Source organism: Rhinolophus hipposideros, assembly GCF_964194185.1.
Source record: "Rhinolophus hipposideros genome assembly, chromosome: 12".
Classification (NCBI taxonomy): Eukaryota; Metazoa; Chordata; class Mammalia; order Chiroptera; family Rhinolophidae; genus Rhinolophus; species Rhinolophus hipposideros.
Genome location: NC_138058.1, coordinates 47284290 through 47499760, shown reverse-complemented (window position 1 = coordinate 47499760; position 215471 = coordinate 47284290). Strand labels below are relative to the sequence as shown.

The 215471-nt window shown below is 38.4% G+C and overlaps 2 protein-coding genes and 1 long non-coding RNA gene across 5 annotated transcripts in view; 2 read left to right on the top strand and 1 right to left on the bottom strand.

Annotated features, from left to right (window-relative positions):
* Positions 1–5959: 5959 nt before the first annotated feature.
* LRPPRC (leucine rich pentatricopeptide repeat containing) lies at positions 5960–102484 on the bottom strand. Its single transcript, XM_081068594.1, has 38 exons — positions 102284–102484; positions 92064–92257; positions 90641–90763; positions 87219–87340; positions 87058–87116; positions 86315–86401; positions 85570–85696; positions 85112–85256; positions 84679–84824; positions 84323–84428; positions 84134–84241; positions 80325–80443; positions 78789–78882; positions 75886–75952; positions 66497–66524; positions 64603–64660; positions 63410–63516; positions 63128–63205; positions 62740–62784; positions 62285–62389; positions 61149–61279; positions 60361–60446; positions 58733–58940; positions 50737–50861; positions 50159–50265; positions 40263–40331; positions 39373–39463; positions 33993–34135; positions 33739–33847; positions 30022–30148; positions 24437–24525; positions 20209–20413; positions 18283–18422; positions 18027–18142; positions 15493–15567; positions 12928–13012; positions 9993–10135; positions 5960–8118 (listed from the first exon to the last, which is right to left on the bottom strand). The coding sequence occupies exons 1-38, from the start codon at positions 102430–102432 to the stop codon at positions 8062–8064; spliced, it is 4173 nt and encodes a 1390-aa protein (XP_080924720.1). The 5' UTR covers positions 102433–102484; the 3' UTR covers positions 5960–8061.
* Positions 102485–102822: 338 nt separating this feature from the next.
* On the top strand, positions 102823–126299 carry LOC308505955. Its single transcript, XR_013994645.1, has 3 exons — positions 102823–103212; positions 122788–122878; positions 125134–126299. It is a non-coding gene; the product is annotated as an uncharacterized lncRNA (long non-coding RNA).
* Positions 126300–213569: 87270 nt separating this feature from the next.
* Positions 213570–215471, top strand: part of PPM1B (protein phosphatase, Mg2+/Mn2+ dependent 1B) — a 64218-nt gene continuing 62316 nt past the window's right edge. The window contains exon 1 of one of the 3 annotated variants that reach the window (XM_081068796.1): positions 213570–214169. The gene's annotated coding sequence lies outside the window, so the exon portion shown is untranslated. The remainder of the gene's footprint in view (positions 214170–215471) is intronic. The other 2 variants (XM_081068794.1, XM_081068795.1) reach the window with 2 other exon arrangements.

Below are 215471 nucleotides of genomic sequence, written 5' to 3'. Positions count from 1 at the left end.
TGATGGAAGAATTGGTAGGGCCCAGAGGGAACAACATAACAGCGAGTGGAATATTTGTCCTCGTCTTTTGGAGTCCCCAAACTCTGTGTGAAGCCACTCTCAATACAGAGAATGACCTAAAACCTGCCAGTGAGATGCTATTGCATATTTTTGTGTCGGGTCATGGGCTTCAAAAAGCCAAAGTGAACAATTAAACATTCATTGACTACTCTGAGCCGGTACAACGCACACTTTACGTGGATGACATTCACTCTCAGAACAACCCCTTGAGGTGGGGTGGGCAGTATTCCACTTTATAGATGGGGAAACTGAGGCACAAATTCAGTATGCTAAGGAAGGTCACACAGTTCCTATGTGGTGGAGTCACGTGGGGGTCAGAAAGGCCCTAGAGGCCGTTAGAAGTCAGAGGGCAAAAGACAAGGCCTGAGCCTCTGTAAGGTTTGAACCCCACAGGGCTCCAGAAGGTAAGAGCTTTATAGAGGACGTGGCAGCTCAACCAGTTCTCACAGTTGCACCTCACCGGGCCCGGCTGGCTCTCAGGACCAGCCTTGACCCTTTCATAGTTGCCAGGTTATGGGATGGAGCTGGCCCAAGTGACAGGCTTCATGTTTGAGTATTAAAGACCATTTTATCCAAAACACGTGCAGAGAGAGCAGGGAGGGTTGTTCCCAAAGGAAAACCAGAGTCTGCAACCAAGAGAAGGGGGAAGGTGGGTGTTTAGGAGGCAAATGATACATGTTGACCACAGGTTCTCTGGACCCTTGCAACTTCGAGTGTGGTCTCGCCAGCTGCGTGGGCCTTGTCTGGGAGCTGGTGGGAAAGGCAGCACCTCAGACCCACCCAGACGCACTGAATCAGAATCTGCATTTTAAGAAGATACCCCAGTCTGCACATTTGAGTTTGAGAAGCAGTGTTCTGGCACATCCCCCTTATATAATACAGCCATCCAACTTCGTATATTCACATTATAACAGTTACGTTGCCACCATCCAAAGGTCAGACCCCATTCCAGATTCACCAATTGCTCTGACGATGTCTTTCATGGCAGAAGGATATGGAGGGGGATCAAGTGTTGGATCTAGTTGGCAGTTCTCTTTGGTCTCCTTCAGTTTAGAACAATCCTCAACTTTCCTTGCCTTCCATGACCTTGACACATGAAGATTTTGTCGCATAGCTCTCAATCTGGATTTGTCTGGTACGGTTTCATGATTCAATCGAGGTCATGCGTCTTTGGCAGGAATATCACCGAGTGATGTGCTCATCTCATTGCCTTCTATCAGGCAATTTCAATTCGTCCCATAATGACAAAATTCACTTGATCAAAAGGGTGTCTGCTAGGCTTCTCCACAGGCAAGTCACTATTTCCCCTTCTTTTCTAATTAACGAAGCATTTCATAGGTAGGTACTTAGAAACTATGTAAATTGCCTATTTCTCATTAAACCTTCCACTGATTCAATGTTGAATTTATGTCAATATAAACTATGATTTCCTATTTTATTCAATGAGTTTAATCCTTTACTATCATTATTAATTTTGATGCTGAAATTGTCCCTGATTTGGCCGATCCCATTCAAGCTGGCTTCTGCATCCTTTTGACATGTCCCCATCCTTCCTTGAACACTTTCTTTCACAACCATGTGTTTCAGGCTTGTCTTGCTCATTCCCACCCCCCAGTCCCAGAAGCAGACATTTATCTAAAGAACATTGATTCCTTTTAGTGGAAAATGGCATTTAAAAGCCACGATCTGAGGGATATGTATGCTCATTACTATTGGGGCATCACTGCCCTCAGGCCCTCAGTGGACAAAGCTAGGGAACATATGTATATTCACATTAATACACCCAATTATAATCCACCACCAGTCGGTTTTAGTCCTCTCTCTTTTCAGAGTTGTAACTCCCTTCTCCAATTATGAGAAGCTTGGCTTCCATTATCGGTAATATTTTCCCTCATTTGGTTAATCCCTTGTGTATAACCAATCTCCCATCTACACTGCATGCCTTCTGCTATGTGGACACCCTCCTCACCCTCTTGGCGTGTAAATCCTGTCAAGCTGTCCATATCCTCACCCCCGCTGTGGCGACCTAAGGGCTTTAGGCCTGAATGAAGAAGGGGGAGGAAGAGGACGCTGGGTTTTTTTCTTTAACTCCCCTGTGATTCCAATGTGCAGTGAGGGTTGATAGCCAATGAGGTACATCATCTGTCTCTGTGAGAGTTACAGCCACCAGTCTGCAGAGGGCTTTAATAAGTCAGTGGGCTCTGGTGTGCAGGGCTGCAGGGGACGCGGCAAAGGGCCAGGGCAGCAGAGATGGAGGAACTCCAGCAGCCGCCATTTCTTTGTTTTTGGTGTTTTTTTTTTTATAGAGCATCCTGCTTCTCCACCCTGGTTGTCCACCCTGGAGCTTTAACAAATGCCAACATGGACCTACCCCCAAGATTCTGATTTCACTGGTCTGTTTTTCAAAAACGTTCCTCAAGGCAGCTAAGGCCAGGGAGAACCACTGTTGTAGAGGCAAACACGCAGTTCACTCAGCCCTCCTTCCATCCAAGGAATAGAGATCTGCTTATGCGTAATTACCAAAATCAGAGGTTGCGAACTTCTCCTGCTAAGAGTCAGATAGCAAAAATCTTAGAATTTGCAGGCTCTGTTGCAACTACTCAACTCCACTGTTGCAGTGAGAAAGCCACCACAGACCTTTCTAAAGTATGGGTGGTGTGGCTGTGTTCCAATGAAACGTTATTTACAATGAAACATTATTTACAAAACTCACATGCTGGATTTGGCCCAGGGCTCTAATTTGCAGATCTTTGATCAAAAGGTACGGTTTTAAAATTTGCATTTTAAGCCCTCCAACTTCATGTCATGCTATTGACGGAGAAATTTTAATTAAGCAGAAAATAATTACCTGTATTGACTGAAAAATTTCCTGATGTGCCTTTTTAAAACTGCTTTTGTTCCTATAAAGATTATTTAAGACATAATCTTGCCCTGGGTCAAGCTATTCTCCCCAGTCAGGCTCACAGAGGTAAATCTTACATTTGCTTTTTTCTTTTTTCCTGTTTTTCTTCTTGTTTTGATCCCAGATTAAAGAGCTAGCCGAGATATTTAAATCTACACCAAATCCAAGTGTTAACTACAGACCTGGGGCCAGGGGTTCTACGGGGACTCACATTAGTCACTTAGCAGAGGGGGTTCAGCACTGCCACCCCCATACCACTTTCCTTTGGGCCCCGCCGTGGGTCAGGAACACCAAGCTGCTCCCAGAAAGGAGCAATGGGCTGGGGTGTGGGAGTGAGGAAGCATCTTGCTGGGTGATTCTCTGGGAAATCCATCTATCTAATGTGTGCATGCTGGAGAACATCTTTATTTGCAGATAGCCTGGTAATTCCAACCTCAAGTCATCTGTCATTTGTTTTTGATAATAGGATTGATCGTTCCTTTAAAGGGGCTGAGGGACAGGGCAGACAGCATGGTGTCCCTATGGCAGGGTCTGCCTGAGGCAGCTTCAGCGAAGGAGTCAGGCACATGGAGCATGGCCCATTTTTGGCTGGCAGACCGGGGAACAGCAGAGCATGCCACGTGAGCAGCTAATAATTAAAACCATCATGGTTTAAGCAGTGGATTGAGATTTTCAAACGCACACCAACTCAAAGGCAGGGTAATACTTCTCAGATTTCTGCGTTTAAGAGTGCTCCCATGTATCGTTGATATGATGGGCTTGTTTCTTGTAAAATGGGAGTTACTTCTTGTTTCCATGCGCTGCTCAAAAGCTCTCCTGTCCATGCTGAAAAGGGAGCTTTTCTTTCTGTTGCTCCCATTCTTGCCCTGTGCTTGTGCTCAGCCTGAGGGTATCTCCATCCACATTGGAGAGCCTGCCTCCTCCTCCTCCTCCTCACTGAAAACTTGAAAATGTTTTCATTGAAGAACTTGGGTTTTGAAGGACTTCCTGGGCCTCCAACCCCAACACCCTCGTTCTGAACTACCAAGTGGAATCTTGGATCTCTTCGCAAGACAAGCGTGTAGGAGGAAACCCTCCAGTGCTCACAAACCACACATCTCAGGAAGGGAGTCCAGTGTTGTGTCCATTGACTCAATGCTTACTGGGCACCTACCAGTGCCAGGCTCTGTCCTATCTGGTGGGTCTCAGAGCACCAGGAGAGCTCACGTTCTTGGATAGGAAATGACAAAAACAAGTAAATATTGAATAGAATTTCAGCGAGTGCAAGCCAGGGGCAGGGCTGGTGAGGATACTACTTTCAAGAGAACTCGCTAGGCATGGATCCCATGTGATGACCCGTGTTCAAACATGCAGGGGCACCGAGTTTCAAGTTGGTTCAAGTTTTTGCTGTACCTGGATCTCATGATGTTTTCTTCATGCAAAGAAAAAGGTAAGTGCCTATTCTGAGGTTGCTAAGGCAGCCATTTCCTTTATTTGTACTATAGCTGCCTAATGTGGGCTTTGTCAAGTCCACAGGCCTGAAAGCAGGATACTTTCTAATGGAAACACTTGCGCGCATGATTGTCCAACAGCCAAGCAGTAAATTACCATGATTTTGTACCCCCTGCAGCTACCGTTTCCCCGAAAACAAGACCTAGCCGGACAATCAGCTCTAATACGTCTTTTGGAGCAAAAATTAATATACAACCCAGTTTTATTTTTGACCGGGTCGTATATTAATTTTTGCTCCAAAAGACGAATTAGAGCTGATTGTCCACCTAGGTCTTATTTTCGGGAAAATACGGTATGAGTTCCACCATACTTCAGGAATGCTTGCACTTATCAAAACTTTACAATATCAGTTTGTCAGAAAGACAAATATTAACTGAAAATTGTGCTTAAAAACATGAGAAAGTATGTAGAGTTCAGTTTCTGCAGACATGAGAAATAAATTGTACCAGGAAGAACAATTTGCTACATAAAGCTCACTTAATAATTTACTGGAATTCCGCTAACTTGGTGATTGTGCCAGGCAATGGATATTTGATTAAATTGAAGAAAATAACCTTAGAGTGCAAGCTGTTGAGAGACTGGAAACACGTGTATTAAGGTGAAAAGGGTGTGGTTCTTTTTAAAATAGAATTGTTTTTACAGTTTAGAGATCCCAATTTGACTGGTAGCTGGATTGCGTGTTTTTTTGTATTGTTACAGTAAGTAAATGACTAGTCAGAATACTAGCCAAGTGACATACGGCTGTGATTCTGGGCAAATTAATTTCTGTAAGCCCACGTTTTCTCGTCATGAATATCAGGCAAGAGGGGTGCCTGGCATATGGTAGTGGGTGCTCAGTGTAGCTACAAAGAACCCTCAAAACCGACTACGTACAGACAGATGATGCAGACAACTCGATTCACTGTGAGCGTGAAGCCGGATACACAGACAGGAGACAAACTGGTCCTCACCGAGTTACAACCTGTGTGATACTTGCTCTGCTTTTCAGTGGCTGCAGGAGCCCTGGAGAGAGAACAATTAATATAGTGGGTGGGGAAAGGGGCCGAGAAGGTGGCAGAAAGGTGACATTGATGCCAGCCTCGTAAGCATTCACAAGAAAGGAACAGGAAGGCGAAAACAGAGAGGAAAAGTGTGCGTTAGAAGGCACACGTAGAGTGGGTCCGAGTCACGTATGTAGCTGTAAAGTGCTCCTTCTGACATGTGAAGCAAGATAAAACCCTACATTTACATGTTGATTTACCATATATCCAACTCTACTAATTCTTGCCAACTTTGTATCTCAGAGATCTCAAATTAGATATCTGCTTGTCCTTAAAGTAGATAAACAGTGATTTCACTGGTTTTCCACACACAAACTATATACCATTTAACAAGGAGATTCTGATAACAACAGAGACCACCACACAATTTTAAATTTATAAATCTTGAGACTAAAGTCTTTGCAGTGGCTTACAGCGGTTATGCAAAAATTGTGGAAGATAAAAATGAAGAAGCCTACAGATTTTTGGAATACAATTTATTGAAAGCATTTCACATTAAAATTAGATTAGGCTCAAATACACGGATGTACAATTACATATAAAACACTATTATACTTTCCAAAAGTTTATAATGTTTACATCTTAGAATTAGCTATTTGCTTATAATTTGAGTATTAAGTAATGTATTAAGTGTTGCTATAATTATGTGTATATTTCTATTTATTTCAAGTTCACTGTTACATATTTAGAAAGTATTCATAAACCCACCTAGAATATATAAATTATTACATTTTAAATATTTACATTCAAAAGGAAAAGCCAATTGAGTGCTAAAGATATATATGACAAGATAGTTCTTTGTTCATACATGTAATATATTTAATGGCCCCAGCTTGCTTTGCTGTTCAGAATGCTAGAAGAGGGATTTGTACCTAATTCCTAATTCCTCTACACTCCACCCACATTTTACCAGAGTCAATATACAAAGCTGGCTTGGAGTCACTTCATGCAATTGAGCTTGTACTCTCAGTTTCCCAGAAGATGACTGGGAAGTCCAGATGATCTGGGAAGCCTCAAGGTTATGTCTCAGTTTGGAGACCTTTTTAATGAACATCAATAAAACTTAGCAAAACTAACGTGTGGTTAGCATAACTGCACAAACTAAGGCCCGTGTCAGTGGAATCGCTCATGGAGTGAGGCTCATGACAGACTGTATCAAAACTTCGAGGACAGGTCCTGCACCTGAGGAATGTACAAAGGAAAGCTTCCTTAAGTCCTCTAGGCTGGGCCAAGCCCCGATTCCTTAGATCTAACACTATAAAAACAGATGAAGCATGACCGATGCCGTAACATTGATTTCCTGGCTTCCTTCCATCGTCCCTTCCTCTAATGCCGCTGGAGGTTCTAGATGCAGGATGGCTGTTTCCACAAGACACGGGTTAGCAGCATAAACAGCACGATGCCAGCTTACTTCCCTCCCTAAGGCAAGGTCACCCCCTCATGTAAACAGTGGGAACCAAATAAGTTGTCACTGAAACAAGAATAGTAGGTAGTCACCGATTTCAAATGGACAAGGAACATGCCAAAATGGGGATAACTCTCAAATAAAACATTTCCAGCTTCTGTTGTAATTAAATCACCCAATGTCCAAAAAGGTCACTATCACATATTAAGATACCTTCGTAATGGCAAAGTGTTTTGACTACCACTTCAATTCTTTTACAGTAACTACTTACATAGTCAATATTAATAGGCATGAAAGCCTATTTGGGGATAGGTTGGATAAAACTGAACACAAACCAAGATTTCACTCCTTCATATATTAAATCACATATTCACAGGATATGAGAATAAAGTAACAAGCCCAGTGTAGGGTGTAGCTTGTGCTGACAAAGACGGCAAACCACAACGAGAGGAAATGCATTGCTCTATTTTATGATTAAAATCACGACTCAGCCTCAGGTCTAGAGACTCCTATGAACAGAGGCTCAGGAAGCCACTGTGCTAGAAGGGAAAGCACGGCATGGAGCCTCCAGGCACTGGAAAGGCACGCGACCTAGGGCAAACGACAGTCTCTCTGGGGCGCTGCTTCTCAATGGATGTGAGGACTTGTAAGATGCCTTCTAGGACTGACAGTTTACAAAATTAGAAAATTATGCAGGGCCTCACACATGTAAATAATTGATATAGCATCGAATATCAAGCATTAGAAAGCTCACTGAATGTTACTTAGTCCAGTTCCAAAATTGTTCAGATAAACAGTACTAACCAGCAAGTCTCAAAAGGAGGAACCTCTCTATGAAAATAACGGATGAAATAGAGCACGGGATCTGAAGAGTCAATTGGGAGAAGAACCCTGACAAACGACGGCTTCATACATCAGGAGCCCCAAAGAAAACGCCCCAGACGTCTAGTACAGGCACGAAACAAAACGTCTGCGGACTAAGTGCACACAGTTATTGCCAAGAAGACGCTGAACATACCATATACCGTATTACGAATAAATACAAGTACGTAAACAGAGTAACTTTTCATTTATTTATTTCTCTCCTCTCAAACACGTTTAAAAAATACCATTTTAGACACAGAATCACAAATACACGCAAGACAAAGTAGTGCCGGCTTGTTTCACAAAGGGCTTTCCCTTAATTCCTTTAGCTGCTTTGCATAAAATTCAAAGCTTTCCTGTTGAGGAGACAAAAAGGGAAGGAAGGTAAGATAAAATTACTGGCAACAGGTGATGGTACAAAACTTAAAAATCATGAAATACTGCAAACTGGCAGGAAAGACCACTAGGTCCCTGGCAATTGCGTCCCCTCAAGCTTCAGCACTCCTTTATGTCTCATGAAATCACCAGTTTAAGGGCCCCAAATTCAAAGGCAATGCTGGCATAGGAACCTCTGCTGTGTGTGCATGTGCACGTAGGTGTTTATACTGGGTATGAAAGGTTGAGGTGTTTGAAATAAACGTGGTATAGTGACTTTCAGGTCAATGACACAATAAAAAATTTTGCATAAATGATTCCTCTTGTTAAACAGAACAAAATAAAACGAGGCTTCCTAGGCAACCTACTGAATGGTAGAAAACATACGCAAATCCTATCTGATAAGGGATTAATATCTAAAATATATAAAGAACTCAGACAGATCAACAGCAAAAAAAATAAACAACCCTTTCAAAAATGGGCAGACGACCTGAAGAGACATGTTTCCAACAAAGACATACAGATGGCCAATAGGTACATGAAAAGATGCTCCCATACCACTAATCATCAGGGAAATGCAAATCAAAACCACCATGAGGTGCCACCTCATACCTGTTAGAATGGCTGTTATAAAAGATAAGAAATAACAAGTTGATGGGGATGTGGAGAAAAAGGAAACCCTCGTATACTGTTGGTAGGAATGTAAATTGGTGCAGCCACTATGGGAAACAGTCTGGACGTTTCCCCCCAAATTAAAAATACAACTACCATATGACCCAGCAATTCCACTTCTGGGAATATATTCGAAGAAAACAAAAACACTAATTCAAAAAGATACATGCATCCCTATGTTCACTGCAGCATAATTTACAAAAGCCAAGATATGGAAACAACTTAAATATCCATCAGTGGAGGAATAAATAAAGATGTATTGTACACACACACCCCTTCACATTACTCAACCATAAAAATGAATGAAATCTTGCCATTTGTGACAACATGGATGGACCTTGAGGGCATTAGGGTAAGAGATTAGACAGAAAAAGATAAATACCATATAATCTCACTTGTATGTGGAATCAAAAAAACAAAACACAAAACCGAGCTCACAGACATAGAGAACAGACTGGTGGTTGTCTGAGGTGGGGGGTGGGTGAAATGCGAGAAGAGGATCAAAATGTACAAATTTCCAGTTATAAAATCAGTAAGTCATGGGGATATAATACACAACATGGTGCTTGTTAGTTAATAATACTGTACTGCATATTTGAAAGTAGCCAGGAGACTGGTTCTTGAAAATTCTAATCACAAGAAAATAATTTTGTAACTGTGTATAGTGATGGATGTTAACTGGAGTTATTGTGGCTATCACTTTGCAATATATACAAATATCAAATCATTACATTGTACCCCCGAAACTAATAAAATGTTTTATGTCAATTCCTCAATAAAAACATTTCCTAGATGAAGAAATAAAAACAAACTTATTTAAAATGAGTAAGCAATTAACCATTCCATAATATGCTTGGCTATTGAAATATAGGCCATTAAGTCCTATTTCAAGTTGAAATGATGAGAAAAAAACCACTCCAAGGACATTTTATAAATTCGTATCTGTAGTTGAAGGTCTGAGACTGACCTTATATTTTAAACCTCAGCCCCAGAGGGCTAATGTTCTCCCACAGCCAAACCCTAGGCATGACGCCAGTTTCGTTCCCGAAACCCTCCCGTGAGGGTTCTTCACAGAGATCAAATCTTCATGTAATTAAGTATTCAACTTATTTTTTATACATTATTCTGAAGCATATATAAATCTGTAGAGGTAATTTTTTCCCCTTAATTAAGAAGTACTCACAGGGGGCTCCACGAAAGGGACAGACTCTCCAGCATTCTTCAGCAAAACTGCATAACGTTTCAGAAACAGATCATCCAATTTCATATTCTTTGCAGTCAAATTTTCATACAGTGCTTTGGCGGAGGAGACATCATTGTCCAAGACTGAAGAAAAAGATGTTAATCATAGATAAAGACAATGTTATCTTCCTCTTTTCCCAAAACACTTAGTCATTCAGAGACTCCTGGATCCCTTTGTCCCAAACCAAAAGGATACTTAACTATCTTTAAGCAAAAAGCCACATTCAGAATCTACAAGCTCCCTCACTCCTTCCCCACATCTCTCATTCAGCATTATTCACGATGAAAGAGGAGAAAAATGATATAAACACGACTATTTTAAAAGATCCATGATAGTTCAAGCGAACACAAACTGAAGTCCTCAACCATAGAGTTACGCACACACCACTCAACCTTCTTCTGCTTAAAACCACTTTAAAATCAAGCTAATTCAGGGACTGTTGTGGTGAGGGGCATGTAAATTATGCAGAAATCTGTATCTATATCAGTATCAGCTAAACAACGCCAAAAAGACTTTCAATATGGACTAGCCCGGTAGCTCAGGCGGTTAGGGCTCCATGCTCCTAACTCCGAAGGCTGCCACATGGGCCAGTGGGCTCTCAACCACAAGGCTGCCAGTTCAATTCCTCGAGTCCCACAAGGGATGGTGGGCAGCGCCCCCTGCAACTAAGTTTGAACACGGCACCTTGAGCTGAGCTGCCGCTGACCTCCCGGATGGCTCAGTTGGTTGGAGCGTGTCCTCTCAATGAGAAGGTTGCTAGTTTCGACTCCGGCAAGGGATGGTGGGCTGCACCCCCTGCAACTAGCAATGGCAACTGGACCTGGAGCTGAGCTGCGCCCTCCACAACTAAGACTGAAAGGACAACTTGAAGCTGAGCTGCACCCTCCACAACTAAGATTGAAAGGACAACAACTTGATTTGGAAAAAAGTCCTGGAAGTACACACTGTTCCCCAATAAAGTCCTGTGCCCCTTCCCCAATAAAATCTTTTTTTAAAAAAAGACTTTCAATACATTCTTTCTTCTGTTACGAAATAAGCAAATATGAACAGTTAGCTATAATGACAAAAAAAATCCATATATATTTTATCAACATACATTAAAAAAATCTACATGCATCTATAAAACATTAACAAGTTACACTAATATTTCACTTCGGTGGATGATGGAGTAGCCTAGGAGCTAGGGTTAGCTGGCTCTCCACTTGTGGCTGATTTGTGGAAAATTTCTAAGTTTATTGTTAAAATTGTAGGGGCTCTGCTAACAATCACTGCTGGTAACTGTTAACATCTAAGCCCCTAATAACCTGCTACCCTACACTGACGCTCTACCACCAATCCCAACTCTGGCAGCATCAGGGAAGCCTCCGGGATGTGGGAAGTTTAGGCATCATCCAGGGATCTCCCAAAAAGAAGCGAAGGTGCATGAGTCACCAGCTGTCACTGGAGATGAACAAATCTCTGCTGGTTGGGTGACGTCAATGTCCTCTGTGTAAATCCTTTGTTCCCCTCCCTAGGGAACCAAATCCTTTCCTGCCACTGTCAAGGGCTCAGCTCAAACTCTACCACCTTCCAGGAAGCTGCTCAGAAAATTCTTCCATCTTCCCTTCCTGATCTCCCTGCTCCTCTCCTTCCCAATTCCCAAGTAGGGTTACACAATTTAGTAGCTTTATGCTGTTTGACTCTATTTCATGTTATTTAGTTACTATTTAATATCTGCCAATTCCCCAAATGGAACTTTGAGAACGTTTATGATGATAGCTCTTTTGAAGTACCTCATGTTCCCCTCACAAGAGTGGAAAAACGGAGAACCAATTTATAAATTCTGACTGTAGTCTGTTATCCTACCAACAATAAAAATCAAAAAAGCGGGGTGGCTGGATGGCTCAGTTGGTTAGAATGCAAGCTCTGAACAACAGAGTTGCTGGTTCGATTCCCACATGGGCCAGTGAGCTGCGCCCTCCACAGCTAGATTGAAAACAATGAGCTGCCATTGAGTTTCCAGAGGGGCAGGCGGATGGCTCAGTGGGTTAGAGTGTGAGCTCTCAGCAACAAGGTTGCAGGCTGGATTCCCGCATGGGATGGTAGGCTGAGCCCCCGCAACTAAGATTGGAAATGGTGACTGGACTTGGAGCTGAGCTGTGCCCTCCACAGCTAGACTGAAGGACAATGCCTTGGAGTTGATGCGCCCTGGAGAAACACACTGTTCCCCAATATTCCCCAATTAAAAAAAAAATCAAAAAAGCAATTCTTTATTTACACCTTTACTCAAATGAGCAAGTCAGTAGGTGACAGACAGATGGGTGATCAAAACTTAGGTATGTTAACATTTATCTTGATTATTGAGTAAACTTGAGACTGGTTCTCTTTCATATGTCATGGGCTGGCAATCAGGTAACAAACAACTTATAAGACAGGAATTTCCACTGTGACTTAAGGTAAAACCTTGGAGGCCACTTTGTAGTTATTTCAAATGCCACTGCTGTTTCAAAGGCCTAAGTATGAAGGAGCAAGAAGGCAGGTCAAGTGATAGTCTCAAGTATTCACGTAATGTTTCAGGTGGCCGTGCCTTGGGGAGACTGGATTGGTTCCCAACATGTAAACCCAAGAGGACTAAGTCTTTTCAGGAGCCTAGGATCATACGCAACACACCTGGGCCCCTCTGAAAATACCCAGTGATACTTTTTTATGTTAAAGTTACATGAGTAATTTCATATTTTTCTTATATATAGTTTTAAAACATATTCTAAAGCTAAATAATTTATATCATAAGTATTTGATATTTAGGATGACTACCTTTGAGCTGAAGACTAACTCAGTTGACTATACTATAAATATTTAAATCACTTAAATAATATAGTCAGATTAAACTTATTACCATAGCTTTTCATGACGGAACCGTATGCTTCTTCCTTTTCAGTTAATTCAGGAATCAATTCTAACAAAGATTTTAATGCCGTTGACTAGGAAATTAAATACAGGTAATGTTACCAACAATTCAAAAGAACAGTGAAATAGAACACTGATATATAGACATTATATCTGAAAATCGTGACAATTATTATAAAAGAACTACCTACTCAATTTAATGGACTATTTTCCCTTTATATAAACACGCATACCTCACAGATATCACGGGTTCAGTTCCAGACTACTGCAAGAAAGCAAGTATCCCAATAAAGTGAGTCGTAATTTGTTTCCTAGAGGGTCTTGCCTTCAATGTGTAAAAAAAAAATGCAATCTTTGAAGCACAATAAAAAAATGTAATCTTTGAAGCACAATAAAATGAAGCACAATAAAATGTATCTTAGTAGTTTTATGTTGATTTGATACTTTACATCTAAAACAAGCATTTTTAAAAAGTTACATTTCCATGAATATTTTTCTAAAATATTATAAAGATTGCTTCTTTTGTCAGTTGGTAATCATAGCAAGAAGTTATGAGATCCCAAAGAAAGAAGAGATAATAATAACTGTATCTTAAGGTACCAAAAATTTTAAGTGAAATGTAAAGAATTCAATCAAACATTTTGAAGTTTCCTTTCTTAGTATGAGATGTGATCAAAAAAATACAGTGAATGTTTAAGTTAAAAAACATTTATTACAGTAAAAGACACATTGCCATTAATTCCCCCAAAATACTCCCCCCCTCGCTTCGAACACACTTATCCCATTGTTCTTGCCACTTTCAGAAGCAGTTCTGGAAGTCCTCTTTTGTGAGTATCTTTAGTTGCACTGTCGTGGCTGCCTTGATGTCCTGAATCGATTCAAAACATTTTCCTTTCATGGCCATTTTGACTTGGGGAAGTGCCAGAAGTCACACGGTGCCAGATCCGGTGAATAAGGTGGATGAGGACACATGGTAATGTTTTTATTTGACAGAAATTGCCATACCAGAAGCGATGTGTGACACAGAGTGCTGTCACGATGGAGGACGAAGTAAAGACACTCACGAAAGAGGACTTCCAGAACTGCTTCAGGAAGTGGCAAGAACGATGGGATAAGTGTGTTCGAAGCAAGGGGAGTGTTGTGAGGGGAATTAATGGCAATGTGTCTTTTACTGCAATACATTTTTTTACGTTAAACATTCATTGTATTTTGTGATCACGCCTCATACATAGAACATTTGCAGATCTCACTGGAATTTTTACTTAATTGCTTGTTTTAGTTCCACATCCTAATGAATAACAACTGAATATTTCTGAACACTCCAATATTGCTGGATAAACCATAAAGATGGATTTTACATAGCTTTATGCCCTGTTCCCATCTCACCCAAAGAAGCTAAATCTGGCTTAATTATTCTACTGTCAAACAGGCAGAGACTATAACTGGAATTTTTAAAAATCCTAACTCACTTTTTGGCATGTTTATTCAGTCAATCTACACCTGGGCCTGTATTTTTCAAGGGATTCCTATAATTTAAAGTCTCCTGGGAGGAATGTTCTAAACGGATACATTACTGTACATTTCCTGTCCCATCATCCAAGTAAAGCAAAGAGGTACTTGGCATAGCCCCGTACATGAAGTGACACGTATTTTTCAGATTCCTTATATTTTTTTAATCACAAATTCAAAAAAACAGTGTCTTTGAAAGGGAAGAAAAGCGGGCGGGGGGGGGAACTAAATATTTTCAAAAAGTTGTTTGTTATAAATAAATACATGAGCCAAAAATAAATTTGCAATTAGGTAATATATATTTTTTATAAGTGTGAGTTATGTGTGTGGGAGGTATGCAGAAATTAAAGAAAACATAGATCTCCCCGACTAGAAACAATCTAAGTATTTCACAATAAAACAAACATTACAATTGGCACTCAATTTGAAACTTCATGATGTACCCAAATAAACTAAGAACGGGGTTCCTGTTGCTCAACAGGTAAAATCAGATCTAAAATTATTTTTTTTGAAAATATGCTTTTATTCTTTGTTTTAACATCAAAAATAGGACTTGTTTGCTTTACACACCACACGCATACATCCTTTAGTGTACACTGTACAAACTGAGAACATTAATTTCTGGCACATACCAGTTTTAAAGCCAAGTGGCTAACCTAACCTGACGGTTTATATCTGATGAATGGTCAAAAATAGCCACCTGATGGAAGCAGTGTTTCTGCACCCGGAAACGTTCCAAGTGACCTGAGCAACAGGATTTTTATCTTCCATTTCTTAGAGCCCTTTCTTGGGGCTCTTGAGGCACAACTACGCACATGGAGAATTCACTTCATGAACTCGTTTTGCTTTTTCAGTGCAACTAAGGCGCCAGAACTGATTTTATATCAACATTTAAAATGTAAACAACTACAGACCAAAAAAGTCTTCCATCTCTCCAGCGCTTTAAGACCAGGTCCTGAACCAACAAGCTCTTACATCGTGATACTCAGACCTTTGAAGACTGGCTTATATCATCTCTAATTTGTGAGCAAGTAAAGCACAGTACCTTTCCTGGTCTCCGAGAACTCCTGATACAGAACACCAAGAATATTGGGGTTTGTTCAGCAATTGCACCACATCTCTAAAAATTGAAACATTATTCAGTTAAGTGAAGGTTTTTGATAAACAAGCAAACCAAGGTGAATATTTCCAATTAAGAAAGTTCACAATAATACAGGAATGTATCATTACCAATAGGAAGGCCTCATAGTCCATCAATTTTTTTAAGGCAAGAAAAAAGAAAACAAGTGCCAGCTATGCCAAGCTTTTGTGAATGTTGTCCTTGGCATTGCAAGTATAAAGTTTGTTTTAAAAGACAAGGGAAAAATTAAACTAATGCTTCAACAACCACAGAATAAGGTTTACGACTGCAAAGAAAGAGGAAAAAAAGAAACACTATTCCTCTCCAATTATACTGCCAAGCATTCACAAGTGAGCTAGGGATCATAAGGTTAATTATACATTTAATAAGGTGTCAGGGAGATAACTGCTCGTTTCTTTATAAAAATTAAAATGTACAAAGCAAGTTCTCTTTAAAGTATAATTACCTACACTTATGCATACAAAAGGACTGATTTCAATCTCTCTATTTTATAAAAGGCTTTCATTGCAACAGACAGCCAGTGCTTGAGAAAGAGACAAAAGTTAAACTCAAAAAAAAAAGTTTATATGACAGACCAGATAAATCAAGTGTCTATCCAATGTTAGATGCTATAGTAAAATCAAATATGGCAAGACAATATTTTAGTTTACATTCTTCATAGATGTCATTCTCTTAAGTTTCTAAAAGCACATTCCTCTTTCAAAGCTTTAAAACATTGTCAATACTAAAACGAACAGTATAAAAAGAACTTTTGGGGACACATAGAACATTTACATTATAAACTGATGTTTTCGACATCTGTGAATAAAGTGTTCTTCACCACAGCAAGAATAATCTTTTACTGTTTGACAAGCAGGTAAAGGATGGGTAAAGGACTTATCACTTGAAACTGAAAGGATGAAAACGAAAGACTGCTGCTGCTGTATCAGTACTCAGCTGTCACCAAGAGCCCCTAGACAGGCCGCTGTGGGGAAATGCAGCTCTGAGGACAGCGGGCAACATCCCTGCATCCCTGTAATCTCCCACCCCAGGCTGCTGTCCGTCGTGCTAGCAAGAGCCTGGAAAGGTTCTGGCTCAGAACAAGCTGCTAGATGAAATACCAAGCTCCACTTTCTAAAGCGGTATCAAAGCATGTGTTACAATGGAATGACTCCTGCCACGTGCATAATTAGATATGCACATACTCATAGTAGGTACACTTAGATGTGTACATGCAAAGATAAAGCATTGGAGTTTATTGCTTTCAAGGCAGGACTTGTAACACTATAAAGTCAACAAGATAAAACAAAGAAAAAATTCCTGAAATCCCTACCATAAATTGCCTTTTCTGTAAAAAAACCAAAAACCAAAAAACAAAAAATGTAAATGAACCAAACAAAACAAGAAAACTCCCAATTAACTGGAATTTCTCTCCATCCAGAAACAAAAGTATCAAAAGACTTAGAAGCAGAGCCAATTTACACTTTGTACAAAACTGTTTACAGAGGTATTTCTCAGGCATTCATTTTAAACATGGCTTGGATTCTGCTGTCAAACAAGGCGAACTTTAAGGATTGAAACTGGAGCGCGAGCAAGTGGGTCATTTTACCATCCCTATCTCCTGCTCGTGAAAATGTTAAGTGAGAATCATACTATTTACTATCAGAAATTGGTCCCAGGCCTCAATTTGACACAGGGAGTCTACACAAACACATGCGTTGGCAGCATCCCGGCGACTGTTTGACTGCCACCTGCTGGGAAGGGGCTCCCAGCGGGGCCTGTTTGTGTACACTGCCAGTGGCAGCTCAGCTCACCCACCGTTCCTTTGCTCGCACTTGGAGCAGCTTTGTATTTAGTGCTGCTAAAATGGCATGAATGCCATTGTCTCCTTCCCTGAAGATTGCTAATTTAACTGAGAGTGCGGGCCACAGAGACCTGCATTTGTCACTGAATGTGTCTGTGACACACAAGAGAATAGAAAGCAAATTCAACTCTTAATATATCTTGAATAAGGCACTGAGAATGTTTGAGTATTCAAGCGAGAAGCTGTACTTGAAAAGCAAACATTTCCTACTTTTTGTTTGCAAACTGTGTTGCCATGGTGATATACAGTATTTAGAGCATTAGAGAAATTAAAGTAGGAAATCAAAGGAATTGTTTTGCATTACTTATCTGCACAGAAACATTTGTCTTTAAATCATTTTAGCAAAACAAGTCTTCCCTTACCCCCATAATCCCCTAGATCTGAGGATATTTCTAGTCTGATTTGCCACCTTTAAAACCAGAAACCTACAACTTCCAATCTAGTCACTGTCATGCAACCTTGACTCACAATGAATTTAAAAGTGCTTGCGGCACCACACTGCATTTCCGGTATTCTACCACATACCTATGTCTAACAATTTCTCATCTTCTCACAAGTCATCAGCCCCACCGCTCCGTGTGTGGTGGGTCATTACCTGTAGGAGAGCTCTGGCATCATCCACCTTGCCTGACTCCACAAGCTGAAGGAAAAGGTCAGTGACGGGTTTGTAAACTGCAAACTGATTGGCCAATCTCTCTGCCATGATGCTTACTGAAAAAAAAAAAAAAAGTGACAGGTAAGAAAAATCTTTTGTTTAAACAGTGGTATAACTCATCTGCCAAAGAAGTGTGGTCCAGTCTCACTAGAGAGAAAATGTGCTTCTGTTTTTTTAGGAAGAACAGCTAACTTACTCTTTTCAACTGCTGGTTCCAACTGCTCCTCTATTACTTTTCTGAATAAGTATGCCAAGCCAAAGTACTGGGGTTCCATGGTTTGATTCCCTGACGTAAGCATATTTTCAATGTTTTCTATTGCAACATCTATGTTATTGCTATAAAAGAAAGTAAAATAAATTACTAAGAAACATTTGCTCTTTTATTAGTATCACAGACAGTTTTAGCATGAGAACTTACTATGGGATTCATACATACAAATGCTTTAGGAAAAAAAGGAAATATATTTATAATTAACCCGATAAAAAATACTGTGGAAGTTGAACTCAATCACATTTTAGGTAGCAAAAGCAATCACTCAGTGGTTTATGCTACAATAACTGAAGTAGTTCTTTTTTGAAAACACTGTTCTAGAGACAAAATCAAACACACCTAGATGTAGAAGCATTAATGATAACTTAAGAAAATATTGTACCTTAAATATTTAATTTGATTTCAAGTTCTTTGGATGTAAAATGAAAACTTGTTTAAGTGCTATCCTGTGGCTTTATCATCTAAAACTGGTCGCACTACCTAAAGTAAAGATGATATATACCATCTCAGGATTCTTAAAGACGCTGATGATGTCTTTAAAAGGTGTAATTTCATGTCTCAGTCACAACAATTTGTTTTTGTCAGGTATTATAGAATATTTGAAAAATATTCAATTTATACTAAAATTCTTAGGAAAAAAGTGTCCTCACACTAGACATTAAAAAAATCAATTACATAGCCTTATTTAACAAGTTACAATAAAAAGTATCTTTTTTGACTTTTTTTGGTTAAGGTATTCTTTAGTTGTTACTTTACTGTTAAGGCACTCCAAATCCAAATAATTTTATGTTAGAATTATTACCTAAAACATAAGAATTCTCTAAATCAAAATGAACACCCCATTACAATAAATTTTTCTTATGGGTTTTAGTTAGAAAACTACCTACTAGTGAATAAAAATATTCTCCACATCATATAAAACTATGTTTATATGTTAACATTTTAAAATTCAACCAGATATTACTTGGATAATTTCCCTGGATCTTGCAACTTAAAATTATCACATTTTTTAATTAAAGGGAAAGTTTAAAGTTTTATTTGGGAATATAGTTTTAAAAGGGGAAACCAAACAAAACACAATCTCTTCTCAGCCCAAAGAAACAGGAATAACAAAAGACCCTGAAAAAACAAACATTACATTTCAATATCACAACTCATTAAATGTATATAAAATTAACTACTAAGAACATTTTTCCTAAAGGCATGAAAAGGGTCAAGTTCCTAATTATCCCCATGAATCTTCAACTTGAACAAAATATTTGGCTTGTGTGATTGATAAAAATCAAGTTCTTCTTTGCTTCTACAGTGGTGATTCTCAACAATGAATCGAGACATGGTAAAAATCACCTCCCTTTTTCTGGGTGTGTGTTCACAGAGGTGGATGGGTTAGAGGGTGAAAAAAATGGGAAAACATATTTTTAAACAAGCTTGTTGGGCCCTCTGTTTCACAATGTTCTAGTAGCGTTACCCTCAAGTGTTGCTGACAACCAATGAATTCACTTTTCACTTCTGTAACAAACTGTTACAACAAGGGCCTGGCATGTATGCATGAGAAGTTATCAATCATGAGAGAAGTTACCAACCACACCACAGGAGCAAAATGTAAGAACCTGAAAAATCTGACATGTGTTGTTCTTTATTCTAAGATTTACTTTAAAGCTAAAACACATTTTGTAACATATAATAAATTATTCCCTAATAGTTAGGGAATAATCAGCAACTGGCATTAACAATTCCTCTGTATAGTTGATATGGTTTCTAACAGCTTAAAAAAACTTTTTTAAGGTGGTATTTGAGATAATGCTCCTTACAGTATCCAATAGAGGGAAAACAAAGCTTGAAAATACTCACTTCTTTATTTGTGCCAAAGCAATGTTATTAATGAAAACCATATTTGAAAGTCCAATTGAATCTTCGAGTCCATTTACCATCTTCTGAATCACTTGTATGTTTTCTAAATCACCCTTCAAGGCACACGCCTGAATCAGGCGGGTCACTGCTATCCTAGAAGGTGTCTGCTTCAGATCCAAGGTTGTTTTTAGCGTTTTTAGAGCCTCTACGATAGAACAGCAGGCGACAAAGTTTTTCTCGTATGAACTGCAGTGACTTTAATGCATTTTTAAAACCAGCTTTTAAATATGAGCACCAAGTGGCTATATGCGAAGTGCTATGAATAATTTATTATAGATTACAGAAAATGTTAATACTTTATAAGAAAACTAAAAAAATAATATTTGACTATAAGATATCAGAGACTAGAGAAATTTCTTCTTAAACTCACAAACATTCCTGACAGAATGTATAGACCATTCAGGGATAAGATTTAGTGATTAATTTCAAGGAAGTTGACAATTTCAGAGAAATACAAATGAGAATTTTAAAAATTAAAGAACTGCCAAAGATACGTAAATTCTACCCACATTCATACTTTCCCAGATTTTATTACACTCAAAGATTACATGATTATTAAAATCTTCTAATATTCCAAACAGTCTTTCTTGAAAACAATGCCTTTTTCTAGTCCAAACAGGATCGATCACACAGGAACAGCCAAAACGGAACATTAAACTTTTACAATAACAAATTTACTTTATACGATTAAATAATACCTTGTAGATATTTTCTTGCACTCATTTTTCTAAGAAAATAAAACTCATCAGATTCATATGGATCTAGCCAGTTTTGTTTTTTTTTTTAAAGTATCATACTTATCTGATTATTGATATGGAATATGGAATAGTCTTAAGATTTACTAACTCACGTGCAAGTGTAGCGAAATCATTATATTAAATACAGTGGTGGATTGGGGGAGAACGTAAGCATAACAATCACCACTACCGCTACAAAACAAAGCTTCATGGCTTTATAGCAATCAAAACAATGTAACCTAAAGAAAACTATGACTCTCAAAGCAGCTTTCAGAATAAGAACAGCCTATCTTTTACAGAAGAATGGAAAAAGGGTAATAACTAAACAGTCTATTAAAAGTGATATAGTAAAAGACATAATGAATTTAGTGTTTATTACTGAATAAATAGTTTATAATTATTTCAAATCTACAATCAAAACCCGTGATCTCAAGTGGAGAAAAAAGTAAATAGGTAGTTTAAAAAGCATATAATATTTTATAAATTCCTAAGTACATATAGGAAACAAAAATGCTATTAACATTATTTTAATGAGATAATCTATAGAAAATAAGCTTGACAGAATCTTAACTGGTGGTCATACACAGATAATCAACTTCAGACTATTTTTTTTTTTTTTTACAAAGTAATACTTTATTTGGAAATGCATCTCTTTGATGGATGAAACTACTATTTTTCTATTTGTTCCTGGTTCTTGCATGACTATTACCAAGTGCTGGAATGAGACAGGATTCAGGGAAACTCACAGTAAGAGTAAGTATCAGGCTACCAGTAAGTGCAGAGTTTACATGAAGTGTTGCAATGATCATTGCTAAGTGAGTACACATTGTGTATAGAACAATATACTCTGTATCCTGGTAGGAAGTAATCAACAAGTAGAGAAGTGGTTGACAAGTGCCAGAAAGGATATTTATTACTAACTAAAAAGACAAATACTACCACTTTTAAGCATCCATTGCTTGTTTTTGTTTTTTTTTTTTGGTAAAATGCAGGGAAATGTTTATCCTCTGAATAATAAATATTCAAGAAAACACAAAACACTTTTTACCTCCAAAATATGTTCCATTTTCTTAAAAATATGTTGAGATGTCAGAAAAAACAAACATTTTCACATTTAATTCTTTCAAATCATGTAAAATACTCATGAATATTCTTTCAATCAAGAATACTGTTGGCTAGGGAGGATGGTCCCAGTGGATCAAAAGAATAACAAAAATAATGTTGGTGATGATAGTAACTAACATTTAGTGAGCTTTTACTACATTTGAGCATTAACTAGATGCCAGCACAGTAGTAAGCAACTAACTACACTCACAACTACCCTTCTGAGGGAAGTACCAATTTCATAGGTGAGAAACGGAGGCAGAGTTTACATTTAAACAATTTGCCCCAAGTCACATTGCTAGATACTAACCAAAGAATGTAACCACCCCAGCGCCTGCATCTGTGGGTGCATGGGACCTTAGAACCTAAATCATATTCCCACATAGAACCTGCCTTCTACGCAGTTGATGGCTTAAGGGACACCCCAAATAGTACCCATCCAACACCCCTCCCCCAGGTCTTTTCACACTGTCACCTAATTTACTAGTAATATTGATTATATTGCAAAGGTGCCATGTATCAGCTATTAATATTCCAGAAGAGTGTTAGCATACAAAATTAAGATTGAATTGGCTGTATTTTTCTTCCTGCTTTAGATGGGATAGAGAAAAAAAACGTGAAAAAGAAAAGGGGCTTTTAAAAATCGGGAGCTCTAGTCAGCCGTGGAGCAAAACAAGGAGATGGGGATGGTGCCAACAGCATTCTCATCCTCGCTGAAGATCACTTTAGTCTAAGTTAGTCTGTGGGGTGGCACAGGAGGTGGCAGTGGGGGTGGAGGTGGCAGTGGGGGCACCAGTGCCTGCTCTCAGCCAGCCTCCGACTGAACTGAATATCTGGGAAAAACAGATGTGAAAATTACACAATAAAGCTCCTTAGAGTTTTCACAGGGTACCTAACATGAGTAAAGGGAACTAGTCAAATTAAAGTAATTCAGTTCAGATTCAGTTCAAAAATTAATACCTTGAAATTATAAAAGTGTTTTATTCTTATCTCCATGTCTCAGATATATAAGCTATTTATGAATGAGCTTACCTACTATATGGTGAGCAAGTTTAATTTTTCAACATTTTAAAATTGTTTAGCCCTTCTACATAAAATATCAATTAGAAAGGAAGCATTTTTTACGGAAAATAAAATGAAAGCGTTTTAAGTTTTAATAACAATCCCTACATCACTCAATGATGACTGATGGCTGTCCAAAGAAACTGTCTATATGGGCCGGCCCTGCCTGTGGAATGCTGAAGTGAAAATTTTGCAAAGGGAGAAGTCATCACTTACATATTCCGTTTCATCTACTAGGAAGACATCTAAAGACCAGTACATTTAGGTATTACAAGCAACATTAAAGCTGCACAATTAGCAATTTTCTCTGAGGGACGTGAAAGTATTCTATGAATATGCAAGTGAGGAATAATACCATTAATATAGACTGAGGAAGACATAAGGTAACATATTTAACAGTTAAAGAGCTTTTTCAACCTTCCTTAAAGATTTAAGTGGATTTTGTTGTATTGGCAAAACTGTGGTGTTACTGTACTGACTAAAATTCAAATTCACAAACTAAACATGAAAAGATGCTTATCTAAATTTAAGAGATTCATCATTTTCCCCTTGGGAGCTCATTTGTAAGATCCTAACTCATCCCTCTGCAAACCTATAAAGAGCCTTCACCAAATGGTCCCCATCCCAATCCTAACGTCATCGCCACATCTTGCTGGTATTATCCTCTTAATATTAATTTAAAAGCTCCAAATTCCAAACTCCAAACAGACACCATGTTTTATTGCTGTTGGTATTATGAACCATTGAAAAAGTATTAGATTAAGTTTTAAAAATCAATATTATAATCATTTGGTGCACAATCTCACACATTTAACACTCAATTTAACTCACTTGCTATCTCATACACAACCAACACAATATGCAAGAAACAACTGCTGGGAATTGTTTCAGATGCTCTAAAGTATGTTAATTTTCAAAGCAAAATGACTTGTGCTGTGAATTTTAACGCACTTGAAAGCCTGTACTTTCTCTCATTCTGGAACACAAATTTTGCATGTCTGAAGAGCTGTGATTCATCTTAAGAAAACCCATCTTGTGTTAAATGGAATGGAAACTGGACTAAGTGGTCAAATGACAAGTACATTCATATTCAAGCTGTATTATAAATGCGTGTACAGTAATTTACGTCTCTCAGCTACCACAAAAGGCTCTTGATAAGCAGGTAATTTGCTAAATGGACTCCTTTATCCAAGTATTCGAAGGGCGTTACAAGAAAAATCTGCAGAGGCATTAATGTGACGTAAAGGTCAAGCATTGTGACATACCTTTCAAATAATCCCGCCTAACTTGCGTTATGATGAGGAGGCTGTTGGCAGCATCGTTCAGTGTGAAGCCCTTGATGTGGGTCTCCGCGCTAAAAGAAGCAGACATTTAGAAAGGAATTACTGACATGCTTCTGATACGATAATAAATGGTTGAGCACCAAGGTGAAATTATAAAAACTACTGTTCGTATGTTAAAAATATTGCTGCAAAATATCGACCTGGAGACAGCTTTTGTGTTATCCTGTCAATGGTTATAGAAGGATAATTTTTTTTTGCATTCTGACAGATGACAAAGTTGGAAATGAGCAACAAAAGAAACAAAGTACAAGATTTTTTTTAAACAATCGGTTCAGATTCTTGAATGCTGACATATTAGATGACTAAAATAACTGCATGCCCTCCATTGTTCTGCTGTATCCTAAGCTGGATACTTTTTCCTCTTTTTTCTGCATTCACCATAATTATAAAATGTAAAACTATTCTTTCGACTACAAAAATGAACATTTATTTTCAGCACTGCGTATTTTAAATATAAACTAAAGCATGTTACGAACTAACACCATATCATTTGGTTGATTAATTTTCAAATTTCTGTCATCCAGATACAGTTTTTAAAGGTGAACATACTGAAGAATTAATAAAACCACTGTTACATTAATATAAAAAATTTCATACAACAATCTTGTCCTGGCCTTAAACTTAAAACAACACCCCCCAACTTTTTAAAACTCAAGAGCAAAAAATTGCTTAATTATGACTAAACCCTACATGATTTTAAAAAAACAAACCAACCAACCCTAGCCAGAGATGATTTCTGTTTGCTACACTGTTTGCACAACTCCTGTGATGAAATTCCAGCACCCTTCATGCCCCTGGGGTTCATCTGCCGATTAGGCAATCTCCACAGGGCAAAAGGAGCAAAAGCAATTGCTGCCGTTTGCCTTATCAAACTCAGTGATGATCTTGCTGCCAACAGCTTCAGCCGGCCGACATGAACATCTAAGCTGGGCAGATTTCGGGAACAGCAGGGTCACTGCTAAATTATTCTCATCAATCCCAAGAAAATCCTCCAAAGACACAGTGACGTACCCATCCTCTCAGTCACTTCCAGCCTCTGAGGTTCATCCGCGCAGCACCCCCCCGCCCCCCGCAGGATTTTCTTATCCCCCCCCACCCATCCTAATCCCACCAAAGCACCCATGGCTCAGTTTGACTTTTTTCCTTTGTCCCATCTGTCAAAGCTTTGAAGTCAACAACTCGTCCATGAGACTATAAACTGCATAAAATGAAGGATTTACTTTCTCTATCTTGATTAAATAAACAGAAGACACTATTAAAATTAAACTCACTTCTTATGCCAACATTATTACATGTATTATTCCATATTTACTTGAAAATATTACCTAAAATTTATTAAAACCATGAGGTAAAAAAACTTCTCTTTTAGCTGACATCAAGTGTGAATTACAAACCTTTCAGATCCCTCAAAACATGGAACATTTTCTTTCCTATCTCTGACGAGCCGCCTAGTCAATACAAATATGAAAGTGAGATAAATAGGAGGGGGAAAAAACTCTCTCCAGCACTATTATATGCTGAACATAACATTTTACACATGTAGAAACCAATCCATTGCATCCAAAATATATTCCAAACTGGCAGAAGGAGAAAAACTACAAAAGTTACTGGTAGAGATCTTTGTGTTGGACTCATTCATACAATATGATAAAAGAAGTTTACTTCTAACCCATAATTTTGATCTTTCCTTTTTGGAAAAAACCTAGTCCAGGGCTGTCAAATCAAACTTCCTGTGATGATGGGAATATTCTTGATCCATGTTTTCTAATAGGGCAGCCACTGCCACATGTTGCTATATGTGACAAAGGAATGGAAATCTTAATTATATTTCATTTTAATCAATTTAAACAAACACATACGGCTATAGTGGCTATTGGACTGAACAACACAGGATTCTAGACATTTTCTTTCATTTTTAGAAGTGCCAAAATAAAGGAAAAAACTACAAAGGATAAAGAGTATCAATCTTTTAACTTACAATCAACTGCAAAAATTAGTCTGTCTTAAGCAAAGAAAACAGTATTATTATGTTGGTGCAAAAGTAACTATGGTTTAAAAGGTGGAAAATAACTGCAAAAACCGCAATTGCTTTTGCACCGACCTAATACATAGGAGTTTTACTTCAAGATTTCAGAGCAGTAACTGTTCTATGGATCGTACGTACATAACATGCACACAGGAGCTTATTGGTGATTATAATTTATCTTACTTTGGATAACAAAAACTGGCCAATCCAGTTAAAACCATCAGTGAATGACTGATTTACCACTATTTAGACAGAATTAAATAAGAGCTGATAGGGACAAGAGAAAACACGGTGCTATTCTCAAAAGAGAAAGCAGAGCTATTGCTGCGTGATTCTCAAATTTCCTAAGAATAGAGTTTAGTGTTATCAGATTTAATATAATAATTTAGATCCCTTAATGCTTTTTGAATAAGCAGCTTCCCTCCCTTGGAAGAATTTACTATACACAAATTTTTATTTTGAAACATGAAGAGATGTAATTCTGAATAAAAGTCAAAGAAAGGTGGTTTCTTAAAAATTTTTAAAGGCAGTTGTTACTATTATATTTGAGATTCTACTGCTTGTTGGGAAGGTAAAATGGCCTTGTTAATAAAACAAGAAATCTCATTAGAGGTCAAGTGAATCTGCAACACATTAAGACAACAAAGGTATGTAGAAAAACAAAGATTGCACTTTTTAGTTCATAGGAAAAACCACTGCTCTTAAGACTGAACAAGTGGCATTGTGTAGGCAATTGTAACAGATTGCTATTTATAGACTACGAGTAACAGCACCAGAATAGTACTAAGGGGTACTGCCTCTTGCAACAGTGGCACATTTGGTTACATCATATAATAATAAAGATGCCTATAAAACAAAGCAACAATTATTTTCTACTGTGATCATACAGATCTGAAAGGGGAAGGGATAACATGGCCTCACGTTGGCAATGAACCAGAGAAGTTACATGACATTGCTCCAGTAACACAATTAGTTGGAGAACAAGAACTACAACTTACATTTCTGAATTCCCAGTACAGAGTTATTTTCAAAGTATTCAAGGTAGATCTAACCCAAGATACATTTCTTCATAGTCAGATACAACATTTTATTGGTTGAAAGAAAAGTATGTGCACACAATCCCCAGACTAGGTGCCTCTGGGCACTCTAGGGCTTTCCATCTAGGATTCTCTTGGGCCCACATAGCTACATGGGGAAGGTAGCCATGTAATACTCCTGGAAGGATAACACAGCTAAGATAACAGTGCCCTCGTGTGTACAGAAAGGCTTCATGACCATCTAGAGTCGGAGGGGAGGAAAGAAGATACACACACACTTTACAGGTTGTGGACATAAAGAGGAAATAGTAGGGCTGTGCTTATAACCATCTTCTAGGATGGCAGCTTGCACACTTGTTTGATCAAGATTCAAACATAGAAGAAATGATGCTATTCAGTACACAGCAGTGCAGATATACACATATAATTGAAATAAAACTTTCACAAAGTAGCATCTTTACCACATAAAAAGGTCCTTTGATATCGTCTATTCTATTTCATTTAAAAAAATGTTGGTTCTGTCCCACTAAATAGATCCCACGACCCACTAATAGGTTACAACTGCAGTCTGAAAAACTACCATATTTTGCTGTGTATAATGTATACCTTTTTGCCCAAATTTGTGAGTGAAAAGTAAGGATGCAAATTATACATGAGTAGTACTAATTCTGTTTCCCTGAAAGTTGGGCCAAAAACGTGTGTGTGCACTATACATGGGAGCACATTTATACATGGTAAAATATGGTACATCAGTGGTCTTCAATGGAAGGTATGTACACTATCTGAACGTTTTATGGTGAGGCAAAAAAAACATTTAAACCTCCATTTTAAAATCTTATCCCCTGAAAAAATTTTATTTTTGAGTATGTTTTATAATATGGTTACAAGTGAGACATTAGTACAATTCACTGTTAATGGTATGTGACCAAATGTTTAAGACGTGATTCTTGAATCACCTGGGTGTTTAGTAAAATGCAGATTCCTGAGCCCCCCACCAGATCAGGTGAATCAAAACCTCTGGGGTAGGCTGTGGGGAATCTTTTTACGCTGCTAGAACATGAGTCTCACTGTTCTAGAGCAAGCCCAATTGAAATGAAAAACTTATCTGTACTTTGAGGAAGTGTTTCAGAGGTCTTTGGGACCAACTTCAAGATTAAAAGTTTTTTTTAAAGTTCTCCTTCTTTGCTTCTATCCCCTCACTTAATCATACCCAATTCTAAGCACAAAATGCTTCTCTCTTTTTCTTGCCGCCCTTTCCTCCCAAATCCTCTTGCTTCAGAACACCTTTGACTATAATGGGTAGTACTGGGATAAAGAGTTTAGATAATTTCCTGAGAAAAGTAATTTTAGGTACCCCCCCCACCCGCCCTTGATGACTTCAGAGTTACAGATGACAGGATGTACTGAGTATTCTAGAGATAGGTAATTTAATTAGCAACTGAGAAAACACAAATGAGACACAGAATACATTAAATACCTGAAGTTTTAGGGTGACTGCCTATATCAAGACACACAGATAACTCAAGACCACAGATGTATTCGTATATGGTGTGTATCTATCTGTCTGTCTGTCTGTCTGTCTGTCTATCTATCTTTCTATACATATATATACATACACACATGGTCTGACAATTAAGTTCACGAACTTGGTGCAACAATGCTGCTAACCTTTTTGGTATCAGAGGGATTATTCATTATTAATTTGTACCAACTGGACAGTTAACCAAGTTTACTGCTTGGAAGTGCTGAAAAGACTGTGAAAAAGTTAGATCAACTGAACTTTTCATCAACAATTCGTGGCTCTTGCATCACGACAAAGCATCAGCTCACATGGCACTATCTATGAGGGAGTTTTTAGCCAGTAAACCAATAACTATTGGAACACCCTCCTTATTCACCTGATCTGACCCCCAATAACTTCTTTCTTTACCCGAAGATAAAGGAAATATTGAAAGGAAGACATTTTGATAACATTCAGGACATCAAGGGTAATACGATGACAGCTCTGATTTCCATCGCAGAAAAGGAGTTTCAAAATTGCTTTAAAGGGTGGACTAGGCACTGGAGTCAGTGCATAGCTTCCCAAGTGGGGTACTTCAAAGGTGACCATAGTGATATTCAGCACTGAAGTATGTAGCACTTTTTCTAGGATGCGTTCACGAACTTAACTGTCTGACTTCGCACGGGCATCATAAAGGAGTTGCAAGGTTATATAAAGTAAATAAAAGGTACTGCGCTGTGGAGGGCCAGTAAAGGTTATATATCTTTATAGGTTATATATTTTTATAAAAAACCCCATAAAATTAGAAAACTATGTCATATGGTTTTTGTGGGTAGTTGAGGATAATTAAGCAACTGCTACTTCAACAATTTATCATTAGAAAAATCCTTAATGGATAGGCAATATTTTTTAAGAGAGGTTTAATAAATGGACTAATACTTACAAATCTTTTACTTGCATTGCTTGTATAAAGCTTTCCTTCACCAACAGTAACTTTATAAGACTGATGTAACTTTCACTGTTAAACACAACATTTTGCTTTTGTGCTTTCAGGAAAATATTATATGCATCTATGAAGGAAAAAAAGAACAAAAAATGAGATTACATTATTCTGAAATGGCAAAAAGGAAGGAACAATCCTAAAACAAAGCCCTAACCCCACATATTTCTATGTTTTTCAAAATTCACCCACCTATTATACCTCTCTACGAAGACATATACACTTACTGAGCAAGCAGATGTTGTCACTCGTCTAATCTTTAAAATACAAAGTGACATTTTCTTTGAAAACTACTACTTAATCCAAATGGATGGTAACTGAAAGGGCTTCCTTTTAAAATTATTTTTCATATTAGCTTTCTAAAGTCAATAGATTATTGTCATGCCAACAAAACAAGAAATAGCTCTTCTAAATTTTGTCAAAAGATGATGCTAGTTTCAAAATAAATTGCAAAATGTGCGTTAAAGTCCAAATAAACGAGAGGTATAATTTAGATTGAGGGGAGCAAAAGATTCATTTTAAAGCAATCTTTAATCTATAAGTGGGTGGTTACAATGGTTAACATTTCCACACAATAGCATTAAAGTGAATATAGCCTATAATTCTAAAATTAGGAGATCAAATTATTTGGCTACGACAGGACTTATACAAAAACATACAATTTTCAAATATACAGATATCTAACAAGTAAACTAAGCAACATTTGTTTGACTGATTAACAGTTTTATTTCACTTGTTCACAATAACTGTCAGTGAATGAAAAGATGTTACCAAAAGAGAAGTAACTACACTTTTCAGTCACTTACTTTTCTGAAATAAAATTTCCTGGCTTAAACATCCAACTGAAACTACGATCCACTCTCTGTTATATATAAACAAATCACAGTAGAGATGAGGCATAACTAAACTATCACGTATGAACTTCTACGGATATAAAACTCAATGTAAGGAAATACACAACACGCAACAAGGAATGAATATGATATTAATGCTCAGAAGAATATTATAAGCTACTTGAGAGGTTCCTGAACAAGCAGCAACTAGGCTTGTATTTCTAAGTTGGGGGAGTTTGCATTGGCCCTTCAATTAAACTGGAGTGACATATCAAAAACTTAGTTACCCCTTTCAAGCTAAATGCACAAAATATGAGAGAAAAGAGATATGACATTAATATTTGTATCTTAACTAAGAAGGATAGAATCTATTATTCAGTATATAATGCATGTATTTTCCTTTTAAAGGAACTAAGAAGATGTAATGAAATTATTTTCTACTTCCCAACAAACATATATAATTGTTCACTAGTTTGCTGAATGAAAATAAATAAGTACAATTTGAATATTTAATATCAACAAAATAGTCTAGAAAATCTTAGTAGTTGTTTTCTAAAAACTGTAGTCTTTCACGAAATTGGTATGGCTGTGCTTCTTATTTTCTATTAGTTTTTTTTAAACAGCACCAAACTCATCCACCACAGGTTTTTGGTGTAACACATTTTAAGTATACTGAACTATTAGAAATTCAATGAAGTGCTACTGTAAGCATTCACTTCTCAAAGTATTCAATCAAACATTCACTGTTCAAAGTATTCATATTTTGCTACAGATTCAACTCCTGAGATATACACAAAAGTAACTAAAAGCTCTGAAAAAATTCACAGGATAGAAACCAATTAGATAAGTGTAAATTGTGTATTAAAAAACTAGCATAGGGATTTATCTTGTATCTTTACATTTAATACTACATCACTTAGTTAATGGGTTAAATGTTTTTACTTAAATAAAATAGCAATTTGAAAAAAGGCTATACATGAAGGAGTATTAAAACCTTTTAAAATAGAAACTACATACTAACCTTATATTCATTTCAGTCAAATCAAAACTTCACTCAAATAAATAGTATTGATGATAATTTTATATTTAGGTTTAACAGATACATGGTGAAAGACACAAGGGTGTTATAGACTGAAAATGCAGCAATGGAAAATGACTCAGAATAAAAAGTTACTCTGCATGACTGAAAAAGCATAACAGCTTAGCTTATTCTTATTTCATACACATTTTATCAGTGTCACAAAATTTCTAGTTAAGTCTAGAAATTAGCAGGTTCTATAAATTTCTGCATTGATTCCTTTTTACTGAACAGACCTAAAAACTGTCAATACTAAAATGAAAAATAATCTGCTGCATAATGATTAAATTATCATAAAGAGTACTTGAAAATTCACACAAAAACAGAAGGACTTAAAGAACACTCAATGGAGAAAAATTAACAAAAATGAAGGAAACAATAGTAATATGATTTTGGGGTAGTACAACAAAATCAAAGCGAAAATATCCAGAATGCAATTGGCAAGCTTATACCAGGGGGTTAGAGATGGTCAGAAAACTAAAAGTAGTCATAACAGAGATAAGCATGCCTTCAGGAAGTTTACCACTAGACAAAGAGAAGAAAAGCAAGAAACAGGGTTCCTGTCCTGCCTCCAACCTTGGCATATAGCAGTCCCCCTCATCTGAGGTTTCGCTTCCCGTGGTTTCATTACCGGCAGCTAACTGTGGTCCAAAAATATTAAATGGAATATTCCAGAAATAAGCAATTTGTAACTTTTAAGTTGTGTGCTCTTCTGAGTAGTGTGATGAAATCTCACTCCATCATGCTCAGGCTATAAATCATCCTTTAGTCCAGCATATCCATGCTGTATACACTACCACCCCATTAGTCACTTAGTAGCCATTCTGGTTATCAGATCGACTGTGTGTTGTAGCACTGCAGTGCTTATGTTCAAGTAACCCTTATTTTTCTTACTAATGTCACATTCACATAACTTTTATTATAGTATATTATTATAATTGTTCTACTTTATTATTAGTTATTGTTGTTAATCTCTTCTTGTGCCTAATTCATAAATTAAACTTTACTGTAGGTATGTACGTATAGGAAAAAACGTAGTATATACAGGGTTCTGTACTATCTGCAGTTTCAGGCATCCACTGGGGGTCTTGAAACATATCTCTCCCTATGGATAAAGAGATATATTGCTTGATCACTTCCACACACACTAGTATGATGGTTAATGCCCTAATCACTTTTTTGCTTTCAAATAAAAGCAAAATGTATAGTAATATTTGCCAAAAAAATTCATAATGTTGTTTTCAAAGTGTGATTTTTGATAAAACCTATCTTACTTTATATTATGAAAAATTTCAAACATAAAAAAAAATGTAAATAGTATAATGAACCCCCTCCATATACCCATTACCTATATCTAACAATTACTGTTAACATTTTGCTAGATTTGCTTCACCTTTGTTCTTTATGGTTTAGGCATTTTTAAATAAATTATAGAAATCTTTAAATAAATTATAGAAATCTAGACTTTTTCCATCTCTCAATACTTCATTATAGACCCCAAAATTTAAAGACCTTTTCCTGTTAGTCATAATATTATAATGTCTAATAAAAACGAGAGCAATTTCTTAACACTACCTACTATTCAGTCAATATTTAAATTTTCCCAGTTGCCCCCAAATGTCTTTGCTAATTTAAAAAATGGAATCATTAATACATACAATTTAAGTTCCATCTCTATCCTACAGCACTTCCAGTTTGGTGGGCTTAGCATGGTGCTGTCAGAAAGAAGACCCCAGTGTACATGCTTACCTTTGCTTTTCTTCCATTGGCAGGCATTCAATAGCTCTTTATGGATATTAGTTTCTACAGGTGAGGGTGCTGAAGAATTCAGGGAATGTTTTTCATCCTCATACCATAACTTGAAAACAAAATTATTTCATTTAAACAAAAACTGGTAAATACAGTGACCTTTTCAGTATAAAAATAGACTAATCTATCACCTAAAGTTATACTGGCTTAAAGTTAAAGTTAATCTGTTACGCTTACAGATAAAAACAAATTACCTCAGGTACATCAAACGGAACCTCCTGATTATTGTTTCTAAGGATTTCTGCTAATAATCTTAACGTCTTCCCACGAGGAATGATATTTTCTTCTTGCATTTTATTCCAGACAGCATCAGCTCTTTGCCAGTCACCATTTATTTCTGTAAAAGTTGATTCAACAGAAATTAGTGAACATATTAAGCAGAATTTATGAAAATATTTAAAACTTTTTCTTAATTGATATTGAAGGAAGAATTATTCCAAATATTGACTCAGGAAAAGGAACAGGGTAATTGTGGACCAAGGGAAAAAAGACTTCTTTCTGTATACCTTTTGAATTTTAAACCACAGAAATTCCTTATCTATTAAAAAGCAAAACAAAACAAAAAACCTTGCATTATGTTACATACTTTGAAAACTATGTCAATAAAAAGTTTGTTGTTTGAAAGTAACTTGAGATACTGCCTACTGCTGAAATCAAAATCAGAAACAGGTAGTCTTTGGAACAGTGATGGACACATGTATAAGGTATAGTACATAGCTGAGGGTCTAAAATGATTGAAAGTGAGCAAATGTATGATTTTCTTCAAGTGACTAATCGACAAACTTTTTTCACTTAGTGCAATAGGGAGAATTCTGTCTCTGGTTGACATGAAGAACTTCTATGACAGTGTGTGATAATTTCTTATTTTAACACATAATGACATCAGACTAAATGCGTATTAAAGAACGACAGGAAGATTTTTAGAAGGAAATGGGCAGATTCCTTCATACTGAAAACTCGAGTTCCTTCTATGTAGTAACCTAGTCTTCATAAACAGCAAAAACTTAAAAATCAAGTTTTTACTTGATTTTGTAAAGATTTTTATGTGTTTTGAAAAAAAGATCAAGCCATTTAATAAACTTCTGCTTATGTAAAAACTAGAGCAGAATATGAAAAATGTCATATGACACATGACGGTCAATACAACTATTAAGCACAAAGAAATACTGCTTTAAGTGTGTTCTTTTTTTTAACTTGTAAATATGAAGATGTAACATCTCTATTGTGTACGGGCAGCTCTAGGAAGGGGGTTTGTTTCAGGGCACAAATATTCTGGAAAACACAAGTCAACTTGTTTCTCAAAAACACCCAGATACTAAATAAAACAAATGGAATTTTCCTAGATCTCCACCATCCCCCCAAATTGAAAAGCTAAGTTTTTGGTAACTAATGACTCTTGGAAGTAAAAATCTCAAAGAATAAAAACAAAATACATTCACACTCCATCAGAAACCTGCAATAAAGAAAAAGGTAAGTAATGATTCTGTGGCTCATATGTTGACTGCAGCTAAACTTTCACATAAAATATACTAAAAGGGAATCCAAACAGTAGAACCTAACCTGAAGTTCAGAGTGATTTTATACACACTTTGATAATAAAATCAGTCTAATTAATATATTAGGTTGGTTCAAAAGTAATTGCGATTTTTGCAATTATTTTTAACCTTTTAAACCATGGTTACTTTTGCACTAACCTGATAAAACCCTTAAATTTACAATCAATTTTCAAAACAAGACTCTCATAAGTTAATAATGCTTTTCCTTCATTAAAATGTTCTTGAGTAATGTAAAATTCAATTTGTAAAAGTAATTTTTCAAGTATGTGAATGTATAAAATTAATTTGATTAAATAAATTAAAAACAAAAACCGACGCTCCAGTCTTTACTTCCGAAGGGGAAAGGTGGAAAGGAGTATTTCTTTTCCCCACCAAAGGGCATTATGGACTGCAGAAGACACGGGAAGGTTCCCAAGAGCTAAGGTGCTTTGTAAAAAGGTTAATTTTTAAACTAACATAACTATTCCAAACACCGAAGAGAAGGTAGGACTGAAAGATTCTTCAGACTCTGGGAAAGATCTTCAGACTCTGGGAAGACAAGCTTTTTTCTTTTAAAAAAAGGCACAAAGGTTATGAAAAGCTTCGACTTGGGGAGGACAAGATATTACAGAGATGCACCTACTCAAATAGAAGTCACCAACTTAAAACAAAAAAATATTTCAAAATACAGGTGAGAATTAGTGTATATAGCATAAAACAACCCATTTATATATATACATAAATATATGTATATATATATATGGGGGATGCCAAAAATATATATACACATAACTTGTATTCATCTTTTGTTATCAGTATATATTGAGTATTACAATTATAATACAGTTTTCTTCTTTCCTAAAATGCATATACATTTTTTTGGAGCCCTCTATATTTTTTAAGGCAAAAAATTTCTCAGAAATCTACTTGGATTACAAAGTACGTAACAAAAATTTGAGGCTATCCAACTAGTCAGTGCGCCAAATTCTGTAGCTGTGTGTAAAACCTGACAAAGGCACAGAAAAGCCACACATTTCTTTCATAATATCCTTCTGGGGCTTAAAATTCCTCCTCCTAAGAAAACAACAATCATACTTGTGATTTGAAAAATCAAACAGCCACAGACGTGGGCTGTAACCAGGGAATGGACACTCTCTCTGCCTGGACAATCCTACCACTGTCCCAGAACTCAGGGCTCCCTCTTTGAAGAACAAAAGGACTGACTACTCAGTGATCTCTGAGAACTTTAAATGGTCTCTGAGGGCTCTAAGACCAAAGATTTTCGACACTGTTAGTGAAGGTTACAAGAACAGACATAGTTGTGGGGCTCCATTTTAAGGCCACGTGACCAATGTGTAACAACAGTTGGCATTTTACACATGGTCTCCATGGTATTAAATTAAGAGATAAAGATTTCTAGTTCAAGGTTTTCATTACACGGCAGGTCAATTTTTACACGTCATTGATAAGATGGGGCAATTTCCAAATTCCCTATTAGTTTATCACCCGATTATGAGTCTTGAAATATTAGTCTCCCCTAAAATAAGGACTCCAAGTCTGGGACAGGAATTAGACCACGTAAGCCTAGTTTGTTTTCCTCAAAATAAGGAACTATCAAAGAATAAACTATCTTTACTTTGTATATGTAAAGAAGAAATTGAAGTGTTTAGAATATCAGAAAATGTTTGGTAAGGAGGTAAAAACATTGCCATTTAAAAATAATAATGTATTCCTTACGCAGGAGAGGGAGTTTTTCATTCATATAACGTTTGTTGTAGGTCTTAGGAGCTAATTTTGTATGGCTAACACAATGAAACATCAAAATGTATTAGAAAGAATAAAACTAAAGTTTGAATTATGACACATTCTTGTAACAGACTACCTATGAAAATCATACTATATCGAGTAAGTAGAAAACCAGTTTTAGTACAGCTAGTATTTAAAGGCATGTAAATAGTTATATGTTCTATTTCTTAATCTACGTTATAGTTACAAGAATGTTGTCTGTCATAAACTATTGAGTAATGGGTTTTTTGTTGGTGGTTTTTTTGTGCATGTTTCTGTACTATGTTGTAATTCACAACAAAATGAAGTGTCTGTGTGTGGGATACTGTCTTAAAAAAACAAACAAAGCAAATTGCTTTTCAACAATACCCAAAAATAATTCAGCCAACTCCTTTCAAGGGCTAAAATTACATCAATTCAAAAGAATAAGCTCATAAAAAATTCCAGTAGGTCAAATTATTTTCTCAGAAATCCACAATCCAAAAGATGGAGTTTTCAAGTATAACAGGACCACCATATGTTCCTTTACAGTTCTTTATATATTATTTCAAATATTTAAGTAGTGGTCCAAGTCAGCGGGCAAAATGGAAGTGTGTGGGGGGGGGGCACAGGAGATAACTTGCCTTTTCTTCAGAAAGGGAAAAATTAGGGTTATCACAACCACATTATTTATACCAGAAGGTGGGAAGTATACCAATCAGGTTAAAAAGTATACTTCGCTATAATGAATGATTTCTCTGGCTTCTAGCCTCACAAGAAGCCATCCTCACTACAGAGCTACTTAGACTCTTCCATGGGCACCGCACCTTGTACTTTCTCACAGCTGTTACCTCACCCTGAACTGTCAGTCTTGGTTACAGATCTAACTCTTCCTGCAAAGCAATACCCTTTATACCTGCAGTTGCCCACCTTGATGGCCAGCATAATAAGGGAAGTCAGAGACATTTTTTTCCTGAATAAAAGTTTACATAGTCTTCAATGGAGATCACTTTAAATGCTGAGACGCATTTGCCTAAATTCAGGATTTTTTTTGAAGTCTGCATAAAACTAGAATTTAAGCACGAAATAGTTATTAAGGAGCTAATTAAGGATTTAAATGCCTAAAACATAACTGTTAAAATTCTATACATCCAGTAACAACCTCAGTATTGTGTGTCAGAATTTGATCATTCAAGTCAATACACGGTGAAATAATAACTGTAAGAATGTCTGTGAAGTATGAACTTCAAAGCAACCAACAATCGAAATATACATGTTACAACAAATCTTATTTTACTTACACCATCAAGATGTAAGATAAAGCTTCCAATGATAATAAATACAAGTTCAAAAAGACAAATAAATCAACTTATTCTGTCTATGTTTGGTGAAGGAAAATTTCCCACGAGAAAAAGAGAACAATATATCTAGATCAAATATTTATGAAGCAAAAAAAAACAAAAAAAAGAGGTGGGGTGGGGCGAGTGGGTAGGTCACTGAGTATTCTAAGTGTTGTTCCTCTCTCAAACACCCTAAAACGTACTACAGCATTTCCTAGATATGTAAACTGGTATAAACATATTACAGCATGAAGTTTGATAAGAGAAGTCCAAAGTTTCAGAAATGTTCATCACTTTTAACCCTTGTTACAAATACAAATTCACCTTAAGGAAACAATTAAGGGTGTGAACAAAGATTAAGGTACAAAGATGACTAGTGCGGTGTTATTTTATAATATGAAAAACTGAAATCTATTCACATGTCTAGCGATAGATTAAATTCTAGTATACCAGTTCAATGTAAACATTTGTAGGTGACAAACATAGAAAAATGTTTGTAATACAGAATTGAGTCACAACTGCATTATAATATGATCACACTTTAAAAGGAAATTGCTTAGCAATGAGTTTGTATATCAATACGCATTTTTTTCTGGAGAAAGATCTATATTCACGAACATGTTGTTGGTTACCTGGTTAGAGCAGTGACTAATACATCTAAGAAGAAAAAGAACAGTCTACCACAGAAAAGCGCTATTACATTGTGTGGTTCTGATAAAGATATTTCAATCTTTTCATTATTGCAATAAGAATGTCAGAAATTGAAGAAAATGAAGCAAGTTCAATCTGGCCTCTGCTTGAGCCTCTGTTGAAGATTCCACATTTGGTAATTCCTGGAGCTTCCTCAAAGCCTGATACTTCTTTCCTGCCACTGCCTTCAACAGAAAAAATCAATGTCACAAAATGAAAACATGAGGAACAATCAGATTACTTACTATATAGTTTCAGCAGATTGTAGTACAGCTGGTCTCTATCACATTCAAACAGCTTCTGTGTCAGTTCCACTAACTTCTCTAGAGTTTCAACCTTAAAAATAAGATTAAGAGATGGACATGGATTGTGTACAGGATATATTTTATAGCTGAATTATTCACATCTTGGTTGAATAATCCTTCAAATTCACTTACTGAAAGGGTAAATTAACATTACTCCAAAAGTTAAAGGGCTGAGCACTACAATGTGGATGCACTTAATGCCACTAAACTGTACAAGTGATCAATTAAAACTGGTTAAAGTGATCAATTTTATGTTACATGTATTTTGTTTTTTAAGGTCAGGGGTTCAAGTACTCTTTGAGGTCAAGAATACAACATGAACGATTACCTGGTTGAAACCTCCACAAGATACATTAGGGAGAACGCAAAAATATCTGGGGTGGAGGACTCAGTGAGTAGATCCCATATTTATCACTAAGAATACTCCTCCACCCACACGTTATACTCCTCTTCCCCTGTGGCTTTTACTTGGCAGGATGTGAACAGATATCTGAACTGCAGGAGAGGTACAGTAGGCTCCCATCAAGTGACTCCTCTGTTCACTAACGACTGAAGCAGATTTAAATTGCCAAGGAAATAAGGTTAGCCTGCTCAAGCCCACAAGTAGGAAAATAAAGCAAGCTAAAATCTTCAGCACTCAACACGGCATTTTTAGGAACTACCTGAGGAACAATAATTAAGCTGTAGCTTATCTGGAAAATAACCAAGATAACACTGCTTCCATTAATGATGCTGGATCTCTCGAAATCCCCAAATGCTCATATGACATGTAGGACACTTGCTTTCTAGTCACAGTTTTAGGTGCATGAGACCAGAAATTAAACACAAACCTGATTACTTGAAATACATCTATCACAAAACCACTGAAGTCTTGTCGGTCGAGCTCTAATGCCTGGAGTCTGTAAAATAAAATCATACAGCACACAAGGTAAGGCTTTAGCTAAATGTTAATTTTGCCTTAAAGACAAATAGTTTTCCTCCTAATGAATTTGTTGCCTCTGTCCCAAACATATACACAAGAAACCTGTAACTTAAACCCACAGCTATCAAATACATTTGGATTAGAATAGAGCATAAAATACAACCTATACTTAACCTATGTCTAGAGATCCAGGTTATTTCAAAATGTTGCTTTGCAGACCAATTTTCATTCCATAAATCTTTATTAAAATGGTTAAGTTTCCTTTTTCAAAAAGAAACGAAAAGATGAACTAAATCAACTCCAACATATGTCAAATTAAACACATATACACACACATCTCAGAGATCCCTCCCATCAGATTCAGGAAGGAAAAGTTATTATTATGTTACACAAACTTATTAACAACTGTCACCCCAACAAACCAATGGCTCTTTTTAAAGAAACAGGCTTTGTAAAATTTAGTGAGAAAAGTCTTGAGTACCACAAATGTTTGCATGGGATCTAAAACAAAATGTCTGAAGAGCTAAGTACTTAAATCAAGCTAAGTACTTAAAATTAGTTCAGTATTAGTTAATTTCAATAATGGAAACATATGAGTATGTTATATCCTCCACAAGAAATTATTAAGGTTTAAGCAGTAACTCTGGCTTCAAAGCAATTATTTTACCATTTTGGATACTGGAATAAAAGACAAACCATTTTATATGTAATTCGAACGATTTGTCACTTAACTATACTATTTTTCACTGTCTATATGAAGTCCTCATCATTAAATACTACATTTCAATCACAGCAATAGGAGAAGAAAACTACAGTCATTAGCCTTGGCTGCCCCACTCTACAGAAGGTACCTTTTTACTGCTTTCGCCACTCCGGTTTGTTGACTAAACCAGGTACCCTTCAAATTTAATCTCTTATTTATAAATAAGTCCTCCTTATTTTTTATTTCTTAAAATAATATTGTACAATGTTAAATTAGGAACTGAAGCAGAAACTAACATCTCAGAGCTTTGGGAGAATGACAGAAATATTGGTACAGTCGAAGTTGTATAAGTGTTCTCATTCTAATTGTGCAAAAATATCCACATTTTGGGATACAAGAAATAATTGTAGAATAAATTAATTTTTGAAATATATTCTCAAATATCATTCATTAATATTTACATTCCACGTAATTTCTACTCAGGATGTTCTCACAGTATCTGTTTTGTTTCACATATATTACATTGAAAATGAAACCAGCATCAACCGTATACAAAAAAAGCCCTTGAGAAAATACTAAATAATCCTCTTTAGAACATGGCAAAATGAAAGTGCTACATTCACTTACAACTCTCAATATTATTGCTGATCCAAATGCCAATATCTATTAAATAACACAACTTTTATGGCAAACTCTTCCTTTTTGTGGTTGATTAATCTGTGACTGGCAGACAGCTGACTTATACGGCAGATATTCCCATGTTTCATTTTGAAATTGAGAACTGTTTTCACATATAAATCTCAATCATCAAAAGAACATCTAGGTCAGATTAACTAAATCTCCTTGGCTTCTGTAATAGTCTACATTTCTGGCTTATAGCTTAACATCTTATTGAATTTTAAGCACTGCAAGTTGAAAGCAAAAACAGAAAATGTAACAAAAGCACGGAAGAGAACAGAATTCTAATTGTGATGTTGAATGTAACTTATCAAAAACCAGTTAATGCTTAGACTCATCTCTACTTTTTATTTTTTGCTGTATACAACCTACTTAATGGACAGCGAGGATAAAATAATTATTGTAATAAAAAAACTGGCGTGTTTGTTTCCACCTGGGTTACTGTGCTTCAAAAACACTTAACATTTATAATAATTTGCATTCCTTAATAAGCTAAGATGGATTTTTTTACATACAGAAGGGGTTTTAGAGCTAGTTCTTTCTCCCCCCTGACTTCTCAGATTTTAAGAGATGTTCACATGTCAGTTCATATCCCCTCTCCCATGAGTTAGTTTACTTAGTATCTCCTGTAAACACCTGGTTAAGTGAATCGTGTAGTTTAGGATAGTCAGACTGTTATTACTAGTTTGACTTCCTCCTTACTTCAGAGAGAACTTCATTAAGTTCTCATTTACTACTAGGTTCACTTGTATAAAAACAAAAAGTAATCCAAAAATCAAAAATAATTTTCATTAAATTTCATTATATTAATCTGATATAAATTTGTTACTATCATAATATAATAGGCTTTTATAAACAGGTATGAAGTAATTATTACCTTTAAAGTGAAAAGAAATGATTTTTTTTAAATGAAGATTCTTTTACTTCAAACTCTATCTCAAGAAAAACAATCTTATATTTGACTCAAATAGAAATTTTCACTGTTTTGATTTTTCTTGCCACGACTGTTAGAAATGTAAAATGAAAACAAACAACTACTCTAGCCTCATGTCCTCTAGTCAAGAGTAGTAGGAGGAAAATCAAGTACCTAAGGGGAACGGGCCAAACAAAAACAAAAATCCAAATTTCTATCCCCATAGTTAGGATAGCAAGGGAAGGAAAAGGGTCTCATGAAACTTATTAAACCTTTCAATATTTGTCTTTTTCTCCAAAATCTTCAGAGATAGACGTAAAGTCACATCTAGTAAGGAGGAAGTCAAACTAGTAATAACAGTCTGACTATCCTAAACTACACGATTCACTTAACCAGGTGTTTACAGGAGATACTAAGTAAACTAACTCATGGGAGAGGGGATATGAACTGACATGTGAACATCTCTTAAAATCTGAGAAGTCAGGGGGGAGAAAGAACTAGCTCTAAAACCCCTTCTGTATATAAAAAAATCCATCTTAGCTTATTAAGGAATGCAAATTATTATAAATTAGTATAAAACCCTGAATTTGGTTTAGTCAAGAACAAAGGGAAGAGTAACAAAGATTGATTGGGAGATCCCTGTGATCCAAACTTTCACTTGACTGAAAAAATTAAGTTGTTTTTTCCTTTTTTTAAACAATGAAACATACCATCTTATTTTATCATAATCTCTAGCAAAAGGAAAGTGGAACTAGAGCTCAGGCAGCCTGGGTTTTAGTCCAAATCTTTGCTACTATGAACCATAAAAGAGGTAACACCTATAAAGACACAATAAAATTTCCATCTTTACGTATCAAGGGGCCTTAAAAACAGTAATGACATTTGACTCACTTCTGACCAATGATCCTAAATAAATATCTGAAAACCAAATATGCCAGTTGGTAAAGATGTGAATGATGATGATTACTAATCGTGAAAATTTTTATCAAAGGAGAAATGGGCAAATTGTATTAGTTCACTTATACAATGGAATGATGTGGCCATTAAAAATAATGCTTAGACTAAACATTAATGAATGCCAACTATAATTTTATATATATAACGTGATGGTTCAGTGTGAGGTCGGAGGGATAGTGGATGGGGGAGGGGGGTTCACAGTGTGAGGGATATAAATGATGAACGTCTAAGTATTACCTTGTCTTGTACACCTGAAACTAATAATAAAAAAAAAAAAAAAGCCAGCAGAAAAAAAAAAAAATGCTTAGAAGAGTTCTTAATTACATGCAGGGAAATGCAGACAGTGAGCAGGGTGAAGAAAATATTAAGTTATATGATTCAATTTATTTCTATTATACATAGGAGATATAGGCGTTGAATAAAGGACAGAAAAACCACAAAGATGACTAATAGATGAATAATGAGATTAACAATGAGTCTTTATACTTGGCGTATTTTTAAAAATAACATGTTTTACTTGAATCTATACATGGGGAAAAATCAAGTTGATCTTCATCACTGGTAAGACACAGATAAAGATCACAAAACATATTTACCTTATATTATAGAAGTTTGTAAAATTAATGTGTCACCATTTCCCCAATGGCACATTTCATTCCAGAATGTGCCAGAAGAGTGGAAGGAAGTAGGAAGAATTAGCTTGTAAAGGATGAGACTGCAGCTGAGACAAAAGGGTTGACTTCAACACATGAAAGGATGTCATACAGGAGGAAGGGAACAAAACTAACATTTATTGTGTTTAATAGTGTACCACACATTCTAGATGTGGTCTTATTAGTGTTATCTGGTAGAGTCCTAAGAGACAGAACAAGGAGGAAAGATGAAAGCACTTTCCTGACTCCGAGCCTTTACACAGGCAGTTACCTCTCCGTGAAATGCTTTTGCTTCCATTCTTTATGTGGCTGGTTCCCACTTCATCCTTTAATTCTCATCCCAAATATCACTTCCTCAGAAGGATCTAGTCTGAAATAGGTTCTTTCGGCAGCACTTTCTCTTAAAGCAATTATTACATTTTATAGAGTCATCTTCTGAAGGTCTCTTTCTACAACTAGACCGTAAGATGTGATAAATAATTATTTGTTGAAGGAAGAGAGGGAGCAAGGAAAAGTGAGGGGAAATTGGTCAAACTGGAAAGCCACTCAAATGTTATCAACTACCTTCTTAAAAGAAGTTTCAGATGAAGAATGTCAGTGCCTACTCTAAGGGTTCATGATGGGAGTTGCTGTATCAGATCTAAGTTACAGCTTAGTTTATGTCAAGTCAAAGGTTAGATGATCTCATGCCTCTGTTAATCCATCCTACCTTCTGCTAAGGTCAATATCCTTCAATTATTAGGATATCATTTGACATGACTGAGAAAGTATCTTAAAATTCCTCACAATCATTATCCTAATTCAGATCCTATTAATTTCACTGCCTCAAACCCCCTTTAGTCTATTGTATACTCTTCTGCTAATAAAAATTTCTTTTTAACACTTCTCAGAGTCTGTTATCTTCTGAATGAACTCCAATCTGCTTATTCTGATAGTGAAGGGTCTCTGGGAACAATCTACCCTTATAAAATATTTCTCACAAATCATATACCATAGGATGAAGAGAAAATTGGAAAGAAAGTAAAATTGTCTTTGTTTGCAGATGTGATCTTATATGTAGAAAATCCTAAATACTCCACCGAAAGAACTATAGAACTAATCAGTGAATTCAGTCAAGTTGCAGGATACAAAATCAACAAACAAAAATCACCTTCATTTCTATACACTAAAAACAAAATACCTGAAAAAGAAATAAAGAAAACCAACTCAATAGTATCAAAAACAATAAAATACTTAGGAAAAAATTTAAACAAGGATGTAAAAGATCTGAACACTGGAAACTATAAGACTTTGACAAAATAAATTGAAGATATAAATAAACAGAAATAGACCCTATATTCTTGGATCAGAAGAATTAATATTGGTAAAACGTCCACACTACCCAAAGCTATCTAGAGTGAATACAATCCCTATCAAAATTCCAAATGGCATTCTTCACAGAAATAGAAAAAAACCCTAAAATTTCTAAGAAACCACAAAAGATCACAAATAGCCAAAGCAATCCTAAAAAAGAACAAAGCTGGAGGCTTCATACTTCCTGATTTCAAACTATACTACAAAACTATAGTGATCAAAACAGTATGGTACTGGCATAAAAACAGACACATACACCAATGGAACAGAACTGAGACACCAGAAATAAACCCTCATATATATGGCCAACTAATATTTCACAAGGGAGCCAAGAATACTCAATGGGGAAAAGACCGTCTCTATAACAAATGGCACCGGGAAAACTGGATAATCACATGCTGAAGAATGAAATTGGACTCCTATCTTATGCCACTCATAAAAACTAACTTGCAATCGATTAAAGAATTTAACGTAAGACCTGAAACCATAAAACTCCTAGGAAAGAACATAGGGAAAAGCTCCTTGATATTGGTGTTGGCCATGAGTTTTTAGATAAGACACCAAAAACACAAGCAACAAAAGCAAAAATAAACAAGTGGGACTACGTGAAACTAAAGAGCTTCTTTCTGCACTGCACAATCAACAAAATGAAAAGGCAACCTATAGAATGGGAGAGAAAATCTGCAAGTCATATATCTGATAAGGGGCTAATATCCAAAATACATAAGGAATTCATACAACTCAAAGCAAACAATCCAATTTAAAAATGGGCAGAGGAACTGAATAAACATTTTTCCAAAGACGACATACAAATGACCAACAAGTACATGAAAAGATGCTCAATATCACTAACCATCTGGGAAATGCAAATCAAATCCACAATAAGTTATCACCTCACATCTGTTAGAATGGCTATCATTAACAAGAAAAAGACAAGTATTGGTGAGAATGTGGAGAAAAGAGGACCCTTACACTGTTGATAGGAATGTAAATTGTTGCAGCCACTATGGAAAACAGTATGGAGGTTCCTCAAAAAATTAAAAATAGAACTACCATATGATCCAGCAATCCCACTTCTGGATATATATCCAAAAGAAATGAAATCAGGATCTCAAAATGGTATCTGTACTCCCATATTAACTACAGCATTATTCATAATAGTCAGGACATGGAAACAACCTAAGTGTCTGTTTATGGATGAATAGATAAAGATTTGGTATATATTATATACAATGGAATATTATTGAGACACGAGAAAGAAAGAAATCCTGTCATTTGCGACAACATGGTTGGACCTTGAAGACATTATGCTAAGTGAAATAAGTCAGACGGAGAGACAAATACTGTAGGGTGTCACTTATATGTAGAATATTAAAAAACCAAACTCCTAAAAATAGGAAGAATGGTGGTTGCCAGGGTCTCAGGGATGGGAGGTGGGGGAAAAGGGCTCATGCTGGTGAAGGGAACAAACTTCCAGTTAGAAGAGGAGGTTCTGGGGATCTAACGTAAAGCGTGGTGGTTATAGTTAATAATACTGTATTATTTACTTGAAAGCTTCTAAATGAGATCTTATACGTTCTCACCACAAAAAGAAATAGTAATTATGTGAGGTGATGGAGGTGTTAATGCTAACACGCTAAAGTGGTAATCATTTTGCAATATATAAATATATCAAATCAACACCTTGTACACCTTAAACTTACACAATGTTATATGCAAATTACATCTCAATAAAGCTGAGGTAAAAAAACAACTAAGTAGTAATTTCCCCCTTTTTACTTCTTTGCTCTACCCTCCATATTGCTAATACACTTGCCATCAAACTCCCGAACATTAAAGTACTGCCATATCCATCAAACTCCACCTCATATCTGATCTCCTCCACAAAGTCTTGTCTAATTTCCTACACCGGGAGTAAGTTCGACTCCTGAACTCTCAGAACTATTTATACTTTTCTCATAGCAGTTAACATTCTCAGTCTTATGCAGCAGTTATCTTCACATACTAATCTCACGTTCAAGCTTCACATGAGCTCCTTGGGGGGTTGATCTTGGTCTAATTCACTCTTCTTTACCCTCTTTCCTTTGGAGGAAAATAACACTTTTTCTGAGTGTAAGAATATGTATGTTCATTATAGGAAACTCAGAAAATACAGAAAAGTACAAAGCAAAACACAAGCTGTAATTCCACCCTCCTGCAATAATCTATGTGTAGAAATAAAACATAAGATTATGTTAAAATGTCTTATATATAAAACATGATGCATGTATGCCAACTCATTTTAAAAACAACACAGGTCATGCTATACACTGATTCTTGCCTCTGCTTTCCTCATTTAATGGGAGCATTTTAATGACTGGTTTCTTATCTCCCATAATTCCTCAAACACAAAGTAACTTCGTTGCATATCTTGCTTTGGAAATTCAACCCTAGTGAATCTACTCATTAATAAGACACTACTGAATTTTGGGGAATGACAAAAATGTTGCTCAGTGTTTATAATATTTTTTCAAATGCTGATACAGTCCTGGTTAATCCTCATTACTTTTTATATTTTCAATAATCCTTAGAAAACTGTAAGAGAGAACTCTAGGTCTTGAATTTTAATAGTGAAAAAAGCAAGTTTCCAACTTCAATTCAACTCCAACGAACCATTAAAAAAAAAAAAAAAAAAGCAACCGAAAATGTTTCTCAGTATATTCTCATATAATACACATCCTGCTGTCCTACTCTAGGGTATTGCAGGGATTCTATAAAGCTATTATTTATTCTGTAAGCAATTTTGTACACATCTATGAAAATTCTGTCATCAGTAGATAGCCATTCCTGAACGATTACACTCAATGAGGCTGTACATTGGTAAAGCTTTAGAGTAACTAAGAAGCAGACTTCTCCTGCCTAATCATATGACAAGCGTGTATCTTACGCTAAGCTTCATACTGTGAATTATGCGGGGTAAAGAGGACAACACAATCCCTGCCTTTAAGGGGCAAAAAGAATTAATATTATTGATTACTACCATAACCCAGGAAACATACAAGCTGCTTTACATACATTATGTGATTGAATCTTTAAGAAAGATACTATATTCCCTTTTGCAGATGAGGAAGCACAGAAAGGTTTAATAACTTGTCCACTGTTGCACTGGCAAGTAGATGGCAGACGGAGAAGTCACTCTTACGCCTCTGGTTCTTCCTACTGTGTCTTGCTTGTTACATAAAGAGAGGCACAGGACTCACTACTGTAGAACCGCTCATCACTATTAGGATCTGAATACCTGAGTGTCATTTCTACGCTGATCAGTGGCCTGCTAACACTGACACCACACACGCAGAGCAGCAGAACTCAACAGGCAGGCAGCTCCCCTCACATATTCAGAGAGACAGTGCATTTACAATGAAAGAATTTATACCCTTTTCTAGAAAATACAAATGAACCACCTGAGCTACAGAAACACCTGTCCAAGAAGCACGTCCCACTTCCTCTGGACAGGAGGATCGACTGAGTTATGAGACAGACAAAAAGAGAAGACAGTTCCTAATTAATTTCACAAGTCCTTTTGTCCCATACTAGGCTTTTCTCTTCTTGGAAAAACATCAAGAGAAACTAACAGTATTCTGGGTTGTGTGTCTATATTTTCAAGTTCATGACAAACAGTCAATATACAAACAAGAAGGCAAACACCACCTCCGTGTACCATCCACCATAGGCACTTTTGGAAAAAGACACAGAGTAATGGCAAAGTATGATCTAAGAGAAACCTGATTACTGATGTATCTACAAATTTGTTTTAGTCACATTAAACATTTTTTCTTAAGGTGATAGATGGGTCCATCTACTGGGGAATGTTGTTTATTAGGGGACGTGAAACTGTTAATAGTGAAATTAGTCACAATCTGAACAGACTTTATAGTTGTCCTTTGTACTTATCAATCTTAGTAAGCAAAATTTCAATCAGGCCTAGATAAAATACACTAATCCTAAAGAGACCAGGTTTGTCACCTACCATTTCCCGTAAGCTGCTTACTAAAGTTAAAAAAAAAAAAAAAAGAGAGAGAGAGAGAGAAGAAGAAATTTTAAATTAAATGCCAAACAGTTGCAGACAGCACTTGTTTGGCTGATTAACTTGTAGACAAGCATTACAAATAAATCTGAGCATGGTCTGCAGCAAATTAAATTCCATTGCTTTTAAGAACAAAGAATTCCTTGGCAAAGAGGATTAGCAACTTTACACCCAGGAATGCCAGTTTAATTTAATTGTTCCACAATCCAAGATTTATGCAAATATCATTTTGATATATAACAGTGAATTTAACAAAGTGAGGAAACAAATTCAATATACAACCAGGCTGCTTTTTCTGAACTGTAATTATATACAATAAAGAAGCTGGCCCAGACCCCCGCTCCCCCCAACCCGCTCCATTATTAGGGCTGAATTATATTAATATGAATCAGAACAAGTCTAATTAAAGGTTAAAAATTTTAAACATATTCTAATTAAGACTCTAAATAGCTGTACAATTAGAATACTGTAGTTAAAATCGCACCTCAATGATCTTCTTGGCCTCTTTGTAATTTCCTGTTTGTAGGAAGGCAAAGAAGAGATCATAGAGCATTGTCATTTCACCTTGTTCTTGGCTCACAAAGTCCATTGCTAGTGAGGAGAGAAGAAAATATATAGAGAAACACAAAATCACTTGAAGTTCTGCAAAAATACAAGAAAACTTTAAAACAAATATTTAGAATGACATAAAAATTATTGCTATGTCAACCAATTTCCTGTCACGTTCCTTATTTAACAGAGCATACATTTATGACATTAAGCACCTAAGATCAGCTTCAACGAGAACTGGTGAGAAAAAAGGTAAAACATTCCTCATAAAGGCAGGTCACCCAAAAATAACAGAGGAGCAACTTTTCAAAACGAACAGTTATTAAAATCAGGGACATTTGTGATAGTGAAAATCTACCTGATAGTTTTCTTTTCAACGTACAAGAGTAACAAAGTTTCTCTGGATGTGTTTGCCTTCCTGTTCAATTTTCTCTTCACAGCAATGCATTAAGAGTAAATAAGCAGTGGGGGTAAGAAAACACCAAGTACATCAAATATTAGAAGGTGACTAACCTTTCTGAATCAGATCAGTCTCGCCTTTCTCTACCAGCTTACATAAGACATCATGAATCCTTGGTAATATTTTATACTTTTCATACAAGTCCATGGCAGCTTCAAGAGCAGCAGGTAAGTCGTCCCTTGGAAACATAAAAGTATTAACAATGCATAAACTATATCGAATTTATTTTAGAGAGATGTACAAAGACCAGTCAAAACGTACGTGACTGAGCTTTGTTTAAGGTAGAAAACCACACGGCCAAATGGAAAGAAAAAGCGAGACAATCCTTATATATAAATAAATGTTAGGAGTACAGACATCATTAGCAGTTCCCTGTTTTCCCTGCTTCATCTTTTATTATTTTGCTTGCTAAATGGCACTTTTTAAAAAAAGTGCAAACAGACCAAGGCATTCCCTGAGATTATTATAAATAAAATCTGATGTTACAAAATAAGTTGCTCTCAGAATGCCTTATTTCTACTATTGATTTTTCCAACTATTTATGTGTTTATGGTCTTCAATAATTCTAAAATTTGGCAAATTTTATTAAATAGTTGTCCATCAACGGCTATCAAGGAATTTTAAAGTACTTTCAACTTTATCTTCATATTTTTCCTACGGCCACCTCTACAAATAAGCAGAAAACAACTTCAGGAATTCATATGTACAGAAAATTTATTGTTGCTAAACCTAGGATATTCTTGTGGTCAGTGAATTCTAGGGGAACTCTTAAAAAGTTTGTTATTAGAGATTAAACTTTTCAAATTTATTTCCAATTATAAAGTTAAGGCTGCTCTTAAGTGGTAATAAATTAAAATAAAAAGGTATTTCCATTAAGTCAGTTTCTTAAACAAGAATGTGGAAATACATTCTCATGGGTCCTCAAAAACTACTTTTTCCTTTAAAAGGAAAATGACAGTACGAGAAATATTTAAGACCTTGGAAAAGCTGTAGAGATTATACAACCCAATTCTACTTGTCACCCTCCTTTATTTTTATATTGAGGAAACAGAGGTATCTAGAGACTGACAGATTACTACTAGGTAAACAGAGGAAGGCATTGCCATCAGGTCCCTGGACTTCCCACTTTGCGTGGAACATCTAATTATATGCATTGTGCTCTATTAAAAGCACTGTTGTTTATTTAACCTAATAAGGTGGTGCAATGTGGAATAAGAAATTGAAGATTTTTGAAAAGAAAGTATGAAATGTGTATTTAAAAAAAAAAAATAAAAAGGCACAGTTAGAGACCGGACCAAAGCACTAGTGACAGTGACAATCTCTGCGGAGAAAACACATTTCTCTCACACATGCAACAGTTTTCAAAAAACAGAAAGCCTTTTTAAATTTTCTGTTGAAGCCCTGACGTTTTGGTCCATTATACAAATGTTATGTCGCCGTAGATTGACTATTTTAGCTAGATTAAGATTTTAAGCTGTACTAAAAATGTAAAATGCCATGAAGAAGCGTTAATTTTACTACAATAATACTGACACAGTGAAAACGAACCTATCCTGATGGAACTCTACCTTATTCCCTTTACTGAGCCCTGTTTACAGTGCATCTTCTGGCACCCCACAGAGTCATTTGAATTTTTGTCATTTGGGGTGAAGACTAAATTACAGGTTAATTTCAAAACCGCAAGTACATGTTGCAGGCTAGATTACTGTCATACAAGAGAAATGCTACAGTAGCTACCACATATGATATAAAGCTTTATATAATCAGTATTTTCACTTGCTTCAGACATAAGTTCTGTTATTACCTTTCTACAATTCCACTTAATGGAAAACTACTAAAATATTTTTAAGAGAAGAAATAACACAAACTGATTTTTTAAACGCAGTATGATTTGCTTTTTCAGATCAATTCCCAAACTAGAATAGTAATGTCTCAATTGTATTTCTTCTACATTAGGTCAAAGCTATCAATAAATGAATGAATAATTGTTCTGTCAATCAAAGAGACATGTTAATAGTCTTTGGTCTCCAAATATATGCTTCTGAAGATTACACATGCTCAGAAGAACAACAAAAAAGACAAGAATAGCAAAATGGAAATAACTCACATATTTGTTAGCAATTTTAAGTACCAATGTTACTGCTCTCAGGTTGCCAACAAAATGAATTAGAAATCCATAATGAAACATTTCATACAAAGTGTACAGATGTTAGACATGAACTAATGACTTGTCCGTTCTTTTCAATCCCTATTATGTACATTCTGACTTATGTGGTTGGATCACGTCACTTTAAAAAGAGATAAAAAAAATGCCCATTCTTCGTATAATTTGATGTCATCATTAATCTTCCTTAGTAAAGCCTATAAATTTGGGTGATGGAAATGAAAAATAGGAAAAAGCATCTTAAATTCACATTGCTATGAAAATAGTCATGTACTCTTAGGACTTTTGAACTTCAATCTTATTGATAAGTATTACATGCAGCTCAGACTCAGCAATGTGATACATTTCTAGAAGTGGAGATGAACAGCAGATTATCACGATGGGTGAATTCAAGGACCTTGAGATTTCCTTCCAGTTCTAATACTCAAATGTGAGGTTCTATGAATTCGAGCTTCTTTAGGTTCCTCAACTCAAATGTTTCACACCAGCACAGAAAATCATCATGCAAAAACACCACTTTTATTAGGCAGGATGAAGCAAAATATCAAAAGGCAAAAGGGTGGAAACTGCTTTATGCCCAAAACGTGGGATATACCACTACCGATTACTACACTTCTGGTTTCTGTGACCTAACATGATTCTGTAATTTCCTTTGTACACTTTAAAAAAGTGATTTAAAATCCTACTCATAAATAACAGTAACCTTTGAAGAAATCTTATGGATAACATTAACTCTGGATTCAAAAACCTTTATTCCATGGCTTTTTTCAGTGTGTATGTGAGTATACACACACACACAATTTCTAAAGCTTTATATGCAAATGAGTCATAAATTTTAAAAAGTCCATTCCTGATAAAAAGCCACTACTTTCACAAACTTCAAATACTAAAAGAAAATCAACTCTACAAAACACTATATTACTTCTAAAAAAACCCAGTGATATTTTCAATGACTAGACCCAAAAAATATTTCAGTGAAATAAAGTTATTTTCATGAATAAAACTATATATGCTAATATAAAGTAGGCAATCATTTAAAAAATATTTTCATTGATGTAAATTAATTTAATATAAGCTTTAGCAAAATTCTGTAAGCCTCTGAAATAAAAGCAGAACAAAGGAAAGGAAGTTTCTATAATTCTGAATTTTAAAAACACCCATACATATAACAGGTTGAGTCCAGTAAGCAATTTGAACACTCTTTTAAGTGTTTAAGAGTTTTATTTATTAACTTCAATAGACTCACTTGGCCCACATTAAAATTCATTCTAAAAATCTCTAATTCACTTTTTTAAGGAAACATGACTATATGTAAAACTACTATTAGGTTGGTGCAAAAGTAATTACGATTTTTGCAATTATTTTTAACCTTTTAAGCAATTACTTTTGACCAACCTAATACAAACTTATTTTTGCATTATTACATGGACCATCAAAAATGGTAAACTTGAACCTCATATGTCAAATATGATGTTATGTCTTATTTTAGTCATTATGAAATTAAAGTATGCTATAATAACCCTGACAGAAAACACTGAACATACATTCATATGAGGCATTTACTCATCATAAAACTATCTACTTAAAGGTACCAGGAAACAAAGCAATCCTAACCAAAATTCCTCACTATATAACTGTAAGAATCATAAATGTGTTTCATATGATCTTGAATTGTTAGAACAAGAACCACCAGTGATAACTATATATTCACCTATCAGTAGCTTTAAACCTAGTCTCCTTACTTACAGCAAATAACTTTCCAATGCAGTGAGTACACTTAATTTAAACACAAAAAAAGACAAGTATTGATTTTTAACTGGAATAAAGTGCTTCAACAATATGTATACGGTGTCAGAGAAGCGGCAATTTATCTAAAGGGCTTACTGACTGAAAAGCTCTCAAAATCTGAAATCACTACAGAAAAGAGGGACTTTGGGGGACAAAAAAGTTTAAAACAAGAGGGGGAAAAACACTCAAAATCAAACTATTCTGTAAGTCTTAAGCGGACGTTACTATGGAGAGAAATCAATTCACGAGAAAACATCATCTTCACAAAAATTATTCTGTTAAGAGAAGCAGCCCTTAAAAGAGCTAAAAAAAATTTTTTTCCTGTTCATCATCTATAAATGAGGAATCTTCAAGGAGACTGGTGTTGCAATTACAACTAATCCTCCCCAAAAAATTAACTGTGTTGAAGGCTTTGTAATTTCCCTAGGTACAATTTAGCTGTCACTTACTTTAAAATTTACTCAAACATGCGTTCGGAACAGCACTAACTTCACATGTCAAGTGCTTTCCAGCCAATTGAGTCTAAACTGGAAGTCGGTGTTAAACAACTGAATGATTAGACAAGATAGCTCATTTCCCTGCTCTTTTGTTCAGAATAAAATGCCACATTTACATTATCAGGCTCAACAGGATTTTCTGACAGAGGGAGAAAAAAACCCTACTGAACACTGTCCGCACTAAGCACATGAAGCCTGTCATTTACCAATCATCCTTCAAAAAGCAATAGCCATGAATGTAACTTAATTACGACCCAATGATCCTTGACGAAAAATCATCTTATCACTGTCCTGTCCCCCTAGGGCAAATGAACCACTTTTGTCCTTTGGCACTGATGATGCTAAATTCTTAATTGCAATAATGGAGTAAAAGAGCCAAACCTCCTAATTTCCTTTCAGCACATAAAGAGTTTTTACTCTAGAAGGCAAGCATTCCCATAAATAATAAAAGTATCCAGTACAAATGAAGATGCTAAAATTGAAGGGGAGTGTATATGACAGAACAACCAGCATTTAATAAAGTATATTTCCCATTTATGTACCATAGTAATGTGTTACAGTGAGTTTTAAAACTTGCATTGTTATAGGTTCATCTTACAGAAATCGTGACCTTTACGAAGAACTCAAGATTGACTTAGCAAGAGTTCTCGGAGGATTATGTATAGAAAAATCCATGATTCATTTAAATGAAATGCATGTGGGCATATACAGATTAGAGCACAAGTCAGCACAGAAAAATCCTTAATGGAAAGCAAAAATTAAAGCTTCTTTGATCAGTTGTACTAACTAATCCAGTTAAACAGCTTGAGATATTTTTCATATGCGATGAAACCAAAATAGATCAGCTAGAAAACAAGTAAATCTGAAACTGCATCATACAAATTCTTATGCCTTTAAACCAAATGGCCCAGATTTTATTAATTTAATTTCCTTTACCATAGCATAAAGACTAATCAAAAGTTCTTTTAACCTCTTAGAAAGCATTCTTCCTTAATATGAAGAATCCAGGTCATCTTCCAGAATCAGGCATGATTTCAATTAAAATAAAAATTAAGTAGCTACAAAAGAAAATGTTTAAAATAACATTCATTTGGACTACATGTACACACATGGTTTAAAGAACAATCCTAATATAAATGGAACACAAGAAGATTTTAACTGCATATTTTTCTGTTCAATGCAAGTATCATTTTAATAATACAGAAGTAGATTAGTTTACCAAGTTGTTTATAAATTTGGCAAACTTATTGTTATTTTGGCAAATGAATAAAAACAAATTGTATTATTCTTTATACCCATAAAGATTTTTATACATTATCCAAATACTGGAAAAGTCAACTCAAAATCAAAATCTACTGAATCTTAAAGATCATCTTCCTAAGGAACTCAACCTCATGAATTTGGTCCAGAATTACAATATGGAAGTGATAACCTCTTTAGAGTCTTTGCAATGATATTCCAAATAAGATGCTTGCCTTTGAATGAAAGGATGAAGATTTTGTATGATGTTCTGAAATGTTTTTCATAATTTTATCTCAAGTTTGAGTAAATAAGGCTCATTCCCCAGATGAGCTCATACCTGCTGACGTCAATGACATGATATTATTGAAGATTAAACATATTTAATCAAATCAAATACATGTGGACTTTTTGGCAGGCTAGTGTAGATAATCCCAGTAGTGCACTTGTCATGATTCTGAATTAATTAGCTATCTTCCATCAGTTGGGGAAAACACAACCGGAAAAAGGTTTCAAAGTCAATTTTTCCTCTGACTTATCCCAGACTAGGAGTGCTCCTACTGTTTTCTGCAATTTTATAAACATGAAATTTCCTTTGTCTCCTTTTTATTATTCTCATGACTCTAAAACAGTCAACAAGAGCTTTTTATTATGATAGATGAAACGGAAAGGTCCTGTGATGGAGCCTACCTCTGCAAAACAAAGATGGTAAAGAAAAAAAAAGCCCTAGGCAAATAAAAGGTATTAATTTCTGAACCTGAAAATAGTTAAGAAATCGTAAAAGATGCTAATTTAGATTTCTCTCGCACAATTAACAGGGACAGTCAGATTTTACTGAAACATAGAAATCTGGCTGTCCTGTATAATCAAAAGCACAGAGCATGCCCAGGTTAACACGTGAAGCCCATGCTAGTTCCTTGTTCCCTTAGGTAAGCTCTCCTTGGTTCATGAGCCCCATCTGCAGACCTCTTTTGGAAAACTTTTGTGTCTCCTCTGTCTTCAAAGTATTTCTATTTGTAAGATATTTTTCTACCATGGCCTCATTTTCATTGTTAATTATTTTATTTTTGCCCAGTAGTGGAGGAGGGCCTAATTCTTCTGGGCACTGAGCCCATTCTTTCAAATCCCTATGCAGAGCTCCACATGCAATCTGCAGAGATGGGTCTTTTAAACAATCAAAAAAATTCTAGTAGGAAGCATATTAATTATAGGATTTTTATATAAAGTTGGCTGTGAACATGAGAACTCTATAACATAGTAATTGTTTGAATCACTAGTTCTCTAAAAGGATGTAATGCTGAGACTGTAGAGGTTAAGATTTGGCCAATCATCTAACTTGATAAACTGTTTTTTGATTGGATGGCAAAAGGATTATTTCATAAAACATGTATATGTACATATACACACATTTCCTAACATAGAGCTAGTTAAAAGAGATGTTTTTTATTCTACATTTTAAATTCAATACTAAACCATTCATTATAGTCAATTAATTACCCCACCTAATATGTAAAGGAAAACTCCCAGAAATTTGGGGAAAATACGCAAACTGTTAAGATATATCTTTTATTTTTCTCCTGGAATTGATAGGACAACATGCATACTAAAATCAGAAAACCCTAATCACGAAATAAGCAGATTAAAAACAGCATTGAGTCATGGAAAAGATGACAAAGAGGAAAAATCTAGGAAATTAAAAAGAAAAACAAACACAAAAGGAAAGGGGATAATAAAGGGTGGTTAATCATCTTACTAAAATGTTTCACTTATCACAAGAGAGTAGGTTGATTTTATGATTTGCATTGCAAATTATACCTTAAATTGAGCACCAACATAAGCATTTCAAATGGAAAATTTTTCAAACTGAGTAAATCTCCACCAACAAAATTCATTTTCTTCCCACAAGGCACAGAGACATCTTCCACAATATGTATCAAAGCTACAAAAACTGTATTGGTACATGCAAGTAAAATAAAATACCATATGGAGAAAAGGAGCACCGAAGAGATGCTGCTATATTGTTACCTGAGTAACAGTCATGATACATAATCAAAAGCCTTGTTATGCTTATTAGTAATTAGCACTTATAAGGCTCAAAACCAGGAAAAACTAGATTCGATGTCATGTAGTATCACATGCCCCACAAAACAATCATCATAGGCCATCCCATTGAGAAGTAACCCACAGAATCACAGGGCTGCTGAGGATTTGAAAGGTCACCTGGTCCATGTAAGCCCTCTTACTAGAAGCAACCTTCAAGGCTTTCACAGCACCACACAGTATTTACAAAATATTATCCCCAAATGATTAGACTCATTCTTTTAATGCCAACATTTAAAATTTGAAATTCAATTAACTTACTTTTCCAGATATAGAGTGACCAATGGGGAACTTATGGTGGTGGATGGTTTCGTTAACCCTAGAGTCACGATGGCTTCATGCAACTGTTTTACTGTTTCAGTTTCACCTCTTAAAGCTGCGCCATTTAGGATGTGAAAAAAGGACAAGACTGTTGTATCTTTGATAAGGACATCCTTCTCTTTCATTTCCTTTAGAATGTTAATAGCATCTACAATGAAGGAACACAAAAGACCCTTAGGTAATTTCATGTAGGGAAAACAAACTGCTATTAAAACAGCATTTCAAGCCCAGCAGGAATGTAAATTCTAGTGTATAATGCCGATTTCAAGTTAATTACTACTTGCATGTCTAAACGAGACTACAATTATAAATCCACAATAGCATGGTTTTATCATTTCCCTGCAACTTTGACTACAAATTATAGATAGGGACTGTGTGCCCACTCTGCACCACATAACCCTGTACGGTCTGCCCTATAGCTGTAAGATCCTCCTAAATGGATGCTTTTATCGTTCAGAGCTAACATCTGCTAAATCACACCATTGTTTCTTCAGCAGATGGCTTGTCAGGAAGCCAGATAATAAAGATGTGTTTACACTGTATATACAGCCAGACTAATGGTCTGATACCGATAGGGCCTGTTTGCTATGTCGATACTAATTAGACAAGCAGAGCCAATGAAAGCTTTCCAAAAGACTGCATGTTAATACATTAGATTCATTAAGCTTCATTAGGAAGGCAGAAACAAACATTTTAGGATATGGAATAAGTGCATTTTTATAATGTTGTTCTTAATTATTGCACAGGCAAAATGTTTTGACCGCTTTACAAAAAGTGATTTTAAAAAAGCAGGATAATCCTTATAAAGAGTTCTCTGCTTTAGGTATACTTCCTAGGAAAAAATTCAATGTTAAAAATCGAATACTCTATCCATATATTTTTCACTATAAAATATATTTTTTAAATCTTCTCTAGGAATAAAAGGAAGAGAGAAGGCTAAAAGGAAATTTCAAAATAAAACCCAAATGAGAAAGTTAAGAAACAAGCAAACAGTAAGAATATATTATCAAGGGTAATTAATTGTGTAATGCTCAGCATTCTCTCAATAATGAGAAAAATTCGAATATGCACATCAGCTATACAATCATCTAGGCTTCCGCTGCAAACTCCTAAATAAAACTTGTTAAAGTATACATTTTGTTAATGTTATTAAAAGTTAAGACAAAGACTACTGCAAAACTCACACTCTTAAATAAAGGTTACATGTATAGGTTTTATGTTCAGCCTTCAGACCTTCTTAAGCAGAAACAAAGCCATTAGTGCAGGCATATAAGCAAACTGTGCCATAAGTCATGATCTTCCAACTCAACCCAAACAGCAATGCTAATAAAAACTAGCTGCAGAAATGCAAAAAGCACTGAGCTGTGCAAATGTAAATGACAAGCTTGCCAATCCATTAAAACTAATGGCCTATACTGTCCATGCAGCTTTGGTTGGATTCACATGCAAATTTGTATGCAAAGTGTTCAAGCACTTTGCAGGACATGATATACCATTAATATCAATTCACATGTTATTCCAGCGGCAAGATACTTGCATCACATAGTTCCTTTATACACCAGGCTTACCTTGGAGCTTGCCATGTTTTCCCAATACTTTTACAAGGCCTACATATTTGTTGGTGTCAAGGACAGCGGATGAATCTAAACGGTCACTAAAAATTAAAGCCACATTTATATTAATTATGTTAACAGTCGATTAACTGACAAAAGAAATGCAATATCCATTTTATCACTTTTCAAAAACTCATCAGATGGTCTGAATTATTATTAACATTGGCTTCTATATTTTAAAGTTTATTCTGAAGCCACATACAAATTCACATGTAATTATATGCAAAATGACAAAAGAAGTAAAACTCTAAAACTAGATACAAACTGCATCACTCCATCTGCACATGATACACAGGAAGGAACTCTCTTTTCATGGCACTTTGGGTGATTCTAACTTTGTCATAAACACTGAAATACCCAGAGACGTATTTTTATTTGATAAATCTATCAGAATTACAAAAACAAAGATACCTGAGAAATGCAGAGAATTTTGTACACGACAGTATACAAAAAAAGACTGTTTAACAAGCCTTAGTTATTTACCATCACCCTGCTGTGATACGCAGTTGTATAATCAATGGGAAAAACACCCTTTGCTTTAAGGAATAGAATGTCTTATACAGAAAGACTGCTGAAAGCAAGCATAATTCATCAGAGTCCCATATTATGAAATTTCAAAAACACTAACAAAAAAAGTTGTTTTTAAATTACAGTATATAAGAGAGTAATGTTCAATCATGATCCATCAAGGACTGTATATCAGCATTAATGGCGATGATTTGTGTCAGCGCCAAGGTACTCACAATTCTTGTTTCAGGTTCAATGCATCTTCTGCATTATCATGTCGACAGCACAAATTTATTAAAGCTGCATAGCCACCAACAGCCATGTCCGATTCATATTTTGCTTTCAATTCAAGAGCTTTTTGCATGTTCTAAAATAAAGGACAGAAGTGAAAAGGGAAAGAAGTAAATAAAAGAAACTATAAAATTTCTAGTTTTAATGTTCAAAGTGTAGAAAAAGTTAAGAGTACGTTACAAATAAATGGATTCACGTTATTCATTTCACCTTGCTCTTTGACATTTTTATTCACCTTTCAGAAAGCAGGTAAGATAATATATGTAGGGTTTAAAAGATTTGTTATCTGTAATGCAAAACAGGCAAGTATGCTAAATTTGATGTTTTAGCTTTGGTACTGTATTGTAAAAAAAGACTTCCAGGTTAAATATGTACCAGGTCAGCCTCTACTCACAGTCCAATTTCCATACACACAAATATATATCATTGCAAAGTACCTCAGAGTCTAGTTTAATATCCAAGTAATGTGGAGAAATATTTTAGAATTTAACAGTACCATGTTATAATCTTAAAGTCAGTTATATTTTCTTCCCTAAAATCACAGGCGTAAGACTAAATCATATTGAACTAGAAACTGAAAAAGTCTAGTGATATGCCACAAATTGCAGACACACACTAAAATAAACACAAAGTACAGCTGGACGCCTGCTGAAAAAAGGCAAGAGACCCTTTATCTCAGAAAGAGCTTTTTTCCAGCAGGAAAATGGAATTTCAATCCCTGCATTAACAACCTAGTAATATTTGACTTGCAAATGACTACTGCATGTATCAGTTGCTTGACAATCTAGATATAAGAGACCGGAGCCATGGCTTGAAAGGACATTTGGCATGTATGATAAACCTATCACAGCTGTTACTATCATTCACTTTGCAGATTATTGTAAACAAACTACAGCTACCCGAAAACATGCCATTCAAGGTGTAGTTGAAATTAGTTAACCTTTCATTTAATTGCATTCTTCACAGGCATGATGTATAATAATCAATTGTAAAAATCATAAACATTATATTTGGCTTTGCTTATGTTTATAAAGAATTTTTTACCATAACAACATATTCCAAATATTTAAATAAATGTTACCTCTTCTGAACAAAGCGTTACTATGAGTTGCTTTAGGACATCTCTTATAGGTTGATTTTCAGCTTTTAGTTTTTCAAGTGTAGATTCCAAATCAGATGATGTAAGCTGCATAATTTACAGAAATAAAAAGAAAAAAGAAATTAACTACAAAAAGAGAATGTACCCGTTATCACTCTTCCCTTTAAACTGATCTTTCTTAAATGTCAGAAATGCTATCATGGATATTAATCTGGTGATCCTTGGATGGACTCTAGGGGTTTATAAAACTCGTGAGAATCTTTGCAAATTTCTAAGATATGTTGATTTTTCTGAGATGGGGAACAGCTTTTACCAGCTTCTTAGAGGTATACTGATGGCAAAATGTTAGGAACCACTGATTTTATAAAGACACAAAATAGAATTCTCATTATATTTGGTTATTATAGCATGTAGAATCTACGTAAAAATCTACTTACTTTTCGAGAGTCTGTCTTCTCTCTTTCAACCAACATATTAACATCCTAAAATTGCGATTTAAATTAGAATTAGAAAAACATGGAAAAATATATTAGCAAATGTCAAAAGCAAATTTTGAAAGTCTTGCCTCATTTTACTGCTATTTATCTATCCTTCCCAAATTTTCCAGAAATTCTGTTCATACTTTATTAACCACTGTAATAAATGTTTTAAATGCATTCTTCAATATATAAACAGTATTTACCAACAATCAATGAAAAGGCTTTGTTTTAATTGCTGTTTAAATAAACTTTTTTTGGCCTACACATCATAGTTAACTAAAATTTTAACATGCTTTCATATATAAATCAAGCATTTTAAAAAAGTTGATTACTATTTCTCACACACCTTAATCAACTCAGGAACGTGGTAGCTATCCAGTAGATTACGAATGCCTCTGTAGATATTTTCAGGAATTTTTACATTCTGCAAGGGAAGGGAGGAAAATAAAAACCTGAGTTTTAGACAACTGAAATTTGTCTAACGGAAATTATCTCAGACGTAATTTAAGTCTCCAACTCGTACGTGTCATTGAGAAGTGGTCTGGTTGTACTTAAAAGCAGCAATTTCACATCTAATAGCTACATGTCAGGCAGGACAGGCATTATATAGCAAAAAGTGAAACGGTACCATCTCCTTCAGCTGATGGAAGTATTGTCTCAAATGCTCCTCCTTGGCCTGTACCTCTGAGTCACTCATGCTGTCAATCAAGTTATAAAGAAAATAGCCAACAGCTTCTGTGGGGGAAAAAAAAAAAACACACAAGAGAAAGCATTCCACTAAAATTACTGAGACTGTCATGTTATCAAGATTAATTTATAAGAAATCATTTTGGTGTGAGATGTCACCCTGATGAGAGGCTCTGAAATGGCAACAATGATCACTGAGGCATAGAGATTATGTGGTTTGGGAGCACATAGCTAACTGGTGAGTGAAAGGAATATTAATTATTTTCAGACCGAGTGACAGCTTTTCAGTACTGAATCTTACTTCAATCTATTTTTTTCCACCACTCTGTGACAGAAGTGGTCCTGCCCAAGGCCTTACCCCTCTCCTGTCCAAATCACAGTAGTGAGAATAAATAAATGCCTTGCACACATTTCTACACTAATTTTTTTTTCTGGGCAATACTTAGCAAAACATGTAAAATTAGAAAGCATTATTAAATGTTGAGTATAGAAAGTTAAATAATTTTAATAAGCAGATACAGTAATCCTGTGGAGAGCTACCTATTAACCAATGAAAAACCAAGATTAACAAAAATGTTTTGTAACAACAGTAATTTTCCTATGCATTCAAGCATAAAATGCATAGGGCCATGTGTTAATACCAAGGATAGAAAATTTGAACTTTCAAGAAGGGTACCTTCCTCAGAAAATCATATATTCTAAGCCTCATTATATGAAAGTCATTTTTGTCAAATAGTGTAATAAATTATATGTAAGTGGGGAAAAAAATCTATTAAGACCTCTTTACTTACTTTATATGTTTAAAATTAACTACACCTGCAAAACATTAAAATCACATAAACACTAAGGATTATTGATTTTTAAGCCTACTTCCATAGGTGCTATAAGAATCATTTCCTCAATATCTGAAAAAGAAAAAGCCTTCCAATCCTGTCTTTAAAAAATAATTATGATAAAACTAAACACCTCATAGACCTCAAAATGTTGTGGTTTTCAATATAAGGATTTATATCCAAATGTTTTCAAATTTCACTTTCAAAAAGAAAATGTTTACTGCTGTAATCCTTCTAGCCCATCATTACTCAGAAGAATGGATTTGTGGATAAGTTACAATCATCGAAATTGAAACGCTACCCGTTGGTCCTGGAGGCTCCTGGCAATAACGTCCATCCTTGTATAACAGTTCTGTTATCTGGCAAGACAGAAAATTCGTGCATTGCAGCAAGAGAAGCAAACAAGAACAAATACAATCTGAAATTGAATTCTTGAAATAATAAAGCCTCTCCCCAGTAAGGTATCATTCTTTATCACAGTAATTCAACACCACCCCCACCTGCCAAGGAGATTGTTTCGTTTTTATATAATAGGCTTGTCTTTGAAAAACAAACAGAACAAACCCAAGAAGGAAAACTGCAGTATTTTATGAAATGTCACTAAGAAAGCCTCTAAACTGATTTGTTGATATATTGTTTTAAATGAATCGTTATAAATAGGAAATACTTTATAGGAATTATCAATATTATTTCTCATACTGCTTTTGGTCTTGTTGAAATTGGACCAGTTTCTCCCTTTTAATGAAGTATTACAGAAATAATTAAGTAAAATATCCTGGACCACTAAATAACTTTTTTTTTTTCTTCAGTTTTTCATTAATCTTTTTCCAGTCATTTTAATGGCATCAAAACAAAAGTGGTCAAAAGTTCTAATATTTTGTTCTATGGATTCTTATCAATTGAATACACAACACTTATTCTTCAACATTAATTCTGCCGCAAAATTTTAATTTAAAAAAGTCTAAATATGTGTTGTATGATGAAAACAATTACAAAATCTGTAGTGCTGATTTGTAACTTCTGAACACAGTATTTGACTATATACAGAGGGTGCCAAAAAAATGTATACACATTTTAAGAAAGGAAAAAAACTGTACTGAAATTGCAATAATCAATACATACCGATAACAAAAGATGAGTACAAGTCATGTGTATATATATTTTTGGCACCCGCGGTATATCCTTGGGCAGAAGACAATAAGAATAGAAACACAGTAGTTGTTTTCCAAAGCGACCTGATTTAGGAATTATGAACTACTTGATGTGTAGCCTACAACAGAATTTACTTGCTCTTAAAATAGCATTTGGTACATATTATAAGTGTTACCAACTCAAACTACAGTCACTTCTACTACTATTTATTTGCTAATACAGAAAATCAGGCAAAATTAACCATATCCCACTTCACTCCGCCATGAAAAGCACGCTGCGGTTAATAGTGATTCAAAGGATAATTAGGGTAGAAAACAAAGCAGAGCAACCCTCACCTACAAACTGCTTTTTAGCCAACAAAGACATTGGAAGACAGATAATAAATTCTATCAGAAATTACAGCCGTACATTAAATATAAGGCAGCCAAATTTAATACCAAATTTTTAACAAAGACACATTTAATGAATATACCAATGAACAATCTTCCTAGTTGAAAAAGTACCTCCAAATATAACTATCTCAACCATATATTGTAACTGACTACAGTTTGAGTGGCAGTGTAAGACTAAAAACAATACTGAATGAATGTTTAAAATGAGAATTCTAATCAATAATGTGATTTTATTAAGCTACAAACTTAATAAATACAAAATTACATTTCTTGTAATTCAACATAAAGATAATCGTATTTCCTGATTAAAAGCAGTTAACTTCTTTGAAATAATAGTTTAAAATTAGTCTGTATAACATTCACATACAGATACACTTACACAAACATATATACATGTATATATATTTTTAAATCATGTTTAACAGTTGTCTTTTGGAAAAGTTAAAAACCTATAAGAATTCAGGACTAAGTCAAGGATTGATTCAGTAATAAATTTCATGCACCAGGAAGGCAGTTTTAAAACTACCAACTTCAAGATTCTAAATTCATTAACTTATAATACATCATAAATGTGTACAGCTATTATAACTCTTGCTTTTAATAGCTTTTTATACATCACCTTATGATTTTGCAATACAATTGAGTACTTACCTTGCTCCAAAGATTTATATCCACACACCTGCAGAGGGCAGCAAAAGATTAAAAATAAACCCAGAGGTTTAAAAAACATTTTAAGTTAAAACATACTAGTAATTATATGCAATGCATCCAGTTCAAAATCTTAAAATAAATGTTTCCAAAATCAAATTGAATTTTCAGGAGACGGTAATTTAGAAAGGTTGATTCTCACCTACTTTGAACCCTCAAAATAAAGGTTAGTTTGGGCAAGAATCATTAAGAATTATTCCTAAATCTTGGGGTCCCAGTTTGACGGTGGAACAGAATATTTGCATGGTCTCAAAGTGTCTGCATAAGACTGCTTATTACTTGTAGTGGTCAAAACAGTAACCATATAATGGTGATACTGAAAAACATCTTCACCTGGTGATTAAAATTAACATCACTAATGAGCTGCTGATAGACATTGAGATTTCAGATCTATTACTAACTCCCCAAGAAGGACACAATATAGTTCCAGTGGAATTCCAGCCAAGATGTATAACCTGAAGCTAATCGTGGAGAAACATCATGAAGAACATTCTGTAAAATACCTGGCCTATATCCTCCAAAAATGGTAACATCATAAAAGAAAGACCAAGGCTGAAGAACTATTCCAGATTAGAGAAAATTAAAGAGAAAAGACAACTAACATTCATCTCTGAACCGGATTCTGTATGGGAATGGGGGAAATATGGAAAAAGAAAATAATTGATAAAACAGGAACATAAACTATATCAGACAAAAATATTCCATCAATATTAAATTTCCTGAATTTACGAACTGTGCTGTAACACAATATCCTTGTTCTGTGGAATTACATACTGATATATTTAAGGGAAAGGGTCTTTATTCAACTGAAACCTAAATAGCTCTGAAAAAAATAGATTTTATATATCTATATGTGTGTACGTGTATACACAGGCTGACAGACAGATGGAGGGAATGAATGATGATAATGTGGCAAAAGGCTAAAAGTTAGTAAATGGAGATACAAGAGTTCTCTGTACTATTCTTGTAACTTTGTGTAAATCTGAAATTATGTCAAAGAAAGCAAAACAGAACAGCTCACCCAAATTTTGCCTATTTAAATGAAAAGCCCTTTACAAAACAGGACAACCAATGAACACTAGTCATTAGTCTTACACTACTTACAAGCTTTGTAAACTTAATGTCTATAAGCTTTGTATGTTTAATTCAAACAAATAATCTATAAGACCAATTATGTGTATGTGTGTGTATATGTGTACATATATACATATACATACATACATATACATACATACATATACATACATACATATACACACATACATTGTAAAATGCCCACAGAACTTATAGGCCTTTTTAAACTTGAGGTTGGGCAGTTCTGAGTGGACTGAGTTTCAGTACAGTGAGTTAATTTATTTTTACTTTAAAAACATAAAAACTACTGGTAGACACAACAACTTAGATGGATTTCAGGGGCATTAATGCTGAGTCAAAAAAGACCTATCTTAAAACATGATGTACTTCGAGTCCATTTACATTACCTTTGTAAAATAACAAAATTATATTGTAGAAATTGAGAACAAATTAGTGGTTGCAATGGGTTAGGGATGGTGGAGGGTGTAGTGCCAGGGGGTATTTGTAGTGATGGAATAGTTCTGTACCTTTATTGTGGTGATGGTTACACAAATCTACACGTGATAGGGTCAGAACTACACACATACATTGTACCAATGTCCAATTACTGGTTTTGATAATGTACTATAGTTAGGTAATCACTGGGGGAAAATGGATAGAGTAGGTAGACTTTCTGTGCCCTATGTAAGTTACTGTGATTCTATAACTATTTCAAAATAAAAATACAAAGTTTCATGCCCCCGTCTGTAATCCTCTTCCTTATGATGAAATCATCCCTCCCACTGAAGCATATTAAGAAAAAGTTTTGAAAAAGACAGAATCTTATTGATAGGTGGGAAAAAAAATGTTTATGAAGTCCTGTGTTTAGCATAGTGTTTGATTTAGGAAAAAATTTCTCTGAGAAATCAGTTAACAGAAGAAATGGTAAACTGACCTAAAAAATCATATCTCTAAGCTGTAGCAGGAAAAAATTTCTCAACTATTACAAGAGAGTTTTCATCTCTGCTATCCAGTGATTACAGAGAAGCCTCCTCTGACTACTTTGACATTTCCATAAGCAAAAAAAAAAAAAAAAAATGATTCTCTCTTTTTATTTTTTACAAAGAAACAGTAAGTGAAAGAAGAGAACTGAAGACATGAGGACAAAATGGGCAGTGATGAATAAGACACAGTCAAAATTTATACTGATAAAAAATTAGGCATCTTTTTTGGTTAGGCAGGAACAGCTTTAATTCCAAGGACTCTTAACCTGTAAATGACTATTACATCTAAGGAGTTGGACGGGAGAGGGAGTCAGGGCAGGTTGTTGGGTAATTAGTTTACAAGGAAGGGAGAGGCCAACGCCCCAAAGCATACAATATTAAGTGGCAAGACTTGCAGTGATTTGTCACCTTTCCCGTATCATATACGCATTTGGGAATCTGGTGAATTTTTCTTCTCAATTACTGTTAATTTTGTCAAGTGTGATACTACTACAGTGGTTATATTGTTTTATTTAAAACAAATTCTGATGTGTACATTAAAGTAGTTATAGACAGGATAACAAGAGATCTGTGATTTAAACAGTTCAGGGGGAAAAAAGGAGAGTGGGGATGGGAAAGAAACAGATGAAACAAGATTGCCAAAAATCTTAACTCGAAGCTGGGTGATGAGAACTTTTACTTTTGTGAATGTGTGAAAACGCTCTAATAAAAAATAAACACCATCTCTGGTATAAATTTTGCATCTCTATTCCAACTCTTAACATTAATAAGCTGGGTTTCCTTTTAAAGAAAAGCTATGTTAGACATATCTTTGATCAAAGTATTAACAACATAGACTAAAAAATACTGCTAAGATATCAAGTTGCCTTCAGACCTCGCCTGAAGAACCTTAGAAAGGCATGGAGATAAACTTGATAAACTTTAAAAATAGTACACATATTTAAAACAAGCGAAAGTAACTAAAAGCACTATCTTGAATGTGAAGCTTCATGATAAATGACACAGGTTCAAAAAAAAAAAAAAAAATCAACCACCACCACCATGCAGAATCTTTTCCAAAGTAAGCTTTTGTAAAGAATAGTTAACACTGTTTTTTTCACTGCATGTTCACTTCCTAATCCACTGCAATCTGGCTTCTGGCCCCAAACCTCCACTGTATTCTGGCTAAAATTACCACTAATCTCGCCTCAAACTTCACCCAACACTTTTGGTCTCCTTTGACCATGTTTTGAGATTTGTGTTGCTGCTGACCATTATCGGCCAGACTCCAGCAATGCCACTCAGTCTCTTTCAGAAATTCTTTCTCTATCATCTGCTCCTTAAAAGCAATCCTCTGTACTAGGTTCCAAGTGCATTATTATTATTTTTTAAGACTATCCTACATGTAGGTATTTCAATTCCTTCTTTCACAGAAGAGGAAACGGACTTAGAAAGGCTAAGCATCTTCATCTAAAGTTCCACAGGCACCTCAAAAGACCCCCCAAAAATGTTGCTCATCTATTCATGTTGTCTTTACCTTGTAGATGTCACCCATCTGCTCTTACCCTTGTCTCCCCACTTCAAATATCCACTGTCAAGTTATCTTCATTATGTAAACTCTCAGTGGCTCAAAAACTATGGCTCACGGTCCAAACCTAATAACTTAGAATGAGATCACTCAAGAAGAACCCCAGGCTACCATTTTGGCTTTATTTCTTGCCATTATTTCATGCTTTCCTGAGCTACCATTTATAATCTACCTTTAGGTCACCAAATGCACAGTTCTTTCAGGCTCATGCCTTTGCCTTCCTTTCCTGTAGACAATGCTCAGCGCAGGACCTTCTCTGCACGTGTTGCCCTGACCCATCCCACCCCTAACCTTGGCTGAAAGAGAGTACCTTTGCCTCTATACATTCCTACTTATCAAGAGTAGTTTGCAGTTGCTTTCTTACTTTCTGGTCTCCCAACTATGAACAACTAGAGGGCACGAAGTTTCCTATCCATCCTTGATTTTACTTATTATTTTGCAGTCCCGGCCTTTGGCACACACTAGTAAGAGCTAGTATTTTCTGGGCACTCACAACTCATAGTTCATAAAGCACTTCCCCTCCCCCTGTAAAACCCACAAATGAGAGCTTCACTGTCTGACTGAAAAGAGAATTTTAACGTCTGGCATTTAATTTAGCGACTTTCAATAGGACTAGCATCAGAAACTTGATTATATTTCAACATATGAAAAGCAGCACCACTTCAACAGTTCAGACTCCCACTGGCAAAGTCCAGGCTGTTGCCACATGGTCAGAAAACCCCTACCCTCTTTAGATCACAGAACTCTTTTTCTGTGGACTACAAAGACTTACATGCCTCCACAGAAATTCCGAAACATTTCTCTTTTTGCTATGTTGTATTGCCAGGCAAGTTTTGAACTAGCTCGAGTGACAGGTTGCCTCTTAGAAGTGACTCAGTATTTCTGGTGGTAGAGTTTTCGGTAACATATAAAATGTTACTGCCCTCTTAATCATTTGAACTCTGTTCAGCCAGTGCTATTGTTAGGAGGAAAGAAAGCCTTACTCTTAACTAGACATTTCCTTGCCCTAGATTTGACATAAGAACTTATTAACTTTATCAGTCAGCTCTAAATGCCCTTTAAAATATACTCTTACAAATAGCCTTATTTTTTGAAAACGTTTAAAAGCAAAAATTCCCTAATAATCTTGAACAATTTCACCCTAACTAAGCAGTACTGAATTTATATTTCTATGGCTGAGTTTGCCTATATGTTAACAGACAATTTAACTTATAATTTGGAAAAATGTAGGAAGGCGTTACACTTGATTGGTAATCTCATTTCTTGAGCTTATCAATTTATAGAAATACTAATTTGCCACTCTAAAAAGATAAAGAAAATAGTGTTGGGTTTTCAAAAATATTGTAGGATAGCCAAAAAAACAATTAATCTGGTCTGAAAGAGGTTACAGAAGACGTGCTAAGAACTACTGGCTCACAGACCCTGGACCTAGCACTAGGAGGCAGATTATACTAGAGGATGTAAGTATTCCACAAATTGTATTCCAATATTTCAATGCACATCCAAGTTTCCCTTAGGATTATGGTGACTATGATATCTCACTTAATGTTCCGCACCTTCTTACATTACTGGTAACTGTGAATAATTATTTTTGGTAAGGAGTAACTTTAAGTCAATCTCTTGTGTGCTCATCTTTATAGGGGCTGCAGGTAGTTAATTTGGACTCTGTTGGGAACGCCAATCAGTATTCAATTTTCTCCTACCCACTCAACCAATTCTAAAGACGCTATAGAACAGTAGGACCCTGAGAAGCACATGAAAGGTGATTGCTTCAATAGTTATAGTGAATGTACTGACAAAGGGATTTTAAAATATATACATCTGATTCAGCATCGCATGAAAGAATAGGAGGCGACATTAATGCCAAGATAATGGATTGTAGTGATATTGATTATGTTTTGATTTTATGTTTTATTTTTGGGGGTGGGAGGGAAAGAAACAAATCACCTCTAGTCACAAGTACTTCAAATTATGCACATATTTTTATGAATAATAACAAATTACCACAGCCTAAAACTTTCCTATATCTACAGTAAGAAAAATTCATCAACATAATCTAGTGTTACAACCTACAGATTTAAAATACTTTCCTGGAAGGGCCTAGTTAACACTGATTTTTACAGGGCAGAGTACCAGAGGCGAGACCTTGACAAAGAGAGAGCTCTGGGTCTACAGAGAGTTGTCTTCAGTCTTCAGCTGACTACTCAAAAGCATCTGAGAGTCAGCAAAACAATATGAAGCCAAGGAAACTACCTGAGACCTTTTCAAAGTCTCTGAAAAAGATAATTCCCAGAATTCACAGGGACTATAACAGTTCATATTCCCAATAATCTCTAGATATATACGGGTTAGCAGGCAGAGTATTCAAAAGGAGACGTCTCAACAGTGGGGCTAAACTAATTTAGTGGGAATAATCCTAAACTAAAGGCTGCTCCAGGTACTGCCCAACAAAGTATAAAAGCAAGCATAAAACTGTTACAAGCAACTTAACTCAAGACTATTCAGAACAAAGCTCAAAAATATTTAAACAAACAAAAATAAAATTAACATCATCAGCATAAAATCTATGTCTGGCATCCAATCACAAATTACAAAGCAGAAATGTATCACACATAGCGAGGAAAAATTAATGACACAAATGACAGAATTAGTAGTCAAGGACATCAAAACATCTATCATTAATATCCCCATGTAGTTAAGAAGGAAGAAAAAGTATGAGCATGTTAAGAAGACACGGAAGATTATTTAAAAAAAACAAACTGGACTTCTAGAAATGAAAATATGCCTGAAAGTAAAATACATTCTAAATGTATCTCTGCCTCAGCCAAGCTTCTGCACTGTTAGTCTACTTCCTCCAGAATAAAGGACAAGTTTCTCTGTTATTTAAAATATTTCACATTCAGACCCCAACCAACATCTCCGATTTCAATAATAAATACTTCTGAAATCACTGAATGCCTAAAAATAGAGGCAGAAAATAAGGCCTGAATAATTAATTCAGCAGCACTGATCATGTACCAGATATTAATCTACATGTTGAAGATAGTGCAATAAACCAAACTAATATGGAGCCATGTTCTAATATTCAAAACAGTTGCCACACATCTTTGTCACAAAATAATAGCAAATAGATATTCATGCCCTTATTTAGAACTGTTTATTTTTCTAAATTACTGTGACTTTGTTACCTAATTTCTCAGCCCGCAACAGATCAAAAACAGCAAATTATTTAAGTGTGTATAGGTTACTCAAGGTAAACATACTGAAAGCTGTCAAGAGTGACAGCAAAAAAAAATCTGACAGCAACAATTATGACACAAAATTAAAAAGCAGAAACAGAAAACATAGCAACCAGATACATTTATTAGTGGGGCAAGCAGCTCTGCATACTTTAATTAAGCTACTAAAAGCTCAATGAATGACTTGGGTATATATCAGAAGATACAATTTGTTTTCTTCCACCACATTGGACCAACTTTATAGTCCAAGTACTTTGTTTAAAGAAGTCTAGGATTTAGGAAGTATAACTGACATTCAAACTGACTAAAAAACATGAAAAACTTTTTCCAATCTTTTTTCAAAAATAACTATGTGAAAATGTTACTATATATTTGACTTTATAATTCATTACCGAGTTCTTTTTTTAAAAAAAATTTGGCTCTACCAGCATGTTTGTCCACTTGATTACATGTTCTGTATTTTTTCAAACATTAAAGACATAAACCTTGGTTTCTTGTCCTTTTTAACTTCACACAAAACTAAAAAGAGTAAGAATTGCACTGGCTAACGAAAGGGGAGCAACACAGAATCCCACTTACTTTATCTACCTCTTCCTTCCCTGCCTTGGAGATTTGTGAGACATCTACAGAAAACTCTAGTCCTCCAACCAATGAACAGACTGAAAGTTACTGGGGTTAATATCAGAAGTCATTAACATTAAAAATACAGAAAGAATGACAAAATTAGAAACTCATCCTTTTGAAAACACCACTGTTAACAATTTATTCCACAAGGATTGCCAATGGCTGTTAAAACACTGAATGAAAGGTGCTAGGAAACAGGACACAGTGTCTCAAAGTATCACTCCATTGATTTTTTAGTAATTACAAAGGGGGGGGTGGGCGAGGTCCCTTTGCAAGGGAGAGAGATACGGGGAACACCACTATAACCAAGTGATCAAACTAAGTTGCTGGCACTGATAGTGGACACTTGACATTGTAGCTCTTAATACGATAAGAAATACTTATCACCTATGAAGTATTCTTGTTAAAAATGTTCCATCTGAGTCTGATCATGAGAAAAATGTCACATAAAAATGTGGGAGGGACATTCTACAGAGAAAGTAGCCTCGACTCTTCAAAGTCAGTATCACAAAGACAAAAAAAGTAAAGGAATTGTTTTGAATTAAGCGAATATAGAGACATCAAATGTAATATATGAACTTAACTGAATCCTCAATCAAAAAGTAAAACAACTATAAAAGGAAGTTCTAGAACTGAAGCAATCTAATATGAACTATGTATATTAGATGATATTATACTGTTAAATTTTTAGGAATGATATTGGTATTGTGATTATATAGATAACCTTCTTTTTGAGAGATATAGCTGCTGAAGGATCCAGTATTGTGATGTCTACAACTTTAAATGGTTCAGCAAAAAAGTGTATATATGTATGTGTGTATGCATATATGTATTAGAGAAACAGTGTCGGAGAGAAAAGCAAATAAATATTGCAAAATATTAACAAATGGCAAATCTACATAAAGGGAATATGGATGTTTCCTTTATTATTCTTTCAACTTTTCTTTACATTTAAATCAAAATAACAAAAGTGGGAGGGAAAGGTCATTAACACTCCCTGAGCTCACAGAGGAAGAAAGTAGTATTTATAATGAATAAAAGTCACCTGGTACTTAAATACTCAAAGTATAAATTAAACATACATGCAAATTTGTTTGTAACTCCAACTCACCATTTTCACACAGTGCTTTCTTCTTTGATACAGACCTTTACCAAATCTGTGTATTTCTTGGAAAAGATATAAAAGGCTGCCTGAACTCAACGCAACTAGTACTTAGTAGGAAGAATAACACAGATAAGATTATTTCAAGTAACTAGTACACTGGAAGATTTGGGAGAGTATCTGTCTTTTCCTCATACAGTAGGTCAAAAAGACAGAGACGGGGGTCGGCCCGGTGGCTCAGGTGGTTAGAGCTCCGTGCTCCTAACTCCAAAGGCTGCTGGTTCGATTCCCATCTGGGCCAGTGGGCTCTCAACCACAAGGTTGCTGGTTCAACTCCTCAGGTCTCACAAAGGATGGTGGGCTCTGCCCCCTGCAACTAAGATTGAACAGGGCACCTTGAACTGAGCTGCTTCCCAGATGGCTCAGTGGGTTGGAGCACGGGCTCTCAACCACAAGGTTGCCGGTTCGACTCCCGCAAGGGATGTTGGGCTGCACCCCCTGCAACTAGCAACGGCAACTGGACCTGGAGCTGAGCTGCACACTCCAGAACTAAGACTGAAAGGACAACAACTTGAAGCTGAACGGCACCCTCCACAACTAAGATTAAAAGGACAACAACTTGACTTGGAAAAAAGGCCTGGAAGTACACATTGTTCCCCAATAAAATCTTTAAAAAAAAAAAAAAGACAGGAGAAATCAGCCCACATTCAGGTAAAGAACATTATATAAGGTGATCATCTTACCTCCTAAAGCCTAGAATCAGGCTGCCTCTCAAAGAACCAAATGAGAAAGACAATGTATTTGATTCCACTGCAAAAGAAAACGATCATCATTAAATCTCAGACCAAAAACAAAAAAAATGATCAACTTATTTGGAAACATTTATTCTGGTATCTTTTAATTTTCATTTTGGAAATTTTATTTTTACAGTGGAAATGTTTTCATATCAAATTAATTACATAATGTAGTCATATATATGATTTTGCAACATAAGCTACCCTTCTAAAACATTTTCACGAATATATATAACCAATGAATCGATAATTTTTTTTTCATATAAATGGCAGTAACGAATCTCCCAGCATACTCAGAGTCAGCCTGGTACACATACCAAGGCTACATGTTAAAGGACAATGTGGCACTATGAAGGGAGACACTAACTACTCTAAAGTACCTCTGTCCTTTAAAGACAGTAGATGAGGGGAAACGTTTTCTTCTGAGAGTGGTGTTGGGTTCTGTTCAACCATTCACACTTCCTCATTCTATTTTCCACTGCGATCAATGACCTAACATTCATGCAAGGGTGACTATCTAAAGTCCTAATAAAACAGGTCTTTACCTCTGCTATGTAATTAATTTTATCGATTTTTAACTCTTCTGAGCATTTTTTGCTCTCCTCCTCATTTTGGCACTTAATAGTCTACAACCTTGCAAGTTTCAGTGCTGACATTGTAAGCCTGATTTGCCTTAGTGTTAGGCCTTCTATTTAAGACCTGATTCTTCACATAACCCTGGCCATAACTAAGGGATGGAATCACAGTAGGCATCTCCTGAATATAATTTTCAATGTCATTGTATTAAAACGGTGCCATATTATCAGTAATTGATATAATCTTTTCAGTATACATGTAATGTGGCTAGTGAATAATCTAAGATGGATGGACTCAGAGTGGAATTCATAGTGAAGGCAAATTCTGAAGACAGAATTAATACAGTTTAAGTGAAGATTAAGATACCTGGTTAAATAAAAAAAAAAAAAAAACTCTCATGGGAAAAGTCACAGTAGATTGTAACATTATTTGCTCATCTCCCCAAAACGTGCATAAAAATTTAACACATACATATAAAGAAAATTGTTTTAGATCACCTGTTATGTTCCTTAAACAGGGAGCGTTTGTCAGTGGTTCTATACAGCATTTGAAAATTTAAAAATCATTTAAAAAATGGCCTGCATTTCAGTCACTTAAGGAATTAAAGTAGACACAACATGCCTCTCGGGGCCTTTAATTTTGCTTGATCAAATTAATTTTCCATGCCTACAAACACAAGTGGGGAAATGTTTCCTATCATCGCACAAACTCCATCAAGATAAGCCATTTATTTACTCTTCTGTCCTTCCTGCCATTCCTTGTAATGTGACAACCCAAAATGCATACCTATGACCTGCCTAACAGTGAATCCCAGCAATTATAGAACGAACTGCTCCAAAAGGCCTGTAAATCAAAGGGGGAGGGGAAGTACTAACAGGAGTGAGTTGAAATATTCTTTAGTCTTAAAAGTTCCTGGAATATTTTTTTCAAATTTAATGAACAATCTCTTGAAAATTTATTTTTATACTATTCAAATTAGTATTTTACAGAATACTGTCAAGTTTTTATTCATTAAAAAGGTGACCAGAAACATCTCAGCAAGCTGAAGACTACTGGCAAAAAACATCTAGTTTCCTTAGCAACAAACAAGTCTGAAAAATCAGGAGGCTGACAATGAAGTGGAACGGATGGTATGATAAAGAGAAATGGCAGCTCTGATGTATGTATGCACGTTGTGTGCCCAGATTTCTCTGCTAATGCTTCTGTTTTCATCCTGTCAGTATGAAAAATTTATATAGTACACAGAGGGGAAGACAAAATCAATACACTCAGAAGCAACCAGCGTTAATACCTAACTTTCAACTCAAAGAACTATTCAACTACTAGTCACCATTTTTCATATTGAACACTTTGCCTTTATCTTAATATGATGAACTATTTTAAAATAACATATACACAGATAACATATATCAATAATTTGGTTTTTACAAAGCTTCTACCTATACAGTTTAAATATCCATTTAATCAGAGCTTAACTCGGAACATTTAAGAGTCCGAAATTGAAGTTTTTACGTTTTGTTTTAAAATAATATTTTTTTCACAAGATCTGAAAAACTCTCAAGTAGTAACATCAGAGATATGTTCAAAACTGAAGACTTTAAAGTCATGTCTTATTTACTAAAATGTAGTATGGTGAAAAGAATAAGGGTAAAGTTACAAGATCTTGGTGCTGACTTGATCACTAACTTTGGGCAAATCGTTTAACTTCTCTATGCCTTTCTTCATCTATCACTGGAGCTAATTTTATTAACATGTGATGAACATTGTAAAGCACCCTGGCATTTATAAGTGTTTATTTGTTGGTTTTTGTTAAGGAGAACTGGAAGATGGCTAAATGTAACTTATGGCTACAATAGGTGTTAGTTTAGAAAACACTTTCAGAAACAGTATCTCATGATAGGTAGGTAGATAGGTATTATAATACTATCCCCATTTCATGAAATTGAAGCAAAGTAAAAAGACTTGTTGCAGGTCCCATAATCAGAGGCTTAATTGTGAACAAACCCCAAGTCTTCCCGGATCCCAAGTCTAACCTACCACCATGTTGTCTCCAAGGTCCTTTTAACTTTAAAATTATATCCAAATGATCCACAAATTCAACTCATAAACATCTTATCAATCTGACTTAAACAAAACATATAAAAATTTCTTTGCTTTCAAGGAAGTTACCTTGAACTCCACGGAGGTCAGCGATGAGGGCATGAACTACCCTGTTTGCTTTCAATAGCAACTGAAATCAACAACTATCAAGTTTACTGCTAATGTTGCATACTTACAAAATGATAAAACATAGTCTAAGTTCCCATTTAGTGCTTCACATCTCAATTCAGCTAGAGAAAATATGTTACTTTCAGGTAGACATCCATTTTCCTAGGGATAAAGCACATTTCAATAATATACCTCAGCTAAAAACATTCTGATGTACCATTCAAATTTCCTTTTTTGCCATGTCTTTAGATCACCATATTCTCTGATAATCTCTCATTTTTAAAAATTATTTTCCAGAACAATATATAAACTAAATCATTGGACTTTAGCAAAAGCTATGAGATAAAGTTCCAACATTCCAAATCAAATGCTTATCTTCAAATTCAGATAATCTGTCACCCTTAGAATGCCTTCTTTCTAGGAAGAACTTACTACTGAAGACACTGAAAAATACTCTAATTTAAAACAAAATAAAAATTCAATGCATTCATCTAAAATGATATTTTGGGGCATACAGTGAGGTAAAAATCATATCTATCTCCAAATGGTTAAGCACTGTCCCAACATCATTTGTTTAGTAATTTAAGTACATGAGCCCAAAATTAGCTCAAATATATTTAATGAGTCACTATATAGTAGCACAATACTAAACGCTACCCAATGAATAATAAGCAATGAAAACAAATTATGGTATATCTATACAATAAAACAGTATGCAAGCATAAAAAATAACGGGTAGAGTTACATACTGTAATGGAAAGTTGCCAAGTGAAAAAAGGATTTAGGGAAATAAGAATATGTGGGAAATATATATTTTTAACAGTAAGATATATACAGTACAGGCTCAAAATACTCAACTAAGTACTCAGGGAAGAGAAGTAAAGACACTCAAGATAAACTCTACCTTTCAGAGGATTATAGATAGTTACGTAATTATTTCAAAGAAAGAAAAGAACACTCTAATAGAAAAATCAAGGTATTATGTGAATAACCACCTAGGAAACAGATCTTTTGAACTAAATATTTCTTAAAGTATTTGGGGCTCTGCTATGTTGGACAGCACTTTGTTTTCAAAATAAAAAGTACAACGCTTGCTGATCAATGCACTAAGGCGATTTCTTCATATATTCCTTCATAAAGGCCTTCCCTATTCTCATGAGAATAGGAAGCATTGGGAGGAAAATAATGCTTTGGAGTCAAACAAAAGATGATTTTAAAAAAACAACATATAGTAAATATACTATGAGTGTATTTTAAAAATTCAGATAGAAGTGCTAAGTAATATTCAAAAATAAAAAATTATAGTTGCCTTGTAGAGTGGGATTAGGAGCAAATGTTGTTTTATTTAATTGCTTTCTGATATTGGCATATTGTCTTTCAATATACAAAAAAAATGCTGCTTTATTTTTTAAGTTTTTTTTTTTTAAACTACTACAGATGGTACACTAACGAATATTTTTACAAAGTTTTAGAAATTATATACAGACATGACCATTTTTAGTGCTGAGCTTAATAACTTTCCTTTTTTCTTTTGGTTACCACAAAACATTTGGAAGGAAAGACATTCTCTTCAATTATGAAATTAAAACTGTACTTTTACTCACCTGCAAAACAGCACGAGCTGACTTTACACTATCAAAGGATGGAAAGACGTAATTTATGAATGTCTCTTGGTCAGGATTCACTCCCATTTCATGCATTCCTTTGAGGACTTCAACAATACCTGTAAGACAAAATTCACAAGCACAGAGATAAGAACTCAGAATAAATTAACAAAAGATCAGAAAGTCCAGTTCATTTACTTTCTAAATCAGAATGAAGGAAAGGTACTCAGCATTTTGTGTAAAAGAAAGCAAAATAGCAAAAGAATTAAGAAATAAAATAAATGAAATTCTGTAATATGGAAATTATGATAATAAAGGTCCCTACTTAACTCTCAGGGCAGTCATTAAAATTAAAGGAAAAAAATGTGTGAAATTCTAAAAAATATTAAATAAATGTTAATAGTAACAATAATGATTTAACTTTTTTACCTGTCTTAAAATACTATTAACAATTTTTCAATTTTCCTTAGATGATGTGTAGAGTAAATGTAACATAAGCTAACATATGTTTGAAAACAGGCTAACAAATTGACAATTCCTATTCTTGTACAAAATACTTCATCTAATTATCTATGCCTCAAATACCTTTTAATCTCTTAATTCTTTATTTTTCCAATAATGTTTATCAGGGAAAAGGGTGCATTCTGCTTATTTAGATGATCTGTGTTACTAGCATTTTTAACTTATTTAATTTTCTAACTGAAATTAAAGCAGGTTTAAGAAAACAGGTTCACACCGTTACTCAGATAAACTCAGTCACTCCCTCAGGCATTCTGAGGGAGAATAACCTTAGTCAGATGGGAAGAGTGAAACACTTATTATAAGGAGAAAAAAGGTGATGATCTGACATAACTACATACATCCTCCTAAAAAATGATTCATATTTCTTTTTTAAAAAGATTAAAATAATCATATGTTAACTTAAACAGGGATCCCAAATCTCTGTGAACTTAGAAAATCTAAACTAAGTCTAATATTTCAAATGTAGTCATGAGAAAGTTTATGAATTGAGAGAAAGTTTTTTAAGAATTAAAACAGTTCAAACTTTGGGGAAGGAAATACATATACTTTACCTGGGCAACTTTCACCAACTATGGTTGTTTACTCCGTATGATTTTAGACTCTAACCAGAGCACTCACTTCATTAGCAGGCAATTTCTTACTTTCTGAAAAGTACCTTCTATTCAAACACTTTACTGAACTGGAATTTATGCTTTCACATTGGCCCTTCCTTATATATTTTACTCTTTCTATATTCTTTATTTTTAGGTTTTCTAAATACAGTGAGAGATGTAGATCCTCAGTCATTGCAGGTTATTTCCTCTCATTCAGGCCAACTTGCTAACATTCTGAGGGGTAACTTTTCCATTTATGCCACAGAGAAAAATATAAAGACGAGCTATGAGGAATTCATGGTAAGAGTCTTTCTTAGGTGTTTGTGATGGCTAAATTTATAGCCAGGAAAATTCTAGAATTCAATAAAAATTGCTGACCACTCTTGGTTCAGTTTGATCTGACCCCTAAATACCTTTCTTTGATATCCTAATGGGTTTTATTTATTCCATAGGAGACACTCTACATCCTCCATCACTGCAGCCATTATTTCCTTCTGTTATTTCTACCAGTTTACATATGAGGGTCTCTAGACAAAGAACACGTTCACTGCACTAATAAGAATTATTTTCTTATCTCATACTACAGAAACTATAGAGAATACATTCAGTTATTTCCCTGTTACATGAGGGAGACCATAGACTATATTACTTTTCTATTACTTTGGACCTCCTGCAAAGGAGAAATTAGTTTTTAAAAACTGTAAAACAGTTGACAGTATCTTGTACTCTCAAGTTACCTTTCTCAGCTTTTATATTTTTCCAGATAAAACCTTCATGGATTCTAGGAGGGGCAGTTGGGGTAGGGTTAGGTGAAAATGGTGAAAGGGATTAAGAAGTACAAATTGCCAGTTATAAGAAAGGTCACGGGGATAAGTACAGCATAGGGAATGTAGTCCATAATATTGTAATAACTATGTATGGAGTCAGATAGGTACTAGACTTATCAGGGTGATCACTTCATAAGTTATATAAATGTCTAATCACTATGTTATACACCTGAAACTAATATAATATTGCATGTCAACTGTCATTGAAAAATAATTTTTAAAAAGACTATTGGTTTAAAAACCTAATACTTTTTAAAATGTTCTTAATGTCAAAATCGGTACCTAATTTTTAACCAATAGCTAAGAATTTTCATAAAAGAAATTCAGCATAACACTTACAGATGTCTAGTACGGAGGTGTTATGGTATTTAAAACAAGTATTTAAAATAGGAGAACAGAAATCCACAGTTCTAATCCCAGCACTTCTGGCAGCTAGATGTGAAACCTAAGGCCAGTTACCGAATTTCTCTGTGGCTCTCAATTCCTTCATCAATACAACGTGAGCTTTCAACAAGGCACCTCTGAAATCTAAATTCTAAGATTCTAAGAAAAGATGGATTCCAGATAAAGCTCATTTTTCTCCAGCTTGAGCTACAACTATAGAAAGAAATTATCTGAATTCTTTTATGTGTACTAAGTAATAAAAATGTGGTAACCAATTCACGTCTAGATACAGAGCTAAGGTTGAGGAAAGCAAATTTACCTGATAAAAAAACAAACATTTCAACAGAGGTACCAAAAGTATTTTCCTATCTGTGTAAAAGGTGGACAATACTAATATGCCCAAAGATTTTCATAGAATGATGTAAACTTTTTGTGGTTCAAAAATACTGGGTTAAAGGTTACTTCTTGGAGTTTTCACAACTGGAGGATATGCAAAGAGTTAATCAACTAGCATATTGTTTTCCAGAGATTTTTCTAAAATGGATTTAGAGACTTTTACAGCCAGAAACAATTAGGGAATATTTGTTTCACTATTTCCTTTAAACCAGAAGACAGCTATATATTTAAAATAAAATTGCAATATGAAAGTCTGCTAAAAGCACTTTTTTTGTTGTTTGTGCATTTTGTTTGTCACCCAGTGTCATACTAACAACTCTGCATCTCATTCTAAAGCACATTATACTGAGATAAAATGAAAAAGAGCATTTTTTTGTTTCCCCAAGGGGGAAGTACTTCTGTTAAAAGCATCTTTTTATGATACTCCCCTTTCTGAATTACCAATAATGCAAACCAAAGAATTAGATCCTGTACTCTAAAATTTAATATTTGTTCAATTCTTATTCATATCCTATAGACATCCCATGTGTACAAGGGAAAAGTCTGCTAAATGCTTAAACGTACTTAAGAACCTGAAAGATTGAACGTTTCTGTCCTTCAATCAGCAGGCTGTCAGGTCATGAGCACTCATTTTGCAATAGAAGTTTTCTTTCCTTTCCTATTATTGTAACTCAGCTCAGTTAAGAAAAAAAAGACTGGTCCACAAAGAAAATGGTCTGATGATATATAACTTTATCATTAATGAAGCTAGACAAACTAATTTCAAACACTATACGTAAAATTAAGAACTAAAGAGTTTTAGAAAAACTTAAAAATAATGACCTGTTTAAAAACTACACTCACAAGTTTGAATATCGATCAGAGATGAATTAAGAAATGAAATGTAATTAAGATGAAAGAAATCCATTCCATTTGTTTTTTAGAATCTTTACATAACACTTCATAATGATTTAAATCAATTCTATTTTCTCAGAAGATCTAATACTCAGGAATAAGTAGCTTTCCCCAAAAATTCAATTAGATGTGTATACAAACTATTACAATGGACCTTTGAACCATTACCAATCTGTAGAAGGCAAAACCTAACCTTGAACGTTCTTCTCCTTCTGATGTCCAACTAGCAATGGCCAGAAATAATGAGTTCTGACAGGAAAACCTTCTTCCTTCAGAGCCTTCATTAGAGCTTTTGCTGAATCTGAAAGAGATACCATGAAATATTACAAAGCTACCTGAGAAAAACTTACTGATGTTGGTTTTAATTATGAGAGTCTAGTACCGGTTTTATTGGCTAGTAAAGCACACTGGAGTGTGAACTGTAGAGGAGATGTGTGCATCTGGGCTTCCTGTAACTTCTTACAGTAGTCTATCAGCTTCTCTGCAGGCTAGGAAACAAAAGGCACACATCAGCTGGATCTACAAACATCTCAACCATTTGATATTCTGCAAACATTTTAATACTTTGGGGATGAAAAATTTGAATGCTTCATTCTCTTTCTACCCAATCATCTTAAAACACAAAAACAAAGTTTTCATAATATTTATAATTGGTCTAATCTCATAGTAGGATCTTGTATTTTTTTAAAAATCCTATTTCACTGCCTATTACACTAAGTGTAAAAATGGAAAGAATACCGTATTCATAGTCACACAGTGCCGTAAAAAGAAACTGCCAAAGTCACTGTGACCATCTTCCCTTGATACAGGACAGGCTAATAGAACTTGGAATGCTGTATCTTCCAATTTTTCAGTGACTAAAAGCAAAATAAGGTTCATTGCATCTGGGAAGAAAACAAAGACATCTTTTTGTTACTGAAATTAATGACATTTTTATTCTGTAACCAGTATGAAAGACAAACTTATGAACTACAAACACCAAAAGGAGCTATCTGCCTAAATAATAATGAAACACTTCCAAATGAAAACATTCCCAAGTATTCATTAACTCAAGTCTCTTAGAGTCCTACGTCCATCCACAATCTCTTATTGTTATAGAATGCCCTTTTTATCATGTTAAGAATAATTCAGATTTTCAGAAAAATCATGAAAGTAAAATTTTTAAAACTACCTGGAATATATCTTCTTTCATATGTAATTTTTTCCAAAATTTCTGAGACATACTGAGGATACCCAGCTTTACTGAAGCTAAAGATAAGTTGCAATAAATCACGGTCCATAAGGTAAAGATCAGACTTCTCCACCTTCTCCAGAGTCTATAAAAAGTTCCAGAAATTAGAAAAAGTTAGAAACTAGTATTTTTAAATTAAAGCTAAATAAATCAAAATACCAAGATTTGAAATACCAGGAACATATATCATCTAAAGATTTGGGACTTCTTTTATAAAACAGAAATATTCTATTTCAACAATAACTGTTACATTAACAAGATACCAAACTATAAAAATTCTCTACAACAGGTATCTTTGAAAACGGATATAATCTATACTTTTCTGCTTCATGTAAAAACGTAATGTAAGTTTACACAAATCATTTTAAAGTGTATTTATTTACACAATATAATCATACCTGCTTAACATGGTCAATGTCACCCTTCTCAGCATATGCATTCAATAAGGCTAAGTACGTGTCTGGACCAGGCTCAATTCCGGCCTCTCTCATCACTGTGAGAATATTCTCTGCGTTCTCCATATCTCTGCAAGTTAATGCAAAGAAAATAAAACAAGTTACCATAATACTTCCAACTGTAATATTATCATTCAATCTAAAATACATTACCTATGTTTATTAAAACTGAAAATCCTTAAATACCGTTTAGAAACATGGTAACGTCAGAAAATGACAAATACATATTAAAACTGGTTATAGATTTCTGAAATAAAGATCATAAACATCTCCAATTTTTACAGGTAACTTTTCCAAAAGAGAAACCAAATTGTGTAATAATTACACAGACATTAAATACTGTGTACTTTCACTAAGTATGACTCAAATTTACCTTTTTAGGGAAAAATACATTTAGTAAATTAGTCTTCCAAACTAAAAATTTTTTCCAGGGCACCAACAAATCACTTAATAAACTTTTCAAAGTCAGTTACTTTGGATCAGGCCCAGTGTTTGTAACAAAAATTTCAAATGAAAGTTTTATGAAACAGATAAATTTTAAGACTAAGATATTTTAAAAGTATGCATGTTCTATCTCACACACTCAAGATTGTTTTTGAGGAAGTAGATAAACATGGTTTAAGAATTTTCTACAATAATTCTACAATTTAAACATCACTTAAGAACAAAACCTTAGGGTGAACATTACCCAGCTCTTGCATGCCCTGTAACAAGAGCACTGAATACTGCCTCTGTGACTGGAAGATCCTTAGTTTTCATAAATCCAAGAATCTTGCTGCAATGAAAGAGAGATGAAAATAATCCTTGAAAATGTACATCAAAAACACATTTTACAATATATACTCACAAAACTCCATTCCCTGAAATTATAGCAATTGTCTTGAAGTACTCTTGTTAAAAATAGCAATTTTAAAATCTGATTGTTTCTTCTATACTACTAATTAACCTTTAAAAAGCATTAAGTTTAGTAAGGTTAATTTAGTTAAAAATGAGATTGTACATTTCAATTTATCCTTTATTTCTTAAACTCTCTAACCAAAAGCAGTAATAAATTTTATGCAAGCAGAGAAATGCCACAGCTGACTTTATATAAATCAGCAAGACATTGTTTTATAAATGAATACAGTTTAAATAGCTAAGAACGTTTCCTTTAGGAAATATCAATTTAAAAAAAGTAAAGCCAGCTTTATACCTCAACAATTTTAAACCACTGCTCCAGTAAATCAAATTTTTAATTAAAATAGCAATTTTTACTTATTGTTCCCCTCTTACACAATTTTATTTTATCTAAGTCACATTACCAAATTTGCTAGATTAAAATGCTTCTGAAGTAATTTCCCTTACTAAGAAGAAACTTGAAAAAAAAAAAGTAAGTATATTACAAGACTTATAAATGTGTTTGCTTAAACATAAATTTAAAGAGCTCCGTACCTGGCACCTTCAATGTCTCCCACATTACAATAAGCTGCAATCAACCTTTGGTATGTCACCTGTCAATGAAATGCGCCAGTTATTATTTTTTTAATGGTCTTTTTTTCTGGGTAAAAAAGAGTGGATGTGACCAGTAAACATTTACAATAGTAAATACCTACTCGATTTGGTTGAATGTTTGCTTCCTCCATTTTTGCCAAGAAGTCAGTTGGTGAAAATTTATATTCATTTTGAAGGTAGACTTTAAGTAAAGCATTATAGTGACTTACATCATACACAGTACCTACAAATGAAATTTAAATCAAACTTTTACAAAAGCACTTAAAATCTTATCCTTTATCACAACTAAAACATGTGCATTTAAATTTAACAAAGAATAAAATCACTTCGGCATTTTCATCCTATACTTAGACCCATCTAAATAGAAATCCTATCAGAACAGAGCAAACTAAACATGTAAGACAGGAATTACTGAATGACTGTACAGTTACAAGTATCTGTCTATGCAGATGTTAAGAGGTCTCTCCTTATGAAGCATAGTATTCCCTTCCTGTTAGGAAATGCTGACAATACCCCTGTATCTAAAGTGCCTGGATGATTTTTTCATTATAAAGCAGTCCTTGCTACATTACAGACATGCTGGGGTGGATGGATTGTGACTGTAGTTTTACACAGCTAGGACTGTGCTGGCAATTTTGCTTATTCACTAACCAGGCTCTCAAAGTCTTTGAAGGCTCCACTTCCATTCCATCCCCAGTTGCTGAACACCATGTCTACTCAGCTATCAATTATCTGTTCCAAGGCCATGTTTTCTTTCTGTGCCCATCTTGTCTAAAGCCCTATCAATTAAGGTTACCACTCAGCCTCCCGATGCCCACTCATGGCATCATGGTCATCATATCCATCCAGTGCTAATATGTTTTACCAAATTTTCATGAATTAAATTTCTTATCTTTATTCACTTGCCACATAGGCAAATGGTCAGTATCTGGTTATCAGTTTGAGATACGAGGCAGCAGTGGCCTGTTCTATTAAATTAATATTCGTTTTTATCTTAGCAGACATGTAGAATGCTTACTATGTTTCGGGCACTGCGCTAAGTGCTCTGCATACAGAGGCTCAATTACTCTTCACAACAGCTTTGAGGCAACTACTATCATCATCCCCACCTTACAAATGAAGAAAATTGACTTTTACTTGTCCAAAGCCCCATGGCTAGTAAGTGACCATAAATTTGAACGTAGGTGGTCTGCTTTGAGAGCCCAATTTCTTAACCCCCGTAAAACTTTATATAGGGTCTTATTGAGAACCATGTGCGATTCAACATCTGCATATGATTACGCAACAAGGTTACCATATGATGTCTATAACACTTCTGAAAAATTATCAAGTCAAGATAAAGAACTTTAATAATGACTGGCTACAGCTGAAGGAAATTATATTCTATAAATTTGTAAAAGCATTCACTCTGGTTTGTTGAAGAAGCTGAGGAAACTGCTCAAAATCCAGATAACTAAAATGTATTCTAGCTTTTCATACAGATTTTAGTTAAGATCAATATTCAACCTAACTCTACTACGTTTCATGTCTTTATTTCTACCACATTGGCATAGTGCTATGGATGACAAAAATGTCTCTGTGAATTCAGTAGAAATTTTTACCCCCATATTTACTATTATGTCTAGTTAATTTTATGGGTCATTTCTTATTTGGACTGGAGGTAAAACCCTAGAATGGAGGGATTTAAATCTTAGCTTGAAAAATGGATTGATTTAAAGAGTAAGACATAAAGACTATTCCAGAAAAGATGGACAACTTGAACAGAAAAAGTTAAGGAGACATATATTATTATGGTATAGCCAAAGAAGTACACCAAAAGTAATTATATTAAAAATTTAGCACATGGCAACACTGAAATGAGATTCTATCATTTCCAGTGTTTCCTCCAGAATCCCTTTTAGTTTAGAAATCTCAGTTCCAGTCTCAGATCTGTCAATAGCTCATTCTGTAACTTTGGACACACTACCTACACTAAAATATCTCTTACAGCTTTACAAGTTTATGAACAAGAGTCATACTGGCAACCTACAAGGCTTCTGGCAATATTAACTCAAAAAGTATCTATCAAGTGTAATATGTACAAAACATCATGCTACTGGCAAACAAAGATGGATTCCATTCTCAAATAGGATACAGAGGAAATACATGTTTGAGAACAACTATAATAAAAAGTATCTTTCCATTGAGGTGTTAACATTATGACTGTTGTATAAGGGCTTTTTTATATTTTAGAATATAACCTTTTCACAAATATTTCTCCCAGTTCAACGTTTTTCTTAAATTACATGACTTATTGACATACAGACATTTCTAGTTTTCAGTCAATTCTTTATCTTCACTTTTCTGTTACTTTTACACTTAGAAAACCCTTTTCTATTCTGAAATACATTTATTTTTTATCTCTATTTTTAAAAACTTCTAAAAAAATAAACTTGTCAACAAAATTAACACTAGATGAATTTAAAACTCTGAGGTATCTTTATTCTAGGTGCTACACATTTCTTGAAGAATATTCCTAGATATTTTATATATGTAACTGTAACCATTTTATCCATTTGACTTTCTAACTAGGAAAAGTTATAGATTGACTTTTTAATATTCGCAACTACTTTACTGGAAATTGAGTGTATGGGATTTTATAGGTAAAAAAGCACATCACCTAAAAAATAGTAATGTCTAGCATTGTTTCACATCTTATTTCCTTGCCGTTATGCATGATATTTATTAGTTGTTGGCTTTAGATTTTAACATATTAAAGATGCATTCATTTATTCTTTAAGATTTTTTAAAATCAGGAATGAACATTGGGTCTTCTCAAATGGTCTTTTAACCTTCTTTATTTTTTGAATAAGTACTATGTTCGCAGTTCAAAACTGAAAAAGTTTAAAAAGGTATAGAGTAAAAATTATATCTAGCGTTCATTATTCTTCTAGAAACATTTTAATATTATATGTACATAAACATATAAACATTTTTTCTTTCAAAATTATAACGTATTATACGTACTGTTCTGCACCTTAATTTTTATTACATCTTGGAGAATATCTGCCATTAGTATATGAAGAACTCCATTTTTTTTTAACAGTTTTATGGACACTCCATCATTTATTTAACCAATCCGTTAATGAGGGATATTATAAAGTTGGTTCCAATTTCTTACTATTACAAACAAGCTACAATAAAGAATATCCTTCTGCAAATATGAGTACATCTGTATCTAAATTTAAACAAATGGAACTGCTTGGTCAAATGGTATGTGCATTTGTAACTTTGATGGACCAAAGGCCTTCTTAGTTTGTTCTCTTGCTTTTTGGCTTACTATAAAAGTAATACTTGTTATGAAAACTTATTTTATTCTTAATGCCCCTAGATGTCACTATAACTCACCAAATAAATCGTATTACAAAAAAATTATGAATCAAGTAGCCTTTCCATAAAATTAAATTATATGTAAAGAAATTTTTTTACTAAAGCAAAAAATATCTACACCTTTTATATACATCAGATATTCAAACAATCATACCCAATTTTTGAAGTTTGTCCCATATCCTGTGAGCCAATTCTGTTCTCTCTGAGGACTTTAGTTCAGGCAAGAGAGAACCACAGCTGCGCAGCAGAAGCAAGGCTTGATTACCACCTGGGCAACCTATGAAAAAAGATTAACAGAACGTTTAACATAGTACCAATACCATATAAACATCAAATCTTAAACTGAAATCTATAAATATTCAAAAACCTCCTGCCTCCCTAAAAATATTGAGTACCTGTAAACGGAAAAAGTCCTATCCTAACCCACAAGCATAATGTACAATGCTACTAAAAATTCTAAGTTCTTAAAAATTAGTCTCCTTTCTTAAGGTAGCTAAGCTTATGAATCTACTTAATCTGCAAGACTATAGAATACAAAACTACAAAGAACCTAATTTACGTGCAGTGCTTACTGCTATTCAAAGGCTAAGCTTCTTAGTATCTTATGAAATAATACAAATCAATACAATTAAACCCATGAATATCCATTTTAGGCTTATAAACAGTTACAAAACATGAACTTCCTTCTCCCTTTATCCATGGTCCTTTATCTACATGTCCCTGAAAGCTGGCTGTAAAAAACAAACCACTTATTATATGATTCCATTTATATGAAGTATCCAGAATACGCATATCCATAGGATACAAAGTACAGTGGTGGCTACACAGGGATGGGAGGGTTTTGGGGGATGATGGAGGTATGGAGGCTTCTTTTTGAGGTGACAAAACTGTTCTGAAATTGGCTGTGGTGATAGATGTACAACTCTGAATAAATCAAAGAGAGAAAACGAAAAACAGTATTTAAATGCACATTAATTACAACTGACACTTCTTTGGTATCCCTCATTAGAGCCTATAGCTTCTTCATGTGACTGAAATCCATGGATGGGCTTTAGGAAGTTGGTGAATGCTCTGAAACTACATGTAGGTGTGTTTGTATGTAGGTTTGGGGGTGGGGGAGCAGAGGTCCTACAAGCTTCTACCAAATTATCAAAGTTGCATAAATGATTCTAATATATTTTAATAGCTAAGTGAAAGTACAAGGGAAATGATTATCTGTTTATGGGAATCTGTCATATGTGATCATCTTAGGGACAGCTGACAATGAAAGACAAGAAAAACAAATATCTTCCAAGAAAATTTACCGCTGAAAGTGACTCTTTTATAAACTGTGAAAAGCAAAAAGGCAATTTTTGACTTTGAAATAAACGTCTGAAATGAAATGTTTTAGTTACTCAAAACTTTGCCAGGATGAGTTGGAAAGACAAGAAAGATTTTAATCATAACATACAATCATGATGATCAATAGATATAACAAACAAAATAAAAAGTATTAAATAATGTGGTCTACAATAAGCTTGCCCCCAAATAAGTATTTATGAAGAAGTTCAAGTTTTTGAACAGAAAATTGGAAATACCTGAGATACAAGCATTATCAAAGACTTTTTGTAGAAGAGTCTTGGTGATGCGGCCAGTTCTTCGGACAGAATTATCTAGTCTCATTAGAGCCCAATCAAACTGATTGGCATTCCTCCTTTGAGAAGTGGGCTCCTCTTGAAGATAGTTTTTTTCAGCTGCAATGGCATACAGCCTGGCTTGGCTCAGTAGCCCTCTATATAATGAAACACAATTAATAATAAATTAAGTCAACTACTATCCATACAGGTCATCTTCTTGAGCGAAAATTATACAAAGCTTTTTTATTAGATACTAAATACACAAATTCATAGTGCAATAGCATTATGCTCATAGAAGTATAAACTGGTAGCAAAGAGTTTTGACTTTTGCTTTGAATAAAATCACATGTACATACACAAACTGCATATGCAAAATAAATCTCTTGAATAATTATTTGACAGTGTCTTGAGAAACTTCCATATGGAATTGTTTCAAACTAGACAATACTATGATGTGTTTTAAGTGTTCTTTAATCTCCCTTAACCAAAGCCATCAAAAATAAAACCAGATTTCTGGTGTTCAACATCATTCTCGGGAAGTCAAAAGGAAAAAAAATGTTTATAAGTTAGGTAAGGTCAGCCTAGTACATGTGTGTTTATAAAAGAGCAAACAACCTTTAAACCATTCAATATTTTACGAGTACAAGTCTCACATGCAAGCCAAATGCTGTAAAACATGAAATCAGAGATATTCCATGCTGTAGAAAACTAAAAGCTACACCTGATTTGCAAATATCACTTAAAAATAATCCTCGTGTAAAGGAATCCCTGTCATAAATTTTTGAATTGAATTTAAACTTTCTCTGCATTCATATATTACTTACACAAAATTTCTAATTCCAAGATTTATATACTTACTCCAAAATATTTTAAACTTTCCAATAATAGCCAGAAAGTAAAAACAACTAAATAATAAACACTAAGTATATATTAACTGAATGTAATAAAAAAAATACTATACTTATTAATCCAAGAATGTCTTCAGAATTACAAACGCATTTTTCTGGCATATGTATATTTTTATCAGTCAATTAACAAAATAAACACAGAGGGTGCCAAAAAGAAAACGTATACAAGGGGACGCTTTGGTCAACGTTGCTCAAGCAGTAGTTCGTCATAATCAGAAGTGTCTGGACCCTGATGGTAACCACTTTGAGCATCTCTTGTAATTGCAGAAGTCAAACGTGACTTGTATTCATCTTCTATTAGAGGTATATATTGAGTATTACAATTTTAATACAGTTTTCCTTTCTTAAAATGTATATACATTTTTTTGGCAACCTCTGTATTTATATAGTAATAAGTTTAATAAAACTGATTATTTGCTACCCTACGTCATTAACCTGGATAACCAGTCACAAACTGAATGATTAAGTATGTAATGTTAAAGAAAGCTATACCCACTGGTAGTTTCACCACAAGGCTATACTAGACTAGAAATGCTACCACTGGAATCTGGGACAAATCACAACCACTCTGGCCATCAATGATTCCACCTAAGTAAATAAATAGCATGGAATAAAAAATAAAATGGAAAAAAATCAGGATACAAACTGAATGACACACAGTGTCTTGTCTTTGTAAACCTAATGATCAGTACATTGTAGATGGCTAGTTGACTCTAGCCATCTAAGTGTTAAATGAGCTGAATTAATCAAATGATTACATATTTAAACCAAAGGATTCTTCAGTCTTCAAAAGGATTCTCCAGAGCTTCCCCACATGGCAGTGCTTTCTACAGTTATTATTTGGCCCAGAATTTATTTTTAAATTCATTTGAACACACCCTGGTGGAAACAAGAATTTCATAGCCTGAAACATTAGGTCTGTTGTGATAGAAAGAAAAGAACAAGTTCAGGGGTGGGTGCATGCAAGGTAGGCACCTCGCCCTCAGACTGGCACAAGCTGGAATGCACTGCCTCCAACTTCTGATGACCAAAATTGATGTAATCATATAAGGGAAAATTATTTTATCATCTTATCAATGTCATAAATGGCTCAGGAGTTCCCTCCTGAGACTCTGACACTCCACCAATATGCAGGTTATCCATGAATTTTCTCGCAAAATCTGGCATTTAAAAAGTTACTTTTCTCAGTAATTTTAATTGGTGGTGGTAGTTTTTATTTTGATTCTTTAGTACAAAAAATAAAGATTAAATAGTTGAGTGTGTGTATTTCAAAAAGATACCAGAATCAGATTATAAGCAGGCTTCCATGGGACTCCCCTTTTAAGCCTCTACCATTTTTAAATTAATATTTTACTTTTTCAAGGCACTTTTAGGTTTACAGAAAAATTGTCCAGAAAGTAGTTTCCAGATACCTTCTTTCCGTTTCCCCTCTTAACATCTTGTATTAGTGTGATACATCTGTTACAAATTATGACCAACACTTATTATCAACTAAGGCCTCTGGTGTACAATAGGGTTCACTCTGTGTGTACATGTCTAAGTTGTGACAAACGTATGACATGCATTACAGTGGCATACACAAGTTTCATTGTCCTAGAAACGCCCTGCGCTACCCCCTCTTCCCCAATCCCTGGCAACTGCGTTTTACTTGTCTCTACAGTTTTGCCTTTCCTAGAATGTCATATAGTTGGATCATACAGTAAGTATGTAGCCTTTTTCAGATTGGCCTCTTTCACCTCGCATACATTTGAAGTTCCTCCATGTCTTTTCGTGGCTTGATAGCTCATTTCTTATTAGTGAATAGCACTCCGTAGTATGGATGTAGCACAATTTGTTTATCCTATTAAAGGACACATTGGCTGCTTCCAATTTGGGGCAATTAAGAATAAAGCTACTCTAAACATTTCTGTGCAGGTTTTCGTGAATATAAATTTTCAACTCATTTGGATAAATGTCTAGGAGTGTGACTGCTGGATCCCATGGTAAGCTTATGTTTACTTAGCTTTGTAAGAACTGCCGAACTCTTCTGAAATGGCTGTTTCATTTTGCATTCCCACCAGAAACAAATGCGCGTTCCCTATTCCCCCATATCCTTACCAGCATTTTGTGCCATCGGTGTTTTGGATTTGCCATTCTAATAGGTATGTAGTGGTATCTAATTGCTGTTTTAATTTAAAATTCCCTAATGACATATGATGTTGAGTATCTTTGCATATGCTTATTTGTCTTTTGCATGTTTTCCTTGGTGAACTGTATATTCAGAACTTCTGCCCATTTTTCAGTTGGGTCATTCAGTGTCTCACTGTTTGAGTTTTCAGAGTTCTTTGTATGTTTTGGAGAGTCTAGTGTTTATTTATTTTTTGGGGGGGTAAACTTTTTGTTAAAGTGTTATTCATTACTTTTTAAGCTTCAAATATCCACCGAACTAATGACACACGTTCTTAAAACTCTATTCCCTATTCTCTTCTTCACTGCGGTTATAAACCAGTTTAGCATCACTTTGGAGTTATCAGAGTTTAAAAAATACAGATAGATGATAGAACAGGTTATACTCAGCAGTTAATATTTATTTGCATTTAACGATACACGCTAGGAATAGGAAATTATGGCTACAATCCTCATTTTACAGATAAGAACACTGAAGCAACTTGCTCAAAGTCACAGTAAAGCTATTTAGTAACAGACGACAAGGCCAAAATAGGTACTGGGCAGTCTCCTTGTGAAATGAGTTCAATACCGTCCAAAGGCATCAAGGAAACTGAGCTGGCTGCAATACGGCGTTCACACTGGAAAATAGTAAAAACTAAACCTAGACAGGGTGGCTGAGACTAGATAATGGAACACCTCCGACGGCTGATAAGTGATTTGGATATGCTTATTGAAACGGACTGATTTTCATAAAGCTGCCCTCTCAGCGTATCTTGTTGTATCCTTCTGTAGTCAATGGGGATCTCAAACATCTCCTTATGTTCTCACCAATCCCTTATTTTTTAACTATTCCACTTGAGTTTTCTTTAGCTTGTTACTATGGTTGACTACATGGATTGGTTTTTAAGTGTTGAGCCAGCCTTGCATACCCGGAACGGACCCAACTTGGTCACAGTATGAAATTCTTTTTCTACATTTTCTACATATACTGATTCCACTTGTTTAAAATGTTAAAAGTTCAAAAAGGTAATGACTCCTCCTAAAAGTGGTTGGTAGTCCTTTCAAATTTCTCCATTGCTACATGGTTCCCTCAAGCTCAAGATCTTAGGATAATTATTTTATTGCTCAAACTCCCTTTCTCCCTTCGTGGGCGACGGGATGAGGTTGGAAAGGAAGACTAAATAAATCACAAAGAATTCTGAAAGAGCCTAGATTTGATTCTAGGTACAGATTTTATTCCTGGTACAGAAGTGTATCCAAACTCTCTTAAATCTGAGGCTGTAGCATGATCTATTTGTTTTTGAAAAGAACAGTCTAGCTGCTGGGCAGAGAATACAGTAGCGGACAGCAAGAATTAAAATAGAGATACGCACCAGTTAGGAAGCTGTTGTAGTGTCCGGGTGAGAGACTGATAGCAGCTTCGACCACAGTGGGCAGTAAAGATGGGAAAGAAACATCTATCACCAAGGGCCCCACCTGACTTAACTATAAATTCCAGGCCACAAGTAACACCACACAATTTAATTGTTACGTCCATGTAGTGAAGAAAATTTCACGTAAAAGTATTTACTTAATCCTCTGTATACATCCATCCTACCCTTTTACATATCATAAACACTTGATCAGCACACTCTGCGAGGCAAGAACAGAAAGTTATACAGCATAATGGTAAAACACCAGCTTTAAGAGCGTGGGCTTGAGTCCTATGTGTGTGACTTTGGCCAAGTTACTGTAACTCTCTCCAAGCCTGTAAAATCTGAGAGACCACAGTATTTAATTCACAGAGATGTCACAAAGATTAACTGAGATATGCAGTGTTTCCCAAAATATCATACTTCTACTAGGGAAAATGATTTTAGATACCATATAGACAGATTTTCCATTTCAGTAGGTCTATTTATTTTAATAAATATTTTTAAACAACTATCACAGCAAGCGCTGTATTTTACTAGCATTCTTGCTTAAGACAAAATTAAGTTATAAAAAAATGTCAGTTTAAACCTAAAACCAATGTCAAGAAAAATATTAAATATAAATAATTGTTTAAGTAGTACTCAGATTTGGCAAAAAATCTGAAGGCAATACACAAATGCCCAAAGTTTGGGCAACACTGAGAAAGTACACACAAAGAACTCAGCAAAGTAAGTGTTAATAACTACTACATGTTTACTAGAGCTGTTTCTTACTTTTTAAAATGTATTAGCAGGAAGCGTAAGACTTATTTTAAAAGGCCTATTCAAATCCAAGCTACACTATTGAACAGCCATGGGACTCTGGGAAAGGTATTTGGTCTAAGCATTAGTAGTTTCTTCATCAGAAGAAAAACATCTACCTTGTAAAGATCACATTAAAAACACATGATTCCCAACAAAGCATTTATTATGGAATGTACTCAATACACGTTTGTTGATTGATCTTTTTTTTCTCCGCTTTTGCAGAGCTGTCACAATGAACTTTCTCCCAGAACTTTTTTGCAAGACCTTGATTCTCCAAAAAGTCTTGCCCAGTTAAGCTGGCCCCCAAACACAGCTTTATGCGTTATGGTAAGTCACAGAATTTTAGAATAAAAAAGCCACCTGTAACCCTTCTACACTGATAATCATCAGTCTCCTGGCTTGCAACACCAATGCCATTCCTTTCCCCCATCCATATGCCCCCTCCAGCTCAGGCTCCTCCAGTCCAAAGGGAGGTAGGTCTCTCATTTATGACAAATCACGAAGAGTCAGTTAACCAGTTTTGGGCCTACGATGTGACGTGGAATAAGAGGCGCTTTAGAACCTATAGTGAGTGACATGGACTAGATTATTCTAAAGATCGCTTCCAGCATTCACGTTTTGAGATCTTATCGTGTGCTTACTGACCTGTGGTATATAGTCTTTAATTCCTAAATGTATAAGGTAACATGACCTTTCTTTTCAAAAAACCCTAAGTAATCCCTTCAGCACCTGAAACAACATATTCAAAACACTTCAGAACTGGGAATCACAGTATCCACAGTTGAATCCCAACTGGAGATCCTGGATAAATTACTTCACCCTTTTAAGCCTCAGTTTCCTACTCTGTAATATTAACCTACAGAAATTGAAATGTATATGTGATGTATTCATACAAACACTTTGAAAATGGTAAAGATCTAAAACAAACGGTACTACTGTTTATACTGATCTCCAAATCTATTGTTCCTAATTCTGCTAACATCCTTCCGGATCTCTGTTTCCCGGCGCCCTCCCTCTCTCTCACATACAGCTCTGCATGTACCACTTAGTTGAGGCCGGATTAGTCGATTGTTCCTAACTGGTCTGTCCATCTCCAGCCTCTGTCTCTCCATGAGTGTGGAAACTTTGTCTAGGCCTGTACGAACCTCTCAACACCCTCCAATGCCTTCCAACCACCAAACGACCAACTTTCTACTCAACCGTGGTAGCTTCAAGAAATCAAATGGCCTTTGCAAGTATCAACTTCCACCACATCCCACCCACCCCACAAAGCCATACAGGATAAAAGTATAGCCTCCGAGTCTCTTCATGACCTTCTCTTCCCTGGAACACTCTGGATACTCATTCCCATGTGTCCTCTTGAAACTCGAGTGGTCCCCTACCACAAAACAAATATGACTGCTCTTCTCTCTGAAATACCCAGTACATTCCTCTCCAACGGAGAGCACATACATAACAGTTGTACATGTATGTGCCTATGTAGCCCTCTGTAATTGACAAACTTATACACACAGGGAGCAGAGGCTGAATCGCAACCCCTGAGGACCCAGAGGCTCTTAATATTTGCTGAGATTCTTTTTTTAAGAGGTAGAGGAAGGTTTCCTTCCTTCCAATGTTAGAGTCACATCATTTTGTCATAAGGCAATGTGACCTTCACCTTTAAGTCAATCATCAATCTAAATCCACTTCCAAACTGATTTAGCTCAAAGCTTATCTTTCCTCTGAAGCACACAAGTATTATTCCAAAAAACACTCACAAAAAATATATAAGCAGCATTAGATCCAAAAGTGTGAGGAAAAAAGTGTGTAAGAAAACAAAAGTGTTTGCTCTTCCACCTCGCCACAGAGGAAGGGTAAGAGCTGATTTTTAAGAAAAGCGGCTTTGTTTAAAAAAAAAGTGCTGAAGTAGAAAAATGAAGAGCAAGACCAAAAAATATAAAAGTCTATACTTTTTGGTGCTTCAATTTTGAAAACAGGTTAATAATTCTAATAATTCACTTAATTATACTCTGTCCTTCTCAGACAGGACATTCCTGGAAATCAATCAAGATCAGGGTGAATTTGTGGAGATGAATGGATTACACGTAAGTATTCTTTCCAACTTCTTTGCATTTCACAATATTCCGTCCTCAAAGTCTAAGATTTTCATTGATATACTCAACTCAAGGCAAAAAGCATAAGACCAAGTTCCTGCCTTCAAGGGACTTACAGCCAGGTCTGGAGTTCTGGTGGGTACCCATGCAATCATGTTAATGGATGCTTTAGTGACTCACGCTGTGAGAGAAAGCAGAAGGAGAGATCAGAAGAGAGAAGCAGTCAAGAAAGATTTAATAGAGAAGGAGAGAACACCTGAGCGGGGGGAGGGGAGACACCTCAAAAGTGAACATCCTATGCAAAGGCAGGGAGATGTACACCATGGCCCATCAGAGCCTTGCTGGTCCACAGATCAGCAGCACCTTTATCACCTGGGGGCTTGTTAGAAATGCAGAATCTCCGTCCCCTACCTAGACCTACAAAATCAAAACCTACATCTGTTTAACACGATCCCCAAGAAATTCTTGTGCTCATTATAGTTTCATAAGCCCTGCTGACTTTGAAGTAGTAGTTTGGTATGGCTAGAATACAGGATGCCATGGGAAAAAACTCTTAAGAAGCGAGGCTGCAGAGGTACATGCAGATCACGAAGCACCTTATTCGGGAACTAACGGGAGCTACCACAGAGTCTAACTGTAAGTGATTAGGAGTTCTCTCTGGGTGACAGAATTAAGGGTGATTTTCAGTTTATAACTTTTCCCTGTATTTTGCAATTGTTCCTCAAAGCACAAATTTTATAGTTTAAAAATACACAAACATACAATAAAAATTAATATAGTTAATACTAAAAACACGATACACAATAGCAATGAGTAAACAAGACAATGATGGCTTTTGCAGTGGTGACTGCAGTGGGTGGAAGAGTGAATGTGAAGTGATGAAATGAAGGAGATAGGAGCACAGACAGGAAAGAGAGATTGGGAAACATCTAGAGTAAGTCCCGGGTCCCAGGGAAGGCTTTGTTTTACAGGTGGGAAGGAAAGGATCTGGGCAGCTTACAGGCTGAGGGACAGGAGACTTCAGAAACACGTATTCATACTGAAGGAGAAAAAGAAACAAATGCTTCTCTTATTACTTGCTATGCGCTGAGTGATGAGCTTGTTCACCGTGGTGAACAAGACAAAGTTCTGCTCTCATGCAACTCATTTTCTACTAAGAGAACAGAGGGGAAAAATAAACATTATCAACAAGTGAAACATGCCATGATAAAACTAAAATAGGGTAGTTTTCTAGATTGAGTGTTGGGGTAAGTCTTCTCTGAAGAGAGAGCATTTAAGTTGAGTCCTGAATGACAGGAAATCAGCTTTACAAAGGAGGAAGGCCGGTAACCTCATCAAGCAGCCAAGTCAATGGACCACAGGTCTGATGAACACCCAGACCTTTTATAATACCCTTTCTACTTTGTTCTCTCTGTTGTTTCCCGCAAACCCAACAGTGAACATGAACAGTAACAATGACACTCCTCTGGCCCCAGAGGGATGTTAAGGACTAGAAAAATAAGAGTAATTAGCATGACTTTTTCACGAGAAACTTACTTCTGCAAAAGCAGAGGAGAAACTTCTGAAGGTTAACTATGGAAGACTAATAAGAAAATCCAGACAGGCTCCAGGTTACAAGTAGGCCACATTCCAAAGATGTGTAACTAAGTTGGTAAGAAGCCATAAAACATTTCCTCCGTACAATTTTACGTAGAGAGGAGGTTTCCAGGCTGATCCACAAAGATCCATGTAATCATACGTAGCTATTACTAGTATAGTAACTAATAAAGCACGTACTAGGTACGAGGCCTTATGTTAAATGCTTTACCTGCAATACTACCAACATTATTACGACTTCCATCTGTAACTAAGGAAACCGAGGCCTGGAGATGTCAAGTAACGTGTCCCATGGTATCATGCAAATAGAGAGGCCTGCAGTCCAGCCCTGAGGTCTTTTCCAGATCCTTAGCTCTTAGTCCTTACGCTCTTCCAAAATGCCTTTACTTGAAACACCAGTCCTTCGAAATCAGTGTTCCCCAATCCTAAAACCTCAGCGCCCATCTCCCCTTCTCAGAGTACTTTGCAAATTAACAATTTCACCCAGCTTCCCTATCCCCTCTCCCACCAAAGCACACACCAAACCAATCTCCTGATAAATCTCAATTGACGAGGGCATTTCGATACACGTTTGACACCCACTGAGAATTTGACTTGCCCTCGCATCCCCAGAAGCGCACGGAGTGCTCTGCACTTACCCCTTCACGGACACTCCGAGCAGCCTACAGGGACAATCCCCAACCCAGACCACCCCTCTGCGAACACTGAGCGGAAAACTCCTTTCAAGAAAATTCAGACAAAAGCCCAAACTGATCACCGTGAAACGTCCATCTCTCAGCTATCCCTCGCTCACCCCAAATCCCCAGCCCATCCTCCTCCCCGCCAATAAAACTCCCGAAATCGAAGTCCCAGCTGGTTACTGATCACCAACAGCGCTTGCACGTGGGACAGCACCCACAGCGATTCATCCTAAGGAGAGGACTAACCCCGGAGCCTCGCTGTGGGCAGACTGCAAAGGCCCTCAGCTTCACAGGCCGTAAGGACCGGTGGCCCGAGGGCAGGATCCAGGACGGAAGCGAGCCATGCCCGCGGCCGTGACCTTCTGAAGACGACCAACCCAGTCACCTGGGGAGCTTGGCTCGAGACCCCGGGACGCTTGGCCGTGGAACGGCAAAAAAGGCATGGAGAGGGCACGATAGAGGCCCGTCCCTCAGCAGCGTCGACGACCCCAGGGGACGCCCATGCTGCAGGCGGGCTGGGGGAACTGCCTGGGCACTCACCCGGCGACAGGCCCCGCGCGAGCGGCGGGCCGACAGAGGGCAGCGTGCGGCCGGCCCGGGCCGCCCGCGAGGAGGCGCAGGGAGATCGGGAAGCGCGGGGCCGCCCCGGGACGGAGGAACCAGCGGGCGGATCGCAGCAGGGCTGCCATGGCTCGGCTGTCCCCACTGCAGGCTGCACGTTCGGCTAGAAGGACAGGAGGAGCACGTGACGGCGGGGTCGCCCGGCGCGGGAGAGACCAAAGGCCGAGCGCGCCAGATGTAGGGGGAGGCAAAGGTTGTTTAGCTTGGAAAGTGGAAAGACCTATTTCGCTGAGGAGATATGAGAGTCCCATCCCCCGTTTTAATGACGATGTGGCTTGATTCGTTATTTAAGGAAACTGCTCTTTCCGCCTTTTGTCCTTCATCTCATCATTTTAAATCACCCTACCCCCTGAGCTTTTCAGTTGGTAGAGTCGGAAGAGGTCGACTCCTCCCAGGTTAGCGCAGGGCCTTGCGGGGGGCCAACCAGCAAAAACCCTCGGGAACTCTCGAGAATTGCCGACTATGAAGGTTCCCGGAGTGCGGAGCGATCCCCTGGCGAGTGCGGAGCTAGCTGGCTGCGGGCGTTCAGCAGTTCCTGCCCGGCGCCGAAGTGGCCGGGCTGATGGGAAGGTCCCCTAGCTCTCAGAAACGTGGAAGAGAAGAAACGTTGAGGACCTTTGCACTGGGCTAGTAGCCTCCAAGGATAAACACAATGTGATTTGTACTATTGGGGCCAGGGGACAATGTAAAGATATACGTATAGGTCCAACCCTAAGTCTGTAAGCAGTACCTCGTTTTACGACATAGGTGGATCTTAACAAAGGTCGTGTAGTTTTAAAGCTGGAACTGAACTTATCTTCCCCAACTTCCATGCTGCCCTTGCTTCAGTAAGTGCACCAGCATCGGAGGTAAGAACGATCGGATTCCGAGTCTGGAGCCAAATGTGGGGATAAAACCGGCGGCCCTGGCCTCCACAGGGTTTACAGTCTGGAAGGGTTCCCTGTGCACACGTGGGAAGCACTTCCCCTTTACCTGTCTGTGTCCTACCCATGCCCAGGGGAACACGCGGAAGTTTCCTCTGGAAGCCCTCCGTGGTGATTTCCTTGTTTGGTTGTTTATCCCACTGGACATTGAGCTCCTTCAGGGCAGGGAGTGTGTGACTGCTTCTTGTCGCCCAAGCACGTGCTCAGTGCCACGCTCCCAGTAGGTTTCCTTCCGTATTTACTGAATAAATGCGTATTTTGAGATTATCTAGCTCATCTCTCTTTTCCCCGCTTCAAAGAGGAGTAAGGACAGTGGACGTGAGGAAAGCGCAAGGCAGGGAGGAGAGAGGGTGGGCATGGAGGTCTGGTAGCTGGGGCCGCATCTTGCAGCTTGGGACATCCTGCTTGCTGTAAGGACGCTGGTTTTTATTCAGCACGAGATGGGAAGCCATTGGAAAGTTTGGTATGTTGCTAGATGAACCTATTTGCAATTTTAAAGAATGGCTGGCTGCTGTTTGGAGAGGTGGTTCTAAGGAAATAAAGGTAAAGAAAAGTAGGGAGACCAATGAGGAAGCGCTTGCAATAATCCAAACTAGAGATGTTAGTGTCTCGGAATAGGGGGATGGCAGGCGAGATAACGAGAAAGGATCAGGTTTACACTCAAATTGTAGAACCAAGAGGATTTACTGATGGATTGGCTGAGGTCAAGGATGACTCCAAAATTTTTGGCCTGAGCAATTTGAAAAATGGAAATGGCGCTGATTAAAATGGAGGAAGACTAAAGGAAAACAGATTTAAAAGGTGCAATCAAACGTGATCTTCTGGAATATTAAGCTTGAGGTGCCTGATAGACATCGTCATGTCAAGTTTGAGTAGGGGGTTGTCTGTACGACATACAATCTGGAGTTCAGAGTTGGAGATGCACTTGGGGGATCTATGGCCTATACCTACTATTTGAAGCCATGGAAATGAATGCAAGCATCTTGCAAGAAAAGATAGTCAAGAGCTGAGGTCCAAGGACAGAGGCTTGGTGACATTTCAATATTTAGAGGATGTGAAGATGGAAATCCAGCCCTAGAAATGAGAAAGAATAGCCAGAGAGGGGAGGAGAACAGAGAAAGTGGTGGAGTTCCAATTAACTGAGGAGGGAAGTAACCACATAAAATGCTGCTTTTAATTCTGGTAAAATGACCATAGGATTTGGCAACTCACAGGTCCATGGTGATGTTGAATCAAAAGATTGATTTAAGTGAGTTTAACAGTCCATGAGGGAAGGGGAAGTGGAGACAGGGAGCATAACAAACCTTTTGTAGAATATACTGTGAGGAGGGAGCTGAGAAAGGGGGTGGTATCTAGAATCAAGGGTGAAATCAAGGGGGGTTGACTTTTTTAAGATGGAAGAAATAACAACATGTTTGATGCTGATGGAAATTATCTATATGTAACTATTTAAGTTAAATAAAAATTTAAAACTTCGATTCCTTAGTGATTAACCACATTTCAAGTACTCGATAGCCGCAAGTGGCTAGTAGCTTCCATATTGGACAGCACAGGGAACATTTCCATCATCATAGAAATTCTGTTGATCAGTGCTGAAGTAGGGAGTGAAAAATTGATAATGCATGAGAGAGGGAAAGAGTACACAAAGTAGGCGAGAGGCGATGGGATCCAGTATAAAAGTGAAGGGGTTGACCTTGGATAAGAATCCAGCCAGTCCAGTCATTGTCACAGAGGAAAGACAGGTATCTGGTATAGAGGCAACAGGACTAATAGAGGTAGTAGTGAGAATGAATGGATCTTCTCTTCTAGTTGCTGAAACCCTTAATCCCCAACCAGCATTTTCTCTGTTACTGTACCGGGTTTCCTCCTGAAGTATGAAGCAACTGTTGAAATTCGTCTAGGCATTGATTGATTAATTCACTATTTATTGAACACCTAAGATCTGCCACCTAGCAAGTAAAGTGCTAGAAAAAAATATGATGGTCAAAAGCAAGAGTGGTCCTTACAGTTATGGAGCTTACATTCCAGAAGGTAATCAAATAATCACTCTGAATGAATTACATACTGAAACAGAGGTTCTGAAGGAAAGAAACTTGTTTCCACGAGAGAGTATGCCTCATTTGGGAGTCAAAAAAGTCCCCAGGGAAAGGATCCTTAGCTTGAGATTGGAAGGATGAATCATTGTTAACACATGCAAGGTGTGTGCACACACATGTGTGTGCCTGTGTTTCATATGTTTGTGTAAGAGAGAAAGAAGGAGTGATGTTTGCTTGTTTTTCAGTTCAGACTTCCCAAGTTCTTCTCAGATTTCTTCAGATTCCAGAAGCTGTGACAAAGAGGAAGAAAAGGCCAGGTTGATCATCCTTGGTTTCTTCCTTAGCTTATTCTGAACTATGAAATGGATTCACATGTTGATAAGAAAATTAGGGGTCCATGTCCCAGTGAATGGTATAGCCTCTGAACAGAATCTTGCTAGAAAGGACAGCTTAGAAGCTAGATTTTGCAAAAGTATTTAACTGCTTGGTTTCCTCATGTGTAAAACTGGCGATACCAATCCCTTCCTCCCAGGACTTTTTGGGGAATGTTTGTTAAAATACATAAAGTACTTAGAGTACCAGGTGCATAGGAAGCTCTGAAAAATAATGTAGCTGCTACTATGATTGTTGCTGCTTTTCACAGTCACGTCTAAACCTCATGCATTTGGGTTCTTCTCCAGTCTTTCCTTGGGTCTGATATTTGACACCCACGTCTTCACTGCCTAATAACCTATAACTAGGGTCTCAGACTCCTAACTCAGTGTAATCAGTTCTTAAGTGCCTTGGGTAAGCAAAGCATAGGGCAGGTTACATCCCAGGGCAAAGAAGTTATGAATACTACACTTGATGAGCTTAATTTTATTAAGGGAGGATAAAACACATACTATTGTATACAGATAATCATTACATAAGGCAGTGTGATGAGTGCAACGAACAAGAGGCAAACCAAGTGATAGCTGGGCTGGAGAACAGAAGAAGGTTCCATGGTGGGAATAGCATTTCAGCCCTTGAAAGCTGGGGAAGATTTTTAAATGGTGGACATGGTGGCGCGGAGGGTTCCAGGCACTGGGAACAGCAAGAGCAGAGAGAGCTCTCCTTCCTGTACATTCATCCCTCCTAAAACTGCAGAGTCTGCTGGAGAGGATCACGAAACCAGTGGCTTTCCTGCCTCTGTGACTGTGACCAATGGTAAGAAAGTACATTTTATAAGTGACACAAATACACACATGCAAAAATAAATTTCATAAAACAATAAAAAGCCGTGTTACCTGTGATGCACTTGGATATTTACTAACCTATTTTCTTCTATTTCATTGTTTTTCAAATGGTGCTTGATCGTTCAAACAAACCAGCTATAAGAAGACGTTTTGTAGACACCTGAGATATATTGCACAATACCAAGAATTGCTGTTACCTTTTTTAGTTGTGATAATGGGCTTTGTGGTGGTGTAAGAAAATATTTACATTTTTTAGAGATACGTGCTGGCATGTGTAGAAGTAAATTAACTCGCTGTCTGGAATTTTAAGATACTTCCCCAAAGAATTAAAAAAAGAGCAAAATGATATAAGAAGCAAATGTGACAATGTTTCAATAATCATTGGATCAGGGTAATGAGTGTATGGGAGTTCATCTTACTATTCCCTCTACTTAGTGTGCATATTTAAATGTTCATAAAGACAAAGATCTTAAATGCTGGTTGCATTTTGATTTTACTACTCAATACAGCATGACTTGGAGTTTGAAAAATACTGTACTCGATCGTGTCCACCAGGCAGACAAACATACTAGGCTGTACCTCTGAGAGCTGGAGACCTGTTCATGGAAACAAGCTGGTGGGTTGACTTCTCCGGCAAATAATTGCTCAAAAGTCAAACTTGTTATTATTGCTAAATCATTTTACATGAAATATGAAATGTCTGAGATTGTAGCCTTACAATCTAGGAAAGATTTTCATTTAAGACCAAAGTTTAAAAAAAATATATTTATCTTCAAAAATCTGAGCTGAAAGTATGGTATACAACACCATGAAATTTACAAGACAGTGGATGTTAATCTCGTTTCACTTTGGTCAATTAACCTTTGGGGGAGGCTCATAACAATTTATGATGAATCACAAAGAATCAGAAAATAGAAATGATCATTCATAATTGTCGGCCTTTTTGGAGTCTCCTCCAATTCTCACACAAATACATTCAAAATAGTGTAAAATGATTGCCTTGAGTTTAAAAGCCTATTTTGCTTAAAAGCCTTAAGGTATTTTAAGCAACAGATTTGATGTTTAGCCATGATTGTATTTTCTCTAAAGGCAATTTGATGAATCAAGGGCTTCTATCTGTGAGCATATCTTTCATATCCAAATTTATTCATGTGTGTAATTCCCAATTCAAAACATACGCTGCTTAGACCTTTATTTGCACACAGCCTCAAGATTCTCATTATAAGTGGAGGTCCCATTTGTCATTGTTACACCCTTCAGCAACACTCTGTCACACGATAATTCATAAGTACACAAACCAAGAAGACAGATGTAGGGTCATTTACTATAAGAAAGAAACCAGCATGGGCAATAAGGGGTTGTTGCTGATATTTTCCCAGTGTTACCATGTGTGAAGGCTGAAAGGTTATGTGTTTCCCACAGGGCAGATAGTGTCTGGATAAATCAATAAAGGATAGTAGTCAAACATAATTGGCATTTCAAGGTACTGTGCTACGGAGTCCCTTCAAGACAGAAAACACTTAGAATCCGTGTAATAGCTGAACATAAACTTGAAGAAGTCTTATTAACATAGTTAATTCCTAAAATGTAACATGAGACTCTTAAATTTAATGGTTAATTGATCTTTTTTTGTTTGGTTTTATTTTTAAGGAACTAGAAAATTAATTTTCTCTGAGCAATAAATAATGTGGAATTTCTGTTTTAGCATGTGTCCCTCTACGGGTTGAAATAATTTCTCTTTCAAAAGTCGAGCACTTTTATGTGTAACTTGCCTTCTGATAATTTCAGTTTAATTTGGAGAGGGAGGCTGGTGGAGTTTCCTTGGGCTTAGGAAAGAATATATGGATTTACCACTGCATCAAGTTGCGAAGACACTGATACAGCTTGCGTTCTTGGCTGCCCGTCTTGCATTCCAGGCCTTGAGGAGGAATGCAAATCACGTAGAAATATGGTAGATACACAGAGCAGAGTAGAAACCATGTGTGTCTTTGGGTTGTCTCCCACGGGAGAGTGAGTGGCATGTTTTCAGTTGAGTGTGGGACAGTGGAATCATGTTAGACTGGGGCACTTTTTGCATTCCATTTGGGAAGAAACATGTTTATCACTGCATGTTTGAAGCAGTAGACTGTGTCGGCATTTTTTGGTTTTGGTTTTGGTTGTTCCACAGTGTTTTTCCCTACATACATATTTCATCTGATTTCCAATATCACCCCCCCACACACTTCTGGACACGGGGATTAGCATGTCACCCAGGCGTAGCCTATGAGAGAATCCCATCCTTTGGGCTAGAGAGGTTGTTTTAGATACCCAAACGAAGGCAATTGGAATAATTCCAATTGGATTCACAAACTACAGCTAGTAGGACAGATGTCTTAGCCTTGAATCATCAGCCGTGAAAATGGGAATCAGTAATTGCTGCTGCCCGTTCTCCCTGCCCACAGAAGACACGTGCGTGGAGTGGGAAAGATGAGAACGTCACATGGAGAAGCAGAGCCAAGGCCTGGAGACAGGCCTGATCACTTCCTTGGGGTTTCTATACCCAGTTGTGCTTGAAGCCGGATTTACCGTTGGATGTCCCAGTTATGTGAGCCAATGAGTCACCTTTGTGCTTAAGCTAGTTTGAGAGGTTTTTGCTGTTGCTTTAGGGAAAAGGACTTAGTGTATACTGTGTTTCCCCGAAAGTAAGACCTAGCCAGACAATCAGCATCTTTTGGAGCAAAATTAATATAAATTACAGTAAAATAAGACTGGGTCTTATATCATATATCATGTCATATAATACCCAGTCTTATATTAATTTTTGATCCAAAACGCGTTAGAGCTGATTGTCCGGCTAGGTCTTATTTTCGGGGAAACTGGTGTTGAGTTTGGGAGAATCATTCTCCAGAGTTTTAGGTTTAGTTCTTTTAACAGCATACTTCTTTTAAACATGAATAAGTGTTGATTATTATTATTATTATTACTAATTGGATGTTTGGATTCATTTTCTGTATTCTCATTTCTTTTTTAATCATTTTATTGATTATAACTTAATTACATTAAAAAAAAAATAATGCCCTGCAAGTGCTAAAAGATTAAAATACCAAGCTGTACTCCAAAGTTTCAACAAAAGGCAACAAGTCAAGGATAACTGGATTTTTAAAAGTCAGATATACTCCAAATTGAAACTAACACACCAAAAATATTCCACATTAAAACAGTGCAAGTGGTTGAGGAGAGACACCCTAGAGCAAAGGCAAAATGGCCTGTTGACCAAGTGGCTTGGAAATAACACTTTCAGAGAAAAATGGTTTATTTAATTCTACAGTACACACTCCTACCATCTCCCCACATATAATTAACTGCTCTAGGGGGCTTAGTTTCTTCAACTTCTGCAGACCTCATGACATACACATTTTACATAAACTCCCCAGGTGATTCTGATGCACACAAAATTACAAATTCATTGAGTGGATTACATAAATTAACTCATTTCACTTTCATAAGTGATTCTATTATGTGGATTCCATAGTCACCTTATTCTATAAGGTGGATTCTATTATGAATTACATTTTATAAATGAAGAAACTGAAGCACAGAAAAGCTAAGTTGTTCAGGATCACACAGCTAGCAAGTGATTGAGCCAGGTTTGAAACCCAGGCAGGCTGGTTCCAGGGCCACTATATTTAACCACTACCCTATGCTGTTTTAAAATAACAGCCTTAATGCAAAGGCACGGTAACAAAGGTGACAATTGCAGGCAGGCCAGGCGAAGACGTATTTGGGTTCATCTGGGGTCTTTTGCTACTCTCCCAGGAACTCTTCCACCCCGGCCAACACTGATTTCTCTCATTTCTGAACCTTTTATACTCAACTTAAAATCAGTATCACAGGAGGTCCGGTTGGCTCAGTTGGTTAGAGCACAGTGCCACGATGCTCATAACACCCAGGTCTCCTGTTCGTTCAATTCCCACAAGAGCCAGTGAGCAGTGCAATGACTTGACTTGGAGCTGATGGGTCCTGGAAAAGCATACTGTTCCCCAACATCCCCCCAAAATTTTTTTAAAAAATATACCAGTATCGCCCCAATTGGGCATTTAATATCCCCTTTCATTCTGTTAGTCTTGCCTTCTCAGCTGCATCAGAAATTGAGAACTCAGGTTCAGTTTTACTTCTCCCCTTGCTTGTAGAACCTGGTGCAGTGTACCGTTATTTGTTGACCAGATTTGAAAGTACTAAAGTGACTTGACTTGTGAATTTTAGATTCATTTAGGACTGAATTCAGGAGATTGTCACCACATTTTATCAGTTCCTACCGTTTTGCCGTGTTAGACGTTTGACCAAATAGTTCCTTCCTTCAGTCACATCAGATATCCTTTTGTTGATCTTGCACGACTCCAAAGCCGACGTTTATTGTGCTAATCAAATTGGTTTGGGGACATTCCCTTCCTGCAGCTGAGAGGAGTTCTTGAAAGAGTTTCCTTTGGAGAAAGATTCCAGCAAGCTTTCCTCTTTGACTTTTATTTATTTCCTAGAAATGTCCATACTGGGACAAAACTATTTTATCCAGATGCCAGTGATTGAAAACACATTCTAATTATCTGTTGATGGTAAATCATAAAACTTGTTCGGAAGCCCATTTGTTGAGCTTGTGAATGTTCAGAGGATACAGAGTAGTTTACCTAGTACCGCTGAAAGAAGCTTGGTGTTTGGAAACGCTGTCGGCTTGATTGCATTGAATTATAAATTGAATCATTACTAACTTAACCTCTGGGAGGTTTTCAGCGACTGTTTTATTCAGCTTTACTGACGACATGGCCCACAGCACCTCTGGCAATGATTCCCCTAGCAGCACGAAGGGGCTGCCCAGCTGCAGAAATTCTTGAAGGCTGCATTTGCCTGCAGTGTTTGGAAAGATCTAAGGTCTTTGGAGACTAGAAATGTGTTTTTTCCTTGTCTTAACTGGCAGTGTGAGCCTCTGGCATTTCAAAGTGCAAGTCATTAGTGTCCGCTGGGGTGATGCTAATCTGTCTGTGTTTCAGTCTCAGGACATTTTCCAGTTGCTTCTGCCACAACAATCTCTGCCAAGTCAGTGCCTCTGGTGCCCCTTGTGAATTCAGGAAGCTGTGCAGTGCCACGAAAACCGGTTGCTTACTGATCCTCTTTCTCGTCCCTCTTTCAGTCAGCGGTAAGGGAAAGTCTCAAAGCTTGTTTAAAAGGTAGGGCTTCTGTCTGGCATTTTCAGATTTCAGCTGAGAGAAACCTGTGTTTTTGTTTTTTTAATTCTCAGTAGGAAGGAGACATTATTTTGTGTTTAGGGTTTGGGTCATGCAGTCTGGGGAACTTAAGCTGATGATCACATTCAGGAGAAATCTAAGGCTAGAGGAGGGAGATGTGAGAATTGTCAGAAAGTGACAAAAACAAGGCACTTGCATGGTTGGAAGAGACTCAGGAAAGCCAGAACGGTCAGGTGATGCTTGAAACAGGTGTCAGGGGTCAGAATCATCAGGACATCCCATCTTCCTTCATCTTCTTGGAATGACTAAACTGAACCCCCTGCTGTCTGAGCTATGGTTTGATGGCAGGCCAAAAAGGTTCTTCCATCAGATGGTCCAGACTCCCAGTGTGTTCATGTGACATGGAGCCAAACCATACCGAAGAGCTAGATAATGGTTTTAAGAGCCTTGGCCTTTTATTTAATCATCAGAAAAACCAAGGTTCATAGGTGCTGGTAAAATGCCACATTAATTATTCAGAAACAAGGGCCTGGGATTGGACTAAGTGTTGTCTCATTAGCATGCAGTGTCCATGCTGGAGTCTGGTGAGAAAGCCAGAGACTAAAGAAGGTTTGATGGGAGGGAACCAGGAGAAAAATAAAATTGTCTTTCCCTATATTAGGTTGCAAAATCTCATACTAATAGAATGCCAACCTCCCCAGTATAGAACACTGTCCAGTAATACTCTCCATGCCCTGTTCTGGAATATGCAAGACAGTGATTCAACCAGCATCCTTTGTCTGTACCCATAAACTTGTTCTCCTTTCCTCCTACAATCCATTGTATCTAAGGCCAGACCTCCCACTTATGTTCAGATCTATCTCCTGCTGCTTGCTCAAGGACTTCACTCCTGAAATTCTTTCTCCTGTACCATAAAGCTCCCCTCTCTGCTAAATGATTCCCATCAGCATGCATTCCATCTTAAAAAACAAAAATGCTAGACTCTACTTCTTCCAATAACCGCCCCCCTGCCTTTTTTCCTTTATAATAAAATTCCTGAGAAGAGTTGTATATACTGCTTTTTCCTTCCACGTCATCCGTTTTTGCTCATTCTTGGAACTTATTCAAATCAAGCTTCTGTCCCCACTGGTCCATTTACCAATACCTTTGTGTAGCCAATTCCAGAGGTAAATGTTCCTCCTAAGTCTATATTGACTGTATTTGCTCCTTTTTCCAACCTCTAAACATTGCAGTGCCCTGGGCTTCACTCCTTGAGTTTCTTCTCTATCTATTTTGGCAAACTCCTCTAGTCTTAAGGCTTTATATACCATCTTTCTAATGATGATTTTACCCAAATTCCTATCTCATTCTACTCTGAGGTTCAGTCTCCAATTCCCACTTGGATGATTAATCTCTCCGACCCAAATTGCTTCTCTCTCTCACAGCCTCTCATTCATGGCTAGTCCATTCTCTGAATTCCTCAGAGCAAAAACCTAAATACCCTATTTTTTCCTTCCCTCTCTCTCACACAATGCATCCACTCCATCAACAAGCCCTGTCAACTCCACCATCAAGACGTATTGCACTCCCCAACACTTCCTATCACCTCCCACCACTGTCATCTCTCACCTGGGCTATTGGAATTAGCCTCCTAACTGCTCGAATACAGTCTTTTTTCCACACAGCAACCAAAGTCATATTTTTAAAACATTAATCATTGTATTCCCCTAGTCAAAACTCTTTGAGGCTTTTCCATCTCACTCAGAACAAAAAACCAAAGTCCTTACCATGTTTTCATGAGATCCTATATGATGTGGTCCCTGCTCATTTCTTCTGTCTCACCCATTTGCTCCCTCTTGGTAGCTCTTTCCGCCCACAGTAGCCTTCCTGTGTGTCTCCCATCCCTAAAGTTTGTCTCTCAGATGTCTTACTCCCAGGTTTCACTTACCGTAACAGCATATCATTTATTGAGCTCCTATTGCAGGCAAGCCAATACAGTAGGCATTTTACATATATAATTATTCATCTGAACCATGACCCCTCAACATAGATATTATTACCTTCTCTTTACAAATAAACTGAGGCTCATAGAGGTTAGGTAATTTGCCCAAAGTAGCAAAGCCAAACAGTGGTAGAGCCGGGATTCATATCCAGGTGTGTCTGGTTTTCAAGTCTAAACTCTTTCTACTGCATTATCCTACTTCTTTGTCACCAGCATAAACCAGTGTGGACATAATGCCCTCAGTAAAATGTTAAGGATTTGTGTGTGTGTCCTGGTAGTTATTATAAAACTGGCTTAATGGTTTTGAAAGAGGTAGGTGAGGAAATTGATCCTCTTTGTAAACTCCTTGGTGGATCTCCAGAAAAGAAGTATGTGTGTAAAGTGGGGCACTACAGCTATGGAGAGCGTGGGCATAGCATCTTCTAACCTGAGTGATGGAGCCTGTGGGGTTGGGGGAACAATCCCTGGAGGAATGGCTGCAGTTAAGGCTCTCTTTTGTCTCCAAATGCTAATAGTTCTGGATTTAAACTCTTTTCTCTCTTTGACTGGACCCAGAGATAATAAAACAAAAAAACTTACAGCATGTAATTTGGCATTTTACTGGTATGGTAGGCTCACAAAATTTTGTTCTCCCTGACAAGGCTCAGATAATTCTATCAAAATAAATCTCTGAAGAAAAAAAAGCTTTCTTTTAATGTCTATGAGAAGTCTTTTCAGGAACAAAAATAATACTTAAAACCGATATCCTGTGTATCTTCTTTTTCTTCTCTTTTTCAGAAGAAATTCTGCCCTTTCTGATAATAGAAAATTAAAAAATGTTAGGGGGAAAAGTGTCAAAATTTGGCATGCTGTAGAGAGTAGAAACTTCCTCCAAAACTGTTCTTAGAATTTTAAAGAGTTTTGGGCACAGGTTGTTCAGGAGTCAGATTCCAGTCCACATTCACATGTACTCTTTGTCAATGCTCATGAATGTCTTCAGAGTTTTTGCACTTACTTATCAGACCTTGACTGAGAACATGACTTTATTAGTCAGGGTTCTTCAGAGAATGAGTGTGTGTGTGTGTGTGTGTGTGTATAATTTTAATATAATATAATATAATTAATATAATGCCAGGTATAATATAAGACTGGGTCTTATATTAATTTTTGCTCCAAAAGACACTTTAGAGCTGATGGTCTGGCTAGGTCTTATTTTTGGAGAAACATGGTAGGTTTTTTCCTTTCTTAAAATGTGTATACATTTTTTTGGCACCCTCTGTGTGTGTGTGTGTGTGTGTGTGTGTGTGTGTGTGTGTGTGTGTAGAGAGAGAGAGAGAGAGAAAGAGAGAATTATTATAGGAATTGGTTCATGGGGTTACGGAGGCCAAGATTATGGAGCCACAAATTGCTATGTGTAAGCTGGCGAACCATGAAGATGGGTGGTATAATTCAGTTCAAATCCGAAAAGAAAGCCTGAGAACTGTGGGAGCTGACCCTAATCCAAGTCCAAAGACCCAAGAATGGGGCGGAAAGTTAATGGTGTAACCATTAGTCCCGGTCTGAATCCAAAGACCTGAGAACCAGGAGCTCCTCAACGTCCAAGGGCAGGAGAGGATGGATGTCCAAGCTCAGGTAGAGAGCAAATTCACCCTTCCTCCACCATTTTTTTTCTTCTGTTCAGGCCCTCAGTGGATTGAACGGTGCCTGTATTAGTGAGGTTGATCTTCTTTGTTCAGTCTACTGATTCAAATGCTAATCTCTTCAGGAAACACTCTCACAGTCACACCCGGAAATAAGGTTTTACCAGCTATCTGGGCATCCCTTAGCCCAGTCAAGCTGACACATAAAACTACCTATCACAGCAACCATTTCAAGAGCCAAGTATTTCAACATCTTCAAATATTCTCTCCTATGTTTGTTTTCTCAGGCCTTGTGGATATTCTGTGCCCAAAATGTGCTTGATCAAAGATGGCCAGTTTTTTGGAGGTAGATCACACAGCAAGGTTGAGTAGACAAGCTGAATTTTGTGTTTCAGTAAAGCCACATTTACCATGTGTTCCACATTGTGCTAGGTGGTCTGAAGGCTACCGTGGGGAAGAGGAAGAGATAAATCTTATGTATCGAGAGCCTATAGTGTGCCAAAAAAATTATACTAAGTATGTAATTTCATAATATGTAGGGTAAACATTATTCTTTATGGTTAGAGAAGAAGTGAGGTTAAGTACTTCACCCAAGCCAGGGAATGGAGGAGCTCGAATTGAAATTGAGAATTGTCTGATACTAAAACAGATGGCACAGAATTAAAGTGGAGATTCCTTTCCAAATGCACTGTGGTCCAGATGAAATGCCACATTTGCCAAATAATAAATTCTGAAGGAATCTGGAGAAGAGGAAGAACTAAAGGTACGAGGATTATCAAGGAACATTTCATGGAGAAGGCAGGGTGGGAGCTGGCCCTTGAAATCTGGGTAGGATTTTATGTGCGGAAAGGAAAATCATAGGTGAGGGGAATTACAGTGTGGAAACCAGAATGAGCTAAGTAATAGAGGGGAATGACAGTGGCATGTGAGGGGCGAAGTGGCAATTGCACTCGCTGTTGCTAACAGTATCTGCTAAAAGTAGGAGATAGGGCTATGCAGGTATGATGATCAGATTGTAGAGTGCTTTCAAAGCCAGGTAGAACTATAAATAGAGAGAGATGGGGGCAGAATGGATAGGTCATGTGCCTTCCAGAAGAAGAAATTTTGTAATTAACTGAAACTTGATAGAACTCTATTGTGTGTGAATTCTCTACATACATTGGGATATATATATATCATAATTTTGTACTGAAATGTAGTAGAAATTAAAGTTACTCTTCAACTAGAAAACAAAATACACACAACTATTACATTCTGACATAAGCACTCACAAGGACCTTCAATTCACCAGCGTCTCAGAGTTGAGAAACAACCGTGTCCACTTAGCTCAGTGGTGTGTCAGCACCATGGACAGCGACGCCACGGCACTTTGCAGCATCTCCATGCAGAGGAGCTTAGACTTGATGTAGGAAATCTGTCACATCATTCCAGTGGAATGGAATCTTTCGGTGAATTTTAAAGAGTAATATTTCTACCAAGCTTCCTTTTCTCTGGACTCCAACCAGGGAGAGGAGAGCCTCATAGGAGAGTTGGTGTACAGATACACATACTCACATATGCCCACAGAAAACTCAAAGCTTCCAGAAAATTAAAACTTATTCTTCCTACAATTATTGAGGACCCTGGAAGACGAAAACAGGGCTATTTTAAAGTGGCATTTTTGCCCTTCTAAAGTCAACTTTTCCTGAGTACCAAGGTATGGAACTCAGTTGTCCATGATATTGAGGACCTTAAGACCACCCAATTATCCATAGTCTGAGACCCTCAGCTTGCCTCCTGCTGAGGCCCAAGATAGAACAGGACATCCCCCCTCCCCCTCACACACACAAACTGCAGAGGCTAGTTGGCCTAATTTGGGGAGTGTTTTTTGAGTTTTTTCTAGTTTCTTAATTCTCACCTGCATACTTCTCCTACAGGCTCAGCTTGAGCTTGGGCCTAAATGACACGTCAGCACTGCAGTCAGGGTAGAATAGTATTATCTGCTTAAGAGAGAAAGAAAGGGATGGAAAGAAATAGGTAAAGGAATTTAGAATCTAGAAAAAGCAGCTGCAACACATCTCCGTTTTTAACAAAGAGACAATTCTGTCACTGAGTGGCATTGTCAGTTTTGCTCTTATTGGAGACATTAACACAACTCTGGCGGGACTACTTTCTGATAACAAAACTTCAATAGATAATGCAGTCTTATTGTTCTAAGTCTTTAGCCTGGCATTCGTGGGCTCTTTTTTCACTCTTTCTCTCCAGGCTGACTGCATACTGATGACGATCACCCACTGGAAGGTTCCACTGCTCTTGTCTGGTGCTTTGCCCCAGTCAGACCTTGGGCTTCTGCACCATAATGCTCACTGTTCCCTCTGCGTGGCACTCCATAAACACTCCTCACCTTTGTCTTTTCCTAAATATTGTACCCATATTGTAAGCCCTTTGTTTTCATAGGCTTTTCCTGATCCTCCAACTAAAAAGGAGCCTTCATGTCCAATAGTATCCACAATGCATAGCTTTGCATATTGGTACTTTGTGCATTTGGATTATCTCTCTTCCACTAGATTCTAAATTCGGAGGGCAATAATTGTGACTTATGTTGTATGTACCACAGGGCAATCCATAAGTATTCGTTGAGTTTAATTATGTAGGAAAATTCGATCAGGCTACACTTGTGTACCAGTTCTTTAAACTTTCAACATACACTATGAAGGCTGACAGCTTCTTAGAAGTGAAGGAAAAGCAGACAGGACCTGAGTGGATTGCCACCAGTTACTTCAGTCCCCTCTCCTCTCGAATTCCTTTATTGCAAAGAGAATGCAGTGTTTGCTTCCTCATTTAATCATCACAGTGGTTTTTAAGGCTCTTAAAAATTAACTTTACCCTAATAATTTTATAAAACGCCACTTGACAACAGAGTACAGGTATTTTACATAACTACAGTATACTGGAGGAGTCTTCAGTAGAAAGTGGTGATCAAAATCCAGATCATAATTATATCCCGTCAGTGTTTCCATTATAAGCTCCTCTCCAGAAGGATTTGTTACTCATTCGTTTAATTTGTATTAGGCTTCAGCCCGATATGCAAGTTCTCAGTCCGACTGTAACGTAGGGAATCTTCTTCTGCCTCAAAACATACATTTTAATCAGTACGGCAATCCTGTATGTGGAATACTGTGTTTCCCTGCTGGGGAAGCAGTCTCAGTTATCCACACTGGATATTCACTGGATTTGTATCAACACTGGATATTCATATCTCATTTTACCATCCTGGGCCACTCTGATGGTCAAGGCTGTGGCACTGCTCAGAGTCCTCTGTGAGCCATCCTGTAGATTGAGGGTCATACCTGAACACAAGTGACCCAGTGGCTCTTGGGAACTTGAGTCCTTTATAAATGTTTATCACTCACAAGGTGATAAAGACAAGGGAACTCGAGAAATTTGCCATCCAGGATGTCTGGTCTCTTGGGACCTGCTCACCGGGGCTGGTAGTGGGTCCTCAGGAAACTGGAGGCTCTCTGATCCCCTCTCCAGGAGTCAGTCTTATTTTCTTCCCTTTGAGTTTGCCTCAGCCTTTGGAGACCCACATTTATTGCCCCTTCACTCCTCCTAATTCTGAGAACTTTGTACTTGGTGTGTCAGGGATTAAGGAAGGAAGTACTTACTCCTCACGGGTCTACTTTAGGGTGGAGGACATTTCCCACAATGGGTCTTCTCCTTGCTCCCAAATCCTCTTGATATTCAATTTGATTTTAGATATCTCTAGTGGATTTTTACCTTTCTTATGTTTACATTGAATTTTCCTGGGACACTTCTGTGATATTAAATGGTAGAGAGAGGCAGGGACTGGAAGAATAGGGAGAAAGTAAAGTTAAAGTTGGTTCTTTTGATTCTCACAAGTTTGCTGTGGGAATTCCTCCTAGAAAACTTTCTATTTAGAAACTTCCTCCTTTGGGAATTCTACCAAAAGACTTTCTGTGTAGCTTTGGCCAATTATTTATTTGCCCTGTTTCCTTAGGTGTCATGGGAGGGGATTCATTATTTAATGCACGCAACAAACATTTATTGGCAAGTTAGAGAAATACAAGTCCAATCCTCGTGTTTATAGATGTTGCCAAATTGTCTTCCAAAATAGTTGTATGATTTGCTCAGTGGATTGATGAATAACTCTTTTCCTATATCCTTTGTCAATATTGGTCCAAAATTCAGCTTAGGGAAATAATTATGAATTATCTAAAGCACTTCCTTCATTCAAGACTTGATTTTCTGAATTGACCCTTGAATCTAAGTTTGGCTGGTGTCTTCCAAAAGTTGTTCTGCTGAATCTCTGAGACTGCTGGGCAGATGGGGATGGACAAGACACGGAAGAACAGGGCTCTGCTTTCCCTTTCAACCAGAATAGTTCCAACTGGATTGGTTTTAAGTGTTGAAATATCACATGAGATTTCATTTTTAACAAAGAAGTTTGCTGTCAAAGAAAGTTTGAAGATTAAGGACTCTTAGAACCAAATGTTGTGTTCTACCTTATTTGTTGCTCCCCCTACATCGTCTAGATTTTCTCAGTTAATATTTTCAATGTATATTTTAATGAGCTATCTAAAGTTTACTTTTTAATAAGGTGGAGCTTATGTAAATATCTGAGTAAATAGGAAATATAATATCATTTGAATGGTAGCAGAAATCGAGGCAGTAAATGAGATTACCAAGGTAGAGGAGGAAAAATGGGGAGAGATGAGGGCCAAGGATGGACTCCCCCAGAACAGAACATTTATGTGGTTGGCTGAAGAAGGAGAAATAAGAGAAAGAAAATGAGGAAAGGAGAGCATTTCAAGAAAGAGGAAATGGTCAGTGGTCTCTGAGAGTTGAAAGAGACCACATAGATAAAAACTGAAAAATAGTCATTGGATTTAGCAACAAGGAGGTCAGTGAGGACCTTAGCAAGAGCGTTTCAGTGGAGGTGTGTGGGCACAGGCTAGATGGCATGGGTTGGCAAGGCAATGGGAAATGAATGAACAGAGACAGATCTTGCAAAAGGTTGGCTGAGAAAAGAATTTGAGAAGAAGGTGGCTAAAGGGCAGTATAAGATGGGGATGCAGTTTGTGTTCATTTTTAAAGCTAGGATAGATAGTAGAAACATGTTTATAGGCTGAAGAAAGGTCCAGTGGAGAGGGAGAGGTTAAAAACACAGAAAAAGAGAAGAGACAGCAATTGGAAGAGCAAGATCCTGGAGGAGTGATGAGGGGTGGAATCCAGAGGATCAGCTCCTAAGCATGGTCATGGGTGGAGGTGCACAGAGGGGAGTGAAGATGAAGGCCACTGAAGCTGGGGCATCAAGGAAATATTTTCACCGCCAAACTAAAACCAGTTAGAAGATATGCTCACAAAACAGATGAAAAATATATCCAAATATTTCAAACAAACTAAAATAAATTGAGAAAATGATAGAAGATATGAAAGACAACTAAACATTTGAAAAATATGGAAATGAGGTAATCGACCCAGGAAATAATTAGAAATAAAAGGAGACATTTATTTCAGAAAAACTGCATTAAGAAAACACAAAAGAGAATAAACTCAATATGTCAATGAATGACTGAAGAAAAATAGATAATAAAAAGAAAGATTTTTTTTAAAAGGAACAGGCCAAAACAAAGTGAAAACACAAAAATGCTTCTCATGGGAAAAGGAGGGAATAGAATTAGAAGATCAGGGATAGGTAGAATTTGTCCAGTGTACATTGCTTTGTGGATTTGACTTTGAAACCATATGACTATGTTACATAGTTATAAAACAAAATAATATTTAAAAGGCAGTCCTGAAAATAAAAAAATAGAATATACATACACACACTCACAAACACATAGTAGTCTTACATAATTGCTCTTAAAGATTTCAGTGATCCTAGCTAAAGTCCTTCCTGCTTCCATCTTATTTGTTCCAATGGGAAGTCAAAGAAGAGTTGAACAGTTTCCTCACAATAGACCTTTTGCATTGGAAGACCTTTATCCTGGGCCAAATGACCTCAATTCACTTTTCTCTGAAGCCCAATTTTAGCCTGTTTCCAAAACTTTTCACTGATACTTTTATTTTTTTGTTAAGATTTTCTAGGTTTCAGCCTAAGATAGAAATAGGGGTCTGAGTTTAAAGTGGCTTGGAAATTGTCACAGAGTGATTGATCCCAGGACATACTAATTTTTATGGGTGTTGCCAATTCTCTTCTCAGTTTTCTTTTTTTGTCAAGACCCTAAGGGGAAAATTGGGCTGTGACACCATCCCACAGGGAACTCTGGCAACAGAATGAACCTTCAGTTGTCTCAATTTGGGCCGGTCTTTATACCCCCACATTGACCAGTAATTGGATGCCAGCTACCCCAGGTAGGAAGTGTGGGAAGATTGTTTTCTTCACTCAAGGCTAGTAGCTGAGGGCCAAATCTATCGGCACTCCTGGCCCCTAGGGGAATAAGTCCTTCCTTCCTGAAGCAATTCTGGACCATTCATTACAGCATCCATTAAAACTCCCAAAAGTTGTGGAGGCTCAGCCAAAGCCAAGACTTTAACCCAAAAGATTATTGTTTCCTTCTGTCCATTTCCCTTGGTTTATCAGTTCATATTTCAGAGTCTGGTTTATTTGGTTTATTTCAGAGTCTACCAGATCTGGTTTATTTCAGAGTCTACCAGATCTTCCACAGTAATTGAAATGCAAAGAGTAGAGGTGTCTGGAAGGATAAGCCATCTGACTGAAGAAAGGGGCAGTAAGGGAAATTATACAAGAGTGACTTCATTGTCATGGTTTGTAGGCTTACAGTGGGAACAAAATTGGAACTGCATGATAGATCTACTTGAGTTCATTGAAAATGGCTGGTAAGAAGGTGCCATATTAGTTCTGAGTCAGATTTAAAGGTCATGCACAGTTCCTTTTCCACCCACTATATGACTATCTTAGAAATACTGAGAGATCATTAGGGAAAAAAGCAAAGAACATGCCTCATACCAACCTCATTCTCCCTAGCTGGTCCTCAGGGTCCCACTATTCTAACCCAGGGCCTCCAGTGCCAACCCAGAGATGAGAAAGAAGAAGAACTATCTTTGTATAATGATGATAATATTCCCATTCTCTGCTCACCCGGGAGGCTTATTTTGAAAATCACAGTGATTTAACTTGTTAGCAGTTTAATTCACTTTTAAAAGATTAACCAGACTAATTATTCATCAAATTTCACCATCTTTGTCAGCCTCAATAAGGATCCTTTGTTACAATGATTAATGTGTTTTAATTGTAGCTTCTCTCAGAGCAATAATTCGATTGCACCATATTTGCAGAATCTATGGAAATCTTAGAAATGCTTTGACAGCTGAGCTATTCTTGGGAAATGAAAGTAAAGGAATATATATAACTAACAAAACGTGTTTTATAGCATATCATTAATATGGATTTTCCTTCTCTGACAGAACTTGCTTTACTTCAGTCCACGAAGCTACTTACCATGCATGTCAACATGCCATCCAGGAACTATCGGGAGGTAGAGATCAGTGAACACAGGTGACTGGGCTTTCTTGCACTGGTGCCCTCAAACCTATGCCCATCATCGTAATAATCATGGGAAATATACCGAGGTCAAAGGGAAACTTAGTCCAATTAGCCAGTGTCCATAAATTATTTGATTAAGAAACTGAATCCTGTGTGAATCATTCTATTTTCCACCCAATGCTTCGTCATCATTCATTCATTTACCTGGTGGCTGCTGTCCAAGTTAAGGATTTTGACAACATCCAAAAGGTGTTTGTAGAAGCTGGTAGAGAGATGAATTGTATGTGGCCAAGGCAAATTTAGAACTTAAAATATGTTTTGATGTTATTGCTTTTTAAAATACAGTGGTTCTAAGAGCTTTGGAGTCAGACAGATCTGCAGTTGATTCTTGACTCTACCACTTATTAGCTATGAGATGTTGGGGGAAATTGACTGTCCTTAGCCTCCCGGAGCCTCAGTCTCCTTATCTCTAAAGTAGGTATAGTATTAATAATACCCACCTCATAGTGAGGAGTTAAATAAGGTATTCCAGGTAAGACCTAGTACACTGCCTGGGCGATAGTAACCATGTAATAAATTATTTCTGAAAAAGCTATAGGCCTTCATAGTTTAAGAAAATCATATGAATATGAGCATTTCTGATTCTCACAATAACCCTGAGACAAGCAAGAAAGGTGTGCTGCTATTGTTATTGCTTTTTACAGAAAACTGAGCACGGACAGATGTGGTGATTTTGGTAAATATGTCAAATATGTCCATCAACTAACTACTTCATCGCAAAGGCTGCTCTAAAACCCACAGATGCTTATTCCTAGTCCAGTGCTTTTTTTTCCTTTGCTTTTTTTGCTTCCTCCTTACATGTACCAAGGGCTCTGAATGAGTAGAGTCATTGAGAACAGACTAATGTATTATTTGTTGATAAATATTAGCCCCTCTGTTTGGGATAAATACATCAATATTAGCTAACAGATCCAGGTGTTACCTGATTTAATTCATATAGCAAGCCTGGGATGTAAATATCACTCTCCTTTTATAGTTGAAGACACTGAGGTAAAGAGATATCAAATAGCTTGCTGGACAGATTCAAACCCAGGTCTGTCCAATTCCAGTGTCTGTGATTTTGTCATACACAATTCTGCCTCCTGCCAATCCCAGTTTACAAATGTTCTAAAAAGGGACTGTTTCAAGACCTGTGAGGTTGATGTGGTAACCAATTACCATGCTTTAAATTACTATCCTAGTGGTTCGGGTCCCATGATTGAAAAATTTCTTTAATTTCTGAACCAGAAATTAAATTCCAGGTGAGGAATAATGTTCTTTCACTTGAGAAACAGCATCAGCTGTGAAAAAGGTTTATATAGTAAAATGTTAAAAGGTAAATTCTTCTGAAATACTATGGTTAAATAATTGTTTGATTATGTTAAACTTGATTCCTAAGCTTATTTGACCACAGAATCCTTCTATTTTGTTAACAACCCATGGGATCCCACTTAGGTTCATTTAACTAATAATTGTGGCCAAATTCATGGAGCACTTATTATATCCCAGACACTGACCTCATAACTTTATGCATATTAATTCACGTTATAGTACTCTTATGAGGCAGATGTTTTTAGAGCAATCTTATGAGATAACATTTTTCTTAAACAACTTTCCCAAGTTCACAAACTAGTAAGTGGCAGAACCAGGTCCTAAACTCAGATATCTCTCTCCAGAACCTGTGCTCTCACAGCTGTCATGGAGGAGCTGATTCAGTCTATCAGACTAAAAAATATGTTGTATTATTTTCTAATTTAAATATGGAACAAGGATGCTATACCAAATTGCCATTCTGATTAAATTGACCCCACTGAGGGGGAAGAAACCTGGCAAAACCACCTCTCTGAATCAGACACTCCACACAACAAATTTGTCTACCTGATATTATATTAATAACTTCATTTTTCCCTGTAGTGCTGTTTAATGCTTAAAATACTTGATCCAATTATCGACATTGACTTACATTTTTGTATCAGACACAGAGGTAACATCCTCTTATCACCACATCTCTTCCCAGATAATAATCACTTCACTTTTCCTTCAGGACTAATGTACTAAGATCAGACAGATAAAAATTTTCATTTAGAAACAGTCAGGTGATCATACATCTGAAACAGGAAAAGATGTTATTTACTCCAGTAAGGTAAAGGTGCAGAATTTTCTTTTTTTTTCTCTCTTTATTGGTTTTCCTTTCTTGACTTTTTTTGTTTTTTGTTGTTTTGTTTTAGTGGAGCGGTGGCTTGTGGCATTACAACGTTTGGGAGTCACTCACTTAACTGAAGATACCCCAGCCTGGAGGAAGGACCAGGAGAAAAGGCAAAGCCCAAAAGGTACAGAAAGCCCAAAAAAACCTTCCAAGTATGACTGTAGCCTTCGTTTTCTTCTGATCCTCTCTCCCCACAGAATGGCTTTTTTTTTTAAAGCATACTTTTCCAAGTTGTTACATTAACAAATTTGCACTGATTTCTTTATGCTTGTCATCTAAAGACTACCTTGTCGGTGAATGGTGAACTTTTCCTTCATGCCAGGCCAGCTGCACTGTCTAATGTCACAAATGTCTGCTCACATTAGCTCCCAGAGACTGGAGAAGATTCCACATGCAGCTCTCCTGGCAAGTTGATTTGACAGAATGAGTCCCCACGTTAGCTCATGGCACTTATCAGTTAGTCAGCCTTCCTCAGGGAGGAGAATTTAGAGTGCACCATATTCAATTTCCAAATCAACTGCTGTCCCCTCAGGAAGCCGTGTGTTGCATTATTAAAAGAGATGCCTTCAACGACAGCACCATACTTAAACATTCATCCACATTAGAAAAAAAAAAGTGGAGTGGAGAGGACATCACAGTACCCCTACCCTTTGCCATGTTAACTCTTTCTCCCCAGGTTTCGGGTCTCCCTCAATGAACAGTCCTGTAACTTATTGGTGAACGTGAACACTTGTTAGTTTGTGAAACTTACTTTTATTGGAAAGGGGGTGCTTTTGTATTACTTGAAATGGCTATGCAACATTCACCTAAACTGTAAGATCTTGGGGCTGAGATCACCATATTCCCAACCTTACCTTTTTGCTGAGCTCCCATAGCAAAGTTAAAGCCAACCACCTAGCTGCCAGAAATAGCAATGACTTTGATTTACCTGTTACCTACTTCTCCCAGGAGTTCAAATGAAATGCAAGAATTGATTCTGACTTGAAAATTAACGGATCTCAAACCCACACTTTAATAATTATAACTTCAGGTATTTCTAACTTAAAAAAATAATAAAATGTGTGTCCAGTTTGCCTTTATCTTTCCAAACAAGAAATTGACAAGATTGCTGGAGAAAAAGAGGGATCCTTTTTAAAGCTGCATGTTGATATAAATATGAAAATGGATTAAACTCTGCTTCCAATTTCCAAACATGTGTACTTCAATGAATATTAAATGGCAGGCCCCTATCACCATCATGACTTATTTACTCACCAGAGTTTTTATCAAAAAGAGCCTGGAATTGCCTATGGAGCGTGAAAGTCTCCTGTAATTGAGTTTAGAGTGGTAAATCCACTAAACAGGCCATGGCCCCAGAGACACCCCTGAAACCCACCTGTCAGCTGGTGTTAGATCACAGCTCAAACAAGGCATGGCTGCCTGCTCCTCCTTAAACACTGCTGTGGCCCAAAACAAAAAAATAGAAGTTGTTCCGCAGGGGATCAGGTAGGGCTGGGGGCATATTGTGGGGGCTGGGAGGGCAGGCGAAAAACTCATTGAACAGCTGCCCAATGTCAGCTGGAATCATGATCTGAAACTCAGCTTGGGAGGGGAACTGGCAGGGCCTCACGTGGTAAGGTGTCATTTCTTTATTCCAACATCCATAAGGTAGGAAAGTAATGGAGTGGACAAGGAGCTTTTTCATCATGGTTTAGCCTTGGAAATCAAAGAGTTTCAGTGAGGTTAAAGATACAACAGACTTAAGACTGGTACAGGAAGGTCCATGTCTGGAAATGGAGGGGAGTGTCCAACGAAGACATGCTGGATCAGCCTTGGATGGGAGTAGGAACATTTTAAGCCAAAGAACCATCATTCACCCAATAAACATTTATTAATTGTTTACTAGTGCTAATTACTATATCAGTTGCTGACTGGAAAGATAGATGAGACATAGTCTTTGTCCTGAAGGAACTTAAAATGTAGTTGGGGAAACACAATAGAGAAGTCAACTATTACAATACAGTGTGTCAAGGGCCATGGGAGCAAAAATATGTGCTCACAACAGTAAATTAGGAAGACTTCTTGGAGAAGGTGACATTTAATCTGGGTTTTTTAGAATGAGTAGAATTTAATCAGGCAAAGGACAAGAGTAGAATGGGTGTGGGGATGGTGATCGGAAGGAGAAGCTCTTGCTATATAGAGATACACCATCCAAAGGGATAATATGGTTCCCTTATAGGGCTCCCAGAGGCTGGATGTGGCCCGGGCACGGGTGATGGGTTACAGCCTGAGAGAAATGAGACTAGAGAGGGAGAGAGAAAGAAACCAAATGACCAAGGGCTTTATCAACTTGGCTAATCAGTCTGAAGTTTATCCTGAAAGCCATGGGGAGGGAGGGCAGGATTTGAAGCGGGGAATTGATGTGGTCAGATTTGCCTTTTAAGAAGACCAGCTTCCCTTTGTGCGTGGCATGAGTTAGAAGGCGCAACGCCGGAAACAGCAAGGCCAAGCAGGAGGCAAATATAGGAGCTTTTCAGAGAGAGAGAGTGATGGCTTGTAACTTCTCTACAGGGAAGTTACAGGAGAGATGGAGAGGAGGGACAATGAGCCATATAGAAAAGAATCAGTAGGACTTGAAAGCAATTGAAAATGGGAAAAGAGGGAGGAATTCAGGATGGCTTTAAGACTTCTGGCTTGCACATTTAATATTTGGGATAGAATAATCAAAAAGTGATACCTTAACTGAAATTCAAATTCAACTGGGAAGCCTGTATTTAATGTGACAAACTTACTGGCGTGGTTGGGTAAACGGTACACCATTTATCATGCTGGGGATTGGAGAAGGCACAGTTGCGGAATGGGGGGCCAAGAAGATGATGAGTTTGCTTTTATTTATATTAAGTTTCAGGTATCCAAGGAATATAGTTGACTCCTGCTTATCCCCTAATATCTTCTTCCCTTCTGTAATGATAGTTTTAGCTGGCACATGGCCACTCAGCTAAAGACTCTACTTCCCAGCTCCCCTTGCAGAAAGTAGCCATGTGATCAAACTCTGGCCAATGGGATATGAGAAGTGATGAGTATCTTGCTACTCATAGGATTCGGCATGAACTCTCTTGACCCTTTTCTCCTTTCCACTGGCTGAAAGACGATGACCAGAACTGAAGCAGCCACCTTGGGCTGAGATGAAAAGCACATGTTGAGGAGGGCAGTGCCATCTACCCTGCCCAGGGCCATCTACCTCTGACTTGTTATGTGAGACAAAAATAAGCTTAGCCTGGATCTTAACTACAATACAACATCCAAGAGGAAACTTTCAATAAGCAGTTGGATTTACAGGTCTGCAGCTTAGGAGAGAGGCCAGCTAGCTAGCTAGAAAGAATTGGAAGGAATTCGCATACAGGCACTGACTGAGGCTTTAGTTTAGATGAAGTCTCCTAGAGGGAATGTATGATGTGAGAAGAATTAAGCACAAGAAAGTCAAATACTATCTTTTTTCCTTTTGACATTTTTTTTTTTTTTGAGATACAACTTTAAACTTACCCTCAAGTTCAGAGAGATGTCCCAGGAGTATTAGGATGGATGTTCGAGTTTCGTTTCCATTTCCCAAGCCGTTCCCCGCTAGACAGCCATGCATCCATGTTCAGTTGCTACTAAATTCATGTGTTGGTATTTGCATTTCTATTTTAGCACTGTCTGGGAAGCAAGTGTTCTTATGGCCTGTGGGTGTTTGGACACTGGTGGCTGTGCGAGTGTCTGTGCTAGGCCAGATTACATGTATGTAATCTCCGTGTGCCTTTGTGGCTGTGACAGCACACATATTCACTTGTTCCTGCATGTTCTGGCTTGTTGATGTGTCCCCTGAAGATGTCTTTGCATGTGTTGTCCCTGGAGATGCCGGGTTTTTAGTAGCCGGTCCCCGGCACTACCAAGAAGTAGCCTTTTAGATTCTTCTCCCATGGAAGTTTTCTGTTCATTTTGGAGACTGTAGAGTATCTTTTAAAAGCTCCTTTCAATTGTCTTTTTAAAAAATAGCTTTACTTTTTAGGTTCAGAACAAAACTGAATGGAAGGTATAGAGATTTTCGGTATGCTCCCTGTCCCCACACATGCGTTGCCTCCCCCCTTATCAACAACAGCCCCCACCAGAGTGGTGTATTTGTCACAACTGATGGGCCTACATTGATACACCGTCATCACCCAAAGTCCATAGTTTACAGCAGGGTTCACTCTTCGCGTTGATGATTCTATAGGTTTGGTCAAATGTATAACATGTGTCCATCATTATAGTGCAGTGTAGCTGTACCATTTTGCCTTTCCACCAGCAAAGAATGAGAGTCTCTGTTGCTCCATGTCCTTGTCAGCATTTGATGCTGTCAGTGTTCTGGGTTTGGGCCATTCTATTAGGTGAGTAGTGGTACCTCAGTGTTGTTTTCAGTTGTCTTTTCAAATCCAAAATGTTTGAAGGAAGAGCCTCCCAAACTTCCCCACAGGCATTCCTTGCCTCTTCTTTCTGTCTACCTGTTCTCCCCAGACCCCAGACGAAGGCTGAATTTTACATAATAGGATATGCACTAAGATCTGCACAGGAGTCAAGGGCACCCCAGAGTGTGTGCGCCTCTTTCTGTGTCCTCAGATGGACTCCAGGCTTCTTTTCATTATGGGAATTTCTAAATGTACTCAAAATTAGAATAAAAAGAGCCACCAGGTATCCATCACCTAGCTTCAATAATTACCAACAGCTTGCCAGTCTTATTTCATCCACCCCTCCCTTTTTTCCTGCTAGTGTATTTTACAGCAAATAATAGATAGCTTATCATTTTACCTGAAACATTTCAGTTTGTATCTCTAATTGATAAGACTTTTTTACATTCCACAATGTCATTACTTACCTAACAAAATTAACAATAATTCCTTAATATCATTTAAACCCAATCCATATTCAGATTTTTCAACATATTTTTAGTTGGTTTTTTTCAAAATCCACATATTGCATATGATTGTGTATCTTGGTCTCTTTTATTCCAAAGCAGTCCACCCTCTCCATTGATTTGAGGGAGGACAAGGTCATTTGTTCCAATTAATGTCTTGTGTTCTGTATTTGTCTGATTGCTTTCTTGTGGCATCAGGTAACATGTTCCTCTGTCCTCTGTCTTTCCTGTAAACTGGTAGTTACATTTAGGGCCTTGATTAGATTCGATATCGATATATTTAGGCACCAGTGGTGCTGTTATCATGAGGCATATACTATCTGATTGTTTCACTTTTAACGATTCCAGGTTTGATCAGTGCATTTCGGTAGTGTCAGCCCACAAAGTTTCCTGTTAACCTTTCACCTTGATTTTTAGCATCCATTGATGATTGTTACCTAGGTCCATTGTTTCATTTGGAATATTAGTAATTTTTTAAAAATTCTTTTATGCCTTCTGTATTTATTAGCTGGGACTTTTCCAGCTCCAGAATACTGCTAATCAAGGGAATAACGGATTTGCCAAGCACTCAGGGTCAAATGAGAGTTGGCCTGGCCTTGCTCCATCTTTAAAAAGATTCGTTTAGGCTTGCTCCAACCTAAGGGACCCTTTGTGCTCTGATAATGTTGAAGTCAGTGGGTATCCTAGGAGAGGGGTCTACCTTTTGCTCCAGGAAAGGGAGGCTGTAAGGATTTGCAGGAGGGGCCTTTTCTCAGGACACAGGGAGCTCAGGGCTGCTTAGCACCTGAGGACTAATCTCCAGGAATTGGCTTTGCTGGTTTGGGAATGGCTCTTTTTAGCCTCTCCCACCCCAGTCAGCCTCAGTCTGAGGCTCTAGCTTTCCTTTTTCTCTTCAGGGAAGCAGTGGCCATTTAACCACTGACCCCAGAGACCAAATATCTGAGTCTCTGATGCTTTGACTTTCTGGTGTCTTCCTCTATATCCTCAGGTGGATTCCAGGCCTTTTGTCACCCTGGCTTGGGCACTGGGCTCCACACCTTTTTTAAAAAAAAAAACTTTTCAAATATATGGTGATGGAAGGAGAACTGACTCTGGGTGGTGAACACACAATGGGATTTATAGATGATGTAATACAGGATTGTACACCTGAAATCTATGTAATTTCACTAACAATTGTCACCCCAATAAACTGAAAAAACACCAAAAAACTTTTATTGGGGCCGGCCCAGTGGCTCAGGCGGTTAGAGCTCTATGCTCCTAACTCCAAAGGCTGCCGGTTTGATTCCCACATGGGCCAGTGGGCTCTCAACCACAAGATTGCCAGTTCAATTCCTCGAGTCCAGCAAGGGATGGTGGGCAGCGCCCCCTGCAACTAAGATTGAACACGGCACCTTGAGCTGAGCTGCTGCTGAGCTCCCGGATGGCTCAGTTGGTTGGAGTGCGTCCTCTCAACCACAAGGTTGCCGGTTTCGACTCCTGCAAGGGATGGTGGGTTGCGCCCTCTGCAACTAACAATGGCGACTGGACCTGGAGCTGAGCTGCGCCCTCCACAACTAAGACTGAAAGGACAACAACTTGAAGCTGAATGGCACCCTCCACAACTAAGATTGAAAGGACAACAACTTGACTTGGAAAAAAGTCCTGGAAGTACACCTTGTTCCCCAATAAAGTCCTGTTTCCCTTCCCAAATAAAATCTTTAAAAAAAAAAAAACTTTTAAATATTTAAGTGTGTTTTTCTTTCCTTCCATCAGCTCCAACTCAGTCTAGTTGTGGAGGGCGCATGTCACAGTGGCCCATGCGGGGATTGAACCAGCAACCTTGTTGTTAAGAACACCGCGCTCTAACCAACAGAGCTAACAGGCCGTCCCTCCACACCTTTTTTGAGAAACAAGAACAGAGCTGATCTCCTGCCTAGTGTCCCTCCTAGATCTAAAGTCTTCTCAAGAAAGCCCATGACAAACACTCTTGCAGGCAGGGCCCAATGTCTCGGTTTAATACTCAGCTCTGAGGGACCAGGACTTCAGGGAAGACTGGGCTCCATCAGGCTGTGTGGACAATTCCCTACTCAGCAGTATCATAAAGCAAACAGACCTACAAGTAAAAGGAAGTACAAGTATTTCCTTTCTTAGAAAAGATGGACCTGCATGGAAAAAGTGGCACCAACATTCTTTTCTGGGGGGAGATGTATTTTAAATTCTTATAAAAAGGTGCTTTCATAGGATTCCATGGTATACATTGTTGGCTTTTAAATAATGAGATTTAATTCCCTCAAGATACTAATTGAATATGTATATATATATATGTGTATATATATATATATATATATATATATATATATTCTTCAAAATAGTCACCTGCCTTTAGATGGTTACAAACCACAGAGAAGAATGTTATTTCTTTTTATTCCCATCAATAACCATTTAGCTTAGAATGATTTTAAGCTGTTTCTGAAAATAATCAAACCCACTCTGAAAGCAGAGTGGTTTGCCCTCATGGAGGGTGGCCAAAGAATATGCCACAGGCTGAGTGCGGCCAACAGTGCACAGAGAGCTTGTTTGCCGCTGCACCTCCCAAGTTGGACACTAGATGGCAGACTTACCTTCCAGATGGATGTGTCTGGCACCTTTGAGACTGAAGCGTCTGACACTGGCAGCCCTTCCCCAGCTTCTAGCCACTGTACATTCTGAAGCAGAACCCAGGGCATCTGGTAAGCTCCCCAGGAAGGGTGTGACTGAGCCTTGGTGGTGGGAGCAAGGGGAAGAGGCGTGTGGTTTGGGGACCCTGCTTGCCTGCCTGCAGCTACAGTGGCATCAGGCCAGAGCATACTGGGTCCCAAACCTCATGGCTTGTGGCTATGGTGACTCCACTGCGGTGCCGGCCACACCCTCCTCCCACCTACCTGCCCCAGGTGTCAAGCTTAGAAATATCTCCAGCTTCCCTGGGCAGGCTCAAGATGTCCCAAGCCTGGGGAGGTTATTTTATGCAAGTTTCTGTCCAATAGAGGGCCCTGCCCTGAGAGTTGGGACGGCTGAGTGCCAGCAAGCCTGTATTGTCATCTGTGGTTTCATTAACATCCAAGCCTCACAGTATTCTTAACACTTCTTTCAGCTGCTCCTGCCTTCCTCCCATCTCACCCAGGGTTTAGATATAAATATATGTAAGACCTCTTTGGGGGTAAGAACCTTTGCTGCTTTACTTCTGGATGCCTGGTGTCTGGCACATGGTAGGGCTAGTGAATGCTAAACGAATGATTGAATGAATTAAGGTGGAGAATGAAGAATCACTTAGTTTAACCTCTTAATTCTAGAAATGGGAATGTATGTTTTCTAGGATGCCTGCTTCATCTTTATTCCTTGTTCTTCACCCCCAATCGATTTGACTCCAGAATCTCAATTTGGAATATGCCTGAGCCTTTCTTACATTCAGCTGAAATCTCCCACACTGCAATTTCTTTTTTCTGTGACCTGAGTGCAAGTTAATAATGAGATTGGGGAATAATGGCATTATGGGCTGAATTGCATGCCCCCACCAAATCCACATGTTGAAGACCTAACCCCCATTGCCTCCGAAATGGGGCCTTGACAGAGGTGATTAATGTAAAATGAGGCTGATAGGATGGGCTCTACTCCAATCTGACTGGTGTCCTCATAAGAAGAGGGTATTTGGACACACGGACACCAGGGGTGCATGCAGAGGGAGGACCATATGAAGAGACAGCACGAGGGGGGCCATCTGCAAGCCAAGGAGAGAGGCCTCCAAGGAAAGCAACTCTGCCGGTCCCTTGATCTTGGACTTCCAGTCACCAGAATTGTGAGAAAATACATTTCTGTTGTTTAAGCCACCCAATCTGTGGTAGTATGTTTATGCCAGACCCTGTAAACTAATACAAAATGATACATGATCATAATATAACAAACATGAAATGATACATAATGTTTTGCCCCTTTGATCAGCATGTCCAGGGTCTAAAGGATTGTAAGGTAACTGCTGCAGTGGCGGTTGAGGTTTCCAACCCTACCGCTGGCCCCTTGGCTCTTGCCCAGTAGGCAGCTGAGGAGAGAGAAAGACCTCCTAAGAAAGGGCAGATGTTCACAGCTTTAGTCACGACATGGGCTGCCCTCCCAGGTCCTTTGTAGCAAAGCAGGCTCAACTGTGATGAAGAACAGGCTGATACAGCCCTCAGGAGAGGGAGGGGGTCCCGAGCACCACAAAATCCAAGCTCCCCAAAGAGGTCAGCACATCCTCGGCATCCCGAAGGTCGACACATCAAGATAAATCAGGCTTGTCAGAGAGAAAGCAGCAAAAAAGGCTGCTTGTGGGAGATTCGATTAGACCAGAGATGATTTCATAAAGGCTCCACAACCTGGGGATTGAGGACATGGAGGGAAGGAGGGCGGGTACAGCGCTGGCTGGGGAAGCGTCAAAGGGAGGCAGAAACTCTGCAGCAAGAATCAGCTCAGTGAACACTGAACCCCTTGGGGTCAGAGACCACGGAGCGGGAAGCTGTGAAAAACAAGGCAGTGCCTCTCTTTTTCCAGAATCACATTTAAGTGGTCGGATTTGGTCTTGTGAGAACTAACAGTAATTCACTCTCTGTAAAGTGGAAATTCTGGGTCACACTGGGGTGGAGGGGCCAGGATGGATGGAGGAAGCTAAAACTGAGCCTCAGGGACGACTGTAGTTAGGTTTTGTGGGAGTCAAATGTTATATATGGATGTCTGACTGGAGGGGCCAGGGTTGGCGCCCTTAACTATGCCCCCTCACACGTTGTTCAAGGGTCAACTACAGCTCTCAAACACCATCACATTGGGGATTAGAGTTTCCACATATGAATTTGGGGGAGACACTCACATTCAGTTTGTAACTAGGGTCTTTGGTAAGCTATAACTGATCTTAATAAGAGAAAGACTATTATCACCTTTTATTAGGTTGGTGCGAAAGTAATTGCGGGTTTTGCAATTATTTTTAACCTTTTAAACTGCAATACTTTTGTACCAACCTAATAAATGTTTCCCTCTGAGAGACTGAAAACCTCCTCAGGGACCTCAAGGAACTGAGTGCTCCCCACGTTGGAATCAGCATTCTGCTGAGATGGCAGACCTATAGGAAAAACCCGAGAAGACTGTGGAGGAGGCAAGGAAAGGAGAGAGAAAGGTCTCCTGAATGCCTGGGTGTTGAGGTACTTCTTTAGCGTGGTTGCTGGTGATTCATCCTCCACTGGGGTGTGCAGAGCATGGGTTCTCTGGCTATCATGAAATTCTGGTATTTCCTTTGTGGGTACCCAGGAGCCATTTTTCTGAGCAAATAGGAGTAAAGCAAGCCCACAGTTGGGTTGCATGTTCCTTTGTGCCTCATGGTTCCAAACCCAGCGGTCAATATTAGCATGACGGTAGTAACACATTGAGTGCCCTCAACCCTCTCCTTTGGAACGCAGCAGAGAGGGACTCAGTGTCCATATAGGTAGGGCCACTATTGGGAAAGAAAGGGCAAGTATTTGCACTCTGCCATTCTCTTCTACCCATGTCAGCTTCCGGAAGCAGGGAAGCTTCCGGAAGCAGGGAAGCTTCCGGAAGCAGGGCAGCTGCCTGTGGTTGTGTAGGTTGTGCACTGCACAACGCCAGGAGGCACCATTCACAACCACTGTGCAACTCTAAATGGCAGCCCTCTGTGAAGTCAGAGACCACAGGGGACCCAGGAGCCAACTCCAAATTGCCATTTCAAAAAAGACTCATTGCCATGAGAGGGGCGACTGACCTTTTCACTGACATGGGTATGAGATTGACAGGATTCCAACCATAAAGCCAATGAAAGATGAGTGGCCCTCCCAGGTCCTTCCCTGCTGGAGATGACCTTCAAGAAAATTACAAAGCCAGTGGTTCTCCAGTTCTCACACTAAGTTGGATATTTTAATTCTTGTTTCCCTTTACATTGCACAGAAGCAACTTAACCAGTGTAATACCTGACAGAAAATGTTGCATATTTACATCCCAAAGTGTAAGTTACAGGCTTAATTTTAGCCTAATGCGATTTGAAATGGGAAACCATAGTTGCAAATCGCCCTGAATGTGATTAAATTCCAATGGGGGTTGGTAATAATGGAGACATGACAGAGCCCCTCACACTCGCTCGCTCCACACAGCAGGCTAATGACATTATGTACCTGACACACAGTGTATTTTCTGAAAACTGAAAATGCACTTAACATCTCTGCAGTTGATATGCCAGATATTGTTTTTTTCCCCTATGAAGAAGAACATTAAATTTTTAATTTTTTAAGTTGCTAGGAAAAACTCTGTGATTTGCCAGTATTGCTTACTGGAGAACATATGACTCTTCTGAAAAAGGTCCCCCTTCCTTCATGGGTTTAGAAGAGAAATTTGGAAGAAAGAGTGGTAAATTGGCCATAATATTGGGCAGGAGAAAGGTCGCAGTGGCCGGAGTCACAGGACTGGGCTTAAAATAAGAAAGAGTCATCCTGGTTTTGAGAGAAACTTGGAAAGGGGATTCCTTTAATCACTGAGAGCTCCACCAGGCACCTTATTTTGGTAAACCCTAAAGCAGTTCCTTTCTCTGGGTGAGAGGAACAGAAGGGAGTAGAGGGTGTACTCAAATATGTTTTGAAGACAATACCTTTTTCCCCCATAAAAATAATCCTATTTTGATTCCTCTACGCTACCTCATTGAACTGCTTCCCTTTATTGCAAAACTTCCCAAAAGTTCACTCTTCCTTCTTGAAACCACTCGGTTCAGACTTTTACATCCACGACTTCATAAAACCACACTTGCCCCAGTCAGCAAAGGCCTCCAAATAGCTAAATGTGATGGTCAGCTCTTAGTTTTCACGTCACTAGGCCTATTAGTTATATTTCACATGGCTGATTATGCTTTCCTCCTTGAAATACTTTCTTTCAGGATACCACCTTTCCTGGCAGCTTACTACTTGTCCCTCTCAATCTTGACATCTCTACTTGGATGTATAATAGGAACCTTAAATATATCCAAAGTTGGATTCTTAATATCCACCATCCACATTTGTTCTTCTCGCATATCAGTTAATGCACATGCCAAAAATCTTGTGGTCCTCTACTTTTTTTTACTAACTTTTTTTTTTACTGTACTCCACAAGCAGTCCTCGGACAATTCCTTTCAGATCTATCTTCAAAATATAACTGAGTCTACCTTTGCTCACCACCTCCGCTGCTATTCCCCTGGCTTAAATCATCCCTTTTCTTCCCCTGGACGACAGAAATAGCCTCCGAACTGCATTCTGCTTCTGCTCCCCTCCCTGCCATCCAGACTGTTGTCAACACACCACCCTGAGTGAGCTCATTAATATTTAAGTCAGATCACAGGATTCAGGCTTGCCTTCTTTCTCTAATATCCTGCTGCCCTCCTTCTTCCAAGAATAGCATGGTCCCTTCTAGGGAGGGGGACAAGGAAAGGACTGGTGGAATTAGGACTTGAGTCAAGTTTGAATAACAACTAGCATTCGAGTGGCTAAGGGAGGACAGTACACTCTTGGGAATACCATGGACAGGGTCCTCAAAGCAGTGAGTCTCATAACGCTTTCAGACCAGTGACAGGCCGGGTGGAGCAGACATTCAATGTTCACGTTGGGGATTGTCTAGACAGATAGATTTGGGTCAGATGGTGGAAGGCCTTGAATGCCACACTCAGGAGTTTGGTCTTTATCCTGCATTTTCCAGTAGCTTTAGGCATAAAGGGAGTGGGAGCAACTATGAAATTCACTTATCATAGTTATCTCAGCTGCCTGCCAAGTAGTCTATTTAGTCCAATTCACAGGCAGAGCTTTGTTGAGCATTGAGAAGTCACTTGCTCCATGTGAATCCAATCACCACGGCAGGTACACCTCAAAGAGGGAACATACAGTCATCGCTGAAAAGCTCGCCCCACACTCTGGCAACTCAATTCATGAATATGCTTTTCCAATGTCTGACACTGCTGCTTAGCAAAGATATTATGGGACAAATCCTTGATTTGACCTTTTGTATCTCTATCCATCCCACTGTGCTAAAAGCAATTATGTGCATCTTGTGTGTGGCTGTTGGAATGGGAACTCACTTAGCGACGAGTCTTTTTCACACTCCAAATGTCCTCCAGCTCATTCCTCTCACAAGGGCCCACACAGCGGGCCTCCTCTGCTGCTTGGCAGAGTCTAAAATGGCATTAGGGGGAGACAGAGGGATGTAAACAGGTGGAAACAGTTCCTGTCATGGCGATTAGCATTCCCCTTGGCCAGGCACAGCTATGGATGAGAAGTGGGGCTACAAGGCCATAGGGAGGAGAAAGCTGTTGGGGAGGGGCAGAGAGGGAGAGGAGGCAGAAGAGGGCTGAACTCATTGTCAAAGTCACAACCAACTTTCTACAAAAACTTCCTACAAAACAAAGCAATCCCAGTATCAGGGTGGGTAGTAATGGTCTCCGTCTAGTGATAGATGATCTGCCAGCCATCTTCTCTGCCTGTAGTAGATTTATATGTGCTCATGTCTGTGTTGTGTGACTAAATATGTGTGCAAGTATCGACGACTGCATGTGTGAAAATGCAGTTGTGTTTGTGTGTGTCTGTATGTTGTATGTACCTTCGAATGCATGTGTGTTATGTATGTGTACATACTTACAGGTATGGGTGCCGAGAACACATGTTCGTGTCTGTCTATGGAGCATGCCTGTATGCCTGACAGTATGCATGTCATTTCTGGATTTGGTGTATTCCTCTGTGTACACCTGTATGGGGGTACTCGTTGGCATGTATGAGAAAAGGGCTGAGTGAGAAAGAGCTCCCCTATCCTTCTCTTTGATGGAGCGGCTAGCTCAGCATGACTCTGGAGGCCCCTGGGCAGAGAGAGACACCTTGCTATTGTTAAATACCTAGCCCAAGGGCCTGGTTCTTTGGGAACTGATGCCCTCCACTCAGTTCCCCACTTCCCTCAAACTCCAGCGTGAGAAGTAGATAAAAGACCCAGAGCTAGGGAAGATGTCAGGAAGATAGCAGAGGGAGAGAGTTAAAATGCTGGAGACAACACCCTGGAGGAATTGGGAGAAGATCAAGGATCTTTTCTGAACTTTTGTATATAAATAATTTACAGAGGAAAAGTGAGCTGGCCTCTGGGGCAGGAGGTAAATGCAGACAATGCAATAATGGTGAGTAAAGTGATCTGCTCCCAGCCCAAGCTCACCCCTGATCGAGGTAGACTAGACTGGAGAAGGAGAGGAAATTAAACTGGCAGGTGGGGGCGCGTTATCAGAGCTGACGTGGACCACCTCTGATGTCTGGAAGAGCTCTCACCTCCCAATCACCAGTACAATCACCTGGTGGTGCCCCCATTGACTCTGGAAATAAGGGCAGGAAGGAGGAAGTCAGCCATGCCTGCCACCAGAACTATATGTTGTTATCCAAGAAACCTTCCAAACACAGCAGATTTTACTGCAACTGCCAGCTTCCTGCCACTCCAACTTCCAAGCAGCACATGTGTGACCCAGCACGGTCATATCACCTGTTCCAGATCACCTTCGGGGCTGTCAGATGATTCTCAGGATAGTCAGGGCTTGATGAAACCTCAGGGTCAGGCCGTCTGCTTTTAAAATCACCCAGGAGACTCATCAAGAAAGACTTTTTATGATTACTCCTGTATTGCTCACTGCATACAAATTAAGACTAGAGATAGAAAAACAAAATCAAAATTATCCATGAAGATGCAACCTGGCATTCCCAACATCTAATGTGTTGATATATGTCTTTCCAGGCCTTTTTTTTCTGTGTATGTCGCTATCCACATGTACATATATATCAACAAGCTTTTTATAACTTAGTTTTTCACTTATTAATATGTCTTAAATATCTTTTCATATCCATACAAATCTATGCCATCATTTTAAATCTGTACCATCTGCTAAATATCTTATTGCATGGACATACCATAATTTATTTAATCAATCTTCATTTGTTATATATTTAGGTTTTTCTTTTCCTTTTTTTTAGACTGGATTTTAAAATTTGAGATAATGACATTAGAATATAGTTGTATGTTGAAGGTAAGGGATTAAACTATTCTCAAAGTCATATATATGCAGATTGTACTTATAACTTTTAATGAAAAATTATCAGCTTTTATTACTTAGTTAACCTAGAAAGTAAATTGAATGTGATTAAACTACATTAATCTCTTAATACAATCTCAGAAAAACCTGTTATGACCTTGATTTTCTTCTTGACTGTGGTAATGACAGAAAATATGGCTTCTGTGTTTTCCCAGTTTTCAATGACAATGAATGTAGAATGTTATTCTGCTTATTTATAAGTGGGCCAGGTCAACAAGAAAGGGGTGGTAACTTCTTTGTAAAAAATAAAAAAATTGAGATAATGGTGCTGGTGACACAGGTGACATTAAAAGCAGAGATCTTGACCCTGGGGTTTCATCACTCCCTCTCCATCTTGAGAATAATCTGAGGAGACCCAAAAGTGACCTGAGATCCGCATAAAATCATGCAGGTCTCACTCTGCTGGTTGGAAATTGGAGTTGCAGGAAGTGGCCAGTCACCATGAAATCTGCAGGGTTTAGAGGGCTTTCTGGAGTGATGTACCATGTTTCCCCAAAAATAAGACCGGGTCTTATATTAATTTTTGCTCCAAAAGACATATTAGGGCTTATGTTCAGGGGATGTCATCCAGAAAAATCATGCTGGGGCTTACTTTCCGGTTAGGTCTTATTTTCGGGGAAACATGGTATGTTACCTGATTATAGGTATTGCTAACTTTCTTCAGGAAGTAGCCTTCCTGCCCAGGTTGCAGACTCAATAGCATCATCACCAAGGACACCCTCAGCCCTCAGCCCTCCCAGACAGCAGAGAGGGACAGGAGACAGCAGAGACTCCCAGCAGACTTGCTGCAATCTCAGGAAAGAGTTCGATATAGAGGGCTTTTTGTCCTATTCTGCATCACTCACTCTGGTTTTTAGTTCTACCTGGATCTCCTACGTTTGTTTTGTCTGCTTCTACTCCCAAATTAGAGTTCTTTACAATCAATTTTGTTTAATTAGTTTACTCATTCATTTCTTCATATAATGTACATTTATTGAATACCTACTCTGTGCCATTCATTGTTCCCGGCAACTGGGGACACGAAGTGAAGTAAAACACAGTCTTTGGCCTTCAGGCGCACTATTTCCTCAACAGAACTTGGAGGCAAAGAGATAAAGCCAGAATCACAGCTCTCACCTTTCTAGACCCAGGTAAATGCCTCTTCTTTCCATAAATCCTACCCAGGCATGGGGTGGGGGCCTATTACAGCCCTTACACAGAACTGTCTGCACTTGAGACTGAGAGCTTCTCAAGGCCAGGGACTGGATTCTACTTACCTTCATGTGCCCAATACCTGACAGTGTCAGTGCACAACACTGAAAATGCTTCAAGAGTAGGGCAGCCGCCGCCAACCAGCCTGCTCTATTGAGTTCCTTTCTTCCTCTTCCCAGACACCTGGACCATGCCTGCCTGGAAGCAATGAAGCATAGCATGACCAGTGCTGCCCACATTACCTCACATGGAGCACCTGGCCCCCATGGCTCTCCTGCGTCAGCCAGAGTTCTTGGCCTCTCCAAAGCACATGTCTCAGGGATTCAATGACAGTTTTTGTCTTCCCACCTTTTGTGCAATGGGCATCTGACCACTGGCTCCAAGATCACCTGTATAATTTCACCCATGATCCTAGGAACCCCATTCATGCTAATCCAGTATTGGTGGTTTATAGTATTTTCTAGAACTTCTGACGTGGACACATGTACTCCCAAGCACGTTGTCTTCCATCAGAAGAAAATGACATGTTGTCTGAGTTGTGCATCTAGGCTTGGGAATGGGCTGTATGGAATTATTCCCTTTCTCAGAATCTTTTGTGATCTGTACAGTTTTTTTAGCAGGGGCTTCTCTGGAGTTAGGAAAACTCCATGGAGCTCAGGCAAGGCAAGTCCCTGACAACATGTGAAGGAGGTGAAGTCTGTCCCCAGTACTCCCATTGGTCCATTCAGGCCCAGACTATTGATTCATTCAATGACTATTCCTTGACTGACTACTATGTACCAGGTAGTGTTGGGATAGTGAAAAGTCCAACAGGGCACCTATGCTCTTGGAGCTCCCAGTCAACATGGATACAGCTAATAAACCATCATATGATGCAGTGCATTATATGTTAGGAGGAGGAAAGGACAAGGAGTTATGGGGATGCATGGCCGGGGCATCAAACCCAGGCTTAGTGGAGTAGGGAAGGCTTCCTGGAGGAAGTGGTGTCTGAACTGAAATTTAAAGAGTGACTAGAAGATAGGCAGCCAAAGGCACAGTGGGCACAGTATGTGTAAAGTCCAGAAAGCAAACGAGCAGGACATGATGAAGGGGATGAAAGACGCTGGATGGTACAGGTTGATAGCGTGGCAAAGGCTGTATGTAAAACGTGATGAAAGATAAAGCTGGGGAAGCAGGCAGGAGCCAGATCATGACAGGTATTCTGAGCCATGTTCAGGAGTTGGAACGTATTCCCTAACCCCAAGTACTTGTCCTGTGTCCCATTCCTCCTGACTCTCAGTTACCATGTCTACTGATAAGGCTTACTGCTCATGGGGAAGTTGGGGAGCGGGTGCACTTTCAGAGGGACCTTGGTGGAGCAATAAAATATTTTGTCTAAGAGAATAAAATCTATAATGGTGTAATGACAGTCAGTGGGATGGACATTTTGGACGGGAGGAATCCTGCCTAAATTCTCTTCAAGCTGTAACATGTAAGTAGCTGCCTACTTCTCAGGAAACATGTTCTTTTGTTTTTGTTTATCATAAGACTCGTGAAAATCAGTTTTTGTCCCATAAGGACACGAAGACTATAACCGCATGCACTGTGACATCAGAGAAGCCAGTGAGCACGCAGGAGCAGTTTAAACAGACTTAGGGGAGGTGATGTGTGTGAAATGACCCTAGCACAGCAGACAGCACATAGTAGATGTTAAATAAATACCTGCTGAACTTGCTGACACCATTTGTGGTTTTTTTAAATTGTTTTTTTAACAGATCAGGCATTTAATTAGGTTCCTCATGATAAATTTAGAACACCAGTTTGTGAGGCTAAACCCCATTTGTGAGAGCAAACAGAGCGGAGGTAGCCCTGGGCCCTAGGAACAGCTTTGATTTTTGGCAGAATTTGCGACTCCACTGCCTTCTGATCAATTTTGCGCTGCTCTGTAATCTCGTATTTCTCTTTCTCTGTGTCGAAGATGTCACCCTCCTGGTGGCTGGGCTTATGCAGCTGCTGCTTCTTGAAGTAAGCGTCAGTGAGTTGTTTGGGGATTTTCACGCCACTGATATCAATTTTGGTGGAGGTGGCGATGTGAAATTTCTGGTGTGTTCTACACAGAGGAACTCGATGGAGGGACAGATGTCCAGTCATGTCACCAGCAACTGCTGAGCTGTTTCGGGAAAAACACCCTCCTTCCTCTATGGCGCCCAGTGAGGATGATCAGAATGGTCCCGGGAGTGATGCTGGCCCCAGGTTTTCTCACGTGCTGATTGAAGGGCTTCTTGCTGCGGCTCAGCAGCTTTCAGGGCCCATCTTCAGTAGGATAGTGTCTAGGCATTTTGCAAAGTTTAAGCACTCGAGTGCCACCATTTTTGTTACCACCAACTGGTTTTGTGACAGTAGCAAGAACCTTCTCCTTTTTCTCTTTTCAATCCTGGATTTAGCTGCTGAGTACTTCCTCTTGTACATGGCCTTTTGGGAATACACAGCTGATCGGGAATATCTGCGGATTCCTCTGACCAGGACAGGGTTTCGGCTGCAGTGGGGCTTCTCCCTCTTAGGCCTGGAGGTTACCCTTGTTAACCTGGTCACTGGCATCAGCCTGCTTGGCTTCAGGTTTCTTCTCCTTCGGGTCCAGCTTCTGAGCTTTGTCACCCGCCATCTTGCAATATGGGAAAGAGGTTGCTGACACTATTGAAACTAGCCATGCCCAGATGCTCATCATTCCTGAGTGTGTCAGGCACAGTGTATGGTGAGTGGTGCAAAGACGTATCGGACCAAGGAGCACGTGGTCCACCTCCGGCGTTAAGACATTTCCGCCGTCTATGCTCATGGTACACAGTATAAATTCATTTGGCGGCACCTGGTCTTATTGAAGCCTGACAAATGGATGGCTGAGACAAGTAGAGCTTTAGGAGCTCTCTTCTGGAGAGTTTCCTGGAGGAGATAGGACTACAGGAGGGCCAGAATGAGAGTATTTACCTAGTGGAAAAGATGGGAGTCAAGGCTGGGAAGGAGGGACATGCTTTGCTAAGAGTTAAGAGGGCCAGCAGGCAGGTGAGGGTGGGGTTGGGACCAGTGACAGCAGAGGTGTGGGCAGAATACGCAATCCCAGCCAAACATGGCTAGCTTCTAAGGTCAGTATCACTTCTTACAAGCTGGATGAGTCTGGATAAATTACTTACCTCCTCGGAGTCTCCGTTTTCCTCGTTAAACGAAGATTCATGAGAACCCCACTAACACGAGAAGCAGCATTATGTAGATCCTATGCCACAGAGGTTAAGAGCAAGGATTTCGGGGTCGGATAGAACTGGTTTCAGGTCACGTTTAGCAGGCAGGCTACCATCCATGTGGATTTGGGGAAATTAATTAACCTCTCCAAGGCTCACTTTCTTACAGATAATGGAGATGGTTGTAGTGGTCACGTGTCATAAATCTGTCAAGACGAACAAATAAGACAATGCAGGTAGTGGACACAGCGCTTGGCACTTCTAGCACGACTAGGTACTGATTACAGGTAATAAGGTGGGAGGGCTACTTCTGGGGGAGGACGGGTGCATGAAATCAGTGCAGTGCGAATTCTCCAGTCACTCTCGGGCTGGAAGGTCCAAGACTAGAGACTTCTTCCCGTCCCGGTTACCCAATGGCCTGGGGCTGCCTTAAGCAAAGCACGTGATCTACCTGGAATTGAAGCAACATGGGAGCTTCTGCCAGGTGCCCTTAGAGCTACCATTACCCCAAGAACAACAAGCCTCCAGATTGACATCTGAGTGCTGCCATCTGTGTTTCAAAAGACAGGAAGAAAATGGTCCAATTAATCAACTGGAAAGGGGCTGGATGTGAATGCATATACACAGGTGTGGTGGGCAGTGCTTAGCAAAAGGAGTAGGGAAAGAGGAGGTCACATTAAGTTTCATTAAGCTCTGCTGACCTGGGAGGTGGTGAGACGTTAATATTGGTTTCTGGTGGAAAGTTTTATTGTGGATCAAAATCCAAAGTGCAAAAGGGTTGTTTGATGTTTTCCATTACAGGACGGCTCGTTGATGTGTTGGCTTAGCTGTAATTTTGTTTTGCCTCCTGAGGCAAAAATTATAACAAGTAAATTTGAAAGTAGAAACAGGTTCTTTTCGCCCCTGGGGTAGGGAAGTAGGTTGCATCAGGTCTGACTAGGTTAGAGGGAGTCAGGAAATGGAACACTTGGCAACCCCTGCCCAGACCTCCCCCTGGTCCTTGCTGCTCTGAAGTGTCCCCATTCTGGCTGCCTTTACTACCCTAGCTGCAGTTTCTATATCCTACCTGAAAAGGATCTCTTTCATGAACATATTTGTTTATGTTTGTTTGGTTGTTACTCTAAATTGCTGAGTGCCTTCTAAATGTGCTAGTGTTGCATCAAGTTTTCACACACTGCAGGGGGAGGCAGACTCCTACAGGTAACATTTACTGCAAGTGATAATTGTTTTAGTGGTGGAATGAGCATAGTGCAATAGCTGCTTAGAGGAGTGGTGGTAATGAACATTCCAGAGTGCAGAGCCAACACCCACTGCCTCTGTCTGCCCTGAGTCCATCACCAGAGGGCAGAGCAAGGGTCAACTCAGAAAGCCCCCCCCCCCCCCCCCCGCCCAGAGGGATCTGGGGATACTGCTACTCCCACTCTAAGTGACAAAGCCTGAATTGAGTATTTCAATCAATTGGCTTATCCACAAATCTGGGTTGCATGCATGTTGCATGTATATCTGTGTGCAAGATGTTTCCATGTAGGGACAAATGCATAAAGAAGACATGTGAGCTGCCCTCAAGGAGTTTATAGTCTAACTGGAGAGACTAAAAGCTAAGATAGCAAACAGATGTGGCAGGAAGGATTTTTTTCTGCTTCCCTTTTCTTCTTGGAGTTGAGTGTCTACCACGGTGGGATGATAGGAAAACAGACTTTCTAGCTTGACTGGGTATAGATTTACAGGCTGTGTACTGCACAGTTTGAGGGGGAGCCATTCACATAGACAGTGGGTGGCCTTACAGGAGGTGGTGGAGATTACCATCAGTGCAGATTTGCCTATTCTTCTTGATAGTACCCAAGGCAGTCAGAGGGCCGCTAAGTCTTTCTCTTCTAGCAAAGGGCAGATTTTGTTCTGTTTTAAACTCATGTTCAGCCTTATATATGTAAGAGTAAATAAATGCTTATTCACTCAACTTGAAAGTTTCCAGGTATAGTTTTCTCCATATGTCTTGTATTTGGGGTTTATTGAGTTTCTTGGATCTGTGAATTTATAACGGTCACCAAATCGGAAAAGTTTTTAGCCATTATTCCTTCAAATAGTTTTTTTGTGCTCCCCCTTTCAAGGTACTGCAATTATACACATATGAGGGTGCTCATAGCTGTCCCGAAGCTCACTGGTGCTCTTTTTATATATTTATTTTTATTCTTTTTCTCTATATATTTCGTTTTGGATAGTTTTGGTTTGTTTTTGTTGGTTTTTTTTCCCTTGGCTATAGGTTCAAGTTCACTAATATTTTCTTCTGTAATGTCTAATAATCTGCTGTTCTTCCCATCCAGTATATTTTTCACATCAGATAGTATAATTTTCATTTCTAGAAGTTTGATTTGGGTCTTTCTTATTCTATTTCTTCACTTCAATTTTTGAATATGTGCAATATAGTTATAATAAGTGTTTCACTTCTTTCTCTGCTAATTCTAACGTTTGTGTCAGTCTGAGTCAGTTTTGATTGATTGATTTTTCTCTTCTTTATGGGTTGTGTTTGTCTTTGTATGCCTAGAAATCTCTGATTGGATCCCAGACATTGTGAATTTTACCTTGTTGAGTGCTGGATTATTTTTATATTCCTACATCTGGTGTTGCCAAACCATCATCTCAGGCTTGGCTCATTGTCTAGAAGCCTATGTTCATCTTCTTTTTGGTAATTTTGCTGGAAAATTACTTTGGAAACCACAGTAGTTTGTCCACATGTGCAGCTGTATAAAATCCGCAGTGCCTTATTGCTTTAACAACTTGTAAGGGAGGAAAAAAATTTTTTACTTCTACCTTTCTAGGTTCTTGGCTAGGGCTCTGAAACAAAAGAGGTATTAACAAGATAAAAACATACCCATTTATTTAATATAAGTCGTATTTGACATGAGAGCCTTCATAAGGAAATGAAGACCCAAAGAAGTGGTTAAACCTGAGCATTTTTATGCTAGGTTTGATGAGAAGTGGAAAGTTGTGGGAAAATGTCATAGGAGACAAAAGGTATGAGCGAATGGTGGTAAACTGGGGGAAACTTAGCAAAGCCCATGCATTCAGATCCTCTTGGTGTCCCTCTGTCTTCAGATATATAAGGATACCCCTTTCCTCTAGGTATGAGGGAGAGTACCTCACATGAGGATCTTATATCCTGCTTCGGGGCAGAAGGGTAGCGGAAGGTCAGAAAGATCTTTCTTCTTTTGCCATTTTCCTCAAATTCCTTAAGCTTAAAATATTCAAGGTGCCACAAATTCATTTCACCAGACCCAGTGAAAATTCAGATTTTCATAGATTCCTTGTTGATTGAAGAGTATGTGCTGATATCCATCTGTAGAGATAGAGAATCATGATTGTTTTCTGCCCTCACAGTTAAAACATGCTCCCAGCTTAGGAAGTGCAGGAGCCATGGTGGCTTCAAGTTGCCCCTAAAGTTTCTGGGCCAACACTGTATTTCCCCTGGTGGTGGGTTCTGGAGCTTTCTTCCTTTTGGACAGCAAGACGTGTCAAACAAGGGCAGAGGAGAGATAGATCGTTCCTGACTTTCTCCTCATGCAGCAACCTCTGCCAGGTCCAAGAGAGAAAAACATCACAAAATTCATTTGCAAAAAGGGAGAGAAAGAGAAAGTCAACTTACAGGGGAAAAGGCCACAGTTATCACTGATCAACAAAAGTTCTTCCTGGGTTAGGATCATAAAACTAGTTCCTTTGGATTGACCATTGACTGAAATCTCTATAGTCTAATCTTTTAGTACACACACACACACACACACACACACACACACACACACACACGCACACACTCACACACACACTACATATATGAGTATTACCCATGTTATAAGAAGAATGAGTTGTACTTCTTAAAGGGGGCTTCATTTCTAAGGTATTTTTTACATATATCATTTTGTTTCATCCTCAATATGAGATATAACCAAGGCTTGGAGAATAGTTTGTCCAATATCACACAGGAAGTAAGTGGTGGAGCCCTCTGACTCCAAGTCGCATGCTATTTTCAGCACATCAAAGCTGCCTCACGTACCTCCAGGGAGGCAAAACCACTGGTAAGTTGCACACTTTTATTAAAGAAAAAAATTTTCATTAAAGAAAATACTGATTAAAATGAAATGTGACCCTCATCTGGATGACAGCATATTTATATGTATACATATGCATTAAAACAGGGAGGATACAATACGTTGACGTAGATGGACACTGTTGGTGACTTTCTTCTGTTTTGACTATCACTAGAATTCAGAGCAGCACTATGCAGGGGAACTATCTGCCATGATGCAAATATTCTCTGCCTGTGCTGTCCAATAGGGCAGCCATTAGACAACATGTGGCTACTGAGCCCTTGAAATGTGGCTAGTCCTAACTGAGATGTGCTGTAAGTGGAACATACATACTGGGTTTTTCAAACTTAGTATGAAAAGAAGAATGTGAAATATCTCAGTTATTTTGTATATTGACTAAATGTTGAAATTATAATGTTTTGGATATAGCATTGGGTTAAGTAGAACATTATCAAAATTGATTTCACTTGTTTCTTTTTACGTCTTTTAATGTGACTACTAGAAAATTTTAAATTATATGTGGCTCACAATTTGTTTCCATTGAACAGCTCTAGTCTAGAGTTTCAGAGCATGACACTTGCTATCAGGCAAACTTGAGTTGAACTCCATGTTCCCTTTTCTAACAAGGTGAACTTGAGCAAATTACTGAACCCAGCCCATCTCTTGTTCTTCTTCGGTTGTAGAGCAGAGATTAATGATTATACCTAGCACAGAGAGTTATCATGGCGATGAAATGAATTGGTACTATAAAGCCCCTACAGCAGTGCCTGGGATCTGTTAAATGCTCAATAAGAATTAACAGTTACTTATTGCTAAACTTTTTAAGTGGATGTAAATTTCTTATAAAGCTTAAAAAGAAAATTGAAACAATTAAATTAAAAAACAAAAATAATTATTTTGAACCATGGTCAGAAGCTGAGTATTTATGTTGTTTTAAAACTGAACAGTAATATTTGCTTTGTCTTATAGTGTGTGTGTATGCAAACCACAGACACAATGGAGTTTGAGACCATTACAAGTGACCCTTTATGAGGCAATCTCGTTCTTGCCTTCTGACCCTTGTTCTCCCACTTCCATAAAAGGGAGGAGATAATTGCATCATGGTTCTCCCTGGCAAGGACAAACACACCAAGTGTTCACCTATATTTAGCCAACATGAAGTCACTGAAACTCTATGCCCACTAGAGGCAATTAGTGCTTTGTTATTTGTTGCTCACACAGCTTATATCCTGACTGTTCTGCATAGTTTGTGTCCTTGGATGAATTTAAAAGGACTGAAAACCTTTTGTTGCTGGGAAAATTGCTTGGGGAGTAGGAACTGAAATCCCAAGTCAATGAGTCCCCTGGAAGGGACCCTGAGGTAAATACTTGATGTCTCCTGCGAGTCAGGGAGACCTCAATGATCATTCTCTCTGACGGGTGGGGGAGGACCAGAGGAGCAGGCTGTGGGGGAGGGATTGTATATATTCTACTCAACTGGTAAAAAAGCAGCACTTCTGGGCAGTGGGTGCCAGTAATGGTCCCAACTGCACTTTCCTTCCAGCAAACAGAAATGACACATTGGATGCAAAAACAGAGAGCAGCACAGCAGGGTTGACCCTACAAGTGGACAAGGCGTCGGCCCTGCCCACAGGTGTGTTGCAGAGGCTCAATCTGTTGGCTCTTGCCTCAGTTTTACTCTTGGGAACTCCTTCCTCTAGTTTAAGGCTCTGAAGCGTGTGTGTGTGTGTGTGTGTGTGTGTGTGTGTGTGTGTGTGTTGTGTGTAGGCATTGGAAACATTAGCTTAGGGTCCCGATTCTCAGTTTTGTTTCTCAAACTTTTTCCTCACTTTGGATGACAAAGACTTACTCTTATTAGAGAACCCAATTTTGTTTTATTTAACAAACAAAATAACTTCAGGGGAGTGGGCAAAGAAATAAGGCAAACCTGAATGAAAATACTTCTGAAGTAGATAAGGTATTCACAAAAGTATTTTACATGGTAGGGTAAGATATTCCTGAGGGTAGGGATTCTATACAAAATTTAAGGCCAGTTGCCACTTCTCTCTACCCTTAGCCATTACCATTCTCTTGTTCTCTATGTCTCATTTCATCACTTAGGACTTTGTTCTCCTAAAAGTAGACATTTTTATGATGAAATATATGAAAATAACTTTTAAAAGAATATTAAACTCTATTTAGAATAAGTTTTGAAACTATTGTTTTTATACCATATATCATATTTAAAGTGAATAAATCTCTTACAAAAGCATAAACAAACCCTTTTTAATGTTTTATATATTCACAGATTCATTCATCCAACAAATATTGAGTAATCATTGTGAATAATAGTGGTGTACATTCATTGATGTCATCACTTTATCTGTCTTTCATTAAGTAATCATAATTTTTGTAATTTTACTAAGAAATATGTTTCCAGCACTATTCTTCCTCACTTGCAGTATAGATTTGGTGAAGTTACTAAAATTATCCTTGGACAACCTTATAAAGAAAATCAAAGCATCCATATAAGCTCAACTCATTCACGTAGCAATTTGTAGTGGCCTCGGCTGTTAATGGTACATCATTATATCCCCATGGGCTATGACAAAGAGGTCACAGACAATCACCAGCGCAACCTTTTCTCTCTCACAAAAGAAATATGTAAACAAGATCAGGTGCATTTATTTCAGAGGAAATATTGAGTCAACTCATATTTATTAAAAAGTAAACTATTTCAAACTTTAGTACTCTATTATTAGTAACAAATTAATGTCCACATACCTCATACTCTAATGGGAATAGCTGTGTTGGACAGTAACCAGTCATCAACACCTCAGTTTGAGTGAAGGTCTGAGAGTAGATTCTAAGAGATGAAGTGAGGTATAGAGAGAAGAGAACAGTGGTACTTAGAGTAGGGAGGGGGCACCCTGGGGAGAAAATATCTCTAATGTTTTAGTTTTGCACAGGAACCCTGGTCTCTGAAATAACCTCCCTAGGTCCTCGTCCTGTTTTCCCCAAAATCATAGAAACTGAATTCTTTACAGCTGCAATTCATATTTTACTTCTAATTGCTATAATTAACATGACTAATTACAATGATAGAAAAGGGAAGTCTGCTCCTTCTGAGAGCTTTTATATGTTGACAGTCATTATAATGACCATTTATGATAAATTTTTAAATGCATTAAAGTGGTGGTAGTGAGGTTGGAAGTAAATATTGTTGCTATGGTTTTAAAATATAAATAAATCAAAATAGTAATTCCATTAGTACAAGAGTTAAAATATGTCACAGTAGACTTAACAATATCTTTTAGTATTATAAACATGTAGCATAATGGTTTTTTAAAATTTCATAAAGATGATATGTTTCAAATCTGTGTAAAAAGGATAGATTAGTCAATAAATGGGACAGCTATTTGAAAAAGAAAATAAAGGCAAGTCTCTATCTCACTCCTTATATAAAGTACATTTTAAAATATCTAAAATTTTAAAATAAAATAAATGAATCCATTGAATTTCCAGAAGATAAACTGAGTGCATATAATTTTGGAGTAAGAAAGCTCTTTTTAAGCCTAAACCCTGAGGAAAAGATTGTCAGTTTGGGACTTTTTGCTTTTTAAGTTAATTTAACCACAGTGGAGGTGGTCTCCTTATTCCCGTTGAAACGATACTGGAAAAAAATATTTGCAATATTAATGACAAAGTAGAAGATAAAATATACATAAAACATTTATCTACAATGACCATAATGAGTTTTACATAATAGTACAAACAATCCTATAAAAGGCAAAAAGGGCAGGGACTTGAATAAGAAGTTCAAAGAAGAAGAAACACAACTGTCCCCAAACTGTCGAGTACAGGAAGATGTTAGAGGGAGATTCTTCCACAATCACCAGCTCATCCCCCATGAGGCTCAGAGAGCTTTAGTGACATCAGTGCAGAATTAATTCAACTTTACATTGAAAACGGTCTCTAGAGATCTTTATCCATCAAATGTGTGCAAAAGAAGTTTGAGTTGGCAGCCCTCCACATTCAGACCTGTGTGCATGGCCCCTGGGCAGGCATCAGGGTGAACATGGAGAAGCAGAGGGAGATCCCAAGGTGCCATTTGCACTCTTGGCTGCAGAATACAAGGGACCCAGCTCATTTGGCTTGGCTGCTCTTGCAGTAGCCTTCAGAGGCGAGACATCGAGTTAAAAAGACATTCCAGATCAGCCCCCGTTTGTTTGAAAGACAACTTCCAGCCCAGCTGTGCTAAAGGTCACTGACTGTAGGGCAAGGCCTTGCCAACCACGGATGCAAAGATCAGACCTGCCATCCAGGGTTGGACACTGATACAATTTGAATGGAAACCAAGAGGGGGGCAAAGAAAGCAAAATCAGTATAATCCTAGTGGCTTTAGCTATCACCCAGGTCAGGTGGTTCCCTAAATCTGGCCTACATACAACTGATGGCATGGGAAATGATACTTTCAGGAAATGTAAAGATATATTTTCATTTTAATGGCCTTGTATTCGTTTCAATATGTGTAAACATATAACTGGCACATACATGTCAACGTCATGATTTTACATATATGGTTTTTTAGGATGAGCCTGCAGTAAGTGTTTAAATTTTTTTTTAAAAAAGACTTCATTTAAAGAACAATACTAAATATTGATGGTGCAGGTGTTTGAATATGACAACAATTGTGAATGACATATACAGAGGACTGAAGTTTGGGAAACACTGATATAGTCCATTTTGTATAATGTTTTTTGGTGCTTTTTTTTTTTTTTTGACAAGCCCTGGAAAGAAATACATTTTCCAATGCCTGCCAATCCATACATACATTTATGCAGCTGTAACAAAGAGTTTGAGAAATAGTATTTACTCCTATTTGTACAATGTACTCTGGAATCTAGATTCATCTTTGTCTCCCCTTTTCCTTTTCTTTCTCCTTCTCATATTTAATCATCTTTAAGTCCTTCCTCTTGATTCATTCCTTTTTCCATCTCCAGTGCTTCATTCATGGTCTATGCCCCCATTACCTTTCACCTGGACTATATTCTAACCATCTCCTCGCCTCCAATCCAATTTTTCTCTTTCAATCCACCCTCCACACTGTTGCCAAAAAGGTTATTCAAAAACTCTGACCTGACCCTGTCGTGCCCCAGTGCCCAGGATAAAGTCCAAGCTACTCAGCAAGGCTTTCAAGTTACCTGGTGACCCTTCCAAATTCCAGTACTGGCAGAATCAGGACTAGAAACTCAGGTTTCTTGATTCTCAAGTCGAATGCTCTTCTTAACATACCATGCTGCCTCCTCAAAGAATCTCTCCCTGTTATTTTCATTCTACAGGTGAGAACCTGCCTAGGTAATGCCTACCTTTCAAGCACAGGAAGTTTTGAGTAAACCCTGTCATGAGACAGACAGAATGTCATCAAGTAGACTAGACATGGTCAAGGATAGTGTGTCCCTCCCTGAACACATAAAGTGGAGGGTACACCTAGTGATAGAAGTGAATCAAAAGCACATTAAAAGTGTCTATTAGGCAACACAATTCATGGTGGGGACTGCCAATAGTACAGAAGGATTACCTAGGCCATCCTCACTTGGCAATTCTTCCACCAGAAGCAGGTATCTTCAGTGAGCAGACAATGAACCACTGGTCAAATTCCAGTGTGGATCAGTTTAGGAGAGTAAGGGGAGTATATCCCACTCCTCTCCCCCTCCCCCCATTGATGTTGGATTTGCCTTAGCCAATGGAATATTAGCTAACATGACACAAACAGAGTCATCAAATGTGTCTGCCTATTTTTACTTGGCCTCTTGAATGGTTTCCACCCTCTGCCAGACGAATATGCCTCAGGTAGCCATTGTCCTTTCATCTGGGTCCAGAAATGGTACCACATGGAGCAGACCTGTATCTGACCCTAAGCCTGGAGTCCAACCTATCTCAGCCAGCCCAGGTGAGCACAGCTGAGATCAGACTAAGGCTGACCTACAGGCTCATTAGCTAGAAAAATAAATGTTTTGTTCCCAGCCACTGAGATTTGGAGGTGGTTTGCAACGCAGTAAAAACTGACTAACCTAAAAGTAAAGTGGGTTATGTTTTGTTTTGTTTTGATCAAGTTAAAAATCAACTCTCAAGTTTTCCCTTTTGTGGATTATCCATGGTTGGAGGTTGGGGAGGCGTGGGGAGAGTAATAATGTGCAGTTGACCTTCCAGCCCCCGCACATTTCTGGGGCATCTCCCAGCATGCCCGTTGCCTAATGCGGAAAGCTACGCAACCTCATTCTCACATCAGCCTGACAAGAAAGTAAATTAGGACTGTTACACTCCTGCACTCCCTCTTCCACTTAAGTCACATGAAACCCAAAGTATAACAGGAAGTCAAGTGGCTCTTTATTGTTAGCATATCCATGCCACTGCTTCTCTTTTCAAAAACTGGGAATTGTGTTTTTGTTTTTTTGTTTTGTTTTTTTTATCCAGGGTCTGCAGCGTTGGCGATCTTGTCCCCACGCAGTTTTAGCCATAATTTTTTCTAGCGAGAGTTCATGGTGCCTGAGTCCTTTTGTAAAAGGAATGTTCCCAAGAGAAAGCCAGCAGGGTTAACGCTGCAACGTCCGTCCAATGGCCTGGATTACGCAGCCCTCATTTTCCGCTGGCCGAGGTCGCGCTGGAGCTTCTGTCCTCTCCGTTTCGCCCCCTCTGTTTTTACTCCCCTCCCCGCGCCTGCTTTCTCCGGTCGGTTCCCGCCTGCCTACCGCCGATTCCCCGCAGCCCGATTCCCCTGCGCCATTGCGGACGCTGCCCTGGAGGTGGCAGTAGAGAGCCGCTCCCTGCCCTGCCGCTTACGTCACCTTGTTTACCCGACTCCGGGTCATTTTTAGATCTAAGATCACAGGATGTTAATTGGGCCAATGATTTCCCATTCGTTTTGGCAAAAGGCCCTCCTGTGGGCGTTGGACAAACACGATGTCCTTCTTGACAATGAAATTTTGCTGCGGGGAGTATTTATTGGCAAACCCTTGGAATTTCATCTTTAGGAAATGGGAAAGCTGCGCGTGGGTCTGTGTTAAGCGCTTGTTTGGGGTCACTTTAGTTTTGGAGCCCGAACGAGGGTGGTGTTAACCAGGGAGAGACAGGAGGCTAAATATTAACAGTGGTGTCTGGGAGGCGTCGCCAGCGCCAGCTGAGAGCCCTCTGAAGGAGTATGCCTTGTCACTTCCCCTTTCCCCTTCTAAAATAACTACTCAGCAGGGAAGCATTTGGACTTTGGAACTTGGAGGAGGAATAAGGAAAACAGCTGATTTGGTCCATCTGTGCCCTCGTTCATTGTGGGGAGACACTTGAAGCACAGGGACTCTGATGCCCCCCGCCTCGAGTGCCCTCACCCAGGAATTGGATCTGAATGTCTCATCGCCATAAATTACACCTTTCACAGGCTGGAACTTTTCGTCCCAACAACAACAAGCACCAGTTATTTATTACTCATTTATTACTCCCACACTGTCCAACTACTGATGAGGAAAGGTGAGGCACAGAAAAACTAACTGGCCTCGCTCACTCTCATCTCCCTGCCGCCCTGTTTCATTTTTGCAAAAGTAAAAACATGCGAAGCCCTTGGCTTTCTGCTCATTCTGTGTCCGCTTTGGTGGGCAGGAGATGGAAGGGAGTTTGCCTGTGACTGTTCAAGAGGCATGATAAACAAATAGAATTCCTCAGCTATGCAATGCTTTACAAGAGGTCGGAAACATCTTCTGCAAAGGAAAAGAAAGAGAGGATCATCTGTGAATTAATGTTAAAAATAAACGAGCCTCTGAGTTTCATAAGGGCCCATTCTTCCCTGTCTACTTCCCATCTCATCCTTTTATGCTGCTGCTTACCCTCTCCCCACTGGCAGAGAGGGTAAAGCCCCTCTCCCTCAAGGAGTGTACCACCAATTGAAGGGATCACACTGGTCTGGAGAATAGACGGTTGCCATGAAGGCAGGAAGGGAAGGAAAATTCAATTCAGTTTGATTCAACGACCATCTCTTGAGCTTCTGATCTGTGCCAACCACTCAGGCAGTATAGGTTATAAAAACACGAAAAGACACAGTTCCTGCTACTGTGGAACTTTGAGTCTAGTGGAATTTATAGTCTTAGGGAGTTTTTTGTTCCTTTTGGAAAGCACATAATGAAAGAAGAGTTGAAAAAGATGTTATAATAAAATGGGAGAATGCCAGGTAAATGGCTTGGAAAAGCATTTCTCCTCTTTGGCATCTACTTAAGAGTGGATTGGGGCAGGCCTGGCAACAATGGCAGAGTTGCTGGATGGAGAACAGAAACCCCACACTCCAGGCACTTAGGGGCTCTAAAGAGGCTGAGAAAGGCAGAAAGAGGAAACAGGAAGCCACTGCTCAGGGCCCAAGGGTACATCAAAGGGTATGGATTTGGAGCCAGTCAACAAGAACCATGGAGTTCTGCAAAGAAAGTTCTGGACTACAGAGCATTCCCTATAGCTGCTGTCAGGCATATATTACAGACAAGCGTTAGGCTCTGTTTCAGAAGAAATATGTGACTGGGAGGAAATAAATGGCCCCAAGACCACTTTGCACCAGTAAAACCACCTTTTCAAATGCCTTTTGTCAAGAACCCGGTGATAAGCAAATGGAGAGAAAGCTAACAATGAAATACTTTTACTTTTTATGGTTATACGAAAATTTTAAAACATTTTTAAAAATTTTTAACTTGTTAAATATAAAATAAATGTAGACCCAGCATAAAAAAATATACAATTTAATATAAATTATAAGGCCAACACTCTAGTAACCTTGCAACCACCCATGAAAGGAGCTAGAACCATGTCAGTAATTCCAACAAGAACTTTGGAAGCCACAGTAGCTGCTGTAGCCTCCAAGGACAGACTGGGTGGGTCACTTACAGGACATTCTGAGGCCTCCAAGGAAAGAAAGGGCCCTTCAGTCATCAGTCAAGCAATATTTACTGAGTACATACAATAGGGCTACATGCAAATTAGAGGACCTCATCGCCACACTTTACCTGAAGGAGGTGAGAGAAGAAAGTCGAGTGCCTACTCGATGCTAAGTGCTTACCTATGTTATTTCTAAATGAGGTATATTAAGGATTAACACCCACCACAACTTGCTGAGGTTGGTGTTATTATGGTCACTGCTCTTATCAGGTGGCCCACTTTACAGATGAGGAAACTGATGCATAGAGAGGTTAAGTAACTTGCCCAGAGTCATGTGGCAAGTAAGAGGCGGTTGGCACTTGAGCCCAGGCAGCCTGGCTGCAGAGCCCCATTCTGCACCAGCTCCCTAAGTAAAAAGTTGGTTAGTATGCTGGATACTTCTGTTTGCCCTTCTAGATCCACTCTCCACCATTCTCCACACACTCAATGCTGCAGACTTTATCTACGGGCTCCCATACCCTTTTAGCTTTTGGTTGGGTTTAGCCCATGTGTATCCTAGGCAGGACATCAGAGGGAGGGTGAAGCATGTGGGAGACCTGTGGGGGGATGTCACCTCCAGGCTGGTTGCATCCCTTGACTCATGGTCACATCTCTTGGCAGCTGACCAACCACACAGGGCCCACTCTGCAGATTCTGGTGTTCACACCTCTCCTTGACCCTTCAAGCTTAGGGGTGGTCAAGTAGCTGTTACTTACTGCACCACTTCTGTGGTTTCCCTACATCCTGTCCACACCTTTGTAAATAGCCCCTTAAACTCTCCTCAAATTACCCAATTTGAGTGTGCCATCTGTTTCCTGCCTGGATCTGACCTGTTATAAATAGGAAGTCAGGGAAGCAGCAGCTCAGAGGCCTCTCTCCCAGCGTGGGCGGCATTCCTCATGGGTACAGGACCAGTTGCAGGTGAATCAAGATGATCTCTCATTAGAAGGGCTTCAGGATGTGTGTGTGTGTGTGTGTGTGTGTGTGTTAGAGAGCGAGAGAGAGACCTGGCTTATGGCAGGCTACCTTTCTATAGGTTTAAAGGATCCTAGTCCTTCTAGGAGAAGAGCTAAAGGGTAGAAACAGAATGTGGGGGAGGTTAAAGAGATGGGCTTCCAGAGTCATACTGCCTGGGTTCAAGTCTCAGCATCTCCACTTACCAGATGTATGACATCTGGCAGGTCGTTTATCCATGCCTCAGTTTTCCCACATGTAAGGTGGAATGATAACAGTAAATGGGTCAATAATGCAGTATCTGGCCCATATTAAGGTCTAGATTATTGAGGGAGCTCACACATACAATGTTTGACTTTTGAAAAAATGTAGGGCACATGAATCTGCCTTTGGTGATGATGCACCCGTGGAAACGAACCATGAAGCAGATTGCCACAGCTTGGATCCTGGGAGCAGCGTGGAACGCTAAGAGAGGCTCAAAGTGTGAAATTCTTCCAATACCTCTGGCTCTGTCCTGGATTAGGCTGCCACTGGAGGCCACATGGAGCAGATGTCCATCAGAAGACCAGAGCAAATAAAGTTTCCAGAAATATCTCACGTTGAGAGAATGAAGTACCCCCACTTCTCCCTTTTCTAAAGGCTTTCCTTCCATAAATATCACTTTTCTCTCCTGCATTGTCAATTGCTCCTTCTTGTGAGGAATATACTCATCAGCCTATAAAGAGGCTCTAAGATTTCTTATCTGAAACTCTCCCTTCCATTCCTGTGATCTCATTCATAGCAAAATTTCTTCAAAGAGTTAGTTCTTTCCCTCCTGTTCTCTCCATAACACAATCCATTAGCGTGTCAGTCCCAAACTGCTCCCCCAAACTGCTCTTCTCATAGTCATCCGTAAGCTCCACACTACTTCATCTAATGGTCAACTTTCTATCTCTCTTGGCCTATTAGCTACATTTGGCGCAGGGGGACGACACTCTTTATGTTGACATATCTTCCTGCCTAGGCTAAGCTTCCGTGAATCTCCTGAATCCACGGAAGCCTGGATCTCCTCCTACCTCCCCAGGTTTGTCAGCATTCCATGACAGCAAGACAGCTACTCATGAGTTCCTGGGGTGTGTGGTGTACAGAGATGAGCTCATTTATCGGTTCTTCACAGTGCCACAGGAAATGTGAAGAAACGTCCATGTTTGGTGACCGTTCGGTGCATGAGCCTGACGAGAGCTGAAGGGAGGGGTAACCAAGGAGAAACACCAGAGATGGTGCAGGGATGATCTCTAGTCTGTCTCATGCAGCCCTGGGAGCTCACAGCAGTCAGATGCTGACATTTGTCTCTGGATTGTTATAGTTTTATTATTCCAGTTTTACAAGGGAAGAAAATGGAAGCAGGGAGGGTATGGGATTTATTAGTTTTCTCGGGCAGGGTCACATAAGGAGAGGCAATGCTTCAATAAGGTTCTGTGTAGAAGAAACCCCACCCATCCCCACTGCTGTCCTACAGGGTTCCCCCCAAATAAAACTCAGTCTACAGCCCCTTGCAAGCCTTTACTGGAATCAGTCCTCTCTCTTAGCAAAGCAGGATCAGACCTAGGACCAGAGCTTAGTCCCAGGCGCTCCGCACGACTGCAGAATCCTTCTTTGCTTTTCCAGGCGCCTTGCTTTTGTGTGTTGGGGCGGGAGGTGGGGTCGTGTATGAGGCAAGGAGAGAATGAGGAAGGGAGAGGCAAACACAGGAAACAGGTCTTTTTCTGCTTAGGATTTTAAAGTCTTTTTAACCCTATCTGCAGAGACTGTGTCCTGAGTGTGAGAAGCAGGATGGTCCTCAGGGAGACATGCTTGAGAGAAACCAGTGTTGGTCTTTAGCCTTTACAAAGTCTAAGTACCATGGCCAGGTTTGCAGGACCAATCTGGAGCCCCGATGTCAAAATGTCTGAGGGTTTCCCACTCCTTCTTCTCGTCTGGAAGCAGAATCCAGGGTCTCTGGGAAGGATGTTTTGAGGACAGTTTCATTTACCCATTTAGGGAGTTTTAGGAGATGACGTCTGTTCCTTTCTTCCTTCTGTCTTATGCCGTCAAACCAAGTAGCCTTCCTGTGTGTGTTCATCCTCGTCTCTTCTGCAGTATCTTTGGAAAGCTAATGAGAGGTGGAATGTAGAAAAAAACAGACCAGATCTGGGTTTGAATTTCAGTTGCCCTGTTTAGTAACTGCATGATATGCTTAAGTTTACATGTGCTCTCAAAGCCTCAGTGTCCTCATCTATAAAATGCAAATCATAAACCTCACCTCATGGAGTTTCAGTGAGATTTAGAGTCAACGTTCATATGATTCTGGGGCGTGGGTATGGTCCCTGCTCAGTAAGCAGCAACTGTTAGAATAAAGTACCCAATAAGTGAGGCTTTCACCTAAATCCCTTCCCATTCAAAAAGGTCTTAGATCAATTAGGATGCTTTGGGCTATAAACAACAGGAAATCCAACTGAGAATAGGTTAACAGTAGAGAAGATGTATCACCTACTTAACAAGAAATCCGGAAATAGCTTCAGGGATGGTTGATCCACAGTTTAACAATGGCATAGAGGCCACCCGTTCTTCCATCTCTCTGATGTATCCTCAGCCTGTCTGCCTTGTCCCCAGGTAGTCTTCCTTATGGTTTCCAGAGAGTGGGCACAGTTCTAGGTGGCACGTGGAAACACAACCACATCCAATAGCAGAAGCGGATTGTCTCCTTGTATGTGTGCTGTTTTAAGCTAGGAAATATTTCTGAGAATCTCCCCTACCCCCAGAAGACTTCTCATCACATTTCATTGGCCAGAACCATCTTACGTACTTATGGTTGAAGAAGAAGACAATCACTACAATTGGTTGTTTCAGATTTCAGTCCTGAAACAGGAAGGATGGTTATTGGATAGGCAAACAACCAATGATCTGCTCCACTGTTTCCTTAGCAACATCCATAACAAGGTTTACTGAGCACCTATTATGTATGTGCTCAGGCGTTGGAGGTACTGACATCATAGTTTAATGTCAGCCTTGACAGATTTAGAACCTAAATGCTGGAGACCTTGACTCACAGAGAGGAAGTGCTCAGGAAATGTCCTCTGAAGCATGAAGCTAAAGGGCAAGGTGGAGGTGCATGGGCCAGGTTCATTCATGACCAGGAAGGGCTGTCTTGGAAGCAGGACTTGCAAAGAGATAGGGGAGCTCCCGAAGCTTCAAGCTGGCACTCAGCTCCCAATTATGATTCCAGAATTATTAGCTTTGATTCTGTGAGAAAGGAGCACATCAAAGCCAGAATCCTATGAATTAAAATGTTGACTAATCGAGCTAATTATAGTTCAGTCATCTGAATTTTCACACAGTGAGCCTGAGTTCTCATGAAAGCCTTCTCTTGGGCAGGAAGCTTTGATGATGCAGCAGCTATTTATGTCCCAGGCCTAGTCCTCACTCTGGCCAGGAATCCTCCACTGGATTTGCCCACTCAAACCCAATATGGGTTCTACCCCAGGTTCCTTGAAGGCTGAAACAAGCTCAACTGAGGTGGAGATTATGGAGATGTTGGGAGCAAGATTCCCTTCCCTGGAGAAAGATTTAACCAGTGTGTCAGGATGTCACGATGGGATTCTTTTTATTTTCAATTTATTCCAGATTTTAGAATACTTAGGTAATTTACATAGCCTAATTATACTTTAGGAAGAACCTTCTCACTTAACATGTCTCAGTTATCAGATGCGGAGTGGTATAATAAATTTTAATCACTGTTTAGATGTTCTTTGCTGCAGAGTTAATAACATAGACTAAGCCTAAATCTTTGATGAGCTACTGAAGACATTTTTTGGTTGTCACAACTGGGGAGGATAGATGCTGCTGGCATCTAGTGTGTAAGGCCAGGAACACGGCTAAACATCCCGCAGTGCGCAGTGTAGACCCCCACAACAAAGAATTACCCCAAATGTTAACAGTGCAGTGATCAAGGAATCTTGTCTTAAAGGGTAAACGTCCACTCAACATGATAGTCATCCATTCAAGGTGACAACAGCATTTTTGGGCAGACTTCTTTACAGTTAGCATTTCTGAAAGAGAGCAAGGAATAAAGAAATGGATTAAATCCATGACAATCGTAGTCTCAAGTCTTACGCAAGATGATTAGTTCCTCCTAGTCAATATGGTTGCCCTTCAGGTAGCTGCACCTGATGAATCACAATGTTTATGGATGCAGGGGCCCACAGGTTAGACATTCTCCCTGTGTAGACAATCAAAGAGGCAGTGTATAGAGAGCGTGACCCACTCAGTATGTTTCTGTCCCCAAACTACCTCTTCTTAAAGAAAGTCTTAATTAATTCTATTGTAAGTATTATATAAGCAATAACAAGGTTTTCAATCATGCAAGATCTAGGTACAAATTAAGTGCTCCTATTATTAAACTGAACTGTTACCAAACTGTGCCTTCACCCACTCAGGGAGCATGAGGCCTTCCTCTGGCTTCCTAACTCTTTCCTATGCTGTCCAGTGTATTTGGAGCTTAAATTCACTGGCCTTTTTTAACACACTCTTAACTGTGAAGATGTCATGTTTTGTCTTGTCTTTTTGGAGAAAGACTACTTAAAAATTGTTTTCATGAACACATGTCCATAATTTAAAAAGTCAAATAGCTTTAAAAGTCTAATGGAATTCAGCAGTTTCCTTCTTCATTTCTTCCGACTCCCTCAGTCTTCTTGTTTCTTCTGGCATTTACACATTGCCGTATTTTAAGTAATATCCACCTGCTGTTCTCCTTTGGTTCAACAATTTAGATGTATTACCTTCCTGTGATGGTAAATGAGGATTGAGCACTCTTTTCAGCTAGCCCTTCTGTTTTACCTCCCTAGTCTTCCCTACATAATGACATTATAATTTTTGGTGAAATTAATATTTGGTATTTACATCATTGTACATATGCAAGGAAAGCAGAACATTGTAATGTACTGTTATTTTTATTTGTTACCTTTTATTTTTCCTGATGTTGATAACTGCCTTGTTTTTTTCACTAGTGACTACTTTAAATTTCTTTCTTTGTAGTACCTTTGGTTAAAAGTATTGTACTCGTGATCTAGTCTCTCTTTGCAGAGGTCAAGTTTAGCTGACACCCTGAGTTTTCAGCCCCTGAATGATCTCTACCTCAGGACTCGCTGAAAAGAGACTCTGACCTTCAGGCCCAGCCCATTTCCTCAGCTTTATTTTCTTAAAATGGGGCATTCTTCAGTCAGAAGTTTTTGTCTGCATTTAAGAGCCTAACTTCAGCTAGTCTGCGGCAGTTGAGAGGGGCATGTGAAAGTAAATACTTGAACCCCCAGCACTGTAGTTTCTCTAGTAACACATCTTAGATCAGTTATTAAACAGCTGACATTGGTTTCTTCAGAAGATCTCAGGGCAATGTCGGTTCACAGATGGCACCGCTGAGTTCTCTTTTCTCCTTTTTGGCTTTATATTGTTGCTAGCTGCTCTTTGGATCCGGGGCCTTTAGGTTGCCTACGTGGAATCATCCTGGGCTGTGAACAATCCAGGGTTTGTTTAGAATGTTATCGAACAAGTAGCAACCCTCTTCTGGCTTCTGTTTTCCCTGAGCATGTCACATCATATCCCCAGGAGTCACTGCCCTGTCCCTAGTTCTCTCTACAAGGACGCATGCTGTTGCCAGTACATGCAACTCTGGTATTCCTGTCCCCACGGGTCAGTGGGTTCTTCATAGGAGATAAGAACTACAATGGTGAGGAGAGGAAACCTCATTAAAAATATTCATCCTGGTTCAATTCATCCGGAGAAAAGAGCTCACTCAGCAGAGGATCTCCATCAGAAGAGGTTCTCTCCCAAAGTGTGCTGGCCTCTCAAGATGCTGCTTTCAGCTTCCTGACTTAGCTAATTCCGCCCTAGTCTGCTTGCTCTTGGAGGATGCTTGATCATGTCAGCTTCCTGGAGATAACTGGCCTTAGCTTGCCGTGCCTACGTCTATTCCTGTACCCTTTCTCATGGAATTTCTTCCTATCCGAAAATGAGCAGTTGTGGAAGTCAAGCTGTTGACGCTATAAAACCTTGAGGTATCCAGATCTCTCCCCAAAATTCAGTGACACCTACTTCTAATAGAAAGACAGACACACCAACAGAGACCCTGAAACACTGGTACAATATTGTTTTCCTTAAAGACAGCCTTGGCTTTCTACTTCTGCATCTCTGCTCCCTTCTCAACAGAGAACAAAAGGATTTTTGTGGAGGCAGACACACCCCACGTTCCTAGTTTACAGAATTTATTTTTAACCAGAACTACATTTAGAAATATATGAGCAACTATACTAGTAATAATAGGCGGAAGAAGAGAAGGCGTGTGTGTGGATTCATCTTCCTAGGTAGGTGCGGTTCCAGTTAATATTTAAAATGGTCTCGAGTTCTCTGAGCAGACACTGGCTGTCTGATGGGGGAGGTGGTAAAGAGAGGGACAGGTGGCAGTGGGAAAGCTGACCTAGGATTAAAAATTGATTGTACTCAGTTTTCAAATTAGATCATTGTAGGCAGATGGCTGTGAATTTCAATCTGATTTTGTATTTAACTTTTTGGGAGGAGATTTAAACTCATTCACCAACTAGGCAATTTATGAACTCACATTTCAGCTTTAATTCTACCTCGTCACAAGTAGAATTATAGGGCTAGAAAAACTCCACCAATCATCCGCTCTGGAAAGAACCACACCTAAAGCCAGCCAGGGCAACAGGGATCCCTAACACACTTTTTGAGACTTCTAATTTAAGGTATTCCACAGCCGGTCTCCTTTGGGAGCAAATTCCGTTGTTCTACTTTTTCCATTCTGTTAGCCTTTGCTGTGTTTCCTCTTCCCTTGCTCCAGACGGCTGGATAGACCACTACCCCACCCCAGGCTTCTTTAGCTTCAGTCTCCGCCTTAGTGTGTGTTCCTATTCCGTGGGCACGGTGGACCAGGCTATCGCTCTGGGCCAAAAGAGGAGAGTAAACAGGTAGGGTATAGGATTTGGGCTAGAAGGAACTAACCTGATTGCAGAGGCTGGCCCTACAAGGGAGCTTGGTCTACTCAAGACACAGTGCCCAAAGGGAAAAGAGAGCCTGGTCAAATGGTGATACTAGAGTATCCTATTTGGATGGTGGTGTTTGGCAGGGAGAGATTCCAGGCAGCAGCAATAATGAAGAAATTAGGTCCAGTAGAGATCTTGTTCTGGAAAAGCTGAACATTCATGGAGGGTATCAACAAATGAATGAAAGTACAAAGAATAATGTGTTTTCTTTCAGGGAAAGAAAGAAGAAGGCATGGTGTCAGGGCCTGAATAAGCAGTGGAGGGATGAGACTATCACTCACGTGCTAGAGGGATGGTGGGGTTCCTTCTAGCGGTCATTGCCAGCACAGCTGCCTTCATTCTGCCCACTCTCTGGGTACCTTATTACATCTTTGGAGTCAGTGACCATCTTCATGAGTTCTTACTTTACATGTAGTCTGGACCCCTTTCCTGAACTCTAGGCCTTCATAGCCAGCTGTCCACGGGACTCCTGCACTTTTTGGGCTTCACATGTCCAAAGAAACCCACCAGCTATCCCCAATCTTCTCGTCTTCCTTAGTTCTTTCTCTGAAGGAAGAGATTCATGCATGACTCTTCCTTCTTCTCACCCATAATATTTAGTCTTCCATCAAAGCTAGTTGTATCTGCCTTTTAAATAGCTCCTAATTTTCTCCCCTCCTTGCCACTTCACTGCTTATATCTCAGTCCTCGTCACCATCACCTTTCACCAGAATTTACGCCCTTACCTCTTAACTGTTCTCCCGCCTCAAGTCATGCATGTCCTTTGCTAACCCTTCCTCCTAAGCTCAACTTTGATTTTTTCTCTTTTTTTGCTTCAAATCTTTACTGGTTCCCATTGTCCCCAGGATAGAGTGCAAAACTTAACCAGCGTGACTTAAAAGCACATGACTTACCCCGCCTGCCTGTCCATCTTCACCTTTTGCCCCTTCTTCTACATCATCCTCCAGCCATATTGAACATCTTGCAGGTCCCTGAGAAAGCCTAGGTTTCTCTGGACTTCACAGCTGTGTACATGGCATTTTCATTCTATTCATTTGAATAACTCATCTTTTGGGGTTCAATTCAAAATATCATCTTCTGGAGGACTCCTTCTCTGGATGGGTGTCCCCCACCTGCTCCCACAGCTGAGTCTCCTTCTAACCCTCCTACTTGTCTTCTGCGTGGGTCTTCCTGACTAGGCTGTGAACACTTCCAGGCAGAAACAAGGTCTTTTCCACTGAGGAGCAGCGCAACAATGCAGAGACCATGGGTTCTAGAGTCAGCCAGACCTGTGTTTGAAAACCAAACCTGGAGTAAGACACCTGGGCAATATTTTTATCATCTCAGGATCTCTGTCTCATTAGCTGTAAAATGATAACACTTCCTCATAAGTTGTTGTAAGGATTAAATACGGTAATAATACAAAGCACTTGGCATTGAGTCTGACACATTGTAGATGCTCAATAAATGTTAGATGAAGGAAGTTCAAGAAGAGAAGCTCCGAAACAGGCTTACAGGCTTATGGATAGTTGTGAGAGAGGCTGAAGTGAGTCACCCCTGGCTTCGGCCATCTTGGCCAGATTCTGTCTCAAGAGGAAATGCTAATGGAGCAGGAGCAAGGCAACATCCAGGGCTGATAGAGAGCAAGACAAGGAAGACCGGAAGTGAATGTGGGAGGTCTTAGTGAGATTGCATGCAGCATTTGGCTGTGACTGTTTTTCCAAAGCATAACTGAGAGAATGGATGATGGGAGGTGGCTGCTAATCTCTTACCTGCCATGGTGAGGACGAGCTTAGCACCAGAGCTGGCCTATCTACAGACCAAGCTGCAGTGAGCAGGGGCAGACAGGGTAGGAAAAAACGATGCTGATGGACACACCCTTTCTAATCACAAAATCCAGCCAGCTTCTCCACCCCTTCCCAGAGGAGACCAGCTGCTCTTTGGGAGGAGGTAGCTCCTTTGGGAGGTGATGGGGTACAGGAACATCTTCTCTTCTTTTATATTTATCCAGCGACAGAGGGGCAAGCCAGGGGGAGCTGCTATTCACTTCTCCTGGGAACAACTCAGAGATAAGCTTAGAACTCATGGCCATTCTAAGAATAAAAGGAATTTTTTCAGATAAGAAAATGAATCCCCAGCCAGCTGCAGTGGACTCTTAGTTTGAAGAAGTCATATACACACGAATGAGAAAAAAGGAAGGGAGGAACTCTTATTAAAAAATAAGAATCTGCTGACATTTTTTTGAAAAATTCCTAATTCTCTACTCCGTGAATTTCCACAATCTGTTTGCCACAATCGAGATGAAGATACCTATTACAGTCCACAAGAAATAAACCCGCCAAGCAGTGGCATCATGAAGTGACCTAGTAAAAGCTGCCCTTTATTTTATCACCCTGGTCCTCATTAGACACTGCAAATATTTGATCATACAAACCTGATCAGAAGTCATTGATTGTGACCTTATGCAATGCAACCAGTTTGTTTCTCAGCCTCTACCTGAAAGGGAATATAAAAGATGGCCACGAATCAGTAAGATGTAAAAGTGGAATCTCCTCCTCTCCACTTTCAGTGCAGGGAAGGAGAGCAGATGAAATAAAAAAGTAACAAAGGGCAAGAGGCTTACCTGTCTCTGACCTTGATGTGTCCCCATCTCCCCAGCCCCATCCAGTCCTCACCACCCTTCACCTATATATATACCGTGTTTCCCGAAAATAAGACCTAGCTGGGCAATCAGCTCTAACCTGTGTTTTGGAGCAAAAATTAATATTAGACCCGGTATAATAATATAATATAATATAATATAATATAATATAATATAATATAATATAATATAATATAATATAATTAATATAATATAATATAATAATGTAATATAATATACTACCATGTCTTATATTAATTTTTACTCCAAAAGACGCATTAGAGCTGATTGCCTGGCTAGGTCCTATTTTCGGGGAAACAGAGTACAGATAGATAGATAGATGATAGATAGATAGATAGATAGATAGATAGATAGATAGATAGATAGATAGACCTATGCCTCTCATCACCGTCTTGTAAAATCAGTGCTGTCAAAACTAAAGCTTTTCTGTCAGCAAAGTATTCTTTTCTCCCCACCTGTCCCCCCATGAATCAGGAAATTTTGTAAAGTGGTTCATGATCTTCCTGGAACTTACCTAATTGTAGAAAGACTTGAAACTAGAGGGACTTCCATTCCCAATGGGCAGAGACTCAGAGACATAGGCTATTTTAGTTCAATCATCTCTTCCTTTTTGGAAATTAACAGCTCAAGTCTCTATTGATTTAACATGCTGTCCCTGTAATGCAGTGGGGACTTCACACAAGTAATGAGGACAGGCCTTTCTGTGATTATTTAATACTTTTGGTCCTTTGTTCTTGTCATTTTCTTTAAAATGAAAATAAATACATGAACAAAACTGCCACCTGCATTTCTTCTTGTACTGAAAAATATGTACATTGAAATATACTCTAGAGAAAAGGGAATTTCAGTCTGTCTCTTCAATGTACTTCTGAGCCATAGGTATTCTTGTAAAAGAGCAGGCTCCATAATACATCAGGACAATAGACAAGTGACTGGGCAGGGAATGGAGGGAGGAATGAATATGTGCCTTAATTTTGTTTCTTGGGTCTCTGTCTCTTTGTGTCAGAGCAGTCTGGTGCTGTGCTTGCTTGCGATGATATCAGCTTGCTGTGGGTAGAAATTATGATGGTGGACTAAATTAGACACCATGACTTCAGTGTAGGGAAAAGGAGGAGGAGAGAGGAAAGGAGACCGGAGTTGCTGTTTAAAGTACAGTTAATGGAGTCCCTGTCAGGATCAATCAATGACTTTATACAACATTGACTTGTCAGGGAGGAGTCTTCCCTTTGTTTTGAGGAAGGAAAAAGCAAAGTGCTTTATTCCTCAGGATTTTAAGGACAAGGAAAGTCTTCCAAATTATGGTGGGTAAAGATGGGGGGATAAAAAGAGAAGCCTTATTACCCAGGCCACTTAGCAAATGTCCGGTGATCACTTGCTCTGTGCAGAAGCCTGAGCTGAGAAGCCCCACCCCTGCCCTAGACTGGGGATTTGTGTGGGTGGAGAGGTCACCATAACGTCCTGGCTGGTGCCCTGCTGAGTTAGACAGTGTCTCAGTTTCACACACTATTGTAAGTTGGTAAAATTGGTCTCTGGAATCCTCCCCACATCCCTTCCTTGTCTGGGCATCATTCTTGGTCGTCAGGTTGTGCTCCTGTGGCTCCCAGCTTGGACTCTTCCATTTCATTTCCCCTCCCTGAGTTTATAGTCTTAGTTCCTTTTCTCACTGAAACTCTGAGTGAGGTGGCGGAAAGAGTACTAGTTCTGCCCTCAGTGGGTGAATTTTGGCAAGTCATTTCACTTCATTGAGGCTCAACTTTCTCTGTAAATAAGAATAGTAGTAATGCTTGTATTGTGAGGATTAAATGAAATGATGAACATGTAATTACCTACAGCTAAGAGAATGTCACACGTGGTAGGCTCTATGCGGAGTACTCTGTGTATAAAATCCCATTTCGTCCTCTCAACAGCCAGTCATGCAGGCATCCTCATCCCACTTACAAGTGAGGAAACTGAGGCTCAGAAAAGTTAAGTAACTTGACCAGCCATGCTGCTAGTTTGTGGAGGTGTCAGGATTTGAATTCGGTTCTGTCTTACTCCAAAGCCCATGATGCTGGTAACCACAGTGCCCCCCACTGCCTCTATAAATGCCCCCGTAAAATGCTATGTCAACAGATGATAATTGTATCAGATACACCTACTACCCAGTCCCATTCATCATTGGACATATTTGAAGGTACCAAAGATCACATCGTTTATATGTAAAAAAAAAAAAATGCAGGGCAATTAATGTTAATACAACCACAGGCTTTTACAGGTGAAAGGGACCTTCAAGATAATCGAGGCTTGTGGTTTTCAGAGGCCCCACACTAAGCTCTGCTTTTATGTGTTTTTAGATTTATTATTTTTTCTAGGTAGCATTTTATCTTAAGAATGGTACTAAAGCTTGCTCTTTTCTAATTTACTTGCAATCAGTTTACACTGGCATTTGAGGGGAGCATTTTACTGCAGCCTTAGGAAGTGAAGAAAATCAAGGTTTCCTGACTTCTGGTCCAGGTTTCTCTTTACTCCTCGGTCCTACCTCTTGACATGGTGTGTCCAATGTAGTCAAGAATAGAGAATATTAAAAATTAGTAATCAAAAGAGACTTTTTCAAAGAAATAGCTTAAGAAAGTACACAGGTCTGGCTGATTTAAACAAAGACAGTGGAAGAGTCAACCAGTAGAAGGTAATAAGACATAAGTAATAAGAAAGTAACAAAAATAACAAAAAAAGATTTCAAGGGGAGCATGGAAATGATGTCAGTGATGACTTTTATGAAGTTGTCTCCTGTTGGAATGAGCAGAGAAATACTAGCCTGTGAGGTCCTTAAATTCATTTATTCATCATTTATGAAACATCTACTATATGCCGGGCACGGTGTTAGGCAGAGGAACAGCAAAGATGAATAACACAATGTCCCTGTACTCACGGGCTGACTAACTAGCATAGGAGGTGAGGAGGCAGCGGCATTTGTGTGATAATAGCAATGACAGAGATGTATAGAGTTCTGGGGATGCTTCGAGAAGGGACATCTCATCCTCCCACTAGTGGGGAAAGGATGGTGGTCAGCAAATCTTTCCTGAAATATGTAAAGACGTACCTGGGAAAAATTCAAATTAGAGGAGACTGCCGTAGGAGGACATTCTTCTGGCCTTAGGTAGAAGGGAATTGAGTTCCTTTCCACTTTTTCTGGTGAGACAGAGATGGGCCATCCAGAAGGGCGCCTTGACCATAAGCCACAAACCGATCAAAACCCAAACCACATTGCCTCAGTGCTATTGCTAACTAGAAGTTCTGCTTTCCATCACTACAAATAGTTTACTAAGATTATTTCTTCCTACAAAGATGAAAACAGCTATTCCTCAGAATCGGATCGGGTGGCATTTTTCTCAGTGCTCACTTGCCTCTTACCTCCTTTGTTTGATTTCTGAATACGTGTGTGCTATGGGAGCCACACTACATACCTCTTGGGTACTTGAAAAATAGGAAAATGAACAATACTAGCTATGGAAGGCTAAATGGCTGAACAAGTGGACGCTAAAGTACAATGGCTGAAATCCAGCAGAAGTTATTACTCATAAAACAGGGTGAAAACCCCAAGCTATCAGCAGCTCTCTTCCACCTGGAGAATCATGCCCAAAGCTCCTCCATCTAAGAGTCTGCCCCCTTGATGTCTCTCAGCATCCAGTTAGAGGAAGGGGGAAGAATGTGTGAACACTTTCTTAAAGAGCTGCACAAAAGACTGGCACATATCATTTTTCCTCATACTTTATTGGCAAAAATTAGTCATATGGCCACAAATGGCAGCAGGCCCTGCTGGGAAATATAGTTCCAGGCTGAGCAGTTGCTTCCAGGCACACCTCTATTGCTATGGACAAAGAAGATTTTGTTGAGGAGTTACTGTTTTCATCACATAAACTGAGAAAAAGAAAATGGATAGTTACAGAACATCTAAGTTATAAGAATACCTCTCACAAATCAACAAGTTGCACACGTTAAATTTACACAATGTTTTATGTCAATTATATCTCAATAAAGATGGGAAAGGAAAAAAAAGTGCTTTTCAGCCTAGAGCATTTCATAGTTATTTGCTTGGTAATGTCAATACCTGACCACTTCTTTAAAGCTTCAGATAGAAGCCTATTCACAAGTAGAAACATGGGTCCATAACCAGGGGATTGTATATTGTTTGTTATTGTTTGTTAAAACCTTGATTAGTTTTAAAAATATTGAAGGAATCTAACAACTAGGTAGGTAATATTAACAGCAACAAGTCATGAGAAACTTAGATTTTCCAAAACAGAGCAATTGAATCACATCTACAGATATTTTTCAATGCCTTTTGTATGCTAAATACTTTGGTGTAATATAAAAAAACAAAACAAAACAAAACACTGTCGTTAAGAAAAATGTTTAAATATATGTATACAATTAAGATTGAAATAGAAGTGACATAGCACAATGACACACTGACTGCCAAATGGATTACACAGAAAAAAGAAATGTTACATATGGTTGGAAGGCATAGAGAAAGGAGCAAAGTATTATATTATATTAGAGTGTGGGTCAAATGTTGATGTGTGTAATGGATGGAAAGGCATTACATGTATGAAATTTCCAGAAACAAAAGAGAACAAAGCATGTGTGAGAGACAGAGGGGAGATCAGTATGGATGAAGAAATGGATAACTTTGACCCATTACAGTGGTGATTCTCTGTGAATGGTGTGAAGGTAGGAGAAATGGGGAGTTAACCGACTGCTCCCTAGGTGTGCATGCGGTAGCAAGTAGGATGTGTAGCTTTAAAAGCTCCCTAACTAACGTTGCTACGTGTTACATGTCTTCACTGAAACATTTTGAAATACACTTTTAATATGTTATATTTAATTGTTTGTTGAAAATCTTGGACTTTTTTTTCTTAAGTCTGGAGTAGACTTCAAGTTTTGAAACATCTGAAAAATCTTTCATAATAAAACTAAAATTTCATTTAGCAAGACCATGACTGGTACGATGTATTTCCTACGTGCCCAATAAATTATTGAATTGATAGACTGATAAACCATGTGACAAAACAGAATTCAAAGATAGCTCCCAAGATTCCTGTCCCCTAGTTACTCAATCAAAACTAATCTAGGTGATGCTGTAAAGAGATTTTGCAGATATAATTACAGTCCCAAGTTAGTTGACCGTAAAATACAGAGAGCCCTGCAAAAGCACAGCTTTTTCTCTGGCCAGTAGCAGAAGTCAGAGAGATTGGCAGAGTGAGCGCTCAGTGTGTCATTGCTGACTCTAAAAATTGACGAGACCATGTGAAAAGGAATGTGGGTGGTGTCTAGAAGCAGACAGTGGTCCTACGATGGCAACCAGCAAGACAATGGGGACCTCAGCCACAAGACACTAGATTCTACCAACAACCCGAAGGAAGCTGGAAGCAGATTCTTTCCAAGAGCCTCCAGAAAAGGGCCCAGTCTGACTAACACTTTGTTTTGGACCTTGTGAGACTTGAAGCAAAGAGCCCAGTTGAGCCTACCCAGACTTCTGGCCTACAGAACTATGAGCTAATAAATGAATATTTTGAGCTAAGTTTGCAGCGATTTGTTTCATAGCAATAGAAAACAAATATAAATGATACCTGAATTCTGTTTAAGCAGAGATTGTATAGTTCAAAGCTCAGTTCTAATCAACTATGAAAACTTTCCTGATCACCCCAGAGAGATCCTTTTCTCCTCTTTAGTCCTGTGGCAATTTGTTTTATCATTCTGGCGTTAAGCACCACATACCTGTGTACTTGACCTTTCTTTTGCCCCTAGGTGGTAAACTCATTGATGGCAAGAGTCAAGGCTACAGTTTCTACTTCTAAGAGTATAGGAGTTTCGGAGGAGGTAGTGGACAAGCCTGATTTTCAAGAACTTTTTATCAACAAAGCCAATGAAGTATTATGAGAAAGAGCAAGTGGCTATGGTTTTCTCTCAATAAATAAGAACCTAGGTTTAACATTCGGTTGCTAAGATCAAGGTTACAGATCTCCTGTGAGTGCCAACCTGACCAGGTCCTATCGCTACATAATGGACAAACCAGAATGACTAGTCTGACTCATAAAGGTATAATTGAGACCCTTCTAGTTATGAGTCTGTTTTATTCTTAGTGCCAGTTATTACTCCATCATCATGGCTTCATCCTGTCCCTGTTTGCAGCTGAGGCTGTGACTCTGGGAGAGTATTAAGGCCTGGCTTACAAATTATAACGTTCTTTTCTTGGGTAATCATGTGAAAACAGTCTTACCAGCCTCCAGATGCAACATCCTTTATTTCTGAGAAACTCCTTAATGCACATGTATTTCTAATACAAGTGAATTTTAGCCTTTTATCTTGATGTATGACCCCCACTACTGCAAATAACTTAAATTTGAAGAGTGCCCAGCACATTGCCTGCACACTGATTCTGTGAAGTGTTGGCAATGAGCTCACTTAGTTCTGGAAGAAGGCGTCTAAGAGCCTGCTCCAGGACTGTGAATTCATTTCTCCTTGCTTTCTCAAAGGGTAGCAAAGGACGAATTATCCCCTTTTGAGGTGCCTTGCAATGCCACAAGGAATGATCAGACAGTCCTTGAAATACAATAGTTTTGGGGACCAGTGTTTAACTCGAGGTGAAAAAAACCTGATTTTAGGAAACTCTCATGTCACCCAATGGCGATTTCATTTGATAAGTTTCAGAACTTAAATTAAATGCAATTTTCTTTTTTAATTTTCAGATAAAAAAATTTGTTTTTAATTTACTGGCAATGTTTTTACTGGATTTCCTTGGTCTCCCTTATATTGTGATTGTCCTTGTCTTTTTAGACAGACCTGTCTGCCCCCTTTCCAGTTTTGCAGTAATTCAGACAGTCTCCTAAACTCCTCCTACTCAGACATCCTCCTCCACATACACATACTGCATTCAAGTTCAAACTTAGGATGTTCAACCTCCAAACTGTCTTTCAAAACCATTTTCATTTCTCCATCGTTATTTTCACTGCTTTGATTAAGTTCCCCAGCCTCCGAGCCGCTCTCTCCTGCAAAATAGACCTGGGTGATTTTTCTAAGACATCAATCTAGTCACGTCACTCACTGTTTTGCTTAAAGTCCTCTGTCCTGTTACCATCAGAGTATACTTCAAATTTCTGAGCCAGACTGGTTGCGCCTTTGACTGTTTCTCCAACCTTACCTCCTGCCTTCACCCACTTCCTTTATTTCTTCAGTGTTTCTCAAAGTGTCGTCCTTGGACTGGTCCCAAGAAAATCCCACTTATTAAAATTACAGATTTCTGAATTCTGTCTGAGGTCTATAACATCCATAACTAAGAAAACTATAGTGTTTAAAATCAGGACTGTTTCAGAAAATCAGGAACATTATCATTTCTAACAAGTTATCAAGAGGTTAAAAACAAATGGCATTGTGTCCCCATAAATGATTATTAATTTGTTTTAAATTAAAAATAGTTTTGTTGAGAGAAAAAAAACACCCTGTTTTCAGAAAAGATATTAGGCTAGGGGTGTGTGTGTGTGAGAGTGTGTGTGTGTGTGTGTGTGTGTGTGTGTGTGTTGCAAGGGGTGGGGTGATTATTCAGGGAGGGTTTTGAGGGATAGTCTGAAGAGTTGGCATTTGATATAAAAAGTGTTCTGGGATAAATATGAATTCAAGCAGTGAGTTTTTCAGTTTTCCCTCATGTTTCCCTAAGGTGGGTCAAGAGTTTATTTTCATTGAAAATTGTATTTTAACAGAAGTGTAAAATAATATGTGCTCAATGATGAAGGCAAAACCATAAAAGAAATCTCAACAGGGCTAAAAGTAACACAAGGAAAGAAATCAGCATGTATTTTTTTAAACAATGGAAAGAATTCCCATTTGTTTGTAATTAAATACTAATGAAGCCCTGCTTTCCACAGAGGTATAAATAGATCTGTTTCGGCTCTTATTAAGAAACAGTCTGGATCATTGGGGGAACTACACTTTATTTGTTTTAACCAGACCCCCAAATAAATTAGTTTTGTGGCAGAGAAAATAGTGTTCACCCAATATTCCACCTGCCTCCCTATTTCCCAGCCTCCTTTGCTGTTGGGTTAGGGCCACATAACCAGTTCGTCCCAGGAGACTGAGCAGACGTGATATGTGTGTTCCCCTTATCGTCTGAGATTGGGAGCAGTGGGGATGCAGCCACATGTTGCAATGGTGGTGTCACGAGAGATGGAGCCGAAGTTCCTGAGTTACCAAATGAAAGAGAGCTCTGCCAACCTTCTTTGGGTTTTGAATGAGTAAGAAATAAACTTTTGTTGTGTTAAGTCACTGTACATATTAGTTTGCTAGGGCTGCTGTAACAAAACACCACAGACTGGGTGACTTAAACTACAGGAATGTATTTCTTTACAGTTCTGGAGGCTAGAAATCTAAGCTAAGGTATCTGGCAGGTTTGATTTCTCCTGAGGCCTCGCTCCGAGGCCTCGCTCGTTGGCTTGCAGATAGCCACCTTTTTGCTGCGTTCTCATATGACCTTTCCTCTCTGCAGGCACGTCCCTGGCTTCTTTTCCTCATTTTGTATGGACACCAGTCATATTGGGTGAGGGCCCCGCACTAACAGCCTCTTCATCACCACTTTAAAGACGTTTTTCTCCACAGATGGTACATACTGAGGTACTGGGACTTGAGACTTCAACATGTGAATTTTTGGGGGATGTAGCTCTCCCTCTGTCCGTCGCTGAGATTTTGAGATTTATTTTCTTATCAAAGCTCGATATTGGTTATCCTGACCAATTCAATTCTCCTGGGAACAGGAATGAAGATGTATTTGTTTTGAACATATAAATTTATGTTTATATGTGAGGGGTGTTTGTGTGTGTGTGTGTGTGATGTGCAGAACATCACAGCCCTTGAGTGAGTTACAAGATAGCAAGATATTGTTCCCTTCATCCTTGGGATAGCTGGGCTGGTTCTAGGGGGTGGGAGCCCCTAGACTATTCAACTTAGGTCGTGAACAGTCCCGTATGTCTATCCAGTGTACCATACAGATATTATCTGCCACATATGCAATGGTTTTACAAAGATTCAAAAGTACTTTTATTACTATGAATAAGTATATATCATGTCGACATACATAGTTTACGAATTTCCACCACTTTATGGAATACAGGGAAAATTTACTGATAACAAGTGCCAACCACTGTTCTAAGTTCGCTGTTCTAATTCATGAAACTCTAAATAAGGTGTACATATTAACTCATTGTATTCTCAAAATAACTCTGCAAAATGAGCACTATTAATATCCCATTTTATAGGTGAGGAGACTGAGGCACAAATCAGTTAAAGACTTGCTCGAAGTTATACAGATGATAAATTGTGGAGCCAGAATTTGAACTTAGGCATCCTGACTCTTGTTTTTCTGAAGCAGCACTTACAGTCATTGCCAATTTAAAGCAAAACAAAACAAAAAAATGTCTTAATGAACGAATTTCATGGTTGGATTTTGTGATTTGCTTCTTTCCCCATTATGTCTAGCATGCAGTGGTTGAGTCAAGTTTCTTCTTTGATGACTCTGAAGAGTGATTGTTTTGGTTTGGAACAAAATAAAATTAATAGTTTTCCCGTGAAAGCCCAAATTTTATCACTGGCAACAAATACTGTGAATTGTTTTCATTGAAGTGACAGGCCTACTTTGTTCATCTTTGCGAAAATGTTTCCTAAATACCCAAGTTTATTCTGAATAACTATAATTTGTCTACCAGTCATCCTTTTAAGTCAAAATGGTGTTCCATGAAAAAAAAGCAGTTAGTTCAGCTTGCAACTCAGAACAGTGTTTTGCCTCAAGAAAGCCCCCCATTTCAGGGGGTGGCCAGTTATCTCAGTTGGTTAGAACGCAGTGCTCTTAACAAGGTTGCCGGTTCGATCCCCACATGGGCCACTGTGAGCTGCACCCTCCACAACTAGATTGAAACAACTACTTGACTTGGAGCTGATGGGCCCTGGAAAAAAACACTTAAAATAAAATAAAAGTTTAAAAAGAAAGAAAGAAAGAAGGAAAGCCCTTATTTCAGTATGCAGCACATAGGTTTTATGTATACTTCCCACTTTATCACACAGACATTAAAAAGACATGTACTCAAGGATTAAGACTGCACAAAATTAAGAAATTTTATTGTTTCAAAAAGAACATTCTTTTTAAAAGATTTTTATTAACATATAGCTAACATACAACATTATATTACTTTCAGGCATACACCGTAGTTGTTCCACATTTATATATACCTAAAGAAGTGAGCATCATGATAATGTCCAACCAAGAACATTCTTAAATGAAACTGGCACTTTAAATTTATTTATTTAGTATGTATTTTCTTACTTACTTCCAGCCCTTGGCAGTGAACAATATAATGGCTATTCCTCAGAGCCTGGTAAGACTGCTTTGATTTTTACTAAGGCACCAGCAGTTTTACCCACCATTGTTTCTGTACCATCAGTGCATAATGAAAAAGGCAGACAATGTCTTGGTATTATTAGGAAAATAGTTTTGACCTCATGAATCTCCTGAAAGGGTCTTGGTGACCCCCACAGAGAGGCAGACGACACTTGGAGAACCACCATCACAGCAAAGAATCATATTTCCTCACAAAGATTCTTTGATAGCTGAAACAGAATGCTGGGGTAGATCACCAATTATGATACATGCCCTTTTGATAGGGCAACTACTATAAAAATCACAGAATGAAAAAACAAAAGGATTTAGTACTAATTTAGCTTTTCTAATAAATGTGCATAAAAACAAACTTAGTGTCAAAAGTTCAGAGATTTTAGGGCAGGCGTCCGGATAGCTCAGTTGGTTAGAGTACAAGCTCTAACAACAAGGTTGCCAGTTCAATTCCTCCGTGGGATGGTGGGCTGTGCCCCCTGCAACTAAAAATCGAAAATGGCGACTGGCCTTGGAGCTGAGCTGCATCCTCCACAACTAGATTGCAGGACAGCTACTTGAGCTGGTGGGCCCTGGAGAAACACACTGTCCCCCAATATTCCCCAATAAAAAATTTTTTTAAAAAAAGAACAAAATGAGTGTTCAGTGAGCTATACTTAAAAAAAAAGTTTACAGACTTTAAAGTTAGTCATCTATATTTTTGTTTTTAAGCATTAGAAGTTCTAGTAGTGAGATAGCTTTCTCTCGTTTGTTACTTATTATCTAAAATTTTCTTATGGGAAATGATTTGAATAGACATTTCTCCAAAAGAGATATACAAATGGCCAATAAAAATATGAAAAGATGTTTAACATCGTTAGTCATCAGGGATATGCAAATCAAAATCACAATGAGATACAACTTCACACCCAGTAGGATGGCTAGAAATCACAAAGTCAGAAAATAAGAAGTATTGGTGAGGATGAGGTGAAACTGGAATTCTCATACACTGCTGGTGGGAATATAAAATGGTACAGTTACTTTGGAAAACAGTCTGGCAGTTCCTCAAACAATGAAACATAGAGTTAATGTATGATCCAGGAATTTCACATCTAGGTATACACCCAAGAGAAATGAAAACATAATGTCTACACAGAAACTGGTAAATGAATGTTCAAAGTAGCATTATTCATAATAGCCAAAAGGTAAAAACAACCCAAATGTCTGTCCATCAATGGACAGACAATAGATGAACAAATATGGTACATCCATACAATGGAATATTATTTGGCCATAAAGAATGAATGAATTACTGATGCATTCAATATGGATGAACCTTGAAAACATCAGGCTAACTGAAAGACGCCAATCACAAAAGACCACATATTATATGATTGCACTCATATGAAAGTACAGTATAGGGAAATCTATAGAGACAGAATGTTGATTCCTGTTCGGGGCAGTGGGTGAGGAGTATGTGGGTGTAAGGGAGTGATAGCTAAAGGATAAGGGGTTTCTTTTTGAGACAATGCAAATGTTCTAAATGACTGTGGTGATGGTTGCATATATCTGTGAATACACTAAAAACCATTGAATTGTACACTTCAATGGGTGAATTGTATGGTATGTAAATTATATCTCAATAAAGCCATTACTCCTCTCCCCAAATTAAGTACATTACCAAAAAAATTAACCATGAGAAAAAAGTTTTAGAAAGGTTCTTTTATAGAGGGGGAGACTAAAGCCCCAGAGAGAGAGAGGTGATTGACCCAAAGTCACGCAAAAGCTGAGACAAGAACCCAGGTTTCTGGTTTCTAAGTAGAGTACATTTCATCCCCCAGAATAGTATTACAATACCCCTTTCATTTCTGAGAAGAAAATTCCAATGATCATACCAAATTCATTCAAACTAGAGTCAGCCTAAGAAGTGAAAAGAAAGTATCTGCAAGAAAAGTACTCTGTCTACAATTCTGCTCTGAACAATGTCACCCTTTGTGGAAAGAAATGGGAAACTGAGCAGAATAAGAGAGGAGAAATAGAATTCACCTTCTTGCTTTAAACACTAAACCATTTATGGGTGGGCTTATAAATGGTCACAGCAGTTGCATAGGCTTTTGCCAACTCCTTTAAAAATAACTGTTCATAAAAATAGTAAACAAAATGTAGCACAAACATTTTGGTAGGTCCATGGGCTCGTAAATATCATATGCCTTCATATGGTCAAACATATTGTACTGGAGACAGCTTGTTGCTTTTATCACAGATGATTTGGTTCCAATGCTAGGAAGTGCTAGACAGAGCTATATGGATACCTCTGGTTTGTGTAATGCTTTGAGTTTCAACCTGCTCTTACATAGTATCATGTCTGATGCTCAGAAACCTGTGAAATCAATAGGGTGGGTATTATTAGCCCCATTTTGTAGTTGGGAAACTATTTTTAGGTAAGTAGGACAAGGTATTATTATCCTAATTTTATGAATGAGTAATCTTATTTTACACAAGCAGTATGATATAAACAGCTACAAGAGAACTTAAACTTATAGTTGGTACATGAATTTTGGGAACTAGTGCAAACTGGAGAACAAGGGAACAGAGGGTGTAGCTTTAATACTCATGAAAATGACAGTTTTATGGCTGCTTTATATTTATTACACTTCCATAAACTGCTTTTTGGCAGATCAGAACCTAGACCTACAAGCCCTGGTATGCTATGGAATGACTGACAGTGCTGCTTCTTGCACAGCTCCAGGGAACACACATGGAGGTGACACCATCTCCCATAGCATTAGATACGTGTGGTAGGTGTCTCCTGGAATTAACAAAGCAGTTTCTTGGCCATAAATCAGAGATGCTATGTAGATATCACACACATGAATGAGGCAAATCTAAGGCCCATCACAAATTCCACCTCTTCCATGAAATCTTCCTGAATAACTTCTGTCCTAAAAGTCCATTATATCCATCGTATATTTTGCTATTTTTTAATTTATCTTTTTATGTTATTCTTCCAGGTTTCATCCATTAAATATTTGACACATATAAGTTTCATCTCCTTCAAAAGATTTTAACTTTTCCACTTTCCCCACTATTTTCCACTTCTGTATGCTCCAAATTTCCTTATGCATAATAGATATAATACTCAATAAATTGAACTAGTCAGTTTGCCTTCAATAATTTGAGTCATTTGGTATTATAAGTGCAGGAAAAGAATGTAAGTAAATCCAGAAATATATTATTAATTCCATCCTTGAATAGTAGTTCCCTTTGAATTTACTAACTTATATTTCGTGTATCTAGTTTTTTGAAGTTGGGTTATTGCCTATAATCTTTGTGTCTCTATTTGGTGTATAATATGGACAAATTTGAATTCTGTTTACTAACGCTATTAAGTTTCAAGAGCCAACTGCCCAATCGTTTGAACAAATGCCCAATCATTTGAACTTTTAAAAGATAAACTGAGGCATATCAAAAATTTTAATTGTTTATTTGAGCAAAACATCATTTCAAATTGGGGAGTGCCAAACTGGACAGTGCTCCATCAACGGAAGCTAGGAAAAGATTTTATAGAGAAGAGGCAGAAGCAAAGCAAGGAAATTATTTGATTGGCTATAGCTTAAGTAGTTTCCTTATTTCAGAAGGCCTAGATGGCTGTTTGTGATTGGTTGTCTTTAGATTTTGATTTCTCGACCTGGAAACATTTACAGGCTTGGGTTATGGTTCGCTTACATAATGCCACTAAGGTGGTTCTAATGAACCACCTCAGTCTACTAGCCTCCCTGTTTAATTAATTTAACAATTGCTATATCTGGATTGCATTTACTAAGAAAGAAGATATTATGTAGGCTTCATTCCAAATAGTTAACCTAAAACTCAGGGCTTTAGGAAAAAGTGTAACTTAATTTAAAACAAATAAATATTTTTAAAGAGTATCAGTTAGGGGTTGATTTCAGCTGCATGTAATAGAAACTTGACTATAGCAGCAGCTTATCCAAATAGGATTTTAATATTTTCAAATAGCAAGAGCCTAGAAGCAGGTAGGATTGCCAGTTTTAGCAAATAAAAATACAGGACATCCAGTTAAATTTGAATGTCAGTTAAACAATTTTTTAATATAAGTATGTCCCCTACACAAATTAAACTGAGCAACCTGTATTTTCTTTTGCAATCATAAAAGCAGGCTTTCCAGGGCTGGCGCAGCTGCTCAAGGATGTATCAGCAAGCTCCTTCTAGCCTCCTACTCTATCATCCTTTCTTTGTGGCTTTTGTCCTCCTGGTTAAAAGATGGATGCTGTACACCAAGGCATCCAATTTATGTTCTAGGCAGGATGAAGGGGGGAAAGATAAATGGGAAGACAATAGTCCTCTCATCCAACACAATTTTGCAATGAGGTTTTCTCTTTGATCTAAGTATATCATGTGCGTGATTTTCTTACCAAGAGACAATTAAATAACACTGGATGTTGTCACCTCTCACAACCTCTTCAAGCAATTAACATCAAATGATTTCTTGTGGAAATTGAAAAGAAAATCACTAACAAATGCTATCCAATTACAAAAAAAAATTTTCTACTTAGTAGTGGTTTTTACAAACACTATTGGTAATTTTTATGGTTAAACCAGCTGGAGTTTCACGATTTTGATGAGGCATTTTCTGTCAATAACAAAATCAGTTGTTTATCTAATTTGGAACTATCAAAAGCAGTATCACATGGGAAGGCTAGCCATTTTCATTTTTCTGTACCAGTAGAAAAGTATATATAAAATAAGAATATAATTTTCACTACAACGTATGCATTTCTAGTAATTATGACTATAAAGATGAATTCTCAAAGAAAAATAGAAATTTAGTTTTACCAAGCTTTTTTTAATTTTGTTTTGTTTTTACAACTTGGCTGTCTGTCTGTCTTTATTAAGGTAACACGTATTTGATTTCTAGTTAAAATAAAAGATTCATGTCCAACTGAACAAGCAGCATAATTATTTTGTCAGGGAGTAATGCAAATGAATATTTCCTCAATTTCTTGGAGTGGGATAGTTTTTACAAGCTCTATAGAAGATAGCATTCAGATAAGGTCACACCAAATAGAAGTTTTGCTCATTGAATTAAAAATAGATCAGCTCAGTGACTCAGCAGGTAGCTGTGGTTGCCTACTAAGAACATCTTAATTCTTCCTTGTTCTACATCATAGTGAAGTACTCATGTGGTTTTATGGGGATTAGCTTGTTCAGCTATTAGAAATAAGATCACAGTATATCTAGGACATTCTGTGAGATAGAAGGCCCTAAGAGTATTATGGGTCAAATTCTGGTTAAGTATATGTAAGCACATATTCAACATAACTATTTAAATTTCTTTTAACTGAGTGTCTTATGGGTCAAATTCTGGGTAAGTGTAAGTAATATATTGAAGCATATATTGAAGATTTAAGTTCCTTTTAATAAATTTATGGTAACGTGGCTAAGGTTATAGAGAGCACTGGACTGTGCTGATTTCTAGAGCATTGCCTGTTTCATGATGTCGTGAGCCTTGAGCCTTCCTACCTGATTTCCCCTCCCCCTGCCAATGGGAAACCTCAGGGGGCCTTTATTTATTTATTTTCCTCAAGGGCCCTTTAATGTCATCCCCTTTTTTATTAATCACAGTCAGGCAGTGTCCAGTCACCTTCATCCCCAGAACAATCAGGGATGGTCTCACAAATGGAGTTGGTAGTTCTCCTGAAAGGAGACATGAGGAAGAGAAGGCCTACTTCCCCAAAAGTGTCTCCCTCCAAATTACTGGCTATTGATAGAGAAACTTTAAACTAGTATCTACCATTCACATATATTGATGTACATGGCATCCATCCACTTGAAACACATCCTTGTATTGCCAACATATATTAGGTACTGCAGAAACAAAGATAAATAAAAACTGGATCTTGACCCTCTCAGGGCTCCATTTAGCTCCTGATTTATCAGATCCCTGAGAAAATAAATAGGTAAGTTATGATGTGAAAAAAAAAGAAAAGTACGAAGGTGAGAAGGGGAACTTCATCCCTTCTAAAGCTATTAATTGACAGCAAAAAGTTAAGGAAGACTTCATTGGTAAAGGTTTAAAGTAAGATCCCTGCTAGTAATATTTGCATTTTAACACAGGAGTTGGGGAAGCTCTTGGGTTGTTCAAATCAGACCACTAAATGACAATCTAATGCCAACCTCTAAGGTTAACTTAAAAGGTGTTACATTAATTAAATAAGGAGGCCATTAGAGTGAGGTGGCTAATGCTGGGGCAACCTACCTAAGCAAACCAAAATTTAAGCCTCTAAATACCTCAAGGTTATGAAATTGAAACCAAGGACAACCAATCACAAACAGCCATCTAGGCTCTTAGCTGTAGCCTATCAATAATTTCCTTACTTTGCCTCCTCCTTTTCTCTGTAAAAGTCTCTCCCCAACCTCCTACCACTTCCAATTTGGTGCTGCCCAATTCAAATCAATTTTTCCTCAAACAAACTCTTAAATTTTTTAATGTGCCTGTTTATCTTTTTAAAAAAGTTAATCTTAGTATCTCAGTTCTTTGTCTTAGGCCTCATAATTTTACTTATTTCATTGTGTGTTAGTTATCCATGTAAATGGCTTTCCATTCATTTGTTCAGAATGAATGACAATTTTTTTTGTCAATTATTAACCCCAACCAGAGCATTTAAAATTTTTTTTACATTTCCCCTTAGAGTAGAGCTGACTGAAGAAAAAAAAAAAGTAGTTTGATAATTTTCTAAACATTGTTTTAAGATTTATCTATCTAGTTTGTTGGGGAGCCAATATTAAGGTTGACTTGGATATATCCTCTACTCACATATTCCTTGGAACATGATTGTTCATAACCTCAAGAGGCAGAGATTTATCTCCCGGTTTTCGGCCCCAGCATGTGGCTCTTGCGTGACACTGGTCTGGTGGTCAGTGGGTTGAACCCCAACAGCTTAACAGATAATTGCTCCCAAGTTCTTGGAACTGAAAACTGTCAATCATTTCACAATATATACTGAGTCTTTCTTTTTGGCAAAAGAATTGTGTTTCTGTAGAGTTTATATCAGTCCAAGAAAACAACTTGAAAAAATTTACAAAGCAACATAAAAATAAATATAAATAAGTGGAGTGAAAATAACAGTGTATAAAATCAGTCCTAGAATATATACTGATCTTCTTAAGTGCTGGAACAAATGTGAGGGCAAATACAAATTTTCTCCCAGCTGTAAATGAGCCAAGAGACTTTCTTCTTCTCTTTTTTTCTTTCTGAATTTCTTTCTCTGACCTTTTCAGATGTACGTGCATCTTTTTAATGACTGAATAAGCCTCTGGTCAGTCACAACTCAGGAATGTTTCCTCGAGGGCCTCGGAGCCATGTCTTTGAAGTATAATCACCAAGGAAGATAAAACTCAATCAATCTCCCAGTTTTCTGAGAGCAGCTAGATCTGACTTGTCACCTAACTCCAAATTGCAAAACCTACCTAATGGACTGAATGGGTATGTCCACGTAGGTTTGTAAGAGAGGGAGATTCTTTTCTGTCCTTGTGATCCATCGTTGCCTATGTTGAGCGTTAAAATTTGGTTTAATGCTTATTCAAATTCACAATTTCTCATTTTTCTATAATTGTGGAGAATTTTTCTGGGTTGAGAGGAGATTTTGTTTTTAATTATACTGCCCCAACACAAGCATGGGCTGAGTTTTCTGGCAACTGAGATATTGATACCCAATAGGTTTCAATCATGACATTAATCCTCTGTCTTCTTTAAGTGATGGAGAATCAGTGCAGCACAGTGGTCAAGGGCATAGACTCGAGTGAAAATGCTTGCCTTCAAATCCTGGCTCTGTGATTCCCCAGCAGTGTGACCTTGTGCCAATCCATTGGCAAGTACACTGAATTTCCCCCAAGTCTAAATTTCCTCATGAACTTTCTAAGCCTCAGTTTCCTCATCTCTAAAACTGAACGATGAATCAGCTTGACTTGAACCTCATGGAAAGGGTCCCCCACAACAAAGACAGGCTCTGTTGCTGGAAGGAGAATAAGACAATACTAGGAAGGCCATAACACTTGGTGTCCCGACTATTGTTAATCTCCCACTGGAGGCTAAATTTCTTGAGGGATGGGGCTATGTCTTGCTTTATGGCTTCAGTGCCCAACACAGTAAGTACCTAATACTTAATAGTTGCTCAATAAATATCTGTGGAATGAGTAAATCTAGTAAACAAAGTTTCAGAGGTCACAAAGCTGAAACAAAGAGTATAGCAAATAACAGTGGGAAATATTGAGACATAAGTTAGAACGATGTAGTAGGGAGGTTTAAATGGTAAGCTGAAGAATTTGTGCATGGCTCTGTCGGCAGTAGGGAATGACTCAAAGTTAATGGGCAGGGAAACGATATGATCAGAGCTAAACCTTAAGAAGAGTAAACCAATAGCTATGTCTAAAATGAATTGGTGGTGGGACTCCGAGTAGTTGGCGAGATGTTTCTAATAGAAGGGTATGACAGTCCTTTAGGTTAAAGCAGTGGTTCTCAATTGGCGGTGACTTTGTCCCTCTGGGGACATGTGGAAATGTCTGGAAACATATTTGATTTTTGTCACTAAGGGGGTATTACTGGTATCTAGTAAGTAGAGGCCAGGGATATTGCTAAACATCCTACAGTGCACAGGAAAGACCCTAAAGCAGAAAATTATTCTGTCTAAAATGTCAATAGTATTCTGCTTGAGAAACTTTCGGTTAGAGGTGATTAGAAAAGATAATCAGAAGGAAAAGAATGGGGCAGACATGAGTGGTACTGTGGAAGTGGAATACAGAGAATTTTGAAAGTGACTGAATCTATAGGGCAGAAGAGAAGGAGGGGTTTGAAAAACACCTTCGAAGGTTTAAAGCTGATATGTCACAGGGGTAGTAGATGGGGGAGGTATCACTTTATAAGGGGTGTAAATGTCTAATTATTATGTTGTTTTGTGCACCCAAAACTAAAAAAAAAATTAAAAAATGAAGAAAAGCTGCTGAGAAGATGATGACGTCAGGAACAGGAACAGAGAAGTCAGAATGAGGGCCAAAGTTTAAGGGTGAATGACGGAATTTGTTTTAACTATGAGATGTTATCTGGATACCTTAGCACAATTCTAGAGGCAGTTGAAAATGTACTTGTGGAGACTAGCAGGAGGCTAAGACCAGAGATAAAGATTTTAGGAGACATTTGCATTGAGTTATTGGTTAAAGGAAGGGGAGCAGATGAGTTTGTTGAAAAATAGCATAGAGGAGATGAGGTCTGAGAACAGAATTTTGAAAGAGTAGGAGAAAAATGCAGCGATATATTATTATAAGACTTAGTACCTTTTATAAAATCATGTTATTTTTCAGAATATTTCTCCCCTTCAATTAGTTTCCCGTGACAAATCCAGCGTATTAATTAGAGTACCTGGAAGTAAACCTTTCCTGTTTCTAAACTCTTGTTAAATCTATATCAAAGAGCCTCTTGTTCTCTTGTTTTTAAATAACTTTTATTAAATTCCTCAAATCTTCTTATAAATCCCACACATACTCTCAAGCTTGGCTTATTACAACAGTATTTTGAAAGCATTCCTTTCCTTTTATTCTATAACTATCTTTAGCATTTAAGAATTATTGAGAAATTATTTTCAAGATCAGCCTTCTGCAAAATTGTGAAGCAATTGTTTGATTTCACAACATAGCAAGCCTCTGGCTTTTTTGCTATCCATGCAGGAAAAAAGTGTAAGTGTGGGTTTATATCCCAGCTCAGCCACTAGTAAGCTACGTGATCTTTGGAAATTTTCTTTCTCTCTCTCACATTTTTAAAAACTTTTACTGAATTACACCATACCTACAAAAAGCTGCATGAATTTTGTTAGAAACTAACAAACTTTAATGTGATGGTTGCCCTCACCTTACCCCAGTTGATTGCCCATACCTTCAGTGTAAATTCCTAGACACAATTCAGATGCATTACAGATTTTAAGAAACTTTCCAAAGTTTTCATTTTGAAAAATGTCAAACCTACAAAAAGTTGAAAAAAAAATATTATAATGAGCATCCATATATCCTCACCTAGTTTCACTTATCAGTAACTTTTGTGACATTTGCTTGCTCTGTCTGTTAGCATGTGTCTACCTATCTATCTTTAATACCTCCCTATTTTTATTTTTCGCTAAGTGTTACCCCTAAATACTTAGCACTTCTATCTCCTAAGAATAAGGACATTCTGCTATATAACTGCAATACCAGGGGCGCCAAAAAAATGTACGCATATGACTTGTATTCATCTTTTGTTATCGGTATATATTATTACAATTTGAACCGTTTTTTCCTTTCTCAAAATGTGTATACATTTTTTTGGCACCCTCTGTATTATCTCACTCCAGAAATTTAACACAGATACAGTGCATTATCTAATACATTTTCAAAATTTTAAAATTGTTCCCCAAATGCCCTTTAAAAGAGTTTAGTTTATTTTTCCAGCTGGGATTTAATCAAGGTACATGTCTTTTTAGTCTACTTTAATTTAGAAAAGTCCTTTCTATTGTTTGGTCTTTTATGACAGTAATAATTTGGAAAATCACAAGCAAGTTGTTTTGTAGAATGTCTCACAATCTAGAATTGCCTGATTGTTCCCCCTGATTAGTTTTGGGTTAAATATTTTCACAAATATACGACACAGATGGTGCTGTGTCTTTTCCATTGGGTCACTTCAGGAGACGCATAACCTCAGTGTGTCCCATTCCTAGTGATATTAAGTTAGGTTGCTTAGTTAAGGCGGTGTCTACCCGATTCCTCCTTTGTAAAAGCAGCTTTTCCCCTTTTTAGTTAATAAGCAATCCATGGGGTGATACTTTGAAAACACGTAACTAGCCTCTATTGTGGTCTTGGAGTTCTTATCTGGCCTAGCATTCTGGAGTTCTTGCCAATTTATCAACTGTGGTTCCCAAGATTTTTTTTTTCTTCGATTGAGTTAGCCAGAAGTGGCTTCTGTTATTTTTCCACCCAGTACCCTGATCCCCATAATGTGAGTAAGCATTGTGTAAAATTCTCACCTCACCAGAGTAAAGATAGATATTACCGTCAGGGTTTCTAGTGTCAGAGTGTTGTTTTTTGAACCTGACTATGCTACACCACACAAAGGCCCGTCTATATGGGACCTCCGGGGTTATTCAGGTTACATGTAGAGAGATAGTTTTCATCAATATTGTAGCTGGTGGGCCCTGGCTAGGCTTGCTAGTCTCCGTCCCTTGTAGGCCTCATAGATAAATGATATACATACCCAGGGACTAATCGTTGTTACCTAATTGCAATGAGAATATGCTGATTGTGATACTTAGTTGTTATTATAATGCAGTGGACAATGTAGCAAGGCAGAACTAGTGACAGACTAAAACCCTATATGTAAATTGAACTTGCCGAAGGGATGACCTGGCTTGCTAAAGGCAGATTTTCCGATCACACTAGATAATTGTGCTGGAATTTCAAGGTGACTTGCGTTGTATTTGTTAATATAATAACTGTAGTAACAGAAAAACTCTAAAATCACAATGGCTTAATTCAGTAGAAAATTGATTTCTCTCTCAGTAAAATTCCAATTGGTGTTTGGCGAATGGCGTTCCATATAATAACTCAGGCCCTTGGATTTCTTGCATCTTATGCCTTGCCATCTTCTGGAGCTTTAGAGTCCTATGTTCCAGTGGCAGAAGAAAGAGATCGTACAGGTTTTTGGTTTGGGTTTCTGATTATCATGGTGTTTTGAATAACTTTCACATACACAGCAAGAAGCAAGAGCAAAGACAATGAGGTAGGTAACCAGAGTTAAGATAAGGTGCCAACCCAGTGGACAGACCACTTGAATTCTGAGGTATGCAGTGTTCATAAGTCCTATTATCTTTTTGCCACATCAACTTTCCCTGCCGGTGGCCTGGTTGAACAAAGAGGCTCAGCAGATCGAAAGAGTCTACACACTACGTACATTGGAGAGAAGTATAGGCAGGTATGCCTGGCCAATAGCTGTAATTCACCAAGAACCATGCTGGAGGGTTTTATAGGCCAGGATAAACGTGCTGCAGATCACTCTGCCCACATTTCATTGGCCAAAACTTACACCACAGCTGTCCGTTAGAGAGGCTAGGAAATGCAGTCTAGGAGCACTGGCACAGACCTGGTGAGCAGCCAGCCGTTCTCTCCCACAGAGGCTGTAAGAGGCTTGGCAGACCTGCGAAGCTGAGAGGGAGTGGATGCTAGAGAAGTGTAGTCACTGAACACCCGCAGCCTGATGGTGCCTGTGTTTGGGGCTGGCTTGGCCTCCCTGCTGCCAACTTTTACATGTTGATGAGCCAACTTTTAAGTATGTTGATGAGCAGTAGATTTCATTGCAATCTCCAATTCACACTCCTCTGAGGGATTACTTCAATAGCTTAGGAGCACTACCACTACTTTCTCAATGTTTCCTTAGACGTGTTACAGGCATCTATAGCTATCGTGTTTCCCCCAAAATAAGACCGGGTCTTATATTAATTTTTGCTCCAAAAGACGCATTAGGGCTTATGTTCAGGGGATGTCATCCTGAAACATCATGCTAGGGCTTATTTTCCGGTTAGGTCTTATTTTCAGGGAAACACGGTAGTCACCTAATTGTGAAGAGTGTGTGATCAGGGGGTGGCCGGTTAGCTCAGTTGGTTAGAGCCCGGTTCGATCCCCACATGGGCCACTGTGAGCTGCGCCCTCCCTCAACTAGATTGAAACAACTACTTTACTTGGAGTTGATGGGTCCTAGAAAAACACACTTAAATAAATACAAGTTAAAGAAAAAAGAGTGTGTGATCAGTTTTATGAAGAAGCTGAGCTCAGCAATGTGCAAGTATGAAAGTAACCCTATTCATCAGACCAGTTTCAGATAGATGTCCCTATCTGAAACTCCAGTTACAGGTAATATCCATTTACTCCAAGATAACAAAAAGGCCTTTAGTTTCTTTCAAATGTGAAGGGTTCTTTCAAATGTGAAGCGTTCTTTCAAATGTGAAGGGATCTTGTCCAGATTTCCAGACGTATGTGTGGCCCACAAGGAAAGTGACACAGGTTTGTGATTAGACAAAATGCTGTGAGAGGTTTGGTAAACCTCCACTTGGGGTTTTGCCTTGAATGAATTATTGAAAACTAAATTTTAAATATATTGTTCACTGGCATGTTATAAGGAAACCTACAAGGCTTAAAATGAAGTGAAAGCAGGAATTCTAAGACATAGAATGAGCACCAAAGCTGGCTTAGCCCTAAGATTTCTGAAGAACTCTGGTGACCTTGAGATTCCACTTTGATGTCTGCACTGTTTGGGGGACAGGAGATCCTGGAGCCTACCCAAATAGAGAGTCTACTAGCAGATCTCCATAAAACTGGGACCTGAAGGATCCCAAAGAGAAATATACTTATTATTCAGAAGTGGACAGCAAGAAAACTTGCCTGCCTTGAACTTGACTCTGCGTGTGGATAATAAGATGAAAAAATCTTCCCTGAGCATTTATAACACAAGCTGGGCTCCAGGTGGATTTCAGTCTAAAAGCATTCTCCCTGTGAGGTTTGAAAACCACGAACGATCATTGAACTTGAAGTTGTCTCAGGTTGGTAGTTCCCCCAGGCAACTGGCAGGGAGACTGCAGTTTCAACCTGGACCTCAAAGAAATTCCACAGATAAAATGCCAAGGCCAACGATTCAGCTCACAGTAAAAGATCTAACAACACAAGAAAATAGGTATTTGGAAGCAAGAACTAACAGAAACGAAGTAGAAGAATCAGATCTGCAAAGACGTCAGAGATTGCGATAGTCAGACCCAACATAACAATACTATATAACAGATTTTTAAAAAATTTTTTATTGAAATGTGTTTTTCCAGGACGCATCAACTGCAAGTGAAGTAGTTGTTTCAATCTAGTTGTGGAGGGCGCATCTCACAGGGGCCCATGCGGTGATGGAACTGGCAACTTTGTTAAGAGTACAGCGCTCTAACAACTGAGCTAACCTGCCGCCTCCTGTATTTAACAGAATTAAAGAAATAAAAGAGTGGCTTGAAAACATGAGCAAGGAACAAAGGACTATAGAAATGGTTAAGCAGATATTTAAAAGGCCAAACAATTTCTGGAGATGACCATTTCAATAATTGAAGCTGAAAACTCAGTAGATGAATTAAGCATCAGAATAGAAACAACTGAGGGGAGAATTTGTAGAACAGTCCAGCCCAGGCTTGTAATCACATAACTCTAGTCTCATCAAGGACAATTTCAAAATTCCAAATGTGTTCAAAGCTAAACCTTCAGAGCTTCCCCAGCTCAGGCCTGCTTCAGGCCTCACAGCCTGAGGTGGGGGAGGTGTCTTGTCAGCTGCTTCTCTCCTCCCACACTGCCTCCCCCTCTTCTTAGGGCTGTTTCTGACCTCTCCACCCTGTGCCAAGGGGGAAAGAGGATTCAGGGAAAAGGGAGACAGCCTTGTAAGCCTGGGACTGTGTCATCTGGCGTCAGTGCCCTCTGGGTATGGAGACTGTCCAAAGCTGACTCTTTCCAGATTTTTTCTCAGAAGTTCCCCCTCTCCCTGCACATATTGTAACTCCCTGATGCAGACAACACTTCTCTGGCTGTCAGATTTTGATGACTTCCTCAAACCCGGGCCTCTTGTGTTTTCTTCACCTATTGGGGGGCAATGAGGCAAGATTTCTTTTCAGATGATCCCTGGCCAATGCTTTTTATGGATTCCACTTTGTTCCCTGGGACATACTCCCCTTTGCCTCCTGTAAGTAAAAGTCCCGTTTACACCCAGTGTGGACCTGCAAGCAGGTGAAGCTTCAGCCATATTCTCCAGACTTCATACTTGGCAACATCAAACGCATGTCCTTCTTCCTAAAACTCTAAGGGACAAATTCTGGGAGGTCTCCTTGACTCTTGAAGTGAGGGAGAGCACACTCCTCCCTGACCCTATGTAAACGTGGAGGGAAGAAAACGCACTTTCCAAAGATATTCTCACTCACCCATTTTTCTACCTTAGCCTCCTCATACTTTCAAGGTCAGTAGTGGGTTCATGACCTTGAAATCCAGAAATGTTTGCATACTCTTAGCAAAGCCAGAGTGACTTGGGAGTACTGGTCAAGCATGGTGTTGGTTTTAGCTTTGGAGGCCTGGCCAAAATGGAGGGAGAAATGCCATTTGAGCATCTTGTTTCATGGGCTTTTATCCCAAATAACTGAAATAATTACGTTTTTAAGTGAAACAAAAATGCAAATAAGATGCTATGATTTTTTTGATGTCAAGAATTCAAGGCTGAAAGCACAAACCACAGAGGAGGAAAAGATATTCGCAATGCATATTACAAAAGGTAACGCATATTACACAGAATACATAAAGAATTTTTACAAGTCAGTAGAAAAATGAAAAAAAAAACACAAAAAAATTAAAACAGGCTCTTCACAAAAGAGGATATCCAAATGACCAGTGTGCTCAAGCTCATTAGTTATCATAGAAAAGAAACTTAAAACCACAATGATATATACCATTACGCACTCACCAAAATAGTTAAAATTAAAAACAGAAAATACCAAGTATTGATGAGACTATAGAGAAGACAAAATTTTCCTATACCAGTGGGGTGGCAGAGTAAATTGATACATCCACATTGGAAAACTCCTTTGCAATAGCTATCAAATCAGAACATTTGACCTAGCAATTTCATTCCTAGGTCAATAGGACAATTAATAGGACATACTTATGGTACATGAATGCCACATCATTCATTATAGCCCCAACCTGAAAACAACTCCAATATCCATAGATAATAGAATAGATACATAAATTGTGGTATATTCATAACATAGAATACTATGCAGGAATAGAAATGCATGAACTGCCACACACAGCAAAGTGGATAAATCTCACGTGAGTAAAAGTAGTTGAACACAAAGGTATCTACTGCACGATTCCATTTATATAAAGTTTGAAAGCGGCCAAATCTATGTTGTTAAAAGTCAATAGAGTGATTTTGTTTTGGAAAAGGGGAGGGAGTAGAGATGGGGTGGGGTCAGAAAAGGTGTTCTGGGGGCTGGTCATATCCAGTTTTAAGCCCCACTAGTGATTACATGGTGTGTTCACTTTGTAATACTTCATTGAGCTGTCTGTATACTTAAGATTTGTGCACTTTACCCATTTTACACTTCAATAGAAAAGGGAGTTTCTAAAGGGAAAATAAAACAAAAAAAATAACAATTTTAAAAAGCCCAGCTATGAGAAGACAAAGACCAAATGTGAGTCAGAAATACATAAAGAACACTGATTTTGAGTCTGAATTGTATCCTCACTACATTAATGATACTGAACAAATCACCTGATCTCTTTGAGCCTTAGTTTATTTATGAAATAGGAATGATATAATAATACTTCCTCAGAGGATTGTTATGAAATGTCAGATGAGACAATGTGTGTAAATGTGCTTTGAAAATGGTAATAAGCATCAGTTATAATAATAATAGACATGTATTAAATGATAAAAAATTTCAAGGCCATTTTTTCTTCATAAATTGTTCTCTTTCAAGAAATCATATAATGCCCAACAAAGAATCAGGTAACAGAGGCCTCCCATACTATCCTCATGAGTCACCAACAGATGGGCCGTATAGCCACACAGATATGTGAGTCTACAAGATAAATTTAGAAGCTTTTCATGGCAACAAAATATTGGCCTCTTAACATGACTGACTTGTCTCAATGGACAAGTGTAGGGAAGACTCTTCCTTACTTTTAATCTGGATGTCTCTGTTACAGCTATTTCAGTTGCAAATAACAGAAACCAACTCAAGCTAATTTAAGCAAAAAAGAATGTGGCAATGTCTCCCACAACTCAAGGACAGTAGAGTAGTTGGGCTTCTAGAATCGGAAACTATTCGGCCTTAAAGGACCAGGCAGAGCTTGCTCCCTTGTCTCAGTCCCGCTTCTTGAAGGGTATCTGCTTCATTCTTCTCTCACAGCAATCTGGCTCTCTATCCTTTGTTGGGCACAGAAAGGGGAAAGATGGTCCTGAAACATTTGTGCATTGACAGCTTTTCCTCTCAAAAAACCAGCCTAGACTGATGGGCAGTTTCTTGGTCTCAAATCAAATTTTCCAGGAGAAAACCAGTTTGACTTGGCTTTGGAAGAGTGATCACCCTCATTTGGTTAGCTTGCTGGAGGTACAGTGTCATTTAGTACAAATGTGTCTGTTAGGGGACCACCCACTGGATCATGGGTAAAATCCTCAGAGGAAGGGGGTTATGAACTGGAAAGATACTCATAAAAGCTTTTGTTGCAATTTCCTGTAGATTTTAACTGTGGTTGTTGCATTAATCGAGTTGCCTGCCTCCGTCTTTCCTCTTTTTTGAGAGTTGTTCCCACAGCCCTGCTGAGAATGGGTATCCAACCACATGGACTCTTGGTATCCACATGACAGCTGATTGGACCAGGGATTACTCTCTGGCCCATTACAGGCCAATCATATCATAATTTTCTGTCAGAAATTTAGAAATGAAATGGAAAGGCTGGGTCAGTTACTCATGGGTGTTGGACTTATAAAACCGTGGAAGGTTAATGCTGGAGTAGCTAAGCTTATACCTACACAGTGAAATACAAACAGCTGGAAGGAGAAATGGAAAAGAGAGACAGACCTTGCTGGCTTTTAGAAAAAGACACAAAGACTGACTGGTTTCTGACATTCCTGTTCCCAGGTTCTGTACCATGTGGTCTTAATCACAAATCTGCAGTTGGGTTCCAGGAAATCATCCTGTCTGCTTATTATAGATACTAAGCTAAGCCGCCTTGAGGAGATTTATGTCTATTGTAACCAGAGGATCTGAATAAGTTTAAAAACATCAGTGCCCAGTGAGTGTCCTTTCCATCCCACGCAGATGTGAAGATTTTTTGCGTTGCACTCTGCCCACAGTTGTACAAAACCAATGGCTATTTTTAGATTTTCCACCAAGACATGATTTAGTGCCTACCATGTTTAGCATAAAAAGCATTAACAAAGAAATATGACACACGGTCCTAGCCTCAGCGACTACAGTCTAGTTGAGAAAAGAATACATCGCACACCTAAAATAATTAGAAACTAGCACAAAACAGTACATCATTAAGTCTTAAATTGCACGGCACAGAAACATTACTACTGTACAGGAAAGAGAGAGAGCAGTGTCCTTAAATCTGTAATGGGCAGAGATGAGACAGAAGGGAAAGGTTCTACAGTGAGCCAAACAAGCAGGAGTGGAGGAGAGGGTTCACATCCCTAATTGATAGGAAATTGGTGAAAAATAGTTCTCTTATTTCTGATTACTAACTTCTAGATGGTGGTGAGTTCTCTTGTAATGTTGGGAAATTATAAACGCACACTGCTTTAATTGAAGTTGCCTGCTTTATGATCTTATAGCATTTTCTGTGCAGGCTATTTTCACTCACTTAAGCTTGATACAGGATTAGATTTCCTGGGGCCAATCAGCTCTTTGTCCTACTCGATGAAGTATTTTGCAACAAACATTCATAACCAAATCTAAAGTTGGTTGTTGTATGTTGGCCTGCATGATGGTTATTAATAGCAAACAAACCCATAACACAGTTGTCTAAATATGAACACACGTGCATATTGATGTAGCAATTTAAATTCACAAAATGCTTTACTTTATAATATAATCAATCACCCTACATAGGTAGAAGTAATACTAGGAAGTCACAGTGCAAGAAAATTGTTACCGTAGTTGTATATAATCTTCTGAAACAAACAAAAAATATATAGCCAGGAGGAAGAAACAAAAACATATATGCATTTTATATGACTTATAATTATGAAATTATTATAATTCTAGAATTGACCTATGTAATTAATGAATGAATAATGACCTTTATTTGGAGTTACCTTGTCATAGATTGCATGAACTTGAACAAAACCACCAAAATAGTTGTTCTACTATGACGTATTTTGAAAATTATATTTATTGTTGGTGATCAATTAGGTTCCAAAACAACACAATAAAAACTATGATTTAAAAGATGGCTCATTTTCCCCCTCTTTATAGCTATTAACTGTGTCAAATTTAACTTTAAAGTATATTGATGAATACAAGAGAAATCTAAGTAGAGAATTTTAACAATGCATTCTGTCCATTCTATATCTTTTTAAAAATGATACTCCGAAAAGGATAATTTTCTTTTAATCTTTAGTGACTTATTTGATCTTTCCACTTCAAAGGTAATTAACTTTTCATTTATTTTTTTACAAAATTATAATTTTATTATAATTATACTGTATATCTCTTTAATTTTTTTGAATGAACACATATCAAAGATTTATTGATTCATTAATAAGAGAACTAGCAAGATGGTAAACTTGTTCAAAATGTATCTCTTTAATTTTAAAGATAGTTCTATTAGAACTGTGTCCAGACTTCATGCAAGTAATTTGAAATTGTATTCTATTATTTTTATTTATTTATTTATTTTTGTGTGGATGAGGACACACTGTAATGTTTTTATTTGACAGAAATTGCCGTGTACCAGAAACAATGTGTGACACGGAGCGTTGTCATGTTGGAGGACACTTTATTTATTTATTTTTTAAGATTTTATTGGGGAAGGGGAACAGGACTTTATTGTAGAGTGTACTTCCCAGAACTTTTTTCCAAGTCAAGTTGTTGTCCTTTCAGTCTTAGTTGTGGAGGGCGCAGCTCAGCTCCAGGTCCAGTTGTCATTGCTAGTTGCAGGGAGCACTGCCCACCATCCCTTGCGGGGCTAGAGGAGTTGAACTGGCAACCTTGGGGTTGAGAGCCCATTGGCCCATGTGAGAATCGAACCGGCAGCCTTCGGAGTTAGGAGCATGGAGCTCCAACCGCCTGAGCCACCGGGCCGGCCCCTCTATTATTATTTTTAAATGTTATATTTTAAAGATATAATGCTGGTAGAAATATAATCTAAGGAAAACTAAAAACATATTTAGATTAAAATGTTAATTTAAAATAGTAATGATTTGTCTCAAATTATTTTTAGAAGTGCTTTTTAGAATTCATTTTACACGATAAAGTCAAAATGAAGGTGCACAGATACTACTTTCAAACCACAACCCAAAAGCAAAGCAAGCTAAAATGTAGAGTAAAACTTCAGTTTGGACTTTATGTTTTGTAATTGACGTGGCAACAAAATGTTCAAAGAACGCATCATACCTGGGAAGTTTACAAATCTGGAAATACCCCATTCTTATACACAAAAATAGAGACTTAGGGGCAAAAACACAGAATTTATTAAGCCTCTGTGCTATGCTAGGCATTCACATAATTATCTCACAGTAATCCTTACTCTGCAAAGTATGATCTCCCTCTGATGCAGCGGAAAATGAACCTCATAGCAGCTGCATAGCTTACTCAACAGGTCCTAGCTAGTGATTGCTCGAACCCATTTGCTCAAACCAATTATCTTGTAAATTCACACTTTTCTCTTCTCCCTTCAGTGGCTATCTTATTTGGAACCATATTAACTAGTGATTAGGTTAAATTTCAAAATCTCAGACTCTCAGAACAGAAACTTCTTTTTTTGTAAACAAGGGAAACTGAAAACTGTCTTTCCTATGGAGTTATTTAACATTATCAGAACTGTTTCTACAACTGCTTATCTCTTTAAAAAATCAATGTCGTAAAAAAGGGGGACTATTTTAGATTAAAAGCATGTAAAAAGATTGATGGAGTCTAAGACACGCTACCCCAAAATACGGAAAACTTTTCCTCTCCTACAAAATATAACAACCAAATGCAATGTGTAAAACTTTAGTGGGTCCTGGTTAGGAAACAAACAGATATAAAGAGATATTCTTGAGAAATTTGGGGAAAATTGAATATGAACTGGATATTGAATGACATTATTGAATTAATTATTGATTTTATTGGGTATGATAATGGTATTATAGTTTTGTAGCAGAAGCTTCTTTTCCTTAGGGATGCAAACTGAAGTATTTAAGGGCTTAGTGTTATGTTATCAGCAAATTTTTTAAAAATGATTCATGAACAATATAAAATATGTACAGCCAGATCATTAGAAAGTGATGAAATTGGGGGCGGCCCTTTGGCTCAGTTGGTGAGAGTGAGTGCCCATAGATGCCGGTTTGATTCCCACATGGGCCAGTGAGCTGCACCCTTCACAACTAGATTGAAACCAACTACTTGACTTGGAGCTGATGGGTCCTGGAAAAATACACTATTCCTCAATATTCCCCTATAAAAATTTTTTTGAAAAGTGATGAAATAAATATGGTAACATGGTAATAATTGTTGGATCTAGGTGGAGAGGATACAGAACTTCATTGTAATTTTCTTTCAATTTCTCTCCACATATAAATATGTTCATAACAAGTTTGGGAAGATAAAAACCTAGTCTGTAAGCTTCACTTAACCTCAAGTTTTTTAAAGGACACTACAAATGATCTAAATTCAATAGATAAACTTCTATCATCTGTCCTACAAATTCAAATCCGTTTCATTCAAAAAGTGAGTTTCATTCATTTGTTGAGCATCTACCCAGTGGAAAACATCCTATTTGTCTTCATTCTTTTTTTTTTTTTTAACTTTTATTTATTTTGAGTATGTTTTTCCAGGCCCCATCAGCTCCAAGTAGTTGTTTCAATCTAGTTGTGGAGGGTGCAGCTCTCACTGGCCCATGTGGGGATGGATCCGGCAACCTTGCTGTTAAGAACTCTGCGTTCTAACCAACTGAGCTAACCGGCCGTCTGAGAACATCCTATTTGTGTAATGCTGATTCAAAAGTGATGAAGAAGTCAAGGATCCCGTGTTTGGAATTAGGTTTAGCACATGTTAAGAAAATAGGATAATAAAATAATCAACAAGTACTGGGGAATTTAAGAGTAATGGTGGTGGGTGGGGGGAGGGGGGTTCACGGTGTGAGGGATGTAAAAAAAATAAAAATAAAAATAAAAAAAATAAAAAAAAATTATACTTCAATAAAAAAAAAAAAGAGTAATGGGAGATCTCTGAGGATTGTAGTAAGTGGGATCTTGACCCGACCCTTTAAAAATGGGAACTATTTAAACAGAAAGAACTAAACAATGACAGTTGAATGGACAGTTGAAAGACATGGAAGTGAGGATGACTTGAGCATATTTTATAAATCAAAGATACAAAACTGTCATTCTAAACTTCAGATCACTAGGCGATAACTCATATTTCTTCACGGAGTTGGTATAATTCCAGATTGAAAGTAAGACATGTGGGCAATGCAACTATATTACAAGTGAATGCATGATTCCCTTTAAGTTTTTTAAATATTGAAAATGGTTCTCAGGTTCCCTTTGTTCCCTTGAGCACCAGTAGAGGTGGAGAGACCAACTGCTACCGTGTTTTCCCAAAAATAAGACCTCGCTGGACAATCAGGTCTAATGCATCTTTTGGAGCAAACATTAACATGAGACCTGGTGTTATGTTATGTTATTTATGTTATAATATTATATTATACCAGGTCTTATATTATAGTAAAATAAGACTGGGTCTTATATTAATGTTTGGTCCAAAAGACGCATTAGAGCTGATTGTCCAGCTAGGTCTGATTTTCTGTGAAACACGGTAGTTACTAATTTAGGGGCTGATAACTTTTACTGCTAGTGAGTATTAGATCCTTTAGGTGTGAAGAGATCATGGTCTGGACTAATATGGTAGAAAGTAACTAGTGGCAGCTAATAAAATAGTCCTGATGTAAAGGCTAATCTGGGCCCTTCTATGAGAGGCTCCAATATATGAAGGAGATAAACAGATGATCTCTTTGCGTGTTGTACTAATCTAGACAGACCACGACCTCTGTGAAATCATTCTCAAAAGCATGGTCTCTGGTTCTTATAAGCATCTCAGCCAATTCCAGATATATTCATTTTCACATAAAACTAAGGATTACTTGAAACCTACTGAGTTATTAAGGGTTATGAAGTTCTGATACTCATAAACTAAAATTAGTAATTTGTTTAGTGAGGACTAATTCAGTGTTCTTCTAGGAAGACAGGCTGCATGCAAAGCTGCTAGATAGCACATGTGTATATAGGGTTGGTAGAAAAATCCCATAATTTTCAGGAAAGACATTTTTATTATCAGTGCTTCATCAATATTATTTTAGGTTGGTTATGGTTTTTAAAAGTTGCTATTCTTACATTCTATGCTCAGTTAAAATTTACCATTATCATTTTGCTCTGGGGTATTAACTTATAACATACAGTAGTACATATTTGCATCAATAGTGGTTTTTTTAGCATGGCATTTTCCAATATTTAGACATTAGGATATGTACACATTGTTCAAACAATAAGCTATACCAGAATTGCAAAAATAGATGCGTATATAATTTCCCATAGCATGACACTTCATAGTTATTCCCAACTCTTTTTTCATTGGAAAAATGAAAATGAGCACATAAGAAAGTAAGTATAGGATGTGATTTTTCTAGATTTTTTTCTCCTGCCTAAAGCTGTCATTGGCATAAATAGTTTGAGACCAGCTGCTCTGTTCTAATTACCTGCTATTAATAAATGCGTGAGCCTTTTCTTTTTCTTTTTTTGGGCAAAATAGTGATCTGAATTATATAAAGTAAATTTGACAAATATTATGATGTATTAACATATCCATCCAGTTACATTTCTTTAGTAGAGTATAAAATTGTTTATCTGAGAAGCAACTTATCTAATAACATCCAGATAACAGAATTTTTCTAAAAGGATTATTTTAATGATCAACCACTTAAAAAATTAGCTCATTGCAGTAATGTAAGATTTATTTGCTCTAGTAGTGTTTAGAAGTGACAATAGCTACTTAGGATGCAAATGATGACTTAATTTTTCTGAGTAAGAAGTATTTAAAAGTGTTAAATTGCAATTTTATATCTGCACTTATGTTATATGAATGTATAAAATATATACGAATATTATTTACTATATGCATATAATGGATAAAATTGTAGAATGTCTTTTTCTCTTTTATTATGCATTTTAAGATTACTAAACTCCAGAAAATTCTTTGCTCTGGAACAGGTTAGGTCACAAAAATTTAGGATGAGTGATTGCTCACTGTTCTGCATGATCCTAGTTTGCAACTGTTTATACAGTTACGAGGAGAGACCTTCAGAGAGGCTGTCGATAAGGCTCATTGGTCTAAAATGGGCAGCCCAGAGGGGTATTTGGCCCATGCAACTTTTTTTTTAATTAATTGAATTAATTCTTAATATTGAAAAGCTGGGAAATTTACATAAAATCCAGATGTGAGGTTTCTTTTGGGGGAAAAAAATGCTTTTGACACATTGAGTCTATATTCACTACTCAAAGTGGTGAATCGGCTGGTCCTTTAGCTTGGTACCTCTTATTCCCTGACACTGATACTGAGGATTAATTGCCATTTAATATCGTACTAGCACTGTATGCTTTTTGTATTCACCATCCTCACTCATTTACTTCCTGGCCTGTATAGGCATTTGAGTGTATGATATCTGGGTTAACTTACAGAGGCCTTGGGATAGTTATGGAATTTCACCTATAGCATTTTCATGTAAGCTCAGTCCCATATAAAAACGTAGGAGGGGGCTCCAATTTGAGTATGCTGCCCCTATGTTTTTAAGAAAAATCCAACTAATGGTGATTTCTATTCCAGTATAATTTCATTTATTGGCTAATGATATTGTGCTTATTTTAAAATATGTTGCCTTAGTATTTCTCCTGCTATGCTCTGTGGAATGCCAGAAAATGGTGACTGGAAAACAAATGCTTCTCTGGTCGATTAAGCTTGGGTAATACTGCATAGTAGACCCCTCTTGATGCTAAATGCATAGAAGCATATTAAAGGCTCTGAGAAGTCCGGAAGTCACTTTGTTTACTGGTTGATTAAATAAATAAACTCATTTGACAGAGGAAGAATTTTTTCTCTTTCACTTGGAAAATGCCTCATCCATCCATTGATCCAACAAATTTACATATGGAATGTGCTAGACTCTGTGAACAAGACAGAGTTGGCCATGACCAATATTTTCACTTTATATCAGCCCCTCACTTCTCAGGAGAGCTGTTTCAGGGCATTAGCTGCATTACCTTTTGTTATGTCACTAATGGTAATTTTGTTAATGGAGAGAAAGCAAAAGAAGTTGGAAGAAAACATTGGCAAAACTGGATAGAAATGGGGAATTATTAGGTTGGTGCAAAAGTAATTGCAGTTTAAAAGGTTAAAAATAATTGCAGAAACCGCAATTACTTTTGTACCAACCTAACAAATTGTGGAGCAAATTGGGAAATTGTGATTCTTTGACAGAGGCAATAAACTTGAGCAAGCTTTGGGGAAACGAAATCTGATTTGTGACATAGGTATCAATTAGGATGCTTTTGGCTGCAAGTAATAGAAAATTCAACCAACGAGGCATACGTAATAAGGAAAATTATTGTCTCACTTAATGAAAAATTTAGGGGTAGGGAGGCTCTAGAGTTATTTAATTCAGTAGCTTGATATTGTCAACGAATAAGGCCCTTTCCAAATTTCCTCTTTCCTGCATAGTCAGTTGGTTTTTGTCCTCAAGCTTGCCTTTAATGGTCGCAAGATGGCTGCCACAGCTCCAAGTATCACACCCTTACAAAATAATAGCTAAAATTTACATAGCACTTTTGACAGGCCAGACACTGTTCTAACTAAGCACGTTACATGTGCACGTTCCATTGCTCCTTACAACAACCTCCATAAGTTGGTTCTATCAACCCCATCTTACAGATACGAATACTGAAGTACAGGGAAGTTAAGTACCTTTCTCAGAGTCAACTTGCTAGTGAATGGAATTATTGAGATACAACTGTAGGGAGCTTGGCTCCAAGAAAGGAAGAAACTACCTTTCTCACATTCCTTTATAAGAGTTCGGAAACATCGTTAGAACCCCCTACTTCCTGCCTATTTCCCCTCAAGTAACATTAGCCTGATTTGTATCACATGCCTATTCCTAATCACTCAAAAGGGGGAATAAAATCATCGTGGATAGTTTAGACCAATCTAGATTAATCTCTGGGGCTGGAGAGTAACTCAACCTACCCCATACATCAACTAAATGAGGCTCTATAACAGGACACAAGACTGAGGTGGGGAGGCTTCTGGGAAGGCAACCAGCCGTGTCTGCTACAGCCTGAAGTGCCGTGGGACCTTGAAATGGACAGATCCAGTAGGCATCTGAGACCACAGGCCTGGTGCTCCACACTTGGGGTTGCGATGCCTTGAGGCAGTAGCTGGAGTTATGAGAATGGGGCACATATCCAAGGAAGGTGGTAGGGAAATCAGAGGGCTAGAAACTGAACCTTAAAAACATGGAGGAGAGGAATGATTGAAGCAATATAGTCAAAATCTTGAGAACTGTTTAAGCTGTGTGATAGGTCCATGGGGTTCCTTATATAATGTTCCTCTCTGTTTTTTGTGTGGATCTGAAAATTTCTCTAATAAAAAATTTTGAAAAACAAAACAAAAACCAACCAGGGAGGCTCTGGAAACTCTCACCATGTAGGAGCTTCCTGTGCTTGCTTCCCCAGCCCCTCTGCAGTTCCTTAACCCTTTTCTAAGGTTTGAACCCACTCCCATACTTGGAGACAAGTTTGGGTACCAGGCAGGGAGGATATAAGAGGCCCTAGTTTTGCTTTTCAGTGTTTCCATTTACAGCCAGTTCTGTCTGTGGTCTCTGCTGGCTGTTCTGATGAGAGTTTCTGCCTTCCTCGCCATTTCTACTTGGCTTCAGAACCTACATTTCTCAACTCTGATCTCCAATCTTTCTGTGGCCAGGTCCTGATAAGATACCTATCTCCAGATTAGTTGTCTAACCGCTGGGGTCTCTGCTATTTGCCAGAAGCATAAAGCCTTTATTTAAATTTGGCCCTTATTACGAAACCTTTTAAACTAATAGCACTCAAGTCCTGCATGGCCCTTGCACCATGAATTTTTCATTTGGGAATATTTCCCTGAACACTTGTTCTGAGAATAATCCACCTGTGGCTTTAGTACTGTGTTCATCTTCTTGATGTCTGCTCCATCCTGAAAGTCTGCCTGGATTCTTAAGATCAGCACTCATACCCATCTTTAATAGGAGGAGAAACAGAGCGGTCAGACAAGTAAACAGGAAAGGAGCAGTTGCAGATGTGGAAGAAAAGTAAGGGGAAAGTAGCACAATGTTTCCTTTAGGTTTCTGAAGCATGCACAGACCACTATATTGCATAAGCAAATGGCAATGCTACTAAGGAGCAAAAGCTGAAGAGTTGGCAGAAATTGTATAGTTTATTGTAAAAAGAAAACAAAACATAACAAAGCAAATGGATAATGTAAATGAACTTGGGCATACATGCTAAACTGCTTATATAAATAGCTGATATTAGAGCTCTCCACAGCCAAGCATATTTAAACATTTTGTAGTTTTGCAGCATTTATATAGTTGGGCTCCAAGTGAAAAGTGTTTCTGATACCACCCACTGTGTTGTAACCATAATCTCAATCATCTCATGTGTATGACACACACTTTAAAACACAAAGGAGCACCTGGCTCTGAGGCAGCCAGTTTTGGCCTCCAAGGCTATGGGGAGTGCAGGCAGGATGGCGATAACTTGATCAACTTCCTCTCTTAGGAGGAAGTGGGGTGGAGGGGCAGGCCCAGCCTTGGTGGCGTGGCACTGAGGAAAAGGGAAAACGTTTAGTGAACTACTTGAGATCTCCTAGATTCAATTCAGTAAATACTTAGTGAGCATCTACTGCGTACAATGCACAACAAAAGAAATAATATCCTTGCTGAATTGCTGACGACTGTCTTAGCAGGGGTTATTACTCCCCGTATTTATTTATTTATTTTTGGGTTTTTTTGCAAAGTGTCCGTTTGGTGAATCTTGTGAATTCCTTCTCAGAACATTGTTTATAAATACGTAAAATTAAGTTCCTAAGAGCTCAGAGGAAACCAATTATGTTGAACTAGTCAGCAAACTTAAAACAACAAGCACATTTGTGATACAGTACTATGTATGCTTCTTTACGAATACTTTAAATAACAAGATCTAGTGGTGAGTGTAATCATTCCTGTAATTGCAAAGTGATGTTGGGTGTAAATGATACTTCGAGAGATCTGCAACAACCCTAATGTGATGTGAAAATATCCGTAATTTCTGTTGGTGATATAATGTCACAGGTATTGCTAGTGCTGCTGTGGTTTGTTGTCTGCATTTATAAGAAAGAAATGCTAAATTTCAGGAAGAGGTTAGTAAAAATAAACATGTGAATCAACTTGTGAATTCAATCCCCTTGGACGCTCTGGACCCTAGGTTAAGAACTTCTCACCCTGTGTGTGTGTGCACATATGCATGTATGTGTGCACATGTGTGCACATATGCTCATATACATGTCCTTCAGAGAGGGGAGAGTGCTGGAACAATAAATTACCAAAATCATTAAAATCCGTGGCAGAATAGGATAAGTGCCCTAGAATTAGAGTAGCAAAGCACTACAGGGACTCAATAGGGAGAGGAAATCAGAAAAGGCTGAAAAAGAGGTAAAGGGGAAGAAAAGAAAGTAAAAAGAGGAAAGACAGGAATTTTACCTTCTGGGTCATCCTTTTGTTTCCGTCCTCCTCTTCCTCACCTCATTAAAGTGACTAAAGCTGGCTTGTCTTTAGAGCTAGCGTTAGATGGAGTAGGTTTTAGAGCAGTTCTCCAACAGTTTGGTCTCACCATCCCTTTGCACGCTTCCAAATTGTTGAGTACCCAAAGAGCTTTTGTTTGTGTGGGTTATATCTATTCTATAAACATTTATTGTACTAGAAATTAAATTTGAGAAATTTAAAAATATGTGTTAATTCATTTTTAAAAACCCATTATGTGTTCACATAAATAGCATTCTTTTGGTGAAGTCTAACTATATTTTCTTCAAAAACAATGAAAATATTTGTGAAGAAGGAGACATTGTCTTATTTTTTTGCAAATGTCTTTAATCTCTCACTTAACAGAACATTTGGAATCTGTATCGGCTTTTGCATTCAGTGTTTCAATAGACATGTTATATAGCCTCTGTAAAGCACCATTGCATTCTTATGAAAGAATGAGAGTGAAATAGGCAAATAATATCTTAATATCATTGTGAAAATAGTTTTGACCTTGTGGACCCTCAGGGATCCTCAGACCATACTTTGAGAACTGTTGATTTAGGGATTTCTTCTAATATGTTCCTTCTTTGTTTTATGATTTGAATTTTTTTAACTACAGAAAAAGATTAATTCTGTAACTAGAAATAAATGGTATAAGAATTCAAATATGTGTGTGCTGGATAGCTCTTATTGTCCCTCCAGATGTCCAGCTGTCCTCCATCCTGTTCTGGGACATGCATGAATAATATCAACAGGCTCCAGTTGAGTTTGGCCAATGAGTAGTGCCAGCAGGATATCAAAGGTTGGCAGGAGAGTGAGGTTGGGATATTTATTCCCTAGTTGAAGTGGGCTCCCTATGCCCTTCACCAAAGATCGGAGTTCGTGTCATGGGACCAACCCTCTGCGTACAACCCTCTATCTACAGGTTTCTGCAAACCCTTCTTACCCTCATCCCTTCAGGCATAGAGGTGATAATACGCCTCCCTTATACTAGCCTAAAGGAGCTAGACCTTACAACTTATCTCTACCCTGTCTGCACCTTTGGAAAGAGTCCTTTATTACACTCTTCTCAAAATTCCTAATTTGAATGCACTACTCGTTTCTTGCCAGACTCTGATTAATGCAAGCTGTGAGAGTTCCGTGACCTTAAGGATAAACTTCAGTTATAGTATTCTGCATGGTATCAGATCCACTTGATTTTAATAGAAGTTAGAAAGCTGTAAAGCCCTGGTGTCTCAGAGCCTGAGGTCTTTAATGGCTCAGGAAAGAGAGAGCCGGATGCATTGAAAACCTGTTGGTGTCTACAAAGACTTCCTGGTTTTGCCACTGCTTGAGTTGATTTTCATCTGCGCATAAATAAAACAGAAATATAACTGTAGAAGTATTTGTAAATGCTAATGTGGCCATGCTTCTGGGCAGCAGTGTGCCAATGCCAGGCAATAGATCATGATTGGCCTAAGTCAGTAGTTCTTAAAGTGTAGTCCCTGGACCACCAGCAGCAGAGCAGCAGCAGTAACAGCAGCAGCACCTGGGAACTTGTTAAAAATGCAAGTTCTCAGGCCCCACCTCATACCCACTGAATCAGAAACTCTGGGAGTGGGGTCTAGCAATCCATGTTTTATTATAACAAGTCTTCAAAGGGTTTCTTATGCATGGTAGTTTGAGAAGCTTTACTCTAAGCAACTCACAACATCACAGTTCCCTAATTTTCTGGACTCTCTTGCAGCTAGGGGTGCTCATGTGATTCCCTCATACCCTACTGCCTTCAACTGGACATCTTATCTGAAGCTGCAGTGACCATCCTGCAATCTTGGGGCAACAAGATAATAGAAGCACTGTAGAAGCACTGACCCTGACATCACAATTCATCTCCAAACTTCTTGTTGATTGAAAAAATACCACCCTCCACCCTCCACTTATTTAAGCCACTGTTTAGGTTTTGTTAGTTGTCGCCAAACATATTTCTGATATGACATGGTTTTTAAAAAAAGATTTTTCCCCTCATGATGATAACAATTTTAAGTAGTCTTTTAATGATGAAAGAAGTATTAAAAATGGAGCAGAGGGCAAAATTCTTGTGGATTTGTAAAATAATTTTTAGCATGTGTGGCTCAATTCTTGCTAAATCCCCAGAAACCTTGTGATAAAAGGGCTTCAGAGCTGAGTCCTCCTCTGGAAATGTTTGAGAAGCACTTTTAAGAGAAACTATGTTGTGGTTTCATGAAAGTCATGTTGATCATTTCTAAGAAAGTAGCAATGGTCAAGAAAAGAGAAAACTTGTTTCCTATTCTGTTCATGACACTGCTGACACCAAATATGTGGGTGGTTTCCTTCACATTAAACAATTCTGACACTACCTGGAGTTAGCACAGCCCCTACAGGTGTAAGGGCTCAGTCCCCCAAATTGCCCCAACTTCAGAGACCAATTACAAGTCCTAGGTTGTGACCTGTGTTTCTGACCAACCAGGTATAAATCAGGGGTTCCCACAACCTCCTCCTTCTGTTCAACAATGTGCTAGAACAGCTCATGGAAATCAGAAAAGCTCTTTACTTACTATTACCCGTTTATTATAAAGGATACAACTTAGGAAAAGCCATATGGAAGAGACATATAGAGCAAGGTATGGAGGGGTTTGGAGCTTCCATGCCCTCTCCCGTCTCACCAGTTATCCAACCACCTCAATGTGTTCACCAATCCAGGACTCTCCAAATCTAGTCATTTAGGGTTTTTATTGAGGCTTCATTAAGTAGGCATAATTGATTAAATCATTTGCCATTGGTGATTAAGTTTGTTTCCAGCCCCTTTCCCCTCCCCAGAAGACAGGGTTGGGGCTGAAAGTTCTAACCCTCTTATTACATGGTTGATTCCTCTGGCATCCAGCCCCCATCCTCCAAGAGTTACCTCATTAGCATAAATTCAGGTGTGGTTCATAGGGGCTTATTATGAAGAGCAAAAATTGCTTCTCTCACCCCTACTACTCAAGAACTGCAAAGGTTTTAGGGATAAAAACCAAATATATATTTATTATATCACAATATCACAGGTAACTAATTTCAAAGGCAGCAGTACCTGTTATCTACTATAGTACCCGATTCACAGTGAATGCTTAATAAATATTTGTATTGCGGATCTGGTGATTTTTTTTTTTAAATGAACAAAACAGTCTTATTAGTGGAACATTTCCAGTGGTTAAGAAAGCAGTGGATCAATCTACTCAAATCAGACTACTTGAAGTTTGACGCTGAAGCTCCTTTTCAGAGAGAGCACTGTGATCTGCATGTAACAAGCACATAAATATGCTGACTGACTGAATAAATGAAATTTCTTCTAGGTGACATATGAAGATTCCTGTTCAGCTCTGACAGGCACTGTCACAGGTGCTATTATTATACACCATATCCCATTTAATCTTTGAAATAATTGTGTGAAGCAGGCAACAGTGGATTACTAGTGACTGAGTATGGGCTTAGTGTACCAGCAAAACTGGGGCACAGAAATTTGTTTGGGGAAAATTGATATCTGATGTCTTAATTAGGAAAGAACATCAGAGTACTGTAGCCAATATTGGAAAAATCAGAAGTTTTTTCTATGTTACATTTGAGTATTCTTCGCATTTTAAATTACATATTGGGGAGTGCTTTGTATGACTAAGACCATCTAGAGCTCTTCATCTGGCTCCTGAAGATGATTCCCATTATATAGAGCAAACTAAGGCTCAGAAAGCTTAGTTACTAGCACAAGTCACACTTAATAGCAGAGCCCACTATAATGTTATTCAATATTTATTATACATTATATGTTTATGATGGTACATACCAATTTTCCTTTTAATGTTGTGATTCTTGTTGGGCCTTCTTTAATGTTTTAATCACATAAAGCATACAAAAAAGTTAATTTAAATATCTGTTTTGATCCCTATTGTATTCTCAGCACCTAGAACAGTATTAAATATACTTTAGTTTTAGCAATTGAAAGTATGCATGGTGGCAGTCATCAGCCCACCTAAATGATTGTGCTTTGTGTTAGTTTTGGGGTCAACCAAGGAAAAGTGAGAAGGAAATTAAGACGATCAAGAAAGCTTCTCTGATGCCCTTCTGAGGTTGCTTCGATTCTCTGACAAGGGTCCCCCAGATGTCTTCACTTTTACCATCTTTAGGTTCCTATTTTGGGAGCTGGGGTCCCAGACTCCCTTCTCCCTATATAAAATTAAGTGTGTCAGGCAAAGGAATATGGTTTAAGAAAATGTATTCTGTACGTCATTTAAGAAATATTTCCTGAGAACTGTATGATCCCATACTCATAATAAAGGGGACAAGAGAAAGACAAACTCTAAACGGGCTGACATTTTTTTTCTTCTTTTAAATTTTTCCTTTCAACACGCAGTAGTGGGGACACTGAATTTTAGCATCACCTATGCTAAAGGGTCTCAATCATTGGTGTGCACAAAAACCACGTAGGGAATTATTTTAAAATTCACCTTTCTAAGTCTTGTCCCTAGAGTTCCTGATATTATAGGTATGAGTGAACCCAGGACTTCACCGGAGGTGATTCTATTGCTGGTGGTCTAGCCAACATGTTGTAAGAAACACTATTTTCACACAAACTTGAGTAGATAAAAAAATAAAATCTGAATTGTAATCCAGTCTTTATTTCTGCCATCCTCACCATTGCCTGGGCAACTGTCCTATTCCTAAATTTGTCTTTCTCCCCAAAACATCCACAGCCCCTAAGCTAAGTGGCACTCTCTTGGGTCTTAGTGTAAATTATCTGCCCAAACCAATTTGCACAAAAGAATGAATAAGAGTTAAATCCTCATTCAGGGCATTTTCATTAAAACAAAAAAGTATCCGAAGCCATTCGAATGTCTTCATTACACTTGAGTCTTGTTTCTTTTTGGGGGAGGAGGGGAGGATTAACCTGACAGCAACTTTTAGTCTAATTCTACCGCTGGCGGATTCATGGCCAGTTTCTTTATCTGCCTATTGAATCATTCGTTCTAGACTCATCCCATGTCTGTAAACCTATCCTCGGTAAGCCTATGCACAGGGACGATTCTTTATATCATCACCATCCCTTGCACGTTTCAATTATAGCACTTATCATCTTCTATTGGGAATGGCTAATTTACTTTTGTCATTTCTAGCTCTACTTACAGGGCCTGGCAAACAGCAGATGCTGAATAACTGTGGAATTAAAGAGTGAGTGGCAAAGACTAGGCTGAAAGTTTTAAAATCAGTGTTGGCTGAGAAACAGAACACGGAAATGGCAAGGGCTAAACGCCGGGCAGTGCGGGCCTAGAAGGAATGAAAACGACCACTAACAGCACAGAGTCCTCCTGAAGGGATCACCTGTCCCATTTTCTCACGTCGCTTTTTTGGCCTCTCCTGACACCCCAATTTCCCGCTCACTAACTCAATTCTCTTCCCTTTCTGAGGACAGGTCAGGCAGGTATCCCAGTTCAGCTGCTCTGATTGGTCCGCGATGATTTCATTGTTAGGGAACATCCGGGCTTTTCCCCTCCCCGCAACACGTCCCCCAGAGCCCTGCCTTCCGAGTTTCCCTCTCTCGCGTGCGCCCCACCCGCTGGCTGAGGCAAAACAACCGCCTCCCGCCAGACCGCTTCTTGTCCTCGCTTGCGCCATCCCTTCCTGTCTCTGCGCCAAGAGAAGCGTTTATAACCTCCAATGAGGGCTTAGCCGACTTTGTTAGCCAATCAGCAGCCAATCCCCTGCAATTCCGGGTGGGACTAGGCATCCACACCTATAACTGGACAGCCCGTTGGCTCTTTTATGACGCTTGTTTTGTGCAAGGCTTACAGGTCAAAAATAGAGGAGCACGGTCCTTGTAAAACGGGAAGGATCCGCACAGACTTTGGGTTTGACTGCTTTCGAAGACTAGCCAATCGTTTTTCGGATACTTCCCCGCCTTTTGCGCTTTCATTTAAAAAAAGCCGGTGTGACGGACTTGGAAATTGGTTCAGTGACGGACACATAGAGAAAGCCAATGACTGAGGGTTTGGGCCACCCTTTAGACCAATAAGAAAAGAGAATCGCTAGGGTTCGGCCTTTGCGAGGCGGAGCGCAGGTGGGTGTTATTTGATTGACGGCGGTCTCTACTTATGGCTGATAGGGCGGGTTGGTCCCTGACGTCCGGGCGGTATAGCAGAGGCGGGGCTGAATGAAGTAAATGGTAATAAAGGGTTGGGTCTCGCTCAGTGGGCGGTGTTTGATGGATAGTTGACCTTGCCAATTGAAGGTGGTCATTGATGCCCAATGGAAAGCTAGGAACTCAAAGGCGGGGCGTGGTGGGCGGCGAAAACTCAGTACGGAGGTACAGTGGCAGCCCGAGTGGGAGGTTGGGCGGTGATTGACGACCCGCTCAGCAAACCGAGTACAGAGAGAGGCCGCGCGGCGTCCCAATGGGTGGGATCTGAGGGCGGGGCTCCCCGAGGGGCGGGGAAGGACGGGGTTCGGGGAGGGGGTTGCAGAAGGAGCTGAGCGACTGCTGCTCAATGGCGGAAAAGCCGCCGGTGCTCTGACCGCCTCTTCCCCCTAGCACTTGCGGGGGAGTTTCCTGCCGGCGCGGCTGGAGTCTCTGTTTCTCAAGGTTTGGTGGCTGGAAGATGCTCCAGAGAGACGAGGCTGAGGCGGAGGAGGTGGCGGCGGCCGAATCGGCAACGGCACTAGGGTGGAGAGAAGGCGGCAGCGGCGGCGGCGGCGGCGTGCGGGGCCCGACGGTGTAAACAGCCCGGAGGCGGCGGAGGCGGCGGCCGAGACCCCGAGGGGGAAGCAGCGGCCGAGGCAGGCGCGCGCCTCCGTTGGAAGCCCGGGCTGAGTGCAGTAGGGGTCTCTGCGGCGGCGTGAGCGGACGCCCTCCACCTCGCCTCACTCGCCGGCCCCAGGTAAGGCCGCTCGGCGCCCTGCCGTGGGGAAAACCGCTCGCGGGCACAGCCGCGACCCCGGGCCGTTGGCGGGGAGCCGCGGCGCTGCGGCCAGGGCCTCCGCCCGGCTAAGCCTCGCCTCTCCTGTGCGGCGGAGCTGGGGGAGCGGCGCTCGGGCCCGGCCCCTGGGTAGGCCCCTTCCCCCGCCGCCGCCTCCGCGCTCGGCCGGGGCGGGAGAGGCTGGGGGAGACGGTCGTAGTTTGCTCCGACGCCTGCAAACTGCTCGCCTCCGTCGTCGGCCCCGGTCTGCGAGCGTCCCTTTCACAGGGAACCGCGGGGGCCACCCTGCCCCAGGCCTCACCTCACCCCCGCCGGGTGCGTGCCGATTCGGAAGCGCCACCTTTCCCCGCTTGTTTCCTCATCTGCTCCTGCCCTGCTTTGCGCTCCACTCCACTTCCTTGTTACATCGTCTCGTTCGCTCTTCTGTCTCTGCGGCTCACGGCCTTCGTCCCCGTCTTCGCGGCTGGGAGTCGCTTCTCTTTTCTCCCCTCCGCGGACGCCGGGCTTCTCGGCCCTGCCTTCCCCAGCAGTCCTTTTCGGATGTCATTCTTTTTACCCAGTGAAGCTCTTAAACGGAATTGCCAGCGTCAGCCCCCCCAGAGCGACCCGAGGCCCCTTCACAGGAGACTCGCCCGCTGTCTGTGGCAGATCAGTTTTTTATTCTTTAACGTAAACCTGAGGCCGTATTTAAAATGAATGTCGCCGTGAGTGTTGAAAATAGTTATTCCGTGTTTTGAGCGGCGTGACCTCTTGTCGGGCGTTAGCGGAACCAGCCCCTGTGCCCGTCGTCTTCGGCCAGACGTGCTTCCCCAGCGCTTGGTCGTGGCCCCGATTCATCCGCCTTCAAGCTGGCCTGAAAACGGCTCGAAAACTTGAAAAAGAATTCGACACGCGAGCCACCAGGAAGCTGTTCTGATGAAGTCGCAGCTAAAGACCCTTTAAAATAGGCTCCACATGTTTAATGTATCAAAATAAAGTTGGCAGGAGTCTTGTAAAAGGCTTATTTGGGAATTTGAGCAGTCTTAGCGTTACAGCTATTTTGGGAAAAAACATTCTTTTTCTGTTAACAAACGTTCACAACTCCTGTGATGTGAGAATTACTGAGGTTTACCGTGGGATTAACACAGGAACTCTTTATTTGAGCTACTGCACGGATGTAGAAATGGTAAATTGTTCCGAGTAGACAGTGTAAGGCAGTATGTTCTAAGGAGACGGAGAAACATGCCGTGGACACTGAATGCTAATAGACATTTCATTTACTTT

Bases quoted from the DNA above. Each gene is read 5' to 3' on its own strand.
- LRPPRC (XM_081068594.1), bottom strand. From the start codon at position 102,432: ATGGCAGCCCTGCTGCGATCCGCCCGCTGGTTCCTCCGTCCCGGGGCG. The intron at 61,280-62,284 runs GTAACATTTATT...CCTTTATTTTAG, and splicing joins TAACGCTTTGTTCAGAAGAG to AACATGCAAAAAGCTCTTGA. The intron at 8,119-9,992 runs GTGAGTACTTCT...TCTCCTCAACAG, and splicing joins TCCCTTTCGTGGAGCCCCCT to GAAAGCTTTGAATTTTATGC.